This window comes from Antechinus flavipes, chromosome 6 (assembly GCF_016432865.1).
Source record: "Antechinus flavipes isolate AdamAnt ecotype Samford, QLD, Australia chromosome 6, AdamAnt_v2, whole genome shotgun sequence".
Lineage (NCBI taxonomy): Eukaryota > Metazoa > Chordata > Mammalia > Dasyuromorphia > Dasyuridae > Antechinus > Antechinus flavipes.
In genome coordinates this window covers 85,280,555-85,568,912 of record NC_067403.1, presented here as the reverse complement: position 1 = coordinate 85,568,912, position 288,358 = coordinate 85,280,555, and the positions used below count along the sequence as shown (strand labels likewise).

The 288,358-nt window shown below is 32.6% G+C and overlaps 1 protein-coding gene across 1 annotated transcript; it reads left to right on the top strand.

Annotated features, from left to right (window-relative positions):
- The first annotated feature begins 50,296 nt into the window (after positions 1-50,296).
- On the top strand, positions 50,297-279,643 carry PDGFC (platelet derived growth factor C). Its single transcript, XM_051965808.1, has 6 exons — positions 50,297-50,634; positions 182,312-182,507; positions 219,799-219,979; positions 267,293-267,500; positions 272,523-272,740; positions 278,043-279,643. The coding sequence occupies exons 1-6, from the start codon at positions 50,517-50,519 to the stop codon at positions 278,157-278,159; spliced, it is 1,038 nt and encodes a 345-aa protein (XP_051821768.1). The 5' UTR covers positions 50,297-50,516; the 3' UTR covers positions 278,160-279,643.
- The last annotated feature ends 8,715 nt before the right edge of the window (positions 279,644-288,358 follow it).

The window sequence follows — 288,358 nt, the reverse complement described above, 5'->3', positions numbered from 1 at the left end:
GATGAACATAATCAAAATAATGACCATGGACATAATTCTAGCTAATGCACATCAGAGAATGAAGATATGACAAACTTTTAAAAGAACATGACAATATCTTCCAAACCAAATCCACGTGTGAGATGAAAATTGATGACAGAGGAGACAATGGTAAAAATTACATTGAAAAATATGATTCGGATTTTTAAAAATGAAATGCAAAAACCATGTAGATGATTCAGAATGTATAAATATTTTCTTTAAGAAGAGTAGGAGGAGGCACTGGATATGAGCACAAAGCCATATTGTAGAAAATGAAAGTAATAGTATCTTAATGTACCACAAATGTCTAGTTAATAAAGTAGTAATCATTACTTTAAACTAAGTAAGAGCTAAAATGGAAATTAATACCAATTTAAAAGAAAGGATGTTGATTGCATGTAGTTAAATATTCACTATTAAAGTACTGTTTATTGGTGGGGGGAGGGAGAAGGAGAGGAAAGATATAAAAGAAAGATATGGACTTTGTGAATATATCTTAAAGAAATTTCACCAATGAAAATGTCAGTGATTGAAAATACTAGCAAAGAATCATCTAAATATTTGCAGACTTACAGGAACATGGAGATTGAAAGTATTCCCTAAACCTCAATCTATGATGCAATAGGAAATGGACAATGTCTTTTCTTAGTTCAAGGAGGAAAATTTACCCCTGTTGTAGCTTTGAGGAAAAGTGGGAGAAAACAAGCTTTAGAATGAGAATTGTGCTAGAATTTTATGGATTATTGCAAAAGATAAATGGCTATGGATTTATAGTTGTGGATATAGGAAATTGCCAATTGTTTTCCCAAAATCAAGGAGTTCTAGAGCATTTTTTTTTGTTTGTTTTTTAAATAAGAAAACTGACTCAGGTGTGATAAAAGAGAGCACATATACTAAAAAGTAGTATTAGTGTTGAGAGCTTGTAAATTCATGCCTCAGTAGGATTTATTTAAAGGAACCTGGAATCTTTTGGATGTTTTATTATTAAAGCTCAGAAAAGTGACTCAGCGCAGGAGATCACCAAGTGTGACAGTAAAGAAAGAATAATTTTGAATGTGTCAACTAATGAGTGTTGGGACTTGCAAAGGTAGAATTAGCAAGTTCTAAACAGACACCAACTATGCCAATCTAAGAACTGTCTTTGTTGATTACAAAAAGCATTTGTCTTTTGAAGAATAAAGTGTGGATTTAAGTTTTTTCCAAAAAGCTCTTCTCCTATATTGATGCTACAAAATAATAATGATAATAATAATAATAATAATAATATATAACACTTATATAGTGCTTACTATGTGCCAGACACTAAGCCATGCACTTCAAAATTATTATCAAATTTTATTATCTCAAGAACTCTGGTAAGTTAAGTGATATTACCATATCCATTTTATTGATTAGGAAACTTGATGTAAGAAAGTTAAGTGATGTTTTCAAGGTCACATGGCTAGTGTCTGAGCCAGTTCTTTCTGATTTCAGGTCTGGCATTCCATCCAGTAAGCTACCTTGCTGGCTCAATAGTATAAGATGCCTTGATCAAGGAAAGTACAATATTATTTTGTTCATAAGCCCTTAGCTGTCAGTGTCGTGTGACTTATAAAACGGGAAGAAATGCTGCCATATTGTATTTCTGTGTGTATGTGTGCGTAAATGTATGTTTTGATCAACATAAAAGATGGTCTTCCAGAGGCATAATGGGATAGGAAGCTCTCATGGGTAAGGCAAATCTCCAGTTGCTATTCCTTTGCAGATAATCCAAATTATTCTAGGCCTTGATATAACCAACATGATATAATCTGCAAATAGGAACATCTGAAGGACCTCAAAATACAGATACAAGATGAAGGAGAAATTTTAAAATTAATTCAATAGAGAAAGTGAATTAACTTTGAAAGATTCAAGAGCTATACATAGTCAATAAACAACCACAACCCCATATGGCTGAACATGAAGTATGCTATTGTGTGGATTTGTTTTACTTGGCAATACTAATTTTTTGCCCAAGAGAAGTTTGTTTTCTTGTTTTGTTTTGCTGTGTTCTTACTGGGGGTGGGAGTGGAGCAGAATTTCAAGATGGGAGAATTAGTAATACTAAGCACAGAAATACTTGTTTTTAGCAATACTTTTTTAAAAAGGCAATAAAGAATCTCACTGACTCTTTTTTTAAGTGCACAGGGGAAAAAACAGAAGGAAACTCAGACAAAGACACAGACAAGCACAATGGCTTTTAAACAAATGTGTTGAATTTACTATATATTTTTAAATATAAATAGTGTATATTAGGGGCAGCTAGGTGGTGCAGTAGATAGAGCACCAACCCTGAAGTCAGGAGGACCTAAGTTCAATTCTGTTCTCAGACATGCAACACTTCCTATCTGTGTGATCCTGGGCAAGTCACTTAACCCAAATTGCCTTAGTTAAAAAAAATAAAAAAATAAACAAATAATGTGTATTAGAGATTTGTGGTTTCATATAATTGCCCTTTTACTATTTATTCTTTGTTTATTAAAATGTTCATGATATAGTCCAAAAAACCCCCAAATAATTAAGATTATATACAAGGATTTTTGTTTTCTTTCTCTTTTTTTGATCTGATTTTTCTTGGAAAGCATGACAATTTTGAAAATATGTATAGAAGAATTGCACATATTTAAAGTATATTGGATTACTTGCTGTCTAAGGGAGGGGATGGGGGAAAGGAAGGAGAAAAAAAAATTGCCACACAAAATTTTGCATGGGTGAATGTTGAAAACTATCCATGTATATATTTTGAAATTAAAAAGCTTTTTTAAAAGAATGTGTACAAGAAAAACAAGATGTTTAAGGAGTATCTCTTGATTGCCTAAAATTATAGGCATATTTGGATGGAGCAACTAAATTAATTATAGTCTGCTATTAGACAAACTTTGGCTATCAAGGCATTGGATAGGATGAAAACAGCAAGCTAAAGTCGTATTTGGGAAGTTACATAGAACATTCTCAATATGCTCCCTGCCACAAAAAACTCATCTCTGTAACTAATATTCTTCCAGAAATTACATATTAGTGCCAGTTGTAAAGCATCACAATCTGAAAAAAAAAAATTGTGGCTATATCAAAGGACTGTAGATTCATGGTCTAGTCATTTCATTTTCCTGAGCTTCAATTTCCTCACACATGAGCAATAACCAATTAAACCAATAATGAAGCACTTATTATGTGCTGGACTCTGTGCTAAGCATTAGTCATATAAAGAAAGGCAAAAACAGTCATTGCCTTCTAGACACTCACATTCTAATGAAAGAGACAACTTACCAATAATTAGGTTTATATGATTCATAGTCAGTGTACCCTGAGAGAGAAGATCTTTAGCATCTTAGTGACCTAGAAAAGGTTTACATCAAAAAATGGCATTTTGTCTGAATTTTAAAGGAACACAGGGAATCTAAGACACAAAGTTGAGGAAGGGAAGCATTTTGGGCCTGGGGATAGCTAGCATAAAGATAAAAGAAAGAGTGTTGTGTAAGTGACAGCAAATAGTGTTTGTTACTGGATTGCATAGTGTTCATGAAAGAAAGTAAAGTACCCCTTTTCCAAAATACTAGAAAGATAGCAATGGTTTAGGTTGTAAAGAGCTTTAAATAAAAAAGGATTCAATATTTAATACTAGACATAATAGGTAGCTACTAGAGCTACTAGAGCTTAATTAGGAGACAGGTGGAACGGTGACATGATCTGATTTGACTCAACTAAACTTTAGGAAAATCATCTAGACTGTATACTGGATGGGTTGGAGAAAGAACTAGAGACAAGGAAAGAAAATCAACTAGAAGGTCATTGTAATATAATCCAGGTGGGTGGTGCTGAAAGCCTGTATGTAAAGTGCTTTGCAAACATTAAACCAAAAGGTTGCCAATGAAAGTATATCCTACTTTCATTGGCTATACTATGTTACCAACAAAAACTTTTGTGGAAGAAGTGACAAAATTATCAAAGAAATGTCTGATGATAAAATGAAGTTCTGTAGGTCATAAGGCAAAGACTAAGGAATATGGATATGGATAGATCTATGCTAACCAGATTTATAGAAAATTTTATGAATCCTTTAGGAAGAATACCAATGCAACAAGTCAATGTTTTATTGAAGTTTTATAGGAGGATATGATGGGGGTTAAACAAGATAGAAAGATAGGGAATCAAAGTGTCAAAGACATTAAGTTTCAAAGGTTAGTGGTTTGACCCACCTAATGGCAAAACAAGAACTAGGACCAAGATCCTCTGACTCCAAAGACAAATATTATTTCTACTACACCATGTTATCTCAATTATCAATGCATTTGATAAAGTATATAATGTAGTTTATAATGCCTCCCTCCCCTGCTAAAAAAAAAAAAAAAAACTATTTAAAATTATAACATAACATTCAATTTTCTTGCCACTAAACAACTAAAGTTGGCCTAAAATGATAGTGATGTTTTTTCCTCTGACATTACCCTCCACTTCCCCAATCTTGCCTGAAATTCTCAATCTTCAGTTGATATCAGGCCCATTTTGCTTCAGATACTTATGTCCCTGACTTAATATCCTTGCAAAACAAACGTGCAAACAAATACAACTATAATAAAACATGCTTCTCTGTCTCTGTCTCTGTCTCTCTCTCTGTCTCTGTCTCTGTCTCTCTCTTTCTTTCCCTATCCCTCTCTCTCTCCACCCCCCTCTCTCTGTGTCTCTCTGTCTCCGCCCCCTCTCTCTCTGTCTCTCTCTTTCTTTCCCTCTCCCTCTCTCTCTCCCCCCTCTCTCTTTCTCTCTCTCTCTCTCTCTGTCTTTCTTTCCCTCTCCCTCTCTTTCCCCCCTCTCTTTCTCTCTCTTCCTTTCCCTCTCCCTCTCTTTCTCCCCCTCTCTCTTTCTCTCTCTCTGTCTCTCTGTCTTTCTTTCCCTCTCCCTCTCTCCCCCTCTCTTTCTTTCCCTCTCCTTCTCTCTCTCCCCTCCTCTCTCTCTCTCTCTCTTTCTCTCTCTCTCTCTCTCTCTCTCTCTCTCTCTCTCTCTCTCTCTCTCTCTCTCTCTCTCTCTCTCTCTCTCTCTCTCTCTCTCTCCCTCTCTCCCCATCCACCAGCCAGGGATACTTTAGCATAGTAAGAGAACAATGAATTCTTTTCTTTCCCTTCATCTCTCTCCCTGCTACTACATACTTTTTATCATACCTTTTTTTCTTCATAGCAGATGAAAGAATTACCCGTAGTTGCTAAAAATTCATGATATTGTAGTGGTTCGGGGGAAAAAAGTTCCACATATATTACAAGGACAAAATATTTTTCGTTGCCTTGCTGATTTGAAATTGAAAATTAATCTACTTTGGTCATGTTAGGTAGATTTTCCTTTCACTTACCACGTAAATATTTATTTTAGAATTTTGAAAAAATGTCATTCAAACATTTAAAAACTTCAACTAACAATAAAGTAATAATTTAAAAGTGACATGTATGATTTAATATTTTCATAAGATACTCTTACACACACACACTTCTTTATAGTAGCTAACAAATTATGGGACAACTAATATGTTCTCCCTTCATCCCTTTTATAGAAAATATAGAAAATAAAGACCTCCTTGTTTTATCAGAGAATTTGGCTGCTGAGAAGCTTTTCATATAATTTTTTGAGCTCTAGACTCAAGCACTTTGATGTATTTTGATGAGTGTTTTCTTCCAAATCAGGGAGTGGAACAGAAGGAAGGCTTTTTCTACTTTGAGTTCCTTAGGGCATGCTTGTGCCATTCCAAACTTCAAAGGAGAAGAAATGGTATCATATTCAAAAGTATAATTTTTTAAATGGCTGTATGCTGACTGCATTATATATAAATTGTGATTTGAGCAGGAAATAAATATCTGAAGGATTAGTGACAATTAAGAATAATAAAAAAGAAATGCAAATAATAAAAGTTTTACTATTTTTCCACAGTTGTTTTTAGTACTTTTAACATCACTAGATCACAATTATCACCTGGGTTGAACTATAATATTGAAAACATTGACCATATGCAATCAAAACTTTTTCTATCAAAGTAGAGTGATTACCTCCACAGGGCAATAGACATTTCCCCCAGTGTAGCTGGTTTACTTATTGTGTCCTTTCATTAAGGAAGGCTGGGACAGAGAGAAAGGGAGCATTAGTAATTTAGCACTTGTACTAAAATATTCTACTAATCTGTTAAGGATAGAGGGAACTCGCCCAATCACCTTTGTAAAAAGGATAAATTGCTTAACATTTTAAAAGATAAAGTATAAGTGTAATGCATCATAATAATTATGAATTTGCTTCAGAGGAAAAAAATTATTCTAAAATGAGGATCAAATGGATATATCATATGTATTATTAAACTACATTGTGTGTCCATGGAGAGAGAGGTGTCTATATAGATTATATGCATTCAATACATGTGTATATATATGTGTGTATATATATATGTGTGTGTATATATATATATATATTTGTTGAAAACCATTACATAAAAGTAAATGGTTTTGATGTGAGGACAAGTAGAAGCAATTGATATTTCTGTTTTTGAGCTTCATTTTATCTATTTATTTCTGTTCTTTTCAACAGAAACTTATATGAAAGATAAACCTTAAAAATGCAATCATAAACAATTTTTTTTTCTTTTACTCTTAACTGGTCACAATAATGACAGTTGCAAAGCTGCCTCTTTATTCCCCCTGGTGTTCCCATTGTGAACAGCAACTAAGTGTTAGTCTCAGCAAAAGAAAAAAAAATAATAGATTCACAGCAGAACAACATTGAGCAAAATATTTATAATTATGAGATATAAACTGAGGAAGCTTCTGAATATCCTTTTAAATCTGGAAAGTATGAATATTCATGTAACATTTATAAATATATATGCATGTGTATAAATGAATGGCCGGAGTCATTAATCAACAGATTTCATATAGTTCTTTAAAGTTGAGAACAATACAATCCTGGAGCTACAGAATGCCAGCAGATGTCACACTGGAATTGTGCCACAGATTTTGTAACACACACACACCCACACACACACACATCCAGAATATATATTACCAAATGTTACTATGGAAAGAAAAATGATTAGAAAAATTATAAGTTCGATAGGAGACCTTAACTTAAATATTTATATTTGTAAGTACTTTTATAAACTAAAGTACAATTAATAAACTAGATAATGCTACATCTGTGCCACATGTATTTCATATCAGATTTTTAACTGGATATTTTTTCTTTCTTCCTTTCTTTTTTGACATTTCAGAAATATTTAAAATTTGGAAGTTTATTATTTTTCTCCCATAAACCAAGAATGTGATAAAATATATACTCTATTTAATGGTAGAAATGGAAAGATCTGAACAGGAATGATGGAAAATTTAATGTGCACTGTGTTCTAAAGATTGTCACTAAGGGTTTAAGAACTCCTTCACTAAATGATCAAAAAGCCCCTTGTCCATAAACAAAAATAAATATGGGGGAAGGAAAATAAGCAATGTCTAATTCTAATAAAATAGTTGTAATATCTTGAAAAATAAATCTGGGGGTTAATTTTGTGGTCATTCTGCTTTTAAACTCTATCAGTGAATAACATTTACAGCCTGCTTAGCAAATTCATGTTACCTTTTTCTTTCTAAAGGCAAATGTTTATTGAACTACATTACATATTAAGATGTTTTGTTCTTGAAAAATTCAGTGAGTGACATTTAGCATTAGTGGTGTTAAAAACTGCATATCATGTTTATAATGGTGTCAGTGGCACATACTTCAGTCCATCTTTGTAGATTACCAAAAAATAAGCACCACATAAATAGAAAGATTAAATGATAAAGAAAAAAAATAAGGGAAGAATACCTTTTGTCATCATCATCATTTTCAGTCTGAGTAGAATGTATTTTAATGACCTTGAATAGATATCAAAATTGGAACTATTGAAATGCCACTAAAATGAAAGCCTATTAATACAATAATGGGCTAAGAACCCTTAATTTTTTGTAATTTTTATTTGTTTATTTATATGTATGAAATCAGTGTTCAACCCACATTCCCTACTTATTATTAATTTGGTGGCCAGAAAAATAGGTTTACAAAAATAGTTAATTTTGATCCTTATAAAGAAATGTACCTACTTAACTTCTGATATAATTGAATTAAAATTAAATATAATAGTTCATTGATTTTTACTTTCTTCTGAAGATGTATTACTAGTGGTCCTCTGGGGTTTATTATTATTTCTTTTAATAAAGAATATATTTCAATCAATAGTATACCCATCATCCATGGGAAATGTAAAATGTTGGAATGAGTTTTGAAATTTTTATAGGATAGAAAATTAATAGGCACTGCATCTAAAATCAGGAGATCTTAGTTCAAATATGTATTTTATATTGACAAATTTTATCTTAAAACACCAGCTTCTGTAGTCTCATCTATAAAGTGAAACCTTTGATACATATTTTACTTACCTAACATTGGAAGAGGGGAAAGGGAATACTTTCTAAGTCTTAAAGGGTATTAAAATGTGCTGTAATAATTAATAAACACCCGATAAACAGAATGAATTATTTTGTGAATTACCATATCATGCTACAATTTGCCACATTTTAGTTTTATCTCTATAGAGAGATACAAATAAGCAGCTTGTGGCTGATAGAATGATTTGTCCAGTGTTAAAGCTTAGGAGCTAAATTAGGTATCATCCATCTCAAGTCCACGTTATCTCTCCAGAACCATGACCTCATTTGTCTTTAAACTATGGCAATCTTAATTGTTTTTTCAATACTTAATGTAAATGCCAAAGGAAATGCCAAATCCTTATTCACTGTAATTAAATATATATTTTTTTCCTCTGGATCCATATGGTATTTTGCCCATTCTTATAATATTTTTTTTTTTTTTTGCTTTGCCACATGTATTTGAATCCTGTAATTTTATATATCTGGAACTGATCTGAATTAGATTTCTGTCAGTAAGAAACCATTCATTAAAAGCATATTCATATAAATATATGTGTAAACATCTAAAAACTTCACATTTCTTTTAAAATATATTTGTCATAGAATTATTCAAATACAAATATAACTTGAAATATACTTTCCAAAGAACATTTTTGTTAAAATAGATTGTTAAATAGATAGGGACTTGTGAATCATCTGTTACTCAGGATTTCTCTTTCTAAGAAATTCAATGCATCCACATCAGACAGGCAGTGTTAATACAGGCTATGTGCCAGAACATGAAAATAGCTTTGTTACATCAAGCTAAACATTATTTTAACATTTGGAAAATCCTAAATCTTTACTGTTACCATTCCATACCATCTCTATATTCCCTATCTATCCCTATCACAATTTATAAATAATAACACATATATGTTAATTCCTCTGCCATCAACATGATATATAAAGCTTATCAAAATTACAGTAGAATTAGATTGAATTTTTCAATAGGTTTTTTTTTTGGGGGGGGGGATTTTCCTATTCAAGATCCCCAACTGTAATTGAAAGAAATGAAGTCTACTTGATTAGCCATTCTAATTAGGCCAGTAGCTTTATCTCCTCCTACCAAAGCATCCCCACAACACTTTCCATGGTTGCTTCCATCATTAATAGACAGTAATCAAGGCAGACAGCAGCTGTGAGTGACTCCTATCCCTCTAACAGAAAGTAAAGGCATGTCATCTTGCTTTTAACTTAATAGATAACAACACATCCAGTTGAGAACAGTGATGCATAAATACTTTTTAAAAGATATAAACACTGTGAGGCAGTTTTAAGACCTGTGGGATGAAAAGGAGACAGCCAAGGATTAAAGGGAGAATATGAGCTCATAGGGGCTGTCCTGCAGAACCCAAAAGACACACAAGGAGCCCAGCTGAGTATTCTGCTCAACAGAGACACAGTATCAAAGGAAAAAGAACATTACATTACCAGGAGAAAGGAAAGGGCATACAAGAACCTTTCAATACTAGAGGATAGTTTATCTTGAATATAGTTTTTTCAATAAATGTACCCCATTACCAATGTAATTTCCATGTGCCCACTTTACCTATTGTGTATATTTGTGAGAGAAACTCAGGTTTATGAAAAAGATTGCTTTATAGCTACTTACTTTGACTCGTTCTTAATAAATGTCTTTGCTCTGATTATTTCTATCAGCTAATTATTAATTGCTAGGGGCTTGTAAGCTATAATAATTTGTAAGCTACAAATTATTGTAAGCTATAAAATGCAAACTAACTGAATATTTTGTAGCTGAAGCTGACTTCTTGGGACCCATCCCAAGTATGAGTGAAACTTGTGCTAGTAGCCCCTGAAAAGATATAAAGACATAATTATCTTGGAGAAGCCATCTTCAATTAAGTAGTAAAGATAAAAATCAGATTACAAAGTTTGAGGAAACTGGGAAGTGAGAGAATGGAGGCAGTGAGAAAGGAGCTTATTCTAAGAGTTTGGTTGTGAAGAGGAATAGAATCATAGGCTAACTCAATGAATATTAGGATCAAATAAAGAAATAAGGAAGGGAAGAGGTTTGTCCATGTTTGAAGGCAGCTAGAAGGGATAAAGAGAAGTTGAAAATTATTTTATAAAGGGACAATTGAAGGAGCACCCTGCCAAGAGAAGATGGTGGCATGGAGAGGTTTGTATCAACAAGAATAAAGGCTATCAACAAACTGGGAAAACATCTTCAGTTTAAAGGTTCTGATAAAGGCCTCATTTCCAAAATATAAAGAGAATTGACTCTAATTTATAAGAAATCAAGCTATTCTCCAATTGATAAATGGTCAAAGGATATGAGCAGACAATTTTTAGATGATGAAATTAAAACTATTACCACTCATATGAAAGAGTGTTCCAAATCACTATTGATCAGAGAAATGCAAATTAAGACAACTCTGAGATACCACTATACCCTGTCAGATTGGCTAAGATGACAGGAAAAAATAATGATGAATGTTGGAGGGGATGTGGGAAAACTGGGACACGGATGCATTGTTGGTGGAGTTGTGAAAGAATCCAACCATTCTGGAGAACAATTTGAAATTATGCCCAAAAAGTTATCAAATTGTGCATACCCTTTGATACAGCAGTGTTACTTCTGGGCTTATATCCAAAGAAATACTAAAGAAGGGAAAGGGACCTGTATGTGCCAAAATGTTTGTGGCAGCCCTGTTTGTAATGGCTAGAAACTGGAAATTGAATGGATGCCCATCAATTGGAGAATGGCTGGGTAAATTGTGGTATATGAATTCTATGGAATATTATTGTTCTGTAAGAAATGACTAGCAGGATGAATACAGAGAGGCTTGGAGAGACTTACATGAACTGATGATAAGTGAAATGAGCAGAACCAGGAGATCATTATACACTTCAACAACGATACTGTATGAGGATGTATTCTGATGGAAGAGGATTTCTTTGACAAAGAGACCTAACTCCATTTCAATTGATAAATGACGGACAGAAGCAGCTACACCCAAAGAAAGAACACTGGGAAATGAATGTAAATTATTTGCATTTTTGTTTTTCTTCCCAGGTTATTTTTACCTTCTGAATCCAATTCTCTTTTTTTTTTTTTAATTTGAATTTTCTTTTTTTTTAATTTAATTTTTTATTTAATAATTACTTTATATTGACACTCGTTTCTGTTCCGATTTTTTTTCCCTCCCTCCCTCCACCCCCTCCCCTAGATGGCAAGCAGTCCTTTATATGTTGGATATGTTGCAGTATATCCTAGATACAATATATGTTTGCAGAACCGAACAGTTCTCTTGTTGCATAGGGAGAATTGGATTCAGAAGGTATAAATAACCCGGGAAGAAAAACAAAAATGCAGATAGTTCACATTTGTTTCCCAGCGTTCTTTCTTTGGGTGTAGCTGCCTTTGTTCGTCATTTATCAATTGAAACTCAGGTCTCTTTGTCAAAGAAATCCACTTCCATCAAAATATGTCCTCATACAATATCGTTGTCGAAGTGTATAATGATCTCCTGGTTCTGCTCATTTCACTTAGCATCAGTTCATGTAAGTCTCGCCAGTCCTCTCTGCTAGGCATTGTATTAAGTGCTGAGGATTCAATTAATAGAAAGAAAAAATAAAATAAAATAAACCCTGCCCTAAAGGAGTTTACAAAGGGAGAGACGACACACAAGAGCATGTGGGAAAATAGGCTGGGAAAGGAGGATAGGGGTGGCTGATACAAGGAGAAATCTTATTCTGTAAGATAAAAAAGAGGAAGAGAAATATTACACAAAAAGAAGTAAGTTGAGAATGCAATTCCTACCCTCTATAAAGGAAAGAAAAAGAGACTGAAGGAGATGGTTAATCAAAGTTTGATTTAGCAGAATGGAAGTTTATCAGAAGCAAGTTTGTCCTGAGATTATCCTTATTCCTTGAAGTTGAAACAAGGCAAAGCAGCCTCTACAAAGTGAATGCAAAGTTTAATTCAGATTAATGAATTCATGAGATGTCTTCTCCTCCACTTTAACAATGGTTATGTAATTTTCCTGTGAATTCCACCTATAGGAATTATCAAGTCCTTCTTTCTTCCTCTTTTCTTCAATAATGCATTCATTTCCCCTCTCCTTATTTCTATCTTTAAATCAACAAAACAGGGACAAGAAAAGTACACAATCTCATTTGCATTTGTCTTATTTCACTTTTTCTGTAATTTTGAATAAATCTGTGTCTCTTCTCTGTCTACTACAATGGCAACAAATTTAAAAGGAAATAGGGGAGAGAGGAAAATGGATTCTAAATCTTACAAAAAAATCCTTGTAAGCTGAATATTGGCTTAGAAAACCATATATTAACATTAACTATCTTTTATGATGTTATTACTTATATTATTAAATATTTACCAATTGCATTTTTTATTAAAGCTTTTTATTCAGAAAGCATATGCATGGGTGATTTTTCCAACATTGACCTCTGCATAATCCCCTGCCACAAATTTTCCCTTCTTCCCCCCATCCCCTCTCCCACCTAGGAGGCAGCCCAATATATGCCAAATATGCTGAAATACATGCCATGTATATACATATTCACATAGCCATTCAGTTACATAAGAAAAATCAGATCAAGAAGGAAAAAAAAAAACTGAGAAAAAAGAAACAAAATGCAAGTAAATAATAACACAGAGAGTGAGAATGCTATGCTGTGTTCCATTCTCTCTTCTCATGATTTGCTCTTTGGGTGTAAATGGTTTTCTTCATCACTGCACAAGTGGAACTGGTTTGAATCCACTCAATGTTGAATAGAGCCACATCCATCAGAATTGATTATCATATAGTCTTGTTGTTGCCATGTATAATGATCTTCTGGTTCTGCTCATTTCACTTTGCATCATGTAGATATCTCCAGGCCTTTCTGAAATCATCCTGCTGGTCATTTCTTTCTTTCTTTTTTTTTTTTTAACTTTTTATTGACAGAACCCATGCCAGGGTAATTTTTTTACAGCATTATCCCTTGCACTCACTTCTGTTCCGATTTTCCCTCCCTCCCTCCCCCAGATGGCAAGCAGTCCTTTACATGTTGAATAGGTTACAGTATATCCTAGATACAATATATGTGTGCAGAACCAAACAATTTTCTTGTTGCACAGGGAGAATTGTATTCAGAAGGTATAAATAATCCGGGAAGAAAAACAAAAATGCAAGCAGTTTATATTCATTTCCCCGTGTTCTTTCTTTGGGTGTAGCTGCTTCTGTCCATCCTTGATCAATTGAAACTGAATTAGCTCTCTTTATCAAAGAGATCCACTTCCATCAGAATACATCCTCAAACAGTATCGTTGTTGAGGTATATAATGATCTCCTGCTTCTGCTCATTTCACTCAGCATCAGTTCATGTAAGTCTCGCCCGTCCTCTCTGTATTCATCCTGCTGGTCATTTCTTACAGAACAATAATATTCCATAACATTCATATACCACAATTTACTCAACCATTCTCCAATTGATGGGCATCCATTCATTTTCCAGCTTCTAACCACTACAAACAGGGCTGCCACAAACATTTTGGCACATACAAGTCCCTTTCCCTTCTTTAGTATCTCTTTGGGGTATAAGCCCAGTAGAAACACTGCTGGATCAAAGGGTATGCATAGTTTGATAACTTTTTGAGCATAGTTCCAAATTGCTCTCCAGAATGGCTGGATGTGTTCACAATTCCACCAACAATGTATCAGTGTCCCTGTTTTCCCACATCCCCTCCAACATTCCGCATTACATTTCCCTGTCACTCTAGCCAACCTGACAGGTGTGTAGTGGTATCTCAGAGTTATCTTAATTTGCATTTCTCTGATTAATAATGATTTGGAGCATATTTTCATATATCTATAAATAGTTTCAATTTCTTCATCTGAAAATTGTCTGTTCATATCCTTTGACCATTTATCAATTGGAGAATGGTTTGATTTGTTATAAATTAGAGTCAATTCTCTATATATTTTGGAAATGAGGCCTTTATCAGAACCTTTGACTGTAAAAATGTTTTCCCAGTTTATTGTTTCCCTTCTAATCTTGTCTGCATTTGTTTTGTTTGTACAAAAACTTTTCAATTTCATATAATCAAACTTTTCTATTTTGTAGTCAATAGTGATTTCTAGTTCTTCTTTGGTCATAAATTCCTCTCTCTTCCACAGGTGTGAGAGGTAAACTATCCTATGCTCTTCCAATTTATTTATAATCTCATTCTTTATGCCTAGGTCATGAACTCATTTTGACCTTATCTTGGTGTTTGGTGGTCATTTCTTACAGAACAATAGTATTCCATAACATTCATATACTATAATTTATTCAGCCATTCTCCAATTGATAGGCATCCATTTAGTTTCCAGTTTCTTGCCACTACAAAAAGAACTGCCACAAAGATTTTTGTACACGTGGGTCCCTTTCCCTCTTTTAAGATCTCTTTGGGATATAATCCCAATAGAAACACTGCTGGATCAAAGGATATGCACAGTTTGATAACTTTTTGAGCATAGTTCCAAACTGCTATCCACAACGGTTGCATCCATTCACAGTTCCAGCAACAATGTATCAGTGCCCCAGTTTTCTCACATCCTCTCCAACATTCATCATTATCTTTTCTTGTCATTTTGGTCCATCTGATAGGTATGTAGTGATATCTCAGAGTTGTCTTGATTTGCATTTCTCTGATCATTAGTGATTGGGAGCATCTTTTCATGTGGCTACAAATAGTTTCGATTTCTTCATCTGAAAATTGTCTGTTCATATCCTTTGCCCCTTTATCAATTGGAGAATGGCTTGATCTATTATAAATTTGAGTCAATTCTCTATATAGTTTACCAATGAGGACTTCATCAGATCCTTTGATGTAAAGCTGTTTTCCCAGTTCATTGCTTCCCTTTTAATCTTGTCTGCATTAGTTTTGTTTGTGCAAAAACTTTTTAACTTAATATAATCAAAATTATCTATTTTATAATCAATAATGATGTCTAGTTCTTCTTTGGTCACAAATTACTCTTCCTCCTCCACAAATCTGAAAGGTAAACTATCCTATGTTCTCCTAATTTGTTTATAGTATCATTCTTTATGTCTAGACTATAAACCCATTTCAACCTTATCTGGATATATCTTGTTAGGTGTGGGTATATGCCTACTTTCTGCCATACTAGTTTCCAATTTTCCCAGCAGTTTTTGTCAAATGGTGAATTCTTATCCCAAAAGGTGGGGCTTTTTGGTTTGTCAAATATAGATTGTTATAGTTATTACCTATTTTGTTTGTGAGCCTAATCTATTCTACTGATCAACTAGTCTATTTCTTAGCCAGTACCAAATGGTTTTAATGACTGCTACTTTATAATATAGGTTTAGATCTGGTACAGTTAGGACACCTTCATTTGCTTTCCTCTTCATTAATTCTTTTGAAATTCTTGACCTTTTGTTCTCCCATAAAAATTTTGTTGTTATTTTTCTAGGTCAGTAAAATAGTTTCTTGGGAGTTTGATTGGTATAGCACTGAATAAATAGATTGTACAAACAAAACTAATCTATTTAGTTTGGGGAGTATTGTTATCTTTATTATAATTGCTTGACCTATCCAAAGCACTTGATATTTTTCCAATTGCTTAGATCTGACTTTATTTGTATGGAAAGTGTTTTGTAGTTTTGCTTATATAGTTTCTGACTTTCCCTTGGCAGATAAATTCCCAAATATTTTATATTATCAATAATTATTTTAAATAGAATTTCTCTTTTATCTTTTGCTGTTGGATTTTCTTAGTGATGTATAAGAATGCTGATGATTTATGTGTATTTTGTATCCTGCAACTTTGATAAAGTTGTGAATTATTTCTAATAGCTTTTTAATCGATTCTCTGGGGTTCTCTAAATATACCATCAAATCATTTGCAAAGAGTAATAATTTGGTTTCTTCATTACCTACTCTAATTCCTTTAATTTCTTTTTCTTCTCTTATCCAAGGTTAGCATTTCTAATACAATATTAAATAGCAATGATGATAGTGGACAACCTTGTTTTATACCTGATCTTATTGGCAATGGTTCTAGTTTATCCCCATTACATATGATGTTTGTTGATGGTTTTAAATAGATGCTACTGATTACTTAAGGAAAAATCAATTTATTCTTATACTCTCTAGTGTTTTTAATAGGAATGGATGTGGGATTTTATCAAATGCTTTTTCTGCATCTATTGAGATAATCATATGGTTTTTGTTAATTTGGTTACTGATATAGTCAATTATGTTAATAGTTTTCTAATATTGAATCAGCCCTGCATTCCTGGTATAAATCCTACTTGGTTGTAATATATTATCCTCAAAATGATTATCTGTACTCTCTTTGCTAATATTTTGTTTGAGATTTTTGCATTAATATTCATTAGGGAGATTGGTCTATAATATTTTTTCTCTGTTTTCATCCTACCTGGTTTAGGTATCAGTATCATGTCTGTATCATAAAAGGAGTTTGGTAGGAGTCCTTCATTCCCTATTTTTTCAAATAGTTTATATAATATTGGAGTTAATTGTTCTTGAATGTTTCCCAGTTGCATTTTAATGTAGTTTGGCAGCAAACTGGGAAGACTACAATTTGACACTTTTGATATATTAGACTTTGAAAACTTTATCAACTTCCAGTTCTTCAATTTTATTTATCTTTTAATTTTTCTTTTAACAACTGTGTCTTTATTCATCATTTCTACTCTGCATTTATTTATTTCATTAAGATTTCTTGGAAGTCTTCTATTGAATATGTAATCCTTTCCCACCTGTAATATTCTTAATTTTTCTATGCAAATTATTCTCAGTTTTTATTGTTTCTTTCTTTCTTGGCTTTTTCTTATCCTTTATAAAACTTATTGCTAGTTTAGGTGTGTGGTTCTTTTTGCAATTATTTGCTATTTAAAATGTTTCTTTATAATTAGTAACAGTGTTCTTTTTTTCTTCAGTTTAAAAGCTCTGGACTTTGGCAATGACATTACTGGTTATTTTTGTGATAATGTTCTTTTTAGAAGGTTATTAGTGAATTCTACTTTCATTTTGCTTTTCAGCTTAATTTTTCTTAATTTCCTTTAATGATTTCTTAAAATATGCTATTCAAGTTTTTGTTTGATAATGGCTTTTAAGGATGACAACTGGTTATTCTCTTATTTAATTCCAGTCCTTTTGATGATTGGTCTCTATATTTTCTTCTATATTTTTTTGAATTTTTCATTAGCAATTCTTATAACATAGAATGAGTTATTTTTACTTCCGTCATGGAGTCCCTTACATAAGGTTTTTTTCTTTCATTTCTAATATAATCACTGGCATTTCCCCCAAACTTTTATTTCATTTCTTATTTCATTAAAAACTATTTTTTCTTAGCTGTTCTTTTTGTGCTTATGGACAAGCTATCCTTTCCTCCTCTTAGGCTCCATGTTTAGTAATTCATGTTACTTTCTTCTATAAAAACAAAACAAAACAAAACAAAACAACTGGGGACTTCCGGCCAAGATGACAGAGAGGAGGCACACAGCTGAATAAGCTCCACGTTTTCTCTCAGAATCTATTTCATTACAAGCCTCTGAATTAATGCTTGACTGAAAAAAAAAAAAAACACAAATAGTTACCAAGAGAAGACATCCTTGAAATTCGCCAAGAAAGGTCTGTTTTTGTTTGAGGGAGGGGATGATTTTAGATCGGGCTCAGGCTGAGGGCAGGCAGCGGCAGTAAGAGCATTCCAGGCAGCTCACAGCTGAGCAGACCAGAGGGAGTTGGGGATCTCAGCCATCTCTGCGGGGAGAGCTTTGCTACAGGATTGGATACTTTGCCCTGACAGCAAATCAGTAGCCCAGCAGAGAAGGTAAAAACACAGTGGGTGAAGAATTCAACCCAGAACAGCTGGAGTCTCTCGGGACCTGGCCACCCCACCCCCACAGTATCTCAGCACGTTCTCAGAGTCTCAGAGCACAGGTGCAGCACAGTCCTGCTAGTGCTTTGCTGCTGCCCTCCTGCCCCCCCCCCCTGCAGTCTTTAGAGGAAGCTCTGTAACACCACCCAGCTCCCCCCCCCCCCCAAAAAAAAGTAGATTCCATTTGGTTTTTTTTTTCTTTTTTTCTTTGCTAGTTTATCTTTGATTTTTCTCTGACAAAATGAGCAAAAAATTGAAAAGGACCTTAACCATTGACAGCTTCTATATGGATAGAGAGCACACTCTAAATCCTGAGGAGACTAAAAACAGAGTGTCTCCAGGTGAATCTCCAAAGGAGGAGATCATCTGTTCCTCAGCACAGATGAATCTCATAGAAGAAATTAAAAAGGTTCTCACAAGAGAGCTAGAAGAAAAATTGGAAAAGGAGAGGAAGGCTTGGCAAGAGAGTCTGGAGAAGTCATCCCACTCATTTAAAGACAGAGTGGATAAAGAAATCAAATCCTTGAAAAATAGGATTAGTGAACTGGAAACAGAAAATAGCTCTCTAAAAAATAAAATTGGCAAAATGGAAAAAAATTCCATAGAACAAAAGAACTCAATTGGACAATTAGAAAAAGATATTTAAAAAGGGAGCGAAGAAAATACTTCATTGAAAATCAGAATTGAGGAGACAACAAGAATCAGTCAAGCAAAACCAAAAAAATCAAACAATGGGGAAAAAATGTGAAATACCTTCTTGGGAAAACAACATACTTGGAAAATAGATCCAGGAGAGACAATCTGAGAATTATTGGACTCACAGAAAAATATGATGAAAAAAAGATCCTGGACACTATTTTCCAGGAAATTATCAAAGAGAACTGTCCAGAAGTCATAGAAACAGAGGGTAAAATAGACATTGAAAGAATTCATCGATCACCTACTGAAAGGGATCCTAAAACCAAAATACTAAGAAATATAATGGCCAAATGCCAGAACCCTCAGATGAAGGAAAATATACTGCAAGTGGCAAGAAAAATCCAATTCAAATATAGAGGCGCCACAATAAGGATAACCCAAGATCTAGCAGCATCCACATTAAAAGATCAAAGGGCCTAGAATATGGTATTCCGAAAGGCTAAGGAACTGGGTATGCAACCAAAAATAACTTACTCAGCCAGAATGAGCATCTTTTTCCAGGGAAGAAGATGGTCATTCAAGGAAATAAGTGAATTTCACCTATTTTTGATGAAAAATTTGATCTACAAATAGAGAACTCAAGAGAAATCTAAAAAAGTAAAAAAGAAATCTTGGGAACTATATTTTTGCTATAAAGATGTATAAAGAATACATGTATACTTTGTTCTAGAAACTAGAGGTGGAAAGGATATTGTACCGGTAAAGTGGGGGTACTACATCTCAGGAAGAGGCAAAGGAAACCTACTTATATCTGAAAGAAAGAATGGAGGGGATAAATGTAGTGGGTATCTTACTGTCTTCAGAATTGGCTTTAAGAGAAAAATTTTAGACATATTCAATTTATGGTGAAACATCTCCCACCTCATTGAAAAGTGAAAAGGAAAAAGTGAAATGGGAAGGAATAAGCTAAGTGGAAGGGAATACGGAAACTGGGAGGGAAAGGGGTAAGATAGGGGGAGGAACTCTAAGGCAGGGGGGGGGGAAGATACTAAAAAGGGAGGGCTGTGAGAAGCAAGTGGTGCTCACAAGCTTAATATTGGGAAGGGGGGTAAGAGGGAAAGAAGGGAGAAAAGCATAAACAGGGGTTAACAAGATGGCAAGTAATACAGAATTGGTCATTTTAACTATAAATGTGAACGGGGTAAACTCCCTTGTAAAAGGAAGTGGTTAGCAGAATGGATTAAAAGCCAGAATCCTACAATATGTTGTTTTCAGGAAACACACCTGAAGCAGGGAGATACATGCAGAGTAAAGGAGCAAAATCTACTATGCTTCAGGTGAAGTCAAAAAAGCAGGGGTAGTCATCCTGATCTCAGATCAAGCAAAAGCAAAAAATGATCTAATTAAAAGAGATAAGGAAGGGCACTATATCTTGCTAAAGGGTAGCATAGATAATGAAGCAATATCAATATTAAACATATATGCACCAACTGGCGTAGCATCTAAATTCTTAAAAGAGAAATTAAGAGAGCTGCAAGAAGAAATAGACAGTAAAACTATAATAGTGGGAGATCTCAACCTTGCACTCTCGGAATTAGATAAATCAAACCACAAAATAAATAAGAAAGAAGTCAAAGAGGTAAACAGAATACTAGAAAAGTTAGATATGATAGATCTCTGGAGAAAACAAAATGGAGGCAGAAAGGAGTACACTTTCTTTTCAGCAATTCATGGAACCTATACAAAAATTGACCATATATTAGGACATAAAAACCTCAAACTCAAATGCAGTAAGGCAGAAATAGTAAATAGATCCTTTTCAGACCATGATGCAATGAACATTACATTCAACAAAAAGCCAGGGGAAAGTAGACCAAAAAATAATTGAAAACTAAATAATCTCATACTAAAGAATGATTAGGTGAAACAGCAAATCATAAACATAATTAATAACTTCATCCAAGAAAATGACAATAATGAGACATCATACCAAAATGAATGGGATGCAGCCAAAGCGGTAATGAGGGGAAATTTCATATCTCTAGAAGCTTACTTGAATAAAATAGAGAAAGAGAAGATCAATGAATTGGGCATGCAACTAAAAATGCTAGAAAAGGAACAAATTAAAAACCCCCAGTCAAACACTAAACTTGAAATTCTAAAAATAAAAGGAGAGATCAATAAAATTGAAAGTAAAAAACTATTGAATTAATTAATACAACTAGGAGTTGGTTCTATGAAAAAACCAACAAAATAGACTACTCTTTAGTAAATCTGATTAAAAAAAGGAAAGAGGAAAATCAAATTGTTAGTCTTAAAAATGAAAAGGGAAAACTCGCCACTAACAAAGAGGAAATTAGAGCAGTAATTAAGGTTACTTTGCCCAACTTTATGCCAACAAATTAAACAATTTAAATGAAATGGAAGAATACCTCTAAAAATATAGCTTGCCCAAACTAACAAAAGAAGAATTAAATATCCTAAACAGTCCCATCTTAGAAAAAGAAATAGAACAAGCTATTAACCAACTCCCTGAGAAAAAATCCCCAGGACCAGATGGATTTACATGTGAATTTTACCAAACATTTAAAGAACAATTAACTCCAATGTTATATAAACTATTTGAAAAAATAGGGATTGAAGGACTTCTACCAAACTCCTTTTACAACACAGACATGGTACTGATACCTAAATCAGGTAGGCTGAAAACAAAGAAAGAAAATTATAGACCAATCTCCCTAATGAATACTGATGCTAAAATCTTAAATAAAATATTAGCAAAAAGATTACAGAAAATCGTCACCAGGATAATACACTATGACCAAGTAGGATTTATACCAGGAATGCAGGGCTGGTTCAATATTAGGAAAACTATTTGCATAATTGACTATATCAATAACCAAACAAACAAAAACCACATGATCATCTCAATAGATGCAGAAAAAGCATTTGATAAAATCCAACATCCATTCCTAATAAAAACACTTGAGAGTATAGGAATAAATGGACTTTTCCTTAAATAGTCAGGAGCATATATTTAAAACCATCAGTAAGTATCATATGCAATGGGGAAAAACTGGAATCTTTCCCAGTAAGATCTGGAATGAAGCAAGGTTGCCCACTATCACCATTATTATTCAATATTGTATTAGAAACACTAGCCTCTGAAATAAGAGTCGAGAAAGAGATTAAAGGAATTAGAGTAGGCAATGAGGAAACCAAACTATCACTCTTTGCAGATGATATGATGGTATACATAGAGAACCCCAGAGATTCTACTAAAAAGCTATTAGAAATAATTCATAACTTTAACAAAGTAGCAGGATACAAAATAAATCCCCATAAATCCTCAGCATTTTTATATATCACCAACAAAATCCAACAGCAAGAGATACAAAGAGAAATTCCATTCAAAATAACTTTCGACAGCATAACATATTTGGGAATCTATCTACCAAAGGAAAGTCAGGAATTATATGAGCAAAATTACAAAAAAACTTTCCACACAAATAAAGTCAGATTTAAATAATTGGAAAAAATATTAAGTGCTCTTGGATAGGCCAAGCAAATATAGTAAAGATGACAATATTCCCTAAACTAACCTATTTATTTAGTGTTATACCAATCAGACTTCCAAGAAAATATTTTAATGATCTAGAAAAAAATAACAACAAAATTCATATGGAACAATAAAAGGTCAAGAATCTCAAGGGAATTAATGAAAAAAAATCAAATGAAGGTGGCTTTGCTGTACCTGATCTATAACTATATTATAAAGCAGCAGTCATCAAGACCATTTGGTATTGGCTAAGAAATAGATTAGTTGATCAGTGGAATAGGTTAGGTTCACAAGACAGAATAGTCAACTATAGCAAATTAGTGTTTGACAAACCCAAAGATCCTAACTTTTGGGATAAGAATTCATTATTTGATAAAAACTGCTGGGATAACTGGAAATTAGTATGGCAGAAATTAGGCATGGATCCACACTTAACACCGTATACCAAGATAAGATCAAAATGGGTCCATGATCTAGGCATAAAGAAAGAGACTATAAATAAACTAGAGGAACATAGGGTAGTTTATCTCTCAGACTTGAGGAGGAGAAAGAAATTTGTGACCAAAGATGAACTAGAGACCATTACTGATCACAAAATGGAAAATTTTGATTATATCAAATTAAAAAGCCTTTGTACAAACAAAACAAACAAGATTAGAAGGGAAGCAACAAACTGGGAAAACATCTTCACAGTTAAAGGTTCTGATAAAGGCCTCATTTCCAAAATATATAGAGAATTGACTCTAATTTATAAGAAATCAAGCCCCAATTGATAAATAGTCAAAGGATATGAACAGACAATTTTCAGATGATAAAATTGAAACTATTACCACTCATATGAAAGTGTTCCAAATCACTATTGATCAGAGAAATGCAAATTAAGATAACTCTGAGATACCACTACATACCTGTCAGATTGGCTAAGATGATAGGAAAAAATAATGATGAATGTTGGAGGGGATGCGAGAACATTGGGACACTGAAGCATTGTTGGTGGAGTTGTGAACGAATCCAACCATTCTGGAGAGCAATCTGGAATTATGCCCAAAAAGTTATCAAATTGTGCATACCCTTTGATCCAGCAGTGTTACTTCTGGGCTTATATCCCAAAGAAATACTAAAGAAGGGAAAGGAACCTGTATGTGCCAAAATGTTTGTGGCAGCCCTGTTTGTAGTGGCTAGAAACTGGAAATTAAATGGATGCCCATCAATTGGAGAATGGCTTGAGTAAATTGTGGTATATGAATGTTATGGAATATTATTGTTCTGCAAGAAATGCCAGGCAGGATGAATACAGAGAGGCTTGGAGAGATTTACATGAACTGATGCTAAATGAAATGAGCAGAACCAAGAGATCATTATATACTTCAACAACGATACTGTATGAAGATGTATTCTGATGGAAGTGGATTTCTTTGACAAAGAGATCTAACTCAATTTCATTTGATCAATGATGGACAGAGCAGCTACACCCAAAGAAAGAACACTGGGAAATGAATGTAAACTATTTGCATTTTTGTTTTTTCTTCCCGGGTTATTTTTACCTTCTGAATCCAATTCTCCCTGTGCAACAAGAGAACTGTTCAGTTCTGCACACATATATTGTATCTAGCATACACTGCAACTATTTAACATATATAGGACTGCTTGCCATCTAGGGGAGGGGGTGGAGGGAGGGAGGGGAAAATCGGAACAGAAGTGAGTGCAAGGGTTAATGTTGTAAAAAAAAAATTATCCTGGCATGGGTTCTGTCAATAAAAAGTTATTATAAAATAAAAATAAAAAAAAGAAATTACTTTGTGGCTTAAAAAAAACTACTGGGCTTTTCTTAACACTTTTAATATTAGGGGCTTTAAGTGTTTTCATATGTTTATTCCTGTTTGCAGCCTCAATCTCTGGATTGAGCTTTTTTTGCTTGGACCAAACTTCCTTTTTCCTTTTTCTTCTTGTATGATCCTCATTCACGAGTTCTGTGCTGTGACCCTGACAGATATCAGTGAACTTTTAGAGAACATGTTTTTCCCAGGCCTCCTCTGGCCTTGGCCCTATAGTAGATCCTGTAGCTGTGTTTCTTGGTTCTCAAAGTAATTCCTTAGTTTCTGTCCTTGCAAATTTACTATGAGGGCTAGTTTTATTCTGGTCCCAATTCTATAAGGCTAAAATCAGGATAGTTATCAGAGATTCTCCTGGCTTACAAAATTGGAATTTTGGTTAGCATTAGGACCATTTGCAAAAGCTCTTTGTGGCTTTCCCAAATCTGACTCTGCTTGATTTCCCATTTACTCGAGCTCACACTGGCATTCCTTTTAGAACTCTGCTAATTTTCTAGCTATCTTTTTGTTCCATTCTGGACTGGGTGGGGGAGTTTATGCATATTTTTCTGTTTTATGTAGCATTAGGGACCGCATTCCAAATATTCATTGTTGTATGTAGGAGAGCTGGGTTTCTCTATGACCTTTGTCACTGTTACCTTCATTAAAAGTACCAATTCCCTCTTTTTATAGTTGAGAAAACTGCTTCAGAGAAGTAACTTGATTTGCCCTGGATCACAAGATTGTAAATGATAGTGTCTCGAAGGGAATCCAGGTCCCTTGATTCTGAATCTAGCATTATTTCCATGATACCATGTCACTTATGAAGCCTAACAGCCATCAAATTCAATCTAAAAATTTGGTCTTTTCTTGTCCCTGCTGTCTCTCTTGGTTTGATTTGGTTTATATTTTTGCTAACCTCTGTTAGAGGAACAAGGAGGATTTAGAACCAGAACAGATCTTAGAAATTGCCTAATCCAACATCCTCACCTTACAAATAAGAAATTGATTCCTATTAATAGGAAATGATATAGATAAGTGAGTAGCAAATCCAATTTTGAATCCAGGTTCTATTTTTAGTAATAAAATAGCTGAAAGAAGAGAAAGGCAAGTATTGGCAAAAATGAAGGATCAATGCAAATTCTATAGACATAATGTGATTTGGGAAGACCAAATGATTTCTTAAAGACACTTATAGGAGTGTTTTGGGTTGAAGAGAATTGATCCTGTTACTCTCACAAATAAGATAGAAAATGCAGAAGAGAAAAAAAAAGTATGAATTCCAGTACTAATTTAAACATCCAAAACATAATAGGATAGATAATATTACATACCACTGGTTCCTTCTTGGTCTATTTTTTTTCTTTCCTTGAAAAATAATACAATAAATTCAAAACTAACATCACTCTTCATTTTGACTTCTAGGCAGTGGGCTGAGACCACTTAGTATTTTTACAAAGGCCAGCAGTCAAGAAAGAGATTGAATTTGAAACAATGATCACAAAATGAAAGGGGTTTTCTCCCATGAGCTCTGGTAGATGAGGGTCACCATTCAAGAAAGAAGAAGCTACATTTGTGCCTTGACCCTTTTACTGTGATTTCTCATGATGGAGACAATAATCCTCAGATCCTCTAAGTTTATTCAATGAAGACTGATCCAGAGGAAAACTATGTTTTAGCGACTTGAGCATTGGATTGAGTATATGGCTCAGAATAGTCAGTCTGTCAATTGTAGTTCCTCATTTATCTTAGAGTGTTACTTTCAATAACAGAAGTGTCATTATGCATTTCTCCAGGCTAAGATTACATTAGCTCTACATAAATATTATCTGTCCTTGAATGACTAAAGTAGCATTTTCTTTTAGAACCTGTTACTATTTGTAGTCTTTGAGCTACTGTTTTTATTTTCTTTCCTAATATTATCTCTTTAAATTGGTCAAATCCTTCTCCCATAATATCTCAGTAACACTAAGGAGTTTAGCTTGTTTCTGAAAGATGTTATAGTGTTTCTAATTGAGCTTTAACACAAAGTATATTTATTTTCTTTAGTATAGCTACACTTGGTATCATTCACATACATACAACCTTTCTTACAAAATTGATTTATATAAATATTACCAGTATTATGATTTCACTTTTCAAAGAATCAAAGAAAAGCAGAACAGCAAAGTTGGAAAGAACCCTAGAAATGACCTAATCTAATCTCACTTTTTAGATGAGGAGGCATAGAGAAAACAAAGTGATTTATCTAATCCCATAGTGGCACAGCTGGCACTAAAATCCAGCATGATGTCATGTGTGTCTTTTTTGTGAATAAGTCATCACTTAACTAGCATTATTAATCATTTACTATGTGTCGGGCACTGTGCTAAATGGCTTTAGCAATGATACTACAACTAGCATTCTAGAGTCTAATTTTGTCCATCCTTTTATCATTACCTTTTATATCAAACAACTGAATTATTCAGATATTTATCAAAGACATGTAATATCACCAGAAGATTATTGTTTTTAAAATGACAAATATTTATGTGAGTAATAGCTTTGACATTAAAAGTTTTTTCACAAACCTGAATATTAAGGGTCATCACATTAAAGAATGAAAGAGAAATTGATCAGATACCTTTTATTTCTATGACTTGTGAGGAGTTTAACAAAGTAAAGAGCATGAATGATCAAAAAAACATAAAAGGAATAATTTTGATGGCACAAAATTGAAAAGAAAATCATGTGAACAAAATTAATGCAAGTAGAATAAGTAAATCAATCAGTCAACAAACATTTGCTCAATAGTTACTATCTCCTGGGCATTGTGCTAAGGACAAAGAACAAAGAAAGATGGAGGCAGATCTTGTCTTCAAGGAGCTCATATTCTAACAATATGTACTTTTATATAAGACAAAAGGAGTCAATAGTAATAATCTTGATTCTAACATCAGTATATAAATACCAGAAGTTTAAAATGACAAACAAGAACTAAAGACTCTGATGAACCAAAATAAATATAACTTTACAAGTATCACTGAAATCTGGTGGAATAGAAGACCTGATAGGAATATGGCTTTAGGCTGAAAATTCAAATTTTCAAAAAAAAATCAGATTCAATTTAAAAGAAATAGAATATATAAAAGAGAGATGAAGTAACACTGAACATCTTTAAAACAACTATATTCATATAAAAGAATATGAGAATCATGGGGGAAGCCTGTTGGAAGGCATTTGGAAAACAGAAGCAATTAAATCATCCAAGTATAAGACAGGCAATTTGGACAGAAGAAGAGTCTAGGCATTTAAGAATGTAGCACTGATGCATAATATAGGAGAAAAGAAAGACTTTATGAGTAATCAATGAAGGAATAATGATGCAATAAGCCAAAGTTGGTCTGAGATCTCAAGCTTGAGAGTGGAATGAAAGGAAACATTCTGAGAACTATTAGTCATAGTACGGGAAAATTCGGCTTTAATTCAGTTGGACATAATTTCTTAATGCTGTTGATGTTACTTAGACTAGCAGTCTTAAGCCTCAAAAAAAGAGCTCTTTATTTTTCATACCCTGTGTAACCTGGTAACTACATCAATTCTTTGGGGCCTTAGTCCACTGAGGCATCAAGTCTCAAGGACAGTTTAATGATTTCTAAGATTTTTTTTTTTAAATAAATAAATAATGAAATTAGACCTAACTGGGTTGCTAAAAAAAAAAGGGGTGGTGGAAGAAAAAGGGTACTGTTGATGCATATATATGTAAGCATGTAAATATATGCATATATATGCATATATATATATATACATATGTACATATAGACAGATAGATAAAAATAAGTAAATAAATAATGAAATTAAATCTAAGTGGGTTGCTAAAAAAAGGAAGGAAAAAGAAAAAGGGTACTATTGATGCATATATATGTAAATATGTAATTTTATTACATGTATGCATATATACATATGTACAGATAGATAGATAGATAAGGACAGAATGAAGACCAGAAGGAATCAAAGATAAGCAAAACAATTTTTTAAAATTTCAGGTTGAATTTTTTATATACTATAAGATCTATACTTAAAAGTATATTTAAAAAATCAAAGCAAGCTATACATAATATTCTTTTTTCTATCCTACTTTATAGATTGAAATGCTCATTTTAATTGACATTTTAAAGAATTACAGTAAAATTAAATAATAAATAATTTTAAATATAAATAATAATTTATGCAGTTAAACAGAAATTGGCTATAAATTAACATCCAGGTACTTCATTGCAATGCAAAGTTTAATATAAATCATCAATGTGATATGGAAACCCACCCAAAAATACAATTTCATAAGAAACATAACTTCCACATATAAAGAGGAAATATTCTCTCTGTACCTTGTCATGATCACACTATCTCTAGTATTAAGTTCAATTCTATATTATATTTATTTGCAGTAATATTGTATTCATTTAACACATTTTAGGAAAGACATTCATAAGCTACTGAGTGTCCGGGGAGGGCAACAGGAATGGTGAAGAACTCTGAATTTACATTGTATAGGAATCCATTGATAGAGTTTGAAATGCATAGCTTGGAGAGAGAAGTCCCAAGGAAGGTAGAGCAGGGTAGTTGTCTTCAAGTATTTAAACAGTTGTCTTGAGGAAAACAGATTCGATTTGTTTATTTTGGTTGAAAGTAGAAGCAGAATAAAGAGTCAAAGTTGTAAAAAGGCAAAACTCCATCACCATCATCATCATTAGATCTGCCCAAAAATGTTATAAGATAGCTGGATGATCACTTGTCACATCTTTCAGAAGGAATTTCTTATTGAGAATGGATTGGGATAACTACTTCCCACTCTGAAGTTCAGCTATTTTTTCAAACAATTTTTAAAATTGTATTAAAAAAAAACACTAAGAAAAAAAGAAAAAAATAGAAAAGAAATACAAAATTAAATAAAACAAAACAAAAGAGAGCATTGTCAAGTGCCCAGCAGAACATCAGGGGAGGATTCAACATATATACCAATAAATTACCAGTTCAAGAAATAATATATGTGTGTGTGTGTATGTGTGTGTGTGTGTGTGTCTGTGTAGAAGAAATTATATTCATGAATGTCCATTTTTTCTTTACTTCCTTGTAAATTGTTCTTTTGTTCTCTGCTGTTTTATTCTTTTTCCCCCTTTTATCTCCCCACTCCCAAGTAGGCTATAGTTAATAAGGGATTTATATATACATATAGAGATATATAAATACACATACATAATACACTCATTCCCCCCCCCCCGCCCACACACACACATACACATCTTTCCTATGTCTGCTGACTCTTTGCTTTAATTCTGCTCCTAACTTTCTTTGCTATTACTTCCCCACACCCATGGAACCCTCCCCTGTCTTTTCCTCTTACCTTTTGCTTCCTATCCACTCATTCCTCCCCCCTTATTTGTTTATAGATTTTGGAGGCTATTATATCCTTCATGATATATATGTAAAGTTGCCTATTTAATCCATTCCCTATGTGAGTACGTTTTCATATTTGTGAGCTCTCCTCCCCTATCTAATGCCTCCATTTCTATTCTTCCTCTGCTCCTCATTTGTATAACATGATTAATATTTTTACTTTAACTCTGCCCCAATATTTCTTTTGAGCTAACTTATTGCTGATGTCAATCTTAAACATATGGTACACATTTCCCATATTAAGGAAAAAAAATTGTTCATATTGAGTTCCTTGAAATTGATTTTTGATATTGGCTCTTATATGTTAAGTTTTCTATTAATTTCAGGTTTGATTTATAGAAAGTTCTGAAAATATGCAAGTTCATTGAATGGTCATTTTTTTCTCATTCAATATTATAGATAATTTTGTTAGATATAATAATCATAGTTGTTTTGATTGTCAATACATATGATTCCAGGACCTGCAATCTTTTATTGTGCTGACTGCTGATAAGTCCTGTACAATTTAATTGTAGCTACAGTATAATTGTATTTTTTTTTGTTCTTCCTTTCAAAATTTTATTTTTGATATGGGGATTTCCACACTTGGCAATAATATTCCTATGTATTTTCCACAAAGGATCTCATTGAGGTGGTGATTGGTGAGTTTTTTCCTATTTCTACTTTCCTTTCATGTTCTATCACTCTAGGAAATTTTTCTTGGATTATTTATTGCATTATTATGTCAAGGTTCTTTTTTTGGTCACAACTTTGAGATAGTTCAATTATTCTTATATTTTCTCTTCTTGATCTGTTCTTCAGATCTGTTGTATTTCTTGTTTCACATTGTGTTCCTTTTTTTTTTTTTTTGGTCTCTCATAGCTTCACTGACTTCTCCTTTCCCAGTTCTAATTTTCAAAGAGTCCTTTTCATCTTCAAGACTCTGTATTTCCTTTTCTAGTTGGTTGACTTTTTTCCCATAATCTTATTTTTCTTAATTTTAGTTTTCCTTAAATGTATCTCATTTGATTTTAAAATTCTCTCTCTCTCTTTTTTAATAAATTCTCTCTGGGTAGGGAGCCATTTCATATTACTTTTGGGGTAGAAGGTTTTTTTTTTTTGTTTGTTTGTTTTTTACTTTAGTGACCTTCCCCCAAGATAAACCCTTGATCTTTTCTGTTCCAATAGTAAATTTCTATGATGGGATTCTTTCTTCTTGGCCTATTCATTTTTTAAAAAAAGAGGTATTAATGTAAGTATCTCTAATCATCGGGTGAGGGATGGTGCTTGAAGCTTAACTTGAGATCTTCCCTCTGATCTGTGACCCCAAATCAAGAGGGCCCCGCCTTGAGTAAGTGTCCAAGGGCAGCAGAATCCATGCCTAGCTGTCTCTGTACTCCCCAGGTCCTGTTTCCTTATCACCCAGGGCTATATGTCTGCAGCACAGTTGGGCCTGGTGTTCTCAAGCAATCAAGGTTCCCTCAGTCTTTTCAGACTCAAGCCCTGATCCCTAGGAGGTGAAAGTTTCAGTGGTTCCTGATGAGTCTCTAGCTAAACCTAGTTAGCCCCTGAACTCTCTACTTGATATTTCTGCAGAGTGACCAGAGATGTTTATATTTTACACAGGTTAATCAGCCAACCTAGAGTCTTTCTTCAAGTTCTCTTGGGTTGTACCTGTGGGATATCTGTTCTGCCGCAAGCCTTCTTGATTTTTCACCAATCTTTGCCCTGACATTCAAATTTGTTCTGTTTGTGGGGAAAATCTAGAGAGCTTGAAATTCACCAATCTACTCCACTACCTTCCCGAATCTGTCCCCTGAAGTTCATTTACTCAGTGGTTCATTTTTCTATTTTTTTTTATTCCCAGCTAATTATTTCTCTGTTCTTCTTGTTTTACATATTATTATGGACTAACTCAAAAGGCTACCTATTTATGTGTTGCATTAGAATGGAAAATAGGATTTTTCATCTGGACTTTTTTTTCTTCTATGAATCTTTGAACCAACTTCATTTGAATGGCTATTCCAGATCAGAACTATTGCAGAACTTGTAAGTTATTAGCACAGATGAATCCTCAGATAAGAACATCTGAAAGGTTTTACTATCTATAATCAATTTCCTTTCCTTTTAGACACTTTGCTTCCTGAATGACATTATTGGGCTCTTTTAGTGAGTGCAGATCTCTTTGTTTTGTTGTTTGCATAATATTGATAAGCAATAGATTATCAAATACTTTTCTTTGCCTATCCCTAACAGAATTTTGTATGATCTTATGATCATGTGAAATGCTTTTCAATAGGACTCTATTTAAAATTTATATTTCTGTACTAAAATAAGTGCTTTTAAGGATTATCTGAAAATAATAAATAAAGATTATCTGCATATTTAAGAGGAACTGGACAATAGGATTCCAGTTCAAGAATGCACAGTATTCCTTGAACTTTAGGGTATATATGTAAGATTTAGCTATTGAAGCCACATATCACTCTTTTTTACCTTATGTGTTTGAAGTGGGGAGGAGGAGGAACTACGGTGGGCCTTCAGATGAAAGAAAGGTAAAGGTGAAGGAAAATAAAATTATTTTTCAATATCTAGATCACATTCTTTTAGCAAAATCAGGAAGGAAAATGAATTCTGTAAATAGGGTGAAAATAAAATAAGAATTGGTTAGCCAACTAATATGTATTAAACTTTCTTTGTTCCAAGCATTGTGCTAAGTCCTGAGGATACATTTTTAAAAATCCATGATTTCATATTTTAATGGGGAAAACAACATGTGAAAACTAAATAAATCAATATAAAAATAGATGGAAAGTAATCTGAGAAGAGAAGGTATAGTCACTATGAGGAAGAGAAAAGATCTCCTAAAGAAGGTAGAATTTGAACTGCATCTTCACAGATTGAGATGAGGGAGTTAAGCATTCTCAGAAAAATTAATAATAAATGTTGGAAGGCATGTGAGAAAACTGGGTCACTAATACATGTTGGTGGAATTGTGATCCAATCATTCTGGAGAGCAATATGAAATCATGCCCAAAGAGCTATCAAACTATGCATACCCTTTGATCCAGTATGCCTCTACTGGCCTTGTGTCCCAATGAGATTATAAAAAAGGAAAAAGGATCCATATGCAAAAATTTTTGTAGCAACCCTTTCTGTAGTGGCAAGAAACTGAGAACTGAGTGGATGCCCATCAGTTGGGGAATGGCTGAATAAATTATGATATATGAATGTTATGGAATACTATTGTTTTGTAAGAAATGGTTTCAGGATGATTTCAGAAAGGCGTGGAGAGACCTACATGAACTGATGCTAAGTGAAATGAGCAGAACCAGGAGATCATTATACATGCCACCAACAAGACTATATGACGATCAATTATGTTGGACATGGCTCTCTTCAACAATGAGAGGATTCAAACCAGTTCTACTTTTTCAGTGACAAAGAGAGCCATCTACATTCAGAGAGAGAACTGTGGGAACAGAATGTGGAACACAACATAGCATTCTCACTCTCTCTGTTGTTATTTGATCTGACCTTTTTTTATGTAGCATGATAAATATAGAAATATGTTTAGAAGAATTGCACATGTTTAACATATATTGGATTTCTTGTTGTCTAAGGGAGGGATGGAGGGAAGGGAGAAAGAAAAATTCAGAACCCAAGATTTTGCAAGGGTGAATGTTGAAAACATCTATGCCTATATTTTGAATACAAAAAGCTAAAAAAATAAAATAAAATAACTTGTGCTGATAAAAATAAAAAAAGCATTCCCAGAAATTGGGAAAATCAGAGTAATCATGAAAATGGAATTATGTGAAGAATATATCGAATCTATATTAGATTTTGTCTGAGGGTAGATTTATACTGGAATCATTCAGAAGTCTCCTGAATGGCTTCATTGTCAAAACAAAATAGAGGCAAGGAAGAAGTAAAGAACAAAAGTAGACTGCTAATACCTGTCACTGAAAAAGATGTGAATATGATCACCAGATCAAAGGATTTAGAGATCTAAAGTATCCTAATAATCAACTAATCTACTTTTATCACGTAAAATAATAATGAAACTTGGGTCTCATAAGGAGAAGTAATTTGCCAAAAGTCAAATATATGTTTAGTTCCTATGTGCTTCCATAAATATTGCCATAATATCCTGTCAGCAACATTTATTAAAAACTAATGATATGCTAGGTATTATCCTATATGTTAGAGATACAGGAATGGGTAAAAGACAGTTTGTGTTCTCAAGGGTCATGGAATCTAGTTGTGGAGACAACTTGCAAACAACTCTGTATGAGCAAAAATAAACTAGAGGGGGTATAGTTTAAAGAGATAACAATGATGATAATAGAATAAGTACTGTAGTTGTAATTTCATTGCTTTAATATAGGGCTTGTTAAATTTTTCTAATCATGACCTCTTTTGGTCCAAGAAATTTTTACATGACCCTGAGTATGTAGGGATATAAAATAGGTGTACTGGGGTCAGAGCCAAGATGACTCTTTATTTGAGTTCCTCCTAGTGTCCCTCAAATCAGCACAAGATCAAGCTCTGAACTAGTTTTAGAGTGATAGAACTCACAAAATATTTGGAGTGTAACAAATTTCCAGCAAAAGATACTTTGGAAGAATTTCAGAAAAGGTCTATTTCAATCTCTTTGCGGGGGGAGGGGCGAGGTGGGGGGCGGTGGAGTGACCAAGCACAGACACACAACAGGGAGCCAAGGCACTGTAGCAACCATGCACTGGAGATTCTACTGGGAGGCTCTTAGGCTATTCTGTCCTGGTTATAAGCCAGAAGATCAGCACATTAGCTTTGAGACCTTCAAAACAAATACAAAAAGCAAATAGTGAGCCTTTTAACTCTAGAAAATTCAGATCTGGCCAAGTCTACCCAGTACCAGAAGTCAGCAACACCCACCCCAGGGCAACCTAAAGTGTTGGTATTCCCTTACTTATAAGAGTAGATCTCAACCTTTGTGAACAAATCCAACCATTCTGGAGAGCAATCTGGAATTATTCCCCAAAAGTTATCAAACTGTGCATACCCTTTGATCCAGTAGTGCTACTACTGGGCTTATATCCCAAAGAAATAGTAAAGAAGGGAAAGGGACCTGTATGTGCCAAAATGTTTGTGGCAGCCCTGTTTGTAGTGGCTAGAAATTGGAAAATGAATGGATACCCATCAATTGGAGAATGGTTGGGTAAATTGTGGTATATGAATGTTATGGAATATTATTGTTCTGTAAGAAATGACCAGCAGGTTGAATACAGAGAAGCTTGGAGATACTTACATGAACTAATGCTAAGTGAAATGAGCAGAACCAGGAGATCATTATATACCTCAAAAACAATACTATATGAGGATGTATTCTGATGGAAGTGGATTTCTTCAACAAAGAGAAGATCTAACTCAATTTCAATTGATCAAGCATGGACAGAAGCAGCTACACCCAAAGAAAGAACACTGGGAAATGAATGCAAACTGTTGGCATTTTTGTTTTTCCTTCCCGGGTTATTTTTACCTTTTGAATCCAATTCTTCCTATGCAACAAGAGAACTGTTTGGTCCTACACATATGTATTGTACTTAGGATATATTGTGACATATTTAACATGTATAGGACTGCTTGCCATTTGGGGAAGGGGATGGAGGGAGGGAGGGGAAAAGTTGGAACAGAAGTGAATGCAAGGGATAATGTTGTAAAAAATTACCCAGGCATGGGTTCTGTCAATAAAAGTTATAATTATTTTTAAAAAATTGATCTCAACCTTTTAAAAATGTTAAAAAATTAACAAAACAAAACAAAACCTATGATCATATATAGTTTTCATGGAGAAAGAGGAACAGACCTCAAAACCTGAGGATGCTAAAGGAAAATCATGTCCAGATAAAGCCCCAAAGGGTGATATGAGTTGGTTCCCATTTCATAAAAAGTAGTCTGAGGGTAAAGGAGAGTTCAGAAAAACATATCTGTTCTCTCTGCTATCTCAGCTTCAACCCCAAAAAAGATCGTAAAAGCAAGTTAAAAGAAAAATGGAGAACGAGCCACAATTGGGATTATTCAGTACCTAGTAGCTTCCACTTTAAAGGAAATCAGGGCATGGAATCTGATATTCTGAAAGGCAAAGGAACTTGGATTGCAGCCAAGAATCAACTATCCAACATAACTGAACATTATCTCTCAGAGAAAAAAATGGACATTCAATGAAACAGTGAATTTCTTCTGATGAAAAAAAAAAAAAAAGATTTGATCTTCAAATGCAGAACTCAAAAGAAGCATAAAAACATAAAACGGAAAGAAAAAATTCTTTTAAAAGTCTGATTTATCTAATTCTATCCCTATTTGGGAAGATAATATGTTTAACTCTTGAGATCTGTTTTGCTGTTAGGGGTATACTTAGAAGATACAAGTATAATTTGATTTTATTGTAATGATTTGAAAGAGAAACTAGAGGGGGAAAGGTCTACTGGAAGACAAGGAAAATGCAGTTAAAATGGGGTAAATTACATCCCACCTATTACAATGGAGGGAAAGAAGGTAGGGTGATGAGTACTGTATCAATCTTACTTTCATCCGATTTGGCTCAAACAGAGATTATCAGAAATATTTAGCTTCACAGAAAAGTAGGAAGGAAAAGGGGAAAGGAAGAAGGGAGGTTAATAAAAGGGCGAACAGAACTAGAACGGAAAGATATAAGAAATGAGGAAGGGCTGTAAAAGGGGAGGGCTGTTTGAGGGAGTGAGTGGTCAGAAGCAAAATACTGTGGAGGAAGGAAAGGGGGAAAGGAAAGAGAAAAGTATAATCTGGGGAAAACAAGATGGCAGGAAATACAGTTAATAATTTTAACTGTGAATATGAATGAGATGAACTTTCCCATAAAACAGAAGCCAGATAGCAGACTGGATTAAAAGAATCCTACAATTTGTTCTTTACAAGAAACACATTTAATGAGCAGAACCAGGAGATCATTATACACTTCGACAACGATATTGTATGAGGACATATTTTGATGGAAGTGGATTTCTTTGACAAAGAGACTTAACTAAGTTTCAATTGATAAATGAAGGACAAAAGCAGCTACACCCAAAGAACGAACACTGGGAAACGAAAGTGAACTATCTGCATTTTAGTTTTTCTTCCCGGGTCATTTATACCTTCTGAATCCAATTCTCCCTATGCAACAAGAGAACTGTTCGGTTCTGCAAACATATATTGTATCTAGGATATACTGCAACATATCCAACATATAAAGGACTGCTTGCCATCTAGGGGAGGGGGTGGAGGGAGGGAGGGGGAAAAAATCGGAAAAGAAACGAGTGCAAGGAATGATGTTGTCATTATAAAGTAATCATTAAATTAAAAATTAGAAAAAAAAAAAAAAAGAAACACATTTAAAACAAAGTGAGACATTCCGAGTGAAGATAAAAGGCTGGAGCAGAAACTATTATACTTTAGCTGAAGTGGAAAAAAAAATAGGGGTAGTAATGCTGCTCTCAGATCAAACAAAAGCAAAAATAGATCTAAATATAGGAGATAAGGAAGGAAACTACATCCTATTAAAAGGTACCATAGATAATGAAGTTATATCAATACTAAATATATATGCACCAAGGGATATAGCATCCAAATTCCTAGAGGAGAAGTTGAGAGCTGTAAGAAAAAATAGACACTATATTAGTGGGGGATCTCAATCTTACTCAATGAGAATTAGATAAATCAAAGCACAAAATAAATAAAAAAGTTAAGGAGGTAAGTAGAATTCTTACTAGTTAGGTATAGATAGATCTTGGAGAAAAATTGAATAGAGATAGAAATAGAGATAGAAAATAATGTATTTTTTCTTGGCAGTATTTGGAACTGATACAAAAATTGACCATGTATTAGGGCATAAAAACCTCAAAATCAAATACAGAAAGGCAGAAGTTGTAAGTGCATTTTTTCAAATCACGATTCAATAAAAATTAAATGCAATAAAAAGCAAGAAGAAAATAGAGTGAAAATTAATTGGAAACTAAATAATCTAATTTTAAAGAATGAGTGGTAAACAACAATTCATAGACACAATCAATAATTTCATCCAAGAGAATGACAATTATGAGACAACATACCAAAATTTGTGGGATGCAGCCAAAGCAGTTATTAGGGGAAATTTTATATCTCTAGATGCTTACTTGCATAAACTAGAGAAAGAAATAAAATTGGACTTACAACTAAAAAAGCTAGAAATAGACCATATTAAAACCCCCCAATTAAATAGCAGATGTGAAATTCTGAAGAAAAGGGGGAGATTAATAAAATCGAAAGTAAGAAAACTATTGAATTAATAAACAAAACTAATAGTTTTATGAAAAAACCAACAAAATAGAAGAAAAACATTTATTTAAATTCGATTAAAAAAAGGAAAGAAAATCAAATTATTAGTTTCGAAAATGAAAAGGGAGAACTATCCACCAATGAAGAGGAAATTAGAGCAATGATTAGGAGTTATTTTGCCCAACTATATATCAATAAGTCTGATAATCTAATGGAAGGATATTTACAAAAATATAGATTGCTCTGATTAACAGAAGAGGAAAAAAAATTACTTAAATAGTCGCATTTTAGAAAAAAGAAATAGAACAAGCTATTAATCAACTCCCCAAGGGAAAAAAAAAATCCAGGGCCAGATGGATTGACATGTGAATTCTACCATATATTTAAAGAAGGATTAATTATAATACTATGCAAACTATTTGAAAAAATAGGAAAGAGGGAGTCCTTCCAAATTCCTTTTACGACACAAATATAGTGCTAATACCGAAACCTGGTAAGGTCAAAATAGAGAAAGAAAATTATAAACCAATTTCCCTAATGAATATTGATGCACAATTCTTAAATAAAACATTAGCAAAGAGATTACACCATGTCATCCCCAGAATAATATACCTTGACCAAGTAGGATTTATACCAGGAGTGCAGGGTGGTTCAATATTAGAAAAAACTGTTAGCATAATTGATTATATCAATAATCAAATTAACAAAAAACATAATTTTCTCAATAGATGCAGAAAAAGCATTTGAAAAAATCCAATACCCATTCTTATTAAAAACACTAGAGAGTAAAGGAATAAATGGTGTTTTCCTTAAAATGAATAGGAGCATCGATTTGAAACCATCAGCAAGCATCATATGCAGTGGGGACAAACTAGAATCATTCTCAACAAGACCAGGGGTGAAACAAGGTTACCCATTATTACCATTACTATTCAATATTTTATTAGAAATGTTAGCTTTGGCAATGAGAAAAAAAAAGAGATTAAATGAATTAGAGTATGTAATGAGGAAACCAAATTATTACTCTTTGCAGGTAATATATTTATATTTAGAGAATCCTAGACAATCTACTAAAAAACTACTAGAAAAAATTCACAACTTTAGCAAAGTTGCAGGACACAAAATAAATCAACATAAATGATCAACATTTTTATATATTATCAACATAATCCGGCAGCAAGAGATACAAAATGAAATTGCATTTAAAATATCTGTTGATAATATAAAATATTTGGAAGTCTACTTGCCAAGACAAAGTGAGTAACCAGATGAACACAATTATAAAACACTTTCCACACAAATAAAGTCAGATTAAATGGAAAACTATCAAGTGCTCATGGGTAGATTGAGCAAATATAATAAAAATAACAATACTATCTAAATTAATCCACTTATTCAGTGCCATTCTAATTAAACTTCTAAGAAATTGTTTTACAGGTCTAGAAAAAATAATAACAAAGTTCTTCTGACAAAATGTCAAAAATTTCAAAGGAATTAATGAAAAAAAATCAAATAAAGGTGGCCTAGCTACACCAGCCTTAAAATGATATTATAAAGCAGTGGTCATCAAAACCATTTGGCACTAAGAAATACAGGAGTCGATCATTATAATAAGTTAGGTTCCCAGGACAAAATAGTCAAAATTGTCAAAATTGTCCCAGGACAATCAATCTAGTGTTTGACAAAACCAAAGACCCCTATCTAAGATAAGAACTCCCTATCTAAAAATAAAAAAAAAATTGCTTGGAAAATTGGAAATTAGTATGGCAGAAGCTAGGCAATTGACCCATATATAACATCCTATACCAAGATAAGGTTGAAATGGATTTATGATTTAGAGGGAGAGTGATATTATAAGCAAACTAGAAGATCAAAGGGTAGGCTTTCATATCTATGGAGAAAGAAAGAATTCGTGGCCAAAGAAGAACTGAAGTACATTATTGAACACAAATAGATAATTTTGATTATAGTAACTTAAAAAGTTTTTGAACAAACAAAAACAACACAGACAAGATTAGAAGGGAAGCAATACATTAGAAAAAAAATTTCTACTTTCAAGAGCTTTGATAAAAGCCTCATTTCTAAAATATATAAAGAATTGACTCAAATTTATAAAAATTGAAGCCATTCTCCAATTGACAAATGGTTAAATGATATAAATAGACAATTTTCAGATGAAGAAATTGAAAATATTTTTAATCATATGAAAATGTGCTCTAAATCACTATTGATCTGAGAAATGTACATTGAGACAACTCTGAGGTACCACTACACACATCTCTGATAGGCTAAGATGACAGAAAAAGACAGTAATGAATGCTGGAGAAGATGTGGGAAAACTAGGACACTAATACATTGTTGGTGAAGTTGTGAATGGATCCAACCATTCTGGAAAGCAATTTGGAAGTATACTCAAAAAGTTATCAAACTGTGCATACCCTTTGATCAGTTGCTACTGGGCTTATATCTCAAAGAGACATTGAAGAAAGGAAAGATACCTGTATGTGTAAAAACTTTTGTGGCAGGCGATAAACTAGAAATTGAGTAGGTACCCATCAATTGGAGAATGGCTGAAGAAGTTATAGTATATGAATGTTATGGAATATTATTGTTCTATAAGAAACAATCAGCAGGATGATTTCAGAGAGGCCTGGAGAGACTTACATGAACTGATATTAAGTGAAATGAGCAGACCAAGAAATCAGTGTACATGGCAACAAGAAAATTATACAAAGATCAATTCTGATGGACATGATTCTTATAACCATGCCTGAGATGATTGAGGCCAGTTCCAGTGATGAAGAGAGCCATCTGTACCCAGAGAAAAGTGTGTGGGAACTGAGTTTGTATCATAACATAGCATTTTAACTCTTTTTGTTTGCTTGCATTTTGTTTTCTTTCTCATGTTTTCCTTTTTGATCTGATTTTTCTTGTGCAGCATGATAATTATATAAATATGTATACATATATTGGATTTAACATATATTTTTACTATGTTTAACATATATTGGATTACTTGCCATCTAGAGAAAAGCATGGGGAGAAAATTTGGAACAAAAGGGTTAATATTGATGTGTTTTGAAAATAAAAAAAAAAGATTTAGTTAAAAAATAAAATAGGTGACCAAATCAAGGATTTACTGATAATAAATCACCATTTTGTAACACCCCACATACAGTTATGTGACTACAAATGGCCTCAATCCACATCTTAATAAGCTTTGCTTTAGAAAATTTTCTAATGAAGAAACTCATTCTTTCAGTGCATATAGATACCTTCTTAGAGATTCACAATCTTAGAGAACTGCCTAACCTAGAAGCAGAATTTGAACTCCTGTCTTTCTGGCTTCAAGACCAGTTTTCTATTACACTACACTGCCAATGACAATTATAATTTTTCACAATAATATAACCTACCATGAAATAGACACTTAAAAAAATAAAAGTTTTTTAGTCCTCTTAGGCCTTATGTGCTTCTATAGCATTGGTGACAGAATAGTAGAAAAATTGATGAGGAGTACAAAATTTCACAAAGTTTTTATAACAACTATAAACAGAACTCATCTATTGGTATTATAAATATCAGGTGTCTGTCCAATAATCAATGAAGTGACATTCAACTTGAAGAACTGAATCATATCAATCCATATATTCTTATTATGAACTGAAGCAAATGAAAACAATACAGTTGTAGTTAAATGAACTGGTGACATTTATTTATCTTGGAGAGACAAATAAAGGTGTTTGTTTTATTGTTCATACAAAGCAGCCAGAAGCATTTTATGGGATATTCAAGCAGTTCATATTTTAGTCTTTATAGCAAATATTTGCAAAAAACCCATCATGGTTTCTTTCCAAATATCTGTTGCAGGAGAATTGTTAGATAAATTGAACAAATAATTCAGTGAGACCCTCCAAATTAAATCAAAATGTACTTTTGCTATAAGTAGGTATATGTGACAAAAGCAAAAATAAATAAGTGAATAAATAAATGGTAGAAAATTAGTTCAGAAGTTAGAAAAAAGAAACACCATAAACTTACAGATTGCACAGAAGCCTCACACATATGAATCATACATACTTTCTTCAGATAAAAAACTGAGAGGTCTTATACATGGGAAGGATCAAATGTCAAAACAAAAAAAAATGAAACTGATTAAATTTTTTAACAGACTGGAAGTGATTCACTACAAATCTGGGAATGATTTCTGAATCAGATATCTATATATGTAGCAAGATCATTGACTCACTTGAGCATAGATAGAAATTAATGTAAACAAACCCTTCAAAATGGATTACAAATGTTAAAAGAACTGTAGAAAAACAGTCAAATAAATGCATTTTTTGCAAAACTGTAGATTGATCTATTTTAGAAAGCAATTTGGAATCATGTCTGAAAAGTCACTCTTTGACACAGTGGTACACCCCTATTAAAATTATAGCCCTAAATGAGATCAGACAAAGTAGAAAAGAAGCCATATTTACAGAAATATTCCCAGCAACTCTTTTCCTATTATCAAAAAATGGAAATTAAGGGGTTATCCCTCAATTGGGAAATAAACATAAAATAAGACAATGTCTATCACATTCTAATAGGACACACTCTAATGGAGTCTATTGACATTTTAAAATTGTATTTTGATAACTGTATTTAAATATAATTAATTTCCTTTAAAATCCTCCATATCTAATTTTATGTGTTTAAAATATTATTATAAAAAGAAGTTCATAGGATCCCTGGACTGCTAATGGAGGTCATAACACAATAAAATTGTTTTAAGAAGTTTCTGTCATGGGAGGAGACACATAGCCAAAGTTCAAGGGAGACAGGATATGCATACTAAGGAGATAACTAAAAAGTGTGGTGCTGTAGTTGAAACTGGTTAAGAATAAGCAAAATAACAATCTGAACTTAGAGTTACATGCCTGTTACCTTCAATTCCATAGAAAGATGAAGGTTGAAGATCAGAAGGCACAGTAAGAAGATACTTGGGGAATGAGAGCAGTATTGGTTCACAAAATAGCAAGAAGCAGAGAAAGAGAAACATTTGGCAAAGAAGTTCCAACTAAGTCACCCTCATGACATTTAAGGAAAGACATGCAAATACAACAAATGCATGAAAGGTGGAAAAAATCTGTACAAAATCCAGAAAACAGAAGAAAGAAATACAGACAGGCATATATACTTCAGGCATCTCAAACTCAACATGCCTCAAACAGAATTCATTATCTTTTCTCTGAAATACTTCCCTTTTCTAAAACTTCCTCATTACTGTCTAGGTTCGAAGTTGGCAAACTAAGGTTTATCAGCCAATGGCTGATAAATGGCCAGTGAATTAAGACTAGATTTTATACTTTTAATTAAAAAACCATTCTTCACTTGTGGGCTTTAAGTCATACAAGCTTCTTCAAATCAAAAAGAAAAAAAAAGAGAAAATAAAATGCAAGCATACAACAATAAAAAGAGTAAAAATGCTATGTTGTGATCCACACTCAGTTGCTACAGATCTCTCTCTGGGTGTAGATGGCTCTCTTCATCACAAGATAATTAGAATTGATCTGAATCATCTCATTGTTGACAATAGCCATGCCCATCAAAATTGATCATCATATAATCTTGTTTTTGACACATACAATGATCTTCTGGTTCTGCTCATTTCACTTAGCTTCAATTCATGTAAGTCTCTCTAGGCTCTGAAATCATCCTGCTGATCTTTTTTTATAGAACAATGGTATTCCATAACATTCATATACCATAATTTTTAAGCCATTCTCCAAATGATGGGCATACACACAGTTTCCAGTTTTTTGTCACTACAAAAAGGGCTACCACAAATATTTTTGTACATATGGGTCCCTTTCCCTCCTTTAAGATATCTTTGGGATATAGAAACATTGCTGGATCAAAGAATTATGCACAGTTTGATAATTGTTTGAACATAATTCCAAACTGCTCTCCAGAATGGTTGGATCAGTTTACAATTCAACCAATAATGTATTAGTGTCTCATTTTTCTCACATCCCCTCCAACATTCATCATTATCTTTTCCTGTCATTTTAATCAATCTGAGAAATGTGTAGTAATATCCCAGAGCTGTCAATTTTCTTTTCTCTGATCAATAGTGATTAACAGCACCTTTTCATATGGCTAAAAATGGTTTTAATTTCTTCATCTGAAAATTGTCTGTTCATATTCTTTGACCTGGAATTCATTTTTTAAAAAGAATATTGAAAGTGTTTTTTTGCATGTAATTGGAAAATATTTAATGAAAGAAAGAAAAACAAAATATATATATATTTAAAATCTTATTTATGCCACACATACAATCCCATTCCAAATCTTATCATTGCTTCCTTTATAACATCCTTCTTATATGTCCCCTTTCTCTCTACTCACATAATTACAACCTATGTTCAAGATCTCATCACTTATTACCTAGAATTCTGCAATAATCTAGTTTCCCTTTGTCATCTTTCTCAATGCTAATAGTTTCCCCCCTCAGTTGCCAAAGTAATTTTTCAAAATCATAGGCTTCACTATCTTATCCTCCTGCTCAATGAGTTCCGATGGCTTTTTGTTACTTGTAGGATCAAATATAAAGTCATTTTTTAAATTTAAATCTCTTCATAACCTAAGCCTTTCTTACCTTTCCATTTTACTTATACCTAAATTTCTTCCATTAATTGCATAATCTAACCACACCAACCTACCATTTTCCTCAAACAAAGCACTCATCTCCCATCCCCATGGCTTTACACTGACCATCTTCCACATCCTGGTCTTTCACCTCCTCCTCCTAGTTTCTCTGAACTTCTTTGGAATTTATAGCTTAAATCCCATCCTCACTGGGAAGACTTTTTCAGCCCCTATCCACCCAACAGCGAATGCTTTCCTCTTCAAGTTATCTTCACCTGATATATATATATATACACACACACACATACATATAAAATCATATAAATATCTAATTATTTATGTGTTGTCTGACCCACCAGGCTATACTTTAATTGTAGGGAGGATAGGGTAGAGAGGAACTGTTTTGCTATTTTTCTTTTTCTTTTTTTTCTTTTTTCTTTTTTTGCTTTCTTTGTATCTCTATCACTTACCATCATAGCTGTTTCATAGTAGATGCTTAATGATGTTTTTGACTGACAATCCTGGAAAATTCTGAAGTTAGTATTTATCTTACAAAGGGATTCTGGTTTTAAAAATTAATTCATTAAAGTGTCCTTTAAATAGAAAGTTCCTTTGTGTCTATAAAGTGTGATTTATTTTAGCAAAATATTTTATGCAATTTTATTTGTAATGATGCTTGAACACACACACACACACACACATACACCCCTATATATATGTATGTTTGTGTGTGTGTATATGCTAAAAGAAAGGAATTTCTGGAGTTACGTAAGTGGTAAAGGATGACTGCAATAAATAATGCATATTTAATTCTATTTTAAGGCTTGTAAATCGCTTTTTTTCATCTCCTAAATAAACCAGATGGTATCAACCTAGTTAAAACAGAAGATTCTAAACAAAAGATTGTTTTGTGCTGTTTTGCCTAACAACCTAGCTGAGTGTCTTGTTGGTTTATAAATTATAATTCTAAATAAATAATAGTTCCAAAATTCTAAAATATTCTTGTTAGCTTGAATTCCCATTTTATAGATACAGAAAGTAAGGTATAGAACGGACTGGTTCATAATGACACAGCTTCCAGGAAAGTGAAAAAGACACTGAACTCAGAGTCAGAAAACCTAGATTCAAATTCTAGCTCTGTTACTAGCATGCTATGTCTCTGCACTTCAAATTAGCTTTTAGTTTTTTCAAGTAACAATTTCAGTCCTCTTTGATTCTTTGTGACCCCATTTGGGTTTTTCTTAGCAAAGATAATAGTGATTTGTTATTTTCTAATCCAGTTCATTTTAAAGATGAGGAAGTGAGATAAAGAGTTAAGTGACTTTCACAGGGTCATATAGCTAGAATCTCAGGCCAGATTTGAAAGCCAGGTCTTCCTAATCCTCAGGCCTGGCATTCTAACCACTTTGCCACCTAGAATAGTTAAGCATCGTACATGGCACAATGGTACATGGTAATTGAATAAACATTTAATAAATGATAGATTGACTTAAGGTCTTTTCAACAGTAACTATGCTATATGAATCTCTTAAATGCCAGATTGTAAATAACAAACTTCCCCACCTCCGACTTCAAGTCCTGTACTCTTGGTACTAGCACTGCTTCAGGAAGTACCTAATGAATTACAATGGCACTTTCTGTGACAAGTCAGACTTTTGTCTAGAATAACATGTGCTGCACTGAGTCCATTTATATTACAAGAAACATGGAGCTTCTCTCTTATAGTGAAGGATAATACAATTTTGAAGAATTTATATAAGGAATGCTGGTATTGTGATAAAGAAATGTTGTATACTTTGAAGACCTGGTTTCTAGACCATAAGCTACCACTGAATGGCTCTGAACATGTCTGTGGATTTTCTTTTCCTGTAAAATAAAGATTTTGGATGGCATGAATTTAATGGTGTTCTTTTCCAACTCTAAGGTTCTCTATTATGTGTTATTGCAGTATCATTCTAATCCAATCCGACAGGCATTGATTAGATTGATAGCATTTGCAAGACACTGATGGGAGCTGCAGGTCCAAAAGACAAAATTTAAAAGTCACAGACATCAAATAGCTTATATTCTAGAAGAAGGAGGTAGGAGATAATGTGTAAATAGAAAAAAATACATATTTGATGATTTGAGGAGGGAACAAGTACTCATAACTGAAGAGACAAGTGGAGATAATTAAAAAAAAAAAAACTTCCAAAAGGAGATGGCACATAAACTGGTTTGATGTAAACTAGAAGGTTCTAAGAATCTAAGACAGAAGTAGATAGAGAAGTGTATTTCAATCATGAGATATAGAAAGAAGAAATTTGATGCAGGCTGGACAGGTTAAAAAAACAGTACTTTGAGGCCAAGAAATAAAGTGCTTTAAAAAAAAAAAAAGTAAACCTGGCTGTAAATGCCAGCCTCAGGATTCCGTTTTTTATCTTTGAGACAATCTAATGTCATTGAAGTTCTTGAAGAAGGGGAATAGCAGTTGTGAGGACAAATTATATAATAGCTCATATGAGACTCATTATCTCAAGTGAATGTTGCCCATGTAACTAGAGAAAAGCAATAGATATGATAGATATTATGAGAGTAGGTTATTAAAAAAGTTGGAGTAAATGGGGAGGATAAAAGGAAGAGAGAATTGATGATTTCAAGGCAAATATTTTGTCTATTTCATATTATATGTACCTACTCCACCAGCTTTTAGCAATTTGGTTTTCATGCTGTACAGTCATCCTCAGCACCCAATATTTATTTGTCTCTCTTTCTCTGTGCATGCATCTCTAGCAAGGAGGCAAAGAACCCCCATGAATTGTTTACAGACATCTTGGAGAGTTGTATGGGGCAGTGCCATCATTTTCCATCAGGAGCCCTTCAGAAAATCATTCCAGTGCATAACGGACTATGCATTTCTGATTATGACAGTTCTGAATTGCATTCAACGTCATTAGTTGAACAAGCCTTTCCCCAAGTAGCTCCCAGTAGTTCTTCCTTCTCTTTGCTGTTACAAAAAATATTTGATGAGAGTTGAAAGGGATTTTAGAAATGATCTAGTACATTTCTCTCATTTTCCCAATTGGGAAAGCACAGTTGGGAGAGAAGTGATATAAGGAGGGACATGTTCTGGAAGGATGGTGTTGTGGGGAGGAATACTATTAAAATTAAAAAGCAAAAAAAATTAAAAACTCTTAAACTCAATGTACTTCCAGGCATTTAGAAGATAGAGGAGTGATTTTAACTTTCTTTCATTCAAATATCCTAGCCACAGAACATGAAAGTGGGTTTGGGATGACTGCTCCATTCCAATAGTCATGTCTGATTCCCCTAGCCATGACCACTAGGAAACTAGAAAAATTAAAAACAAATATACAAACTGAAAAGATGACTAGAAATCAATAAACAGCTGTGATCACTGAAATGGGGAGAGGAAGTTGGGTAAAAAGTACTTCCCTATTTTCATTCTTTCCCCTTTGCCCTCCATAAATTCAAGATGGGGGTGAGGGAGAGGCACCACAAAAGAGTGGCTATATTTTTTTCAACTATCTCCTCACTCAGCAGTAATCTTTTTCTGTTATAGCACGTGAATATAATTAAGATCTTTTTTTTTCTCTAATTTGGTATTAGTGTTTGATTAATTGGGGAAGTGAAAAGAAGAGATAGACAGAGACTTAGAGAGGCAGAGAGACAGAAAAACAACAACAAAAACAATAAAGAAAATAGAGATGGGGGAAAGAGAAAGACTAAAAGATGAGAAACAAAGAGAGAGAGAGAGAGAGAGAGAGAGAGAGAGAGAGAGAGAGAGAGAGAGAGAGAGAGAGAGAGAGAGAGAGTCAGAAACAGAGACATAGAGAGGGAGGGAACGACAGAGAGACAAAGAGACAGAACCACAGAGACAGAGAGAAGCAGAGGGGAAAAGACAGAGAGAGACAGTGTGTGTGTGTGTATAAGAGAGAGACAGAGACAGACAGAAGGAGACAGAAAAACAGAAACAGAGAGATAGACAGTCAGAGAGACAGACAGGAAGGCAGAAACAGAGAGATGGAGAGACAAACAGACAAAGAAAAGAAGACAGAAACATAGAGATAGAAAGAGAGAGAACAGAAAGTAGAGAAAGACACACACAGAGAGATAGAGGCAGACAGACAAAGAGAAAGTGTGTGTGAGAGAGACAGAGAGGGAGACAGAGAGACAGAAACAGAGACACAGAGAGAAGAGGAGAGAGAGAGAGAGAGAGAGAGAGAGAGAGAGAGAGAGAGAGAGAGAGAGAGAGAGAGAGAGAGAGAGAGAGAGAGAGAGAGAGAGAGAGAAGGAGAGAGAGAAGAGAGAGAAGAGAAAAAAAGAGAGATAGAGAGTCGCAGTCCCTCCTTCCCCCAACAACCCGCCCTCTCCCATCTGCCTCCGCAGCAGCAGCCGCCTCTGGACAGGACCGCGCACAACTCAGTCCCAGCCTCTTTTCTGCAGGCTCGCCTCTGCCTGGGGCTCCAGTCTCTGACCTCAGTCAGAAGCTCCCGGCCAGGCACAGCATCCCCTCCTCCTCCTAAATCGCGGCGGGTGCAGCAACTGCCACGGGACTGGGGAGAAAAAAAAAAAAGGGGGAGGAGAAAGCGAGTTTTCTCCATGCAAACTTTTCCTGCTCTCCCTCCCCCAATCTGAAAACAACTGGAGAAGTCCCGAAGCTTTGCACCGGGGGGCAAGACGAGTGCCTCGGGGAGTAGGGGGCGGGGGCGGGAGGGGGGTTGGATTAGGAGAGGAGCACCATGGGGACCCTGAGCTGCTGATTTTTTTTTCCTCCTGGACTTGAAAAAAGAAACTAGGAGGGAGGGGGGAAAGCACATCATCCAAACAAGGTGAACTCGTCGCGTAAAACTCAAACCAGGTGCTGGAGAGAGAGGAGAGCGGCCACAGCTCTCTCCGCAGCCGCTTGACTGGCCCTCCCGGCCCGCGATTGAGCAGAAGAAGAGCCGGAGTCGTTTTAGGGGGTGGGGAGGTGGGGGCTTGTTGCTTCATTCCTCACCCTGCCATCTGGGACCATCTCCGGCTCGCCTCGCCCGCCCGCTGTCCAGCTCAGGCAGACAAACACTGCTACCAAGCTTCTCCCTCCATACACACCACTTTTTTTCTTCCCTCTCCCCCCCTTTGGGGGTGGGTGGGGGTGGGGCAGGGGCAAAGGGGGAGGGGGACGAGGAAGAAAAGCTGCGTGCATCCCTTTGCAGCTTTGTTATTGATCAGGATCGTCTCCTTTCAAGCTCCACTTGGTTCCCCGGCTCGCCTTTTTCTTGGATTTTCGTCCCTTTCTGGTTCCCAAAGCTGACAGGTGCTTGAGAATCGCTGCAAGTGACTTGTCTCCTCTTCCCTCTCCGCCCCCCCTCCTTTTACTTTCCTCTGGTCGCGTGTGCGTTTTACCAGCACTACACCCCCCCCACCCCCCACCAGTTCGGCACAGCTCAGAATTGTTTAAACCTTGGGAAACTGGTTCAGGTCCAGATTTTGCTTTGATCCTTTAAACACACACACACACACACACACACACACACACACACACACACACACACACACACACACACACAAAACTGGAGACACAGAAGAGGGCTCTAGGAAAAAAGTTTTGGATGGGATTATGTGGAAACTACCCTGCGATTCTCTGCCGCCAGAGCAGGCTCAGCGCTTTCACCCCAAGGCAGCCTTCTCCTGGTGGTGGTGAAAGAGACTCGGGACTTGAAGATCTAAGAGAACTTGGTGTGTGTGATCTCTCCCCCTAATCAGCCAAATGCACCTCATCGGGGTACTGCTGCTGACATCTGCCCTGGCCAGCCAGAGATATGGAGCTCAGGCTGAGTCCAATCTGAGTAGTAAATTCCAGTTCTCCAGCAACAAGGAACAAAACGGTAAGACTCCCCCAACCGCCCCCTCCCTTTCTTTCTTCTCTCACTCCTTCCTTCCTCCCCCCCTTTTTTCCCTCCCTTGTTTCTTGGTCTCTGCTCATTAAAATTATGCCTTTTAGTGTGCGTGGGTACGTGCAATACAGACATGCCCATAAGTGATAGTCTAGCCATGCAAATGTGCGCGCGGTGCATTGGCACGGGCTGTCCGAGGTTACGTGTAGTTTGCAACTTCAGAAGCTGCCCTGACAATATGATATGAGTGCGACTGCTGCTTAACCGGAATGAGAAAAATGAACTTTTCACTTATACTTATTGCAAAACCTTTCAATAGTCGAGGGGATAGTTTGAGAATATGCCTTAGAAGCCAAAATGAATGAGATTTGGCAAGTTTGACTTTACTCTTGTGTGTGTGTGTGTGTGTGTGAATATTTGTGTATGAGTGAGAGACTATATGTGTATATATAAATATAAATGTATAACACATATATTATAAACATGTTACTGTCACTAGGAAACTTATCACCCTGGCTCAGTAATGCACTTTAAGTTTAAAAAAAAAGAGCAACAGTGAACCAACCAGAAGATAGGGAAGGGGAAAAAAAAAAAAAAAAAAAAAGAAAGAAAGAAAAACACAGACTTCTTGGAAAGGTTTTAAGAGAATTGAAAAAGTGTCTCCCCCCTCCCCCAATTTTTTTTTTTTTAATGCACCTTTGTATCCTTAAGTCCTTAAAGCTTTGGTGTTGTGTTTTTGTATGTGTTGTTGAATGAAGGCTATTTTGTGTGTGTGCTGGAAACGAGTTAATCCTGCATAGGAAATGAGAATTACTTTCAGCTTTCAAGTGTACCTGAAATGTTTAGAAAACTCTCAAAGGCAAGTTCCCTTGGGCTGGGACTGAGCAGAGCTGGAGAAAGGCCCCTTTCATAGAACCAGGACAGCTTCAGGGTGTGTAATTTGCTTAGCCTCTGAACCCCATATGATTTACATTATTCTGATTTCGAAGCACCTTTTCTCTTGATCTACCATTATGAAGTCATTTTTAAGAACACTCTGTAAATAGAAATATTATACTGCTCATGAAACCACAATGTTAATGCAGACTGTCTAAAATTAGACTATTAAACACCCTGTTTTCAAGTGGAGACTGGTAATGTTGCAAGGAAAAAAATAGAAATATACATGTTTTATATTAGTTTGTATGACATTTCTTCAGCATGCAAGAATGTCATTACTTCACATTGTCCAGGCCAAACCAACACACATGCATACCTAGAAACTCAGAGATGGAGAGAGTAATAACTTTAAACCACAATAGCTGAAAAGACAGTTTAAGTACTGTGGTGGTTAAAAACTTCACTTTGAACTTGAGACATTAAAAGTGTTTGTCTTCAAGGAGGATGATTCAACACAGTTTACAAAATTGGATAAGAATCCATGGACTTCTTTGCAGATATTTGAATTAATAGAGTATATGATATAGAATATTGCTGTTTCTTAATATTTATTTGTTAATGACATATAGCACCTTCCTGAATTGTTGATCAAAGAGATGCAGCAGATTAGTCTCTGATCTGAGGAATAGCAAAGAGATCTTGGAAAAGTGATCAGAAGAATCAGAGACACAGTCCTCAGTCCAGTAAAATACATATCTTTTTGAAAATATTGCATCTCATCACCTAAGTTTTTTTATCAACTCAAGTGTTCCAGATTTAAAACACTTCTTTCCATCTGATGGCTCATCCCCCCCCCCCACTATGTGCTCTCCACCTGTCACTTAACATCACTTTTATTTATTGGTGGACCTTTCATGCTGTTGCACCCATCACTTCTGGGTGGGATAGCTTGCCTGGCCCTGTTCCTCATCTGTTACTTTCTGGTTATTAACATGTCTGGGAGGTTCTCAGATTCAGGTAAGAAAGGAGTTCACTAAGACAGGCTACATTCTGTCCCTTTTAGGCCATACCCAACCCTTCTCTGAAGATTCATGCCTTGTATCCTAATCAGCTGGCAAGTGTTTCTGCTATGTTTAGCTCTCCAAGTACTAGAAGCAGGGAGGGGATTGAAACAGTGGAACTGGCCTAATGGCCTTTATGGCCCAAGGAGAAAGGAACCTAAGAACACGAGGGGGCAGTATAGAGCTATTGTCCTGCCCATTCTCAGGTAGATTTTTGTATTTCATAATTTTAAGTTTTCAAGGGGGTAACAGGTAGATTTCTAAAGAGGATTCCTATGTGGCATAGGCTCCCTTTTAACTTTACTCACTATATATTCCCTTTCCTTGTGCCAGTGTTTCTAAATGAGCTGTTGATTTATTCCTGGTTATTGCTTTCTTATGAAACTGGTTCAATTCTATAACCACAAAACTCCCTACAGATGTTACTTTACAAATGACATCAGCTTCTAGCTCTTTATCCTCGCCTCACCCAGTCATTGTACTGTTCCCTGAATGTTCTTCAAACAGCCAGACCCTAGAGGGCCATATTGATCCAGGATGGCCATATTTGGCCTTTGTTCATTTTCAACTTCAAGGATCCCCACAAGCCTGGACTGGTTCCAAGAATTCCCAGGGACCAGAACGGTCCCTGCTTGAACTAGCTCCAAGCCTATCCCAGTTGACTGGAAGAAGTAATGGTGCATTGGATTTGGGGCCTAAAGACATGGGTTCAATGCCAGTCCTTCTAAATTTAGTGCCATGGGTGACCTAGATGAAGGTTGAGGTCCCTTCTACCTGTCAGCAAGCCTTATTTCCCAGTCTGTAATGGCAGGGTTTTTGTTGTTGTTGTTGTTTTGTTTTGTAGAAATTTGTGATTAGTTTTTGGTCTCTAACTCAATTTTGACTTGATATTCTTTACTATCTACCTGCAAATATAAATTCAGTTCCTTTATTGTTACCCTTTATGCATTTATGGTTTTATTTCATAATATAATTATTTACATATTATTTCATATCCTCTAATTAGGCAATAAGATGTATAAAAGCTGTTCCTTTCCTAAATACTCTTTCTCTCCCACTGCCTAGAAATCTTCACACTAGTCTTTAATAGGTGGTGCATGCTAAATTGAGTAGGAAAAGTGACACTTTCAGATAACTGGTCTATTTTTTAAGTGTATAAACTTGAAATTGGCTATTTTAATGCACATATTTCTCAAATCTATCCTATGTTATAACTTACATATTCTATTTAATTATAACTACTTAATTACTAAGGAATTAATTATTTAATGGAAATCATTGAAGACATTTTAGTCTTTCCTTGATGACTTACAGATCATTATAACTGTATTATTGTATTTTGTATAAATATAGCGATGCCATTAGGGCTTAGAATTTTTCATCTCAATAGTAAATGGCCCCAGGTAACTAAGAATTTTATATTCCTGCTTTTTTTTTAAACTTTTAAAAAAAATGTTGTGCTTTATTTTCTTCATTTTCTCTATTAGTCTTTATTGTCAGTATTCCTGGTTCTAGCTTTGCTCCTCTCCTCTCAATTTGCTGCTTACAAACTGTCAGACTGAGAAAGCAAATGACTAACTTTGTGAAAATGTCTAAACTAAGAACAGATCAATTCTAAGTAGAATCAAGATAATCCCCTTGAAGAATTTGGCTTTTCTTTGTAACATAATTTTAATTGTTAGGAGCCTTTTTATGGTTTCTTGATAGGATGCATCTTACATCTTTCTGGACATGTGAAGTTCCCATGCTGTTTGGAATATAAGCATATTTATAAAATAAGCAAAAATTGCTGAAAAAAATACCTTTTCTCCTCAAGTCATAAGCCTCCTCTCATTTTACACTTAACTGTTCTCTATTTTGTAGTAAATCTTGTTTTTGTTTTTATTAGTAATTCAGAAACTTTTGACATCCATGAAAATTTTCAATTATGTACTAGAAAAGTTTAACTTTTCACAAATGCCACATGTGCCACTGCCTGATCTATTTTCACTTATGGCTAAAAGCTAAGCATGCATTGGTGGGGCTACATGTCTGTTTCATTTCCTTGGCCTTGTGACAACATGGTTTTTAATACTCTCATTGACAATTTTGTTTAGCAGCAAGCAAATGTAAATAGGGATCAGACATCTAACTTTAGTTATGTTATAGTGTTGTAGATTTTTTGAAGTTTGATTAATTTTGTGTACTTGATTATTATTTTCCATAAACTATGTACTTGCGTGTATATATTTATATCTTCTTTCTTGATGATTGAGAAAATTTTAAATGAATTTAGTTACAATTTTAGTGAATTAAAAAAAATACTTTATAGTAGAGGCAAATAGATTTGGTAAATATGCTGAATGTCACATATCTTTTGCTTCCCTCTTCCCTTTTATAGCCACCATTGGCCCAATACATTTCTTTCAATTTAAGATATTTGTGATTTCAGTAAACACAGGATACAGAATCCCATTTTAGCCTTGATTTCTATAATAGGTATTGGTGTCACTGGTCATAATAAATTAACATTTATATAGAGCTTTCTCTAAGTGCTTAGGAGATAGGTGCTAATCTTATTCCCACATATATATATCCCCTAATTTAAGTAAGCAAGGGTGCCCAAAGGCCTCACAGTTTCTGAGATCAAATTTAAATTCCAGGTATTCTATTCAAGGATAATATATATTAAAAAAAAAACATGCAGCAATACTAGCTGGCAAAAATGTAGTGCCTTAAGGTTTACAAAATGCTTTTTGGACATTATCTTATCTGATCCTTATGCTGGCCATGGGAACTCATAATAGCTTAAACTGATTATTAAATTCTTACTATGAAGATTTATGTCTCAGAAGTCACCACAGTTACATATTGGGGCTTGATTTATTGCTTTGTTGATTGTCTAAATTCAAGAAAGCCATGAAAAAAATGTTAGTAATGTAGATTAAATGTAAAAATATATTGGTGAGGGCTTTTTTTTCTTCCCAGACATCTGGTTGTTAAACATTTACCAGCATACCAGTTAGAGATAGCTAACTTTTATTATCTGCATTTCCCAAAAGAGGAAAAAGATGTAAAGCAGTTAACATTTATTCAGGGTCACCAGGTAGCATATGTTAGAGTTGAGGTTCTTGTGAATTCACATGTATTGGTACTTCAAACTCAGAAGCCAGCATGCTATCTATCGAACTACTTCTTATACGACTTCTTCTAAGAAATTGGTAAAGTGGAATGCAATTTTTGGTTCAGAAAATTAGTTGACCTTTTTCTTTCTTCTTTCTTCTTATCTGTTTATTCAACCTTCATATTAATTGTAGTTGAGAAATCAAAAATCAAGGATAAGTATTTCAGTATCTCAAACAAGGTTTAGAAATTGCATCCCCAATATCACTCTCCAGAGTAAGGCTTAAACCTTTGAAACATACATGACTTTGCTTAGTATAAAATAAATCTGCAGGTGAGTATTGGGAATAATATTTTTCTAGTAGTAAAATGCACATTTATGGAATATTCTTTGTTGGAACCCCTCTATTACGTATGTATGTTGAGCTATTGGTGATTTTTTTAACTACTGTGTACCTAATTCTAGTTCAGGCTCAAAGTATGCTATTGAGAATGTCAGGAGCTGAATGTGGTGATGAAAGCATAATCGTTGTTATTGTTACTTGTCCTTTGTTCTCAGGGGACCATGATGTCAGGGAGGTGATACCATGAAATATGAGTGAATTGGATTTAAGTGGGGGAGGATTGTGCAAGGTCACCTACCTCACTTTCCCCTCCAGAGCCATCTGGGTCCAGTGGCCAGATAGAGATCAGGAGGACTGGAGATTGCTACTGGAAAAGCTGAGTTGGGGTGTTCTCTTGAGTCATGGGAGTTTTGAACTGCAAAGTGTTATGCTGATTGGATGTCCTCACAAAGTAAAGCATCGATGTTCTGAGAAGAGAAATATGTTAGAGCAAATGACCACTTGTCTGAACTTTCATATCAATGTAATGTATCTATGTGGAGATTATCCATCCATAACTATAATTTGAAGATGCCAAAGGGGCCACATCATTCACAAAACTTCTACCAAATATCCTGACTAATGAGTCCTTCTATTTGTTAACTTGATAAAATGATTCTGGTTAGAAACTAAATGTCTTAGCTTGTTACCTGAGTAGATGCATTAGGGTGGAAAGTTGATCGGAACAGGCTGTTTTCACTTAACAGAGAGCAAGACAAATTGTGATCTGGAATAAAAGATAAAAGGAGAAAATGGGGCAAGTCAAGATATGATGCAAATCCAGTCAGCCTTCTATTCACCATATTATATTTTTACCTCTAAGAGGCAGACAGATAAACCTTGTGGGGAGATTATCAACCCTATTTTATTTTTCCATTGATATAGTTCATTAAGTTAAAAAATTTACCGGACCCATCAAGTGACAGAAGTTTTCACCTTTTGTAAAATCGTTTAATTCCGTTGGATTAAAGAGGGGAAAAGTCAATCTTACTGGTACAAATGAGGCATGTTGGAGTAATCAGATAATAAAAATGTCTACATTTAAATAACTTGCTATTTTTGTATCATTAGAAGCAAAAAGAGACAGGATAATAGAATTTTAATGAATTGAAAATTCATTAATTGATTTTTTAATTTCAATTTACTTAATTGAAATAATTGAAAATTGAAAAAAATGAATTGAAAAGCTATGAAAAAATATTTGTCTTACATGTCTGAGAACTCTATACTGTTGCTTAAATACATAAAAATATGCTCCCAAATTTGACCTGACTAATTTTAGATTTTCATTTCCTTTTTTCTTCTATTTTTAACACTCCACAAAACCATCCCTTAAGTTATTCCTGTTCCTTTGTTGCTTTTCCTTTGTCTGAACCTTAGAAATCTAGATTGTAATTTCGGCTTTGAACAGGACCAAAGCTAAAAGCTAAGCTACTCCTAAATCTTCACCAACTTTCTTTTCCTTTATGACTATTTCCAAGAGAAGGATCTTGAATGTTTAGGATGAAAATTTATTTTGGTTTTGCCAATCAGAAAGCAAATCCACGCAAAGTTCTAGAAAAGGTAGGCATTAAACAGAATTCTTATAAAATTTCAGAATTCTTATAAAAAGGGATTTTGAGCTATTTCCCTGAAGATATTTTTGAGAAATTATCAAAATTCAGCCTCTTAATGAAGCTTGACTTTACTTTGAAGGCTACACATATTCCAGAAAAGATGTTTTAAATGGGAAAAAATAAAAATTATATATAAAAATGTATCTGCAGAGAGAGAGAGAGAGAGAGAGAGAGAGAGAGAGAGAGAGAGAGAGAATGTATTTCCCTCTTAATCTTTTGTTATAATTTTAGTGATTTTTTTTCTATAGAAAACAATTTTATCATGGTAAGGTGATAAAAATGTCTAGAATTTGCTTCAAAGAACGTTGTAGCTTAAATGAACATTTCACATATGTTTTAATTCTTTTACATGTTTTCTTTAGAAAAGGATTCAAAAGGAATCAAAATGAACTTTGTATAATCAATTAAATGAAATTCATAGTATAAGAACATTTTTATTACATTTATAGTTTTCACTGATTATCTGGCAAATAGTTGTAGTCTCATGTTCATATCAGGTTGCTAAAAGAGTTTCTTGAAGATTTTTATTATTCACTCATTTTTCAGTCATATTGTACTCTTTGTAACACCTCCCTCCCTTCATTTAAGTTTTTTTTGGGTAAAGATATTGGAATGAGTTGCCATTTCCTTTTTCAGCTCATTTTATAAATGAGGAAACTAAGACAAGCATGGTTAAGTGACTTTCCAAGGGTTACATAGCTAGTGATTGTCTGAGGCTGGATTTGAACTCAGGAAATCAGTCTTCTTGACTGTTGAGACTTCCTGACCCAGCCCCTGTATCCACTGTGCCACAAAACTGCCCATAAAGGTCAGAGGATGCCTGTAGGTGCTGATTTGCATTTTTTAAATGATGATCTTATGTTTCAATCTTAAATATGTTGTTCTGACTAGGTACAAGATACCATTTTTGACTCTTCCTTCTGTTTATTTCATAAATATTTAAATGCCTGTTATTTAAGTGTCTGTGTGTGTGTGTGTGTGTGTGTGTGTGTGTGAGAGAGAGAGAGAGAGAGAGAGAGAGAGAGAGAGAGAGAGAGAGAGAAATGTATTTCCCTCTTAATCTTTTGTTATAATTTTAGTGATTTTTTTTCTATAGAAAACAATTTTATCATGGTAAGGTGATAAAAATGTCTAGAATTTGCTTCAAAGAACGTTGTAGCTTAAATGAACATTTCACATATGTTTTAATTCTTTTACATGTTTTCTTTAGAAAAGGATTCAAAAGGAATCAAAATGAACTTTGTATAATCAATTAAATGAAATTCATAGTATAAGAACATTTTTATTACATTTATAGTTTTCACTGATTATCTGGCAAATAGTTGTAGTCTCATGTTCATATCAGATTGCTAAAAGAGTTTCTTGAAGATTTTTATTATTGTTCACTCATTTTTCAGTCATATTGTACTCTTTGTAACACCTCCCTCCCTTCATTTAAGTTTTTTTGGGGTAAAGATATTGGAATGAGTTGCCATTTCCTTTTTCAGCTCATTTTATAAATGAGGAAACTAAGACAAGCATGGTTAAGTGACTTTCCAAGGGTTACATAGCTAGTGATTGTCTGAGGCTGGATTTGAACTCAGGAAATCAGTCTTCCTGACTGTTGAGACTTCCTGACCCAGCCCCTGTATCCACTGTGCCACAAAACTGCCCATAAAGGTCAGAGGATGCCTGTAGGTGCTGATTTGCATTTTTTAAATGATGATCTTATGTTTCAATCTTAAATATGTTGTTCTGACTAGGTACAAGATACCATTTTTGACTCTTCCTTCTGTTTATTTCATAAATATTTAAATGCCTGTTATTTAAGTGTCTGTGTGTGTGTGTGTGTGTGTGTGTGTGTGTGAGAGAGAGAGAGAGAGAGAGAGAGAGAGAGAGAGAGAGAGAGAGAGAGAGAGAGAGAAGTTATGATATAAATGATACTCTATAAATTTTCAACCTGGAATGTGTGAAAGCTAGAAATAATGTTTGACTCTAGCAGAATGTGAGTTGTGGCAACAAAGTAGACAGGCAACATAGTTCCAGATTTAAAGTTTTGAATGCTAGACATAGGAATTTTTCTTTTATTCAGTAGAAACCAAGGGACCTTTGATAGTTGTTTTTATTTGTCAAATTAAAATATCATCAGTACTCTGCATGATGAAGATTATTTTGACAGCCATGGAAAGTACAAGTTGAGAGAAATCTGAAAAAGACAGAAAGGCCAATTAGGTTTTTCCAGTAGTTAGCCAGAATGTTTTAAGGGCAATGAAGAGAAGGAAGGTGATTTCAGAGACAGAATTGACTTAACAGGTTTTACTAACAGATTGGATTAGGAGAAGGAATGGTTACATTCAAGGATGACTGAGGGCTTGAGTCTGATGATGGAAAGAGTGGTTCTAGCAATATAAAGAGAACTGAGGAGAAAAGGTATATTTTGAGTGGGAATGAGATCAGTTTTTGGACTGTAACTGAGTGTGAGATGTCAAAGCAATATAAAACTGAGATACTCAAAAAGTATTTGGATATATTGGAAGAGAGTGAGCATCAAGCAGCAATTGAGAAGACTAAATTATAAAGGTGATGTTTAAAATTATGGGCATAATATAGAATCATGAAGGGCAGAATGAAAATTGGGCAAAGGATGTAAATTAAGGACAACTGAATTCAAAAGTATTGAAGATGATGAGTACCCAGAAAGAAAGAAGGGAAGAATGAGACAAAACTGTAGACAATGTTAGTGGAAAGAAAGGTCAATGTTATAGAAACCAAGGGAGATGGAATGGTATCAATAAACAGGAATGGCTAACTGTTGCAGATGAATCAGAAATATCAGTTAGAATTAGAGCCGAAGACTAGCAATGAATTCGAAATGACCTGAGAAGAGAGCATTAGGGATATTGGAAAAAGTAGTTTCAGTCAATCAATAAATATTACAGAACCACATTTTAAAAATTTAAGAAATGAGCTTAGAAAGGAAATGGAACCAGCAACTACAGATTACTTTTATTGTCTTTTTTCCTTGTTTTGGTTATCAAGCCCTGATATGTCTCTCATCCTTTTCCCTAGTCTTATCCAGCTCACTGCCACCAAATATATTTTTTTTCTCCTCTAACACTGATTTCATTATGTCACTTCTTTGCTCAGAAACCTCAAATGACTCAACTCTGCCTAGAGACTGAAACAGGAATTCTGTTCCACTTTAGAAGCCTTCCATGATCTGGATATGCTTTTACTACACCAAGACACTAACCCTAACTAAGCTCTAGCTAAGCTATCCTTACTGTCTACATCTTCCTCTTCCCCCAAACAAAAGACTGAGCTCATTTATGACTCAGAACCTTTGCCCATGTTTCCACCCATTCATGGAATGTATTTCCTTCCCTCTATAACTATTCAAATTCAGCTCAAGTCTTACCTCACCAGCAGGGGTTTTTCTAATTACATAGTCCATGTGTTTGTATTTGTGTGTGTGTGTGTGTGTGTGTGCGCACGCGCATATATGCATGTGTGTGTATCCAATAATGATCTAGAAAGATGGACTAGAAACTCTATTTTATTCCATCTGTTCTATTTTTGCCTCACATATCAGAGAGAATAGAGATCCACCAAATTATTTCTTTTATTTATAAACTTCCCAGAAAAAAAAAAGTTTCAAACTTCATAAAAGGTTGTATCTAGGTGCTATTTTGCCCAAGAAAGAGATTACTTGTATAAATTTGGTTAAGCATTTTGAAATGAGGAGAATGAACACTTCTTAATAAAAAGAAAGGTATTGCAAGTTATGCAAAAGCACTCTTATGGCCCAAAGGTAATAGGATTAGTTTGCCATATTTGGCAATCAGTTAACTGAGATTTTAAAAAAGCTGCAAGATTCTAATGCCTGGCAGGAACTTAAAGATAATATCCAGCATCTTCATTTTATAAATTATGGGCTCATAGATGTAGAAATGGAAGCCAACTCAGAGATACTCTAGCCCAATCCAATCATTTTATAAGTAGGAAGACATGAGTCAAAGAAATGAATCTGTCCTAGGTCAGTAGCTAAGTTAGCAAAACTGAATGCATTTGGTAATACTGTCAAAATATGCATGGAATACTTTATGAAAGAAAATGTAAGCCAAAAATGTAAATAAAATTGTACCTTCTTTAATTCAATGATAAAATATAGACATGCTTCACTTGTCAACACATAATTTACAAAACAATATCAACAATTTACAAAAAGCAACAAACTTGGAAGATATTACTTGAATATTCAATTGTGAAAATTTCTTATCCCTTTAGGGTCCACACAGCTGGCCCAGATCAGTAAGTAGCACTAGGTAACATTTATATATATTTTTTTATTTTAGTATTATTTTAATATGATTTTTCCTAATTTCATGTAAATATAATTTTCAATATTCATTTTTGTAAGATTTAGAGTTCATAATTTTTCTACTTTCCTTCTTTCCCTCCCTCCATCCCAAGAGAACAAACAATTTGATATGTTATATAAGTGTTATCGTGTTAAACATATTAGTCATGTAAAAGAAGAATGAGAACAAAAGTGGAAAAACCATAAGAAAAAAAAAAAAACAAAGAAAAAAGTCCCAAAGTGAAAATAGTATGCTTCAATCTACATTGAGCCTCCAAAGTTCTTTCTCTGGATGTGGACAGCATTTTTCACCATTAGTCTTTTAGAATTCTTTTGGATTATTGTATTGCTGAGGAGAGCTAAGGCTACCATAGTTGATGATCTCACAATGCTGCTGTTAGTGTATGAAATGGTCTTCTGGTTCTGCTCATTTCACTCAGTATCAGTTGGTGTAAGTTTTTCCAGGTTTTTCTGAAATCCACCTGCTCATCATTTTTTATAGAAAAATAATATTTCATAACCACAATTTGTTCAGTCATTCTCCACAATATGTGGGTTATCTCCACAATGTCCAATTATTTGTCACTACAAAAAGAGCTGCTACAAATATTTTTGTGCATGTGGTCACTTTTTTATGGGATCACTTTGTGATACAGACCTAGTAGTGATATTATTGGATTCAAGGATATTTCCAGTTTTATAGCCCTTTGGACATAGTTCCAAATTGGTCTCAAAAATGATTAGATCTGTTCACAACTGCAACAATAGTGCATTAGTATTCCAATTTTCCCACATCTTCTCCAACATTTATCATTTTCTTTTTGTCATATTAGCCAATCTGGTAGTTATGGGTTTGTATCTCAGAGCTGTTTTAAATTAGCTTTCCTCTTATTAATAATAATTTAGAACATTTTTTCATATGATTTTAGATAGCTTAATTTTTTTTTCATCTGAAAATTTCTTGTTCATATTTTCTGACAATTTATCAATTGAGGAATGACTTTTATTCTATAAATTAGATTCAATTCTCTATATATTTGAGACTGGGGCTTTTATCAGAAACCCTGCCTGTAAACATTATTTCTCAGCTCTGCTTTTCTTCTAATATTAGTTGCATTGGTGTGTGTGTGTATGTGTGTGTGTGTGTGTAAAATGTAATCACAATTTTATTTAATGTATTCAAAATTATTCATTTTGTATTTCATAATGTTCTCTGTCTCTTGTTGGTCAAAAATTCTTCCCTTCTCCACAGATCAGACAAGTAACTATCCCTTGCTCTCCTAATCTGCATAGAGCTTCACTCTTTCATGTTTTAATCATGTATCCATTTTGAGTTTATCTTAGTATAGGGTATGAAATGTTTATCTGTCCAATTTTTGCCATACTATTTTCCAGTTTTTTTCAGCAGTATTTGTCAAATAGAAAGTTTTTAGCCCTGAAGCTGAAGTCTTTGCATTTATCAGTCAATTACTATAATTATTGGCTATTGTGTTTTGTGTACTTAATCTGTTCCACTGGTCCACCACTCTTTTTCTTAGCCAGCATCAAATACTTTTGATGATTGCCACTTCATAATTTTAGATCTGGTTTGGCAAGGCCACCTTTCTTTGCATTGTTTTCATTAATTCTGTTGATATTCTTGATCTTGTGTTCTTCCAGATGTATTTTGTTATTATTTTTTCTAATTCCATAAAATAACGTTTTGGTACTTTGGTATGGCACTGAATAGGAAAATTAATTTATGTGGGATTGTCATTTTTATTATATTAATTCTGCCAACCCATGAGCAATTTATATTATTTCCAATTGTTTAGATTAGACTTTATGTGAAAACTATTTTGTAATTGTGTTCATATAGTTCCTGGTTTGTCTTGGCAGGCTAAACTCCCAAAACTTTATATTGTTTATAGTTATTTTAAAAGGAATTTCTCTTTCTATCTTTTACTGCTGGATTTTGTTGGCAATATATAGAATTACTGATCTTTTATGTGGGCTTATTTAGGACCAGGTTATACAAACAAAATGACAGTAAATAGATGGTAGCCATGGGACATTAATTCAGTACTAACAACTACACTTGTAAATTGCTTGTGGATACTAGAATCTCATTTCTCATATAGCAGTCTTTTGCTTTACTTTTTTTTTTAAGAGTTGGCAGGTGGGTTTGGTGATTAAAAGAACTGAGTCTAAGAACTTATGTATGCATTATTACCATGTTAGAACTAAGAGAGACATTAGAAACAATTTATTCTAATTGCTAATATAATTATCTCCAAAGTCATTTTACAGTTCTAGGTAAAGTGTTTCACTTTTTTTTTAATTGATGTGATTGGATAAGATGATCCTCACTTTCTCTTAATTTTCTAATTTTTGAGTACTTTTAGGTTTTTCAATTCTTAGAAACTGAAATTTTAAAGAAACAGTTGTTTATTAAAGTACCAGGGTATTGAAACTGCCTCCCTGCTCAAATGATTTTGTAGGATTATATCTTTCGATTATATCTTGTAAGATAATATGACTATAACTCAGAATACAGCTGATCCAAATACTTCATTTTATAAATAAGGAAATAGGGCCCATGGAAACTTACTTAAGGTTACTTATATTTGACCCCAAATTCTCCATCTACTGAGCTAGTGTTCTTGTCCACACTATCAATTTGTGCAAACATTCACTCACAAAATCAGTGTTTTACTCCAAAGGACTTCTTGGTGTAGTAGGAAAAAACAAATAAATGAAAACAATAAAACAAAACCCCAAACTGTAGATTTGTCTCTGATATTGACCAGGTGTGTGAGCTTGGGCAGAGACACAATAATAGCGGCTCATTTTTAATAGCACTTTTAGGTGAGCTAACTCCTTAATTTCAAGGTTACAAAAAGCTAAAGAAATGCAAAGTGTTCTTAGAAATCTGGCCTACTTTTAATAGTGGATTGACTACTTTATCTGTATTTTATTGGTTTATTGGTATAGAGAACTATTGGTATGATGAGTGCACATTTGTCAGTGCCTTATATAATGCTGAGGTCTCCTGTCTCAATCCTCATTTCTCCCCTGGGTGATTTAATAAGTGCCCTTCTAGCCCAGAGGTTCTGTGACTCTGACTGCTGTGAGCTCACTTGCAATAGCCTCTTCCTGTTGCCATGGTGCTGAGTAATCGCTCTAACCGCTGCCTGGTTCCTAATGTAAACGTACTCTTTTCTGGGTCTGAGTCCCTAATCTTGCTTTCAGGGTGTTTTACTTTGGTCTGGCTTTAAATTGTCTTTTCAGCTTTCTTTCTTTCTTTTTTTTTTCTTTTTTAAAACTTGTGTTTTATCCTCCCCTAAGGGTAAGGGAGTACTGGTCTGAGAAAAAAACCTCCTTTTTCCTTCTTTTAGAGGGAGAAAATGAGGGGACTGGGCTGGAGAGGGTCAAAAGTAATTATAACAACAAAGAAACAATGAATACACCTTAATTTGAAAATATTTCCCTTCCACTTAAACTCCCTTGCAAGTTCTACAGGTACATAGAAAGAGACCCTTGAGTCAAAAAGGGAATTTTTGGGAGACCAGCCAAGAAGAATGAGTGCCCAGGAAAACCAGCTTTTCACCATATTTGCTTTTGGAGGAAAAAAAAAGTCTCCCAGTGATAAAGAGAAGCTTCTCTTTCCCTTTAGATTTCTGACAAGCACTAATTTCTGGAACTGTACTGTATTTTCAGAGAAATATTGCATTTTCTTCTCATTTAGTTGTCTTCTTTGAATGGAGTTATAATGAATGTGGGTTATAACTCTTAAACCCTGAAGTTAAGTGTTTCCAAATTTAATAATACTAGAGAAGACATAATTAGTTGAGAAGATAAGAGGGTATTTTTAACTCAAATGTCTGAAAGAATTTGATCATATTAAAACTTACTGAGTATTCTGTTATGTTTCAGGGAAAAAAGTGTTTAAAATAAGATATTGAAGTCTGCTTTTAACCTTTAAATATTGCTTTCTAGAAAATCAATTAGCATTTTTTTTTATCAAGGGACTACTATGTGCAAAGCAAAGTGATTATGCATATACTTGTTCAAATCAATTAAACCCAATTTTTTCCTTCAATTTATAAATAAAAGAATGGTTTACTAAACTGCAAAATAATATTTTGAACTGTTAAAAACTTACAAATTTCAGATTTCATTAATCAAGACCTTATTCAAAGGTCTTATTCAAAAAGACTTATTCAAAACAGTTCCTATAAATATTATACTTAATCATTCTCATCATCTACTTCAACAGATAAGGGAAACAAACAAACAAACAATAAAACATAATGAGCTTAGTTTCTAGTTAGCCAGAATTAGTCAGAATGGTAGGAATATAGCTTATATCTTCATATAAACAAAGAACTGTCTTTATAGAACATTAACATTCCTACAGAATGACTCAAGGCAGATAAGTATCTTTAAGGATGCCCTAGTAGACAATGACTGAAATAATAGTAATAATAAATTTTAACTTTTATACAGCTCTTATTGTGTACTATGTTAAACACTTTGAAATTTTTATCTCATTTGATCCTTACAATAGCTCTGTGAATTAAGTATTAATATCTCCATTTTACAGATGTGGAAACTGAGGGAAAAAAAGAGGTTAAAAAGTAAGGCAAATAGGGACAGCTGGGTGATGCAGTAATGTTCAGTCTGGTCTCAGGAGAACCTGAGTTCAAATGTGACCACATACACTTAACACTTACTAACCGTGTGACCCTAGAAAAGTAATTTAACTCTGATTGCTTCAAAAGAAAGAGAAAAAGTGAAGCAAATAGAGATTAAGTGGCTTGTCAAGGATCCCACAGTTAATATCCTAGACCAAATTTATACACAAATCTTTCTGACTCTAGGCCCAGAGGCTACCAATTTCATCACCTACATACTTATAGATTTTGTTAGCTCAGTGAATCTGTTAAAATGCAAAAACAAAGTCCCACACACATATAAACACAAAAACACAAACAAAAAATGAGATATATAGCAAACATTAGTCACTCTTTTCATAGTATTATTTTAAAAATCACCTAGTGAATATGCTGATTTGTTTGCTGAAAGATAATACTGGAAAATTATTGTCGGGCTTTATTAAAAGGCCTGGAACATAGTCTTGATATGGAAGATCTAATCTTGGTATAGGAAATATTCTGATGTCATGGAGCTGTGGATTGGAGATACTAGCCTGTTGGGGAAGCCTTGTTTAGTAGTGATGAGAAAACTATTTTGAGTAGCTCAATGTTTTCAGAGTAGAGATGTGCTTCTCTTTCTTAATGTTCTTCAGCTGGGCTCTGCACCTGCCTTTTGATCCACTTGAGTCTAGTTCTTGTCTGAAGAGCACATCGGACTTTATTATTTATCTCATATTACTTCTGCTGGTTATTTTTGCCAAATAGATCTAGGATCATCTGTCTTTTAAAGAGTCCTTTTATTTATCTTTTTTTCTTTCCTTTGAGAAATAAAAAAAAGTTCCTTATTTCACTTACAGCCATGAATGCTCACAGAACCCAGGGAATTAGAAATGCAAATTGGAGGCCATTAAAATATTATCATTTGTTTTTAGATGACATTTGAGGATATTTTAATCAATGAACCCTGTATGAACATTTGCTTAAAATGTGAAAAAATATAGAAAAGGCATCTCCAATTCCCTTATCCATATTCATTTTCAAACTGGTTTCTCATTAAGTTTTGATTAAAAGTTACAGTGAGAGTGTTCATTTTATATTGATAGAATTCAAAAATAAGTGATTACCAGTGGGAGGCAAAATGCCGAAGGATAGAAAAGAAACTCAATATCCTCTGGCACTTTTAACTAAGTCCTTATAGGAACACAATGGGACCTCTAGGGAGGTTCAATCACAATTGTAGTCAATTATCCCAGGAGTATTTGAATCTTCACCCCCCCATCCCCCAAGAACAGATAAGATCCAGTATGATCTATACTAGTAATTCATGAAAATCTGCACTAACAATAAAACCTTAATAATTTATCAAAGAAACAGAAAGCTCTGCAAAATGTGTTTGCATAAACTATCATAGATTGCATACTGTAAAAGACTTCATAAAGGATGCTTAGGCAGCTCCTGCAGTGCAAAAGGTGGGACATATTTAAAGGAGGGGATTACCCTTCTGGAAACAGGTTTATGGTGCAAGCAATTAAAGGATGGAGGGTGGTGGGGGAAGGGAGGAAACAAAAAGGGAGGATGGACTCTGCTCTTTCTTTTCCAAAGAATTTAAACCCATAGTGGAGCTATAAACAGCTATGCATTTTTATTTTGTTTGTAGTTTTCTTTTGAGGGATTAATCATAATAAAGTTGAAAGTATCTTAAGAGATTATCTAATGCAGAAACTCAGCCTTTTTTGTGCTGTGAATCTCTTTTAAAGCCTATGGATCCCATATCAGAAAAACTGTTGTTTTTCAATGTTTAAAATAAAATATTGACTATAAATTAATGATATTGAAATAGCCATTATCAAAAATTTAAAAAAACCACTACATAGAATTCCCAATCCCTCTATTTTTGTCCACCTGCATTTCTGATTTCCTTCATAGGCTAATGGTACACTATTTCAAAATCCAACTCTTTTTGTACAGCAAAATAACTGTTTGGACATGTATACATATATTTTATTTAACTTAAACATATTTAACATATATTGGTCAACCTGTCATCTGGGGGAAGGAGTGGGAGGAAGGAGAGAAAAAGTTGGAACAAAAGGATTTGCACCTGTCAATGCTGAAAAATTATCTATGCATATATCTTGTAAATAAAAAGCTATACTAAAAAATAAAATTTAATTAAAAAAAAGAAAAAAAAATTTAAAAAATAGTTCACATACTCTAGGTTAAGAACCTTTCCCTCAACTAATGATTTTATAAATCTGGAAGTTAGTGACCCAGTGATCATCCTAATTCAACTAGTGATGTTACTATATCTTTGGGGCCCTACAATATCAAGATAACAAAAGATGCCCAGAAACAAATTTAGCTTTTTTTTTCCCCACACCTAGTTTTAAATGAGGTTTCCGGCCTATTAGAAAGAGGTATTATGGCCTCTAGCTCAAAACAAGTGTTTATCTCCATTGCTTAGTTTGATGTTCAGCAGTCAAATTGTCTATATTTTGAAGAAAAGCACCAGCCCTAAAATAGCAGGCGTGTGTAGGAATATGTAGAGAGGCAACCACAGCACCTGGCTGATAGATTGATGTTTACCTCCAAGCAAGTGGTCACAGCTTTCTTGGGATTTTAGCTGGGCTTAAAGCTGGGTTTACTAAGTGTGCTTATGAAAGGGGAAACTGGGGAATTAAATGATCTCTATGTTCAAGAAATAAGAGTCTACTTTCATGGAATAAAATTTATGTTTATTCTGTATCAATAACTTTTAATAGGCATCAGTTGGACTCTCCATTAAACTAACTGCTATAAAAATGGTTTCCTTTAGAAGTACTATTTATGTGTTAAAAATTAAATTAGGCCATCTGTATTTTGGACTTTGTTGCCAACTTTCCATTTGCAAGTTTCTGAAAGATCAGTTCCACCATAGCCAGATATTCTGAGATGCAAATCTTTGGTAAGAGATTGTCAGTACCCAGATTCTTCTTGGACAAAGGGGACTTAATGGAATATTTTTTGTTGAAAATATAGAATGACAGCAGGCACAGGAAATGCTTTTGGTATGGGGGAATGCATGCCTTTTCCAAACAGCAAACATTGTTCTGAAAATTTCCCCGGTAGTGGTGACTTATATGAGGCTACATCCATCTGAGGAGAGCTTGTTTAACTGGCTTGTGGTTCTGGGGCCCATTCAAACACTCTTAAACAAAATAAAGGGAATGGATGTAATAACTTCTTTATGGAAAGGCCATAAAAAGCTACAGGGCCGTGTAAACAAATTGGGTCATTTACTAGATGTTTAAGTGATAGATTTGCAGTCCAAATTCAGGGGTGTGTATTATGTTTTACGGGCTCTTTACCATGGTTTACCTTGGGAATAAGGACTGAAACTAGTTTTTTGGTAGTATTTTGAAATTCATTGTTAATGTTTTACTCTTCTGTTGAAAGCACACAATTAAACTTATAAGCATTTTGTATCATAAATTTGTTCCATCTTGGATAACAGGCATCTGTCTGTACAACTCCCGCATGAAAACTAGATTTATGTCATAATTTTATAGTAGCACTGTGTTCTGTTCCAGGGGAAACAAAATAAAAATATGATGGAAATTGAAATTTTCCTTCTGGGCACAGGCATGTCTGGCCTAATTATAAAATAACTGTCCTGGCATATAGGAGCATGCTCATAACTACAGCTATGTCAAGTAGAAATCCAAAACAGTTATGCCTTAACAGTGGCTATAACAACACTAGTCTTGCAATAACAGCTGTTATAGAGAGGCAGGTGTGACATTCAGCTGTCATATTTGAGATTTGAAATAATATGTCCCATGCCAAGGTGTTTCTGCTTATAGGAAAGGAGTTTCATTGACTGGAGCTATTCCTTTTAACCCTTAAAAGCTTGCTGTTCACATAAGAAAAAAAAATCAAAACAGTACATACCAGAATGAGTTAGCCCTTTATATTGAACAGTGAAGATTCTCTGTCAGGTTCACCTACATTCTTACAATAAATACACTGAATGAATGGATCATTCATTATTAATTTGTCTAATATGTTAATACTTACACACAGGTATAAACCTGAGGATACAGATTGAAAAAGTAAGACAATACAGCACTAAAAGAACTCCCGTTTTAATGGGGATATAGCACATAGGAATATTTCAGAGACATATCAGGTTGAAAAGTACTATTGTCCTTAGTAAATAGCAGCAAAATAGATGTTAATGCTTCTTCTGGTATGTCATTTCTACTGACAAAATAATAAAGACAAAACTACAAACTTGCCTCTTCCTTCTATCAGCAATTTCACTAAATAATAATAATAGCTATCACATATAAATAACACTTAGTGTATATTAGGCACTATGCTAAGGGTTTTATGATTATTATCTCATTTAATCCTCAGAACAACCATCAGGGAGAGGGGGCAGATGTTGTTATCATCCCAATTTAATTAATGAGAGAACTGAGGTCAAATGACTTACCCTGACAGCTAGAAAGTAGCTGAGCTAAATTTGAACTGAGATTCTTCTGACTCTGGGTCCAGTGCTCTATCCTAGCTGCCAGTGTCACCTAACTACTGGAATAGTATTTCTTCAATGCTTCTCTATTGCTTTAATCAATACAAACCAAATTTCTCTGCCTATCACATGCTTTCTCATTACAATTCATCCACAACCTACTATTCTAGACTTACTTTTAACACACCTGTCCTTCAGTCCTTTGCTTCATTACAGGGAGATCTACTCCTGAATTAACCTTGTATTTTCCCAACTTTTTTTTCTCATTTTTTTTTGTACTTAGAAAACTTCAACTTCCTTTACTAAAACCCTATCCATCTTTTTTTTTTAATTTTCCTTAAATGCTTTCTCTTGTCTCCTGTCAATAATACCTTCTTCCCCCATTTTGGACTCATAGCATATTAATTACATGAACAATACACATAAGAATGGTGTATTATTTTGTATTAGAGGTATCTTTTGTCTAAACTCTGTGTTTTTCTAAGAACTTGGCATAATAGTTGCTTAATAAATGTTTGTCCAATGTTATTGAAAGTGAAGATCAAAACTAAGGAAACTCACCAGTTCTTGTCAATACCATAGATTTTATTCACCCTGTAATGTTATTCAATAATTGTTGGCTCTTCTGTTCATCCTTTAGAGGAAATGATTAATTTTTACCAAAGGTTTCTTCCAGTTAGCCTTCAGAGTTTCAAATACTGATGGCATCATCTTGTGCTGGCAGCTTATGCTGTGGTAAATCTGGCAAAAGAAATAACTGAATCAGACTTTTAAAAATTTGAAAAACAGTGGACATTGATAGATATTACAGATTTTCTTGTAGTTTGAAATCTAGTTCTTTTTTTGACAAATAACAAGGGGCTACTTAGCTGACAGATTAAAATTGAATAATATAGCCAAACTCTCATCTTAGATTGGGCTGCTTTTGATCTCAGCAGGAGGCTTGGCATCTTTCTTCAAATTCCCATTTACCTATGCTATATCAGCCAGTTCATCTGTGTGTAGAATGTCCCTTGTTAAGTATTACTATCCTAAAACTCTGGAATAATATAACAAGGGGCAGACTTATCCCTACTATCAGGGAGTTTGCATATAATGGAGGAAATACACGCATAAAACTGTTCAAAATGTTATTTATAATAATCTATAATGATTATAATTTATAATAATTATTATGGTATTAATATATTTACAGAGTAACACATCAGCAGACGAATATAGAAATTGATTGTTCGTTCAGGTGACACTAGTGTAGAATGTAGAAAAATAAAAGTAGTTAAGTTAAAAAAAGAATCTGGGAGGGATAAAATTTAAGTTTTGATAAAGTAAGGAAAATGGATTGATGGAATGGGAGAAGCTGAAAGCTAACAGTGAGAGAAGATTCTTATTTTTACATTTGATATAATAAGCAAGAGGGATGCACTATAGGTTTCCTATAAGGGGAATAATATGACAAAAATAGCACTTGAAACACATGATTCTAGAAGCTAAGTTATATAGGACTTGAAATTACATAAAAGATTAGTGGAAACTCCAGTAAAATCTATTGCATTTTTAATCAACCTAATTTTTCTCCTTCTGGCTTTTTAGCATGTAATATGCCTTCAAAATCTGCAGGAGTGAGAAAAATACCACAAGCTTGCCAAATTCTCTGCTGGAAATAGAGACCCTGTCCTCTGAGGCAGCTGGCAAACATAGGTTCCTAAGTAGCTCTTGAAACTACTTAAGAAATGGGAGCAAGAACATGTTAATGCAACTGTGCACATAAGAGAATTAGTAGATATGTTGCAGTCCATGTGAATCCCAAAGTCAGGTGTCATATCTTGGTATGACCTTCCCCTCCTTTCTTACATTCGCCTCCTTCTCTCTACTCAGAATGAGCATCACTCTAATGAAGGACCTTATCACCTCCTAGCTACTTTTCCCTTACCATAGTAATCCATCTTTCATATAATTACTAAACTAATTTTTCTGATACACAAATCTGCCTATGTCAGTCCCTTGCTTTCAGTGATCTAAGAGATCATCCAACCCACTCTCACCTCACTTTTTTTAAAATACCTGAGGAATCACCCAGTGAATTGACTTGCTCAATTTCACATAGGTTGAAAGAAGTATAACCGGGCTATGAACGGTCTTCAGCAATCTACTATATGTATTACACTATTTACATACAATATAAATCTAATAAAATCACATTTTAAACAATCATAAAAATTTTGCCATTGGGGTTCCTTTACATACTTCTTTTACTGAGCCTAAACAAAAAGATTTAAGGAGCCAGCTCTCTAGAGTTATTCATTATGAAACCAAATACTAATTATATCTCCCAGTTGTGAAATAAAGCATGGCATTCTTTTTAGAGACTATTAAGGGCCATTTATCACACCATAGTATTACATAAAAAGCTTCACTAAATCTAACACATTTTCTTATAGTACTCTCCACTTCTGGATAATGTTCTTGTTAACAGGATACCATTTAAATTGTTCATAAGTATTTAAAAATAGCATCTTTGCTATTTGACAAAAACAGGAAGCACAGGGAAGAATAACTAACAAATCAGTGAATTTAAATTCTATTTCTCTCTTGCTTGTCTGTTTATAGGTAAGTAAAGGCCACTTGGCAAATTATTAATTAAAATCTAGTTTATACTTCTTGTAAAATTGTGATTATCCAAAGCTACCTGATAGTAAAGCCTAAATGCAGACCCAGATCTCCTGATTCTTAATTTAGTATTTCTAAAGAGATAGAAGTGTAATTTATTCTTTGAAAGTCCTACCCTCTACTGCTGCCATCATTGCTTTTGACTTTTAGTTTGGTGTAGTAGATGTTATCTACAGAAAGAAAAAAAAAATAATACATTTTATCTCTTGCTGCAGGTAAACTGCTAGTGTTGTATTACTGGAAGTATAAGGAACACTAAATTAAAAATCCATGTTTTAATTTAATTGTATGAAGACTTTTTTCCTACATTAGTCTATAATGATTTCAATGTCTTTTTTGTTTTCCTTCAATTAACATTTTTTCCTTTGTAGTAATAATACTACAATAGTGTTCTATACAGAGTGGCATTGCTACAAGTTCTGTATTAAGAGGGAGGAGTAATTGATTTTTAGTCTTTTTTTTTTTTTATCAGTACCATATAAGCACTCTGGCCTGGTAAGTTTTGTAATTAAGAATAACTGCTTTAGATTTTGTGAAACATTTTGTGTAATATTACTCTCTTATTGTGTGATAAATCATTCTTAATAGTCTCTAAAAAGAATCCCATGCCTAATGTCGCAACTAGAAGTTATAATTAATGTCTGGTTTTATATTGAATAACTTTAGATGGCTAGTTTCTTGAATCTTTTTGTTTGAAGTGTGTAAAGGAACTGCATTGGCAAAATTTTTATGATTATTTAAAATGTGATTTTTTTTTTTACCAAAATAAAAGAAAATGTATAATTTCTGGGAAAATTATTTTTATAAAGGAAGCTATCTATAAAAGGATAATTTATTGTGTAGAATGACTATCACTGTCCTTTATCACTTTCAAAATGTATTGTAAATAGCATTCTCTATAAAAATAAGCCAGACTAAAAACTATGTCATATAACCATATCATTACAACTATTTAGGACAAAATATAATTTGAAAATAATAGCTTTATGCCTTCTTTCAGCATTTTTCCATTTTAGTATGGCTTATTTTATGTCTTTCCATTTTCAGTATTTCACTTGTATTCCATAGCCTCAATATAATGCTAATGTTCAATCACTTTCCAAAACATAGATATCTTTTACCATGTTTTTAGCTTTACTTTTTTCATTGTTACTTTTTACTTATTTTTTCATTATATTTATAGAAAAGTATGTAGTAGTGGGTCACAGGGTAAAAGACTATGATCATTTTGTATTTCTAATTGCTTCCTAGAAAGATTACATTGATGTATAATTTCACAAACCATGTAATAGTATAAAATTTTCTATTAAGCCTGCTCAACACTGAATTTTGTCTCTTTTATCTTATTATTTTTGCTAATTTGATGTGTTAGATAGCACATCAAAGCCACTTTTCATTTGCATTGCTTTATTGTTAGAAAGGCTGCTCAATTTTCAGATGGTTTTTAATAACCTCTGGCCCTACAATCAATAGATGGTTAAGTCATATGGACAAATTAAAGAACAAATTTGTAGTTCTTCCTTTATATAAGTTTCTTACAAATTTGTGCTGTTTGGACTTTTATCACGTATGCTAAGTACAAATATTTTGCCTTAATTTGTTACTTTATTCACTTTCCTTTGGTTATGTTGTATATTACTCTAAATTTTTTTATATAGCTTTTTATTTACAAGTTATATGCATGGGTAATTTTACAGCATTGACAATTGCCAAACCTTTTGTTCCAATTTTTCCCCTCCTTCTCCTTAACCCCTCCCTCAGATGGCAGGTTGACCAATACATGTTAAATATTTTAAAGTATAAATTAAATACAATATAAATATACATGTCCAAACAGTTATTTTGCTGTACAAAAAGAATCGGACTTTGAAATAGTTTACAATTAGTCTATGAAGGAAATAAAAAATGCAGGCGGACAAAAATAGAGGGATTGGGAATTCTATGTTACTCTAAAAATTTTAAAAACTACAACCAGATCCATTAACTTGATCCCCAACAGTTTTCTATTTGTTTAATAATATGATGATGATAAAAAAAACTCACAATTGAAGTTAACACACCATTTTATTGCTTTTAATTTGTAGTTTTGTTTTCATAAATTAAATAATTTATCTAATTGAATTGATAATATTTTAGAATAATACAGGGAGAAAAGGAGTTGTGTCTCTTTGTATAAAAAAAATTGTTACTATTCAGTTTTCCCCACTTTTTAAAAATTGAGCAGTGATTTGTTTCTTTTCTTTTTATTGCATATTGCCATATGTAATAACAAGATTTCTCTTTTTTTATACTGTGATCATTCCTGACAATATTGACTATTTACATGAATGTTCATACAACTGGCTGAATTCATTTTGGGTTTGGGAGGAATTTGGAACTGCAGATCTTAGGCTTGAAAATGGACAACTTTGATTCCCTGACAGTCATTAGGGGCAAAATGCTTGAGAGGATCTTCATCTTAGTCATCCAATGATGTACATTTTTCTCTGGGAGTCAAATAGAGAAAAGAAAAGAAATCAAGTGAGTCTCTTAGCTTTTGATGAGAGAAAATCTTGGGCAAAAAGTCTTTGGTCTTGGCATTTGAACAAAACAGAAGCATACCCTAGGGAAAAAGAGAGTTCTAAATTCAAGGAAAGCACATATTCAGTGCTCTAAAATTTATAATGTCAAATTCAAATTAAAACCATACCATCCACTATTTACATAGGATGTTTTCCAGACTGCAAAGTTGATGTTATATTTCCCTATAAACTTCAGGTAACAAAAACTTTCAGATTCCTTAGGGAACAGACCCCTTCTTTTCATTTTCACTTAATTCTTTCTACAGGTATCAGTGTTTAAAAACAGGGAATACCTTGAAGAGAAGGATGGATATGTTCAGCTCCATTTTTTTGTTGATATCATTCTCAGCTGAAATCAGCTCCCAGAAATGAAAATTCTAAGCATCTTATCATTTATTGCTGAATAGGGCTTCTTCATTTCTGAGCTTTACAAAGCATCGTGAACAAACAAGGATGAAAGAAAATCAGTATATTGACTACTTCATGTGGTTTTTTAATGTCTGATTTTCTGTTTTATATATATATATATATATATATATATATATACACACATATATAGATACATACATTATATGTGGCTTTCAAATGAAAAGATTATTTTAAACTATTTGTTAAAGTTGAAAAAGGAAGAGATAAATAAAAGTAACTTTAGGACAGTAAGGCTGCTTTAATTTATAAAATAAGAGAATTCTTAAGAACTCTTCTCTGAGTAATTTAAGTTTTGACTCTTTAAATTTAATATAATTAAAAAATTATTTAGTATTTACTGTATACTAGGCATTATACTAGGTACTGAAGATTCTTAAGTGAAACAGCACCTGAAATCAACAAGGTTCTGAAGGAAGAATGCCAAAAGCTTTCAAAACATTCAATCTATTCGCCTGTTTCCACATTCATCATTTTCCTTCCCCTTATTACAGAATCTGATACTGGTGACCATTCCTTTCCTAAAAAATCTCTCTCCTTTCTTGACTTTAAGTATGTCATGCCCTTTATTCTTTTCCTAATTGTATATATAGTTCTTTTATATCTTCCCATTATCTTCTTGATCTTTGAATATAAATCTTGTCCAAGTTCCATTTTTGAATCTCTGGAATGAACTTTCATTTTGTGAATTCCTCCTTTTACTCTTAGGACTTTCCCTTTTCATCCATCTTCTTATTCTAGAGATGTCTCTGCATTAAGAATCTCTTATCTGGTTTTCTGATTTGTGAGATTCTGATCTGGACTTCCATTTTAATGAGGTGCCCAGGTGCCTGGTTCTATCCTTCATTCTCCAAGTTCCAGTCCTTCTCTCATTCCTTCTTGCCTTACAGCTCCTTTCATTAAACTAGATAGCTATCATTTATAGCCAGTACTTGAAACATTCCATGTGTTTAGCATAATCACTTATACAGACATAAATATTCTGTCCCTCTCCCCCTACGCCTCCTCTCTCTCTCTCTCTCTCTCTCTCTCTCTCTCTCTCTCTCTCTCTCTCTCTCTCTCTCTCTCTCTCTCTCTCACACACACACACACACACACACTTCCATATATGAAGATATCCAGACATGTAAAAATATACAGAAATATATTTGCATTTTCACACACATATATACACAATAAACATAGATGTGCATATATATATATGTACATATATATATGTTGTTTAATAGCCTTTGACTTTTCTCTCTCCTTTCTAGGTATTGTTATATGAAATTAATCCCTGATATGTTTTGTTAATTTGACTACTTATATTCCATGTTATCCATTGGTGGACACTTAGATACAAGGTATATTCAGCTATAGGCTAAAATTATGCACTATTTTGCATGAGGAGAAAATGATCCAGTGTCTTTTTGGCATTGTGGAAGGTATAGTAATTAGCAACATTAACCAAATTGTGTGACATTCTACAGTTTAGGATGCTGAGACTGGGTTGTTCTCTTAAAATATATAATTCATTATGTCACTGTATATATAAAATAATACTGTTTACACTGATTATGTCATTTAGTACTCAGTTTTAAAACTGAGTGCTGATTTTAGGTCAGCATTTTGATAAAGAGTTAACTCTAGATTTGTTGCACATGAGCTATATAATTTTATTTAATTATTTGTTTGTTTGTTTGTTTGTTGAGGCAATTGGGGTTAAGTGACATGCCCAGGGTCTCACACCTAGGAAGTGTTAAGTGTCTGATAGCAGATTTGAACTTGGGTCCTCCTGACTTCAGGGCTGGTGCTCTGTAAAAGTGTTTTTGGGGAAGAAACTCTATAGCACATACACTGAGTTATATACTCTGATCTTGAGAGAAGAATAAAGATTGACTGACCTCAACCCCTGCACAAAATTAGAAATTCAGGAGGAACTGACTACGAGGGGAAGAGAGACTGGCTCAACACAGAGATATTCCAGGGTATTAAGGCCATGAGGATTCTTGGAAATACAAGGACAAGGAGGCTCCAGACAGAAAACTTTTAGGATGAAACAGTAGCTAAGGCATGAGAGTTGTCAACAATGTCAACAATTCCAGGAAATAGATAGAGAAAGATGGCTATTGAGAAAAGACTGTCGCTTTTGGCAGATAGATCATTTTGTGACTTGGGATGAGATTAGAAACTAGATTGCAAAAAATTGACGAGAACATTAAAAATATAAATGGAAGTAGTAAGTACTTAAATTACTTAATTGTACATAATTTTTAATGGATTTTGCTGAAAAAATAGATATGAAAACTGGGATGATCATTTGAGGAGATAGGGAAATATAATGAACCAGTTTTTTTTTTTCTTTAAATGGGGGAGATAAGCTTCTTTAAAGGAGTGAGAAGAGAACCAGTACAAAAAAAGCAAGGGAAGAATTTGAAGACTTGAGAGAGGGAAAGCCCCAATTGATAAATGATCAAAGGATTTGAACAGACAATTTTCAAATAATTATATTAGAGCCAGCTATAGTCTTATTGAAAAAAAATGTTCTAAATCACTACTGATTAGAGAAACTCAAATTAAAACAGTTCTGAGATACCATCTCACAGAATTCAGATTGGCTAAGATGACAGGAAAAGATAATGACAAATGTTGGAGGGGAGATGGGAAAACTAGGACACTGATTATTGGTGGAGTTCTGAACTGATCCAACTATTCTGGAGAATAATTTGGAACTATGTCCAAAGGGCTATAAAACTGCATATCCTTTGATCCAGCAGTGCCACTACTGGACAAAGAATTGGAAAAGGAAAAGATGTCCATCCACTAGATAATGACTGAATAACTTGTGTTTTATGAAGGTAATGGAATATTATTGTTGTATAAAAATTGATGAACAAGCTGATTTTAGAAATGCCTGGAATGATTTACATGAACTGATGCTGAGCAAAACAAACAGAACCAGAATTACATTGTACATAATAACAGCAAGAATGTATGATGATCAACTATGAAAGACTTGGTTCTTCTCAGTGTTTTAGTAATCCAAAGCAATCCCAATAGGTTTTAACAGAATATTGTGAATTAGAATTATGAATTAGAAAAAGAATTATAGAGATTGAATACAAATCAATATATGCTATTTTTGTTTCTTTTTTCTGTTTTTTCTCTCTCATGGATTTCCCTTTTGTTTTAATTTTTCTCTCCCAACATGATTCATAAAGCAATATGTATTAAAATATTTTTAAATAGAGGGAAGGGATGACTGAAGAGTCAATCGCTAGAGAATATGGGAGAAATTGAGATAAAGTATATACATGTAGAGGGATTGAGCTTGGCCAGGAGATGGTCAACATCTTTGTAAGAAACTGGGGAAAAGAAGAAGATGTTAGTGGATTTTCGGATGAAGAGAATGTTAAGAAGTGGTTCGTGTTTGTTGAAATTGGATAAGAGAGAGAATTAAGAGCAAGGGTATGGGCCCAGAAGCATATTGAGAGATGGAGAAATTGGAGAGTTCAGTAAGAGTGAAGAATAATTTTTGGACTTTGAATTACTAGGGAGAAGTGGAATGACAGGTAGTGATATTTTGGATAAGGTCAGAGTTTAAAGAAGGGGAACACTTACAGATGTCACTGTCCCTAAGTGTAACTGAGGTGAGAAGATTACTCTGTGGTATTTATGGAGGCTGAGGAAAGTTAAGGTATTTAATGGAATGTGTGTGTTCTCTAATATGAAGATGTTTAAAAATAAAAAGGAAGCAATCTACTATTGCTTTAAAGAGTTTGCATTTCACAGGGAGCAAATACCATGCATATGAATAAATGAGATATTTATATTAATCTAGTACCTTCCTAGAGATATTTGTAAAGCATTTAGTGTAATATCTGACCCAAAATAAATCGCTTAATTGATACTTGTAACCTTTCTCTTCTCTTTTAATGAAAAATTATCTTTACATATTGAATTACTGATTTCTACTTCATCCTCCTATTATCATACATTTCTATTTTGTCTGATTTTTTTAACTGTTACTTTCTCCATGGTTTTTTTCTCGATATGGAAAGTTCTATAGAAATTTTAAGAGTATATCTGAATCTACATATAGCCTTTATTTAATTTCTTTCAAATCATAGGATTTGAACTAGAAGAACTCTCAGAGACCATTTAATCCAGTTCTCTCTGCAGATGAGGAAAATATGGTCCAATAGGTAAAGTGACATGGCCAAAACCAGCCAAATGGAGAATTTTGGTGAAATTTGTGAATTTGGTGAAATTTGAACCCAGATTTTCTGCCTTATTCCATAAGACTGTGGTTTGTCTGTTTAACCACTGTCTTTGTTACATTTGCCTTATTTGCCAATGTACATTACATGACCTTCCTTATTTCGTTTGCTCAAGATAATACATTTGGCACTTGAGGGAATACCAACTGTTGTCCTTGCTTACAGCTAAGCAAGGTTACAGGGTAAATATACACCATTAAGTATTCTTAAATATCTCTGGAAAAAGCAATTGAATACTCTATTTTCCTCCTAGACTGGAATGGATTAGTTCAAAAAGGTCATTCTATTAAGAGTAGTTTTAAATGGCAAGGGACACACACATACAGAGAGAGGCAGAGAAACAACAGATAGAGACACAGACAGAGAGAAAGACAGAGACAGAGAGAGGAAGGGAGGGAGTGAGGGAGGGAGGAAAGAGGAGGAGGAGAAAAGAAAAGAGAAGAGAATGAATGTTTTCCAAGTAATTGGGCTAGGTAGAAATTCCTGTTTGAACTGCCAGTCCTCACAAAACAGGAATAGAAATTCCCTCTTGGATAGGTAGTGCTTCTTTCCATTGACATTCTTCTGGGCTTAGCCGCTGAGTAACCTCCTAACCCCTCATTAATAATTTCCTGAGGCTGGTTTGTTATAAAGGAACATTATAAAGGAACAGGCCATTGGAGGAGTGTGTGTGTTTTATTGCTCCATAATGACCAACTTGAATGGTGCTAATGCTCAGAAGGAAAGAAACAAGTGAGCATTAGGTACTTTTCCCATTAGCTTTGCATGTTAATCAAGAAGATTATACCCCTATACCCTTAGGCAGGAGGCAACACATGCTTTTAACTTATTTTTTTTCCCTATTCTTCAGATCAAATGGCTCACTTTCACTACTATATGCACATTTAAATACTCTCCTTATTTAAAAAAAGAATAATGGAAACTTTCTAAAATCCCTAATACGGAGGTCTAGGAAAACTAAATGTGTCTGAGTTTGTCTATCTTTTTTTTTTTTTTTTTTTTCAGGCTCTTGACAAGGAACCTCTCTCTTGAGGAAATAGCTAAGCACCAATCTCCTTTAGATGTGGGGTACTTTTGCTTCCACTCTTCCTCATTTAATCCTTTCTCACCTTTCTCATGTTTCAGTTGCACATGCCATTGGCAAATTCTGCACTTGTCCTGTGGCTGGCTAGTAGAGCGATAAACCTCCCTTGAGAGGATCTATGAGTCAGACAAAGACATAGTCATAAAGCTGGAGTGATTCTTTACTTGTGGAATACAAAGTTCTGCTTTTTTTTTTTTTTTTTAACAGCCCTTTTTTGAAATAACATATTCTGAGGGTAAGATCAATCATTTGACTTCTAAGCCCCAAGATCTAAGAGAATGAGTAGTTCTTTGGGTCTGATGTCTTAAGTGCTCCTAGAATACCTACTGGACAATGAACTTTCAAATCTGGAAAGGCTGTATTGCCCTACATTCCACATGGCAGAATCATTGCACCAGTTATCTCTGTTGTTTTTGGCACCTAAAAGAGAGATACTGTTTTCCCAAGATCTATGAGTTTTTGTCTGAGAAGAAATAAGATAGCTGCCAACATTTGGCACCATATGGATCTTCCCATTATCCCCACCCCCACTTTTTTCATCTGTAGATTAAAATAATTTTAGCTTAATATTTAACCTACAGATCCTACTACTAAGCCTTAAAAATCAAGAAAATATGGTTTTTGTACAATTGTTTTAAACATCTGGAACATGCCATTAAGTCACACACTCTGAGAGTTGTGTTTATAGAAGTATGTGAATTATGAACCATGAAAAAAAAAAAAAAGCTGTCTTTGTAGAAATATTCTAGGGTAGTCTCCGGTGTATAGAGACTTCAACTTGCTACTTTTATGAAGACGAACAGATGAAGGTGAACAAACCAAGCAACAAGATTAATTGGCAATTCAAAAGAAATCATTAGGTACTCTTAACAAGCAGTGTCTTTTAGAAAATGACCAGAACTGCTGGAAGTTTAGGGTTTGCCAGAACAAATTCATTCTGACACTAAGACCACACACTCTTACTCTCTGAGGTGACTGGAAATGATGAGCTGGACCCAAATGTATATCTTTTAGCTGTATTTTGGAAACTTCTTTCATAAAAATAAAGATCAAAGTTGCTTCAGATTTCAGATATGCTGCATATAAGAAAGGCAGTCTTAAGTAATATGAGACTGTGTAATGTGGATTTGTGCTACATGTCTGAAAGAAGTAAATATAGTAATTAACCTTCATAAGAATTGCAGTGAATGGGAACTGAATGCATGGCTGGTGGCAAAGTCTTGCTTTTTAGTTTTACACTGACAATTCTGGCTTGAACCAGGCTAATTGGATTTAGATGAAGAATAAGTCAGCTATCTGTGGTGACATGTGAAATTCCCTTTTGCACTTCAGTTTGCCTGTATTTACAGACAGAACTCCATTGACATTCTATAGATTCTTCCTGGTTTAGGCTGTCAAAAATCAGGACTGTCCTAAAAAAACTAGGATATTTGTTAACATTAATTACCAAAAGAAAATGATTAGTCAATTTTATAGATTGTTCACAGATTTTATAGATTGTTCACAGATAAGGAATACACACATATTTTCTATATAATGAATATATATATAGTGTGTATATATATGTATATTATATATATATATAATGAATATATATAGAGTATATATATGTATATATATATATATATATAATATGTGTATATATATATATATATATATATAATGAATATATATATAGTGTGTATATATATATATATATATATATATATATATATATATATATACAAATATGTTTGTGGAGAGAACAAATGTTGAGGTTGTTGACCAAAGTGAGATTTTAAGACTATGACTCTCATCTTTTCACACTTATATTTTCCTTCATTGTCTCATCTTGAAAGCAATTTTGAAATTAAATTTTAGTTTGACATATATGCAGCTAGATGTCCCAAGTTTATAACTTATGTAACAAAAATTTACTTCTAAACTCAGAACATACATATATATATATATATATATGTATGTATGTATGTATATGTGTGTGTGTGTGTGTCTGTGTGCATATAAATGTTTATCTTTAAAAAACAGTGATATCTAATGGGTCCTAGAATCAGACTATTCCTTATCTCCCCCTCCTCCTTCAAAATAAAACAACAGTATCCACAATTTATTTAGCCCATAACATCTTTTTTCTTTTCATGATAGCTTTTAATTTTCAACATTAATGCAAAGATAGTTTTAAACATTCACCTTGCAGATTGTTATGTTCTATGTTTCTTCCTCTTCACCTCTTCCTATCCCTAGATAGCAAGAAATTCAATATAGGTTAAATATATGCAGTTCTTTTAAACATATTTATACATTTATCATGCTGCACAAGAAAAATGAGATCAAAAAGGAAAAAGCTGAGAGGAAAAAAAATTAAGCAAAAAACAACAACAAGGTGAAAATACTATATTGTGATCCACATTCAGTCCCTAGTCCTCTCTCTGGATGCATCACAAGTCTATTGGAATTTAGGCCATAATGTCTTGACCTCCTTGGCTTCTCCTGAATCCCACCTAAAATCTCATTTTTCACAGGAAGCCCTCCTAATGTCTCTTAATTCCAGTGCCTTCCCTCCTTTAATCATTAACCATTTATTCTGTATATTATATAATTGCTTGCATGTTGTCTCTCCCATTATATTATAATATTTCTGCATAATTCTTTTTTCCCCAATTTTTCTTCTACCTTTTTTATTTGATTTTTAAAATCATTTTTCAGCTCCTTCAAGGCTTTTGGGTTTGATACCAATTCCTATTCCCCTTTGAGACCTCACATGATCGTGTTGTCTTTTTCTGAATCTGTGTTTTGATCTTCCCTGTGGCCTTATAGATTTTTATGGCCAGGGCTATTTTCTGTTTCTTACTCATTTTTTAGCCTATTTTGTATCTTTTAAAGTTGAGCTCTCTGCTCCTGGGCTACAGGGACACTGTCCCAACTTTCTTATGCTTGGGATCTGGGGCCTGATCACTGGGTTTCCATGCAAAGACTTCAGGTGTTTGTGACTTGCCCATTGCCCTGGACCAGACTTGGTCCTGCCTTTTGCGCCAAGACTTGGGAGCATTGCCCTCTGCACTGGAGCTGGAGATCTCACATCTGCCCTGCTATGCCATGAACCTGATAAGCCAGGATCTATGGGTCTGAGCTGCTTCTCTGTGCTATGATTAAAAGAGCCTTCCACTGGCTTGCTTAGATACTATTTGTGCTGGGCTGTGCCTCTGTTTCACCTACTAAGATGGACTTTTCCTAAAGTCCCTCTAAGTTATCTTAAACTGGAAGATTATTTCACTTCATCTTTATGTGGGTTCTGTCACTCCAGAATCCATTTAGAAGTTTGATTTAACACTGTTTTCAAAAGAAACTGGAGAGAACTCAGGCAACATCTATTTCCCTCATCAGATTGTAAGCTGCTTGAGGGCAGGGACTATGTTTTGCTTCTTTTTCCATCTCCAATCCTGGCAATAATAGGTGGGGATGGGAGTAAGGAGGATAGTCAAGGAGATTGTATTCAAGTAATAATGATTGGCTAGTTTTAAGAAAGGGCTTTCATGATCCAGAGTATAAGATAGAGCTTTGGCAATAGAAACACTAAGGCTATAGTTTTAAAGGAAAATATTAAGAGAGTGGCTCTTCTGGCAGTGACAGAAGTGTGTTCCAAAGGTAAAGAGGTGAAGGGTGGATATCTATAATTGGAAAGTGCTGAGAGGTCACTCTCAGATTCTCATAATTTAGTAAGCTATTTACACATACACACACACAAAGAACTTTTTATTATCCCTATTATACTATAGCAGGTAGCTTTATCTAAAATAGTCTTAAATCATAGTTAGTCTGTAAACAAGCAATCAAAAATACCAAACTGACATCTTACCTTCCCCAAGAGACTTTTCCTATAATAGTGTCTACTCTCTGATATTACGTCAAAATCCTTGTGTGTGTGTGTATGTGTGTATAGACACACACACACAAGAATTTTGTGTCCCCACTAGTGTCCCCAGAGCCTGCTTATCGCAATGTCTTACACATAGTAATAACCTAATCAGAACTTGGCCATAAATGCAACACTATTTAATGACTCCTATATTTAACTGGGGCATCCAGGTGGTTCCATGGATAGACCATTAGACTTGTAGCCATGTAGTCAGGGAATCTGAGTTCAAATCTAGCCTCACATACTTATTAACTGTGTGACTCTGAGCAAATCATTTAACTTCTGCCTCAGTTTTTTTCATGTATAAAATGGGAATAATAACAACATCTATCTCCCATCATTATTGTGAAGACCAAATGAGATTATATTTGTAAAGCACTTAACACAGTGCCAGGCACATTTTATATGCTACATAAATGTAATAGTAATTGAAGCAGTAAGTAGGTATTTATTTAATAATAATTGTTATCTCAGCCACAGGTCTGCATCTTGCCATTTTCTCATTTTCAGAATGCTTGACCACATGGCTTTCATATAGTTCTCTTTTAAAATTCTCACTTTATAGAGCTCCTGTATCAAAGTCCTTACTTGATGATATCACCACACTGTGGACTTTTGCCCATCTTAAGTATGTAGGAAATTAAATTTGCCAGATGTCCCTTAAAAATAAATCAAATGAAATAATATTTGGAAGTAGCTAGGTAGCACCAAATCGTATCTTTACCAAGAAGGCCCCAGATGAGATTACAGTCAGATGCAAGACTGAGAAAACATATAAACTACTAGTTAGTTTTTAAAATTTTTTCGTGTTTTTGTAGGGCATAGATTTCAAAGTTAAAAGAGCCCTTAGTCTAGCTCCCAGAAGGTAATGGGAGCTCTGGTAAGTAAAGGGACTTTATTAAATTCACTTTGTAAGAAATATAGATTCTCCCCTTCCAGAAAATGTAGTAAAAACAAGATTTAAATACAAGTTCTTTGATTTCATATCTATTACACATTTTCTTAATACTTTCAGTGACAGAGGAATACAATTTTTATTGGTCATTTATCCCCATTTTTGTAAGCATTCATTTTTATCACAGTTTTGATGAACTTATTTTTGATTCAATTTGTGGGAATGGTAAAACCAGGAACAATAATATTTAAAGAACTATTATATTCTTTTTATATCTGAAATAGTATACATTCCTTAGATCTCGATCAAATGTTATCTTTGTCACTGTGATTTCCCAATTTATCCATTTTCCTTTTCTTCCCATCCCCATTCCCCAAACCTATAACAGCTAACAACATTTTTTCCTTTTTTGAACATTTATGGTATTTTCTTATTACCTCTTTGGATCTACCTTATATATATTATCTTCTTGTCTTATCCTAGACATCTTCCCATCATATTAAGATTGTAAGATCCTTTAGGGAGAAGATTATGTCTTAATCTTCCTCATATCCTATGCACTGTTTAGGAGATTGTGTGGCTTTGTCCATCAAAAGTTATTCAATTAAATTTGCATTAAATTGAAATTGAAATGCAATCAAATTGTAATACTGCAAAGAGAAAACAGAGTTATTTTCTAGATGAGTCCATGAATATGGTGAAACAGGCTATGAGAAAGATGAAGAAACCAATGTTTGACATCATTAGGTTTTAGTGATCAATTTGGGCTAGACTTGATTAGTTTATGGTAAAACTAGGGGTTCTCAGCCAGGAAACTGTGAAGTGGTTTCCTGTGTAATTCTATATATTTTATATTATGCATTTTTTTTTAAAATTTGATTTATTTTTTTTAAATTTTTTTAAAATTTTTATTTAATAATTACTTTATATTGACAGAATCCATGCCAGGGTAATTTTTATTTTTTACAACATTATCCTTTGCACTCGTTTCTGTTCCAATTATTTTCCCCTCCCTCCCTCCACCCCCTCCCCTAGATGGCAAGCAGTCCTTTATATGTTTGATATGTTGCAGTATATCCTAGATACAATATATGTTTGCAGAACCGAACAGTTCTCTTGTTGCATAGGGAGAATTGGATTCAGAAGGTATAAATAACCCGGGAAGAAAAACAAAAATGCAGATAGTTCACATTCGTTTCCCAGTGTTCGTTCTTTGGGTGTAGCTGCTTTTGTCCGTCATTTATCAATTGAAACTCAGGTCTCTTTGTCAAAGAAATCCACTTCCATCAAAATATGTCCTCATACAATATCGTTGTCGAAGTGTATAATGATCTCCTGGTTCTGCTCATTTCACTTAGCATCAGTTCATGTAAGTCTCGCCAGTCCTCTCTGTATTCATCCTGCTGGTCATTTCTTACAGAACAATAATATTCCATAATATTCATATACCACAATTTACCCAGCCATTCTCTAATTGATGGGCATCCATTCATTTTCCAGTTTCTAGCCACTACAAATAGGGCTGCTACAAACATTTTGGCACATACAGGTCCCTTTCCCTTCTTTAGTATTTCTTTGGGATATAAGCCCAGACGTAACACTGCTGGATCAAAGGGTATGCACAATTTGATAACTTTTTGGGCATAATTCCAGATTGCTCTCCAGAATGGTTGGATTCGTTCACAACTCCACCAACAATGCATTAGTGTCCCAGTTTTCCCCCATCCCCTCCAACATTCATCATTATTTTTTCCTGTCATCTTAGCCAATCTGACAGGTATATCGTGGTATCTCAGAGTTGTCTTAATTTGCATTTCTCTGATCAATAATGATTTGGAACACTCTTTCATATGAGTGGTAATAGTTTCAATTTCATCCTCTGAAAATTGTCTGTTCATATCCTTTGACCATTTATCAATTGGAGAATGGCTTGATTTCTTATAAATTTGAGTCAGTTCTCTATATATTTTGGAAATGAGGCCTTTATCAGAACCTTTAACTATGAAGATGTTTTCCCAGTTTGTTGCTTCCCTTCTAATCTTGTTTGCATTAGTTTTGTTTGTACAAAGGCTTTTTAATTTGATGTAATCAAAATTTTCTATTTTGTGATTAGTAATGGTCTCTAGTTCATCTTTGATCACAAATTTCTTTCTCCTCCACAAGTCTGAGAGATAAACTATCCTATGTTCCTCTAATTTATTTATAATCTCGTTCTTTATGCCTAGGTCATGGACCCATTTTGATCTTATCTTGGTATATGGTGTTAAGTGTGGGTTCGTGCCTAATTTCTGCCATACTAATTTCCAATTATCCCAGCAGTTTTTATCAAATAATGAATTCTTTTCCCAGAAGTTAGGGGCTTTGGGTTTGCCAAATACTAGATTGCTATAGTTGACTATTCTGTCTTGTGAACCTAACCTTTTCCACTGATCCACTAATCTATTTCTTAGCCAATACCAAATGGTTTTGGTGACTGCTGCTTTATAATATAATTTTAGATCAGGTACAGCTAGGCCACCTTCATTTGATTATTTTTTCATTAATTCCCTTGAGATTCTCGACTTTTTATTGTTCCATATGAATTTTGTTGTTATTTTTTCTAGGTTATATTATGCATTTTAAAATATTCTATGACACTGATGTTGATAATAACAACAACTGCATTATATAGCACTTAGCATGTACCTAGTACTTAGATAATACTTTATAATTATCTTTTTTGATCCTCACAACCATCCCAAGAGATGAATTCTATTATAATCCCCATATTAAAGATGAGGAAACTGAGGCAAACTGAGGTTTAGTGAATTTCCAGGACCACACAAGCTAGTAAGTGAATGAGCATAGATTTCAACTGAGATCTTTCTGAATCCAGACTCAGAGCTCTCTTTCATTGCCTTGTTATTGGTAGCTTCCTAGAAATGGTACAGGTGATTGACGATTATGGTACTAATGTTGGAATGACATTCAAAGGAAAAAAGCGCTACTATACATATTTTTCAAATATGAAGAGATATGACTGCTAATTCTATGGACTTATTAAAATTCACATGGTGCTTTTTCTAAGATTTTAGGTTTTAGCATCCTAGCCAAATGAGTAATTACTCTGTCAATTTTCTTCTGCTATTTCATTTGTATAAGGTCATCTCATCTACTTTCTAGCCTTTAACCTAGAAAGGTAAGCAATTTTATTAACAAAACTCCTTGACTTTATTATTCTTTCCTTTGCATTGAGACAAAGGAGAATCTCTTAGTTCTTTATTTTACAATAAATTGTTTTTGACTTTTCCAAATCCTTGGTTTTGTTTTTGGCTTGGATTCACGACTAAGGGGAAATCAATTATTTAATATCTTTCAATTATCTTCCTTTCTAGAATACTTCATTCTCTTTTAAACAATTAGGCAAGAAAAGTAAAAAGATATTATGAATATCTATGGTCTAGGCTCTTAGGCTCACCTAGGACATTTGATCTTTGTTTTATAGGGGACTAATTTTATCTTTTTCAGATGATTTCATGATACAGTGTTATCACTGATATGTGTTGGAATGATGGGATTCTTAACCAAACAAGGAATAGAGATGATTACAAAAGACAAAAGATAATCTGGTGACAAAAAATTGAAAAGATTTTTGTGGACAAAGTTAATTAAAGTAGGATAATAAGGGGATTCATTGGAAAAATATTTCTTTCAAATATCACATACACACATATATGTATATATACACATATATACATATATGTATATGTTTAAATACTGATATTCTCTTTCTATATGCATCTATGCAACTAATAAAAATAGAGAAGATTAAAAAGTCCTTTTCCTATCAGCTAAGTAGTCAAGGATATGAACAAACAAATGTAAAGAGAATTGAAGTCTAATGACAGACATATGAAAGAATGCTTTGCATGAGGATTTAAATTAAAATAAAATTGACTTGAAAGTTTCATTTCATACTAAAGAAACTGTTAATAATGACAAAAGATGGGAATAACCAGGAACCATAAAAATAAGAACATATTGGATTGATGGTGGTACTGCATATTTTCCTTTGTTTTTGGAAAACCATTTGCAATGATAGGAAGAAAATAATTACCCTGTACATGCCTTGTTTTAGGCATATATGTTAGAGATCAGTAATAAAATATGATGTCCATATACATGAATATATTTACTATTTTTTATTATAAAGATATGCTACAGATTAATCTTTCACCCAGAAGCAACTGATCATTTCAAAGGATAGTAATAATAGAACTCTTTAAGGATTTATATTGTGATTTTCATTTTAGATTTTTTGCCTAAGTCAAAAAAACTTTCTTTCAAAAGGCAGAAGATACTGAAGGGAACTACTAGTCTGATTTTAATTCTAACTAACAAAGAAACAACTATCAATGTGCAAATATCTGAAAATTTAAGAAAGGTCAACCAGGAAATTATATTAATGAAAAAATAAATAAATGGAATACTGGACATAGTTGTATATAGACTTTAGGAAAATTGATTTTACAGTGTTCCTTGGATAAATTTTAATTATTCTCTGGATACATATTTCCTAAAATAAATTAACTTATGAAGAATGGGGAGATTAAAAATATTCTTATAGAACAATAATAAATAATTTACATTAAGATTAAAGTAAGAATATGACTGCATTAGGATCTCTCTAGGATCAACTTAGATTTTTAAAATGTATGCACAACATGGCAAACATTGTAAAGTAGGAATTATTGCTTACACTTCACACTTGAAAAAAAAAAAACAAGCTTGAGGAAATTGTGAATTGCAAGCTTTCTTGCATAGCTTGTAAGTCTGACGAGGTTTTTGTGTCCACATATTCTTTTATCCAAGTCTACTATGTCTACTGTCTACTATACTTTGATATCTTTAAACCTTCTACCTTTAATTCCTATGACTGTAAAATAGTTGGAGACAGAAGGATGATAACAGGATTAACATGGATTTCTAGAAATAGCATTTACAAATAAGTTCAAATTCAGGAAAAAAATTGCTGACATCTATACAAGGGGCTTTAAAAATTTATTCATATTCAGGATACATTCAGATTTAATATTAATTAATATTGTAATTATTATGTATGAAAGTGTTTTACTAGATTCTGAAGATGTAAAAAAAGTCTTTTGTAATTGTATCACGTGGATGCAAGTAAGTAAATACAAAACAATTTCTAAAGAAAAATACTAGAAATGGGGGTAAGATATAGTTGTTTGGTATATACTTCATATAAGATTAGGCTCCTGAGTTGAGTCTTGACGTGAACTAGTGGTTCCAAGAGGCATCAGTGTGGAAGAAGAACATAGAGGACAGCCTATATAAGGATATGGAAATGATAGATGGATACATATATGGGGACACTAAGCAGACCAGGTATAATCAGCCTAGAAATCCAGGAAGAAGCAAGATTGTGAAGAACTTTGAATGACAAATCTAGAAGTTTGTATTGTATCTTAGATATAAGATGGAACAACTAAAGGCTTTTGAGCAGGGAAATGATATGATAAGAACTTTAGAAAGATCCCTTTTCTGCAGCTCTGTGAAGATGAATTGTAAGGAAGAGACTGAGTACAGGGAGACAGATTAGGAGTGTATTGTAGTAGTACAGATCAAAGATGTTTAGAAGATAGAATTGGCAAGACTTGGCAAATGTTTAGATATGGACAATGAAAAAATGTGGGATCTAGGATGAACCCCTATGTTTCAAATCTATGTGACCTGGAGGTGCTCTCAGCATAAATAAGAAAATTTGGAAGAGCAATATGTGGGAGGGAAAAATAATGAGTTTGGTTTTGAATATGTTAAATTTGAAGTCTAAGTGGAGCTGTCCAGCAAGCAATCGGAGGGAAGCTAAAAGGAGAGATAAGAACTGGATATGTCAGTATGTGAGATTCCCTTTTAGACCTGTGATATAGTAGACTTCTGGGATCTGAGGACGCCACCTAGAAGAGGAAGTCTTGAGTATATTCATATAGTTAGGGGATGGATCATGGATGTCGATCTAGACATTAAAAAAATAGATAAGAAGACATGTTTTGTAGATGTTCTGTCATTATGAAATATATTTAGTATAAATTGGAAAAATATACCACATGAAAAATGATGGGAAAAGTTTCAAATTCTATTTGCATTGAATTGTTGGACCTCCTTATTCTGGCTGCTCTACAGCAGTGCCTATGAGCACAAGGGAATGGCATGTATTTATGCTTCTGTAAATAAGATCCCATACACTTTCTTCTAGAGAACATGCACTCGGTCCTTTTATGGTCAATGTGAGATTTTTCTGCCTACATTTAGACTGACCACATGACAAGTGATAGTAAGTATGTACTTTGATACTATAAATATGACTTCATAAAAGATATTGATTCCCTTTTAAAACCTCACTTGTGACTCATATAACATTATAGTATACGTATATACATATTTATATATACTTTTACAAATACTATAGATGTATGTTTATATTTACTATACATATGTGAATATATACACACGTGTATATATATGTATATATATATGCATGTATATATGTATAGGCAGACATACTTTTATTTACAAATGGATAATTCACTAATTACAAAGATATGTTGTAATAAAAGTATAATTAGATTGTGCTTTACAATTACAACAATTTTATATGCATTAATTAATTTCATCCTCACAACAGATGATGGAAACACTGCAGGTGTTCTTTCCTCTATTTAAAAAATAAGAAAACTTGAGGCCCAGAAAAGGTAAAAAGCTTGACTCACACAGTTCTCTGTAGAAATTTGGTCTTGAAATGAAGTATTTCAACTCTATACCCAATGATTTTTCTATTATACTGTTATTATAAATATTATGTATTATTTAAACCAGGCCTCATATCTGTTAAAATAAAGTATTTGTAAGCCCCTTCTGTGCTCCTTTCTAATTATATTTTCATTACTGACTTTTAGAATAGGCAGTGCAATTAATTTGGCATGTACACATTTCTTGTGCTGCCCTGAGGAGTTTATTAGAAGAGATCTGGAAACTTATGATACTGAAAAAAATTTAGTACATGTGGTACCACTTCAGTGATTTAAAATTGGTCCCTCTCTCCTGCTAACTCTCCTGGCATTCTTATTCCTATTCAGCTCAATGCTACTCCTTCTCAGACCTTTATTTATCTTACATATATAGCACCATTTATTCTTCCTGTATTCAAAAACAAAAACAAACAAAACAACTCACTTTATTTTCTTATAAATGACAGTAGTAATCTAATATAGGATAAATCCAAAGACCCAAGCTTTTGAGACAAGAATTCATGATTTGACCAAAAAAAAAATTCTGGAAAAAACAGAAAGCATTTTAGCTTAAAATAGGTATATATAACATCTCACACCTTATAATAAAATAAAGCCAAAATGGGTATATGATTTATATATAAAGGGTGATATAAGCTAATTAGGTGAGCATGAAGAATTTTACCTGTCAGATCTATGGAAGAGGGAAGAGTTTATGACTAAAGAAGAGATAAAGAAAATCATAGGAAGTAAAATGGATCATTTTTATTATATTAAAGTAAAAAAAATTGTACAAACAAAAGCCAAGATTAGAAGGGAAGCAGGAAACAGAGGGGTACAATTTTAACCGTTTTCTCTGATAAAGGCCTCATTTCTCAAGTCTATATAGATAGCTGAGTAAAATGTGAGTCATTCTTTAGTTATGAAGGGTTTTGTAAATGTAAGTTGATAAATGGTCAAATGATGTGAATAAGCAATTTTCAGGGGAAAAAATATTTAGTCTATAGTCATGTAAAAATATTCCAAATTACTATTAATTAGAGAAATGTAGTTACCACCTCACTCACTTCTATCAAATTAACTGACAGAAAATAAAAAAAAATGATCTCCAATGTAGGAGGACATGTGGAAAAATTGGGATACTAATGAATTGTTGATGGAATTGTGAACTGATCCAAACATTTTAGAGAATAATTTGTAACTATTCCTCAAAGGGTATACTACTATTTATGGCCTTTGACCTAGCAATATCACTACAAGATTTATAAATCAAAAAAATCAAAGAAAAAGGGAAAGAACTTAGCAGTATAGAAACAGTTATAGTAACTCTTTTTGCAGTAACAAAGAATTAAAAATTGAGGGGATCATCAGATGGCGAATGACTGAATATGTTGTCATATATGATTGGAATGTAATACTATTGTGCTAAAAGAAATGACAGATAGGATTCTTTCAGGGAAAAAAAAAACAAACTAAAATAAAAAAAAAACTGGGAAGACTTATATGAACTGATGCAAAGTGAAACAAGTAGAACCAAGGAAATAATGTACACAGTAATAGCAATAATAATGATCAACTGTGAATGACTTAGTCATTCTGATAAATACAGTTATTCAAGACAATTGTGAAGAACTTAGGATTTAAAAAAAAAAAGTATTATCACACTGCCTTGGCCTTGTTTGTCATAAATCATAGACTTCTGGGTGTTTTTTTTTTCCCTATCCATAACTGTTGATATTTTTTGTTTCTCTAGATTTCAATGGAAATCCTTTCTAGAAACACAGTATCATTCCAACTATCTCTGTCTTTCTGTATGAAATTCCATTTCTTCAGAATTTTTAAAAAGAATTTTATCCTTATGATTTAATAAACACACCTTTTCTTCTGGGATTATTATATCAGCATGAGAAGAGAGTAAACCATTCATATGGTTAAGTTAGGCAATGGATATTGTATAGATATTTACATGTAATTTATCATCAGATAAACTATAGATATTGCGCATCATTTTATATACCATAACCTTAGTTTATAGTTAATCAAATACACTTTCTCCCAGATAAGCAAATTTTAATCAGTAACTATTGAACATAGAGTATACCTGTAGTTGATCTGGATCTTATCATGCTTAGCACATAGTAGGCATTTAATAAAAGTTTGCTTACTGACTGATTCTAAATTTCTACTTCTGATTAGCAGTTGCTAATTCCATTGAGCATGAGGAAATCATTTACCTCAGGAGTCATAAAAATGTTTCCATATTCTGAATAAAAATAATACATACGATATTCTGAAATCACATAAAAACAGTTGTGGATGCTTAAATTCTAATGTGAACATGTTTATACATAGTTTGATGGCTTCAATCTCACCCAACATTTAATACTTATATGTGTTTTTTCGTTAAAGACACGTGTACAGTACTGGAATGAATACAGAATTAATCCTACAGATAGGTAGATGTTTGGTACCATAATGAGATTTTGAAAGAATGAAAGTTATGGAATAGTGGTCTGTACCAGCAATGTCAAAGAAACTCCAATTCATCTTTGATCTTCAGAACACCTCACAACATAATTCCTACTGAAATAATACAAATCATTTAATGTTTGCAGAATTGTTATTCAAATCCAGAATATATTTTAACATAAAACAATATTTATACATTTTTATTTGTTCCACAATGAACTAATGATACAAAGAAGATTTTGTGATAAATGAAAACTTTTCCTGAATATTTGGTTGTAGATTACCTCTTCTCCCAAGATGTGATTTATAAATTTATAAATTTATCTTAAATTTTGTATAATGGAGCACCTAATAGCAATAATAACTGGAAATTTTGCCATTGATGACATTTTCAAATGAAACATTTGGAAGGTTCCTTTTTTTGAAGGGGGCTATTGAAGATGACAAATCACTGACTATTAAAAAAGATCATCAATATCTACATTATCAGCATTTAAGAATGTCTGTCAAAAGCATATGATTGCAAAAATTAGGACACATTATCTGTAATAGTGTTTGGAGGATGACTTGCAGATCCAAGTAACTAATTCAGGAAAGTAAGTGTTTTTAGATTAAAAGTCTCACTAACTAGTTAATTAATGATCTAGTTCTGGACTTTGCTCAGCCAAAGACTATTAGTTGATGCAGTACTTAGATGTAAATTACTAAGGTAAACTAAAACAAAACAAGGAGACTTCAAGGGATTGTGTTTAGCAGTGATTTTAAACGTCCATTTCTATTATTCATGCTCTTCTCTATTTTTTTTTAATTAATAGAGGTTGTTTATAAATTAGATTCACTTTTTAAAATATGTTAATTATAGTACCCAAGGGATTTTCCCAAATATTAGGACATATCAACATCAAAAGAGAAGTTTTAATGTTTTTTTATAATAAGTTCCTACTCATTAGTTCCTTGCCTGCTGACCCTAGTTCTGAAACTTTTTCTTTTTCTATTCTTGGCATAACTTGCAGACAGGTTGATTTTAGTACTAAGAAGATTATTTCATATAGCTATCCCTTCCTTTTAAAATGTGATGGCCAACTTAGGGAATTGTCCAGAAAATTTAGATTTAAAAAGACTTAAACAAATCAAGCACATTTTTTTTCTGGAATATTTAAGGAGTAAAAATGTTGTTTTGGTTTCATTAATAAACATTTATTAAATAGGTACTCTGTACCAGACACTGTGGCACATAGGATCATATACCAAAATAAATAAATAAATAATTTTTTCACATGGAGCATTAGAGAGAAATAAAAGCAAATATATAATTATGTAGAAAACAAATATAAACATAATAAATATAAATAAATTTGCAACAGTAAAAAAAAAAACCAGTAAAGCAGTAAAATTTGAAAGGACATGGTTTCAAAATTGCCTGTCATTTATTATCTAAGTGATCTTGGGAAAATAAGTTAACTGCTAAAGCCTTAGTTCTATAACAAATGAGGGGAGCTAGACTGGAAAACCTTTAATATTGTCTTTTCCAGCTTTTAATTCTGATATCCTGACTTGTTTCTAAGCTTATTGATGGCATTTCGAAACAAAGTAGTTTTTGTTTGGAGTTGAAGTTAAGATGAAAAGAAAGACCACCATCAGAAGTGCTGCTATACTTGAGGGGCCTTTCTACCACTTAAGTTGATGAGAATAACCCCTGCTTCCCTACCCTTAAACATGTCCTAATTACACTCTGATGTGTGTGATCTGCTCTCTCCATTATAGATTTTCATGGGACAAGGATTTGGACCCATGTTAACATGGTATGTATTAATGGTTATTTTTTATAAATTCCGAGAACAACCCAGTGCGTATATTTCACATTTTTATAACTTGGGATTTCTAACCATATTTGTGTTATGAATTCCTTTGGCAGTCTGATAAAGCATATTGACTCCTCATAATAATGCTTTTAAAATAAAAAAAAAGTGATAAATTTCACATAGAGTGAAAAATAATAGTGTATTTATTTCCCCTATTCCAATTAATAATTCCTGCATCTCAGGTTAAGAATCTCTGCCATAAATCTTCATGGCAATCTTGCAACTACATTTTTTTCTCTATACAATTTTAAAACATACTTTTCTTTTCCATTTTTTGTATAAACTGTACCAAACACAATGCCTGACCAAAAAAAAAAGTGCTTAATAAATACTTGCTGACTGATTGATTGACAGGAATAAGGAAGAAGCTCATATTAGATTTATCTCTTCTCTCTATTTAACTGCTCATAGATTGTCTGTTTTTTATGAGTCTGAAGGAAAGCCTGACATTAGATTATTTGTATTATTATCCACCTCCTTTTTGGTTTCATCATACTCTATTAAGAGCAGGTATAATGTGAAATGTTTTGTAATTTCTTTGTGGTTGAGAAAAGAAACAGGATCTTTATTATCACAATAACTCACCATACAGGATATTTTAAAGTCTATAAAATATTTTCTTTACAACAGTTCTTTTCAGTAAGAGTGCAAATATTATCTTAATTTTTCAAAATAGGAAACAGGTGCTGAAAAAAATTAATTTGCTTATGTGTGACATAATTAGGGAAGTATATGTCTATAATATGACCCTGAAGTCTTTTTATTGGGGGTGGGGGGTGGGAAGGGGAGGAGACAAGTGACTTGCCCAGCTACATAGCTAGGAAGTATTAAGCCGCTGGGCTGGTACTCTATCCATTGCACCATTTAGCTGCCCCAGTCATGATATATTCAAATGCAGAACTCATTCCATTAAGGAAATGTAATTTTTCCTCATTTCCTGTGTAAAGGTTTTAAGGGCTATTGCATTTGTACTTTGGCCTAATGTTTTAATTTATCAGGGACACATGATTCTCTAGTATTAGGCTACAGTTTTTTTATTGCTCTTCTGTATGCAACTAAGGTCCTGCCACGATCAATTTGTTTAAACATCTTTTACAAAATTGTTAATGCAATTTTCTATCTCATACCTACCTTCCAAAATATATTCTACTTTAACACTGCACCAGATATAAATTTCAAAGAACAAGTGATTGTATTAGATATTTTAAAGTTTAATATAATTATGGAATGCTACCTATTTTTGAATGTTTTCCATTTTTTAATAGTTGTGATCTTTATATATCCTCTAACTCCAAATTCCAGAGGAAGCCATATTCTTCCACAAGAATAAACTACAGTTCTGAACACAGACCATCACTTTTGTTTCAGAGGGTGGTTAGAATAGCTAATATCTTGGGTGGTCTAAAAACTTAGGGGAATTTGAGAATTTAAGGGAAGCAAAGGCAAGGAAGCTTAATTTCCAATATTAACAAGCTTTGCATTTGTCCATTGTGAGTCCCTCAGTCATTCTAGCTATAATAAACAGTTAAGGCACAGTTACCCTTCAAGAGTCTCTTTTGCCCTTAGACAATTACTCTTGATAGATCATAAAGCTTCATCACCACTTGTTGAACTGAACTCCTGGTGATTTTATATGTGAAGTGTCCAAGAGTGAATGCAGTAACAAAAGAGGTTAATGTGATCTTGGGCAATGTAAGCTTGCAAGGATCTGTGCCTGTAATTTAACTGTTCTTTCCAGTAGAAACATAATCCCCTTTGTCCTATAGCTTGAGGGCACTCTTAACAATCTTTTTATTGTCACTTTATGTAGTTACCTTTGTTGGAGCTATGCATTAAGTTGGTCAAGATAATCCCCAAATGTTTTAATAACAGGAAATATTTGTCATTTCCCCCAAAATACAAAAGAATTCATGTTTGTGGGGGAATCTGGTCATACAGATGGTTTCAGGTTCTAAAGGTCAGAATTCTGAGGCTATTACAGCCTCTGTCTTCACAATTCTTGTGAGTTTTGTCTATTCAAAACTACTTTCCTGCAGTCCTTGTGGGTAGTGACTCTTTTTTTTTTTTTTTAAAGAGAGAGAGAGAGAGAGAGAGAGAGAGAGAGAGAGAGAGAGAGAGAGAATTTGAAATATAATTATAGCTTTGTTAGGTAGAGATAATGGAGGCTGTATTTTTAAGATAATAAGGCATAAGGTATGACTCAGGATCATTATATTACTGGATAACAGAATTTAATTTTTAGTAGAATTTTAAACCAACATTCTATTTAGTTACCTATATTCATTGTGGAGAAAGTCATCAATGGACTGAACTTTGAAAATATTTACAATAGTTTTTACAAGTTTACCAATATTTTAAATCTTTTTAAAAAACACAATAAAGAAAAGAATATGTGAATATTCTCATTTTGGGAGGATAATACCAACCATTTAAAATTCTATATTTTAATTTTTTTTTTTGTCTTTAGAATTCACAAACTTCTTTTACTTTAAAAGTATTTTTAGTGTTTAATAGAATAGGGGTAAGAGAACTCTTTCTTGATGGAAGAACAAATATGACATAGGAATTTTAAACTTTCTGCTAGTAAAGTTTCATTCAAGAACATGTGAAAATAATATTCACAATTTGTGCACTACAGCTTCATTTAATCAATAACTATTGTATCTAATGCAGGTTGTAGTAATAGTTCACAACTTATTTGCTTTGTAACTAGAAATCCCAGGAGATGGGCAATTCTGGTCAATATTTACTCTGATTTAGATTAGAAATATAAGATGTAAAATATTACATTAAAATAACAACCTTTTCAGTTTTAGGTTTTTTTTTTAAGTGTTAAAAACTCAACTACCAATGTAAGATTTGGCTTTTGTTTTGTTTCATATTTTTTTTCAATTAAGAAATATTAACAACATTTAATTTTACATGTGAATGAGATTTAGATTTTCTGTTAAATATAACTGTTTTGGCTAGATATTATACAATTAAATACTAAATTACGCATTCCATACATTAGTTAATATTTTTAGATTTCAGATGATTCAAATCTCTTGTTCCTTAGTTTAAACTCTATGCAAATATTTGAATAAGAAGAAAATTGACATAAATTGGATAGTAAATGTCAGCAACAATACATATCTGTTGAGTTAAATACTGATTGATAAATGTCTGCACTGTTTATGGCATTTGTTAATCCTTTTAGTATAGAGATGAAAAATAATTGTTTCTGTATACCCTCTAGGAGTTATTTGGGAGGTTTGAAATTCTGCATAAGCAAGTATAATACCAAGCCAAATATGATTAGAATAAAGTAGAACTCCTGAGTTTGAGAGATCATTTTTTTAACCTGGGGACATCAGGAAAGTTTGGCTTTGAAGAAAAAAGATACATTTCAGTTTGGGGTAGTAAGAGGTAGAAAGAAGATGGTCCAGGTTTAGGGGATAGCCTGGGAGATTATCATTATAGAGAATGAACAGTTCTAGTTGAGATGGGGTATGTGTGTGTGTGTGTGTGTGTGTGCGTATGCACATGCACACGTGCATGTGTGTGCATGTATAAAACAGAAAATAAATGAAGTGAAAAATCAGATGTGCTTTTATTTAAAAAAAAAGATGTTTGTAAATCTAACAAATTTGGAGTTTAAAATCATTCAGTTTTAAAAGAAAATATCTGTGGAAGTGGGGTAAATGTTATCTATCACAAGGGAAATTAAGGGATTCCAACTTGTGTGGCCTGTCTGGAGAGGGATCATGATCTCTGTGAAAAGGGTGGGCTATGGTGCTTCTGGACAATGGAAGTCTTGAAAGCACCTCTGGGAAGAGGACTGGGCTGAGCTAGGGCATATAACAGGCCTAGCCGAGAAGTGAAGCTAAAGAAAGGAATGGCAACTTGAAGTGCGACTGAGTATATTAAAATGTTGTCAAATGTCCTATAAGTCACCAATACTTAATTGTTGAGTGATACTTTTGGTTCTGTTGTGAATAAAGGTCAAGCACTGGTTCTTTCTATTGCATTTGCTGACCTGTTAACCCTGATTGAATACTGGTCATTACTTATGGGGCACTGAAGAAGGAGAGAGGGAGGAATGTGAAAGATTTTGTCTTTTTGTAAGATCCTTTTCTTTTCAAAATGTATTTTCAGAAAGGCCGTACTAAGGAAAGTTCATGTTCAGATGTCTTGGGCAAAACACATTTTTTAAGTGAAATGAGGAGCATGGGTTATTTCAAAAAAAATAGAGTTTAAAGAGTCTTACATCTAAATGAGACCACCTTAAAACCCCTCTTTTATTCTATGCAAAATTATCTCCTATATCCCAGCTAGTAGAACAATTTCCATTTTTCTTTTTCTTTTCTTTTCTTTTCCTTCATCGTCCATACTTATATAGAGTTCTACTCTAAGTTATTTGAGTGCTTAGGTCATACTTTAAAATATATATTTATCAAATAGTAGAGATATCATTATTTAGAAAAGACTTGATTAGGGGAGTTCAAACAAACTAATTAGACTAAGATAAATAAAAGCATGGAGAGAGTCACATACAGTAGTGCACTTTAACTTTGTAACAAGTCTAACAACTCTGCAAAACACATTTCCAGCATAAATATGTAATTGATGCCTTATATCAGTGAATTTGAAATATAGGAAATATTCATGTAAATGATGTTTCCTGTTGATCCATCTATAATACTCAGCATTCATCTCAAAATTTCCCCTTATATGGACTTATATTTATTACTATTGTCTGTCTGTTACAAGTCCTCATTTTCTACCACTTGAGAAAATAACAACAAAAAAGTCTATTGCTTTTTTGTTGTTGTCTTGCTAAATTCTCATATAAATAAAAACCATGGATTGTTAGTATGATGGTCTCATTAAGGACTATTAAAGAGATGAATGTTTAGTCCGTTAGTAACCACAAATTCTGATCTTATGACAACTCATAGGTGAAAAATTGACTTCTCATGTAAGTAGTGTTTTGAAGAAGGTCAATTATGGTCAAGTGTTCTATTCCCTAGGAACAATATATTACAAATCCTTTAAATCATTCCATAAAAGGATGTTTTCCTTTTTTCTTAAAAAAAGGGAAATATCAGAGAATAACCTTCAGTGGATGAGTCCAAATTGGCAAAGAAAAGCTGATGGCTCACCTGAGCTCTCCCTCAGATCCTTTTATCACCTTTAAATAATGCCATAAAACAATTCCTAGAGTGACAGACTCCAAAAAAAGGATGGATTGAACTAATTTATATTCAAAAACAATTTAGAAATCCAGCAGGAAAGGTCTATCACACTTGGGTGACAGCATAGACTCAGTTCCAGCAAACTAGGAGTTGACTTTGGAAACCACTAAATCAGCAGCCATAGCTGCTTTCAGAGCTATTAGTCCACAGATAGTAAAAAGGTCAAACAACTGGTCAGAAGGACAGGAGTCTTTTTGTTCTCACTGAGGCAGGACCCTGTTGTTTTGTCTATACTTGTATCTGAGTTTCAGTGCTACATGGTAGTCCCAAGGTAAGGAGGAGCACCCTCACTTCAAAGTTTGTAATCACGGTGGACTGGGGACCCTCCTTATAAGGCAGAAAAGAGGACTAATGATCCCTTAAGAGACCAGAGCCCAGAACAGGACAATAGTAAATACTTGTCCTTAATCATGGCACCTTGGGAAAATTGAAAACTTACAGGTTCTCTAGAAGTATCTTTGAAAACAGCTGCATAAATCTCCTGAAATGTGGACAATGTCTTTTACACACATACAAAATGGAAGCACAACCCTATTTAACAAAAAGTAAAAAGCCAAGAAATATCCTGGGAAAATGAGCAAGCAACAAAACACTCCAGAACTATCAGGTCAGGAAGAAAATACTGCAAATAGCCAGAAAGAAGTAATTCAAATATATAGAAATCAGTCAGGCTAACATAACATTTAACAGCTTCTCCATTACAACCAAGAATCATTTATTAGTAAAACTGATTATAAACATTTGGGAGAAACATGAATAGCCAATGAAATAGAAGGCTTTCAAGTATTCCTGTAGAAAAGTCCAGTGCTCAATAAGTAAAATACAAATACAAAATATAAAAATAAAGAGAAACATAAGAAGGTAAACTGGAAAGGGGAATCCTAAGGGACTTAATAATGTTCATCTGTTTACCTTCCTACATGGGAAAATGATACTTGCAACTCATAAGACTTTTCTAATTTTTAGCACAGTTAGAAAAAGTATGTATAGATGGATTGAGTTGAATATGAAGGATTGATACCTAAAAAATAAAATAAAAATAAGAGAAATGGACTGGGAGAAAGGGAAAGAATGGGAGAAGTAGAATGGGGTAAGTTATCTCGTATAAAAGAGGCAAGAAAAAGCTTTCATAGTCATGTGAAGAGAGAAGAGGTGAGGGGATGAGTAAACTTTCATCCCTAATTGGCTCAAAGAAGAAATAACATATTTTTTTAAAAATCTATTTTCTTCTATAGGAAAGCATAAGAAGGAAGGGTGTTAGAGACAGGGGGAGGTAATAGAAGGGAGGACAGATTAAAGGATTGAGTAGTCAAGCAAAATACTTTTGAGGAGGGGCAGGATGAAAGGAGAGAGAATAAAATAAACTAGGACAGGATGGAAGGAAACTATAAAAAATGAATCCAATTTTTCTGATAATGGCCTCATTTCTTCAGCATAATTTATATTTATAAATTTGATTTATAAAAATGAGTCATTTCCTAGTTTATAAACAATCAAAAATATGAACAGTTTTACATGTAGTAATCAAAACTTTCTATACTCATATGAACAAAAGTACTCTAACATGATTGATTGGATAAATTAAAATTAAAATACTTATGAAGTATTATCTCATACATCTTATATTGGCTAATAGGACAGAAAAAAAGAAAATGACAAATGTTGAAATAGATGTTTGAAAACAGGATTAATGCATTGTATGTGGAATTGTAAGCTGCTTCAACCATTATGTAGAGCAATTTGAAATTATGCTTAAAGGGTTATAAAACCATGCAAACCCTTTGATTTATCAATGCAATATTTTGTATCCCAAAAGAGATTTTGAAAAAAAAGGAAAAGGACTTATATGTACAAAAATATTTATAGCAGATCTTTTCTGGGGGTAAAGGATTAGAAACTGAGGAGATGGGCATCAATTGAGAAATGGCTAAACAAATTTTGGTATGTGATTATGATATTATTAAGCTATAGGAAATGATGAGCAGAATGCTCTCAGAATAACCTGGAAAGAATTCCACGAGCCAATGCAAAATGTAATAAACTGTGTACAAAGTAACATCAATATTATAAGAGGACCAGATATAATAACTTAGTTATTCTCAGCAATACAATGATTCAAGGCAACTTTGAAGAACTTATGATGAAAAATGCTATCCATAACCAGAAAAAGAACTGATGGTGGTGAATGCAGATTGAAACATACTTTAAAGGTGTTTTATTTTTGTTTTTGTTTTTCAGGGGGATGTAAATTTTTTTCACAATATGACTAATATGAGAATGTTATGCACGAATACACGTGTATAACCTAAAAAAGGCAAATACAAATTTTAGGTATATAGTTTTCTGTCTTCTATTTCTCTAGTATAGGTCTTAGATTCTGTACATATCAGTTCTCAGATGAAATTTGGACCATGAGTCTTTATCTTCTTTTTAGAACCCTTATTCAATCTTCTCCCTCCCCAATCTTAGCCTCTATTTTTTTTCTTTATCTGCATAGATACTAAATCATCTTTTTAGTTTTAACATCTTATGAAATGAAAGGATGGTATGTACAAAGATATATTTTAAGAGAAGACAAAAAACAATAAAAGAAGGAATATTATGAAGAGCAATGTATATTATAAAATTTAAGTCATAGTCTGATTATCTTACCTTCCTGATTAAAGCATTCATATATTTATTTTTTTTCTTCCATAAAAAATGCAGCATTCTTAGCATGACATTCAAAGCCCTCTACAATTTCTATCCACCTAAGGGGCAAGAAGTGAGGGGAGGAAAATCATTGAATTTGGAGTTAGAGGTTTTGGGTTTGAAATTTCAATGTTGTTGTGAGTTTTATTTCTGGGAAAGGAATCTCCATTGAAGAGGAAATTTCCATTTTCAGGGAAGGCTCTGAGAACATATAGATCTTCCTAATGGCAAGAAGAGCCTCTAAGAGTTTTTCCATTAATTGTGTAACTTGGTGTATTAAAACTTTTTTTAAGCCATTATTTAATTTCCATGCTTTATGGTAAAAGAGAGAGATGGCAGAGCACGTGTTCCCTCTTATGGAGACTCCTAAACTGAGGATTCTAGCTAAAGTCCGCTGAAGTCAAAAGCTAGAAAGAGAAGAAATTGAGCTGGGGAAGGGAAGGGAGAGAGGGAAAGAAACAGAGGGAGAGGAAGAGAAACAGAGAAAGAGAAGGAAAGAAAGTGAAGAAGAGAGAGAGGAAAGATACATAGTGAGAGAGAGATGGAGACAGAGACAGAGAGAAGGAGAGAGATGTAGAGACAGAGATATAGATAGAGACATAGAGAGAGAGAGTCAGAAACAGAGAGACAGAAAATGAGAGAGGAGAGAGAAAAAAGGAGAAAGACATAGAGACAGAGAGAGACACACAGAGAGACAGAGAAAGAGAGACAGAGACACACAGAGACAGAGGAAAGAAAGAGAGAGAGCTGCTCAATATACCTATACTTTGCTGGCAACTGTCACAGCTTTGGGACAGTGAAATCTTCATGTAGTGTCTGGTCATACTAGATCAGGAGAGAATAGTAATCAACAGAACAACATGTCTGGCAGAAGCCATGGAGGAAGGAAGTCAAGGGGAGCCTAGTAATGCCATGAATGGAAAACATTGGCAGTCTTGCAGCATAGCAGGTACGGATTGCTATTCCATATATGACATTTATCCATTTGTGTTCCTTCCATTCACATTACCCGATCACATTTCCGTTATATCTGTGACTTTCCATTTCTGTTTCTTGTATCTTTTAATTTTAAAATGAATATTTTCTTCTTAGGAAAAAAATGCTACAACTCATACATTTCTTACTTTGTGAGCCTTAAAATGCATATATATAAAATGCAGGTTAAATTTGTGTGTATGCACACACAAACATGTATATACACATACATATGTATGTATGTATATGTGTCTCATAGCAATTTATTTTTCCTCAGAGAAAAATGTCCAATTTTATAATGGAAGCCCATGGGGAAATATGATTTAGCATTAAGGTTACACTCAATTTATTAGAACCATACCTTTAAGAGCAGGCATGCCAGTACATGGTAATGTTGTTTTCCTCTGGCTCTTTTAGATACCCTAATATAAAAGTTTATATATTTATTTTCCAAATTGGAAAGTCTTCAAGTCTAGGCCTGGGAATGAATTTTATGATTGTCATCTGAAGATCAGAGTAGTTAAGTTTGTTTCCTTTTTACCTGATTGACTATAGAATGAGAACTTTTTAAACCATATCATTTGCCAGAGCTATCGGAGAGAAGCAGAGAGGGGAGTCCAGCCTGTGGTGGCAAAGGGTTTAGCCATGCAGTGAATTGAAGGGTCTTGAAGTATTTTTCACTGATTTGTACTGTCTGTTTAGCATTTGGTCTACATTTGGAAGCTATTGGACATTGTTGTGTAGGACTGAAAAGAGGATAGTTTAATTAAGAAGTGATGTTGGGTACAATTCCAAACTTATAAGACCTAGAAAATCTTTAGTTCTTTGTTTTTTTAACTTCATCCTTATATTTCATAATCCATGCAATACCAAAAAAATCTTTTCTAAATTGAAAAAAAAATCAGGTCTTACAAACTATAGGCAATTTAGTAAAACTGTAGCCATATATCAACTGTGTTGAATTGTGTGTCTTCCTTTGAATGAGGACACAATCTTTATTTAAAAAAAAAATCGCATTAACTAATGCATCATTTCCTTACTTAGAATTTTAAATAAGGGAAAGAATTTGGGAATAGACCAAAATTTCCATAATATAGGGAAGTCCTGATGAGTAAATACTCTGTGCCAATGTAAATTGTCACTTTTCTTTGCAATATAGTTTTAGAGTGCAACCTAAAGCAGAGAGGTTAAGGGACTTGTCCAGAATTAATTAAAAGTGGGACTTGTTCCCACGTTTTTTTCTGGATCAATATTAGTTCTCTATCTACTATACAATTATGTTTCTTAGTCTCTGTCTCTATGTGTCTCTCTGCCTCTCCTCTCTTTGTCTCTCGTTGTCTCTGTCTCTCTCTATGTGTGTGTTTCTGTCTCTGTTTCTGTGTGTCTAGATCTCTCTTTCTGTCTTTCTCTCCCTGTGTGTTTCTCAGTCTCTGTCTGTGTCTCTCTGTCTCTCTGTCTATTTCTCTCTTTCTCTCTCTCTGTCTGTCTGTCTCTGTCTCTGTCTCTGTCTCTTTCTCTCTCTCATCTCTGTTTATATCTCTCTGTCTCTGTGTGTCTTTGTTTGTGTGTGTCTACCTCTCTTCTTCCCCCTGCCATCTTTCTTCCCTCCCTCCCTTCCTCCTTTTATCCTCACTCTCATAAAACTTTTAATAACTGACTGACAGGCATCATGGTAAAGTGATTAGAATCAGATTCTTTTCTCTTAGCCCTATTAGCTCTATGGTCATGTCATTTAAATTCCCAGGCTCAAGCAGGTCTCAAACTTTGTCATAGATGATTGAGATTTGCTTAAGTGGAACAATTTCTCACTTCACACTCAACAAAATGACATATCCAATAATTACTGGTATACTGACTAAAAATGGTGATAATGGAACTTTTAGCATATGAACAAGTGGGGTGATTTCCATCTGCCATTTATGGTTTTGGTATAACACCTGTATATTTTAGAAACAAAAGCATCTCTCTTAGGTACCTATGTGTCTTGGAAGCATCTTGGCAGAAACTTTTGGGACTTCAAACCTCTAGATATTTTGATAACATTTAAAAATAAAGTCAAAATTAAAAGACAAAAAATGGTAATTTAATTATACATTAGACAACTGATACATAGAATAGATTTGGAGTATAATATTGTCCAGATTTGGAAGCAGTTCTAACTGGCCAATATATTATTTTTTTAACTAATTAAAACTGAATAAAGCTATTTCCAATCACAAAATCTAGACTGTAATTTTATTTTTAAAAGCTTTTTTATTTTTAAAACATATGCATAGGTATTTTCAACATTCACCCTTGCAAAGCTTTTATTCTAAATTGTTTCCTACTTCTTTCCTCCCCTACCTCTCCTAGAAGGCAAGTAATCCAATATATGTTAAACATGTGCAATTCTTTTATACACATTTCCACAATTATCGTGCTGCACAAGAAAAATCAGATCAAAAAGGAAAAAAAAATGAGAAAGAAAACAAAATGCAAGCAAAAGACAACAAAAAATGAAAATACTGTGTTGTGATTCAGACTCAGTCCCTTTAATCCTCTCTCTGGATGCAGATGGCTCTCTCCACCACAAAACCACTGGAACTGGCCTGAATCACCTCACTGTTGAAAAAAGTCACACATGTGAGAATTGATCATCATGTAATCTTGTTATTGAAAACCTGTTCTTTTGGTTCTACTTGCTTCACTTAGCATTAGTTCATGTAAGTTTCTCCAGTAGGGTGTAATTTTAAAGTATAGTGATTCTCAATCTCCATTTCCCCCCAAAATTATAATTGAACTTACTAGTCAACTTGGTAATAATAAAATTTGCAACACTTACCTGGGCTGGCCTTTATACTACTGATGGAGTCTGTTCTGGACTGGACACAGAGTTTTCTAGCTTGGTAGATTTTGTTAGAACTGAAACTCCACTGGGATAGTTTTCTAGATGTCAAGATTCTCTCCATACGTATGAAGTCATTGTGAAGTTCAAGTGGGATGATATTTTTGAAAGTGGCTTTGGAAACTTGTTGTGTTGACATGTCAGGAGTATAATTGATTTAGGTGTACATTCTGTAGATTACCTATGTCTGTTAGAACAAAAATTATTGCTGTCGTGAGCTTTGCTTAAAATATATATTCTTAATTTAATGAACACCAAAAGAGAAGGGAAGGAATAAAGATAGAAAGGAAGAATTTCTTCCCAACTTTCTGTTCTTTAATACGCTTTATGGCTTTCTTTTTTTCTTTGTCTTTTGAAACACCTTTGATATTCTCTACCAAATTTCTTAAACAACACTAAAGGAACAATATCAGTTAAACAAAATCCTTGTAGTACATAAGTATTGCCAAGCAAAACATGTTCCAAAAATATATATGTTGCATTCTTCAATTTGATTTTATTGCCTTACTGACAGGGAGTGAGTAGTCTGCTTCATTATTAGTCCCCTGCAGCCATGGTTGGTCATTGCATTGATTAAGGTTACTAAGTCTTTCAAAGTATTTTTTTCTCTTTATAAGGTTGTTGTTACTGTAGAAACTTTGCCCTTCCTTGACTTACTTTTCTCTGAAACAATTCTAACATGTCCTCCCAGATTTATCTAGAACCATCCCTTTCTTCATTTCTTAATACACAATAGTGTAAATTTTGTTTATAGATCACCACTTGTTCTGCTGTTCTCCAACTGATCATATAACCATTTCATTTTACTTTGCTGGAACAAAAGCAGGTGCTATTTTATACATTTTTTTCTGTACATATGGTTGTTTTTTTGAGGGGATATATATATATATATATATATATATATATATATATATATATATATATATATATATATATATATATATATGAATCTTTGGGTCAAAGGGTATGCACACTTTGGGAGCATAATTCCAAATTACTTTTCAGAATGGGTGGATCAATTCACTGCTCTATACCTTCCTAACCCTTGCCATATTCTGTTTGTCATCTTTACCAATCTGATAGGTGAGAGAATGAACATCAGAATTTTTTAACTTATAATTCTATAATTATTATGAATCTGGATATTTTTTCACATGGTAGTTGATAATTTAGATTTCATGCAATTAAAAAGCAGATTTTTCACTATTTCTTGTTTGGTCATGAAGTCTTTCTGCTCTGACATCATCTAAAGTGATGGATTTCCTTTTTTTCTACATTAACGGTTATGAATATATTCTGTATCGAGCCATTATAGAGCCAATTTCTTCATTTTCAAATTCTCTTTCAGAATCAAAGGAAAAAAGGAAAAAAAGAGTGATTAGATTAACCCTAAGATCATCAGTAAGTTAAGGTTTCTGTTGCTATATATAATTCAATCATTATTTAATTTTAGTGGATACCCAGGGAAAATGTTTATTTTTTTAAATAAAAAGTGCTCACCTTTGGCCTGTAGGATAATATATTAATTCCACTAACATTTAAAGTTCTTCTCAGACTCTCTCTTTCCAATTTATCTTTCCAATTTGATACATACAACTGCTTTGCATATTATTTCCTATTTTCAATATGTGTCACTCATTCCTCATTTCTATGCCTTCATACAGGATTATCCTAGATTGATGTTCTCCCCTTCATCTCTACTTTGAGGAAGGCCTAATTTCCAGCATAGGATGATTGAAATGCCTCCTGATCCATGATACCTTTTCTGATTCCCCAATTATTAGTCCATTCTTTTTTTCTTTTTTTTTTTTTTAACAATTGGGCAATTGGGGCAATTAAGATTAAGGGCTTGCTCCAGAGTCATACAAGTGTCTGAGACCATATTTGACCTCAGGGGCTCCTGACTACAGCCCCTGTTTTCTATCCATTGCACTGCCTAGCTGCCCCTAGCTCATTGCTTCTTGATATTATTTTGTATTACTTTCATATGCTTTGTATTTGCTTTGAGGTATACATGTTCTATCCTGTAAATAGAATATAAGTTCCTGAAGGCAAAGATTATTTATTTTCATTTTTATATTCATAGAATTTAGTCTTGTACATAGTTGATATTAAAACAGGCTTGTTGAATTGAATTCTGATAAGCATTTAAATATAACTTTTGAGACTTAATCAGGATTAGAGAAGAAAAAGAATGGAACACATTTAGCACTGTTATATCCATTGTCAAGATAATTTCAAAGTTAATTAGCCAGCTATATTAAAATAAAATCAGATTTGCATTCCTCTGTATTTTAATGTCCCTAGCTAAATAACAAATTGATAATAGGAAAGTATTATTATCAGTAAATCCATAAATTAGATGCCTACTTATATTTAGTTCTATTTATGGAACTTGTAAGATAAGCCCTTGTTCACATTTAGAATTTTTTAAAGTCCAGAAACATACAAAACAAGGGTTGTAAATCAACACAACTTTTTCCCTCTAAGCTACCTTCTAAGAATTATTAATTACAATGCAGTGGAAAACCCAAGAAATCATCTTCCATTACTCATTTTCTTAACTCTTAAAAATACACTTTTGAATTCCATTCTGTGTCACATGTTGGAGAAGTAATTATAAAATACAGTAAATCATAGGGAGAAATAATTCTTTTTATTCTACTTGTCAAAAAAAGAAGGCAAAAAATGTTAAAACACAAAATGTTCCCTAAATTTTCAGCTAGAAGTATGAAAGTGAATTACATATATAACACAATGGAGTATTTGCAGAGGAACTTTCTTTCAAAGGGTATTATCATAAATAAGAAACTTAACATTCCCCACCCCCCAAAACAAGTGGGGCACAATTCTCTTTCCCTTTGAACAACCTCAATCCCTAGTGAGTAGAAGGGCATTACCTTCACAGGCTAGCTCAGTTTCCCATAGAACATCATACTTATTCCAAGCCCAGAATCCGTTTGGCTCAGCTCCTAGACACTCTGGCTACTCAGGACATCCATCCCCAGGTGCCTGTACCAATTGGTCTGCAATCTTGACTGTAAGGTTACCATTCCCTAGGAGCATCTTCAATCCCTGAAACTGAGAATAAACAACACAAAGCAGAAATGAATTCTCCCAGACTCATTTTTCAGAGCTGGGGTAAGACAAAGAAAAGGGAAAGGATAGTCCTTCTTTTCTCATTAGTTCAGATCATATTCTCCAAGCTCGAGAAAGCAGATAGGAGCCCCAGAAATCAGCACAGCTGAAAAGATGGCATTAAAAAAAGCTAGTCAAAAAAAAAGAGGAAATTTCTCAGTCTTACCACTTTAAAAGAACACAGTTGTCTATCAAAGAGGCTAAATCACAACACAGAAGTTCCATCTTTGGCAAACTAGACATATTAAAAAACTAGTGACATATTTACCATCTTTTGACTGATGAATTAGATACAAATTTATAAGAAAATACCAAGTTTATAATTTTTAGAATTTAGGTATTTTTAGAAATGATCTATTTTGGTTTGTTTTTTGGAACTAACAAAAGTGAAATGTATTTTCGGATCTGATAACTTTAGACATAGTTTTCAAAGTAGTTGGGGAAAAAAGTATAAATAAAAAGGCTTTCTTTCTCTAATCATAGCCATCTCCATGCATCATGATCTATCTTTGTTTTGACATCCATCCCTAACATATGTCCTGAGTATCTTAGCACCATTATCTTTTCTCCAAACCTTTCTCTCTCCTTAACTTCCATTTTACTGTTGATAACACTAATCATCCAGTTTCTAGGACTGTAACTTCAAATTTTCTTCAATTTGCCTATCAAATCATGTATTTTCTACCTAAATAACATCTCTCCTATGCACCCCATTGTCTATATTCATACCTACTACATTTATTCAGCTCCTTATCTAAATCTTCGGCCAAGTCCTGTTGCAAAGGATTTTGAGCTTTTCTCGGCAATACAATAATCTAAGACAATTCCAAAAAGACTCATGATGGAAGATTCTATCTGGAGAAATGTGGAGGATGAATACAGGTCAAAGAATAGAATTTTCATTTTTTTAAAAAAAAATGTATTTTTTTTCTTTCCCATGGTTTTCCCCTTTGTTCTGATTCTTATTCCACAACATGATTAATGTGGAAGTGTGTTTAATACCTAGATCAGATTGCATGTCATCTCGGGAAAGGGGAGGGAAGTAAGGAGAAAGAAAAAAGGAAAAAAAAAATAGAAATCAAAATCTTATAAAATTAAATGTTAAAAACAAAACATGAAAACGTTTCAGGAAAAAAAAAGCAAAGGAAAAAAAATTTTCTTTTTTCTAACTGGTCTCCCTACCTCAAATCTTTTCCTACTTTAATCCGTTCTCCACTGGATTGACAAGGCAAATTTTTTTAAAGTATAGGTTGCTAGTACTTTTCTTTCTAGTTACTTCTCAATTACTCAGAGTTTATTTAACCTGGATACCTATTTGACTTCAAGGATTGATTTTTGCTTTTTGTTATGCCTGAGCTTAATATAATGTCTGACATATAGCAAATGCTTGATAAGTACTTGTTGACTAATTGATTGACTGACTGTTTCTGTTGGAAGCTGGAAATGTTTGGGAAAGAAATTCCCTACTGGAGAGTTACACCAGATGCTGCAGACTGAGCAGTTCATAACTGACCCTCCATACAATTTAGCAAGACATTGGGAATCTCACTTTTATTCTTTAGGCCTAAATTTTCTAATCTGAAAATGAAGTAGTTTGAGGGATGATTTTTCAGATTTTTTCTACTATAAAATTCCTTTTAAAACATCTTTTTCTATATAGGGCAAAAAAAAAAAAAAAGAAATATTCTCTGTACCAGCAGGATTAAAGCTTGTCTCAAAGATAACTTGAGTAAGGTAAGAGGTCTATAATCTAATAACATATGACCCGGTACTCTAACATGCCACCCAGTGATAATGGATAAATATTTCTCTGAGACCCGAGGTAAAAACTGATCTTGAAGTCATTTTTCAAAGTCTGCAAATGTCAAATTAACTTGCCACTGCAGGCATTTTATTTTATTTTATTTTTCATGTTGTCTTTTATTCCCTAATGTTCAGGACAGTGACTTGCTTATAGTTGAACCATAATAAATCTATGTTGAATAATTTCTGCAAAGATCTAGAACTTTTTCATGAGAAATGCCTGAAGGTTTTGGATATACTTCATGATGTAATATGAAGTTTCCTCTTTCCCAGTCCACTTTATGACTGCACGCTTTTTAATCTTCACCTTAAAAAAAGGGTGAACACTAGATTTAGAGTAAGAGTATATAGGTTTGAATCTCAGCTCTTTGGCATAATATTGCTATGAATTTAGAAAAGTCACAATCTCTAATGCCTCAGTTTTTTCTTTTGTAAATCCAAGTAGTCAGATTAGATGAACTTTAAGGTCCTTTCCAGCTCTCTAAGAAATCACGAATTTGAATTTTTATTATTATTATTATTATTCTATCTCCTTGTTAGTCTTCTTGGTATAGAATGAACATAGGTTAACTGCAGCACCTCATTTTGAATTTGGGAGGAAGGGCTAACTATTTATGCTATGATATAAAATATTTTCTTATGTGTGTATGATAAACAACATTTTTTTTCATTTTTTTAATAATTTTGTCCTTATCCATGAAGAAAGAGACATGTATAGAATTACTATTTTTATTTTATAATTGAGGAAATGAAGGTATATGAATGTTCAAATGATTTTACAGATGATATGCCGCAACTAATGTGACACTTGGGATCACTAGCCTAATAATATTTCTCTTGAAAGAATGAAAAGACAAATCTCTGTAGATTTTATCTGTAGATGTAAAATTTACAATTTTTGTGTATTTAACTTATAGGACATATAGTTTTATTGTCATTGTGTCATAACTGTTTGGGCTTTATTCCTCTATTTCAAACTAACATTTTTTGGGAATAGGGATCTTATTCTATCCCTATTCTAATCATAGAGAAATCATACATAAAGGGCACCCACTTTACCTGACATTGAAGTGAAGAAGGCCTAGTAGCAGGGTGACATCAGATGGACACAATATGAAAAGTCAAGAACAGGAAGGAGCTCTGGCCAAAAGGCCTTAGGTTTTGTTTTTGTTTTTGTTTTTGTTTTTGTTTTTGTTTTGTTTTGTTGTGTTTTGTTTTTGTTTTTGTTTTTTAATTTACTAAAATATGAAGGAAATTCTTCTGAGAAGCATATTTTTATGTTTGTGATTTCAATTTTTTTAATGTATTCAGTAATTGCTATGAGGCTAATTAACTATAGGAAACCTGTATAACTTTCACATTGCAGAAGATTTTGACATAAACTAAGGATAAAATGATTCCTCATTGTAATTTTCCTTTTACCATTTTGACTGCCTCACTTTTTAAATCATGCCATCCTACATTTGTATAACATCACTAAAGATGTTAGTAATATTACATTGCTTATGAAGATTGAATTGCCACAAAACTTTTAATTATTGCTTTAGAACAAGTGGCATTTATCATCATGTTTTATTTCAAATCCCTAATCAGAGAGGCTACAAGAAACTTTAAAATTTAGCTTTTATGTGAGTAAGTCTTGATTGGGCAGTATTTTCTTTGGATCATTAGAGTATAACATTCTTTTTACTCCTACCATGTCTCAAATTAACAATTGAATGAATGGTGATTAGGATTATCTAATTCAGCAAAAGTCTGGGCTGTTTATGAATAGGATACTCAGTTGTGAACTTTGAAGCCAAAGGGAGTCATACTTAGATTTCAAGAAATTTAAGTTACCTGTTATATTCTATGATGATTTCTTTCATCTCTATGTAGAATTGCTTATTATTAAAATGGAATGAAATTTCATCAGATTGGCAGGTGATATCTCCCCAACTGTAGAGAAAAGTTAAATTCAAAAAAAAAAATTTACAGAATTTTAGAGGTGAGAATAACTTAAAATATTTGCAAATTTAAGTTTTAGGTGAAAATAGTGATTTAAAAGACAAATTTAAGAAAATACTAAAATAATTGTGTAAAACAATGACAGAAGTTAAATGAAACCTCCAAATAATTAAAAAGTGAGTTATCTATTATCTTTTATTTAAATATTAGATGAATATACAACATACAATTTAATTTAACAATTTTTGAGGTCTGAATGAAGCTTTTCTCTGTATTTGACAAGATTGCTTACCACTGTAAAGATAGGTCATCACCTAGGCATTTAAAATTTTTTTTCTCTTCCTTATAATTTCTAATTTTGTTTTATAATTATGTTATTATGTTTGCTGTGGAGTAGATTATTTTTTCTACCAACATTAATTTTTATGAAGTATAGATTCTCCATCTTAGCACTTAAGGACCTCTCTTACTTTCTAAAATTACTTTTTTCTTCTTATTATAACATCTGTTCTACCCATACCAACCTGAGTATGATTTCACATTTTCACAGACTGTTTCCCATGGTTGGAATGTACTTTTTCCACATCTCTACCTCTTAAAATTTCTAGATTCCTTCAAGGCTCAATTCAGGTAACTTTAGTGAGAAACCTTACTTGAATACTTCATTTCTATTTAATTAAGCCAAGTATTTTGATGGATGCTAAAGACATAAAGATAAAAATAAACTCTCAAGGAGTTTACATTCTACCTTGCAAAACAAACTCAAGATATATAAGTAAATATGAAAATATGCAAAATAAGCTGGCATATAAAAAAAGACAACAGCTATGAGAAATCAGGAAAAGCCTTATATTGAAGATTATACTTGAGTTGAGCTTTAAAGGGAGCAAGGATTTAAAAAAAAAAAAGGAGCTAAGTTTGGAGAGCATTCCAAGAATTGGTTGGGGTAGGGATAGAAAAGATAAATATTAGTAATATATTAGTAATCTAACTGAAAAGTGGCTGGGGTAATATCCATGTGAAAAGAAAAAAGTATAGATGGAGATATATCTAACAAGACTTGGGAAGTGATTGGAAATTGTGATAAGTAAAAATGAAGAATCGAGGATAACTTTTAGGTTGTGAATCCAGATGACTAAAAGAGTGGTTAAACTTTTCATGGAAGTAGTAAAGGGTAAGATAGTTAGGAGGGCAAATAAGGAATTGTGTTAGAAATGACAGATGAACAATGGGTATTGAAATCATCAATAAAATGTGGAAGTTTTTTATGGTCTCAAAGTAATTCATATTTACTTCCCTAGTAATATGTAAGCTCTTTGAAAGCAAGGCTTATTTTGATTTTGTCTATGTATTATGTGCTTTATTTAGTACAATGCCCTTGCTTAGCCAGTCAGCAATTTTTTAAGTGTTTATTTTATTTTTCTTACATAGAATAAAACAAGTATTTCTATAACAGTATAATTTCAAAAAAAAGATTGCTCAAAAAATTGCAAATTTATTAGACACAACTTGCTATTCCTTTTAAATATACAAGAGTTATCGTGTAAATATTTTCTTTTCACCTCCCACCTTAAAGATGGCTACCATTAGACATACATGTATATATGTGTATACATATATATGCACATATATGTATTCATTTAAAATAATTATTTATATAATTCTATTTATCAGTTTTTTTTCTGAATGCATAGTCTTCCTTCATATATCTTTTGTAGTTAATTTGTATATATGTATAAAATGACTTGCTTGCTCAAAGTTGTTCTTAAATCAACATCACTATTAATACATACAACATTTTCTTGGTTCTTTCCATTTTCATTCTTCTTTATTTCATGCAAGTCTATCCATGTTTTTCTAAGATCATCAGCAAATAGTTTCTAAGAGTTTATTAATTGCTGGACATAATAATAACCCTGGAATATAAATACAAATAGAAATATAACCCCAGCTCTCAAGGAGGTTACATTCTTAATTTTTAGTTAATTATTATTTTTATTATTTTTAAATTTTTAAATTAATTTTATTTTTATTTGATAGTATTTTATTTTTCCAATTGCATGTAAAGATAGCTTTCAGGTTTCATTTTTGTGAGATTTTAAGTTCCAAGTTTTTTTTCTCCTTCCCTCCTTTCCTTCACCCCTCCCCAAGATAGCAAGAAATGTGATATATTATTCATGTGCAATAATTTTAAACATATTTATATATTATCATGTTGTGAAAAAAAGATTAGAACAAAAGGGAAAAACCACAAGAAGAAAAAACACATTCATTTTGTAAAGGTGAGAATGGTATGCTTCCAATCTCATTCAGGCTCCATAGTTCTCTCTCTGGATGCATATGGCATTTTTCATCCCAAGTTTATTTGAATTGTCTTTGATCAGTGTATTGCTGAGAAGAGCTAAGTTTGTCATAGTTGATTATCACATAATCTTGCTGTTACTATGTACAATGTCCTGGTTTTGCTCACTTCATTCATCATCACTCCATATAAGTCTTTCCAGGCTTTTTAAAAACTAGCCTGCTCATCTTTTCTTATAGAATAATAATATTCTATTATATTCATATACCTAAAGTTATTCAGCCATTCCCCAACGTAAGGTATCCATTTAATTTCCAGTTGCTTGTCACTACAAAAAGAGTTGCTGCAAATATTTTTGCACATGTGGGTCTTTCCCCTTTTTTATGATCTTTTTGGGATACAGACCCAAAAATGACATTGCTGGATCAAAGGGTATGTGGAGTTTTACAGCTCTTTGAACATAGTTCCAAATTGCTCAAGAAGGTTACATTCTAATGGAAAAAGACAATGGAAACTGAAATTACTGAAGGAGAAGGGGAGACAAGAAATAAAGATGGGAGTGGCAAAAGAAATTGGGGCATGGCCAAGAAAGTTCTGAGTATATCTAGGAGAATAAGATGTGACTGTCCTGACTACCTTCCTTAAATACAATTCTATGAAGTCCCATCCATTTAGAATGAGAGATTGCAAAGACTCAAGAAGTTCCAGAGTTTGGAGAGAACTTTAAGGCTAACGAATTAGGCATGGTAGATGAAATCCAGAATGTAACCTGTAAAGGAATATTCATTGTTATGATGCTCAGAGACACTGGGGTTACAAAGTTACAATAAGACATACATTTTTTTAAATTTCTAAACTAATAGGGGCATAAGATGCATATTCAAACAAGTCCACTATAAATTAGAATACGCAAAGTACGCAAAAAGATGCAGTATTATTATGAGAGGTTTGAGGAGAGAGATGGTAAGTAGTCAGGTCATGCTTTATTCTTGGTGACATTTCAAATTCTGACCAAACTGCTATCTCTTGGCAAAAGGAGGCTCATTCCAGATAACTTCGGTTTTACTCAGTTTTCACATGGAGCACCTTTTAATAGTTTCATGAATTTTCTTAGTTAGCTTATGCCAAGAAATCTGGAACCTTTTTCTCTTTGTTAAATATTTTGTTTTCTGTAATAATCTCCTGTTCAGTTATTATACTGCGTGACATTTCCATGGCATACATTTTTTTTTTCCCTCTCAACACATCATTCTGCTGTTAAAACATTTGGAATACCCAGAATTCTGGTTATTCTGACACCTGTTTTGTCAATGAAACTTCAATTGTAATCCATTTTTGGCTATCAGAATGAATTCCCTACAACTTCCTTGGATTATTCTGGAAGTGCTTAAATTAAATTATATCAAGTGTTTCTTTGTTGTCTCTGCTATAAAATGATAATTTTACATTGATAATGATTAACTCAGGCAATGAACAATTTTGAAGAATTTTCTGATTCATCATAGAGATTGAATAATATAATCCTTATACATTTAAGTGTTGCCTGTTTTCTTGTGCCCTCTTCTTTAAAATATCAGTAATTTGTGCATGACATATTGATTTCTTTTTTACATATTTTATTGGCCAGAAAAACACATTCATTACAATAGAAAGTGTTTTGTGTATTATTCTTTACTTATTTAGCATAAGAAGATTAATTGGTTTTATAAACCTGAACATTTGTTCTATTTGATCAGATTTTTATTTTTTTTTCATTGAATATACTGCCCTAGAAATCTGGGACTATACTTCATAGTATTCCTGTATGAGTTCTACTCAGCAATGAATCCACTCTGATCCTATTATGTGTAATGCCCCTTGTGATGTCAAAATGACTCTGAAGTCTATGCTTATGGAACCTAAATTAAGCTAGAAGTACTAAGAGTATGTGCCAGATAAGTTTGTTTTTCATTTAAGAATCAGGTCACCCACTATGACAATAGATTTCTTTATCAGAGGCGGCATAACTACACTGATGAAATCAGAGATCTTTGAAATATTAAAGTGACTACTAAACTATATAAATAGATGTCTTCCATTTTGCTGTCTTTATTATCATAGATTCTATTGAATACATTCTTACATTTTTAATTTGAATGTTTAAGATAATGGTAGTGACATGTGCTTTTGGAAATATTTATTTACTGTCTTTCTTTAAACTTCTACTTTGATACTTCTATCTTGCAATATGACTTAGGAATCCCAATGGCTTTGCCAGCAGAAATAAAGTTCTGGCAGCTTTTACCAAATTGGAAAGACGATGAACACAGGCCTAACAATGGGCTGTGTACTGTCACCTGAAGAACCAGCCTAGCAAAGGTTACAGAAGTTCACAGAGTATTGATAACATGGGCATGTTGCAGTCTGTACCAAAGAGGGAAAAAATTTAGCCATGAAATTACCATTTACTAAAATATTGAAGTAATAGGCTTAATTAAAAACCTCTGTCTGTCTATCTATTTATCTATCTGTCTGAGGGATGATGAGTTAGAAACCATGATTTTATCAATAAAGAAGGACTAGTTATGTGGAAATTTCTTTTATTTAATATGTAGTCTTTCCTGTGGTTCTGAGAACTTGAAGACCAGTTACTTAATGAAGATTTTGAAAGAATGATAAGATTTAAATACATGGAAATAAGCATCACAACAAGGAAAAAGCTCTTTTTTGCATGTTTTCCATTACTCGTCATAGTTCTAAAGAATATTTCACACAATGAAAGGATATTAGAAATCTTTAAGTTTAAAGTTACGAAAATAAAGAGAATTTCTCGAAAAGAATAATAGCACAGAGTGAACAGATAATTTATAAGTGACAGCAACAAAATGGGTATTCAGATGCTCTTTGGGAAATAATTGTCAAGGGAGAACAGACTAATGTGTTATTGGCAGATAATGCTACACATAGATGATATTGAGAGATCTCCAGTAAAGCTCTGAGTCCCTTTAGCACATATACAGGAGGACACAAGACAAAATCAAGATATTATGAGTAGGCATGGGTGGTCTATAGTGTTTATTGTATGAAGGAGTGCCTGGATAAATGCGATCACAGTATTGAAATAATATTTTTGTTAGAAATTAAAAATTCCATGAATCAGTTGTTAACATTCTCTTAAATATTTACTCCTAAAAACAAAACAAAACAAAAAAAAATCCTCTTCTTTCACTTAGATCGTTTGGAAAGCTTTTGCCTAGTGTTGTAGTCATATTGGTTCAAAACACAAAACTGTGCTGTGTATTGCCATTCATATAGGGCATCTTTCTAAAATGTAGTAGCCTAGGGACACTATTACAAAAACTAAAGGGACAGAAAAAATTCCAGATGTTTGATTAATGTTCTCTCATATTCTGTCTGCCCCTGAGAGTCTGCTCATGAGGGGCTAGATTGTGAAGGTCTTTTTCACTCAGGATATATACAGAGCTTCTTATTACTGTGTCTGGGCTGGTGACAGTAAGATCTTTAAAGCCTCTCTAATAACTGGTACTCATATAGGGTCTTAGTACTAAAATAGTAATGGAGAAGCCACAAGCTTCTTGCATCACTCTAAACATTACTGAGCCTACTGGAGAAGCAGAGGACCACTCTGACCAATGCTGTCATCAGTGAATTTCCTTGTGCAAGAGTACAAGTGCTGGACCAGGCTAGAATCATATTATGGTTATTTTCTGATGTAGTTTCTCTTTTACTCATGAGTCTGGGGAAAGACCTCAGTATCCCTGGAATCCTTCTAGGATTTCTTTATATAAGTTGTTTGTCTGTGGGACCCTGCTGGGAAGAGCAAGCCCTCTGCCAATATGTTGAAAACCTATCATTTGGTGCCTTTGGATTTGAAGTGTTGTAATTTATTCTCAAGAGTATTGGAAGGCCATGTAACTGCAGTGCCCTTGGAAATGCCTTTGTTTAAGCTAATCCTGTTCTTACATTAATAAAAATAGGAAATATGGGGGTGGGAATTATGGAAAAATATGTATCACCAACTATGTGCTGGCATGAAAAGGAAATGGCAATATCTTTGCCAAGAAAATCCCATGGACACTATTGGCATGCAATGGTCCATGGGGTCATGAATAGTTGGACACAACTGTGGAGCAACCACAAAAATATGCAAGTCCTAAGCTAAGTAATTTATAAATATGATATCATCTACCTTTTTATTCATATTATCTCACAACAATCCTGAAAGGTAGGTGCTATTTTAATCATTTTTAGTTAAGAAATTGAGACAGACTTAAGTTATATAGGGAAGAAATGAAAATAAGCACTTATATAGCACCTACTATATCTCAGAAACTGTGCTAAGTAAACATTCTATAAATATTATCTCATAAGTCACCTACCCAGGGTCATACATCTAGTAAGTATTTGAGGCTCAATTTGAACTGATACAAGGCTCAATGCTCTATCAACCTAGATGCCTATAATAACCTTTTTTGATGCACTAAGTGTGGGAGTTACTTTGAACTCCAACCTTAATATTGGTTGCATCTGGGTGAAAAGCACTATAGGTATAAACATTTTTATAGTTTTTTTTTGTTTGTTTTTTAAGGTATGGGTTCTTGGGTAATGGAACTAATTGTACACATTGGTTAAATTGTTTTCCACAAACTGTGTTCTTTCTCCTCAAGGGAGAGCCTATAAACTAAGGGTCTCCTGTTCTATTTGTGGTGGATACAGAATTGTACCTAGAGACAGGAAAGAATAGAGTTTAAATCTAATCTTTAAATTCATGCTAGTTGAAGAACATGGAGAAGCAATTTAAACTCTCTGAAACTTTTATTTCTTCTTCATTAAAATATGAATGGAGGCCTTTTTTTTTAATTTTGGAAAAAAAAAACATGTTGTGCAGATAAATTAAAATTGTGTCTTTAGTTTTATATATAGATATCAGGTATTTTTCCCTTGTTTTCTTTTCCCCCCCATAGTATTAAGATAGAAATGGATCTGGGGGGAAATTCTTTATATTTTAAGTTATTTTTTAAAGCTTAATGTAGGTTTGGATAGTGCATCTGGAGATATCTACTTTTTGTCATCTTTTTACATCAACTTATAAAAAGTTGTTCAGTTGTTTTTCAGTTGTGTCAATATCTCTCAGTTTTTTTATTGGTGTTGGGGGGGGGGGTCTTGTTGGCAAAAAATACTATAGTAGTTTGCCATTTCCTTCTCCAGTTCATGTTACAGATGAGGAACCTAAGGCAAAAAACATGGTTAAATGACTTGTTTACAGTCAAATATTAGGATATAAAGTTCGTCTTGTGGACATTTGCTGAAAACATCTTTAGGACAACTCCAATAGAAGACATGACAATAAAGGAACATTTTTAATTCCTTATGTTTCACCATGGCTTTGATTTTTTTTTCTATAAGTGTCTATATTGTGAAAATTTTTCATTCAATGTTGTTTAGCGATCATATGTATTGGTAAGATAATATCTACTTAAATCACTGCTCTTAGATTTTTATGAATCAATGTTATATCTCCCTTATTGTGGACAATAGTTATTATGCTCTGGTTCAATGAATTCTCAAAGAAATTTTGACATTTGCATTGGTGATATGACTATTTGTTGTCTGTTAATGGACGAAAAGCTTGTGGTATATAATTCTGACCAGTTGATCATGTTTTTCCAGGTATTCAGTAGATACTAATATTTTGTAGATTTCAAATTTGTTTCCAGTTTCTATTGTTTTCATACAATCTTCATTGATCAAGAAATACTTTATTTTTAAGAATAACTTTTCTTCAGTGTCTGGTGACAATAGTTAGGTACTAAATCTTTTATGATCATAAAATGTCTAGATATATATCTAACTAATTAAAAAATCTTAAGTTCTTTAGAGGATTATGAAACATTAGTGGTAGAATTAATGCAACACTGATAGATAGATAGAGAGATAGATAGATAGATAGATAGATAGATAGATGATAGAAAGAAAAGTATTATGGAAGTAGGGGATAGTCAGTGAAAATGCAGTCTTGAAATTGTCCATTTGTGGGAATTTGGATCATTTCAATGATTTTAGGTTTGTTAATATATTCCAAAGTCTGCTCTTTTAAACAAGGAAGGAAGCTTTCTCCAACCCTTCCTAATTCCAGTGCTTTCATTCTGTTATTTTCTATGTATGTAGTTGTTTTATTTATATTTGTTTGTTTGCTGTCTTCCTCATTAGATTTTAAGTTCCTTGAGGGCAAGGAATAATTCCTGACTCTTTTTGTATCCCTAGCACCTATCCCAATGACTAGAACATAGTAGATATTTAATAAATGTTAATTGATTGATTACTGAATTAATGTTTTGTATTAGGAATAGCAAGAAATAAGAGAATGTCATGGGATAATAGACTACGTAGTAAGAAATGTAAAGTGTGAGAATATCAAAAAAGGTAGTGTAAAGGGCTTTTATTGCCAAAGAGAGGATTTTATGTTTGGTCCTAGATGTAATAGGGAACTACTGGAGTTTATGGACTTACAGGGGTGTTATGGTCATACCTGAACTTTAGGTAGATTAATTTGACAGCTGAATTTAGATTGGGCTGCAGTGAGAAGAGGCTTGTGCAGATGAAATCAACCACCAGGTTGTTGAAATAGTCTAGCTTTTACTATGTAGAAGGTGATGAGTTAGATAAAAGAAGGCAGAATATACAAAAGGTATTGCAAAGGTAAAATCTATAAACTTGACAGGAGATCAGATATGAAAGTGAGAGAATGAAGAACTGAGGATGACCCTACATAGTTTTTGTGCTTATCACTGTTTACAATTGCTTAGTTTCCTTAATTATAAAACAGTGGGACTTGATTAGATGGGCTTTGAATTTGCTGTGATCTGAAATATGTAAATGTAATAAAATATTTTTATAGAATTAGTGAGAGTTTTATTAAGGTAGCTCTATAAATTTTTTTTGGCCAAAATTGCTTTATTCAAAATATAATATTATTTTAAATAACCAACTCATAGTTCTCTCTGAGATAAAAAAAATCCATATATCTAGATTCCCTTAGCTTATTTACTTATTTTCTAATTATTTGTATTTTAAATTTATGTTGCTATATATTCCTTAAGTATAACAGCATAATGTTTGCATGAAAATTTCAGTAAAACCTCAAAAGACTCATAATTGAAACTGAGTTTTTTAAACAGGTACTTTTGAAACACTGAATTTTAACTTAAGATTCTCTGTTTTATTTATATTAACAGCTCAGTACCCTTCAGGATGGCAGTCATATTTTACTGTGGATAATATTATGTTGTAAATAGTTTTGGAATTTCATAAATGTATTCACCAAAGTAGATGACAGGACATCAGGAAAAGTTTATTATTGTTATTTTATTTTTAAGGCAAAAAAATACAAACAGTAAGTTATCTTACTTTAGTATTATTTTCTTTCTCCTAAGAAAAAGAAATAAGAAAAATTGTCAAGCTCTGGTATGTTTTGCACATATTGTTAAAGTAACTTGTAAATAATATTCTTTAATTCTTCATAGTGAGGAGATTCATAGCACACCAAATTTCATTGATACCACTGAATATATAAGAATGGAAGCTGGTTTAAGAGTCTATTTAATGAGATTTTTAGTTATTATTTGGGGGCATTTACTGTAAAAATAGTAATAATAATTGTTATAATGAGTTATCTTTAAAAATAAGAATTTTGCTTTGGAGATTATTTCAGTAATTTTAGTGTATGGGAAAGAATTTCAAAGGTTGGAAATTTTTTTTCCACATCCTTTAGACAGGGGAAATAAATACAAATTCTTTTCTAGGATCTTATCCCTGTGTGCCATCTTCTTATCCCTTATAAAGGCAAATAGTGGGAATTATCCTACAGAAGATTACAGGATTGGGGATGGCGAGAAGGGACAAAGAGCAGAACAACAAACCTCATTCAATGATAACTTCCTTCTGTGGAGAATGCAGAAAGTCTTTTGCTGACTGCTTCTGAAGTAAAAGATGGTAGAAAAGGTTTATGGTGCATACCAACCTTTTAATTTAGCTCTTGGTGCTCATCCTTAGATAAGATCTGAAATAAATCTAGCATGTTGCTTTTAATGTGTAATTTCTTTTTCTTTTTCTTTTTAATTCTCATTTAAAAATTTTAAAGTTCATTAATTATAGTTTTCTTATTTACTTAAGGAGTTTCTGGTGTGGGTGTGTGTGTGTGTGTGTGTGTGTGTGTGTGTGTGTGTGTGTGTGTGTGGTTAAGGATATAAATAATTATTTGGGTAGTAGAAAAGTGATTCAGAGTAAACAGAAAGACTCTTCTTAAAAAGAAAGGCATTGACTTAGGCAACCATTTTTACTGATTCTCAAATCAGTCCCTTATCTTTGTTAATATATGATCCCTTTTTGGACAAGTTAATTTTATTTCAAATTCTTATTTCTCTTATATGTCAGAAGCTGGATAATGTTTTGCCTTAGAGTAATTTGAGACATATAAACTCAGTATCTAAAACAATGACTCTAATACTTAATTAGTATTTGTTCAGTTGCCTTAATTTGGTTGCACAGATTCAGAATTCTGTAATCTCCTTTGATATCTGAGCATTAGTTTTTGTTGATTTGAAATGAGTCACTTCAATTCTGAGCTACATTAGGTTTGTCTTTATACAGTATCATTAAGAGGCTCTTTTCCTTTTATATTTCTAATTTTATTTGGAGTCCAACATGCTGAAGTTGTTTGAAGAAAATTATACTTCACAAAGATTTAATGAGTTGATAGTACCACCTCATTATATTCTTTAAAAAGATTGCTTTCTTATATTTCTGGACTGCTTTGGGTAGAGAAGACTTACACTGCAGTCTACTTTAACTTATTTAGTTTCATTTGTTCACCAAAAATTAACTTTGATTTAATTTAACATCTATAATGAATGAACTAGAAGATGGCAAAGAGAAATAATTTCAAAAAAATGTCTCCCTATCAATTTGCCTCATAGAAAATTAATCAGGCCTAACATGAAAAAACAAAAATTTTGGAGGCAACAACATCAAATTTTATTTTATTGTTTCATTGTCCTTGATGTTGTTTTGCCATGTTTCAGATTCAAAAAAAAACCAAAAACAAAAAAACAAAAACAAACAAACAAAAAAAAAAACTATAGTCTTTTCCTCCTTCCTATTTAATTTCATTTGAAATGCATATTAGCTAGAGAATTCTTTTACAAAGTTATTACAAAGTTATATAATTTCCAGTGGACCAGTCATCACTTGTCCAGATGCCCATGACAGTAATATCTTAACTTGAAGCCCGTGTATAAAATGTGATTCTTTTGCTCCCTGGAATTAGACTTTAACACCATCTGAGCCCCTGATTCTTTACAATAATGAACTGGCTTGAAAATGGAAATCTAAGACACTCAAGACTTAGGGCTATTATCATTCTTTGGTGCTTGGAGTTTTGTCTGTCACATTCCCAGCTGCAGCTAAATGTCTACTTTCTGCCTCTGGCATCTTTTGCAAGCATGTAACCAGTGTAAGCTTTATGGAAAGCTTTATTATGATTAAAAATATAATTTGCTGCATGTAAATTTTGTATTGTTCTATGGGAAGAAAAGGTATATTAAGAAAAATTTTTATGTGGAAAAAATCAACCATTCAACCATCTCCAGAATGTTAACTACAGCTATTCAAGCCAGAGCTAGAACCAGGAATCTGCAGGCTTTGAGCAAGGGAAAGTCCCAAGCTTTGTAAATTAATATTAATCAGAGGGAGTTTTGTGGTAAATCAAGTTGCATAGTTGACTATCACAAATAAAAAAATCTATATGTGACTTTATGGTCTTAAAATGTATGCATTTATTTTAAAAGTATTTAAATTTTTTCATTTTTATACTCCAGAGTGTATAATGTACTTTATTACTCTATACCTTGTAAAAATTGCTTCACCCTATTCCTATGATATATGAACTTATCAATAGCTACATTCCTTTTTCCCTATGAACTTTAAATAATCAATATTTCAAAAATTCCCATATACAAAAAACATAAATTATTTATTATATTTAAAAGTGTTAATCTATTACAAGAACTATTTTAAAAGTACATATTACATTTGACACTAGAGTGACAACACTGCCCTTTTTTTCTGTCCCTTTTCTGAACTCCCTTTTGTATTCTTCTCTGTAAGTTTAAAGTTCTGCTGATGTTCCTTTTTAGCATCTTTATTTCCTACTCACTATACTCTAATTTTCCCATCCCCCATATAAAAGATGTGATCACATAACGTACAAGGTACATATATCACATATTAGTAGATGATCATATTTATATATACATGTAATATATATAAACATTCATGGGGAAGTGTGTGTATAGATCATATGTGCATGTGTGTATATATACACATGATAAAAGCAAAAAATATATACACATTGACCATGTCTGAAAAAATATTTTTCATCTCTAAGTCTACCTCATTACCTATCTCAAGAAATAAAAAGCACATTTCTTTTTCAATCTTATATTTAGATGAAATTGATCATTGACTTGAGTAAAGTTAATGTCTTTCAAAACTGTGTTCCTTTACCTTAATATACTCATTATATAAATCATTCATCTGAATGAGTTTATTTCATTCTCCTTCAATTTGTTCAAGTCTTCCTAGGGCACTCCAAATTTCTTAAGTTTTTGTTTTAAGTGCGGTTCTACCACATTGCATTCATGGGCCATAGTTTGTTCACACAATTTCCAGTTGATAGACACATGTTTTGTTTCCTGTATGAGCTCTATCCTTCTGTCTTGATGTCTTTGAAATATTTGGCTGATACTTAACAATCTTGAAACTTTTAGAGAAAAAAATATCAGTTATTTCCCAGAATGACTAGACTAATGCATAACAACATTTATTTGTTTTTGTTTTTTTTTGTTTGTTCTTTATTTGTTGTTCTTATTGGTTTTTGCCCTCCATTTCTCCATTCTTGCAACTCCACCAACAATGCAATAGTGTCCCAGTTTTCCCGCATCCCCTCCAACATTCATCATTATTTTTTCCTGTCATCTTAGCCAATCTGACAGGTGTGTAGTGGTATCTCAGAGTTGTCTTAATTTGCATTTCTCTGATCAATAATGATTTGGAACACTCTTTCATATGAGTGGTAATAGTTTCAATTTCATCCTCTGAAAATTGTCTGTTCATATCCTTTGACCATTTATCAATTGGAGAATGGCTTGATTTCTTATAAATTTGAGTCAGTTCTCTATATATTTTAGAAATGAGGCCTTTATCAGAACCTTTAACTGTGAAGATGTTTTCCCAGTTTGTTTGATATTTATATTTCTTTAGGGGGAAGGAGATTATTGTTAACAATATTATAACTGATTTTTAAAAAAGAAAAGAACATCAATTAAATATATATTATCTATATAATATAAATTTAATATAAGTAGAACTTGGAGTTACTGGGAAGTGAGATGCTTTCTAGCATCTATTTGACTTATTTTTCATCATTGGGATAATACTCAATTATTCTTTAGTCTATTTTAAATGATCTGGATTTGGAAAATTACCTAGTATCCAAGTCATTGCAGAAATACCAGAGAATCCAAAATCACATTGTACCACTTAAAAGCTCATTTAGAAATATCTAAAATTTTGTTCATTGTATATACTACCAATAATAAAGTTTAATTGTGTACACTATCTACAACATGTTAGACTTCTCTGTACCTTCCAAGAAGACCTGACTTCTCCTCAACACTAATATGACCAGTAGAGTTACAGATATAACTAACTGGCTATATTTCTTTTTTTTTTTTTTTTTAGAATAACCTATCACATGTTTTGAACTTTTATCTACTAGAAATGGCTTCTCTCTATTGAATATCAGTCCTTTCACAAAGAAACTTGCTGTAATTTTTCTCGATTAAACATTTCCTTTCTAATTGTAAATGTATTTATTTTGTTTATGCAAGAACTTTTGATTTTATGTAATCAGAATTGTTTGTTATATCGCCAGTGATTTTTTCTATCCCTTGTTTGGTCAAAAATTCTTCCCTATCCATAACTATGAAGGATACCTCCTTCACTACTCCTCTAATTTGTTTATGATATGACTTTTTATATTTAGCTCCTCTGTCCATTTGTGACATATTGTAGTGTATTCTTGAGATGTTAGTATAAACCTATTTCTTCAAGATTAAGTTCTGCTTCTCATGGCATAATTGTCTGAGTTTTATGTTTTTGCTATCAGTGTGGTCTGTTGAGTTTCTAGTTCTCATAACAGTGAACTAGTCTGTATTCTTGGTAGAACTCCAATCTAATCATAGCATGTAAACTTTGAAAAAAAATTATCCTCTTTTCTAGTGTTATCCAATATTTTGCATCAGTATGCATTAAATATATGCCTACAATTTTCTTTCTTTAATTTATCTCTTTCTGGTTTAGATATTAAGATGATAATTATCAAGAGGGGTTTGGGTAATATGACTTCTCAATGTTATAAACAGTTTATGTAATAGTAAGATTAATTCGTTCTTATCATTCCATGTAATTCATTTGTAAGTTCTATTTTGTCTATTTTTTGGAAAAGGTAATTAATTTACAATTTGTTAAATCCCTTTTCCCTGATATTTAATTATTTGAATTCTCAATTTTTCATTTTGTTAATCTGGGTATTTTAATACATATTTATCCATTACTTAATTTTTATGCATTTCATGTATCAGGTTGGTATATAATTGGAAGAATAATTTCTTAAAATCTCCTTTATACATTCTTTATCTCTTGTAAATTTTTGAATTCATAAATTCTTGATTTTAAGCAAACATGTAATTATCTTATTTTTAAAAAAAAAATCTCCTTTTTAATTAGCATTTTCCTCTTTTTTTTTCTTCTCAGAATAATCATTTTGTCCTTAATTTAATTCTTTCATTTGTTAATTTTTTTGGTTGCTTCAGTTGTATACCCTATGCACTAATCTGTTATTTCTCACTTGATGATGAAAATATTCATAGTTATAAATTAAGATAGTAGTGAAAGACAATATAGACAAGCCACTTAGATCTTCACAGTGTATTGTTTCTCTTTTGAGCTCCTGGAACATTTTTTTTTCAGGTTTTTCAGTTTTCATTCAATGACTCTTGTTGCTGGCTAAAGAGGGTCTAACAGATTCTTCATATTTCAATATCCTTTTTTCTCTGATAAACCCAGGATTTTTCTTCAATCAAAACTGATTCCCCAACAGTTGTAGATGCTATCTGGAGTCTGCCCAAAATATCTGTTCTTATCTGCTTATTCTCCTCTTCTCTGTTTCTTTTAAAAGAATTAAGCAGACTTTGTTCTTAGCTTCCTTCTTTAGCTGCCAGTGGTATCCTCTTGTTTTTCCAGATGATCATCTTTAGCTCATCATTTCATCTCTTCTGATTTCTTTTATCTGGCTTCTAATTCTTTAAAATTAGGATTTACTGATAGTGATCCACTTCTAACTCTAGTTGAAAATCACACCATCTACATTGTATATAACACAACATACAATTTCCCCAAAGTCCTCAAACATTTCTTTGATTTTAGTTTCATATATATATATATCCTTCAAAACCTAGAAGAGAGTCATATGTCAGTGAACTGATGGATGACAACATATTGTTGCTATCTGTACATCAGTTAATGTTTTTTCTCAAAGCCATTTTAAAATAGGTTCTCTCAGTTCATTTATATGAAGAGCTATTTTCTCCTCTGGAATGAGAACTGTTTCAAGCTGTTTTTGTCACAGAAGTAACCTTTGTCTTTCCATTTCAGTAACTATAATGTTCACACATGACATACTTTATATATGATGGGCTTTCTTGGGCCTTTTTTCACCCCAGCCAGCCTAGTTCATCTAGCAGAATCAGATTATAAAGGGATCATAATGCCACTAAAAGATCCAGTTTTTTGCTCTGGGAAGATCCTCTCCTAAAGCCACAAACAATAATTGTTATTTTAATGCATGGGCTGTTTGGAGGAAGGTTTCTAAAGAATGGTAATTAAGAATATGGACAATGTTGTTATCAAACAATGTACTATGCTGAAATCTTTGTAAAACTGTCATGTTCTCTAGTATGAAAATGTTCTTTTTTAGGACACAGACTATATCTCCATAATAATGTATGGATACCATCCTTTGGATTGATGCAGATGTGAACATAATTTATTTTAATTTTATTAATGGTATTTAGAAATAAATGTCTTTTCATTTATTTGAGTAAAATATTTGGTTAGTATTTGTATATAACTCTTATACTCAACCCAGAGTGTTAGGAGATGGGAAATACAATTTCTCTTCATTGGAATCTATGAATAAAACAATGCAGAAAGTCTTTCTGTAAATATCTCTTTTTTGATAAAATTTTACTTTTCATCTGGTATAATGGTAGGACTTGAAGGGTCATATGAAATTATCAGTCATAAAAGCAAAATAATAGAGATAAAATCAAAAAGACATTAGGAGTGTTATCCTAATATCCCCATCTTTGGAATTACCCAACTGTAGGATCCTACAATTTGACCAAGATCACATGGCTAATTGAAGCAGCAGCATAGAACTCAGGTCTTTTGACCTAACCTGCCTTCTGATCTGAAAGAGTTCTTTCTAGTCTACCTAATCACCTCATTTTACAAAACAAGAAATTGACTACCTGAAAGTTTAGTGATATGCCCAAAGTCACACAGTGACCAATAAATGACAGTAAGTGGATATGAATCCATATTGTCTGACTCCAAACACAGTATTTTTTTATTTTATTTTGAGTATTTTGGGATATTGATGATCCACTAAATTTCACTCCTCTCCCCCACAAAAAGGCAGAGAGAGGTAACTTTTGATGACTCTTATTAGAAGTCAAACTTTATTATGATGATTTCATAATATTCTTCTTGTTTTCTGCTGCTGGCTCTTTCCATTTCCATTTATGTTTATTGTCTTCTTGAGTTCATTTACTTCATAATATAATCAGTTGGATCAGTTCATATAATATTCCTATACTTTTTCTGTGTTCATTGCTTTCCACAATACAACAATATACCACTATCTTCATGTTACTTTGGTCCAGTGTTCTAGCCTTTCATGGTTTTTTGGAATTTTATTATTTGATATGTGATGATAGCTTTCTCTTCTAATTTTGTATTACCTTTACACTGATAATCTGATATTCATGTGCTGATACAAGCCATTTATAAACAACATGGAATAGCATAGTCCAAGCAGTGATATATGGATTACACCTCTAGAAACCACCTGCTTTCAAGTTGATATTGAAACATTGATAACTATTTTTTGTCTATCATTCTACAATTAAAAATCTCCTGGGATACTGTCAACACATTCATATTGTTCTGTCTTTTGCAAAGACAGCATGAGAAACTTCCTTGAATTCTTTGATAAAATGTAATTAAACCATATCTATGGAATTCTCCTGATAACCAAGTATAGTTAATACTGTCAGAAAAGGAACGGAATTTGTTCTGGTACAATTTCTTCTTGAAGAATTCATTTTCACTTTTTATAATCATAATTTCTTTTTTCTGGATTTTCAATAATCATCTCTTTAATGATATCTTCTAATTTTTTTACATACCTGAAATCAGTAACTATCAATTAAGAGACTCTTCTCATATTAAAACAAAAAAGAGGACTCATAAAAGTCCAAGATACAATCTTCACTGTCTTCTGTGCTAGCTCAAAGGTCACTTGATAAATGGCTTTGCAGCCAGATGTACAAGCTCTTTTGGTGATCTGGGATAGACTTTCTCTGGATGTTGGGTCTTATATTCATGAAAGGTAGCTATATATTCCCTTTTAAATCTCTTTGTGGAGACAGCTAGGTGATGCACAGAATAGAACACTGGCTGTGAAGTCAGGAGGACCTGAATTTGAATCTGGTCTCAAGTATTTGACACTTATTAGCTATATAACTCTGGTCAAGCCATTTAACCCAGATTGCCTCTACATAAAACAAAACAAACAAACGAAAAGAGCAAACAAACCTAAAATATCTTTGTTTATCATTTAACCCTCTTGGGCATCAATCTCTAAAATGAGGATGTTAAACTGGAAAAAGTCCCCTAGTTCCTTACAGGTTTTCAAATGTATCATTTAGTGATCTTGAATATCAGATCTCTAGTAACCATTTTTTGTTTTGGCATTTTCTGTACCAAGATTATTCTCTACCAAGAAAGGGAAGGAAGGGAAAGGGAAAGAAAGGGAAGGGAAGGGAAAGGGAAAGAAAGGGAAGGAAGGGAAAGGGAAAGAAAGGGAAGGAAGGGAAAGGGAAAGAAAGGGAAGGGAAGGGAAAAGGAAAGGGATAGCAGAGAGATGGAAGGAGGGAAGGAAGGAAGGGAGAGAGGGGGAGGGAAGGAGGAAGGAAGAGAATAAGAAATTATAACACTTTAGCAGCTTTGTCTTTGGCATCAGTCTGTCTATCCTTAGGAACTGCCATAAAAACTGTTGGTTGGTCCTGTTTTTTCCCCTCCAAATAGCCTTCTTTTTTAAAGCATATAAAATGTAATCTTTTTAGTTGCTTTTAGCTTTTTTTTTTTTTACTAGCATAAGCTTCTTCTGAGCACTCTTGAAATTATCTTTCTGTACTATTACATGTTTTGTTTCTTTTTTCAATAAGAAATTAGCTATAATTAAATACAAACAGACCAGTACTTATAAAACAAGAGAGAAGGTTGTATAATAAACTGAATTTCTATTAGGTTGTCTGTGTGGTGTGTGTATATGTGAGAGAGATAGAGTGTATGTGTATATGATGTAGGGATACCTATGTGTGAGATATATATATATATTTGTGGATATATATATATATATTTGTGAATATATACATATGCACACATACACATGTAATTATAAAATAGATATATAGAATTTACATACATAATTGACTAATTATATAAATATACATTTCTATTTTATATCATGTAATTATATGTAAATTAACAATTATGTATGCATATATAAATGTATAAGCAAAATTTCTTGTGCTACTTTTTTGCTATTTCTTTTCATCTTATGCTTTAAATTTTTTAATGCATGACTTTCTTTTAAATATTTCTATTACATGACAACTTTTATTTTAAATTTAAATTAAAAAAATGATTGTTCTTGGTTTGTGAATTCCTAATGCATATTAATTCCGTTTCTTTAGGTAGTTTTCTCTTCTCCTCCTCATCAGAATTTTCTTTGTGTCTTCAGAATTTCATTATTGAGAGCTTACCCTGCTTTTTGGTACTTCTTAAGTTGGATTTTAGGTTATAAAAGGATCTTGTTTCTCTGAACCCTTTAACATCACCTCCTCAAAACTCCAGGGCACATTTCAGACTATTCACCACTTTCCTTTCTTCAATCAGTGTCTGAAATGGTTTGGTCATTTTGCCCCAAAGTTTCCTTCATTTCCATCTTACCATTCAATTCCTCTTGGTAAAAATAGTAAGAAGAATAGACATTCCCCTTGTTGGTTTTTCTAAGGAGAAGGATTAAATTATCATTAAGGCAATTCAAGAAATTACTTGTTGCTCTGCTTAGAATAAAAGGGAGCTCCTGCATGTCAGTATAGTTGAAGCCACCCTATTACTAGTTTAAACATGCCTTCAGGCCAGGCTTATGGTCTCTCCTGGATTTCTAATACTATGTAATTTTTTTTTCTGTTTTAGTTCTTTGTAGTTCTTCAATTAAAATATTATTTTGTGTTTTTGCTTTTGTTGATCCTTACTGTTCTTTGCCCTGTCCTCCAGCTTCCAGGTTTAACTGAAACTGTTGTAAAGAAAGTTTGTTTTACCCATAGAAGAAGTATTTTAATATAGAATTGTATTTCTAATTAAAGTTAATGATACTAATATTTTGCACAAATTGTCATAAATCATACTTTAAAATAACTCTAAGTACTATACCTACATACAACATAGTAGAACTTCAAATATAAATGAGTCAAATAATAAAGCATAGCAATTGATCTTCTTGATTTAATTTAATTTAATTTAAATGTAATCAAATGAAATTTCTGCAGAAATTGACCATACAATACATGGAGAGAAGTGGAAGTTTCCAGGATCATTATGTTTAGGAATGGGACTGTGCCTAAAGATAGAAAAAGATCTCTGTAGGATGAGGTTTCTCTAAATTTCATTTCCAGATAGATAATGATAACATTTCTAATTATTGATATTTATATAGACTTTAAAAAAAATTGCACAGTACTTTAGAAACATTCTCTTTTGAGGCTCATTATGACCCTATGGAAAAAAATTACTATGGAAGTTTAAGATTCTAATATGGAAACTTGGTTCCAAAAGATGGGAAAGCAATATTGAGAAATCCTTTTGTATTGTGATACAAATAGTTTTTTTTCTTTTATAATCTTCTCAATTAATTTAGCTAAAGTTCATTGAAAAACAAATTTAATAAGTTTAAGACAAAGGAGTTATGATTTTAAGCTTAGTTGTTAGGATATTGAATAATTTTATAGTCCATTTTAAGAGTTAAAAGTTAAGAAAAAGTTGCATATATTTATGCATATGCTATATTGCTCATCGATACAGTAATTTTGGGATACCTTATATGTATGTGAATCATGTATAGTCAATTGAAGATAAAAGGCACCCAGAACATCATTAAATACTATTGGTCATGTACCTTTCGTGATTTTTCAATAATATCTTCATCTTATTTTTTTATGATGTCTATAAAACATATGTTAAATTACAAGTGTTTAATTAAATGATTTTAAAAAATCTTTTATTGATATATCTGACACAGGTTGCTTGTATTTATTCTAATATTTAGAATAGAGCACTGGGCTTCCCTTGAATACTAATTCTTTCTTACAGATATTAAACCTCATGTTTTGTTAATAGAGTCTTTATATTAATAGACATTATATATGATATTTTATATTTTCACTGTGAAATTTGGTTCAAAGATAGTCACACACCCATGTGAATAAAAGATAAAAGAAAATTAACTGGGGCATGCTTGTAAAATGCATATTTTAAAGCTTTCAAATAAACATGAATATTTTTTTAAATAAAATACAATAGTTAAACAGATAAAATCTTGATTAAATATAATTTAATGAAATTTGTCCAGAAACCATTTTCATGTTGCATGGAGGGAAGTTGTAAGCACATATTCAGAATTCAGACAGTGTCATTGTAGTTATCTTTTAAGATGCATTTCCATTTTCCTCTATTAGCAATCCATAGCATTTACATTTAAACACTTATAATAATCATTCATCTCATTATTATCTGTTTTTGTGGAAATCTAATTGAGCCATACTGATGGGTCGGTATCAGACATATTTGATTTGAGTCATACAATGATATTGGGTGAAAATAGAGATTTCAGATTTAGTGATTTCATATTTGAATCTTGTAATAATAGAACTTTGTCTCAGGATATATTTTTGGTAGATATGTATAGTCATTAAGAACAATTGCCATTATGAAGGTCAATCCAATAGCCTTTCCTAAGCATCCTTCAGTTTCCCTTTTCCTCAGTAACTAAGTTCAGCTTCTGCTTATCTCAACAAAGCTGACCAAGTCATTAGGGGTGATTTATTTATTATTAATGTGATGTGACTACTTTTAAAACAGGAACTTTTACAGTCTACTTTATTTTGGTTACCTTCCAATAACTTTCAAAATATTCATCATTTATTTCCTGTGCAGTCAGAGAAATAGAAAAAAAAATTGTTGTTTTTGCATACTAAATGACCTTCCATTCAGATTTATTCTTGAATATTCTTAAAATTCCAAGTAGAAGCATATATTCTTCCAGAGAAGTTTCAAATCAGTTTAAACCTTGGCAGCAAGCCTTTCTTGGAAAGCAAGCTTCTCTAGAGAATTTTACTTTCTGTCAGTCTTAAAAGAATTGTGTTAAGCATTTGAGAACTAGTAAAATAATGGGTAATCTCCTCTGAAACAGTGAAAATTGGGTGATGTCAGTCTTAAAAGAATCTTGTTAAAGCATTTGAAGAACCCCCCTCCCCCCAAATGGGAAATCTCTTCATATAAGAGTTACTATTTGAAAGTAGTTCAGATATATATGATATATACACACCATATTTTATGCATATATATATATATATAAAGATAACTAATGTTTATAACTACCCTCTTATATACAAATATACTTATGGATACTTTAGTAAAGTACAATTCAACCCCTATGTAACGAGATGGTCATAGGGGTGACCCATATTTTGCAAAGCTTTGATAATAAAGAAAAAACTCTAGTCAGCCCTATCAAATTCAGAAGATGTTGAGAATTATCCTGGTTATTGGGCCATTTTTGTAACTGAACAACCTATGTGAATGTGGAAAGACTCTTTAAGTAATAGCAGGGGATTTTTTTTTCCATTTTGGGTCATAATAGGTTATCTTGAAGATGTTATGAAATTAATACAGATGAAGATGATGCTTTCTTAAAGTAAGAAATACATAGATGCATACATACATGTATACACATATATGAACAGGCACACATATGAATGTTCATACATGTATTTGTGCATATATATAATGAGATCCAAAATGGCATATGGAATAAAATGCTAGATTTGAAGTCAGGAAGAAATAGGGTTAAGAATCTTCTCTGACATGATGAGTAAATCACAACCTCTGTGAGACTCAAGATTTAACAATTTTAAGAGAATTAAGATTCTAAGTTATTAGATGAATTGTGATCTGTGTGGTTACATATGTGGAATCATAAGTCTTTGACATGTTGAACTCTGCATTTTATAAGTCAAATAATTCCAAGGTATTGGACTCTTGGATATTAAATCTTTTATTATAGTGTTCTAATTTTGTATTGTTTTTCTAGTATTTTTACTGGGAATGAAAGGATCAATTGGAATCAGGAAAGTTAGATTGTACTATTCCTACTCATTGGGTATGTGACTATGAATAGATCACTTGAACTCTCTGCACAACTTATACATAGTTGTTGAGTTCACAAAACAAAATACACATGGAATTTCTTTGGAAATTATAAAATATTTTGAAATATTGACTATATTCTATTCACCACTTTAATTTCAAAGTCAGATTTATCTATTTTGTTATTGTTCAGTATTCAGTCATATCCAACTTTTTGTGACCCCAAAAACATAACTACCCATTCTATTCTCCATTCTCTCTGGAAGTCTGTGGAAACTAATGGTTGCTTTCAGGACACCATCTATCCTCTGCTCTTCCCCTTGCCTTTTGCCTCCAATCATAAAATTATGAGTTAAAATTATGAATTATCTTAATTATCCAAACATCAGGTTCTTTTCTAATGACTTGTGTTTTCTCATTATGCGATCAAAATTTTTAAGCTTTAAAGTCAGTATTTGACCTTTCAAATCTGAACAATCTAAATCGATTATACTATGTTCTTTGTTAATGAAGGATTATACCTTAGAGTTAATAGAAAGTTGTTTAGACTAATTGTTTTTAAAGACTTTGCTACTTTGGGATATAGGAAATTTAGCTTCATGCCCTAAAATTGTAATAGCAAAAAACTGTTTTGTTCGTCACAAAGATGTTGAAATAGGCCATCCTGTAAAAATTATACTCTCTTAATAATCTGGTTTATACTGCATAGTTCCTGGTTTTGCAGGAAATATCATAATGCTATTTTTGGTACAGGAATAGAGATATCAATCAAGTAATAACATTCACTCCATTTTTGTATATTGTATTAAATTCAGCTTGTTAAAATATACTTTGTATTAGTTACTAGAGAAATATTAAGTGCAGTATTGAAGATGAGTAAATAAATCTAAAGGAAATTGTTAAATGTATTCAATGGTATTTGATTTTTTTTCAGGGGAGGGGGTAATAGCATAATTGAAATAAGTAGATCCAATGTTTGAAAATGTTTGTTGCTATTGATTGGGCTAAACTTTTAGAAGTTAAAGCATTTAAAGAAAAAATATTTTTAACACAGTTTGACCTGGTAGATAATTAATGGGGATGAGAATTCTAGACCTAAGAGACAGTGCTAATGACTAGGTAATGGTACCCAAGGAATTATGTCCTTTTAGAAAGAATGTCCTTGAAACTGTGATAACTAACAGAAATTTATGTTTATGGTCTTTAACATAGTGGTGATAAGGTTCACTTTCTGTGCAGTATGGAAGCTAACATAGAATTCATACTCTTACGCAAATTAGTTTACAGTAATTAGTCAAAAAGTCTGGGATTGAGCTATGATTGTGCTACTAATTAGCTTTGTAATCTAAGGCAAATCAATTAATCTACGCTTCCATTTCCTTTCAAGTAAAATGGAAATAGTAATGTCTCACATCCTTATCTAATAGGGTATTTGTTATGAGGTAAATTAGATGACAGGTATAAAATTGATTTAGGTTATTAAAAGCCTTCTCCAAAAGTATAATGGAATATTTTATTTGGAGTTTTGAGGACACATCAATGTTTCTACAGTATGTCATTTAAAATAATAACTTTTTTTACAAATTGATTCTTATAGACCATTAAAGACAGAAACAAACAAAAATAAATCTTCCAAGTGCTAGAGGGAAAAAAAATGGATTTGATTTAATGAATTTGATTTGATGAAATTGACAGTAGCTTGACAATGAACATAATGATACTTTTAAATATAAACTGGAAAGTATTCCAGGTAAGAGTCAATTTATATTCTTATTGCCACAACAGGAAGGCAGAGAAGCTGGTCACAGCATCACAAACTTAGAACTGGAAGGTTCCTTATAATCCAATATTTCATTTGCCAGATGAAAAACTGAGGTCCAGGGAATTTAAATAACTGGTGCAAACCCAAATGAATAGTAATTAAAAGAATACAAATTTGAATTCAAGACCTGGAATTCTTTAAGTCCTACACTCGTTCCAGTGTACCCGGTTACTTTTACATTATTACATATAAAGACATAAATTTAATGTTTTAAAATAGTACATATGTGCTCTTTATTTGTGATTTCATCAATGTTGGTACTCTTTCCTCCAACATAAATAAAAAGTTCCTCTATATATTAGTTGATGACCTTCATGAGTTGCTATAGTCAAAAGAAATCATCAACTGATGGAAAGTGTATTGATGTTTATCCTTTCCATACTTATCTAAATACTTTTTTCAAAAAATAAAAACATAGTTTTGTTATCAGATCCATACTTATATCTTTTTAGCTTGATCAGACTTATCCAATTTCAATTCTCCTAACTAAATCCATGGCTTCTGCTGAATTCTATTATGACAACAGAAGATGATGTTAATAAAAAGCTGACCTTTTAAGTGTGATATCTTTTATTACATTGATCACTCAGAGTGATTTGATTAATCTGGATAGCATGCATCTTGCCTCCTCTCCTTCTCTGTTTTTATGGATCCAAATATATCACTCCTGAAATGCTGAACTTCATTGAAAAAAGTTAGTGCTCAATGAGAGAATAATATCGATGTTGTTGTTCTTGTTGTTTAGGGTCTTTTGGATAGTTTTTTGCTTCTTCTAGAACCTTCAAACATGTTGATTAAATATATTTCAAATGATAAACCTAATATAGTGGCTTCCTTGAGTTTTGTTAAAATAGGAACTGTGACCTAAAGATGAAGCACATAAAGAATACTTTGAAATAGAGAATGAATTCAGATAAAAGAAACCCATCTCCAGTGTTCTTGTAAGTTGTTCTGGTTGCTTGCCATTTCCTGCTTCTGGTCAAGTCTCTCTCAGTGGTTGATACTTGAAACAATAAAGACAAACATTTTCAGAGGGACATTTCTCTAAAAATGTAGAAGAAAAACATGTAGATTCCAGAGATTTGGTTAACTGATGAATGAAGGTGAAGTTTATCTAAGGTAAACATGAGCTGGAAACATGTTGAGACTTACAAAGCCTTACTTCTTTTCCAAGAAACCATAGATAAGGTGGTGTACCTTTGCTCTGACAACGAAATGATTGAGTAGATTTCCATTACAGCAGGTTATTCATTTTTTGTGGATATATGTGTATGTGTGAATATATATAAGTATATATATGTATATATATATATATATGCTGATACAAATATAAATATATTAATATGTTATAACATATAATATTATATATATACATATATATGTATATATATATATATATATATATATATATACATATATATGTATAAATATACTTTCACTTCAATGCTCTGGGAAAACACATGTAAGTCACAACATGATTCTAATTCAGACCTGCATCATTATTGAACTCCACTTAATTTTTTCTGGAATTAAATCACTATTACTTTGGCACAGCGGAAAAAGGGAATACAGAAAAGTAGTAATCTGAGGTAGGCATTTCATAGCTTACACAGCTGTACTGACAAGACAGAACCATCTTTAGTAGATTTTTATTTATTTAAACTGTACTGTTGCCTAACCACTTGTATAAGTACAACTTTTGAAGATTACAAGCATCTTACATCAAAATATTTTGTTTCCATAAGGATTTTGTATGATGTGGTATTTATCATTTTACTCCAGAAGTAATTGTTGAAATGCCAATTAAAAATATAGCATGTAGTGTGTATAAATTCCCAAATGCACCATTACCTTCTCATAGCTCTTTCAACTAAAAAGAGGTATATGGTGTATTCAGGGAAGATCAGCACCTTTGGTGTAAAAACTTGTCAGGCTTTTTTCAAGGCTGAAAATCCTCCTTTGGTGTCCACCTGTCATCCAATTCTCCCCTGTAGCTCTAAGAAATTATATCATGTACAATGGACCCATCTCAGAATACTGTCTTGGCACACAGGTTAAACCAGTTAAGGGTAATCAATGGACCTCAAACCTAATGGTGAGTTAGGGGCTTGTCTACTCCAAATATGTAAAGACATTCCCCTGCAGAATGGACAGATGAGAACAATTTGTTCCAAGAGCCATGAAGGTGGATGAAACTGGCTATGTGGAGCACTTAGAACTTGGTCAGGCATTAGACACAAAGGTCATCCATTGCAAACAATCACTAATAGACTTGATTTTTGCTCTACTCCTGAATTTCAATAACTCGGGAGAAAAGAACAAAGCTGACAACTTTGTGCAGCTCTAAGTTAAAACAATTCATGAATAAATCAGGACATCACCCCATGATATCATTGGTCCTCTTTGAAAATGAAGGACAAACAACAGCGGCTATAACAATTAAAAGAAACAAAAGTATATTTGCCAACCTAGAGAGTTTTGCAAATATTAATTACTATATTGTTAGCTCCATATTTTGTAATGCATAATAATCAGTGTATAATAGCTAAAATACATGGATAGGATCACATAAATAAATTAGTTCAGAAACAAAATAATATTTAATAATCCTCATCAAAATCTTTAATTTGAATTGCTTTAGATCAGATATAAAGGTATGTATAGGATTGTAAAATTTTAAGACTGAATTTTAATTATAGCTCTGGAAATGAGCTTTTAAAAAAAGGAAAGATTGCATTAAAGATGGAGAAAATAAACATGCCATAGAAAGGGAATAAATATTATAAGATTTGACAGGTAGAATCTGACTGCTTTTTATAAATGTGAATCATTTGTATCAAATCAAATGTGAAAGCTTAACTTCATATGAATTTAATTCAGTAGATATTTAGCAATTATCTGCTTTTATACAAGGCACTGGATCAGCACTGAGGATACAAATACAAAAAAAAAGGGGGGGGGTGGGGGAACTCTTCCCTCAAAGATGTTGGGAAATGATATGTATACAAATAAGTCAATACAAAACATACAGATATACAATAAATATAAAATAATTGAGGACAGGAACTAAAAATTGGATAGATCAGAAAAAGGCTTAATATAGGAGGTAACATTTGAGCTGAGTTTAATGGGTGATATGGCTCTAAAAAGACTTTTATTATTGTTATTAGTCCTTCACTCTTGAAAAGGGCCATGACATGAGGAAGGTGATGTCATGACATGCATGTGAATACAAGAATGAGAACAGAAGAACATCCCAAGAATGAGAGGCAGCCTGTGAAATTGCATGAATGCAGGAAATCCAATGATATTTCACAGAAAGTAACAAGTAGCTTCAATATAGAGTATATATATGAACGGAGGCAGTTACATTTGTCTAGAAAGATACTTTGGACTCAGACTGTGATACACATTATTTGTTTATAGATTCAGAATTAAAAGAAACTAAAGATTACAATAGGCAAAATGTTGCCCAAAATGGTGTTTTGCTTAGAGATACACTTACAGCTGTTCTCTATTATAAATATGACTGCAGATGAGTAAGTCTTCTGAATCATGTTTTATAGGTTCATTTAAATTCACTTCACTAAAACAATTCCCTCTCAACTTTTCCAAAACTATTTCTGGTGGATCGAGGTACAACTGTTAGAGTTTATAGTAATCTCTATGTAAAGAGTGATTTCCCTCATCACTTAACTTCATAATTAGTGTTATATAAACCTTTACTTTATCTTATAATAAAGTATAAGCTTTTGTACTAAAAAAGATACAGAGTTGAAGTTCTAAAGAGAGACTAAGATTGAATATGTAGTTCTTTATCACAAGTGATGAGATCCTCAAGCAAGAGGGAAGAGCAGGAGATCTATAAAATTGGATGCATTTTTTTAATGTCCTGATAATTACATTTAATAGAATAGGTTTCCCTCATAATCATATTTTTTATTTTATAAATTTAAAAATATTTTGCTGATATGGGATTAATAGGCTTCACCAGATAGCTAATATTCCATGACACACAAAAAAGTTATGAACCCTAGGAGAAGCTAAGTGAATAGGAACTCTTGCAAATCCTGACTAGTTCAGAAAGAATCATGAAAGAGAGAGATTCCACCTATCCTGGGGAGAAATGGGTTCAATGATAGAGACTTGGTCCAAGAAAATTGAGGAGAGTACTGATTATCCAAAGGGGGGGGAAGGGTCATTTAAACTTTTATGGGTATAATCTGTAGGATAGAAGTTGAGAATAGATTTGAAGCATTGTAAGAAGAGATCCTTTAATCTTCAGTGAATTTTTGTTATTGAAAGAAAGAGTTCAACTTAGATCTGCATGAATTATCAAAAAAGGCCAAAAAATAGTGAGCATCAGCTATACCTGTGAATAAAAGCAGAAGAAACAAAAACACAGACAAGCTCTTTTAGAACTATGGCAAATTAATAGATAAATTGAATACTTATAACTTATCTGAAAAATTGGGGACTAAAAGAGCATAGCCTGAGAATTTAAAAACAACAATTTGAAAGCCTGGTTTGAGATTTGAATTTACTAAGTTCCTACTTTTGTGACCTTGAAAGTTACTTCATTTTTTTTTATCTTTTATTTCCCCATCTATAAAATGAAGGGATTAGATTGGATGTTGAATTCAATTCCTCTCTTGCTCCAGACCCTGTGAATACTATGTTTTTGCTCAACATTCCTTCCACATTATAGGAGAAAAAATTTTGCATTTGATTGAACTAGAGCTGGACTTCAATGGACAATGGTGAAGATGGGATATGACCATTATTTAGAGAACCTGGAATCCATGACTTTTGTCCAAATGATGATTCCTTTTTAATCAACTTCGCAAAATTATTTCAGGACAATTTATAACATGATAGAATGGAAAGAGAGCTGTTTTTGAGTCAAGAGAAACTTGGATTTTGAATTGTCATTCCTTTACTTTGTAACAAGAAGGCATAGCCTTTCTGAACCTAAGTTTAGTTATCAGCAAATGGGGATTCTACATGAAATATCTACTTCTTATGTATTGTCAATATTAGTGAATTTATGTAATGTGCATTGCAAAACTTAATCCTACAACTTAAGATACTCTACTTTTTAATTTTCTAAAGGATTTCTGATTTCATCAAGGTATGAATTCTTTTTATGAAATGATATTACAACTGGTGACAATTTAGTGAATATCTGCAAAAGTGACATTGATTAGAAATGCATCATTTCTACTCACTTCCCTTCCCCCTGCCCCCCAATAATACCAAGATGGTGATGAATCATTTAGAATATATAGTGTTTGATGGGTTTCAAATTGATAATCAGATGGTTTTTAGAGGCAATGGAACCAAATTTCCATCTTAAAAAAAAATCCCTTAAAGAGTGGCTGTGAGTGTACTGATTGTAAGCTATTCAAGAGCAAGAATTAAGTCTGTTCTCTTCTGTAAATGATCTCCAAACCTTTTGAGGACCATTATGCTTATTAGTGTGCACTTAAAATGCATACTTAAGGGGGATTTCCTTAGTTCTTTAATTATTAAATCACTTAATTGTTCAATTATTTCTTTTTTTTTTTTTTTTTAGGATCTTTTCTTTTGGGTTTATACTTATGGATAACTTTTGAAAACGTAGTTTCCTTGGTTTACAATTCTATAGAGAGGAATTTCACAATAGTAAATGTTTGAAAGTACAAAATTTGAGAAATTGAAGAATTAAAAAAGTGATTTTCATAGGACTTGAATAAATGTATTAGTTCTGCAAATGATCATGGATTTGTTAGTGATTAAAATGTTTTGATAGTTTTTAAGCATATTTGGTAAATTTTAAAATAGATGAAAAACATTTTTAAAGTTTCTATTTTATTCATTTATGATTAAGAACAAATGAACTTTTCCTTTCCTTTGAGTAAGTCAAACTTATTTTCATTAGACTCAAAATGAAAAAAAGCATAAATATTTATTGTTCTGTATAGTCTCAAGGATTATAATGTTAGAGGATAGTGTTTTTTATGGTAACTAGTTACTCAAGATTTGTGGAACTTAACTGAAAAGAATATTTAGAATTGAGATAGATAAATGAAATTGCAGATCAAAAATTCTCAATTTTTGGGAAAATTCAATAACTTAATTGGTTTCATTACAAAGATATCTTTCCACTTCTAATTACATATTTTTTTATTTATAATATGCAGGGCTTATAACTGACATATAATTTTTCCAAACTATGAAATTAAATTAATTTTATATTAACTAGTTTCATGAAAATTTATTAGGTTACTACAAATACCTTGGAATTACATATATATACAATATATATGCACATATATGCTTATGAATATGCATATTCTGAGTTGAATATATTTTCTACAATACAATGTAATGTGATCTCATTGATGTGGGCAGTATCTCTATTGTAATAGATCATAACCCATCTACATATTTCTATCATGTGTAGCTATTGTTTATGTCTTCTGTAAAATTCCCAGTCTTTAACATGGTACTGTTTTTTCTACAAACCCATTAATTGACTATAACATGTCACAGTGGTTTCTTCTTCTAAAGTTTGTAGTCCTTATTAATTTCACATGTTTATTATATCATTTTATTATATATATTTTAGCTTGATTATTTTTTACACGGAAAATTAGTGTCAGAGCCAGTAAGACCTGACTAGATTCAAAGCCATCCTCTGACACAAACTGACCATATGACACAGGTCAAGTTACCTAATCTCATAATACTCTCAGCAAATTTCCAAGACTCTGAATTACTGAGAAGATGTTAACTCTCATTGGCACAGGGAATTTCATCATCTAGAAGTTTTCTATTTCATTAAAATCAAAGGTTCAGTATATATTCCTATTTTTTCATATTTGTAAGAAAAACCACCTCTATCTTCCTTTTAAATATCATCTTTCTTTTGGCATTACTATGTAACATCAATCAATATACATTTATTTTTATTAATATTTTATTTCTTCAATCACATGTAAAAACAATTTTAACATTATTTTTTAATATATTTTGAGCACCAAATTCTTCCTCTCTCTTCATTCCTTAGCCTCTCCCTGAGTTGTTAAACAATCTGAAACAGATTATAATTATTTAATCATGAAAAAATATATATGTGTCATTTTGTGGAAGAAAACTCAAGCTGAAAGGAAGGGAAGAAGCAAGAGAGGAAGAAGAAAAGGAAGGAAGGAAGGAAGGAAGGAAGGAAGGAAGGAAGGAAGGAAGGAAGGAAGGAAGGAAGGAAGGAAGGAAGGAAGGAAGGAAGGAAGGAAGGAAAGAAAGAAGGAAGGAAGAAAAGAAATGAAAATAATATGCTTTAATATGCATTCCGACTCCATCAGTTCTTTTTCTGCAGTGGATAGCATTTTTCATCATTACTTCTTTGGGATTGCCTTGAATCATTGTATTGTGGAGAAAAACTAAGTCATTCACAATTGTTCATCATTCAATATTGCTGTTACTATATACAGCATTCTTCTGGTTCTGGATACTACATGTTGTATTCATTTGTGTAAATCTTTCCAAGTTTTTTCTAAAATGATCCTGCTTGTCATTTCTAATAGTAAAATGATATGACATTACAATCATATACCATTTATTAATAAATATTTATTAAACACCTACTGTGTTCTAAACATTCTTCTATATTCTGGGGACACAAAAGATAATATCCCCCTTCAAGGAGTTCACAATAGAATGGGGGAAATATATGTGACTGAGAATCATGGAATGCAGCGATCACTGGAGACTGATCCAATGGGAAATGTTGGTTGTGTGTAAGCTGCAATTGCTACCAATGATGATTTGAACTTAAATTGTGGTATAAAAGACATCAGTAAAAATCTATGATTAAAGCACATATGATCAATTTTGTGATGTAGTAAGAGTGAGAGAGTTAATAATTACTGGAACAATCACTGTGTTGGCATCCATAACAGATTCAAACTTTCAGAAAGTAGCCTACAGTTATACCATGTGTCATCAGAAAGACACAGAAATCATATGGAATGAAATTATATTATTTGTTGCCTCTACCAGTGGAGGGAGCTACTATACCTAAGAACTTAGGGACACATTGAAGTTATATTATTTATTAATGAAATACCTCTTGGCTCTCCAACCCTTCTATACTTAAGGATTATTAAACTGCCAGAGGGCAGTGTTTTGTACCCCATGGTGTTTTGCATATAGCAATTGTACAACACACACATCTATCTATCTATCTATCTATCTATCTATCTATCTATCTACATAGATATACTTCACATATATGTATATACATATTACATATTTTTATAAGTATGATGATTGAAAATTTAAAAGGAAGATTTCATTAACTTTCCTGAAAAGATTTAAATAGTATCATTTGAACATACTATTTGAAACTGCCAAAGAATCTATTTTCATGTATTTCAGTGAAAGAGCAAAATTAGCTTTCCTTAAAGCAGGTGTTCTTAACATTTTTTACCCCTCTGACAATCTAGCAAAATGCATAGAGTCTTCAGAATCTTATTTTTAAAAGCATAAAACTTTAAAAAAAATAGGATTATAATGGAAAGCAATTATATTGAAACACAGTTATCAATTTTTTTTAAAGATTCCTAGTTAGACACTTATACTGCTATATAGTATTACACTATATGTTATAGTTATAGTTATATATATATATTATAAATCTCTCTTCCACAAATGTGAGAGAACTTGAAATATAGCAAGTGTTTCATTGTTTGCATTGTTGAAACTCAGAAGAAGTGGATGATCACTTTGAGAAGTGGTCTTCATCTCAGACCCTATAGCTAAAACAAAGCACAAGAATACTTTGAAGTATGGCATCATTGCCTTGAGCTTCTGTGCTTACAAGGAAAGGTCCTGGCAGGAATGGGCCAAATTCCCAACTTCTCTATTTCTTTCATGTAGATAGTCTTACTAGTGTGGAAAGTACAACATAAACCCAGCTTCACTGAGTTTTAAATCCCACTATTTTGTCATCAGACACAGACAAGATTATTTGCAGAATCTTTCTATGATGAGAAGGGATTAGTGTCATAATCCATACTTTAAAGATGAGGAAACTGGGACTTGTCCAGCTAGATAAGATAATCAAACCTTTGAAACAAAAATGACTCACTTGAATTTTTATATTATATCTCAACTTTAAGTGAGATTGTGAAATTTGGTGACATTTATTTGATGTCATTTATTTTTCTCTCTTCAGTTATATCTTTGAGGCTATTGCTTAATAATTATTGTACTCAATCTTTTAAGTCGTGTTTGACCCATTATGACCCCATTTGAGATTTTCTTACCAAAGATACTGGAATGGCTTGCTATTTGCTTCTCCAGCCCATTTTACAGATGAGGAAACTGAGGCAAACAGGGTTAAGCGACTTTTCTAGGGTCATTCAGCTAGTAAGTATTTGAAGCAGGATTTAAGCTTATTATTTAAGCCAGGGTACTCTAATCTGTAGCCATGAGTACAAAGACAAATAGCTCTACCATCCAAAAGTAATTTCCTTTACTAAAGTGTGGAGTTCTTGTTCTTCTTTATATTAATAATATAAGATAGTTCTCTCTGGGAGAAAGAGCAGGTTTCTCGAGGAGATTTTCTGGAGGCAGTCTTAATTGCAGTTGAAAGTAATAATCACCCAAATGCAGCCAGCTGGTAAAAATGCAAACATTTATTTTCTCCTTCCAAAATAGCCTGGTTAGTTGACGCCTATCTCTCTGCTTGGTTCCAAGAGCTACTGCAGATTGTCTTTTCCTTCTGCCTCTGCTTTCTTCAGCCACCAGCCAGCCAAGTGGAAAAATGGAATGGATCTTTCTTGTTTTGGAGAGAGGGCTTCTGGTGTAATTCAGCTGAAATCTGGACTTGTAGCTTCTTTCTCTGAAAACTCTTCTTACTGGTCCCTTTGAAGCTCTGTTTATTTGAGAGAGAGATAAATTGTGGGATGAGAGAGAGAGAGGGATTATGGGTTTCTCCCATAGTGCTCTCTGGCCCTAAGAGCTTCAAGGAGGTGTGAATTCACAAAGTTACAAAGTTTACTTTGTGAATCTCCCATACTTGTGAATTCCAATGAGTAAAAAACACAAGCATTGTATCAATTAATTCTACTCAGTACCTTGTTTCAGGTTCTAGCCCAAAATATCTTCTTGTAAGATCAGATCAATAATCTATCAACTCTAATCAGTTAGCAGTTTGTAAAGATTCCAACACTAAAGTGTGTATTTCTTTCCTTGATGGATTAACATTTTCTTTGCCTTCTAAAAGTTTAGAATAATAAATGAGAAAAAACATATATATATATATATATATATATATATATATGCATTTACATATGCACATATACATTTACACAATATACATATGTACATATGTTATGTCATATGTAAGTAAACCACATTGCACACTTAATCTAAATTTCCAAAATTGGTCCAATATACTAAACATCCTCTATTTTGAACCCATGACAATATTGAGACTAATTGGACCAATTTTGGAAATTTAGATTAAGTGTGCAATGTGGTTTACATTACATATGACATAACATATGTACATATGTATATTATGTAAATGTATATGTGCATATGTAAATGCATATATATATTTTTTGAACCTAAGTTTCTTGGGGATCTTCCCATTCTCTTACTTGCAAGTCTGTTAATGCAAACCTTTTAAATTATAAAGGAATGTGATATGCTTTTTCTGGTACAGTAGGCTCATTGATAAGATGAGGAAATGGAGGCATCTATTGTATGACTATAATAAATAAATACTTATAGAAGTAGTAATTCAGAGGCACTTCAAGCCACAATTGGTCATTATTTGGATCCTGATGGACTTAGAGTGAATGTAACTAGCAATCATTTGTGTTTTGGCCAGAGACTCTGTTAGATTTATTGATTTGTTTTTTGGCTAGGTACTAGAAGCCATTTTTTTTTTTTTTTTGCCTCAATTGCTTCCTAGTCTAAATCACTGCATGGGTGTTGTCTATCAAACCAAGACCTGTTAAAAACCTAGCTTTAAAAAGTCCAAAGTCTGCCACTGCAGACATTGGCCCATTTCCAGTCATCTTGATTTATATCTGGCCAACTAGACCCAAATAGCTCTGGAGGTGACTTTGCATAGTCTTCTTTCACTTAAATCCAATGCACTTGCAAGTCATGGCATCACCTCCCTGATGTTATGGTCCTCTTCAAGAACAAAGGATAAGGGTAAGCTAGGTGGTGCAGTGGATAAAGTACCAGTGCTGAAGTCAGGAGGAACTGATTTTTCATATAGCTTCAGACACTTAATACTTCCTAGGTGTGTGACCTTGGTCAAGTCACTTAACCTTAATTGCCTCAGGAAAGGAAAAAAAAAAGAATAGGGAAGATCCCCAAGAAACTTAGGTTCAAAATAGAGGATGTTTAGTATATTGCATTCAAATAATGGGAAAAGCAATAGTATATTTATTGTATGTATTAATATCTCTCCCTTGAGAGAGCCTTAGGCAGTGGGAAGAATGAGCACTTAACCAAAGTCAACAAGACATAAGTTTTAGTTTGACCTCAGACAATTACTAGCTGTGAGACTCTGGGCAAGTAAATTAAATTCTCTTGTGCCATCCTGGGGACCTTACTGACCCTCTCAACCACAGTTTCCTTGCATATAAAATCAGGAGATGGACAACATCTAAGATCCACTTCCAATTCTAAATTTATAGTACCACAATGTTACTCCATTACCAAAAGAGATGAAAATCCATTAATAATATAAAATCACATACAAAGAATATCCTATTCAGTGGGGATATGTGCCTAACATATGTGTCACATCTAAAATTTATTTATTTTTTAAAAGCTTGTTATTTTCAAAACATCCAAAATTTAAAAGCTGGTTAACATCCACAGTGGAGAATCACAGCTCACAAAGTTGTAAGTGACTCTGGCCAATACTTCACTTGAGGTATTAATTCCTAATTTAACAAATATCCCACTTACAGGCTAAAATTGGATGAAATTTTGATCATTATAGATCATTCATGTAACATTCAGGAAACCTAGTTCAGTTGATCCTTTGATCTGCTAATGTTAATGCTGATTTTGGTTAAACTAAAGTTTAGATTTTAGAAATAAAATCTAAACATATAAGACAATGAGGTGGTACTGTGTATAGAGTCGTTAATCTGGCTTCTAAAAATCTGATTTTAAATCCAACTTTCCATCCTTAAAAAACAGCTCTGTGACCCTTTCCTAGGAAAGTCACTTATCTCTCTCTGCCTCAGTTTTCTCATCTGGAAAATGGAGATGATAATAGTACCTAGCTCTCAGGTAGTCTAAAATGACATAATCTTTAAAAGTGCTTTTAAAATCTTTAAAGACATATATAAATGCTAGCTCTCATCAGCATTGGAAACGTAATACATTTGGCAATGAGGCAACTGGTGGGAAATGGGTAATAATAATAAGTAACATTTATATAGTCTTTTCTAAATGACAGACACATTTTTAAGTGCTTTATAAATATTACCTTATTTGATTCTCACACCACCTTTGAGAGGTAGATGCTAATATTCCCATTTTAGAAATGAGAAAACTTAAGGCAGAGATAAGGTGACTTGATAAGGTCATTAAGTTGAGGTCAAATTTGAACTCAGAACTTTTCTGAGCTATCTATTACTATATCTTACTTTCTCATTGCTATTGTTGTTCAGTCATTTCCGACTCTCTATGATCCCATGGACTATAGCATTCCAGACCTTTTTAGTCTCCATTATCTCTTAAAACCTATCTAAGTTCATGTTCATTTGTTTCTATAATACTGTCCATCCATCTAATCCTCTGTTACCTTTTTTTTTTTTTCCTGCTGTTTTTATCTTTTCCAATATTGGGTTATTTTCCAATGAGATCCATCTTCTTATAATGGTGCTTCTATTTCAGTATTTGTCTTTCTGGTGATTAGCTTGAATTACTTTTTTTTTTTTAAGTATAGACTAATTTGACCTCCTTGCTATGTAGGGGATTCTTAAAAGTCTCCAGCACCAAAATTTGAAAGCATTGATTATGTGGTACTCAGTTTTTCTTATACTCCAATTTTCACAAATATACATTCTATTAGGAAAAAAAAAAAGCATAGCTTTTAATATGAACCTTTGCTCACAAAGTGATACTTTTGCTTTTTAGAAACCTGACAAGATTTGCCATGGTTTTCTTGCAAGGAAAAAACATTTTTTAATTTCATGGCTGTTATCGCCATCTGTAGTGATCTTTGAACCCAAGAATATAAAATCTGACACTGCTTCCATTTCTTCTCCCTCTATTTGCCAGAAAGTAATAGGACCAGTGGCCAAGATCTTAGTTTTCTTGATATTAAGATTCAAGCCAGCTTTCACATATTCCTCTTTCACCTTTATCAATAGGCTTCTTAATTCCTCCTCACTTTCTGCTGTCAGAGGCCTATCACCTGCACATCTAAAATTATTGATATTTCTCCTGACAGCCTTCATTCGAGTTTTTGATGAATCCAGCCTGGCATTTCATATAATGTATTCAGATGGGCAGTATAGAAATCAGATTAATTAAATACTTTGCAGCCAAAGATGGAGAAACTCCATAGAGTTGTTAAAATAAGACCTCGTATTGATTTGTGCTTCAGATTATGAGCTTCTTATAGAAAAATTCAGACTTAAATTGAAGAAAGTAGTGAAAACCATCAGCCTTATGGACATAAAGTGAAGATAATGAATATATCTAATAGATTAGATCTGATAAATACAATGCCTGGAGACCTATGAACAGAAATTTGCAATATTGTGCAGGAAGTACCAATGAAAAATATTTTCCCAAAAAGCAAAATGACTATCTGATGAGACTTTATAAATGGTTAAGTAAATAAAGAAAATTTTCTTATATGTTTTTATTTTACCTAAATACTCAAATGTGTATTATATTTATACGTGATAAATATATACTTATAAAATTAGTATATTATAATATTTAATATGAATATATGTGAATAGATGGATGGATAGATAAATAGATAGGTAGATAGGTAGATATATAGATAGAAGAAGTCCTGAATTCAGATTCAGCCTCAGATTTATTAGCTGTGTAATACTGGGAAGTGACAACTTCTGTTTCCCTCATTTTCCCAACTGTAATAGGGACCTATTAATAGCACTTCTATGAAACATAGGATCTTTTTTCTTTCATTGGTCAAGTGGAATGTTCTCAACTTTGAAATTTTGTGATGATAACATAATGGCTTTTCTTTTAAATAATTGTTTTGAATAAATTTCATGTAGTACTCTATATATTAAACACTATGTACCTTGAATCATGGGTTGTTTATTTTGAGCATTTGTTTTTCTCTTTAATACAACAAATATTGGTGACTCCTGCTTTGGGCACCATCTCTGAGAAAACAAAAGGAATCTATAGCATGGTCCTTGGGCTCAAAGAGTCAAGAAGTCAGTGATAGAAACTGGTTCTGTGACATCATTGCTATAAGGAACACCCTGATAAGCAAATTACAGATACCTGTGTAGGTTGGCACCTTCATTTCAACTTAAAGTTTTCATGAATAGTCTGGAACACTGAGATGCTAAGTAATTTGTACAGAGTAACTAGGGGCAATATATCAAATCAAATATTTCTGACCCTTTGGACAACTGTCCTATCTATTATACTATACTGAGAAGACAGGACCTAAAATAAATGATAGCAAAACATCTAGAATATTAAATTGTATCTTGTATATTACATATAAGAAATGCAAATGGATGTGAGGAAGGAAAAATAATGCAAACTGAAATCATTTATGAAGGTTTTATGAACATTGATTATTATAATCATTCATCTTTGTTCTTTGCAGTTCTGAAAATAGTACCTTGCACACCACAAGAATTTAATTAATATGTGTTGAATTTAATTGGATTGAGGTTAAATTTTAGGTGGGTCTGAAATAAAAATAGGATTAATATTCTACTTGGTAGAGTAGCAAGATAGAGACTATGGGTGTGTATGTGCGGGGGAAGTGAGGGGGAGGGAGGGAAGAAGACACAAAAAGAGATACAGAGACAGACAGACAGAGAAAGAGAATGGTGAGGGAATTACTTGAAGTATAAATAGGAATTTTTTCATCTTGCTCAAATCCAGTAGTGATAGGAATTGCAGGGGGTGATACAGAAGAAATCTCATAATGTGTCCAATTTCCTGTTGTACTTAATTGGTGAGGAAGTTGCCCTTGGGACAGGGAAAATGTGATAATGTGAGACAGCTTAGTAAATCTGAAGCAAGAAAGATGATTTCAAATATGTTTTCACATATTAGCTGTGTGATCCTGGACAGGTCACTTAATCTTTGCCTCAGTTTCCCTTTTATATAAAGTGAAGATACCTATTTCTTAGGGATATTGTGAGGATAAAATGATATAATATTATAAAGAACTTTGCAAACCTTACAATGCAGTATTATTAGTGGTTATTCTCATTATTATTACATTCTGATGGTGATGGCCCAAGTTCAGTGTTGCTCAGTCGAAGATTAGTTTTAAGTGTAGTAGCTGCTCCAAGGAAAATGAACACTCACAGATGTTAACAAGACATTAATAAGACAAAGCTCACACTAACAACGGAATGACTGGTATTCTTCTAAATTTGACAATTATTTATATATCTTAGAAACAAGAACTTTATGAAAAACACTGGCTGTAAAAAAATTTTTCCCAGCTTTGTGCTTCCCTTTTAATCTTGTTTTTGTTGGTCTTATCTGTATAAAAGCTTTTTAATTCAATATGATCAAAGTTGTCCATTTTCCCTTTCATAATATTCTTTAGTTCTTCTTTGGTCATAAATTCCTCCCTTCTTTCTTAATTTGCTTATGGTATCATCTTTTATACCCAAATCATATATCTACTTTGACCTTATTTTGGTATGGGGTGTAAGATTTAGGTCTATGCCAAGTTTCTGACATATTATTTTTCAGTTTTCCCAGCAATTTATTGTCAAATCATGAGTTCTTATTCCAGAAGCTATAGTTTGGGGTTTTATCAAATAGTAGATTACTACGAGCCTTGTTTATTGTATCATGTGTATCTAATCTATTCCACCAATCCACCACTCTATTTCTTAGCCAGCACCAAATTTTTATTTGTTTGTTTGTGGTTTTTGGTGAGGCACTTGATATTAATTGACTTGCCCAGGATCACACAGCTAGTGAGTGTTAAATGTCTGAGATCAGATTTGAACTCAGGTCCTCCTAACTAAAGGGATGGTTCTCTATCCACTGGACCACCTAGCTGCTCCTCCAGGACCAAATGGTTTTGAGGACTACTGCTTTATATTATAGTTTTAGGTCTGATATTGTTAAGCCACCATCCTTTGTATATGTTTTTTTCATTAATGCTTGATATTCTTGACCTTTTGTTCTTTCAGATGAATTTTGTTATTATTTTTTCTAGTTCTATAAAATAATTTTTGGCAGTTTGATTGGTATGGCATTGAAAAAATAGATCAATTTAAGCAGAATTGTCATTTTTAGTATATTAGCTTATCCATCTATGAATGGTTGTTATTTTTCCAATTGTTTAGATCTAACTTTATTTGTGTAAGAAATGTTTTGTAATTGTGTTCATATTTCTCTTGGGTTTGTCTTGATAGGTAGATCACCAAGTATTTTATTTTGTCTACAGTTGTTTTACATTTCTCTTTCTATCTCTTGCTGATGGGATTTGTCAGTAATATATAGAAATACTGATGATTTGTGTGGATTTATTTTCTATCCTGTAACTTTGTGAACTGTTTCCAGAAGGTTTTTGGATGATTTTCTAGGATTCAGCAAAAAGCGAAATTTTTTTCCTTGTTGCCTATTCTAATTCCTTTCATTTCCTTTTCTTTTCTTATTGCTAAAAACAACTTTTCTAATACAATGTTGACTTATAGTCATAATAATGGACATCCTTGTTTCACCCCTGATCTTATTGGGAAAGGAATACCCATTTTCACATTCTACTTTGGGTTCTTACTCATTTATCTGCTTAGTACCTCATTTTTTTAAATATGTAAATTGAGAATGTTAGGTTTGATAACCTTTATCAGTTTCATTTCTATAATCCTATGATTCATAAAATCTTTCTGGGTTTCCAGAGCTTAGCACTGGTTGTAGTTCTTCTCTGTCCTAGAATGCACTTGATGATTTTGTTCAGAACAATCATTTCTTACAAAATTATCACATTTTAGGTTTTCTTGTATGCCTCTCTGAGGCTCTCAATTATCCCTATCTGTGTCTTTTTGCTTGAAATTGTGCTTCAGTGTCTTCCAAGCTAGATATGGATAAAAAAGGAATGATATCAGCTGTTAACTGATGAATTAATCTGGTTAAATACTAGTTGAGGTAGGTAAAACTTTTTTTGGCTCTTTTCTCATCCATAAGCCTAAATCAGTTTTTTAGAATTACGATTCTATATATGTGGTTTTATCAAAACTTTTCTCATTTATGGCATTTCTTTTAGCTTGTTTCACCATAGTTTTGTTTTCTTTTTCTTTTTTTTCCAAGTAGAAGACAGATGTGGGAACAGGAAAAAGAAAGACTATAATATGTCAAAGTCTGAAGGATAGACTCAAGAACAACATGATATGAAGGGAAATAGAATTCTAAGTATGCTACTGAAAAACTTAGGATTCTACCTTTTCTTTTTCCTTTCTTGAATGTGGTTAAGAATATAAAACTGATCTGTAATAATGCCTATAGCAAACTTTTCTTCCATCTTTGTTCTCCCTAAGCCATGTAATCTATTTGTTCAATAAAATTAAGATTCTGTCCAAGTCATATATATACATATATGCTCTTTGCTTAAAAAAACAAAGAACAAAACAAACAAAAAAAAACCTTTCTTAATAATCATGAAACAGGGGAAGTGAGCTAAAAATCTGAAGAAGTAGCATTATTTATTATTAAGCATATGTAGCATTCATTTGGATAGTATATATTATGTTAACCCAGATAGAATGATAAAATAATAAATGCATCCTTAAAACTTTGAAAATAATGATTGCCAAATGTAGTTAGTGGCCAAAGGTAGTAGAGATAACAACTGAGATTTATTTTATGTTTTAAGAGTTATGTGGGTTGATATACACTCTGTTTTGAACTTCAGAACAAAACTGAAATATGGGTATTATGGATATATTATGCCCCTTTATCCTGCCTTTTGGAACTTGATAGACCTTTGATTCTCTTCAAATTGTTAAATACATTAAAAAAAAAAAAGAAGGGGAAAAACTCTAAGGTCATTTCATTTTTGATATGCACAATTAATTTTTTTGCCTGCCTTTCCTCACCGCCAATCTTTGCCATGATTTTCAGATCAAAACCTTCTTGAGTAGAATCATTGGTTAAATTTTCCAAATCATTTTCCATTCCTGTAATTCATTTTCTTTTTATTACTAATATTTGTAGTAGGTCTTCAGAATTTCTCTCTCCACACTCATTAAATTTTAGCCTTTTGATGTGGAAGTAGCAGCTGCCACTATAAAATAAGACTGTTAATAGAAGGAAAAGAATTATGTTGTTTTCCTTCCCACATATACCCATCAGTGCTTACAGTTGCAAAGCATCTAAAATTGTTATTATGTTTGGGAAGACAGAGTTAGCACCCTGCATACCTTAGAATCAGCCGGAGTCAGGATAAGCAAAAGTCTTTGGTCTTTATTCTTGGTCTTTAAGGGTAGAAGTGAAGGGAATGGACACAGGATCTCTGTGACTTTCCTTTTCCACCTCCACTACCCAAGTGACTCTGGCTTACTCCACCCCCTAATTCTTCCCACAGTTCTCTGTATACACCAAAAGATTGAACTAACACAGAATAGTGGGAAGGGCCATTTTCTAGGCATATGCTAATAGATTATCGTCCAATCGGTAGTTAGCTTTAAGTACTCTGTTGCTCAGTGCATCAACTCAAGGATTTCAGCCCTTTACATATATTCACCTTGTGTTTTCTCAATGTGTACTCACATTGTTTATTATCTTGAAAGTCCAAACTTTAATCTTATGAATTTTCTTGTTTTAAATTTTTCCTTTGTGTGTATTTTTTAAAGAGATAATACAAATTTAAAAAAAGTTCAATAAGATATTTGTTATAATGGGGATACAATAAGCAGTATATCCAGTAAGTTGTTTTTATAGTGAAATTATTTGCTCATATACCAACAAAAGCAAGTTCTTATTCTAACTGTTTTTTAAGCATTCACTTCTTTTTCTTAGAAATCTATTAAATATGGTTCATAGTACTCTTTGAAGAACTAACCTTGTTTGTTTTCACTAAAAATGTTTAGTTTGTTGAGCCTATGAAAGGTAGCAGATTAAAAGGGGAAAAAATATTCCTAGAACCAGTTACACAAAATAATTAATGCAATTTAGCAGGTTAATGTTATAATAAAATACCCAGGGCCTTCTTCTTTGAAGAGCAAGTTACAATAAAATGTATGCTCGTTGTTGTGTACCGATTTATGATGTTAACTACAGTGTGGTATATAGTTAGAGGCCCCAAATTCACGCTGGGTGAGGTTTAAGTCAATTCTTTGGAGCCATTGTTTTCTCATTTGTAAAATAAGATGTTGGGAGAGAGGAAGAGAATATCAGGGAGAAGTTAAATCTCAAATAATCCCTAAGTAGACTTAAAATCAATCTTAGTTCTTAAGTCTGTTATCCTACATTACTTTGCTGATTCATGATTTTGTATTTGAGGTAAAACTTTTATAAGTATGGGTACATGTGTGCATGAATACATTTTTTCTCTTATTCTCCAATGTTCATTCAGGTTAAGTTTTAATCATTTAAGGAAATAAGATAAAGAAATCCTCACAATTTAAAATAAAACAGAAATGAAGACATTTCATGAGAAAGTGGATCAAGAAGGGAAGTATGGTAGGTAGAAGAAAGTGGACAAATAAGGATATTTTCAATTTAATCCTTTCTTTATCCTGAATTCAAGGAAGGAATATAAATGATATAGGAAAAAAATAGTGCCTAAGTCATACAGGTAGAATCAGGAATGACATTATCGATCACTTTAGGCTTACTTGTTTTTAGTAATCTGGATGATCCTAGAAAACTGATTCATTTTAATTTTTAATTTTAATTTTCCAGTCAATAAAACAAGCTTCTTAATCTTTGCCTCATATGTGGTAAATAATAGGGTGATTTATCTAAAACTTTTGATTATTTTGTGATATAAATGCAAAGAACTTCTGCTATATATCTTTATGGATTCTTGAATCTATAAAGACATGTTTTTCAGGTATTCGTCATTGTACAAGTGGTATACTAGCCTATATATCTTGATGAGGGAGATAATGTCCATTGCTGAAAAGATCATCAAATTATACTTTGCAATTACTTTTTTTTAAACCCCTTCAGAAATGGCAAATGTTCATGAATGTGCTCACTCAAATGAAAAACAAAACAAAACAAAACTTTGTAAAATGAAATCTCTAAATCAGGGCAATATAAGCAGACACTATCTAAGTTGTTTTGATTTGATTGATAGTTTGGTGTTTTCTAGAAAAATCTTTTTTGAAGCCTGAAGTCATTTTCATTTAACAATGACATTGTTTTCACTTTAAAACAGATTTTTCTCTTTGGTCTATTGTATATGTTGCAAGGATAAGAAAATAGTATGAACCTAGCCAGTATCCAAGGTCTGAAAAGAGACTCTAATATCCATGAATCACAATGCTAATCAAATGTTAACATGTACTTAAAAGTATTTTGTAAATCATAAAACATTATACAAATGTCAGTTATTGTCATTCTACACAGAAATATTTTTGGGTGTTTTGATTCATCAGTTAAAAAGTTTTATTGCATAAGTACTACGTATGTAAGCATAACAAATCCTTACAAACTTATAAGAGCATGATGATCATTATTTGTTTTTCTGGTAGATTGTGTGATAGTGAAAGTATATGTGCATACTGTTTTCTTACAGTGTGTAAAATCTAGTATTAATATGAGATTTTATTAATATAATTCAACCGTAAGAAGTATTTATTGATGGAATTTATAACAATATTACCAATATCATGTTAACATATGAAAACACAAGGATAAAATTTTCAATATTTTATAGAAATGAAAAGAATGCATTGAAATGCTAGTATTTTAAAATGCTTTTCCCCGAAGAAAACTGATAATTTCCTAAAATAATAAGCATGTTTATTTCCATTTGTTTTCTTTCCAGTCATAAATTACTGTATTGTGATCTTAGAGGTTTGTTTTATTTTCTTCTCAGCAAAGTACACATTTTAAAGTTTCTCCTAGCTTTTGATATTTTATGAAAAAAAAAACTGCTCTGTAAGATGAAACAAAAATCCAGTGAAACCTTTCTTTTGAAAGAAGAGGAAATTTAATAGAGGGTTAGTGAACTCTTAGTAACATCTTAGTAAATAACAGGCAGCTGACTTAAAAGAATGAATGAATCAACCTGAATGACTTCTTTAATATAATTATAATTTGTTGTATTGCAGAGATCTATGTTTCCATTGGTAAGGGCTATCAACTTCAATGAACATTTTTCATCAATTTCTGTAATCTGAAAAATTTCTCACCTGGCTTCCAAACCATTAATGTCACTCTCTGAACTGAATCAAGTTGGTATTCAGAGGGAAGACATTAGGTTTTGTAGGCAATAAAATATTCTAATGGTTTCATTTTCACATTAAAAAATAGAGCTGCATATCAATATATTGCCAAATTTAATTAATATATAGCACAGATTACTAAAGGCAATTAGATACCTAATGCAATATTAAGAGATGACCAGGTCTAGTGGAGAGAGAGATGAATCTAGAGTTTGCAAGATCTGATTTACTTATGAAACTGGCTGACTACGAAACTTTCAATAAATCATTGACTTTGTGCCCTGGAAAAATCAGTACTGATCTGCATTGAGAGAAGCAGTTTATTATTTACTAAAGTAATGAAATCACATGATCTAATTTGGGGGAAAAATAATACAGCAGATAGAACATGGTAAAAATCCATCTCTCCTTTGTCTGAGTGTCTAACTGATGGTTATGAAATCATGTCCTTTTGCAGACCCATTTGGTCAACATTAAAAATGTGTGTTCCTTTGGCTGTGTACCAACTCATGGAAGGCTGCCTACCAGATGAAAGTTTGGACTTATACAAATGAGTGAAGTATTCAGTTGAATAAAGATTTACAAAGTGCCTACTATGTACAAGCCTGGTCTTAGCATTTTGGATAAAAAGACAAATGCAGAAGAGTCTCTGCCTTCAAGGAATTTACACTGAAAAAGTGGGAGGATTAACAATTGGAAGAAATCAAAGAAGGCTTTGTAGGGGATTGTAGGAAGATAAGCTTTTTGAGAGTTGGAAATGAAGAGGAAACACATCCTTGGCTCTGAAAATTTTATGGCTGTATAAATGCCTTGGAGGTGAGATAGATTTGGGGAAGAATTGATGGTCTGATTTGGTTAGAATGTAGAATTTGGAAAAAAGAAGAAACTTGAAATAAATCTGGAAAGGTAGGTGGAATCCAGATTGTAGACCTTAAAAGCCATTCTGAAATGTCTTTTTCTGTAAGTAATGAAAAACAAATGCACGTTTTTGAGCAGGGAAGTGACATGATCATATGGCTGCCTTCGGAAGATTATTTTAGCAGATGTGTGGTGGTAGATGGGTTGGAGAGACAAGAGGATGAAGTCAGGGAAAGTAATATGGAATCTTTTTTCTGTAGTTCAGATTGTTTTTGTTATTTGTCCTTCATATTCAGAGAGGACCATGACATCTGGGAGATGATGCCATGACTTGCAAATGAATTGGATTTAAAAGAGGGAGGGCATAAGTTCACCAGCCTTATTTTCTCCTCCAGAGTCATCTGGGTCCAGGGGGAAGATAAAGATTAGAATGACTAGAGATGGCCTTGGGTACATTAGGAGGAGATGAATGAAGATCTGAACTAATAGGTTTGTGTAAGAAATAAGAAGGGATGAAAGCAAGACATGTTATGGAAGTAGAATTAACAAGCTCTGAGAAATGTCACTGGTGATTATAGCATTGTGAACCTGGCTAACTGAGAAGAAGGTGGGGCCTTCAAACAATCTATTAAAACAATAGGATGTGTATAACAATATTTAGGAAGTTATAGCTGAAATATTAGGGTTATTAACTCATTATTTATAGATTTTTTTATAATCTTGTTTTATCAAAGAATGATTTTAATTGTTTCTGAAATACTGTTCAAAGAAGATTTGTTGCCAACATATTCAAAGTAGTATTCAAAAAAGTTTGAAAGAAAATGATACATTTATTTAATACTCTAAACTAGAACTCAAAGCTTTCATTCTCCAATAACACTTTTGAATCAAGGTTTTGTTCATATTTTCTCCAGATGTTGAATTGTTTCCAAAGTTCTTAGATAAACTTCTAGATTGTAAGCTCCATCAGGGCAGGAAATAGCTTTTTAACCTCTTTTGTATCACCAATGCTTAGCATAATACCAGGCATATAGTGAATGCTTAATAAATATATATTGATTAAATGACTAGAATGACCTATTTACGTTATTAGCAAAACAGAAATTACAATATTGCTCCACATATTTCCTGAAAATTAAACTAAGTCAAAAAGCCAATTCTAGGACCAAGTTATGTTTTTCTCCCTTGATTATTTTGTGTCATTTCATATAAAATGCAAGTATTCTTTAACAGTAAATGAGGAATTTATATTTTAGCATTACATATAGAAAAATTTCTCATAGACAAGCATCGTTGTCCAATGTATAATTCAACTTATTTTACTTTCCTTATAACATCTAAATGGCATAACAAATTCTTCTTGTTTAAAGACAGAAACAATACTATTGAGTCATTTCCTCTCTTTTTTCTTGAAAGCAGGAAACTTTTAAATGTATCTTTTTAGCACGGATGAAAATCAGACGCTTCTGGCAATTATGGCTGTTTTATGGGTGATATTTTCCCCACAGAAGTCATTTGTTCTTCCTTTAAAAACATGGCTTGCACATTGCTTTCTGTACTTAAAATGCCAAATATGTATGAAAAGGGTCAGTGCTCCTACATACAAAAAGCTTGCTGGTTCTGTAGCAATCAGCCTTGCATTTCTCACAGATAAGATGCTTTAATAATCCCATGTTGTGGATTACTCTTATGTCACATAAATTCCTCTTTTTTTTTTCAAACTATGGCTATAAATTAATATAGTTCTTTATTCTTTGGATTCTCTGCATCTATTAAAAGGATATCATAGTTGAAACAGTGGTTTCTGACTTTGCTTGTTATGCTTTAGCTCAAGATTATTTGCTTTATAAGAGAAACTTTTTTAAAGAATTAAAAACCTTTCTTCTCCTTTAAACTCTTGTTTTAATAGCCAAAATAGAAAACAGAAGCTCTGAAGAATTCTTTTAAAAATAGAAATCATTGCCAGAGAAAAGAGGATTATAGGTGCTATTTTTATCAATTAAACCAATGAGTGAGAGTCAGTGTGGCATGGAATGCAAAGAGGATTTATTTTGGTGCTAGTTAAGAACTGAGTTCAGGCTCTGCCACCTATGATACTCTGGACCAGTCAGTAACTTCTCAGTGCCCTTGCAGCTAACACAATAAATTAGTGCCATAGGGCATCGTTTGAGATAGTTTATACAAAAGAAATAAAAGATCTGTACTGAGAACCAACCAAAATAGATTAATAAGCATCTGTTTCAAAATGTTCCAATAGAATTATTTCTTATTCCCTATTTTGCTATATACTATCCTTTTGTAACACAGCGTATTATGTTTGCTACCTCTACTGATTTGTACTTTGTGGATAGAGTTCTTCTGAAAGTTCTACACACTACTTTTTACATGTTTTTCCCATTTAAAGGATCCAAAAATATCAAAGCATCTATTGTTTAAAGAGACAAGTGGTTATTTGCAGGCTGGAGGGCAAGAAAGGGACTAGGGAATATATTAAAGAGAATAGATTCATCTAATTGTAAGGTCGCATGTAATTGGGAATATAAGCAGCCTAGTTCTGTGAGTTTTTTGTATTTTTGCTTTTTTCGCATCATGGGAAAACATTTTCACTTTTACTCAGTATTTAGTCCAGCCACAAAGCTACCAGATGTTTTACCAAAATAATTCTACTTTCAACCATTGTCTTGTGAAAGAAAGGTCTCTTGTACACTCACTTGCCAACAAATAACTAGACTGACTGACCAAAATCAGCATGTCCGTGCAAAGCAGACTCTAAAGGAAGTTTTGTTTTGTTCTTAAGTGTGTTTTTTTAATTGGCTTCTGATCACAAAAGAATCAAATTGGAAGATTCCCTTCCTAGTACTTGATGTTGCTCAGAGACAATTTAAAACTTGCCTGAAGATTTATTATGGCATTCTTAAGCAATATGTTGCCATCATTCCTGTCCCAAGTTTAAGAATTAATAGTGCCTATATGACATAGAAGTAAATTTTAAAATACTGTTAGAATCTGAATCTTCTTTTCATATAAAACCATCTCTAATTTAAGTCTATTCAAAGTGGTGTCTTTCAAATAGAAGATGTTTTCTAGGAATCAATCTAAGTATCATTCTGTGGATCTACCAAATCAAGTTTCCTCCTTGAAAATATCACCTCTACTTGTTATCTTAAGCCCATCAGTGACTCTTTCCCTTTCACTGATTTTGAAAAAGAAATCATTTTCAATCACTTTAATAAATCATAAAACATCTCAATCTTCAATTTTCTGCAAATTTATAGAGATTCTAAAACCTTTAGGAGGTGTTGAAGCCATTCTCGCAATCAACTAATGCTAATCAATCCTAATTCCTAGGCCTGATCAGAGGAGGTCTGGTAAATATAATATCAATGTTACCTCTCTTTTGAGGTCCTCAGAAGTCCTCCAGCTGCTATCTCATACGGACATGTTTAAGCACAACAGAGCACTCGAGAGTTTTGGCAGACAAGCTTAGACTTTATTCATGTGGTTTACACCTCAGTCTATGACCTCCTGCACTACTAATATCTCTCCCCAAGCCAAGCTCCAGGTGGAAAAAAAAGATGGACTCCTTCCTGCTCCGAGCTTATATGGGGTCTATGAGGTCACAGGTACAGGCCTATTTATGATAAAGATTACATCCCAAACTTGATGAGATCTCAGAATGAGATTTTAGGATTCCCTCTATGGCTGGAGGTCCCACCCACGAAGGAAGTCCCTATGTATTCAACTCTAATTACATATGGGGAACTTACATCTCAGTTGTGCTTGCCTGACCTCTCTAATGGACCCTTACAAGGAGATTTAGTCAAATCATCAAGTTTTACACACATACACAAGAATTAGAAATAGAGTTGACTGACTATACTTGTCATTAATTCCTTTCAGCAACATAGCAGTAGTAAGCATAAACAAGATTCTCATAAATCCAAAGGAATCTAGGAATCCAGAGAAGTTTCCTAAATGTCTTTGGAGTTTCTAGAATCCCTGATAGCAAACCTATTTTAAAGAGATTTAACTTGCCTAAGAACATATTAAAGATAAGCACCAAAGGAAAGTTTATTGGTAGTTTAAGAAGGCAGAATTTTGTTTGATTTTGAGATACCAATTTCAGGTTTAACTATTAGCTTCCAAGATAAAATTGTCATTAAATTTTGTCCTAATTATTATGTCTGTTATTCAAGAATCATTAATAGATTGTCCTCAATGTTATCAGATTTTTTACTGAAACAATTCATAAAAAAAAAAAAAAATCTGTTAAAGGTAAAATATTCCTTAATGGAAGGAGGACCCGCAGTAATTCTTGAGTTATATTAAATCAATAAATTAAACAAATACTTGATTAAGAATCCATATACAGAGATCAGCATTCTAGGTGGATGGTAGTGTTCAAAGTCAGAAACAAACAAACAAACAAACAAAAAACCAACTCTTGTTCTTAAGGAACTTAGGGATAGTTTGATATTAAGGCAATTACAGGTTGTAAAAGAGAGGAGAACATGAGACATTAGATGATTGGGGGAGGAGGGGAGGCAATTGGGGTTGTGCTTAAGTTATATAGCTAGTAAGTGGCTGAGGTCATATTCGAACTCAGTCCTCCTGACTTTAGAGTAAGTATTGTGACATTAGATAATAAATTGTCTAAGCCAAAATCATCTGTGACTTCCATACTGGAAGAGCTGCTGATAGGATGGATTCAGATAGTCAAGTGAAAGTTTAATTTTACTTTACCATTTCAAAGATAGTATGTTTACTTAAATAAATTTTTCTTCTTTGCTTGGTTCAGTGTTTAAATATATTTTTCCATTACATGACCATGTTCATATCAAGGGATTTGGGGCCATGAATGTAAAGCAACTTATGTACTGGCAAAGACAGAAGACTGATATTTACAAGTAAAAATGTATATTAATTTGAAACTTAGATCAGTTTTTCTAAAGTGAAAAACAAGTCATATTACTTGAATAAAAAAATTGTAGCTATAATTATATGAATTCATCAGTCTTTGAATCAATTCTGAATGTTCATATCATTATCAACATTATCTGCTATCATTATCACCTCTTTCAATATCACTTAAATGCTCTTTATCTTTTGGAAGATGTCAGAAAATTAATTTATTTTAAAAGGTGTTGTATTTTATGAATTTTTCCTTCATCAAAAACAACTGAGGAATCTATTTGTACTCATAAGAATATCTAATGTCAGTATAATAATTGGCCAGAAGTGAATAACTCTTCAAAGAAGAAAATGTCAGCACTTTTGACTTGGGACACTGTTCATATTTGCCTCCGTTAGTACCAGAATAGCGAGCATAATCTTATCTTCAGAAGATCTGTTTCCCTCTTGGTAAAATGGACAGGCATGGACTTTCTGAACTTCTGCTTTGTGTAACTATGGATAATATAGACTTTTGAAGAATAATGAAATGATATGGGTTTAAAAAGCCAAAGATATCCATGAAAATTGAATTCTAGAAGTTTCCAGAGCCCCATTGACTTACTGGTTGGAAGAAGAAACTAGTTTTTTTTCCCCCGACCCCAATCCCTTCCACTTGAATATGGAATACAACTGAAATCATCACAGAACTACAGAAAAAAATGACATGCATCAGTCTGCTAAAGTAGGAAAAGAAATAGCTATCACCTTACCTATTGTTTAAGTATTGTTTTAGTACAAGATGATTGGGGAGTTGGGAGGAACAAGAACCTAGGAAGACTGAAGAATCAAGGGAAATATCCTCCAAGTTAATGCTCTTTCTTGATTTTTTTTTCTATGCCAGCCAAGACTCCCCCCTCCCCAAATGATGAGTCAAAACAATAATAAAGTTAATTTGATTTAATCATTTTTATGCAATTTCTCATGTCTTTAAAAAAAATTAATTCCAATTGGCTACTTCCAAAGTCTGAAATGAGGATTCTGAACCACCTAAACTAGGATTTGAGGTCACCAAAAGTCTCAATTGTACTATCTCCATCTACTGGCAGGGAGGAACTATACCCAGGCATCTGGACTGGCATAGAAAATAGAAGAAAGAACATTTAAAAGGTAAGCAAAGTCTTTAAAATTATTTTGAAACATAAAATTTGATATAAAAAATTGTGCCTTCATATAACTGATGGTATAAGACATCCTTCTTCACATAGGAACACAGCATTCATTTTCTATTTAAGTTAGCATGTGAATTAAACAAGGAAATTCCAGTTTGTCAAGGCCTTTGATGAAGTTGAAAAGAGTGAATTTGAATAAACTCCTAATGTAATTTATTCTTTTTTTTAAACATTTGAGCTTTTCCAATCAAGCATTAACTCAATACAACAATCATTTATTGCTGTCCATAATTTATAGCATGTTCATTAGAATCTCTAAAATTCAGATCTGTTTCAAAATAATTTTCCTGTTTCTCGCAAATACTTTTGATTAATGATAATAAAGAAAAACAAAATCTTGCTATTTCAAAGAAGGTGGTATATCCCTCTTTATCCTTTACTTTTGGGGCTTCAGGTTTTCTTTTGATAGCATACTTGTTTCATTTTTTCAAAATAATTCATATTTGGAGTCAACTTAGAATGAGTGGTTTTTGGACAAATATATTTATGAAATAAAAAGCAAGTATTTTTAATGCATCTATGTATGTGAAATCTTTATTAGTAATAATGATTTCCTTTAATATAAATAACTGTAGAAACATGAAATCATTTTTAATCAGCCAAAAAAGAAACATAACTGATTATCTCATATGTAATGGATCTTTGCTTTCTCTAATTTTAAAACAAAAATTGCTAATGAATTTTCATTGATCTAGCTTTCTAAAACTTCCTCTGCAAGTCTAAGTATAAACTTGTATAGTTTATTAAGCTTGCTTCAAAGTGCTCAAGCTATTTTAGGGAATGACAGTAAGTGGCAAGTGACTGGTTATATTATTTGTGAGGTAATATCATTTTAGTTGTTTACTTAAAATACCAAAACAAAACTATAAGCTATTGTTGTTTTCTTATACATAGTCCATGTCTATACAAGGATGACATTCTATCCTTCTCTGTATATCCAGCAAAAACTAGACCCATTTTTAGAGGGCATATGAGGATAGTTGTTTCATCAACAAAATTAGATTTTTCTGGCAGAAAGTTTTGAGGAAAAGAACTATATGAATGTTTTTGAGTTCAGGGAATTCATTCTTCTAGCTACTTCATTTGCTGATCTCTTAGATTATACTCATATAAGCAATTTAAATATCATAAAAAAGGAATAACCAGAGCTTCTGTGACTGCAAGAGCTAATTTCTACAAACTGCAAATGAAGAAGCTATTTTCTCAAAAGTGAATAAGAAAATTGTACTGTGGGGGAGGTAGGGGAAAGCTTCATTCCTCCAAATGAAACTCATTACACTTAATCCACTCTGCAGACCAGATCTTCAACTTGAAACTCTCTTGCTTTCTCTCCTCATTGTTCAAAAGATTCTATCTATTCTCTCCTTTTCTTTTAAACTTTTAACTATTGACTTCAAACTGGTGGCTGAGTATTCTTAATGTGAGACATAATTCATCCTGATTCTAAAGAGAAACAGACTTGTACTACCCATATGTTTTCTCTTTCTCAATTTCATTATCAATCATATAGGTAGTTAAAACAATATGTGCTGAGGCAAAACTAAACTAAACCAAAACAACAGTTACAAAAACTTTATATACTTTCTGACTGCATAAATAGATCAAGTAGTGGACTATATAATATGTTTCCTGTGTTTTGGGAAAATCAACCAGTTTCCTACAATAATCTTATTTTTTAATTTTTTATTAATACTTTTTCCTGAAAAAACTTTACATATATATTTGATATATCTTTAGAGGCAAAGTGGGAACAGAAGACTATATGGTGAATATTTCCTGCAAGATATTAATATCTTTTACATAGTAGGTACAGTTTTGCAAGGAAAAATAATCATTTAGCATATTTAAGAAAGGTTCTATGTCTAAATTACAAGTGTGTGAAAATGTTACTACCAAAATTCAAGTTATGTGAACAATCAATCATATTGTGGAAATTAATGGATAGCACAAATCCTTTTGTTAAGTTTTGTTTTTGCACAACTGTGATTTCATTGACATAGACAACACCAGATAAGGCAACTCCATTTCCCAGGTGCAGATTTACACCTGCTTTGCAAGTTGTAGTTGGGGAAGATTGTTTTTTTTTCCAGAGAAGTTGTGAGGATCCATCATTCTTACAGAAAAGTGGAGAGGAGAAAGTTAAGAGTGGGGCTGAAGGATGTAATTTAAACCATATTAGCATTTAAAAGGGTATGAAGATAAGTACTGTAGCTGAGATTTCATTGATATACAGAACTACTGGATAAGGAAACTGCTTATGATGAGTATATATTGGCACCTTGTTTATAATCTTCAAGAGTTGCTTAGGGCATTGACAGATTAAGTGATTTGTCCAGGATCACACAGCCAGTATTGTCATAGGCATTACTTGAACTTGTATTTTCCTACCTACAAGGCTAGTGGTCTCTCCATAATACCTTTTGAAGAGAAGAATAAATTACTCCTTGATTTCTGTAGTCTTCTTCTTTTTTTTTTTTTCCTGTATCTTTAGTCATTCACATATCCTTAGATTGCATATGATTTTCGCTTTTTGTTTTGGCTGTAGTTCCTTGGGTATTAGGATCCCAGAGTGTGGAAACTTCCCTCCTGCAATGTTCATGAGAACCATCTATAGTTTATAGTCTTTAAAGATTTCCCTGTGGTTCTGAAATGTTATGTATCAGAGGTAAATCCAAAACCATTTCTTCCTGACTCATAAGGACAGCTCATCATCCATGATGTTTTGCTGCCTCATTCTATGCAATCTATTATGCATATACTTTGAAGATATATGTACATCTCTAAAATAGTGGCTAAACAAACAATATCATCAGACTTAATTTTTTCTAATAATATTGTTTGCTGAGTATAATGATGACTATTGTAAAGCATGATTATATATCTCTATATTCGTACATATGCATGTATGTACAATCACAATTATCAGATCTTAAATTTTTGTCTTTAAGGAATTTTAAGTAGACATGAAAGAAGTAGAGAGCTTTGAATTCTTCAATAGAAAATGTAGAATTTATATTAAAATTGAGTAAAATTTTCAGGTCTTTTTATTAACCAGACATTTAATTTATGCTTATTCATGAATACATTAGCGTTCTATTTGGACCTTGAATTGATTGACTCATAACAAGGGGATACATACTATGTTTAACATTGTTGGGGAAACTTCAGAATTATAAGAATGTGATTAATTATTGTAAATTAAGCAAATATTATCTTTTAAAAGCTAGTAAAATAAATATAATTTAAAATGGACATCTATAAAAATTAGGTGAAATGTTATTTGAGACTAAATTATCTTTTCATCAGTTATTATTTTCACATTGTATTTAAAAATTTTGAAGTTTCATAGCCTGTTCTTTACATAAAATTGATAATTTGCCACATTTTTGTGTTTCTTTCACAATTGTTTTGAAAAAATATATGTGTATATATGTACATATTCATATTGCTTTGTGAATTAAGCCATATCTTAAATGTGTTGAGAGAATTAGAAAATGAGGGAAACAATGGTAAAATTTTCTAATAGAAGAATTCCTTTTTAATATGAATAAACATTCTCACTTTTCTTTTCCTGATTTTATATTTGAACATTTCAGTTGTTTCTAATGCAACACATACCTCTAAGTAATTTAAAATAATAGTAATAGTATATGGATACCATTATATATATTGAAACTGTACTTTCTTACTTGGAATCATTTAATTTTAATCTTAGAATTTTTAAACTTGGAGACATTTTCTCTGATTTATATATTGAGAGTTAAGTTGTTTGTGTCACTTAAAACAGGCACAATTCATTCCTAGCAATAGAAAATCATAGTTTAAAAATGGTTTTGCCAAATAACCAAAGGATGAAATTATATAACATTGTTGTATGGTTCCCTTAAGGCATAATTAACCAAATCTTGGCAGTGTTTTTATAGCTTTGCTACTTTCTGGTGGTATTTTCAGCACCAAAAGTGTTTTATTGGTATTCTTTCATTGCTAGTCTCAACTTTTACTGAGACCTTGCCCAGACATGCCTAGACTTGCCCATAAACAATCTTAGCCACTGTCAGAGGAGTAAAAATATCTTGCTTTATTATCATTTTAAGTGAGCTTTTGCTTAGTGAGAATAAAATCACTCTATAAAACAAAACAAAACTGGAAATCAAGATTTGTTGTTGTTGCTGTTAATCTGTAATAATTTAGTTTCTTTTACTATATGAAAAAAATTATATTGTTTACTGTGATGACAAATAATGATTTGGGGGGAATTGGGAGATTGTGATAGTGTCCTATACTCCACAGACTTGGAGTTAATATTGTCCAAAATGTAAAGTAGATTAGGCAAATTTTACAGATAAGAAAGCTGAGACAGAGTTTATCAAATAAATTTCCTTAGGTTGTTTGATGAATTAAAGACAAGAAACAGGATTGAAAGCCAGAGTCAGGGTCCCTTTTCTTAGTCAAGTGTTTTACTTTTTGTTTTTGGTAAGTTGGTTGGTGGTCTCCCTCTCTCTTCCTAATTGTCCTTTTAAGTCTGGTAAAACGAATAAAATAATGTTAAAACAATGGATTTAAAACTGGAAGGATTTTGAGAGTGCATGTTTATTATTTTAGGAAAATTGTGCTATTTCAAAAGTTTTTTAGGGTTTATTTTTACTTTATTTTTTAAATAAGGCTTTATGCTTTCAATTAAAACCATTTGTAAATTACCGTGACACCATTAAATGTGATAGTGAATTTAAGTTAGGGGAATCAAACAGAGAACAAGATTCATTGAGCAAAGTTTAGAGTCAGTTTTGAGTCAATTTACCATTTACAATTTGTATAATTTGGGGAAATTTCTTAAATTTCCTAGTGAGGTAAATTTTTACATCAGTTTTATTATCCATAAAAAAAAAAAAAAAAAAAAAAAAGACCAGGTGAGTTCTAAGATCTTTTTCCAGTTCTAAATCTATGATCCAAGACTGTGATGAAATGAAGAAGGGAAAGTCTACAATGTATATCATTATCAAGTCACCCAGGTTCTTCTACTTTTAATAGTATATATCCAAAATACTTGAATTATATGTGAAATAGAATTTCACACTGCACTAGAGAGGTAGAAAGAGTGTTATTAGAAGAATGATCTGCTTAGCAGAGAATTTTTTAAAGGCAGTTAAGTAGCTATAATTGCTGCTGCAGGCATCCTGAAGGTATGTATCTTCAACCTTTGCAACTGTGCTTTTTCAGTTTACTAATACTTCTTAAAATATATTTTTTGATTTTATCCAAAAACCCAATAGGCTAAGTGCTGCTATCCTCATTTTGTATTACCACCATCTTACAGTAGAGGAAAGTGAGGATGACAAATAACTTGCCAGAGGGCAATACAGCTAGTAAGGGTGATTTGGTTTTTCTAATCCCCAGCCCAGGGATTTATCCATTATGAATAAATGTAGCAGGGTTTTTATTCCCTCAGTAAAATAGAGTATCAACAAAAATTTATATTTTATTATAGTTTATGGTATTTGATCCTTGCAATAGTGCTACAATTTATTTCCGCATGTCCCAACTAATTAATTCCTACTTTTGTTTTTAGGTCTTTCCAATCCCAAAAATACACTTGCATGCCATGTTGTCATATCCCTGAGGTCATGGTCCTCCTTGAGAACGAAGGACAAACAACAACAAAAACAAGTTAGGGGGAGGAGGTAATAGGGTCACAAAAGTTCAATTAAAAGGACTTTATGAATCATCCAATCTAGCTAATACCCACGAAAGAGTTTTGTTTGTAAATCCCTAATAAACAACTAACTTCCAGGGAAGGGGGACCTACTAATTGTAGAGGTCCACCAATAGTGAGGAATCCTGGGCAAGGTATAAGACCCTTCTAGCCCAGTAAAAGAAACCCTCCTTTTAATGCTGGAAAAATTGGGGCAAGATATAGATTACAGTTTTTAATATTTTATTTGAAAAGGGAGAGATTTGCTGGGATCATATGGTTCCATGGTTTGGTCCCAGGGCTGAATGACTCTCCAAGAATCCAGCATCTCCAGCTAATGTGTCCTTCCCATGAAGTATATCTACACACATGACTCCAAGAGACTGGGGTAGACTGAAGCAGGGGAGGAGTCAGAGCACTGAGAGCGGGAAGGGACTACCAATCCGATTCTGACAGGAGAGGGAGAGGCATTGGACATTCTGATAAGTAGGGAAGGTCTGGGGTCATGATATCTTATACAGAAGGTCTTTCTCTTTATCTGGATCATGATAATTAGGAGAGGGGATGTTGCAACCAGGCAAAACAATTAAGAGAAATTGAGGTAGAACAATTAGGGAAACTGAGGTAAAATAATCAAAGGAAACTGAGGCACAACATCCTGACATTATCTGGTTCGGCTGCCCATCTCCCTTAAGGGCTCTCAGCCTTCCTGAGAAGTTAGAGGGCAGTGATAACCAGTGTTGTAATTAAATCAGAGTGATACCAAGTGGCAAAGAGACATCTACACACAATGGCGAGTTGTTTATGTGGTCCTGCATGAGCTGTATATAGTTAGCATATGCACAACATACTGTAGTTTTGTAAAGGTATACGGTTATATAAGGCTGAGAGAATTTGAAATAAATAGACTCCATGTTTGATCCATATCATCCCTATGAGCGCAGCCTCTTCTCCTTTTCTAAGATCAAGGACTCGGGCTGGTACTGAGATCCTACAGTGAGCTAGTCCAGACATTATAACTGATAGAGTCAGTATTTTAGATTCTCAGTATTTGCTATGTGGAAGGGCCATCAACCATAATCTAGTTCAAAATAAACAGCCACTCAAAAGCAATTTATGCAATCCAAATTGCTTCTGAAGACCTCTGCTGTCTATGGAGATGCTTATTTCAGTTTTGGATCACATTTTACTTTTCCTTTTACAAAAAGGTGTAAAAATTGCAATTTCCACCTTTTTTGTTTTTAATTCCTCTTTCTGGGATCAAGAACAAGTATAATTCTCTTTATATATGACAGACATAAAGATGACAAGCATTATGCTCACTTTATTTATTTATTTATTTATTTAAAAACTTTTTATTGACAGAACCCATGCCAGGGTAATTTTTTACAACATCATCCCTTGCACTCACTTCTGTTCCAATTTTTTCCCTCCTTCCTTCCACCCATTCCCCCAGAGGGCAAGCAGTCCTATATATATTAAATATGTCGCAGTATATCCTAGATATAATATATGTGTGCAGAACCAAACAGTTTTCTTATTGCACAGGGAGAATTGGATTCAGAAGGTATAAATAACCCAGGAAGAAAAACAAAAATGCAAGCAGTTTACATTCATTTCCCAGTGTTCTTCTTTGGGTGTAGCTGCATCTGTCTATCCTTGATCAATTGAAACTGAATTAGCTCTCTTTATCGAAGAGATCCACTTCCATCAGAATACACCCTCAAACAGTATCGTTGTTGAGATATATAATGATCTCCTGGTTCTGCTCGTTTCACTTAGCTTCAATTCATGTAAGTCTCGCCAGTCCTCTCTGTATTCATCCTGCTGGTCATTTCTTACAGAACAATAATATTCCATAATGTTAATATACCATAATTCACTCAACCATTCTCCAATTGATGGGCATCCATTCATTTTCCAGTTTCTAGCCACTACAAACAGGGCTGCCCCAAACATTTTGGCACATACAGGTCCCTTTCCCTTCTTTAGTATCTCTTTGGGTTATAAGCCCAGTAGAAACACTGCTGGATCAAAGAGTATGCACAGTTTGATAACTTTTTGAGCATAGTTCTAAATTCATTATGGTCACATATTTATTAAGCATCTTCCAAGTGCTAGGCAAAAAAAATTAAATTAAATTAAATTAAAAAGTCCCTGCCCTTAAGGAGTTCACAGTTTAGTGAGGGACACAACATGTCAAGAACCAAGTACAAACAAGATGTGGAGAGAGAGGTGAGAGGAGAGGGGAGCAGACAGGAGAGAAAAGACAGACATACAGAGAAAGATAGAGAGAGGGACAGAGATCCACAAACACAGAGACAGAGACACAGAGAGAAAGAGAAAGAGTTTGACAAATTGAGACAAATTGAGAGACAGAGTCAGAGACACACCCACACTGAGACAACACACATATACACAGAAAAAGAAATAGACAGAGATGGAGAAAGAGGAGTGAATCATTTTTTGTACATAGAAGATGGGATTTTAGACCACATTTCCTCTCTAGACCACATCCTATCATTTCCTTTGAATGATCCTCATATCTTAAGGACTCAATGACCTTTAGCCATCTTGGTCACTTTTAATTGGACAAGCATTGGTCAATAACCTTTGTAAGGTAATACCACTGGAAATTAAAGACAAGACCCCACTTTGACAGGGCAGAGAGATTAGAACTCTCACTTTCTTTTTTTTTTTTTTCATTCATCCAGTATTGTTCATATGAACTCCTATTACTATTAACTTTTACTGAACTTCAGACCTCTTTGTGTGCCTTTGTGTTTTTAAATTAGTGAGATATGGATTGAAGAAACTGTGTGAGATGCAATTATAAAATGAGCTAACTAGCAAAAATATGACCCTTTTTAATAACCTAATGTTTTGGAATAATCTCTTAAGCAATAAGCAAAAGAAAAAATCAATTAAATGATTCACAGATAGTTCCCTTTTTCTAGCAGTTCAGTTCTAACTTTTAAAAAAACTGGTGCTTAAGTTAATAAAAATGAAAGTTAAAGGTCCCTGTTTGGTCCAATTTCCTACTGATCTTTGCCCCATTTTGCCCTCCTCCCCATTTTTAAAATTATGTCCCTAGTTATTTGTGTTACACACAACACTTTGACCGTCATTTGTAAATCATATGTGTGTCCTAGCAAAATCCACAGCACATTTTGCATAAATCTTTTGTGAGCAGCAATTCAACTTTAGAGAACATTTACAATTTCTTTACCACAAATAATACATAGATTTTCAGCCTTTAAATTATGTTTAATTACAGTCTAATGGATTCAGAAGTAGAAAGAAAAAGGATATGGTAAACACAATTTAAGTATATGCATTCTAGCCATCAACCTTTAACTCATGATACAAAAATAGAATTGAGAGCCTTTAACAACACTGCAATTTACTAAACTGTAGGTGAAAGAGTAAGCTTTGCTATGTTTGTAAATAGAAAGTCATAGACATTTAGGTATTGATTATAGCAGGAAAACAAAAACTTAAATATGAAATTATCTAAAATCTGCCTGGGGTAAGGTGGGGGACACTTATCCTGAAAAATAGTTCATTCATCTCTATGATGAGACTGTTTGCTTGATTCTTTGTCATACAGTCTTACTTCCTAAAATATTTAGATTATTGGAATAGCTGTTGCACAGAAATGTTTTCCACACTGCTAAATTTCTCCAGTAATTTGATTTTGTTAGTGACATGGTGATAGGGATGGAATAATCTCATTCTGAAAGAAGACTTTTTGAGATGAGACAAATTTATTAAGTGCCTTTGATGTTCTTTGTTTTACTATATTTTATCTTTGAGGATGGGGGGAGAAGACTGGAAGTAGCTCTAATTGTATTTTCTTGACATTCAAGTTTTTCCTTGGTAATAAATTAATAGAAGCATTTATTATTTAAAGTACCATTTCAAGTATCATTTAAACTAAGATAGCAATAATATAGAATCTAAAGTTTTTTTTGAGTTCAAAAGATGAGATATCATCTAGTCAAACCTTTCATTTCATAATTGAGAAAACTGAAGCCCCAAAAGTTGTGACCACATATTAATGAGATTGGAAGAATTTAATTGTTTTAAAACTTCACATGATATTCTTTCAATTATCAGTATCTATAAAAATCATATTTCTGCAAGGAATTCATATTTTTCAGGTTACCTAATTTATGGCCATTGAGCACTTTAAATTATAAGGAAAATAAAGTTCAGTTATTTGCTTTGAATTTTTAGTGTTGCTCTATTTAGGATTTTTTTTTTACTAACAATGCTGTAACTTTATTGTAAACTGTGTAGCCCTTTTAATTAACTGCACATAAAATAGTTTGAGAAATGTACTTCCTCTATGCATAAAACCCCAATATTTCTAAAGCTTTATTACAATCAAAATTTATTAAATCAAAGTTAATGTGGTATCTTTTGCTTTCTTTTTCTCCTCTTTGTCTTAATGAAATGATTCATTCTACTAATAGTATACAAAGATACTATAGAAAAAAATGAATAAGACACAGCATTTAGGCAAATTTAAATTGCTTAACGTCAAAGAAGTTTCTTAGTGTAACCTTGCTATCATCCTAGTATATTCCAGTTAAGATCTAGAAGGCTGTTAATATTGTCAGTAGTCAGAAGTATTTGACTAATAATAACTTCCAAGTAAAAAAAAGTGATGCAATTAGTTGTCATCTTCACATTAACTTTAATGTAACCAATATGTTGGTTATTTTACTGAAAAATTATTGAAATTACTGAATTGATGAAATTATTAGAAAAAAGGAATTTGGAATCAGAAACTTGTTTTAATCAGAATGGACAGAGAAATCCCTTTCCTTGAATGCAAGAAGAGACATGCCTCAGCAAAGAAAATGGGGAAACACAAGGAATTAATCTGAATATTAGGACAAAACAATGGAGGAAGAAGTTAAATAAATTAAAGATTTAATTTCTAGTCTGAATAAAGGAATGGATCTTATTCCCAAACACAGTGGTATATACTCAGTTTGTTGTAATTGTATTTTAAGATCTAATTATACCACTCAAGTATATGTATACAAAAGTAGAGTTAGGGAGGAACAGTGTATGTTTGTCTGTGTGGCCATGTATATGTAGTATACATGGAAACAATTTTCATGTGTATAAATTATTACCTATTTCATAGCTGGCCTGTAAAATCAAAACTTTGTAGTTGATCTAGAAATTTGAAAAGGCAGTGTGTTAGATTGTTGGAAGAAAGTTGACTATTTAGAAGACCTGGATTTTTGATGTTTTCAAATTGTGTGATTTGGAATGTATTGTTTAGCCAGTATCAGTTTTCCCATTTGCAAAATGTGAGGTGATAGTATGCTAAATGGCTCCTAATGTCCCTTCCCCTATGTGTTTTATTTAATTATTATGTAGCTGATATATCCTAGAAATTGTGGTTTTAGATTTAATGATACCAATATGATTCCTTAAAAGTTTGAAAAAACAGTTCTTGTTTATGGATAATTGCTAAATAGGAAAAATAAGTTTATTTGTATCTCAAAACAAACATATTTAGCACATCTATAATCAGTTAAATATGTTTATATTTATTATTTGTCAATATTCAATGAAATTTCCAGAGGAAGTATACTACAGGAATAGAGAACAAGACTTAGAAACTAGGAAACCTGGGCTCAAACCTGACTTTGTCACAGTAGGTGCATGTTTGTGGGTGAGTCATTTAAATTCTTAGAGACCCAGACTAAGAGACTTAGAGAATTCAGACTAAGACTGAATTACCAACAAATTTAGAGATATAAAATACTAGGAATCCTGAACAGATGAAATCATGTCTGGATAAAAAAAAAATTATAACTGTATTTTACTATTTGTGGTATATAAAAATGGATGATGTCTTCAGATAGTTAGCTATTAAACTATTGAGCTTCTATATTTGACTATTTTTCTGGTGATGTTGTATGACTATGGGTCATGATATTACATTCTCCAAAGAATTAAATTTTAGTTAAGGTATTATAGATTCTGTGATCATCAATTCAAGTCTGGAAAGGACATCATTTAGTCCAATTATAGCTGAGGAAATTAAGTCCTAGAGAAGGAAAAAATGACTTGCCTATGTAAAAGTAGCAAAGCTATGATTTGACCTCAAGTCAAATAGCAAAAATTAAATCATATAATATCTCCTAGAATTTTGAATCAGTCTACTAAAAGCATCTTTGTGTGTATTTTTTTTAATTTTAGGAGTACAAGATCCCCAGCATGAGAGGATTATTACAGTGACCACGAATGGAAGTATTCACAGCCCCAAGTTCCCTCATACCTACCCAAGAAATACAGTCTTGGTATGGAGATTAGTAACAGAAGAAGAAAACATGTGGATACAACTGACTTTTGATGAAAGATTTGGGCTAGAAGACCCAGAAGATGACATTTGCAAGTAAGTTCTCGAGTTTAGCATTCAAAGACAATTGAACAGCTTTGATAACTTATAACTTTGCTTAATGGTTTGTAGAAATCCCAAAATTATAACAGACCTTAATTTTGATGTTGTATTTATGAATCACAACATTGTCCTGGTATGCTTTTCTGCTGTTATAAGACATGCATGCCCATGTTCAAAACTATATTTAGTTCTTCAATTTAAAAAGAGAAAAGGAAAGAGACAGAAAGTGAATTGTTTAGCCATCCATATGTACACACATCTATTTTCAGATAGACAGGCTGTCCTGACCTATCTTTCTAACTTTTGATGTCAGTCTTTTCACATGTATCTAACTCGTTATGACCCTTATTTGGGGTTTTCTTGGCAAACATACTGGAATAGTTTGCCATTTTCTTCTCCAGCTAATTTTTATTGATGAGGAAACTGAGGCAAATAGTTAAACAATGTGAAGATTCCACAACCAGTGTGTGAAGCCATTTGAATTCATGAAAATGAGTCTTCCCGACTTCTGACCCATCGTTCTAACCAGTATGTCACCTAGCTGCTCCAGCATCTTTGTACGTTAAAATATTTTATTTCATAAAAAGGATTTTTAATTTATGTATGATAAAAATTAATAATTGCTTAAATATTGTTTAAAAGTTAAAATTTTAAATGGTACAGAAGATAGAATCTATCTTCATCTAGAAAAGTTATCTGTCTCTTCACTATTTTTTCCTGGCTATATACATTGGAATATTCTATTTCATAAAATATTTCATTTCAGAAAACATCATAAAAATTGACTTTTTGACTTTTTTGTAACAGGTATTAAGTAATTGCTTACTGCATTGATTAATATAGAATATGGCATGTGGACATAATTGTGTTTTTCTGGGTGGAATTTCATTTTTCTAACTCTCAAATGTACTTATAAGCATTATGTCAGCTGGAACCTTTCCCATTAGCAGACCACCTACTTACCAAATGCCACACAAATATTGCCCCACATATTTTACATGGGAATTCAGCAATCCAGGTTGGGTGGTCATTCTTTCTGTGAAGTTTTCACTTCACTGGCATTTGTTTATCATGAACATATTTGACTTTAGCTTTTATAAAAATGTATACTTGATTTTTTCCATAAATATCTAACTAGAAACAAACTCAAAAGCCTTTTATTTCCTTGTAAATTATTTTAAAATGTTTCTATTTTTACCAGACTTGTTCTTGTCATAATGGGTAATAATAAACATTTACATGGGTAAATGTCCTTTATTCTTTAGATAAGTAGAGATGCTGAATGGTGGTTTAGACTGTGGTACATTGGACAAAATACTGGCTATGGAGTCAGGGAACTTGGCATCAACAACCTTCTTCCAATACTTAGTATTTGGATAACCTTGGGTCAGTTTTAACAGTTTAAGAGAAGGTTTAGAAGGAATGTTAAAGTTCACTTAATCCAAAACTCTTATTTTTTCAGATGAAGAAACTGAGACCTAGAGTTGTTAAATGGCTCTACAGGGTCAATACATTTAATACATTTAAATGGCCGAGCCATTTGAACCCTTAGATGAATGGATGAACAAATTTCAAATCCATCATCTTTTCTAATTCTCTAGTCTCGGTTCCTTATCAGTAAAATGAGGTGTTAATGCTAAATGTAAGGAACAAATATTTATTATGGCCCTATTGTTTTCAAGGTACTGTGCTAAGAACTTTAAAATATTATGTTATTTAATCTTTACAACTACTCTGCCAGGTAGATGCTATTATTATTTCCTTCTTACTGTTGAGAAAATGGAGGTAGACAATGATTACATGTGCTTGGTGATCACAGAGTTAGTAAATTTCTGAGGTGAATTTGAATTCTGAGTGTTCTGACACTTGGATGATTTTTCAATCCACTTTGGCATCTACCAGCCCCCAAAGGACTCTGAACTTCTTTTGATGCCAGAATCTATATTTCTAGGCTAGATTTGAACTCAAAAGCTGGATTTTGAATTATCCTTTTACTATTTTGTGCCTAAGTAGGAAAGACCTAGAAAAGTTACTTTTAACAAGTAAAGGCAACTGTATTAAAGAAAAGGTCTCTTCTAGCTCTAAATCTGCAATAATTTTTGTTTATTTGTTTTCTCCTATAACTATAGATTTTTAAAGATGGAAGGGACCTTAGAGATCATTTAGTCCAATTCCTTCATTTTCAGATTTGAAGGGAAAAAAGGTGAAGAGTTTTGTGCAAAAAAATCATAAGATTAGTTAATGACAGACCTGGATTCAGAAATCAGATTCTCCTGCCATGTATTCCTGAGTAGCTTTACTGAGGGATGTTTAGAACAGCGGGAGTTTTTCTAATTTCTAATTGATGGTATGAGTAATAATGAAGATAATTCTTTTGCTGTTGATAAACAGGAAATTATTATACTTTCCATTCTCTTTCTTCTCCATGTTTGAACATCTATCCTTTCTCCAAAGTCTTGTTCCTCTACAAATTGATTATTAATATTGTCCTGATATTTTCCAGTACACACATAGGTATATATCCATACATATACATAAATGTGCACATGTGTATATGGATATTGTATAGTGTGAAAATATGTCAATGTTTGTATATACACATGTATACATGTCAACTTGCATACAAAACAATGATATGTATGTAATATAATCATGTTGAATATTTATCTTGTGTATATATATATATATATATGCATATGAATATATGTGTGGATGTGGAATATATGTATTCCCATACCTACACATTATGTATACAAAGTATATTATATATACATACAGATATATATCTATATCTACATATAGATATAGATATATAGTGCATACAATATACATGTATATAATATACAATATACATGTATATAGATAGATAGATATACATATAAATATGTAATTCAGTACTACTATATATGCAATATACTCATATGTCAAGCATCTATATATACACACAAACACACATATATCCATATCTATATCTGGCACACAGATACTGTTTATATAGTGTGACTGTATTCACACACACACCCACACACACACACACACACACACACACCACACACACACACACACACACACACATATATATATATATATATATATATATAAACATATGTTAAGATATATAATACAGTTATGCAATTCAGTACTACTATATATGTAATATTGTCATATGTTAAGTATTTCTCTAGTGTATGTATACACACACACATATACATTTTATATATATACACAATATACTATGTATACATATAGATACTGTATATATAATATGCATTTATTTACATATATAAATATATATACCTATGTTGACATACATATAGATGTGCGATTCAATATTACATATAAAAAACATTTTCTTACAGCATGACAGAGTTGTTCATTTGTATATATAATATGGTTTTACACTGTAAGGTTTAGATATATGACTTATACATAATATATAAAGTATTCTGTGTATATATGTGTGTTTATATCTGTCTCTCTGCATATCTTTTTCTTTTTGTCTGCATCTCTTTGACTATCTCTGTCTCTCCCATTATTACTTTTCCCCATTTCAAATTGCTCCCATCTTTATGTTAGTTCCTTCCAATATCCCATCTCGTATGCAAAATGAGTGGATTGAGTAAATGAGCACTATACTTTCTCTCAGTTCTGACATTCTACTTTTAATCACTTGCTTTGTAAAGAAAAAATCATCTATAGATGGCTGTCATTACTTTGTGTGTGTAATGGGGGTGGGTGGGTTATAGAATTCTGGTAGTGTGGTTACTTCTATAAACTCCACTTTTCAGAATTTTTTAAATCATAAAATACATGGAATTACAACAGAAGCCAGTTAGATTGTAATAATTATCAAAATATTTTTAAAATACAGTTTATTTTTTTTCAAATCCAGATTCTTTCTGTTCCCCAATCCCACCCCATCTTTTAGCAAGACAAGAAATTCAAAGTTCATTACAAATATGAAGTCTTGTAAAATATATTTCAACATTATCTTTGTTCTTACAAAAATAAAAGAAGCAAAAAATAATTTCAAAATAAAGATTTTTTTTTTAAATCTAGAGATGGATATAATTTTTTATCTTGAGGTCTTAGATAAATGTTCATGTAGTTCAGTGATTTATATACTAGTCCAGTTTTCATCAGAGACATGAAATACTTTTTAAAAAACTGATATTACTTGTGCCAGAGATGAAGGAAGGAAAAAAAAAAAAGAAAGAATGAAATTGAGAGAATTTGAGAATTAACATACTTTTATGTTAATGAAAGACAAAAATGCAAAGAACAAGTCTAGTGGAGCATAGAAAAAGAGCTAAAAATAAAAGAGGGATATTGCTCCATTTTCATTTAACTTAAGTCATCTGTTGGCCACCTTTAATAAGTTTTTGAAGAAGTCTAGTAATTTACTAATTCCCCTGGTTTTGTTATTTTTATATTTCCACGAAGTGACTAGAAGAAAATGTGCTCAAAAACTTCAAAAAGAATCATATACCAAGTTAGTAAATGGGTTAGAGAAGATGAAGTTAAAAGCCTACACTCTATAATTGGGGAATCGGAATTGTACAGTGGGAGTACTTACCGCTAACCTGATTTTTAATAGCATTTGAAGGTTACAAAGCATTTTATGTTTATCTTCTTTGATATCACAAAAAAAATCTCTGAAACAATTGATATTATTACTCTTATTTTTTCAGAGTAGTTAAATGACTTAGAGTTACACAGCAAATAAATATTTGAGCCAAGATTCAAACTTGGATCTTTCAGTCTCTCCCCTATACCATTGGCTTTGAAATCAGGGTCCTTGATTCAAATCCTGTCTCTTATGCTTACCATCTTTCAGCAGATTACTTAAACTTTAGGTTGTCAGTTGTCTAATCTGTTGAGATGCTGAGGTTGGACTAAAAAGACTGTGTGATACTCTTACAGGTAGAACTGTTATTTTATAGTCCTGTCCTACAGAGTTCCTGTAAAGTGAAGGGAGCCAGGAGAAAGAAAGGTGGTAACAGAAACCAGGGAAGTAATTAGGTCAACATCTGGGGCTCGAGACAGAGCAAAGTAGGACATTGGGAGCTGGCCATGTGTCTCCAAGGATATGCCAACAGAAGAGCTTGAGTGTTTGTACATTCCCACAGTGCTTAATAAATATTTATCACTTCTGCTGATGCCAACACCTCAGATTTGAAATGCAAGGAATATTTTTAAATTATACATGGATTAAGTATAAAACTATATAATAAAGGACAATTTATATGATAAAATAATTCCAAAGATTTGTTTTCTATTCATTTATTATGCTTGTGGCTTTGAAGTATTCTGCTAACCAGTCATTGTAAGGGTTTTTGTTTTGTTTGTTTTGTTTTTAAAGAAGGTAAGGAAGTAATCCTGGCTCTGGATGGGAAAGGGGAATCCCCATTTTAAATTTCAAATGGTTAATTCATTTTTGCAAAACATACCAATAATAAAAGTTAAAGCTTTCAAAGAAATCTTTAAGTATATATTAAATATTTTCAAAGGACAACACACTGAACATATTATATGCATAATGAATACCTATTTAATTTTTCTCAATGCACAAGAAATATTCTAACATTTGGCACTAAATATTTTGCAAAATAAATACTTTATTGTTTGTTAAAATCCGATTGGAATATATACTTCAGCTATTTCAGAATGGGTTTGTAACCAAAAACAACTTGTAGTTAAAATCATTTACTAGTAATTCATAAACATAAACATACATAAACAATACATATTTCTAATAATTTTACCAGAGGAGGTGTATAGGTATTGGCAAAGGACTTTGTGTGTGAGTTGTGTGTGAAAACTTATAACTTTTGCTTTCCAAAGAAAGTACAAAAGAAATTAGTATTCTAGGTTTGTTGTTATTTACATTGATGTTTTTCTTATTATTTGAAATAAGGAAAGGCCAATCCAGACTTGTGACTTTTCCAACGTAAGGGACTCCTTCCTTTATAAGTCCTTTTATTAATTCTTTCTATAGAATGTAGGGCTACAACTGAACTCTAAATTACAGTCTTCTGAGAGTTGCTTGGGGACACTGAGAGTTAGTAGATGTAACCCTTATCAAATAGCTGGTACATATAGGAGAAAGAATTTGGACTTGAGCCTCTAGACCCTATGTGGTGCTCCTTCTGTTCAAATTTTATGATATATATGTAGCAATGTGTTTTTTTTTTTACAAAGAAATTCAATTGTTATTTAATACATTTTATAAATCCATTATTTTATAAAATTGGTTTTCCTGCAAATTTAATTGTCACAACCGAGTCATTTTATTGCTAGATTTAATTGAGTTCAAACTCAGAATTTGTTTCTTTAAGAATATATCCACCAGGGCAGATCATGCAGTGAGTAGAGCAACCACTCTAGAGTCGGGAGAACCTGAGTTTGAATTTGACTTCAGATGCTTAATGCTTCTTAGCTGTATGACCCTGGCTAAGTCACTTAATCCCAATTGCCTCACAAAAGGAAAAAAAAGTTTTAAATAGAAATGTATTCGCCTTAATACATGAATCCATTTTGTTTTTATGTTTATAGTGTTAAAAATGAAAAAAAACCAACTAAATAATTAGAGGTAGACATGCTATTATACATCTATAATTTTTGTCTTTGGAGAGAGAAGGTTGGTGCACTACTTGAACATGAGAGTTCTGAACTGCAGTAAAACTGTAGTCAATTGACACTAAATCAAAAAATATGGCGAGTTTCTAGAAAAAATTTAGAGGAGGGGTCTACCAGTTATTTGAGAAAGCAAACTGGTGTATTAATAGAAAAAAAAAGAGTTCCTGAACTAATCAATAGTGGAACTGGACCATGATGATCACTGTTCTTCGAGTGTTGGCAAGTTAGAGAGCTCCTGCTTAGCTAATCAATTAAGTAAATAAATAAAGACCTTTTTTCTCCTTAAATTGTCAAAGACTTGTGTTTTAATAAAATTTTTAATATAATAAAGTTTTGAAATAAAAACAAAGTTTTTAATGAAGATAACTTTTTTATAAGTAAATCAAATTATTTGTGATATGATTTGGTTTTCTGGCAGGGGTGAGGGGAATTCTAGATGAAGTTTAAAAACATTATCAGAATTATTTTAAAATAAATATTAAAGAAAGGAGTTCTTTTGTGATGGACTTATTAATCAAAATATGCATTAGCATCCTTTCCCCCCCCCAATTTAACCTAATGGCATGATTCTACTATTTTGATATTTATCTAATAGTGTATCACTAGCTCTTTATTAAATGTTTGTGCTTTCTAAAATATGTTAATGTTTTAAATAATAAAACTCACTCTCTGAGTCCCATATGATTTTGTGGAAAAATTAATATAGTGAAAATTCAGAAAATTTTAAAAATTATTTTCTATGTTGTCTTTAATGCAATTTTTTTGAAAACTCTTCATTTAGACAGCATCATTTAACTTCCCTTGGTCTTACTATCTTTATCTAGAAACATTAGGTATGTATCAAATCAATGATATCAAATTCAATTTAGAAATATACTCTTACTAGCCATGTAACTTAGAAAACCAAAAATTATCTGTTGTATCATATTTTTATTTATTTTGTCAAATATTTCCCAATTGCATTTTTTCTGTTGGCCAGAAAGGGCCCATATGGTCTCAGCTTAGAAAATATCTAAAGTCCCTTTTGACTTTACCAGTACTTAAATAAATGTGTATATACTTATATACGTCTTTTGTTAGAATTATTGTAAATATGTCTCCACAAGTGAAAAAAAATCATGGAATAATAGTTCAGTTTCTTCCAAGGATTCACTTAACTAACTCATCACTAACCTGATGTTGGCAACTAGGCAGTGATAGTAGTTTTCAACCAGGATAACTCTTAAAGACTAATGAGGTACAGACCTTATTTAGCAATAATTTAATATTTATTTAATAATAATTCAAGGGGTATAATGTATAGAGCACCAACCCTTGAAGTTAGGAGAACCTGAGTACAAATCTGGCCTCAGACACTTAACACTTCCTAGCTGTGTGGCCCTGGGCAAAGTCACAATTCCAATTGCCTCTGCAAAATAAATAAATAAATAAATGAGAATTTAAAAATAATAAAAAATGATAATAATATAATAAATAAAGCTGCTTATTGCAGCTTATTTTGGTAGAAAACATTGTCAAACTAAGACAATCATGGACACTTGAAATATTGTAGAAAAACTATTAGGGCAAATTGAGGTGAGAATCCTGTACAGCCCACTTCATTGTTTTTCTCACCTTATAAAGATGGAAGTTAAGAATGAAAAATATTTTTCAGAATGCTGAACATTGGTATCAGGAAACTGCAAAAACATTAAGTTGATTTTATCTAGCCTTGAAAAATAAGCACCAGAAAAGAGCAAGCTGTGATTATTAATTTTGGGGCCATTTATTTAAAATAGATATAAATCTACCTGTAAAACTTCATGCTGTCTTTCAACTGTAAAGATGTTAATTCATAAATAGATCTTTTTGTTCTTATTTAAAAATTAGAGTTATATGATCACATTGTTCTGTGTAAAGAAAATTCAGGTTCCCTCATGAACATATGTCTGCATGTACACTCACAGAAAAATGAGTCAAAAACTGTTTATCTGGCAGGGTTCCAGTAGTATCTGCTTTCTACTCTATAATAGGTAGTATAATATAAATCATTTTTACTTAGATTGCCAAGTTGTTTTTTTTTTAACTCATTACTAGGCAATGGCCGTAAGTTAACTTTATATGTCTCATTTTGTTATTTCTTCTTGTTTTTGTTTTTTCAAACCCCTTCCCTTCTAGTAACACAAAATTTGTTTCTATCAATGAAAAAAAAAAACTTACAGAAATCTAAGATTTTAAAGTTAAGAGAAATCCATCCATTGTAAATCCTTCATTTTGCAGTTGAATAATTATTTTATTATTTTATACGTGTGTGTATGTATGTGTGTATGAGTGTTAGTGTGTATGAGTGTATGTGTGTCCATCTGACAAATTTGTACAATGATTTCCTTCCAAAGCAAAAAAAAAGTTTAGAAATATTTGACTAGAAAAACAATTGATTGGTAAAATTATAAGATTCTAATATTTTTATTTAATAAATAAACTGGGTAACACTATGCAAAAATTAGAAAATTTCCTATTCTTACTTGAAGAAAAGAAAATGTAGTTTTGTCTTGGCATGAAAACTGTACAATCTTCACTGACACCTCCAATCTTTACTCTGTCATCCATATATTCAACATTTCTATTTCCTTTGTTTCTGAAACTAAGTATATTTCAATAGCCTGTTATCCAGTCTCAAAGTAGGAAACTTTCACCATGTACCATTTACAATATATTTTTAAAATATACTGACTATAACATTTAGTGGAGAAAAATAGTCCTTATGTCTTAAGGAGTTTGGATTGTATGCTTTGTAAGTGAAGATATATACTTCATAAACATAAGTTCTGAGAACACTACTACACAGTAACACACTAACACAGAAATGGGAAAGAGAAAGTAGCTCAACTTTAGTTCTCCAGAAGCTCTACTCCTCATGAAACACTTAAAGAAGAGGAAAATTGGGGAAATAAATCAACATTTATGTTTAAATATATACCATGCATTGTGATAAGTGTTTTACCAATTTTTTTTGCTTTATCCTTACAACAATCCTATGAAGTAGTCTTATTATCCCCATTTCATAGTTGAAGGAACTGATATAATCAGAGGGCAACTGACTTGACCCAGAATACCGTCACTGGATCTCAGCTCAGATTTTGGTGATAAAATATCCAGGGTTTATGTCATGTGGCTGAGAGAATTAAAAAAAAAAAGTTTATGAGTGTATCTTATGAACTAGAAATTACAATTTCCATAAGGACATAGAAACTAGAAGAACATGTACAAGCAAAAATTTTGGCAAAGAATTCTTCAAAAGAGTATTGCTTAAGCCTCAATGTTGGAGGTGATCAGCGAGAAGATTTTGAAATGACAAATGTGAAGTCAGAGAAAAAGGAAAACTTACATGAATTGATGAAATGTGAAATAAGTAGAACAAGGGAAAGATACTCAGTGACTACAATTTTAGCAACCAAAACAAAATGAAATTGGATGCTATGCAATTATAGTGAACAAGCTTAGTTTAAGAAGAGATAACAGCTAGCATTTGTGTTGTGTTGTAAGTTTTGAAAGAAGTTTTAAAAATATTCTCTCATTTTATCCTTACAACAACTTTGAGATATAGTTGCTATTTTTTATTCTCTACATCCTCATTTTATAAGTGAGAAAATAAAATGAGTTAGATATGTGACTCAGAATCACTCAGCTAGTATGTGTCCGAGGTCTTATTTGAACTATCTTCCTTACTCCGGGTACAGCATGCTATGTACTGCATCTCCTACTTAGCTGCCAGGTGGATGTCTATGTAGCTTTACAAAATATTATATTGTCATTATATAATTTTCTGTTTGGTTTGCTTGACTAAAATCTCTCCCTACTTTTCTAATCAGTAGCATCTTATTATCACTACGATCAAATACAAAGTGTTCTTTCAGTCCTTTAATACCTCATAACCTGGTCCCTTTCTACCTTATTAGTCTCCTTGAACCCTATCCCCATCCACATACTCCACAGTTCAGTGATATTGGTTTCCATACTGCATATGACACCCTGTTTCCTGACTGGACATTTTCACAAACTGATCCCCTTGCTTCAATCCTTTCTTATTCTTCTCTACCTCCCTGATTTACTGGCTTTCTTTAAATCTCAAAAAATTTCTTAAAAGTGCCTTTCTTCTAGGATTATCTCCAATTTATCTTCAGTTATCTCCAGTATTCTATATCTTGCTTATACACAGTACTTTACATGATGTTGCCCATATTAAAACTTCTTGTGATTTAGAGACGTTCTTTGCCTTTCTTTCTATGTCCAGAATTTAGCATAATGGTTGGCATATGGTAAGTGTTTAATAAAACTTGTTCACTTGACTTTATGATCTGAGTGGCAAGGAGTCGTCTTGCCTTTCCTTGGAAATTTTAAGTGTGGAAAGTTTAGTGTAATGTTAGATGCAGTCAATGGATCAGTTGATTTTACTTCTTTTGTTTCAAGAGAAAGTTCACTGCTTATGGAATGATGGTTAGGCATATCTGGAAATGACTGTGAAGTAAAAATGGAAAAATCAAGAAAACTTTTTTAAAAGGCTATTAAATCAAGTTGAAATTGTGATTTTTATATATTTAGGGTAGTTATATAAAATATTAATAAAGCTATATGTAAACCAATTTTTATAAAACCATTCTAATTAGAACATAAAATGTCAAAAATTCATGACAAAACTTCTTAGATTCAGTAAAGCATCATTATCATCACAGCCTCAATTGTTTCTAATTCTTAGAAATGTCAAATTCTCTAGAAAGCATACATTGAATTAATTTTTTCAACACACTTCCCAAAACTAAATCTAATTAATCAAAAGACACTTATTAAGCACCTACTCTGTACCACATATTGTATTAAACACCAGGAATATAAAAAAAAGTGAAAATAACCCCTTTCTTCAAGAAGTCAACCTTCAAGAGGTTCACAATAATTAAGTAAAAACAAAATATGTACAGAATAGATATATAAACAATTCAAAACTGCCTTCCCAGATGAAAGGAATCAATGAAAACAAAATATAAAAGAAGGCCTACCCTTAACAGATTTCAAACTGTATTATAAAGTGGTAATTATGAAGACAATCTGGTACTAGCTAAGAAATATAATGGTAGATCAATAGAATAGATTAAATACAAATTGTGGTATATGAGTATAATAATTTAGTGTATGATAAATCTAACAAAAACTCATTATTTGACAAAAAGTGATGAGAAAACTGGAAACAATATGGCAGAAACTACATATAGATCAATATCTCACACTCTATACAAAGATAAGGTACATGATTTTACACATAAAGGTATCATTACTATCTAGGATTAATCACTGAATGGTTGGGGCCTCAGTTGAACAAATTTGTTGAAGACTTTAGCTTAAAAAGGCCAAAGTCTTTTATTGCATGGACGGCCATCTCCAGTTGTCCTGATCTCTATCTGGCCACTGGGCTCAAATGACTTTGGAGGGGAAAGTGAAGCAGGTGACTATGCTCAGCCTTTCCTCACTTAAATCCAATTCACTTGCCTGTCATGGCATCATATTCCTGATGTCATGATCCTCTTATAAGAATGAAGAGTAAACAACAACAACCATAAGTAAATTAAGAGTGCATGGGATAGTTTATCAGATTGATGGATAAAGAAAGAATTTTGGATTCAAGAAGATATAGGGAGCATTACAAATATAAAACAGATAATTTTGATTATATAAAAGTTTTTTTTTTTGCACTAACAAAAACAATGTAACCAAAATTATAAGAAAAGCATAAAACTAGGGGACAATTTGCAAAAAAGTATGTCTTATAAAGCCCTCTTGTCTTAAATATATAGAAAACTGAGTCAAATTTATAAATTTACCAATTGATAAATAATCAAAGAATGTGAACAGGCAATTTTTTGACAGAAAAATTAAAGCAATCTATAGTGCTATAGAAAAAATGCTTTAAATTCCTATTCATTGGAGAAGTGCAAAAATTGAAGTAACCCTGAGGTACTATCTCACATCTATATGGATTGGCTAATACAAGAAAAAAGGAGAATGTTGGATGTTGGCGGGAATGTGGAAAACTGGGACATTGATGCACTGCTGGTAAGTTGTGAACTGATCCAGCCATTCTGGAGAACAATATTGAACTATGGACAGAGAATTATAAAATTGTGCATACATTTTGATACAATAATACTACTGAGGGGTGTGTGTGTGTGTGTGTGTGTGTGTGTGTGTGTGTGTGTGTGTGTGTGTATCCTAAAGATGTGTGTATCCTAAAGATAGCTAAAAAGGAGGTAAGGGCTTATTTGTACAAAAATATTTATAGCAGCCTTTTCTGTGCTAGCCAAGAACTGTAAATCAAAGGGAGACCCATCACCTGAGAAATGGCTAAACAAACTGTGGTATGTGATTTTCATAGAATATTATTATATTGTAGGAGGAGAAAATGTGGTCTTCTTAGTCTAAATTCTAGTTATTCATAGTGCTAGTGAGGTCCATTTCTTTCAGTTCTCCTGATTCATAATACTAATTAACCCAAGATTTGGAGCTTTATGTGAAGAAAAAGCAATCATAGTAGTTAATCCCTTTCCCAGATCTCTCATGATCTTAAACCTTGTTCTGCATTACATTTATTTTTCATTTTTTTAAAAGTTGTATTTATTTTTAATACATATTACTTTATGAATCATGTTGGGAGAGAAAAATCAGAGCAAAAGAGGAAAAGCCTGGGGAGAAAAAAAACACAGAAAAAAGAAATGAACATAGCATGTGTTGATTTACATTCTCCATGGTTCTTTTTCTGGATGCAGATGGCATTTTCTGTTTAAAGATTATTGAGATGGCTTTTGATCACATAACCACTAAGAAGAACCAAGTCTTTCATAGTTGATCATCACACATTCTTGCTATTATTTTGTACAATATATTCCTGGTATGGTTTATTTTACTCAATATCAGTCCATGTAAATCTTTCCAGGCCTTTCTAAAATCAGATTATTCATCATTTTTAAATAGAATAATAATATTGCATTATCTTCAAGTACCACAACTTATTCAGACATTTCACAATTGATGAGCAGCTACTTATTTTCCAATTTTTTGCCACCACAAAAAGAACTGCTACAAACATTTTTGCACATGTGAGTTCTTTTCCCTCCTTTATCATTTCCTTGGAATACAGACCCAGTAATGGCACAGCTGGGTAAAAGGATATTTTCAATTGTATAGCCCTTTGATCATAATTCCAGATTACCTCCAGAATGATTAGATCATTTCACAATTCCACCAACAATGAATTAATGTCCCAGTTTTCCCATAGTTCCTCCAACATTTATCATTATCTTTTCCTGTCCTCTTAGCCAATCTAAGAGGTATGAGGTGATATCTCAAAATTATTTAATTTGTAGTCCCCTAATCAATAATGATTTAGAACATTTTTTTCAAATGATATACATGACTCTAATTTCATCATTAGAAAATTACCTGTTCATATCCTTTGACCATTTGTCAATTGGAGAATGACTTGTATTCTTGTAAATTTGACATAGTTCTTTATATATTTTAGAAATGAAACCTTCATCAGAAACACTAGCTGTAAAGATTTTTCCCCAGCTTTATATTTTCCTTTTAATCTTGTTTCTGTTTTAATTTAATGTAATCAAAGTTGTCCATTTTGCTTTTCATAATGTTCTATAGTTTTTCTTTGATCATAAATTTCTCCCATCTCCAAAGATCTGATAGATAAGTTATCCTTTACTCTCCCAATTTGTTTATGGTATCATCCTTTATGCCCATACCCATTGTTACTTTATTTTGATATGGGATGTGAGTTGTAGGTCTATATCAAGTTTCTGACATTTTCTAAGTTTTCCCAGCAATTTTTTGTCAAATTATGAGTTCTTATTCCAGATGCTCTAATTTCGGTGTTTATCAAAATCCTAGATTACTATAGCCCTTGCTTATTTTATCACGTCCATCTAATCTATTCCACTGTTCTACCATTCTATTTCTTAGTACTAAATGGTTTTTATGACTGCTATTTTATAATAAACTTTTAGATTTGGTATTGCTAAGCCACCATCCTTTGTTTGTTTTCATTAATCCCTTTGATATTCTTGACCTTTTGTTCTTCCAGATGAATTTTGTTATTATTTTTTTCTAGTTCTATAAGATGGGAGCTAATATAACAAAAATGACACTTTTGCCTAAATTGGTTCCTTGTTCATTTCCATCTCTATTGAATTGGTACTATTTGAAGACATTCTGGAGTATATTATATTTTCATATTCTTTCTTTTTTCCCTTTTTTTAGAGTCTTCTTAGACCAAATGAGTAACATGGAAATGTTTTACATAATTACATACATATAACTGATATCTGATTTCTTACCCTCAGGAAGTGGTGAGGGCAACAAGGAAGGGAAGGAAGGACAAAATTTGAAACTTAAAAATTTAAATAAAAATGTTTAAAAATTTAAAAAACCCTGCTTTCTTTTGTTTTACTTTCTTCCTTCATACTCTACATTTCAAATTAAGTATTCTAGTTCACAGTATTAAGATAGTTGGGCCAATCTAACATGTTATAATTTATTAATAATTTATAAAAATTTACATAACTTTATGCAACCTATGAGATTAAGGTTAGTCTCTGAAAATAAATAGTAGTTTAATCATATTTTACGTAAGGATATTTTGGAATAATTATTTGAGGTGATATTTCTGCAATTTAGTAGCTATGGAACATTAATACATTAAAATAAATATTAAATAAAAAATAAAGTTTTAAATAAAAATAAACATTAACAATAAATAAAACGCTACAAATTTAGATTACAATACAAATGCTATTCTATTGTGTTTTATAAAATACATATGCTTACTTGTATGATTCATAAACCCTAAGATAAAGAGTTTCTTGAATGTACAGCAATGAAACCCTACAGTTTCTCTCCCCTCTTCCCTCCCTCCAATAAGCTCCAAGGATTGTGGTCCTTCTGAAGAACATATGCCTTTTTAAATACTTTGTTATTACTAAAAAATACATTGAGTAGTCAGCAAATTTCTAAGAATCTTCTATTTGTAGTTCTAGCAGGTGTACTCAGTTGGTCCATTCTTATTGAGAGGGATTTCTTCTCTCTTTTTAAAAATAATCATCTACTTACTGTGTCCCAAAGATTGTTTTCTTAGCTGTTCCATCTGTCAAATATACTGCAACAATATGAAATGCTCCATTAAATTCTTCCTCTAATGCCTCAATATGGTATGGAGATGATACTGTATTCTAAAAATCCCATTCCAGGGGACATCATCTCTGGTGGCTAAAAAAAGCTTGAGTTCATTGTTCCAATTTTAACTCTGCCACTCTTTCTGTGACCTTGACCAATTGTGAGCCTCATGTTCCTCATTTATAAAATGGAGCAGAGAGAAGGCTGAACTAGCTTTGAAGTCTCTTCTAAATGTGAATTTATGATTCCATGTTCATATATCTGTTGCTTACTGGCTGTTTTAGCTAAGATGAGAATTTTTTTTAGCCATATCAGTTGTTAAAGGATTGTGATCTGGTTTTCATGAAAGGAACTCTAGTATAAAGCCTAAAAAACAAACAAACAAACAAACTTGTTAAGGGTTAAGGTAAAAACGTTAAATAGTCTTTGACTATTAAAAAAGTAAAAGGGTCAGCCCTTTTTACCACATTACTAATGGGTGTTAGATGTGAAGCTCATTTGTAGGCTTTTCAGTTTTAAAAATAGAGATAGATAAGTTGGATAGATAGGTAAAAACATCATTCTTTTTAGATAAGAGTGTAAAGATTTAACTGGATGTTATAGATAAGTGTTGCTTTTACTCTAGTGATATTTTGATGATTTTGATAAATTAAGAATATCTTGCTTATTAAATATATTTTAGCAAATACAAAGTTACTCAGAGGGAAAACTGTGCTTTTCATATTTTATTAAAAGTTTTAATTTTTCTGAAACCTATTATCAAGTTATTTGGTAGAAAGAATAACAAATTTGGAATCACCAGATAACAGAATTATAATTTTGCTTTTAATACTAGTCAGTTAACTATAGGAAAGTCATTTAGTTTTTCTGAGCTTCAGTTTCATTATCTATTAAGGGAAATAACAACTATATTTCATATATTATATGCTATAAGAATTAATGTTGTGTGATTGTGAGGGTAATTGACAGGGCTCAAACCCATCAGTGAGTTAGGGGGTTGTTTACCCTAAGCATGTGAAGATTTCCCGTGTCAAAGTGGACAGTTGAGAATAATGTGTTCCAACCACTATAAAGTCTTCTTGAAACAGGTGCTGTACAGCATTTAGAACTTGTTCAGACATTGAAGATGCCAAGGTCATTCACTGCAACCTGAACCATCTCCAGTCATCTTGACTTTAGTTTTGACACTGCATTTGGGTAAACATAAAATAAATAGTGAAGCTTATAACTTTGTACAATTCTGCCTTATTTAAATTGTTGAAGTTAAGACATTACTCTGTGATGTCACTGGTCCTCATCAAAATTAAGGAAAAACAAAAAGAAGAAGAAGAAGAAGAAGAAGAAGAAGAAGAAGACAACAATGACGACAAAGAAGAAGAAAGGAGACGAAGAAGACAACTATTAAAAGATATTAAATTTATTATATCCAGTGAATGATACACATATCAACACATGTGCATGTGTTTTTATGTAATTTTTATATTTTATGTTTATTCATGTTTGTATAATTGCACAAAAGTAAATGATCTTGCTATTTTATTTGCAGGTGATTTGATGACTAAATAATAAATTGGGATAATAGCTATTTATTGTTACATTCCAATTTTGTCCACAGGTTTCAAAGAATTTAATGTTTTCATAGAACGTTTTTGCTATCTTTTCAAGAGAATATTTTCAGACCCGGCAGTGCCATTACTAAGTCTTTGTCCCAAGGAAATCTTAAAGGAAGGAAAAGGATCCACATGTTTGTGGCAACTCTTTTAGCAATAAATTGGAAAATAAGTAGATGCCTATTAATTAGAAAATGATCGAATAAGTTGTGATATATGAAAATAATGGAATATATTCTCCTATAAAATGATGTACAAGCTGATTTTAGGAAGACTTGGAAAGACTTACATGAATTGATACTGAGAGGAAAAAAAAAACAGAACTAGAAACACATTGTATAAAATAACAGCAAGAATGTGCGATGATCAACTATGAAAGATTTGGTTCTTCTCAGTAGTTCAGTGATCCAAATCAATCCCAATAGATTTTGGACAGAAAATGCCATCTGCATCCAGAAAAATAACTATGGAGACTGAATGTAATCAACACATGTTGTGTTCACTTTTTTTTCTGTTTTTTTTTTTTTTTTTTTTTAATGCTCTATGATTTTTCTCTCCCCATTGGGGAGATCTTTCCTATTGGGAAATCATATTTAATTCATAAAGTTATGTGCATTAAAAATAAATAAATCTACTAGGAAACAAAAACAAAAAATAAATTAATAAAAGAGAGTGAATATCAAAAAAATAGAATTTTTTCACATAAATCTTTGCAGTAAAAGAAATCGGCTGCCTTCTATTGGAAACTGTTCTCTTGTTCTTTAAAATTTTTGAGTCATTTCCCTCAAGTGGAAGAGCGACTGATGCATCTTAGATGACTAGAGGCCACCCACCACTGTTAAACAATTCTACATAATTGATTTTATTTTCTAGTTAATCAGTAAGTGATAACAAAATGATGTGATTGCTCTTTGGAGGCAGAGAAATTAAGCAGAGGAAGGTTAAGTTACAAGGGTTACAATTTACGAGAGCCTGAATAGCAAACATGAAAAAAACTCACTGAACTATGTTTCTTCCTTTTCTCAAAGAAAAAGAGAGAAAGTTTTAAGAATCAAGTTTTGAGAAAAGGAAATAGAGATGGTGTTGAATTTTCAGCTGTAAGAAGATCCTGTATTTTCTGGTAGCAGAGGAACCTATTAAAGAATAGGACATAAACATTGGAAGCCAAAACACCTTGAAGGGCTACTATTAACACGGTGAGAAAAGGAAGAAATACAGAGTGAGACAAGAATTTTAAAGGAAAAAGAGGAAAATAAAATAAAACTAATGCCAAAAAACTCTGCCTTTGGGATACTGCCCTAGAAGATAAACTTATTCAAAGAGGCACTGTTCCAGTTCTTTTTTTTTTTTCTCTTCTTTCTAATGCCATAAAATGTGAAGTAATTGCCTTACAAAGTTTATTACAGTGACCAAATCAGCCAACAATTTCAAATGTTGCCTTTTATATGAAACATTTTCTCATTTAATTTCATGAAAAATAATAAATTTTTTGTGACAAATTTCAGAACGTTGTTCTGTAAAAAGTGTAATCCCACAATTCTTCATGCTGGTCTTAATTTTTTCAGTGAAAATAGAAATAATGAATGGCCCTAGATTTAAAGTTAATTTATCATTATAAACATATTCAAATCATTATATGGAGTAACTTATTTTTCATCCCCCTTTTTTTCCAAATCGTGAACATACAAAATCACAGGTTCCTCGAATTTTCCTTTATAATGTTTAAAATATGTTTCTCGATGAAAACACATGGTAGCTTAAGGAAAACAAACAAACAACAACAACAACAAACTAAGAAACAATTTTTGCTCTCAATAATTGTTCCTGAAATATTTTATTTTGTTTCATTTGTTTAATGCTCAATAGCATTTTTGAACAATTTTTATTATACTATATTATCTATCACTTCATTTTATGTTAACACTTAAAAATCTGAGGAAAATTTACAGATTTTGAATTAATTATAACTTTCTATCCCATGTTCAATGGCTTGCATGATTTGCTCACATTATTATATTATTCTAAAGTTGGATTGAACTTCATGAATGCCTTTTAAGTGAATTTATGCTTTCTTTTCTTAAAGTACATAGATTTAAATTTGGTGGAAATACTTTTTGAACTAGAATATATTTCTCATGTATAGTCCAGGTTAGCAGAAAAGATGGGCATACTAATCAGTTATTCAGAATTTTCTACTTACTGTATTGAACATGGCACAATGATCAAAGAGAAACAGTCCTATCACTCAAAGAATTGAAGTTCTAACAGGGAAGAAAAGGTGTGTGTATGTGTCGATAGGTTTTATTTTTGTTTTTCAGTAGTATTTTATTTTTCCATGTAAAGATACATTTATTCAACATTTATTTTTGTAAAACTTTGTGCTCCAAATTTTTCTCTCTCTCTTAACTACTCTCTCATAGATTAAATATGTGCAATCATTTTAAACCATATCTCTATAATTGTGTGTATGTATATATGTGTGTGTTAATGTAAGAGTGGAATGTATTCAGTCACCTCAACTCATATAAAATAACCACTTTTATGAAACAAGAACATTTCTTTATCAGTCAGTAAATGAAAATAATTAAATTAGATATAAAAGGTACTTAATACATTTGGAAAAGAAGGGAAGCCAAAGAATGAAAGAAATGATGCCATATATGAACTTTATTAGGATTAAGTGAAAGAAACCTCTAAAGCCCTCTGATTCTTGAATAAAATGGCAATCCAAATGGGAATCCTGGCAGTTCAATGGCTCACCAAACTAGAGGAGAGAGCAATTGTAGTGACCCTAAGAGTAAATTCCACTGAGAAGGAACTGATAAAAGGAAAATAGAAAAAGAATATTTATCTCTCTTTTCCTTCTCCTTTAACCAGAGGATAAATAACCTTATACCTTTGAAAAGTTCAGATATTTCACACATTTCATCTATATCTTAGCACTATCAGTGAATACTTGATATAATAATGCTGACATATCTTTTGTGAAAGATAGAATTTAACTAATGCAAACAAGATTAGAAGGGAAGCAACAAACTGGGAAAACATTTTCACAGTTAAAGGTTCTGATAAAGGCCTCATTTCCAAAATATATAGAGAACTGACTCAAATTTATAAGAAATCAAGCCATTCTCCAATTGATAAATGGTCAAAGGATATGAACAGACAATTTTCAGAGGATGAAATTGAAACTATTACCACTCATATGAAAGAGTGTTCCAAATCATTAATGATCAGAGAAATGCAAATTAAGACAACTCTGAGATACCACTACACACCTGTCAGATTGGCTAAGATGACAGGAAAAAATAATGATGAATGTTGGAGGGGATGCGGGAAAACTGGGACACTATTGCATTGTTGGTGGAGTTGTGAACGAATCCAACCATTCTGGAGAGCAATCTGGAATTATGCCCAAAAAATTATCAAATTGTGCATACCCTTTGATCCAGCAGTGTTTCTATTGGGCTTATATTCCAAAAAAATACTAAAGAAGGGAAAGGGACCTGTATGTGCCAAAATGTTTGTAGCAGCCCTGTTTGTAGTGGCTAGAAACTGGAAAATGAATGGATGCCCATCAATTGGAGAATGGCTGGGTAAATTATGGTATATGAATGTTATGGAATATTATTATTCTGTAAGAAATGACCAGCAGGATGAATACAGAGAGGACTGGCGAGACTTACATGAACTGATGCTAAGTGAAATGAGCAGAACCAGGAGATCATTATACACTTCGACAACGATATTGTATGAGGACATATTTTGATGGAAGGGGATTTCTTTGACAAAGAGACCTGAGTTTCAATTGATAAATGACGGACAAAAGCAGCTACACCCAAAGAAAGAACACTGGGAAACGAATGTGAACTATCTGCATTTTTGTTTTTCTTCCCGGGTTATTTATACCTTCTGAATCCAATTCTCCCTATGCAACAAGAGAACTGTTCGGTTCTGCAAACATATATTGTATCTAGGATATACTGCAACATATCCAACATATAAAGGACTGCTTGCCATCTAGGGGAGGGGGTGGAGGGAGGAAGGGAAAAAAAATTGGAACAGAAACGAGTGTCAATATAAAGTAATTATTAAATAAAAATTTAAAAAAAAAAAGAAAGATAGAATTTAATCATAATCTTGAGAGAAATTAGGATTTTGAAAGGAATAGATAAGGAAGGAGTCTGTACATAGGTGACAGTTAAGACTAAGGCAAGAAAGGTAAGGTAGGGCTAGGTTTTGAAGAAATATATATATATAATATATATATATATATATAATATATATATATATATATATATAAAATATATGTTTGATAATATATGAAATGATGAGATTTATGCTTGATCCTAGAAATAAGAAAGACCTATTTACTAGGTTTTATTGAGATAGAGTCAAATATTCAGACCTGAATTTGAAGAAAATCATTTCAATAGTTGTGTGGAAGATGCATTGGATCCTCAAGAGACTTGAGACAAGAACATCAATTAGGACAATGTTTCAGTTCTGAGGGCTTGAATAAAGAATTAAGAGATGGGACCTATGTGAATGTTGTTATATAGATAGACATGAGTGTAAGGGAGTTGAGGAGTCTTAAATGAATCCAAAGTAATAGACCTAAGTTAAGTGAAAGATAGTGGTACCCTTGACAATAATGATAGTGAAGTTCAGGCCTGGTAAAGTTTATGGAACCTTCTTAAAATAATTTATTTTAATAATTGACAGAAATGTTAAATTTTATCTGGAGGTGAGTAAAAATAAGATTATATCTATTTTTCCATCCAAGTTGATTGGCCTCTTGAAATTTATTTACAGAAGAACCCCTGATCTAAAGGTTAAATACTAGTAAGTGCTCTGAGCCCTAGAATACCTGAAAGAATGGGATGCTTGACTTGTGATAAAGACCGTTTTAGAAGCACATGAAATGATTATGGAAATCCCATATCAGTTTGTCATTATGACAAAAGGAAGAATGTTAAAGAATTTGTTAACAAGAGGACACCTTTTATATCCTTGAGTTACTTGTGGAACAGAGAGACCCATTCTCCCTTCCTCTTTGCCTCAGTCAGACATCTTCAATTTAAGCCTTGACATTAATAAGTTGATTATACAAAAAACAAAAAAAATGCTTTTATTAGCTGGTGGCTTTAGAAAATTAAAATCAAATTGTCTTTCCAAATCCCCTCTATTGAAATGTCTTCTATTCTGAGTATTTTTCTTTATTAATTTTGCTAAAATTTTTATAACTTTTTTTGAGATTGTCGAGTTACATGAATGTTAAAATATGTAAAAATATGCTTTCTGGGAATAATATGGACTGTTTGAAAAAAACAAAAGTTTCTATAAAATATTATGGTGGGAATATTCTAATAAAATTTGCTGTGCATCTGTTGAGTAACATTTTATATAGCCACACAAATGAAAAGAATTCTGGTTTGATTTTTGAAGCCTTAGGGTCATTTTAACATTTCAGTCTTTGTTCACTATTTGGCACTTTAAAATAAGAGCCAATTCATCATCCACTGTTAAAATATATTGCTAATATATTCTGGACATGTCACTATAGGGACAATACTCTTTCAAAAGTCACTAATGATCTCTTAATCATTAAAAGTAATGATCCTTTCTAAGGCCTGATCATTCCTGACCTCTGTTTGATAGTGTTTGCTTTGCTGGATACTCATCGGTTATTACTGTTTTTATGAACTATTCCTAAAAGGACTTCCTGTCTCCAGTTTTTGTCTCTGAAAAGCCATTCTTCTTACCAAGAGTTAACTATTTTTTTTCTATTCATGCTCTTAGTCTTATTATTTCATAGCTTCAAAATCTTCAGTGGCTCCCTATAGTCCTAAGTTTGAATTAGAAAATGATTACTTGAAGCTATACCCTGAAGAAAGAGAGGACTTTTAAAGATAAGATGTCTTTAGGGGAGTGGATATGAAAATTATTAGAAACAATGATTCTGACTAACTTTTCTGAGATTGTTAGAAAATTCAAATGAAATTATAACCTAGATTCCTTTTGTGATTAAGACTAGATAAAATCTCTTTGCATTTGTAAAACATGTAAGTTAGCAAAAAGAAACATTTTAATGAATTGCAAAAAAGTCTTTTTCTATAAAACCCTTTAATTAGCTAAAAAATATGGAATAATGGAAAGAATAGTAAAGAAGTAGTTGAGATATTTGTGTTTACATATGTTTTAACCCCTTGTTTTCAAGTGAGTTATGTTCTTAGAGCTACAATTTTCCTTGGGTTTCAAAAAAAGGTTTTAATTTTTTTATTATTTTTTTTAATTTATGAAATAAAACAAGCTTTTCCATTACATGAAAAAAAATTAAAAAGATGATTGAACAGATTGGATCATAAGAATCTTGAAAGTTCCTTCAATTTTCAAAATTCCAGGATTCTGAGCTTTTACTAGGTGAAGCTGAAATAAGGTTGAGTTAGGCCCAATTAACAATATTGCTGTAATAGATGATTAAGAGAAAGCCTAAAGAACTTATAGTTTTCAGTATTATTATTTGATTTGGGGATAAATCTTAGGCAAATAGACTATCAGGTAACAGTGGAATGGTTGATATAAAAACTCTATTGGGTTTCTAGAAAGGCACAACAGCTAAAGTAATTTGGAGAGAATCTAGGATGAAGATAATCTGAATGACTCTTTCACAGCTTTACCTAGAGAAGTCTCTTGTATTGCTTTCTTCCAATAACATTTTATTATGAGGCAAGATGTATAAGTATAAATAATTATATGCAGAATAAATATGAAGAAAATCAAAACATGTATAAAATGCTTAACTATAGGTAGTTTGAGAGGAGTGTGAACACTTGTTAATGGTAGGATCATGAAAAACTTCATGTAGAAAATAGTTCATGATCTTTATTTGTAAAGAATACATAAAGATGATTCCATTTAAAAACTACTAGGGACTAAGTTGTCAAACTTTTGAAAATAAAATTTGTTGAGATTTATGTCTGAAGCTTCCAGTTTAAAGTATATTTATCACTGAGCACGTATTTGTATGTAGTTCTTCTAGAAACAGATGTTTGTCACAATAATAGAAGCCCATAATTAAATTTCTTCATTTGTAGTCTCTCAGGACATCCTTATAGCTTAATTGTTGGTACCTATGCAGTTAGTCTAACATAGTAATACTCATGAGAGTTTATAATTTAATTTTTCCACCACTTAGTTTATTTGATAATGAACAATTAATTACTTGTTAGCTAGTAAATCTCTCACTGCATATTTATTAGGTACCCACAGGCTGTACCAGGCATATGTCTAATTTATATATTAATGAGCAATGTCTTTAAAAGTAACATGTAATAGAGAATATACAAAAATTGTTAATGAATCATAGCAAAGGGAAACTAATATTAGAAAAATCAGTTGGAATAAAACTATGAATTTATAGGGAAACAAAACACTTCTAATTTTGAATCAAGTGTTTTGATGTCATTTCCATGTGTGTGTGCTCACAAGTGCACAAAGGAACAAGAAAAAGTCAGAATAAAAATTAATAGTTCCATTTAAGCAATCTCTTTCGTATAGTCATAAGAGTTGATCAGTCATGTCTACTTATGGACCATACTGCCCATGGCAGTACCTTTTTGGCAAAGGTACTAAAGTAGTTTGTCATTTCTTTCTCCAATGGGTTAAACAGATGTTGATAGTGCTAGTACATGTGGGATACCACATTTGAATTAAAGTTTTCCTGATTTTAGGCCTGGTACTCTATTAATTGAGCCACATAGCTATCTCCAATCATAATAGATAGTCATTGTTCTGTTGAACATTACTAAGTTATTAGAATAAATGATAGGGAATTAAGCTACCTATAAGGCCCTAATTATTTGGTGAAACTGTCTTTAGCTACCTATTAGTAGAACAAATGTGTATTTGAAAAACAGTAAGATAGGTCAAATTAGGAGTTAAATGTTCATCCAATTAATAGCCAGCAATTGTGGCTTAAACACCAACCTCATCTTTTTCTATGTTCTCACTTTGGTGAACTTGAGATCTATTTTTAAAATTCTTCATTTTCCCTGTTCACTAATTTGTTTTAGATTCAAATTCAGGATTAAATACAATGAAATATTCTTGGGCATAGAATATTGAATGAAGAGAAATTTACTTAACCATAAAGAGGATCAATGGGATAAAACATCAATTCAAGTAGATGTGGCTCTCTTCTGCTTCTCCAAGAGTGGTATATCTTTTCTGGTTGAAGAAGTATATGACTTTAAAAAAAAATAAGAATCATTCTGTGAAATCCCAAAAGCCCCAACTCTTCATAGGATAGGATGAGCTTTTTATACCTCATGCTGCCTATTAGCCATGCTAGCAAGCTAAGCCCAAATCCTTCCAAATCAGTCATACCCTGAACAAGATCTCCTTGATCCACAAGAGAGAAGCCATTTTTACTGCACCCTCCTTCTTTCCTTCTTAACTTCTTTGAATTCAAGGACTGAGTTACTCTTCCTTTTGCATCCATTAATATACAGACACATTCATATCTTTTAATTTTATTTGGAGAGCATTGCCACATTCACGTTCAACAAAAAAGTATTTGAGAGGTGATTTCTTATCTTTAAAGGGCTAGAAACACTTGAGTTTTTTAGCTTGTGATTTTGGACTCTACCTCCTATTAGATATCATTTTAAGAGCACTCTCTTTTGACTTAGATGTGGTTTCCAGATAAATGAGGGATAAGAAACAACAGTGGTTGCTAGTATTAGCTCTGCAATGATTTTGAGAAGGGAAGTAGTTCAACTGTTAGCAGGCACTGTGTATGAAAGGAATTCTGGGAGATATAATCAGAAAAGAAGTTCACTGTATTTATCTTAAGCAATAACTTGATTGATGACAATATCTTTTTAAGTATAATGCTTAAAACATTCATATATTAATTCTCCTCTCTTCTCTTTTCCTCTCTTTTGTTCTCTTCTCATTTTCTCCCCTCTCTTTATCTCCCATATCCTGACAAAGCAATGAAATATATGTGTATGAATTCTGGCAGCTTTTGGCATAGAGGATATCCCCTGGCTTACTCTTTGCTTTATAGAATTTTTTAAAAATCATTCAGCAAATTCAACAAGAAAACCTTCCTTCCCCAAACTTCCCCTCCCCCTGAATGCTATGTGAACAAAAGGATAATTTCTGCTGAAAAAAATTTAAAAGCCTAGTAATAGGGGATTTATATTGCAATATTTTCCTTATCTGTCCCTAATTTGAGTTAACAAATTTTAGAGTAGGAAGAAACTTCAGTCCTTTCTGGAACATTCTAGATAAATGATCTTTAACTTTTTGAGCACCTTCTATGAATTTGGATGCGTAGTTTTATATTGGGTCAAAAAGAGTTTGCCTATGATCTGACTTCTACAACTTGCTACTTCTGTCACTTAAGAGATTTAATTTCTCTATCTGTAAAATGTGGGGATAATACTTCCACTACATCTCTCTCGAGATGGTTTTAACCATTAACTATGATGATGTTTTAATGTGTTTTTAAGACTCATGACACACAGATATAAAGTCATCATCATCATCATCACATCCACTCTATTAAGATATTATATATTTAGCACATAATAAGATAATGTTGTTATAGCTGGGAGCAGCCTTAGAAATCATTTAGACTAAATCTCATGTTATTAATAAGGAAATCAAAACATATGAAGATTATATGACTTCTAAGTATATAAGGTAACACAGCAAGCAAGTAGAAGGGTCAGAATTATCTCTTCAGGTTTTACTAAGATCCATTAATGGAAATTGGTCTATTTATAATTGATAATGATGATGATAATTATAATGCTAATAATGATCATTCACATAGTTCTTTAAAGTTTACAAATTGCTTTATAATATCTCATAAAAAATCCTGTGAAATAAATACAATCACTTTACAACAAATAGGAAACAATCATGCTAAATTGACCTTGCCTATATATGGCAAAAAAAAAATAATAAGATAAAATAATACCAAGCTGAAGGTGTCTTACCTCTAATGTCAAAGCAGCAAGAAAAATACTTTCCTAGCAGGAATTGTTTTTGGCTGCCTTTCCTATTCAAAAAAAAACCCTTTTCTCAAAGCCTTCCAACAGCTTCTATTCAACTTACTTTGGTTGTGATGTTTCTCATAAGAGCAGGTAATGTCATGTTTTCATTGACTTCAAGTCCCTTTGAAAAAAGAATTTGAAATGTCCTTTGCTTTTAAAGGACTTATAACTATCTTTATGTATTTGACGAATTGTTATGTGGAAGAGAGTTTGGTTGTTCTGCTGGAGTTCAGAAAGCCCATTAAAGATTGTAGGTAGTAGATATTTTAGGGAAATAGATTGTAACTTCATATAACTATAAAGTCCTGAATAATCAGAACTGTTCAAAAATAATATTGGCTATCCTTTACTAAAGGTTACCAGACAAATTTTCAGTGATCACTTGTAGGGGATATTTATATAGAACAGAAGTCTCAAAGACAGCATGGATACATATGGCCCACAATTCCCCTGTGAAGTTTGAACCAGATTGTTATGTAAGTGTAATAAAGGATAAATTGCAATAGAAATATAATGTAATATTTGACAAAATAAATAAAAATGCAGTGAAATGTAATTATGCTAATATGTGATTTCCTAAGTGAGCATGTATTTTTTAAAGTATTTTTATACTACCAACTTTGAGGATTTCTGTATGGCATAAGTTCAGATAGTTAATTATCCCTTCCAGCTCTAATAATCTGTGGTTCTGGATTTGGCCAAAGGTAGTTGGCCTGTTTGTAGATAACACACACATACACACAATTATGACAATCAATTTCTGGAGCTATTTTAGAGAATAGTAGAATGGATGAATAAATATGATCAAGAATTTGAATAAATGGCAAGTGTTATATTAACATTAAAATCATTTTGTAAGGGACGCCACAATATGTGCCATGATTTATTGTCTGTCACTCTCTTATTGTTCTCAGGTTTAATCGATAAGTTTTGTATGCAGGGATCTGTGACAGCAGTTGGTTCACATGAAGGCCTGGGTTCAGACTCAGCTACAGAGCAATATGAGCCTGATCTATCAGAGAATAAGAGTCATCTTCTTTATTTCATTACTTTTCACAGAAGTTTAGAATCAGACTCTTCTCGCTGAAGCTTCTTAGAATCACATCTAAACCTGTCGGCAGGTTTTCACAGAATTGTCAGCTCAGATAACTCATGGGGATAAAACTAATTGACAGGATTTTAGTGAGACTAGAAATAGCCTATTTTGAGAGATTGGTTTATTTTTATGAGGCAGGCAGGATGCCTGGAGATTCTTGTTTTTATCGGTGGTGAATTTATTTTTCTTGAATACTCCTTGTGATTCTACTTAAAACCAAAAAAACCTGCCCTCATTGCTTTTAAATTCCCACATGAGAACCAAAATTGTGTCTACAACACCAGACTTGTTTGTTGAACATAAAAGAACATAAATCCTCTATAGGTCCCCAGGGAGATGTTAGAGAAAGGGAGTAATCATTATAAACTACTTAGTGCAGTATGTACTGTATCATGTTGCCGTGAGAAAGTTATGTTTGATTGGTTCATAAAACAGGTTTAGTAAATCCTTTAAATAGTGATTTGGGCAATTGTGCACACTGGAATATAATACCTGAGAGTGTATTAGAAGGATTACAGAGTCTTCAGAATAGTTACCTGGGGACATGGAGTTTTTTGGTTTTAAGGGTGACAGTGTTTTCTCTTTTCACATTTGTGTGTCAAGCATGATAGAGTTTTATTGCTTCCCTTTGTGATGTAAATTTCTTTGATGATTGTTTCCCCTAGTTTGGATCTTGGTTATTTAGATTTGCTGTAAATTTTCAGCATTGCATCATATTATAAATTTGCAGGCACTCACTCTAAAAGTGACTCTGAAGGAGGACTAAATCAAATACCAACCACAAATTTGACTCTTGACCTATACTATATATATGACTTCTCAGATTATACAAGAATCAAATCTAAGCAAGAAATTTCTTTTTCTTGCTTAAGGTTGAAAGTCAAGGGTAAGCTATAGGGCAGGCTTTATAAATCTTGTAATTTGTTACAGGTTGTCATACCATATCCAGTTTAGAGGTATGCATATCATCCTTATAAACTTAAGCTTAACATTTTTAGACAATTTGTATTCTATGCCACTCTCCTGAAAAGACTTATTTGCCTTGTTGCTTTATGAAAATGTGAAAAAGAGAAGAGGAGTCCTTTATGTTCTGACCATAAAAGGGAGACAGTTTATTAAATAGTATGCAGCACTTTTTTCCCCTCAATATTATCTCACTAGCACCTTTATTATTGCATTAAATTTGTAAACTATTTGGGATCCACTTTTACAATATTGGTTCAGCCTAGTCAGCCATATTGGCTGTCTTTTTTTTTTTTTTGATACTTAATATTTTTTACAATTATGTTAAAGATAATTCCACATTCATTTTTGTAATATTTTGTGTTTCAATTTTTTTTTCTTTTTTCTTCTCCTTCCTCCTTTTTCTCTAAGACAATAAGCAATTTGGTATAAATGTACAATCATCTTAAATATATCTCTGCTTCAGTCTTTAGTGAAAGAAGAATCAGAACAAGAGGGGGAAAACAATGAGAGAAAAAAACAAACAAAAAATGTGGAAATAGTATGCTTTAATCATATTTATACTCCATAGTTCTTTCTCTGGTATTTTCTATCATGAGTCTTTTGGAATTATCTTTGATCATTATGTTGCTAAGAAAAACTAAGTGTATCATAATTGATCATTACACAATATTGCCATTACTGAATACAGTGTTCTCCTGCTTCTGCTTAGTTCACTTAACAACAGTTCATATAAGCCTTTCCAGGTTTTTCTGAACTCTGCCTGCTCATCATTTCTTCTAGAAACAATAATATTTCATTAGCTATACCAAAACTTGTTCAGCCATTCCCTAACTGATGGATATAACCTCAATGTTCTTTTCTTTCTTTTTTTTTTTTTTATAACTTTTTATTGACAGAACCCATGCCAGGGTAATTTTTTATAGCATTATCCCTTGCACTCACTTTTGTTCCGATTTTTCCCCTCCTTCCCTGTGGTGATTTTTTTCTTCTTTAAAATATATAATATAGATTCTCTCTGGGGAGAGGTGCAAGTCTTTTGAGGGAGATTTTCTGGGAGGCAGCTTTAGTATCAGTTCGGATCAATAATTACCCCAAATGCAGCCAGGTGATAAAAGTTCAGATCTTTTATTATCTCCAATATAGCCCAATTAGCTTAGAGGCCTGTCTCTCTGCTTGGTTCCAAGAGCTCCCTCCGAATGTCTCCAAATCCAAAGGTTTTGTCCTTCAGCCTCTGCCTCTGCTTTCTTCAGTCTCCAGCCAGCGCAAAGATGGAATTACTGTCTTGTCTCCTTCACTTGGGGCACGGCTAGATTTCTGGCAAGTCTTTCAGACCAGCTTAGTCTCAGTGGGGGAAGTGCAGGAACCCAGCCCAGTGGTGTGAGATGAAGATGAATCTGGTTGTGCCTCTGAGAGAGCCTTCTCAATCTTCACTGAACTCTTGACTCATAGCTTTTTCCTCTGAAAACTCTTCTTCCACCACCAGCCAGCCAAGTGGAAAATATTCTGGAATGAATCACTCTTCACTGGTTTATATATGACTCTTCTGAGAGAATGGGATTATGGGTTTTCTCCCATAGTGCTCTCTTGCCCTACGAGCTTCAAGGGAGGTGTGAATTCATATATCTCATACTAAACCCTGAAATTTCCCAAATGTGTGAACTCCAATGAGTAAAGGTGCACACACAAGCATTGTATCAGTTAGTTCTACTTAGTACCTTGTTTCAGGTTCTGGCTACTTAGTACCTTGTTTCAGGTTCTGGCCCAAAACATCTTCTTGTAACATCAGATTAGCAGTTTGTAAAGATTCCAACACTTCCCTCCACCCCCTCTCCCAGATGGCAAGCAGTCTTTTACATGTTAAATAGGTTAAGTATATCCTAGATACAATATATGTGTGCAGAACCGAACAGTTCTCTTGTTGCACAGGGAGAAGTGGATTCAGAAGGTATAAATAACCAGGGAAGAAAAACAGAAATGCAAGCAGTTTATATTCATTTGCTAGCGTTCTTTCTTTGGGTGTAGCTGCTTCTGTCCATCCTTGATTAATTGAAATTGAATTAGCTCTCTTTATCGAAGAGATCCACTTCCATCAGAATACATCCTCAAACAGTATTGTTGTTGAGGTATATAATGATCGCCTGATCACCTCAATGTTCGATTCTTTGCTACCACAAAAAGAGTTGCTACAAAAATTTTTGTACATGAGGGTCCTTTTCCCTTTTCATGATCTCTTTTGGATACAAAGCTAGTAATGGGATTGCTGGATCAAAAGATATGCAGACTTTTATAGCCTTTTGGCATAGTTCCGAATTGTTCACTAAAATGATTGGATCTATTCACAACTCCACCAGTAATACATTAGTTTCCAATTTTCCCACATCCCCAACATTTATCATTTTTGTCTTCTGTCATATTAGCCAATTTAATAGGTATGAAGTGGTGCATCAGAGTTGTTTTAATTTGCATTTCTAATCAAATGTGATTTGAAGCACTTCTTCATATGTTTGAAATCCCATGTTTCATTGAATGTTCATTTCATCTCTTGAAAGATGTTCCATTCTGCTGATAGTTGATTCTGGGTGGCAATTCAAGTTCCTTTGACTTCCAGAATATATTTAAAACTCTCTGATCCTTTAATGTAAAAGTTATTAAATCATGTATAATCCTGACAATCCTGACAAATTATCCTTGATATTTAGATTGTTTCTTTCTGACTGCATGAAGCATTTTCTCCTTGACCTGGGATTTGACTACAATTTTCCTTGGAGTTTTCATGTTGGTTTCTTTTTTAGAAATTGATTGGTGGATTCTTTCAGTTACTATTTGACCTTCTTATTCTAAGATATCAAGACAGTTTTCCTTGATAATTTCTTGAAAGATGTTCTTTAGGCTCCTTTTTTTAAAAATCATGGTTTTTAGATAGTCTAATAATTCTGAAGTTATCTCTCCTGAATCTATTTTTCAGATAATTTGTTTCGCCAGTAAGGTATTTTACATTTTCTTTATTGTTTTCATTCTTTTGTTTAATTTTGATCTTATTATCTCATAAAATCATTAGCTTCTAGTTTCTCAATTCTGATTTATAAGGAATTATTTTCTTCAGTGAGCTTTTGTACCTCATTTTACATTTAGCCAATCATACTTTTAAAGGAATAGTTTTCTTCAATGGAAGTTTTCCCATTTGGACAATTTTATTTTTTACAGAGTTGTTTTCTTCAGTTAATTTTTGTACTTCCATTTCCAAGCTTTTGACTCTTTTTATTTTTCATCTTTACCACTTCTTCTCCTCGCTCCCAATTTTTTTCTACCTTTCTTACTGGATTTTTAGTTTTAGTTTTAGTTTTTTTTTTTTTTATTTTTTAAAATAACTTTTTATTGACAGAATCCATGCCAGGGTAATTTTTATTTTTACCGAATTATTCCTTGAACTCACTTCTGTTCCAATTTTTCCCCTCCCCCAGATGGCAAGCAGTCCTTTATATGTTAAATAGGTTACAGTATATCCTAGCTACAATATATGTGTGCAGAACCGAACAGTTCTCTTGTTGCACAGGGAGAATTGGATTCAGAAGGTATAAATAACCCGGGAAGAAAAACAAACATGCAAACAGTTTATATTCATTTCCCAGTGTTCTTTCTTTGGGTGTAGCTGCTTCTGTCCATCCTTGATCAATTGAAACTGAATTAGCTCTCTTTATCAAAGAGATTCACTTCCATCAGAATACATCCTCAAACAGTCTTACTGGATTAAAAAAAAAATAGCACTTCCAAGAGCACTATTTGGGCTGGAAACCAATTCATATTTCCCTTTGAGGTTTCACATGTAGACATTGTTTTCCACTTCTTAGTTTGTGTTTTGATCTTTCCTTTTATCATAGTTGATTTCTATGGTCAGGACTCTTTTTATTGGCTTTTTTTTTTTCCCCTTAGAGTTGACCTCTGCTCCTAGGACATAGGTTGCATTGTTGTAAGTTTTGTACAGGATCCTAGTTACTGGATTTCTAGCCTGGGCCTCAGGTGCTTGAAGCCTACCTAACTTGTTGAGTGGCCTAGCTGAGTTGCACTTGTTGTGTTGTTCCTGGGCTGGTGGATTACTTGTTGTACTGGGTTGGTATCTTTACACCTTGACTGCTGTGCCACTAGCTTGCTAAGTCTAGACTAAGGGGCCTTGGTTGCTGATCTGTGCTGTATCTAAGGGCTTCCCAATGCTTTGCCCAGATGCCTTTTGTTCTGGCTTGTGCTCCCCTCTTACCCAAACGAGACTGACTTTTCCTGAAAACCTTCTAAGTTCTCTTGGATTGGAAAATTCTTCCATTTCATTTTTTTTTGTGGTTTTTGTCACTCCAGAATCTGTTTAGAGGCTTGATTTAATGCTCTTTCTGAGAAAAACTGGACAGAGCTGAAACTTCTTGGCTTCTTTCCTCCATTTTGGCTCTGCCCTACAATGCTCTTTCATTCCATGTACATCCTATTACTTTTTTACCCTTGACTTTAAAAGAACATTAATGATGTAGTGGATGGATGGATTTAGAAATTAGATGATTATTATATGGCAATGCAATTTGGAATATCATCAAGGTCAAGATGAGGTAATTAGTGGCATCTATTGAATTCAACTAAGATTTAAAATCAAAGTACATAGTAGTCCTTTAATGATTATGTTCCTATAATTTATTTTTAATGAAATACAAAAATATACTGGTTCTTTAAGCAGAGATAATAAATACATGAGTCAGACCTGCACAAACATGTAACATAAGAATTTATTGCCAGATGTCTAGTTAGTGATTTGGGAATCATTCTAAAGATTAAATTTACCTGGGGGGGAGGGGAGAAACTAGCACAACTTTAGTAGAAATTTGGTATAAAGTAATAATTTACACATTAAACATTGCTTGACTTATTTGGAAGAATGTGCCTTTTATATCTGAGTGTTAGTTATGTTAAGGGTTAGCACTGTTTGTTTCTTTGAAAAGATTTTAATCTCATTTGACGTTTACAATCTCAAGTTTTGCTTATATGGGGAAACACCTTTTAATATTTTCTGAAGAAAAATATGCATGTTCTTAAGAAGAATTGGTACTGGCTCAAAATATCACAAGGCACAACAACATAGAATGCAACAGCTTTTGGAATTTGTGTTTTAGATTCCCTGATTTATCTCTACAACTCAAGAACTTTTTCTAGGAAAAATAATGTTGTTTTTTAACTTCATATGAAAACTTTACAAAATCATGTGCGGATACAAGTTACTAGACATGTCTGAAATCTAGCTATCTTTGAACTAATAAGAGCTCAGTCTCAGATAAGGCTAGATTGACTTGCCAAGTTCAGAACAAAAAAATTTCATGAATAGCAGCTTTGTATTACCTGTAAAAAATCTAGATATAAATACTACTCTCAGATAAAAATAGCAATTGACAATGCTCATTCAAATCAGTATAAGCTTAAACATTTTTCTAACTACTTCCTCTTATCTCTTTTGTTCTACCTCCTCTCCAGATTCTTGAAATAATTATAATAGTTGGCTTCAATTTCAGTGAAATTTATTATATAATATAATTAATTCATTTTTCATTTGTTTATACCTCTGGATTCCTTATCTGTAGAAACTATGAATTATTTTGCAAATATGGAATATTTTGTTACCTATATATATATAAGTATTATTTTATAATTATATGTATAACTACTTGAAATTGGAATTAACTCAAAGCTATATTAACCAGTATTTTCTCTGTTCCCCAACAACAGGCATTTTATGCAGTACTTGCTGACAGAAAAGTACTGTGCTAGATTCTCTTATTCTATTATAGATATTGAAAAGTATAAAACTGACCTTGTGGAGATTGCATTGTAAATTGCTTTATTGAATAGGACCCTGAATTTAGCATCCAGAGTACCTAGGTTTGAATCAGGCTCTTCTTCTTCTTCTTCTTCTTCTTCTTTTTCTTCTTCTTCTTCTTTCTTCTTCTTCTTCTTCTTCTTCTTCTTCTTCTTCTTCTTCTTCTTCTTCTTCTTCTTCTTCTTCTCTTCTTCTTCTTCTTCTTCTTCTTCTTCTTCTTCTTCTTCTTCTTCTTCTTCTTCTTCTTCTTCTTCTCTTCTTCTTCTTCTTCTTCTTCTTCTTCTTCTTCTTCTTCTTCTTCTTCTTCTTCTTCTTCTCTCTTCTTCTTCTTCTTCTCTTCTTCTTCTTCTTCTTCTTCTTCTTCTTCTTTTTTGATATAATTCTTTATTCTCCTCTACTTTTCCCATCTCTGATGAAGTTAACCTTTCTAGTTAACAAGATCCACCTGCTATATGTACTCTTGTCTTCTGTCTCTTCTAGAAAAATGCCTCCATATTCTTCCCTCCTTCAACTAAATTCTAATTTATTCCTATTTGATGGCTTATCTCTAGTGATTGTAGAAAATGACTAGCTTTATACCCTAAAATAATAAAAGAAAAGCTTAAACACTTTTTGACCTGTCATCCCCTTAAACTATCATCTTACATCTGTCCTTTGTCATAGTGAAATTCCTAGGGGAAAAAAGTAATCTCTTCTCATTTCTATCATTTCATCTCTTCTTGCTCACTCTTTATTCTCTTTTATTTTGTGCATATTTTACACAGGCAATTTATCCCCTCCCCCCCCCATCGATGCATAAAAAAAGTTAAGTTTCTTGGGGGAAGAGACATTGATTTTTATCTCTGTATGTTTAGCTAGCATCTAGCACAGTGCCTGGTGCTTAATAAAAGACTTTCTATTGATTTATTTTACTTTTTTTTTTTTTTACCTTGGACAAGTCATCAATCTAGTGTTTAGCACAATACCTGATACATAGTAGATTGTTTATTTATTGATTGATTGTTGCTCAACTTTATCATCTGTAAAGTGAGTGGTTGAATTATATGATCTTTAATGTCTATTCTAGCGTTAATACTCTTCTGATTAACTAGGGTTGTTTGTGTGTACAAGTTTATATTTCTGCATACACATAGGTGTGTGTATATATATATATATATATATATACATATATATATATATATATAATTTGTAAACACAAGGGACTCTAATGATTTATATTAAGTGGTATTTAACTGTCAAATGAGCAAGCATAGAAACTAAGTACAGTTAGATTTCAAGCAAGGTGAAGGTCACAATGGATGGGAAAATTTAACCTGGATCTCAAAGGATGAATAAATAGGATTTTGGATGGATAATGACAAAAATGTATGGTTCAGATCAGAGGAATGGTTCTTTCACTGATGGATAGTAGAGGACAGCATCATGCTATTTCAGGAAACATTGCCTGATTTCAACAAAACATATGTTTTACAGACACAGTAGGATTTAAGATTGGAATGGCATATTGGGGTCAGATTATCAGCATTAGATGCTTACATAGAAAATAAGGGAAAATATACAAGAAATAAGGATAGGCTGAGTTCTTACAGTATTCTATAAGAGAGCCAAGTAGATACTTGGCACACATCTATTAAATTTGGTCCATCTAAGCAGCCAACCTCAAAAAGTTAAGAGAAAAAGACTGATATTTTTCCCTCCCTCGTAAACCCATCTTCAATGTTTCCTTTTTTGGAATATATAATATTAAGTAAGTTTTGGCAACCAAGTTTTTAACATCCAAAGATGTGAATTAATTAAGTCATGTAGCACACACCTATACCAATTTTCTTTCTTTCTTCTGTTTTTTTTATAGGTATGACTTTGTAGAAATTGAGGAGCCCAGTGATGGGACTATTTTAGGGCGTTGGTGTGGCTCCAGTGCTGTACCAGGGAAACAGATCTCCAAAGGAAATCAAATCAGAATAAGATTTGTCTCTGATGAATACTTTCCTTCTGAACCAGGGTTCTGCATCCATTATACCCTTCTTACACCAGTAAGTAATGCAATTTCAGAACATATTTATTGTGGCAAAAGGCAGAGGATAAGGTTGGTTGAGATTCCCCCCCCCCCGCAAAAACAAAAACAAACAAACAAAAAAAAAAAACAGCATTTTTAATTTAGTTCCTGTTTTTTGTACTTCATAAATGTCATTGTGGTTATTGTGGATAACTTGAAATGGGATATCCTGGATAAACTTAAACATGTTGGAACATTAATACATAAATTATTGTTGCAACAAAAAATTATTTTTATTACCATTTGAAAAGAATTTACATTGGGAGTGGGAGTGAGAGAATTCTGACCCAAAATGAAATAAAATTGAATATGAAAACGAATATTGAAAGCCAAGGAACTCTACTATCTATCTGATAAAAACATGACCTTTCAGAATTGGTAAGAAGTAGCATAGGTAAAACCAGAATTTAAACAGAGGAAAATTGAGAATAATTGCACATTTACTTTGTAAGTTTACTAGCAAAAAAACCTCACACTTCTACAGTACTTTATATTTTGTGAAAATATCCAAAATCTGTTTGGGTCCTGATTGACTAAGATTGAATGTAATTAGCAGTCATTTCAGTTTGAACCAAAAACCTTGAGGTTCTTCCCCTCCCAGATTCATTATTTAATTTAGTTATTTGGATTTTTTTGTGGGGGGAGACTAGGTGAAAAAGGAGATTCTTTGCCTTAATTGCTACCTATCCTGATTAATCACTGAATGGATGTGGCCTCAATTAAACTGAGAACAGGCCAAGGTCTGCCATTTCATCTAAGGTCATCTTCAGTTCTCTTCATCTACATTTGGCCACTGAACTCAGACACTCTCAGGGAATGAGGGGAGGAAGTGAGGCAGGTGACCTTGCCCAGCCTTTCCTCATTTCAGTCCAATTCAGTTGCGTGTCATGGCATCCTCTCCCTGATCATGGTGCTTTTGAGAACAAAGGACAAAGAACAACAACAATTTTGTGAACCACTTTATTCACTCTGATTTTGTGGGGTGGGTTAATGCTGATATTATTATCTATCTTTCCAAGGGTGGAATGATGACCAACTTGCCAAAATTTAGGGAACAGCTAAAGGCTGGAGCAGAATTGCAGTCCAGGTCTTCTGACTTCAAATTCATTGTTCTGTGTCCATTTCACCACAACTACTTTATCATCCTTGTGTACTTTACAATTTACAGATTATTTTGCCACAGCAGCAACCTGGGTTAGGTAATGGGAGTAGTGTTATTATTATTTTTCAAATGAGAAAATAAAACTAAGAGAAGACATCTGATTTGATTGATTTACAAAATGGGTAATTTACAAATGGGGTAACTCACTTAAATCCAGCTACATCTTAAAAGTCTAAAATCTCCAAACAAGTGATTTGAATTAATTTCAGGCTTGTGGCCATTTTAGGGGTGTGTGTGAGTATGCTCGCACGCGCGTGTGTGTATGTGTGTATGGGTGTGTGTGTGTGTGTGTGTGTGTGTGTGTGTGTTTCAGCACTTTTTGTTCTTTATTGTTCCAAGAATGAATTGACAGCTAGCTTAAGAAATGGAAAGATTCAAGTTCAAGTACTGAGAAGATACATACTGTATCTAGGTGACCCAGAGCAAGTCACTTTATCTTGGTTTGCCATTTGGTATAAACCCAAACCAGATTAAAAAGTAGTGGATAAATATATAACAAAAATGAATAAACAAGCAAATAAATAAAGCCTGGATAACATCACATTTTAAAAACAAGTTAACGTGTAGCCTGCAGGATTCTTCCATATGGATTAGCAGACCCTTGTTGCTATTGGAATTTGACAAACTTACCTGCTCTAGGGAACTCTCTATAATTATTTGTTGCAGAGAAGGTTGCCAACTAGCATTAATAGAGGAAGTTTCCTCACTTCAAGTAATTCCTTATGCCAACACCATCATCGATCCAATGACTATCATTTTTCTATTTTTGAAGTCTTTGGACTTCAATATGCAATACAATTTAATGAAGAATAGCATTCATGGTAATTGGGCATTTCTCAGCTGGAATTTTTAATCCATCCTACTTCCTGTCATCATGTTTAAAACTTATGTAAACTCATGCATTGATCATGGAATGTTTGTTCTGTGATGAGTTTTAGATGATGGGCAAGTGGATGAATTTTAGCTGTTGGCTAAGAATTCAGCCACAATAAAAAATGGCAAAGTACTTCATTGGGTAGGCTGAATGATTATTTTTGCAGAAGGTGAAGGTGGAATTTTGAATTTTTTATTTAATTAATGCAGAAAACTTTCCATGCAGGATTCCCTCCACTAAAGTAGAAATTCATCTGTTATTTATAGATACAGAAAATTACCTGAGGCACTGGGAAAATGTGTAACTCCAACCTAGTAACACAGTATTTGTTAAGGGTAGAGCTGGAGTGGAGAGCTTTCTGGCTCTGATGCCTTTACCTCTCTTCACTATATGCCATACTCCCTTTCAGATTTAATGAAAACATTTTCTTATGTGAACAGAGAAAAACTTCTAACAGGTAGAAAAGCATGAGTAGAGAGCCAGTATTGCTTCACATCAAGCACTGACTCATCAACATTTTAAAAAGCTCATCATTGGGTTAGCTGTAGGAGGATACAAATTTTTGACTCCATAAATTTTATGAATCCATCCATTAAATAATGAAAAAGTTATGTTTTTAATTGGTGGTATCCATATGGATCAAATCATTGACCGGTAAAGTTTCAGATAGGTCTGTTATGCCTAAAAAAGAATCTCAAATTTACCTGTTTCTCTTGAGGATCAGTGACTTCATCAGTGAGCACATAAATCTACCACATTAAATTCCGTCTACTACTATAACTCCATAACTATGTGCTGGTAATGAGAGATGGGAAGGAAAGGAAATGAACAATATTGTAGCCCATTTTCTGATGATAAGCCCCTCTGATCTTATTGCTTGCTGGTTTTTTGATGGAAGGCACTTAATCTTTTGATGATATTACATGTTAGGACTTTTTCTCTTGTAGGACCTTCTTCTTGTATGAACTCAGAGAACCTATGCTCATGAGGAAGCAGAGTAGGGCTTTAGATAGAGGCCTCAAATTTACACTTCATAGTGATATTGTAAAAAGCTAGTAAATGTATTTCTGTGCATTATTCAGAGTGTTTGTGGCACATTTTGTTTACTTCTGTTTATAGTATAAAAGTAGCATATATTTGAGATAAGGAATAGAATTTTAGAGAAAGAAAGTTGGCATTTTTAAATTATCTATCTATATATAATACCAAATTGGTATTAATTGGGGCTTATTGTTCAGCCAAGACACTCAGTTAAAGACCAGTTTATGATTTGCCTTATTAATGTATGTATCTGGAGCATGTATTACAAAGTGACAAGTTGTTGGACTAGAGTTAAATAGTAGGAACAGAGCAGACCAGATCACATAAATGGAATTCTGTTATTCCGTCCATGAGAGTCAAACCATTTTCCAGCCTGTGTAGTACAATGGGAAGAACATTGGTTTCGAAGTCAGAAATTATTGTTGTTGTTTTCATTCAACTCTTCATGACTCCATTTGGAACTTTCTTGGCAAAGATACTGGACTGGTTTACCATTTTTTTCTAGCTTGTTTTATAAATAAGGAAATTGAGGCAAATGGGGTTAAGTGACTTGTCAACAGTCCATGCTCACACAACTTGTAAGTGTCCGATAGTAAGAATATCCACATCTGTTAAGATCACAGGTTGATTGAAGTAATAGAGAAATAAGGGACATCCATGTAAAATTTTTATCTTTTGGTGGTTCCTTGAGTAAAATGAGTAAGAATCTGGGTTGACATTCCATTGTATGAATTAGCATTTTTAGGATAGTACTGACATCCTGAGAAGGGCCTTCTTAGAAACAAGGATGTATTGAAATTTATAATAAGCTTGAAGAGCCCCTAAATTGCCTGATCAAAAATGATTGAGTGATTTTTACCTTTAATAAATTGTCTTTTAGAAAAATTCATTCAGTTCACATTTAAACCTATTTTAAATTAATTTCTTTGATTTTTCAAAGGACCTTAAGATACTGCTGATCCCTGATGACAGTTTGGCTTGTGTCTGTAACAAGTTCTTTTTCTCAATGCACCTATCCCCGCAATACCTTCACATATATTTTAATAATGGTTCAAATCGAATTTGGACCATTGGATTAATGGTCCAAATGTTTACTTATCTTTTACTTCTTGAATATTAAAACTGAAAAGTACTTCATGTCCTTTTTGTGGGAAGATACTCAGCTTACCTGAATTGTCCAAAGTCATAGAGCTAAGTTAGTGATGTATCTAAAGTACAGACCTAGTAACTTGAAATTCCAGACCAGAGGATTTTTGTTTTGTTTTGTTTTGCTATACTGCATTTTCACAGAAGTACACAATGTGTTCTTTATTCTCTCAAAAAGGCAGAATTTAAGGAGTGAGCATAAATTACAAAGAACTATACCTCTATGTCATCAGTAACCTTTGAAAAATTGACACATTTCTTTTTGCCACATTTTACCCTCCAGACATAATTTTTGCATTTCACTAATCTGTAAATCAAGTCCACATCAAGTATAGGAGAATACACAGTTGCCTAAGGCAAAAGTTTTATCCATTTCAAATCTGCTCTGAAGTTTGAATAATGAATCCTTTCCTTTTCATGAAAGATATAAGGACAACAGTTTTAGTGTGGAGATGTTAGAGGTATGGTCTTTGAATGGACTTATGACAATTTATTACTTGTCACGTATCTCTTTGTACTGTAAGCTCTGTATATGTATTTGTGCTGTTTATGGGGAATTGACATGACAAACATATTGTCTCAAAAGTAGTGGATTCATCAATTTAATTCCAACAGGATTAAACAAGCCTTACCATGCATTTGTGAATGCTAAGTTCATTTTTACAATTATAATAATAACAACAATATAATAAAAAGAAGACATCTTTAGTTTGTATTGTTTTTATTTTGTTTACTTTGTAGTTTGATTGGATTTTAGTGCTATGTATTATTGATACTATTAAAAATGTTCTCATAGAGTTGATAGTAAAAAAAAGTCTTTTTTTGTGCATGGTTTAAAATGAAATTTGTGTTCAAAGCACTTCCCTTGTAAAATGGATTAAATATATAGAGGGAATTATCTCAAGTAAAACTGTAGCATTTTAGTTACCAAAATGCTTTACTTAAAAACTCTCCCCATGAGAAAAATGCACATAAATGTCATGCATGATCTTGCACTGCCTTGGTGTGGTTTCACAAATAAGAAACTATTAAGACCTTATTTCTGCATCATTAAATGCACTAGAGAAAAACTAGCTGGCATAGTGAAATCAATTGGCTTTGAAGTCAGGAGGATCTGAATTCAAATATGGCCTCCGATATTTGACACTTATTAGCTGTGTGACCTTGAGCAAGTCACTTAACCTTAATTGTCTTGCTCCCCTTTCCAAATAAATGTATGAAAAATGCACTAGTCCACTTAGAAAGGGGCATAATATGCCCATCAATATAATTGAATTTCTAATTCTGTTTCCTATGGAATCCTACCAGTCAGTATAGAATGGAAAGGTAAACTTGTCTTACCTGCTCTGTGCCCACTACTCTCTGTACATTTTCTCACTCATCAGCTTCTATTGGTTTAATTACATATAGTCTCTGTAGCTATCCAACCCTAATCATTATCCTTAGCTTCATCTCAAACAGCCTATTGGACATTTCCAACTAGATGTTATATACAGTTCTCAAACTCAACATGTACAAAATAGAAAACATGATAATGCCCCCAAAGTATAGCCTTGTTTGAACTTTCTTACTTTTGTCAAGACCATAGTCCTCCTTCTATTCACCTTATATGGGTCATCCAGTGCTAGCATGGGCAATTCCACTATTGTTGCTACATTCTCCTGCATTCTTGCTTGGGTACTGGGAAAAGGAAAGAGGATAGTTTTTCCAAAACTATGGAATTCATTTCTTACCTTGGCAACTGAATATTTAGCAGAAGTCATTGGAATGGTAGTGCCAATTTCAAAGAATATGGAAAAACAATCAATTTAAGATGACAGAAACTTTTGAATTCATAATTCTGAAGAAAAGGGAAGTACCAATTATGAAATCTATAAAGGTATCAGTCCTTGGAGCCCATTAAGGAATTATATAAGGGTAAATTCATGAGTTTTCTACAAAGAGATAAGAGAATTTCAAGTAACCAGAAACTGTTATTCCTTTTCTATTTGCCCTTTATTTTTCTACGTATTTAACACATACATAAATATTCCTTGTATTACCCTAACCTTACAAATATGGAAGCTATGATAAGTATGGACTTTTGTATCCCTAAAATACTATTTCCTTGTAGTTCACTTAGAGTATATTATTTAAACTCTTTTCTTCCATATTTTTCCTTTTATTCAGATCTCAACTGCTTTCCTTAATGTGATATGTGTCCAGACAATTTAACTGTAATATTTCTGAACCATGATCCATAGGAAAAATATTTCCTGACAGCTTAAAAACTTAAGTAATTAATACCAATCCTATTTTGGAAGCCCCATACTTCTTTGGGACTTTTTGAGTTTATTTTTTTAAGTCAACCTGCTTTTCCATAAGAATGAGTTAGGAATTCATCTGGATTGCCCAAATGCATTGGCAGAAATTCTTTTAGAAAATGTAAGGTACATTATATGGCCTAATAGAAGATTTGTATCTGGATTTTTATTGTGAAATCCTTAAATTCCAAAGAGAATCAAGAAAGAATTTTCACCCAGAAAAGTCTGATTTTTCATCTGAATATGATGGGCTCACTTGACTTTCCCCCATAATCCTTGTGGGGGAAAGGTCTACTTGTTCTTAAAGTTCTGTAGGGACAGAGATGAGAACTTTTTTTCTTAATTGTTTGGGATTGAAGAAAGCTTTAAAAAACAACAACAAGAGAGGAAGTAATGTATTAGAACTTTGTAAAATGATGTTTAACTTCCATCATAATATACAGTATTTGGAATTAAATACAGTTTTCTAGCCAGCAACTATGGAAATCTTGTATCCTTCTGGGACAATGCTGACTTATGAGTACACTGATGAATAATGTTATGTCGACTCTTCTATTGGCAAAGGGAAGTTTTTAAATTGTACCTCTCCCTTGTCTCATCTTACTAGAGAATTATCCAAAATTAGGTTCAGTAGACTTTTTTCAAAAGCATTCCACTCTGCTTTCTAGAGATAGCAAATATTTAACTGTTTGGACAGTTGAAGAATAGTGTTTCATTCTCTACATGGATATACCTTCAAGAATATAACCACAAAACACCCCAAATGGCTAGATTAAATCAATCTGTAAAGAATATAAATAAGAAGTAAATAAATCTTTAATCAAGAGGATTGGATAAAAAATAGATGATGTGACAGGAGAAATATTTTATAATTTGACAAAAGAATAAGTTGTATCTCTATATTTAGGAATAGAATAACCAGCTAATTCAGAATCATACAATATAGTAGTAGAACAATCTGGTACTAGAAGAGCTACAGTCAAACTCTCTCAGAAGAATTCAGTTGGTATGAGGACAGAGTTTCTCCCTCTTCATACTGCATAGGTAATTAGGAGGTTTCAGGAAACCCTAAAGTCTCATCAGAAGCACCTCTCTTGACTGATAGCATCACTAGAGCTAATAGCAGTAGTCAAAGGATTTGAGAGATGACCAAACAACCAGTTACTTTTTAAGCATCACATGGACTGGAGAGATTACAGATCAAACGTTGACCACTTCATCAGCTAAGTTAAAGGAGAAGCCAGCTCATTAGCTAGTGACTATTAGATTAGCCAAGTGAATTTCTTTTCCATTATTTTAATAACTCAATGGATCTATTAATCATTAATGTCACATCTTAACCTTATAAAGATTCCACAAAAAGAGAAAAGACCTTCCAAGTATTCAATAATTGTGATGGTTACATGGACTTTCTATGCATATGCCTTACCTCTATTATCTGTTAAGTTTGAGCTCATTCTAAGAAACTTGTGTGTATTGAGGTGCCTTTCACCTCCCATTGGGATTTGTACTGTTTTTACTTACTGACACACCTACCTATCCACTTACACAAATGCCTTTGCTAAAAGTTAATTGAGTTAATGGCTAATAAACAGTATGAAGCATACCAGTAGGGGTTCATATAAAAAATTACTAAACTCCTTGAGGTAATCTTTTAGATTGCTGATATAGTAATAATTATTTCCTGGAGTGCTAGGTTCTATTAAACCATGTAGAAGTTGTTAAATTGACTCTCAAAAGGTCTTCTTTGCTACCACATCTTTTTTTATACTATAATATATTTGCATGATGTGGCTACCAATATAATATAAGCCTTTTGAGGGCCTGTATTATTTTTATTTTTTGTATTTGAATCCCCAGCACAGTGCCTCAATGTAGTAGGCCTTCACTACCAATGAATGTTGATTACTTTGTGCCTGTCAAGATGATATTCACCCCAGAGTTCTCATGATCCAATTCTTTTGTTAGTTTGTAAGGCCACACACACACACACACACACACACACACACACACACATATATTTTAAATCAATTATTACTCTTTCTTCCCTATTCTAAGAAGCTGAATAATCTCTAAGAACAAAGTTTCAGATTTTAGAAGTCAAAAGTAAGTATGTTTTAGTTAAATTAGTTTTTTTTAATAACTTTTTTCCCTCTTAAAATAATATCTTTTCACATAGTATTTTCTCAAAAGTATCTCATATTACAACATTGAAGTTAGGGTTGATGCTGTTAAACTACTTTAGTAATAAAAGTGTATTGCTAACAATAATAAATGGCATGCATATAGTTGTTTAAAATTCGCAAGGTGCTTTACATTTAATTTTATTCCTCACAACAATTCTGTGAAGTAAGTATTGTTGTTATCCTACTTCACAGATGGAGATACATTGACTTAGGTAATCAAATGATTTACAAGGTTCACATGGTAATTATGTGCCAAAGGTTTTGTATTCAAGTCTTTTTTACTTTTCACCCAATACCATGTCCACCACACCAGTTTGCTGCTTCTAACTGCCATGTTCAGGAATATAAAACAAATTTAATTTATTCCAAAATCTTTTCTAAATTGATGTTGTTATAGTTAATATGTTTAAATTCAATTGCAACTTTTTAAAAAAGATAAAGTGCGGTCAGTAATCAATTATTTTGCCAGTATTGCTTATAAGTGCTAGATACTAAAAATGTGTTCTCCTAAATCAAGACATTAACATTTTGAAAGCAATCCAGTGGGGAGTATGAGTTTTGAGATTCTACAACACATTATCCAAGGGAAATAAGGAATAATTAAAAAAAAAAAAAAAACCTTGGATTTTTAGATAATAAAAGCAACAAATTAGAATACATTTCTGCTTTTTTATTTAAGGACGAGGAAAGAATTTCCTTATACTTTCTACCTTTAAGGTTACACATCTGAAATGAACATACTACAAAAACACACTTTTTAGAGGACAAATAATATTATCATCTGATAATAGTCTGGTTTAAATAAGTTAATAGCAAAACTCCATTATTGCCACATATATTTGAGTGTTATTTCATTAACTCTAAGGGCCTATAATTCATCAATGTAGATTGTACCTCCCCCAACACAGATTGTAACCCTTCCCCCCATTTGTACTGTTAAAGTCCATGATTTCCTATAAATGCTGTAATCCAGTTCCACATTATGTTCTTAAATCCTTCATTAGGATATTGTGCCATGATTAAATTAAATCTGGTTTAAACTACATACTAATTTTATTAAAGGACACAATGACATCTAAATGAGGATTAATAGGCCAATTAAATTCATCAAGAATTTATTAAATTCTTACTACATATTATATATAAATTGCCATTACTAGAGTCATGAAGACCTGAATCCTGCCTTACACATTTACTTTCTGGGTGATCCTGGCCATTATGTAACTTCTTTCTGCCTCAGTTTCTTCAACTATAAAATGGATATAATAATAGTTCCTATCACTCTGGGTTGTTAAGAATTTAAAATGAGGTAATATTTGTAAAGCTATTTGCAAACCTTAAAACATTACATAGAGAGACAGAATCAAGATGGCAGAATTGAGTTTTTCCAAGTTTTTCTTTAAAATGATGTAAAATTAAAGCTCTAAAATTATTGTGTAGTGGCATAATCCACAAAAAGGCAGAATAAAAGAATTTTCCAGCCCAAGAAATTTAGAAGGACTCCAGGAAAAGTGAGTCTTACTAGAGTAAAAGGGGAATGAAGACTACAGGAGGTATCCAGGCAAGAGAACCAGGGGCTCTTAGACATAGCATAGATAAGCAACTAAGGCCTCTCAGTCTGGGTCAGCAGGCCAGTGACACAAAAAGCCAGATGTGAGGCCTCTATCCCCACCATGGAGGGGAAATTGCAAGTGCCAAAATCCAGATAATAGTTGCCATGATTAAGCCATCCCACATCAAGCACCTAGTACCTGAGACCTCAACACAGAAAGACAATGGCCAAAACCCTGGACCTGAGAACAAAAAGCTTGGGACAGTGATCTGTATCCAAGGATCAGAGATCAACTTTAAACATTCAGCAAAAAAAAAGACCCTTGACCATAGAAACTACTGTGGTGAAAGGAAAGATCAAAACCCAAACTAAGGAGGGGGCAATAATGTCAAGATGTCTATATGCAAAACCTTAAAGGAAGATATGTATTGATCTCAAGTCCAAAAAGTTATCTTGGAAAAGCTCAAAAAGGATTTTAAAAACCAAGTAGGAGAATTAGAAGAAAAATTGAGAAAATATATGAATTATGAAAAAAAGTCAAGAGTTTGGAAAAAGAAGCACAAAAAATAATTGAAGAACACAGCTCCTCAAAAATATAATTGGCCAAATGGGCAAAAAAAAAAATCCACTGAAGAAAACTACTCTTTTAAATGTAGATTTGGACACATGGAAAAGGAAATACAAAAGCTCACTTAAAAAATAATTTCTTAAAAATTAGAATTGGAAAAGTAGAAGCTAATGATGTTATGAGACATCAAAAAATCAGTGAAATGAAACCAAAAGAATGAAAAAAAAATTGAAGAAAATGAAAATACAATAATTATGATACTACCTTTAAGCTTGGATAGTATCTTTCAAGGAATTATCAAGGAAAACTGCCATGATCTCCTAGAATCAGAAGGCAAAATAATTATTGAAAGAATACACTCATCATCTGATAAAAGAGGCCCCATAATAAAAATCAGAGACTATTATAGCCAAATTCTGGAACATTTTGTCAGGTATAAAATACTGCAAGCAGACAGAAAGAAACAATACAAGTATTAAAGAGACACAGTCAGGATTACATGGAGTTTAGCAATTTCTACATTATAGGATTGGAGAACTTGGAAAATGATATTCTGAAAGGCAAAAGAGCAAGGATTACAGCCAAAAACCAGCTATTCAGAAAAACTGAGCATAATCTTCCAGGGGAAAAGATAGATATTTAATAAAATAGGGGACTTTTCAAACTTTGCTATCAAAAAGACCAGAATTGAACCACAAATTTGATCTTCTACTATAAGCCTCAAAAAAAGCACATGTAGGAAATCAAGGAAAGGGAAAAAAATTAAACCATAGTATCCAATAAGATTAAGCTGTATGCATTCATGGAAAGATGATGTTAAGCTGTATACATTCATGGAAAGATTATGTTTGTAATTGTCAAGAGCTATTTATTAAGGAAATAAGAAGAATATAACTTAGATGGAATAAGTATAAATTGACTATGATATAATGACAAAAATAATTAAGGGGCAAAAATTGTACTGGGAGAAGAGAAAAGGAGAGGCAGAGTAGGATAAATTATACTCCTTGAAAGGACATAAAAGACTAATTCCAGTAGAAGCAAAGAAGGAAGGGAAGGAGTATTGTGTGAACTTTAATTTCATTGGATTTGGCTCAAAGAGGGAATAACATACACATTCAGTTGGGTAAAGAAATCTCTTACTGTATAAGGAAATAGGAGGGGAAAGGAAAAAGGAAAGAAGTGGGCCTCATAGAAGTTAGGGCAGATTGAGTAAAGTGGTAGTCAGAAGCAAAACACTGGTGAGGAGTGCCAGGGTGAGAAGAAAAAGAAATGTATAAATGAGAAAAAAATAATATGAAGGGAAATAAAGTTAGTAATCTTAACTGTGAATGTGAATGGGATGAACTCTCCCATAAAATGGAAATGAATAGCAGAGAGTATTAAAGTCAGAATCCTAGAATATGTTATTTACAAGAAACACATTTGAAGCAGAGAGACACATACAGAGTAAAAAGTAAAAAGCTAGATAGAGCAAAATACAGTGTTTCAGCTGATGTTAAAAAAAAATGAAAGCAGTGCTAGCAATCCTTATATTCAGACAAGACCAAAACAAAGCAAAAAAAAAAAAGTTCTATTTAAAAGAGAAAAGGAAGGAAATTATATTTGCTGAAAGGTAACATGAACAATGAAGTAATATCAATACTAAAAAAAATATGTATTGGAGAAGTTATGTGACTAACAGGAAGAAATAGATAACAAAACTATACTAATGTAGAGGGACCTGAGCCTCCCCCTCTCATAACTATGTAAATCTAGTCACAAAATAAACAAGAAAGAAGTAAATAATGTAAATAAAATTTTAGAAAAAAATAGGGAGAAATTAGCTATAATAGATCTCTGTAAAAAATTGAATGGGTATAGAAAGGAATATACTTTTTTTTTCTCAGTGATACAGGAAATTACACAAAATTGGCCCTGTCTTAGTGCATTAGAAATCTCATAAACAAATGCAAAAAAGGCAGGTCATAATGCAGTAAAAATCATGTATAATAAAAAACCATGGAAAGGCAGATTAAAAATTAATTAGAAACTAAGTAATCTAATCTTAAAGAATGAGTGTGTTAAATAAGAAATCATAAAAAAAAATTCATTAAAGAGAATGACAATAATGAGACAATATACCAAAACTAATGAGATGCAGCCAAACAATACTTAGTGGAAATTTTATATCTCTAAATGTTTATAAGCATAAACTAGAATAAGAACAGATCAATGAATTGGACATGCAATTTAAAAAGCTTGACTATATTTTTAGAGCAGTGTTTCTTTCAGCTGAAACACTGTGGCTAGCTTGCTTTCCTTTGTATATATATATATATATATTTTTTTTTTCATTCATTTCCTTGATAATCTTGAACTTTTGTTTATCCAAATGAATTTTGCTCTTAATTTCTCTAGGTCTAGCAAATAGATTTTTGTAGTTTATTTGTTTTGACACTGAATAAGAAAATTAATAGTCAAATTGTCATTTTTATTATATTAACTCAACATGCCCTTAAGCAGTTCATATTTTTCCCATTGTTTAGAGATGACTTTATTTGTATGAAAAGTTTTTTTATAATTGTCTTCATATAGTTCCTGCATTTGTCTTGCCAAATAGACTCCCCAAATTCTTTTCAGTGTCATTATTATTTACAGTTATTTTAAATGCAAATTTTCTATTTCTTGCTGCTTAGCTTTGTTGTTAATATATAGAAATAGTCATGATTTATGTGTATATTTCATATCCTACAACTTTGCTAAAGTTGTTAATTATTCAAGAAGTTTATTGATTGATTCTCTAAGATTATCTAAGTATACATGAATTGATACTGAATAAAGTAAGCAGAAACAACAGAATATCATACACACACAGTAAGAGTAACACTGTACAATGAACAATTAAGACTTAACTTTTCCAGCAATACAATAATCCAAGACAGTACTGAAAGACTCATGATAGAAAATGCTATCCACATCATGAGAAAGATATATGGATTCTGAATAACTGTATTCAGAATCCATATACAGCTTGAAGCATATTCTTTTAATTTTTTTTGTGGCTTTCCCCTTTTATTCTTTTTGTTCTCTCATACATGACTAATGTTGAAATATGTTTCCATGATTGTACACGTATAACCTTTATCTGATAGCTTGCCTTTTTGGGGTATGGGGATGAGGAAGAGGGAGGAAAACCAAGAACATTATAGTTGGAACTCAAAATCTTTTTAGAAAAATGTGAAAACTACTTTTTCACATAATTGAAAAATGCCAAATAACTAGTACCTATAATCATCATCAAAAATTTTATTAGTATTAATATTAAATTCAAGAACCATATATGCTAAGGGTTAGAGAAACAATGAAAAAAAATATAAAAGTTCATCCTACAAGAAACAAAATCAATGCTAGCTTAAAAGGTATTTCAAAATTTTAAATAGTCACAAAATATGTATTCTTTTTTGTAAATATATGTATATTATTACCCTCTTATTTTAAGGGATTGTAAAATCATTAATCTATGGATTCCTTCCAGCTTTTTTGGTCACAGTTATCTTATGCCATAGAAGACTTCCTAAATTGCTATACCAAATGTACTGATTTTTCTCATTCCTATGGCTTTGGGGGGGGGGAAACATTTAAATAAAGTCATTTATTTGCATTTCATTATTTTATGCATTATATTATGCAATATTTTATTGCACTATTAAGCCAACTCTACAAAAGTTATATAAGTTGTGTCATTTGTGTTTTATCTATGAAAACCACAATTTTGGATACATAAAACAAAAATTTCAGTTGTATTTCAGGCAGAGATGTGCTAAAATGAAATTTCCATTTTGTACAATCTCTTTAGTAATTATAAATAATAAAAAATTATATTAAATCTATCTGTCCTAGTGTTATGATTTTTCCTGAAAAGTTAATGCCTTTGATTTTTTCTTCCTTTCATACTCTAAAAAAAAAAAAAAAGTCTGGTAGATTAGCAGTGAGAGATTGTTTGGGGAGATGTGAAGCAAACCTGAAATAAAGCAGTTCAAGCTTGTTTCTGTTTGGAGCCCACACACAGTGAGAACACAGGATACAACATTTCTGTTTAATTCGGGGGGGGAGGGATCTATAATAGATTATAAATGTTTCACTGTAGCCTAAGCAACATTTTTGAAGTTGTTATGTAAAACATATTTAAAAGTTATGGAAAGAAGCATGATTGATCTTGTGCTTAATACTATTGGAAGATAACATTAAATGTATTTAATTTATTTTTAAGCAATTATAAATAGAAATTGACAGTAGATTTTTAACAGAAAAATATTTCATAGTTTTAAAGATGCTTAGTTAATTTTTTTATATAACTTTTTATTGACAGAACCCATGCCTGGGTAACTTTTTTTTTTACATTATCCCTTGCACTCACTTCTGTTCTGACAGTTCCCCTCCCTTCCTTCACCCCCTTCCCCAGATGGCAAATGCTTAGTTAATTCTAACCCTTTTTTTCTTCAAAATCAAAACTTGATTTTTAGTATTTTTAGCATATTTTACTCTCTAATATTTACCTAATTAGATTGATTGATATTGACTATTTCTGGAAAGTGATAATATTTTAAAAGTTTTTATTTCAATGTAGTAACCCGTAATTATACAATTTACTTCAGAAATGTTGAAAGTTATAGTTTAAAAGAATCTTAATTTTTTTTAGAATATGTGCATGACTTTTGGATATTTTCCTCCTAATGAATGTATTAATTTATTTTAGTTTAAAAAGTAGAATCTTAAATCCAGTAAAAAATAAGGAATAGAATGCACATCTAAGACTCTTATATCTCTTTTATCAGGAATATGGAACAGATCAGAAATCTGAAGGAAATAACCTTATATCTTGATTGAAAAATAACATTTTCTTTTAAGAATTTTCAAATTTTTTGCTTTAAGATTTTGCTTGATTTTTAAGATGATGATTTCTTAGGGGTTTTTTTTTCATACTTTCAGTTATAAAATAGGAAACATTAAAATCCTGAATGGTTTTTTTAATTCATTTTTATTTCCTATTCTTATTTTTGGAAGCATATTTTGGTTTTATGAATTAAAATGCAATTAAAAAATAATAATGTATAGAAATACTGATTATGTATGTGAGTGTAATGTATATCCTGCCACTTTGATGAGGTTTTCAAATATTTCAACTGTTTTTAAATTAATTTTCTAGGAATCTCTAAGTGTATCATTATATCATATACAAAGAGCAATAATTTGGTTTCCTCATTGTCTATTCAAATTTCTTCCATTTCTTTTTTCTCTCATTGTTATAGCTAGCATTTCTATTACAATATTAATAGTAGTTATAGTGGCATTATCATTTTCATTATTAGTATTATAAAACTATAGGAATTCTGTTCACCATAATTTATGTTATTTGGATGGAAAGAAAGCCACTTATCTTCCCTTAAGTCAGAGATAGACAGAGATTGTTTTGTGTAGCATGTCCTGTTGTTAGTTCTGGGAGGGGACCATCAGGATATTTGATGCCGGAGGTGCCAGTAAAGAATGCATGACTGATTCCCCAAGTAGTTATTAATTATGCAGGGTATAGAGAACAAAGCAGCTCAGGGAACATTGAGGTTGGGGGCATCATATTTTCCCCCTCTTTTGACATATGTTAGTGTGCTATTTGTCAGTCAATATCATGTTAAAACATCTTTACAGGAAGCAGGGTTGGCTTGTTGAGGTTAAGAAAATCTGAATTATTTTAAAATTAGGTATCTGTCATTAGTTCCAAGGTCAAAAGAAAAGTAGCCAAGTTGGAAATAATATTATAATATATCAGTCTTGTGGAAATCAATGTTAATACCAAAATCCTTAATTTAGTACATTCACCACTATTTTTTTTCTCAACTATTTGGGAAAATTTTTTTTAGCATTCAGGATTTTTTCCCCTAATTTTGAGTTCCAAATTCTTTATCTCCTTCCTTCCTCTTCTTCTTCTTTGAGAAGCCATATATATGTTATATATGTGTAAATAAGTATAATGTAATATGCATAATAAACATGCATAAATGCAAAACATTTCCATATTAGTAATGTGACAAAAAAAAAAGAACAAATACCCAGAAAAATGAAGTTTTAAAAAAATGCTTCAATCGTAGTCAGACTTCATTAATTCTTTTACTGGAGGTAGATAGCATTTTTCATGATGAGTCCTTCAGAATTATTTTGAATCATTGTATTGCTGATAATAGCCAAGACATTCACAGTTGATTACTGTACTATATTGATGTCACTATACACAATTTTCTACTATTCTGCTTATCTCACTTTGCATCAGTTCATGTTAAGTCTTCTCAGATTTTTCTGAAGACATCCTGATGATCATTTCTTATTGCACAATAGTATTCATCACAATCCTTGGTATCCTCTCAATTTCTAACTCTTTGCCAACATAAAAATCATTATTCTAAATATTTTTGTACCTATAAGTTTTTTTTTTCTTTTTGTTTGAGCTCTTTGGGATACAGATTTAGGTGTCGCTGGATCAAAGGGTATGCACAGTTGCATGAATCCTTTGGGCAGACTGTTTTCATTATTACATCTTTATAATACAGTTTAGTACTATTGACCACCTTTCTTCACCTTTTTTTTCAATTATTCTTTTGATATTTGATGTTGTAATCTTTCAACTAAATTTTACAATTTTTTTCCTTGCTCCATCAAAATTTTTTGGTAATATGATTCATATGACACTGAATAGGTAAATTAATTTAGATAGGATCATCATTTTTATTATGTTGACTTGGCCTACCCATGAGCAATTGATGTGTTTCCACCTGTTTAGATCTAACTTTTTATTTATGTGAAGTATTTTATAATTATGTTCAAATACTTTTGTCAGGTAGTCTCCAAAGTATTTTATATTGTTTACAATTATTTTAAATGAAATTTTTCTTTCTTGCTCTTGACTTTGTTGCTAATGCATAAATATGCTGATGACATATGTGGGTATATTTTACATCCTGCAACTTTGATGAGGTTGTCAATTATTTCAACTAATTCTTAAATTAATTCTCTAGGATTCTCTGAGTATACTATTATGTCATATATAAAGAACAATCATTTTGTTTCCTCATTAATTATTCAAATTCCTTCAGTTTCTGTTTATCTCCTAATGCTATAGCTTGCATTTCTATCACAATATTAAATAACAATGGTGATAATGATATTGTTACTTCACCCTGATCACATTAGAGAAAGTTCTAACTTATCCCTCTTAGAGATGATTGCTGATCGTTTTACATAGATACTTATCACTTTAAGGACTGCATCATTAATTCTTATGTTTCCTATTGTTTTTAACATAAATGAACATTATATTTTATTTAAAAAAACAAGCTTTTTATTTACATCTGTTAAGACAGTTATATGGTTTTTGTTGGTCTTGTTATTAAAAAGGTCAATTATGCTGAAAGTTTTACAATATTGAACTAGTTCTGTATTCCTGATATAAATCTTACCATGCTATAATGCAATATTTTTGTGATTTTGCTGTATTATCCTTGCTAGCATTTTATTTAATATTTTAGATCAATATTCATTAAGGATATTGCTCTATAGTCTTATTTCTCTGTTTTTGCTCTCCCTAATTTAGGTATTAGTCATATATTTGCATTGCAAGAAGAATTTGGAAGGACTTTGCCTATTTATCTAAATAGTTTATATAATAATAGACTTAGCATTACCTCTTAATAAATGTTAATTGATTACTATAAATTTCCAAAAGAAGTATTTCCACAAAATATCACTTTTCCACCATTTTAAACATATTTCCATATTTCTCAAGTTGTACAAGAAAAATCAGAGCAAAAAGGAAAAAAAAATCATAAGAAAACAATCTCACATACAAAAAGTGAAAATAGTATGCTCTGATTCACATTCAGTGTCCATAGTTCTTTCTCTGGATAATTTTACTGTTATAGAAACTGAGGCTGAGAGATTGAGTGATTTGCTTAGGGTCTTACAGCTAATAACTGGATGAGGCAGAATTTGACCTCAGGTGCATGTTGTAATGTCCCACAGAGACTTCTGAATTATATTTAAGAAATTAAAACATGTTTTGAATGATTTTCCTAAAATGTAATTATTTTTCTTCATACTTTGAAAATGGCACGTGTACATTATTATTATTATTATTAACCAAAATACTTTTAACTAAGACATCCAACTACTACTATGAAACAATTTTTAATCCTGCACTGAAAAATATTACTAAGTATTATAATATACTATTACAACTTGATACCTCAAGAAATGTAGCTGAGATAAAAGTGAAAGTTAGCAATACAATGTTAATTTGTGGTTTTCTAAATCAATATGCAGCCTCTAGGGCTCTGTTTCAACTTAAATTTGATGCTGTTGTCCTAGGCAAGTATCTAAGACTCTTAAGATATTAAGAAGATGAATTGGTACACCTGGCTTAATAGAGGGAGTGTCCTCGTTTAAGAATCTCCTTGGCCAATGAACTCACATCCATAGTACCTGTCTCTAAGAAAGAATAATTCAGTCTTCATTTACACTTATATTAGTGAAGCAGTATAGAATAATATAATAGAAGGATGTTGAATCTGGAAGTAGGAGAGAAGCTAAGTCTCTCCTACTTCCAGATTCAACATCCTTCTATTATGAGACTTAGCTTCTTATGCTTATAGACTGTGGATCCATGAGCAAGACATAAAAATGTGGTCTTTTGCCCAGAAATATTCAGTATAAGAGAAAAATGCATGCTTAAAAATTTCATTATGAATTAAGTAGCCAAAATTTTGAGAAACATCTAATAGGTAATCCCAATATTTCACTTGTCAGACTAATTTTCAAAGACATCGAAACATTGCTGCCTAAATTGTTGACAGCTTCATGCCCAATTATGAGCAGTTTATTAAGCTTCAAAGAACTTTTCCAAATTGGACTGTGAAAGACTAAAATTACAGGGAGGAAATATGAAAACAAAACTAAAAAGCAAGTATAAATAGTGAAGCAGAAAAAATATACTAGTGAATTCTTTCCCTATAGAATGTGCAAGTATAATATATAAAATATTAGTCTAAATCTTGTTTTAGTGATGTGCAGCCTTTTGTAGTCTGATAAAGCCTTATTAAAATGTTTTTAAATGCAAAAAAAAATGAAATCCATAGAATTACAAATGAAATTAATTAGTGAACTATTATGAAAACATATTGAAATATCAAAATGTTACCTGAAAAACAATCCTAATATGAAACTCCCAAAGTGTTGGGTCCCAGCATGTATTTGAGAAAAGTAAGTTCATGAAGAAAGTTCCCTATAAGGACTATAACCTTATCATGTGGGGTCAGTTACTACAGTTGTTTTTTTGCAGCTTGCTATATACTACTGCAAGCACTGAAGTAAGGAAAAGAGTAATTCTTGGCCCTGAAACAATTCTGTGCTGTGGCTGAGGGTCTAGTATTAGGTCTTTGTTTATGCCATTCACTCTTGTTAATGGAAACCTTTCTATTGTTTAAAAGCAGATGGATATGAACCATAATGGAAACAACTGTATTGCACTTTCCCTTTCTTCTTAATGTGGCCCATAGCTATTCAAAAGATGGATTAGGAAATGTCATCTCCTTACCTTGAAAGAATATTTCAGTTACTCCAAATGCTAATAAATTAGGTCTGGCTAGGGGAGCTGAAAATTTATGCTATCTTTTTTGTGTATGTGTGCAAGGCAATTGAGGCTCATTGTGGCTGTGGTCATCTTAGAACACAAAGAAGCACATCAAATCAAAAGAAATTCTGGTTGTCCCCAAATTTTTAAAAAAGATGCTGTTTGTTAATTGTTGATGAGACTGAGCCATCTTTTTATAACAGCTAATAAACACAAAAATAGGGAGCTGGAAACATATTTAAAAAACCCTTGATAGATTGTCAGAAATATGTTTTCTACTTGGTATAACCTAGATGAAATCATGGAAAATGTAATTAGGAGTTTTATGAGGGAGGGGGAAAGAGTATGTGAAATCCATTGAATTGTTAAAGAGAGACACGATTCATGCCAAAACTTGACTTTCCAATACCTGAAAGTAGAGGTATTAAAGTAGATGACACATCTTTTGGAAGAGACACTTCAGAAGCAATCCTGAGCAGTATTCTGACACAAATATTTTCTTTTCAATCTGGAATTTGATGAGTGATGATTTGAAGGTGTTTTAATCCTCTCACTGATAAAAGAAATAAAAGCAACTACTAAAGTTATCCAAGTATCCCATATTTTTAACTGTAGAAGAATTTCCCTTCCAGGCTTTCCACTGCTTAGTGTTCTGTCTACTCTATATTTATATGCCAACTGAAAATTTATACAATTATGTCTTATTAATAAATGTCAGAATTTAGACCTTTGGGGAGAACTATTTTAATTCTGACCATTGTAAATAGAAAATTTAAGTACTTTTAATGCACCATTGGATTGCTTCTCATTCCATTGTTGCTCTAATTCTCTAATGGATTTTTTGCTTTGCTTTGTTTCTCCATTAAGATTATTCCTGGGGAAAAATGGTTTGCAGGCTAATCATGACTTTTTGGTTTAGACTGTTGTTTTCTATGTATCATCTGTCATCTGGCATACTACAACATACGATACCAACTCAGTAATTCTATTGACTTATGCAAAGGTTACATGAACTTTGTTTCAGATGCTGAACATTTTGTGATAGTGCCCTTTACATATGAGGTTTACTTCATTGTTCATTTTTTTTTAGAAGGAGATGGAAGCCGAATTTTAGTTTGGCAATAATAGATCATTTCATTTAGGAATATGTGTGTGTGTGTATATATACATATATATGTATATATATGTGTGTACACACATATATCTATATCTATATCTATATATATATGTATGCAAGTATCTTTTGAAATAATTGATCTTAGATTGGTTTTTCCCCACTGAAAAAAATAATTTCTGTGTTAATATATATTTTCCCATTTCTCTTCAGCAGAGTATAATGTGGAGGGGAGTGGAGGAGATGCAATAAACTCTATGTCTTAGTTTCTACTAACTTTTTTCCATTTACTTTTTATTTTTATTTTTATTCCATTACTTTGGCCAAATAACCTAACCTTTACTGCCATATCTTCATGCATAAACTATTATATATAAGAATGTTATATGTGGTAGAAATAGCAACCACAGATTTTTATTATATCTATATTAAATTGTTCTCAAAATACTTAGCTAAATTATGATCAGTAAATGATATATTGCTTTTCATTGCAGTTTTTTTTCCAAAAGTTCATCTTGTCTTCTAACTGGAATCTAATTTGCATGATCAAGCCTTTATTTTTTTTTAATACACTTTTCTCATGTTTCAATTTTTAGCATCTAAACCACGTTTTGTGCTATCCCTTTCTGGGACATATTTTCACATATTTCTTGTATCTTCTCTTCATGTTGTTTTGCTTGTGGGTTTCCCGTAAAATTTTTTCATGTAATATTGGTTAAGACCAAATTTATGTCTGAGGTTTCAAGAAAGAGGAGTAATGTGTCATAATCCTTAAATATCCCTGGATATTTGAATGACTAAACTAGGTATTGTCAGAAATGACCCAGTAACCATTAATGAGGATTGTTTGTATCTTTGTTGATATTATTTCTCCTTCAGAGTGTTCCAGTTGAAGCAACTGGGATTAACTCAAGTTAGGGAACATATGGTATGATATTTATGGCATTTTCCATTTCCGATGTTGCAGCAAATGTGCTACTTTATTTTTTTTTCTTTCTTGTATCCTATTACATTCTCATTCTTTACTTTCTTTTAAACTTATGTCATTTCTTCTCTTTCCATCCCCCCGATTCAATTTTGGCTATCTTTTAGTTGTTTTTTAGCCACATTAGTAATACTCAGAGCAAAAAAAAAAAAAAAAAAAAAAAAAAAAGAGGATAGTCATAGCTTAATGGAAAGGATACTATATTGAAAATTATGAGCATGTCATTCTTCAGCAGTGTATGCCTTCACATTTTCACATGACAAATATATTTCTTTGAACCACACTTTTTCTTCTAAATTAAATGAAAGTTCTAGTATATAACTTTTACTTAAGGTTTCTGTGCTAATAATAAAGTACATGTGTCTAAAAACCATATGAACCATTTCACAATGAATAAGTAGTCAAAATACTTTTAAAATTCAAAAATTTAATATTATATGTATAATATATATATATAATTTTCCACATTTTCCCATATGTTCATTTCTCCTCCCATTCTTAAGAAGACCCTCTTCTCCCCCAGTCTAACCCCAAGTAACAGCCCATAACAATGATTCTGATAGGTCATGTTATTCTTTCCCCTTATTAATAAATAAAGCCAGTAAATCTCAGTTCTTTCAGCTTAGGGAAGACATAATCTCTTTCCCTGATTGTTGAATAGACATTGCTTTTGCTCTTTAGTACATTCCTATTAGTCACTGTACTCCCTCCTCACCACACCCTCTACAACAAATATTTAGAATGCAATAAAAATTAGCTGATATTTATCTGGAGATAAATCCTATTACAAGTACAAATAACAAATAAATGTGACTTAAGAGAATGGAAACATCCTCAAAAATACATAATAATGGTTTATTAGGTGGATATAGAATTGGTAGTGGGGTAAAGATAGAATACCACATGCTACTACTGGGACCTGGTGAATGGGAGGTGAATGGAGAGGGAATAAATTCACCAGGTCCCAATAGTAGCATGTGGTATATACAGCAGGGCAAATTCTGTCTAAGCTCTGTCTAATGTCTTTATAAAGGGTTCATCAAACAAAGGAAGACATAGTTACTCACACTTGTGGTTAGTCTAGCATAGTAGTATACCTTACTTTTGATTGACTATTGCAGCATCTATTCATTTCTTGTAAATTCCATGGTTATTCAGTCTCTTAAACCCCCAACTCCCTCTCCGCCCCCACACAAACTCACATACACACACACAAACTCACACACTCACACAACAGGAAACCCATAATTCCTAGGAGTCTACAAAGATCAATTACCTAAAATTATTATTTTTTTAATGAGGGTTGTAGTTCCTCAGAACTAAAGAACACATAAATAAAGCTTAACATTATATATAATCTTCTATACTTAATGTTTCTTACCTCTGCATAGAAGTTACATTATCCTATCTTCTCATAGTCGAGAGTGTGGTCATGATAGTTTTACAAAATTCCATTTTAACTGTTTTTGTTGTTGACTTCATTTACATCATTGTAGTTGTGTAAATCATTTTCTTAGTTCTTCCTATTTCATTTTGCGTCAGTTTATATGTATCTTATATATTTATGCTTATATATTTATCCATTGTTCACTATAGCACAATACTAATGTAATATTGCATTTACATTTGTGTATTACATCTTATTTAGCAATCCAAATCTATGGGCATTGATCTTCAAGCAAAAAAATTTCAAAAGATTTCAAAATAGTAATGAACTATGAATATTTATTCCAAATGACTAGTAATAATAAAATGAAAGAAGGAGGAAGTAGAGAAAGAGGAGAAAAAAGAAAAAGGGGAGGTGTTTGTTTTAGTTGGTATGAGCTTTTACCTAAATCTACAAATTTGAAAAAATGGAAAGAAAATTTGAAATTGCCTTTAAGATAGTATTGCCACTGGAAAGCATTTATAAGGATACACATTGACAAAAGAAATATTTTCTCTGGTTTCTATTGTGGTGGGATGTCCAAGAATCATCATTAACAATATGATGAAAGGAAAACAATGAAGTGGACATTTATCAGTTGCAGTAAAGATAAAGTCAAAAATATTATGAAGTTTTGTAAAAAAAAAAAAAAGTTTTTAGAGATTAGAGCTTTTCCCATTTTCTCTCTTTGTTCATATTTCTTGTTTTCAACTTTGACTATGGATTTAAAAATTTTTTTCGTAATTGTTCCTCTCATATGATTTTTTTTTCCAGTTATATTTTGAGAATCTATCTGGAAAAGCAATGATAGATCATAGCTTTAATTTAAGGACCTTTTCATAAAAATATTTACTATAAAATTCATGCTAAATAAAAATAAATGGATATGCCATCAATCTTAATATTAATTTGCTATCAGGAAACTTCAAAAAGTGAGGCATTTGGTAGAAAGACTCTTTGTGATATAAACATACATGCTTATGAGTCAGCTTCTGGGTCAACAAGTGAATATTACTTTTTTTTCTTTATATTTCTGCTACTTTGTGTTATTGAGTCATTTTTATTGTTTCAGTCTTCATGATCCCATTTAGGGTCTTCTTGGGAAAGATACTGAAGGGGTATGCCATTTCCTTCCCCAGCTCATTTTACAGATGAGGAAACTGAGTCTAAAGGGATTAATGGACTTGTCCGGGGTCACACAGCTATTAAGTTCCTGAGGTTATATTTGAATTCAGAAACATGAGTTTCTCTGATTCCAGGCCTAGTGCTCTATCCACTGTGTCACTTAGCTACACTGGTAGTATGCTGTTTGCTTTTTTTTTTTCCTTTCTTTTTTTCTTCTGCAAATCACGTTGCAGAACAGGCAACATTTCTCAAAAATTAACAAAAACACACTAACCAGTCTAATCAATAGATCTCTTTCTCTCTTTCCAAAGACCTAAGTCTTATGCATGTATTAGATCTCCTAGACAGAAACTATTGTACACAGTTGCTATTGCATATTATATGTAGAGAGAGATCTAAATAAAATGATTCAGTAGAGGTCATATAATCTTTCAATAAAAAAATATTTAATCCTGACTGCATGCAAGACATTATGCTCAATGCTAGGGGAAAAAAAATGTGAGTTACCTAAAACTATGATATGGAAGGGATATGAGAAGGTAATATGAAAAATATAAATAAGTATAATTGAAACTAATACAAGAGAAATTTAGGCAGAATGCAAGGTGACATCTGGAGTTGGAGTAGATCATTGCTGACCAAAGATTAGAAATTTCATGGAAGAAATAACATTTTAGTGAGGGTTTAAAAGGTCAGTATGCTTTCAATAAGTGGAGAATGGGAAAGGAAGGCATTCCAAAAATGTATAAACAAACTCAGAGAAGTAGGAAAGAGCTGGCCATTTTATAGGAATGGCAAGTTCTTCCCTTTTGGTTATAGTTTAGAGTATATGGAGGAGAATTATATCCAGATAAGGCCTCAGATTGTATCTGAACTTAGATGACAGCATAAAGTACCTGACTTTCATTTGCTAAGTATGACCATATGATCAAAGGCTTAAAGACAGAAGAGGAAGCAGATTGAGAATAGAACATGGTTGTGAGTCTACATTACTAAAATGTAGAATTTGAGAAAGAAAAAGTAGAAGCCAAGCCAGGAAAAGAAAGATTGAGCAACAGTGTGGAGTGATAGAAATGAGTTGTACATTCAAAAAAATACTTTGGCAGTGGGTAAAGGATGAATTAGACACTAAGAAATATAGTCATTAATGTGAACAATGGTATATACTTATGCATGCCTCTTTATCAAATTCAATCTTTGCTGATTTTTTTCTATAACTTTTCTACTGAATGTCCGCCCTAACTACTGAGGACCTTGCCTTAGTATTATTTTGTTTTTTGTTTTGTTTTTAATAGTGTATGAGTGCAAGTGGCAGATTTCTTGATGTTAACTAATTAAAAAGAGAACATATTGGTTAACCATCAATTAGTCCTCAGTTTTGTTCAATAATTGGGCCACTTTCATTTCTGTTTATATGTGTGTGTGTGTGTGTGTGTGTGTGTGTGTGTGTGTGTATTTACTGATATTTCTGTCTTGGAATTATAACCTTTCTGTAAAGAGTACTGACATACTGCTCTATTCAACTCATAATTTGCATAATTTGACTATCTAGAAAATATATGAGGCAGGAAATGTATTTGTGTCATAGCATATTGAATTTTAGCGATTGTTTTTTAAAATTCAAAATTATAACTGATAGTATGACATGTACTACTTGCATGTACATATTTTAAACTATTAGTTTTGACCTAAAATCCACATAAATATTGATTTATATATATTAATATATGCATATAAATGTGCACATGTATATTTTAGCATGCCTACAAGTTAATATGAGAATCAGTTGCAAAATTATTTCCTCCAACAAATAAATGAAAGCTAATAATGAAAAAAAATCATGTAGGTAGATCTCTATGAACAAAAAATTTTAACAGAAGAGGTATGAAAGGTATATAAGAGGGAAGAAGAGAAGGAAGAAGGAAAGACCAGTGAAGAATGTACCCCAATGCAGATCCACACACGTTTATTAAGTGACTTATTTGTATAAGCCATTGCAATAATACAAGAAAATGATAATGAGAACTTAAACCAGGGCATTGGTGGTAGAAATATACAGGAATAAAGAGATATTGCAGAGGTAAAATCGAGAAAACATGGCTACTGCTTTCAAAGGAAAGATGAGGAAAAGTCAAGTCTAATGCCCTGTTTTCATAGATAAGAAACTATAAATATTGGCTGGATAATGAAGTCAGAAAGTACTTATATTTGGAGCAAAGACAATAAACTTGGTCCTGGCCTGGTGGTTTTTGAGATGTCTTCCCTAACTTCTCCCTGTAAGAGACGTATATATAGATTTCGGAAGAGATAAAAGAGAAGATAGATTTGTGAGTCATATGGAGGGTGATCATAGATCAAGCTATGGGAGGAAATGGGGTGAACAAAAGAGAGAAACTTCTAAGGGCAGAACTTTGGCAGATGCCTCAATTTAAGCAGGAGAAAGAAATAGTATTAGTGAAAAAAAGCAAAGGAATAGTCAGAAAGGAGCAAGAACAAGAAAAGGAGCTTATACAAGCCAAAGAAAAGAATGATAGAGGTGGTTAACAATAAACACTATGATTTTTTGCTGGGTGTGGAGCTTGATAAAAAAAAAATGTTACTTTGGTGTAAGGTTAACTTGAAGAAGATAACAGAGAATTCTTAGAACTGCATCCATATCTGTGAACTACAGTAATGTTGTAAATATACTTTATTCTGTCTTTTAATCCTAAATATTTCTCTAACTCTTCAGGGATACAATACAATAACCTTAATAGGAAGAGTAAACAAAAGTAAGATCAAATTCCCTAAGCAGAGACATAAAGAACTGGTATAGTAACAAGGCCACCAACTTACCAAATTTATTTTTCCTATAGGACGGGCAGGATATAAATCATCTAAACATGGTATTTCTTGGATGCCACTTTTTATTCAGTGACATTATTTCTTGGCATTATACCACTTCCTTCCCACTTCTTAGTAATTTTTATTTTCTCCTTAGCAAATTTTCAATCTTTGCCAAATTTCTCATACTTGTTTAAAAAAAAATCATGGTTATTTATTACAGTTCATTTTATATTAAAGGTATCTAGAAGAAAGATGCATTTCTCTTTATCTTAGTTTGTTCATTATTGACCAGGGTGATGGTGAAATAAGCACTTATTGTGTGCCTAGACAGTGAATTTTTTAAAACAAATATTACATAGATTTATTAGGAATATAATATTGAGAGTAGATGGTTAAGACACCAGAGATCATCTAGTCTAAGGAAATGAAATTGAAACTAAAACACTAGTTCATGAGAATAAATCAGTGAATCTGGAATCACATCTAGATATTCTGATTTTAAATTTAGTGGCCTTTCCAACACACTTAGCTAGTTCTATTAAGAATAATTTATACATAATTAATAATCTTTGGCACTCTGATTAACTATTCCCAATAAATACTAGTCATCAGTTCTAGTGAATTCTATTCCCAAGGAATAAAAGACATCATCAGTTCTAGTGAATTCATAGTAATCATACTTTATATCTGCTAGTATTTTATTTTTCACATAATTTTAGAATGTTATGAATGACACACCCTGTTTGTGGCTTTTCCCCATTACCTAGTTAAATAAATATTCTTCTCTTTTGCTCCACTGTATGTACTCATACAGTATATACTTCCATTGAATAAGTGAGTTCTCTACATGGAAGTGAAAGATACTCTACTGATTGATTGTCATTTTGGTGGGAAACCTCCTTCTAATTGCATTCGGTTTTTGCATTTTTCTGAATAATGATAACAAAATAATAATAATAATCTGTTGTATACTTTTTTAAGGTATGCAAAATGCTTTACATATATTATTTAATTTAATGCTGATGTGATGAATTGAGCTAGACATGACATTTAGCCCCAGTGGTGGTTCATGCCTGTGGCCCTTGTTGCCAGGAAGCCTGAAGCTGATAGATTGCATAGACTCTGGAATTCTGAGCTGTGGTCTTAGTTGATTGGATGTCTCGTACCAATTTAGTTCAGCATTAATATGGTGAGTCCCCCAAAATGAGTTGTTATGGGTTGCCAAAAGGGGCAAATTGACTCAAGCTAGAAGCAGAGCAACTCAAAATTTATAGGAGCAAGCCCATGAGGGGCTCTGCATAGGAAGACTAACTCTCCCCTCCTCTCTTCTTATATCCATCCATCCAAACATCTATCCAATCATCTATCTATATCTAGATATATCTATCTAGATATATTTAATAGTATTTAAATAAACTTTTCAAAAACAAATTCATATGTTTCAACAAAATAATGTTTTCAAGAGAGAATTATGTTCCTCAACTTTATTTTGAATTACATGACTGTTTTAATGGAATTTCAGAGATTTATTTTCCTGGAGTTCCATTTAAAATTCATATTTTTTTCTCTTTCTCCCTCTGTGTTTCATTAAAGGGGGAAACCTGTGCTTTGCCAGCTTCCTTCAATCTGTGTAGTGTGTGTGTGCAATGAATACCTTCAGTCTGTAACACTGAACTCAATAGAATCCTGAAACATTTGCAAAGTTCACTGTGAAGGAGCTTTACTCAGTTACTGGAGAATCATTCCATTTTTGCTTTAAATATCAATGGAAAGAGGTTAATGCAATGTCATAGATTTTGTTATTTTGAACTTAAAACTAAAAAACAAAAGTAACCACTTCCTAGATTATGAATGACAGCAGCCTAAGCCCAAACCACAGCTCACCAGAGCATATAAAACCACAATTTTGCCGGTATGGGTATATAATTATTTCCATATATTCTGCATAAAATCATCACAAAGCATCCAATACATCTGCATCAGTGAACAGGAAAATAAGAAATTTAGATGAATAAAATACCTTAAGTGTAAATAATTTATCGGAAAAGGCAAGGGCCATGGCAAAGACAGTTTCTACTAAATGAATATTCACTTTCAAAAGGCTTTTACTTAATTATGTTTGAAAATTGACCAATCTCTGAAATTATATGAGCATTTACTCTGTGAAAGGTTTCAAATCTTTTGTTCTACATTATTTGGAAACAAAACTATTTTCTTGTTGAAATTTAGTAGAATAGACATTGTTCAGTAAATGGGTTAGTATTAATGCTATTATCAATACTTCTGTTTATTAGGAATGAAATGGCAAGTGGTGAAATTTATGAGACCAAAGCCAGGGCTTAGATCTAGGGCTAGAAGAAACCCTTTTAGTCATCGGTTCTCTCTTTATACACATGTGAAATTAAAGAGAATAAGGAAACTTCAGATTTGAATTAATAGTGAATAGTAGTAGTCAGAATTTGAATGTGCATTATTTGATTTCAAATTTGAAGCACTTTTCTGCTACAACACATTGTGTGACTCAAACTGAGGAGTTAGTAAAACCTCTTATTTCCAAAGAATGAAATAAAAATGAATTGGATTTTCTTATTAACTAAGGAATTAGTGGTTTGGTTTCTAAAGGTATAAGTGAAGGGATTGCAAATATTTAACCTGAATAAGAAAATTTTAGGGAAAATGTAATATTTCTGTTCAAGTATTTGAAGGTCTTCAAATTAAAGTAGGGATTATATTTATTCCATATTTGTCTAAACAGGAAAATTAAGGTCATCAAAATTATATGTGGAAAGATTTTGATTTAACATAAGGAAAAAACTTTCCTAAATATGGAAAGTGCCCCTAAATGGAATAGAGCACTATGCACAATCAGAAACTCATTATTTCTGGAAGTGTTCAAGCAGAGTGACCCACTTGTCAGAGATAGTATCATCATAAAATTGAATCCAGTATTGAATCAGAATCAATCAATATTAGACTAGATGAGGATTTCTTAATTTTATACCATTCTTTACCCCTTTTTGCCCAAGGAATTTTTATGTGACCCTACATAGGTAGGTATATAAAATATGTGAACAAATTCAACATTTACTGGTAATAAATCATAATTTCTCTATCTCCACATTCAGTTCCTTACAGGGTCATGAACTGTCACAGTTTTAGAAGCTGAGGAACTAGATGCAACTAAAATCCTTTGTAACAGGTGGAGTCTATGATTCTGTGAATGCTTTGAATTCCACAACTATCTCTATTTCAAACTGTACAACTGAACATTTTACTCCAAGGGTCTTCTATATTTTCCCAATTTAGCAAAGTATAATCAACAACCTTTCCTAGAAATTCTCAGTTACAGAAAAATCATTGAATTGATATCAGTGAATGCCAACGATGCCTATGATTGCACTGTGCTCCCACCTGTATGGAATAAAATAACCTACTCAACCACTCATGCTCCAATCCATGTAATTTGTACAATCACTGACTGCTGAATATTGAATCCTCTCTTATGCCAATTCACAAAACTCAATGTCTGCTATTCCACAAAATGAATTATACCATAATGAGTCAATTCACAATTTTCCTCTGTATTTGAGTCTATGCAGAATGCAGGACCACCTAAAACATGGGGTCAGGGAAAGAGATCCTAGTATTTCATATGTTCTATTTTTTCTGCACAGAGAAAAGTTCTTCCTATAATTGTGATCAGTATCATCAGTAGGGTACAACTTTCACTAGTTTCTATTGAGGGTTATGATAGCAGTTTTCATAAAATCGCTTTTTGAATTCTTGCCAGCCATACAGGGAATGTATATACCATCACTGATGATTCTTTTATAGTAATTCTTACTTCACTAAGCCCTAACTTAAAAGGTTAGTTGACTATGAAATAAATAACAGAGCCATTTCAGATGGTGTCTGGGGTAAAGCATCCAATACGTGTACTTGAGTGACATGTCCAAAAGAATGGAAGATATAATGACATTGCAACACATTGGAAATTTCTACTAATGACAGTAGAGCCTAGGGGAACTGTCAATTTGACCATGGAGAACTGCTATAAAGATTTCCTGGGGGCATGCATTTAATTCTAGAGACATCTTCTGCACACTTCAGACTTATAAAATCATGTAATGTGGGATAGTGAAGGAATGTTGGACTTGAAGTTAGGGAGAAAAAAGTTCAAATGTGGCCTTGTTTACATGCTAAATGTATGACCGGGCAAGTCACTTATGTCTGCCTCAGTTTTTTTCATCAGCGAAATGGAGTTAATAATGGCACATACCTGTCAGATATGTTGTAAGTTTGCTTCTCCGATTTTATGCAGACAGGAGTTAAGTGACTTGGCCAGGGTCACATAGCTGATAAGTCACATTTGAACTCTGTTTTTTTCTAACTCTAGTCTCTATATTCTATATACTGTGCTGCCTAGCAGCCCACATGGAAATACGTGCTATATCAATGCCAACTGTTATTATTATTATCTGTAAAGTGGGAATGATAAGAGCATCTACCTCTCAAGTTGTGAAGATAAAATAAGACGATATCTGCAAAATCCTTCAGACATTATATAAGTAATAAAGATGATGACATCCTCTCAAGTGTGTAGGGTACTTTACAATTGATAAAGCATCCTTAAGGAACTTTGCAAGTAAGGCATCTCCATATTATCAGTGAGGTACAGGACAGTTAAGTCACTATCACACAGCTTAGTAAATGGCAAAGCTAGAAATACCAGGTTTCTTACACCATGCTTACACCATCACATTGGGAGTAAATAATACAAATGAAAACATACTTTGTCTTCATAGTTGCTATGGTGCTTTTCACTGTACATAATGGGGACTCAGTTTCTACTGTTGATTCCATGATATAAGTCTTTGCCAGGGTCAGAGTTCATTTAGACATTTTGAGCCTTCTAGGTCACTATTTTAATTTGTATTCTCATTCTTTTATTCCTTAGCACTGGTCAATTTTTAATATTATTGTCTCTTCTATTTTTTATCCTTGGTTGGTCAGCAGAATCAAACAATTTACTAAGAGGCAACTAGATAGTGCATGGAATAAAGTTCTGGGTCAGGAAGACCAGAGTTATATCTAACTTCAGATACTTACTAGCTGGGTGAACTTGGCAAATCATTTAACTTTGATTTGCTTTAGATAATAATAACACCTCCCTCCCTGAGTTTTTATAAGGATCAAGAATGACAATATTTGTAATGCATTTAGCATCTGGCACATAGTATACTCTTAACAAAGATCTCCCCTCTTCTTCACTTCTTCCTTCCCTCTAACCCCTTCCCTTCCTCCTCTTCCTTTCCTCCCTTCACCTCTTCTCCCCTCTCCTCCCTTCCTCTCCTCTTCACTCTTCTTCCTTTCCTGTTTTCTTTCCCCTTTCTTTTCCCCTTCCCTTTCCCCTTTCTTTTCCCCTTCCCTTTCCCTTTTCTTTTCCCCTTCCCTTTCCCCTTTCTTTCCTTTTCCTTTCCACTTTTCTTTCCCTTTCCTTTCCCCTTTCCTTTCCTCTTTCCTTTCCTTCCTTCTTTTTGTACTAAATATAAGTATAACTGAAATATGTTCATTTGGTTTCTATTGTTGTTATATGAACATAGATAGTGCATCTTACCTCTCAAAAAAAGTTTTTGTTTTATTGCATGGTGTATTTGACATGTAATTATGTAATAACTAGGGAGTTTATCTGTAAACTTCTCACAAAAGAGGACAGTTAACCTGAGATCCAAAGATTATTATGATCCAGAGGGTAGGAATGTAGGGATAGAGAGGAAAGCAGATTCATGAAATTGCATGAGAAAAATGGGTACATTTTTAATATCTGCAATCTGACACTGAATTGTGACATTTCCTTCAAAGATTTAAAAACATTATTCTAAGAAGAAGTCCATAAGATTTGCTAAACTGCCAAAAGGTTTTATGACACAAAGAAGATGGTCATAGAAGATGGAAAAGATTTGGTCTAATTTTTTTTTCATAGAGCAATCTTAAGTCATAACCAGTTGGAGAATTGCATTAGATGAATTTGTTGTTTAATCCTCCTTTTTCTCTTCTACCCCTATCCCCCATATCTTCCCAGACTAAGTGTTGTATATAAAATCTGTTTTAGTGGAGAAAAAAGTTTGTTCTAAGACTTTCCCTGCAGGGTAGGACAAGCCGTGATATGCCATGTCTGTGTTACAAGAATGTTGGGTGTGTTTATCATTGAAAACTGAGCAACATTCGTAGGTAATGTCACTCCACTTGACTCATATCAAAATAAATCATGAAATAAAATTTCTTAATGTGTGTTTTAACAAAATTAGTTCCCCTTAGCTAACAAAATATAAATTATATGTGCGTGTCTCTCTGTGTGTATGCTCTATACACACATGTAGTCTATTATAGTTTTTACACATATACACATATGTATATATAAATAAATATATAAAATATATGTGTGTGTTTGTGTATACACATATATATTGACTGAAGCACACAAATACACATGCATCTTACCTACATACATACTTAATATATGTGTGTCTGTGTTGATATGTGTGGATAACAATTGGATCTCTTATCTTACTAGAATAGGAAACTCCTTCTACCACAGCATATACCATTCTCTCTTCATCTAAGGATGAGAATTTAAGTGACTTTCTCAGCAGGTAGCCCTCTCAGAGGTAGAGAATTGAACCCAATTCAAATCAGTCAATATTAAAAAAAAAAAATAAAGTAGACCACTGCCTGGAAGGTCAGATGCTGAAACAGAAGCTTAAATACTTTGACCATATAATGAGAAGACTGAACTCATTGGAAGACTCTGATGTTGGGAAAGATAGAAGGCAAAAGGAAGAGGACTAAAAAGGAAGGGATGGATAAATAGTGTCATGGAAACAATGAACATGAACATGAATCAACCTTGGGAGACAGTGCTGCACAGAAGGAACTGGAATGTGGTCATGAAGAGTGAGCCACTAGTATATAAGTGATAACAAATTTCTTAGCTCCAAAATGAACTTGCTAATGACTTTGCGACACTAGCTCACTTATACAATATAGATAAGCAGGCAATATATGTATGTTTATTCATACACATACATCTATTAAGCTTAAAATGTTTCTACATTTATTAATTTTGTGGGCAACTCTGCCTCTGGGGATATGGCTCCTCAACTTTCAAGATCTATAATAATTTTCAAAAAGTCTAATGTTGAAGAAGTTAAGTACAACTCAGAATTAGATAATAAAGAGGTTTTGCTTTTGCTTATAGAGCTCTCTTTTTGTTGGATGGGAGACAATGAGTATGCTTATATATGATTAACAATGGTTTTATAGTATCTGTAATTGCACCTGACATCATATGATTAAGGAAGTAACAGCATGTTTAAAATTTGTCCACTTGTAGCAAATTCACTTGTAGAATTGATGAGGATTAAAGGTTAGAAATGCTTTCCAAATTGATTCATGTTCTAGAGTGGTTACTTTTTCAGAATAAATAAGTAGAAATCTCATATAAAACTAAAATGATTTTTTGAGTTGCAGTAATTACCATTAATTCTGGATATTCCACATAATTTCAGAATTTTGTATCTTTTTTCTTGAATTTACCATAGTAACTTAAGAAAAACAATCACATTTTCACCCTTCATTTAAAATATATATATATATATATATATATGTGTGTGTGTGTGTGTGTGTGTGTGTGTGTGTGTGTGTGTGTGTATATATATATACACACACAGTGCTCTATTTATCCCATGTAGTCTTTTTGCTTCAAGTATCTCTCCGCCAACTCCCACTGATCTTCCTAGAGTACAGATCTGACCTAGATACCTTCCTACTTAATAAATTCCTATGGTTTTCTATTCTCTCCAGAATCAAAATGAAGCGCTCTATTTAGCTTTTAAAGCCCTTGTTCCTTTTCCAGTTTTCTACTTTACTCATTTCTATATAATTTAATGATCAATTAGTAGGAACCTATTTATTACACGTAACGCTCCATTTCCTATCTCCATGTCTTTTTAACAACTCCCCCCATGCCTGGAATTCTATCCCAGCTCATCTCTGTTGCCTAGATTCTCTGATTTCTTTTTCTACTCAACTCTAATAGTACTTTCTGTAAGAGGCCTGATCTTAATTAGTGCCTCCTCTTTGAGATTATTTCCCACTTACATGGTAAATTGTGTGTGTGTGTGTGTGTGTGTGTGTGTGTGTGTGTGTGTGTATGAGAGAGAGAGAGAGAGAGAGAGAGAGAGAGAATTATATATCATTATTATCCACCAATTATGCATTTGGTTTGAGACAGTATTCAAAGTAAGCAGGGAGAAAAAAATCTCATTTTCTGAGCATGGTTCATGATGAAATTGGTACAGAGTTTTTCAGGGGGGTTTGTTTTGTTTTCTTCCTCAAGAAAAAGTTTTTTAGAAAGTGTATTGATCAGATGATGACAGATTGCTGTTGCTTTGGGGGGGTTATATTTGGAAATGACACTAATTTAATCTACAAACATAATTAGTTTGAGGTGATAGGATACTTTCATTCTGACTGAAATTTAGTTAGCAAGAACTTTTTTTTTAAATCCATATTTTTTTTTTCATGTAGTAAAGTACGTTTAAAATCTCTGATAGGTAAATCATCTTGCTTTTATTTAGAACACAGTTTTTCTCAAATACTCATCTATTTCCTCTACCCCTTCTCTAATATTTTATTAAAGGTATGACATTTCTGTTATTTAGAGCTTATCTGAAGCCCAGGGCCCTTCAATTTAACTTTCAGTTTTGATCTGAAGAAACCAAAGGAATCTCAAAATTATGAATTTTAAGTGTTGATTGTTGCCCATTACTTTATATGCTTCATCAATAATATTTAGTATGTATTGACTGCTTTACTTATATTTTTAATTTAAATCAGTGAAAATCTCTCAAAGATTAGAGCTTTGTGTCAGCCCAATTGGTCACCATGCCCAAGACTGATCCTGAAGGACTGTGATTTTCATTTTCCCCAATTACTTTTCACCGATTTTTTTTAAAATTCTGTTTGGGATTTGTTGAGTTTGCTTTTTCTGTGTTTGTATAAAAATAGTATTAAAACCTTACCAGCCTGTTCTGGATAATCTTGGGTAAGTTTTCTTGTAAGAAAGAGTGAAGGTGAAGGCAAAGAACCACCTCTGAGGACATTCTTCTAAGGGACTCTTAAGTTTCTGCAAAACCTCTTGTGATTTATCCTGGCAGTCATTTATGTCAGTGGGCCCTGTCTGATTCTTAAACTCTTTAAAATGCAGATACATGTACAGTATAACAGCTTGACAGAACTTAAATGAGATTAGATACACCTTTAAGAGGTGGTATTACATAATAAGAGACGTTCTTCTTCCCTCTTTTTCCCCCACCTCCCACCTCCTGGATTATCTTTTCTTTTTTTTTTTTTTTTAAACTGCAACAATAAAGTCTAATCAGCATTCCTAACTCTTCTGGTAGGTATGCATGAGGGGAAAGGCTTCTTATCAGTTTCAAATGTATTGTATGAGGTTGGCTAAGAAAGCTGCCGCATAAATCTTTGTGGGGCCTAAATATTTTGCAGCTGTTGCTATGATACACAAGGTAAACGTTTGTGTAGTGTATATTTGTCTAAGGAAGATTCATTGTAAATGAGATATTTTTAAAATGGTACTAGCCACAAAAATTCTCATAAAAAGACAAGATACACTTCTCTGGTGATAAGAAAACTATGATCTTTATAAAAATTAGCAATGTTTTAGAATCTAAACTTTAGATCATATGTAATATTTCATACAGAATATCTACTTTTCTTCTGAGAAAAAGCAAGAAACTGACTTGAAATATCTTGACCAAACTAAACTAAAAACACACGAAAATATTGATTTAGAAGGGTAACTTTGGAGAAGAAATCAGTTAGGAAACTGGTTTTGGCAGCAAACTTTGTTGCCTTGAACTTCCAGATGTCATCCAGAGCTATGTTTTGCCCAGTGATCACAAGTGTGTATTTTTTTTTCCATAAATAAAAGTAGGAATACATCCTGCAGGTTAGACTAACCCTTGAAGAATCTGATCTGTTGGCAGTCATTATGGACATTTTTTTTTCTCTTTAACTCTGTGGTTTAAAGGGGCAAGTTCTTTACTTTTTTTTTTTTTCTTTTCAAAAGAATATTGAGCTTTAGAACTAAAATTTATTCTACTTATAGGAATGAGGCTGAAGATCAGGAGATTTTTGATTTAGAACTGGAAAGCATTTTAGACACTGTTTAGTTCAGGAGTTCCTAATGTGAGATCTTTGATTTTGCTTTTAAAAATATTTAAATAATTACATTTCAATAATAATTAGTTTTCTTTGTAATACTGTAATTCAGTTCAGATAAAAATATTTTTCTAAGAAGACATTTATAGATTTTTACCAACTGTCAAAGTAATGTATGATACACAAAGGTTAAGAATTCCTATATAGTTTACCATTTTACATATGAAGAAACCAAGTCCTATAGTTACTCAGATAAGAAAGTATCCAATACAATATCCAGATTAAGATTGTAGAATTTAGAAGCCCCAGTGTGTTATTGTGAGGTCCAGTTTGGTAGAGCTGTCAAAAAACAACATCAGGATGCTTCTTTTTCCCTCCTCCCTCACACTGCCATGTATACCCACAGAAATTAGCAGAGTCCAACTCTGAGAACACCTATGCTTTCATACAGCCCTGGGGCAGGCAGTCATCCTCCAGCTGTCAGTCAGGCATGCTTCAGGACAGTCCCAGGCAGACAAGCAGGCATCCTCCAGCTTCAGAGACTACTGCATGTTTCAATATAGCCCCAGGGAAATGCAGAACCCCCCCCCCCCAGCAGCCTCAGGATATACCAGTCACCACTAGTAGGACTTCAGCTCAACACCAGGTAGCTGCCAGACCCCTACATCAGAGAAGCACTAGGTAAACTGTAGCCTGTAGCCACAGGCTTAAGAAAATTAAGCCTTCCACCCTGGAATCAGAGCTCAGATTTAAAAGAAAGGAAAAAGGTTGGGGAGGGAGGGAAGAAAAGGGGAGACAGACCTACACACACACACACACACAGAGATAGAGAGAGAGAGAGAGAGAGAGAGAGAGAGAGAGAGAGAGAGAGAGAGAGAGAAAGAGAGAGAAACCAAATTGGGAATTATCATATCAAGGAAAAACAACTCCAACTGTCTAGAAAAAAACAATTTAAATATTGGGAGCCACAATCAGGATTACACAGGACTTAGCCAATGCAACATTAGGATCAAATGTCATGGAACATGACATTGTAGAAGGCAAAGGAGCTAGGAGTACAACCAAGAATCACTTACCTGACTAAATTAAGTATAATATTAATGGGGGAAATGGTCATTTAATGAAATAGAAGGATTTCAAGCTTTCATAAGAAGACCAGGATTAAACCAAAACTTTTATCTCTAATATCAAGACCCAGGAGAAGAATAAACAGGTAAGAAGAGATTCAAACTATTTACATCCCTACATGGGAAGATCATACTTGTGATTCTGAAAAATTATTATCACTGATAGAACAAAGGAGAAATATACCTATGTATATTAAAATGTATATTAAAATAATTAAGGAATGAGAAATAGGAGTACATTGGACACAGAAGGAAGGGAGTGGTACAATTAGATAAATTATTTCATATGAAGAGGCACAAAAAATATATTACAGGGAAGGGGAAGATGGAAGGGTGAGTAACGGGCAATGCTTGAATCTTATTCTCATCAATATTAACTCAAAGAGGGAATCACAGTTGCTTAAATATAGAAATGTACCTTATCTAACAGGAAAGCAAGAGGAAGAGAGTAAGTAAAGAGATAGGAGAGCTCTGACAGAAGGGAGGGGAGATTGATGGATGTAGTACACAAAAGCAAAACACTGGTGTGGTAGGAATGAATAAAAGGCAAAAGAATACAAATAGGAAGAAAAAAAGAATGGAGGATTCTAGGTGACATATTCAGAGTCCTATACACTTATTTCATATTTTGAATTCACATATTAGCCTCCTATTTTAAATTTCACTGTGTACACCTTTAGAAACAGCTAGTGGCTCAGTGGATAGAATGTCATAGTCCCAACAGCAAGATCCAAGTTCAAATACGCAGGGGTCCTCAAACTACAGCACGGGCCAGATGCAGCAGCTGAGGATGTTATGAAGTTTTTTTATTTAAAGGCCGACAAAACAAAGTTTTTTGTTTTTACTATAGTCCAGCCCTCCAAGAGTCTGAGGGACAGTAAACTGACCCCCTATTTAAAAAGTTTGAGGACCCCTGAAATACAGTCTCAGATACCTACTTATTATGTGTCTCTGGAGAAGTAACTTTATCTCAGTTTCCCCATTTGCAAAATAAGCAAAAAAAAAAAAAAAAAGGAAATGACAAACTATTCCAGTATCTTTGCCAAGAAAACTCCATGGATAACTCTGGCATGCTATGGTCCATGGGGCTTACAGAATCAGAAACAATAGAGCCTTATAAACAATGACAATGCCTACCTCTCCATCTTATGTGGCTCTTGCTGATGTTCTCCCATAAGTTCGTCTCAAGACATCCATCTAATATTCTGAAAGTTCTTTCTAACATTTATTGTCACTACAAGGATACCAGCGGAGGACTTGACCCATCTTTTATCTCTCACCCTTTTTAGGGGATTGTAACATCTTGCTCCTTCCCTCCTCACCTCCGCCCCGCCCAGAGCTGGAATAAATCTTATTGTAACCTAGTTCAACCCTCTCATTTTTTATAAGTGGGAACTTAGGCATAAGGGTTAAATGACTTGTCCAAGGTCAAATATCAATAGTGACAAAGGTGGTTTTCAAATCCAGGTCTTCTACTGCACTATTGTAACCTATCACTAAATAGCCTGTAGCCTCAAACCCATTCTTTGATTAAAACCTTTTCTTCTTCTTCTTTGAAGTTTCCCCTCCATTACATGTTATAACCTGTTCATATCCCCTGTGCTCCCTTGCCTTCTATGTGATACTTTTTCCAATCTTCAGAAATAACTGTGTTCCTTTTTCAAAGTCATATAAGACTATATATATATATATATATGTGTGTGTGTGTGTGTGTGTGTGTGTGTGTGTGTGTGTGTATTTATATATATATATATATATATTCATATAAGAACATATAGTAATATTAATAATATGGACCTTTGTTTCTTAGAGAAACTTGAAATCATTAAAATAGTTGCTTTTTTTGTTTGTTTTGTTTTAATTTCCTGAAGGCAACCCATCCTATAATATACTTTTGTTTAATTCTGGCCATTCTGTCCATTTGTGTACTCTCTGTCCTATGTGTTTATAAGGATAGACAGTCTTCATAAGTTATTCACTTAACTCTATATTATAATTTGGTTAGCTGGAATCTTTCATCCTATCCCTTATGTATCACTTCCAGAAGCTTCTTTATAGTTCTGTCGTCTGAAACACCTACTTACAGATGGGTGACATTGTGCTTGTTGAATCTAGAAGACCTTACTATCCATGCAGAAATCCTTTTCAATTTGGAATGTGTGCTAGATTTCTTCCATCAGGTAGACATCTTTGGCAAACATAAGTCTCCACATTTTATGACTCACTTGATGTTTATGATCAGAGAAGTTGTTGAGCAGTGTTATCTTTATTGTAGCTTTCAAGGAATCTTAAATGATTTAGGGATATGGAAGGGAAACAACTTGGAATTAGAACTTATAGGGGGAATTTTGTTTTGCTGAATCAAATGTGCTTTAAAAATAGACAACAATAGTTGGATATATTCTTGTATTCTCTGTATCTTTTAGTAAATTGTATGATGATAAAGATGTGGTGAATTATGGACTGTCACTTGCAAAAACAAATTCTCTATTAATATCCCCACCAATGATGTTATTAATATATTCTAAGATGGTTATCACAAAAGTATTATATCAGCAATCATTGCATAAGTTAGTAGCTATCAGTATTTTCTAAGTTGTTAGTGCTCTTGTTTTTCAAATTTTTCCAGGCCTTTGGTTTCTTCTAAGATGCCTTGTTAATGAATATCTCCATGCTCACAGAATTATGTTGCCTTCTCTACATATTTTTAATCTGATCTCAACACTTTCCTCATCTTTCTTCTCTTATTTTCACTTCTCTTTTTTCTATAAACATATCATGACTGTGATATTAAAGACTAAACGCAATTCCATTATTCTTGAAGGTTACAATAGTTAGTGATAAAAATATTTGTAGATTTGTTTCTTCTTTTTAAAATTGTATATGTTGTCCTCTCTCTTCACCATAAATTCATAAATGCCATTGTGATCAAATAATTAAGTCTCTTATTGAATATTTTTTTTGTCATCCATAGCTTCTCCCTGTTTTAGGAGACACTAATACCCATGGTTTTCTACTGTTCTACTATAGATCAGATATTACTATAAAGAGTTTATATTATAAACTGCTATTGCTTCTGATTGCTAAAATCTTTTGCTTGGTAAATATAAAGAACTGTTATAGACCCTTTCAGTGTTGTTATTGGGATTAATTTACATTACTGAAACTTTTGTATAGAATTGCTGCTATTGGTGGAACAAGTTGCTCTTTTTTAGTCTTGTGGTTCAGTCATTTTTTCAGTTGTGTCCAAGTTTTTGTCACCCCATTTGGGGTTTTCTTGGCAAAGATATTGGAGTGTTTGATATTTCCTTCTCCAATTCTTTGTATAGTTGAGAAAGCTGAGAGTGTTAAGTGCCTTGCTCAGCACCACATAGTTCATAAGTAATGGAGGACAGATTTGGACTTACAAAAATAAGTCTTCCTGATTCCAGACTTAGAATTCTAACCACCTATAGAAATAGGTAACCACCTACCCATTCCCTTTCTTTTTTAGCATTCATTTTTTGTTGTCAATAACTTCTTTAATTGGGTAGGGATTAAATTGTTTCAAATGCATGTCATACATTGTTTTCCTCAGCATATTCTTCTTCTAGATTTATACTAATTTTGATATCAGCTCAGACAAATCAGTGGTCTGACTATAGGCAGACAGCTGATTCAAGAATGACTCAAGAAAGAAAGTTCAGTAGTGAACTTTTTCCTGTCCAAATATAATTATTTTCATTTTCTGTGATGTTATGTGGTACTTTCCATGTCTGTGCCTGCTGATCTTTTATTGAAAAAAAATATTGAAAATATGTAAGCATGAGGTTCGTGGGCAATTTACCAATCTTGGGCCTTCTCATACCCATCTCTACCATTTTACAGATGAGGAAAAATGGATGGGTAAGAGACAAAAAAGGATCAGAAAGGCTTGATAACATGGTCACACAGTAACACAATTGAACACTCTCACCTGAGATCTTAACTTACAGTTAATACTTTCTCTACTGTTCCCTAATATGCCTCTCTAGATATAGCTCATTCAGAAGAAAAATGACAAGATACAGCCTTTACTTGATATTATACATAATTAAACGATCTCTCCCTCCCTTTCTCTTTCTCTCTCTCCCTCCTCTCTTCCTCTCCTCTCCCTCGCTCTCGCTTTCTTTCTCTCTCTGCCCAAGATTATAGGAGTTAAAACCAGAACTATACATTATTTCAATCCCTTACTTTATAGGTAAGGAAATTACTGGATAGAGAGTTTAAGTCTTTTTTCCCAAACAGATTCAAAATTTGATCTGGAGTCTTATCTCTAGATTCAGTATTCTTTCTAACACACATATATTACCTCTCTATACAAAACTTCTTCATAAATAGTACTATGATCATTATTTTTTTGTAGAATCAAAGTGGATAGGAATGGAACTTCCAACTTATTTTGTAGTGGAGAGAATAATATAATATATATTTTTAAAAAATAATAATGACTGACATTAAGAAAGTTCTTGAATAACATAGCACTAGACCAAGAAATTAAATCTTGAAATATGCTTATTACTTTGAATTCTATTATTATATAATGTGGAATTGTTTCCTTCTTGAGAGAATGAACTGATAGTATTTTGATGCTCTTCAAAATGGAAATAGTAATAATAATGAAAATTGAAACACAGCTTGGTTAGGGTAGTAAACCCAAGTGTTGACACATTTCTAGATCTAATTAGCTAACTAATAATGCATGATAAACATTAAATATTTTAAAATAAAAATGCACCAAGTTGCAATGTTCTAGAAACTGAAAAGCAAGGGGGGGAAAAAGGATTCTAGAAAACTTATCAGTCATCACTAATTAGTGGAATTTTGTTAGAGGAAACAAAATAGAAGAAATAATGATAGAAGTTTCTTCCTATTTCATTTCTTTCAACTTCCTTTCTCCTTTGTGTGGATACATTTTGCCTTATTAGAAAAGAAGAACTTACAAAAGGAACTGCTTTTATTCTTCCTTGAATTAAGTGGGTGAGGCAAAGAGTCATGAGGATATCCTTTAATAGATTCAAGTGGTTTCTTTGTTAAGTCTTACTACATTGATACTGAAATTCCAATGAAATCTGAAATAGATTGCTCAGAAATTTTCATATAGTTAAATTTTAAATTCTTAAATGTTTGATTTTTCTGTCAGTGAACCATTTCATGAATGTGGTAATACATACCAAATGATTCATCCAAATCCAACAATTGAACTTCTGCCATCTTGAGGCCCTGAGGCCTGAGCACACCCAAAGAAAAGAATCCTTGAATGTCAAATATGCCTAGGAACTTTTCCCTTCCCCCTCAAATTGAATTGTACCCCATTGGAAGTCTGTCTCATTTGAAAGTTTATATTATTTTAGAAAGAATATTTTTTATAGGAATAAGATTTTTATTTTATTTATTTTAAAATATTGCTCTTTTTTACAGGGGGATATGTTAACTTTTTTGTGTCATGGACCCAAACATGAAATAGTTTGGATAAATTTAGAGTTCCCTTCTCAGAATAATATTTTTAATATATATTTGTATACAACAAAACTCACCATCAAAAAAAGTCATTGTGTCTTTTGATTCAAAATGTTATACTAGATATTAGGAATCTAAATTCTAAATAAAGACAGATATTATACAGAACCTTTTTTCAAGTAGCTTTTTTTTTTCTTTTTCTAAGGTAATTGGGGTTAAGTGACTTGCCCAAAGTCACATAGCTAGATAGTGTCTGAGACCAGATTTGAACTCATGTCTTCCTGACTTTAGGGGTGGTGCTCTACCCACAGCACTACCTAGCTACCTCTCTCAAGTATCTTTTAATCTGGGGTGGAATAGCATCTGAGAGAAGGAAGTTTTATATATAATATCTATGATAAAAGAGCATATATTAAACTCAAAGATATGGAAAACTGCCGTTAAGAAATACTCTGAGCACAAGAGAACATCTAGTTTAGCTGAGTAGGAAAAAATCATGGTAAATGTCATAAACTGAACTAACTCTTCACAACAAAGAGAAACTTCAAAAAGTGGAAAAATCCATTCTAAATATGGGGAAACAAAAAAAAATACAAAGATAGAAGAGGATAAAACAAAAATGAGATATGTGAAGAATTATTTAGTTGGACTAAAACATAAAGTACATGCAAGGGAGTGGTATGAGATGCAACTGGAAAGAAAGTTTGGCACCTGATTGTGGAGGTCTTGGATAATTTATTCAGGAAAAGCAATTCTGAAGGTCCTTGAGTTGAGTACCGACTGACATTGGCAGAGTAGTGTATTCCAATGACTGCCCAAACAGCATCATGCCTTGGAAGAGTAGTCAGTGAATGTAAATAATATCCATTTAAATTCAGATTTAACTACTGTATTTGTGTTAGTCTAAATTTGTAATTTCTGATAAAATATGAGGTCAGCCAGTGGCACCATACAGTACTGAAACCAAAGTGATTTTCTTTCAGATCTATAATTCTATTAATGGTTATACTGTAAACTTGATATTATTAGCAAGGATACTCATAGATTTCTATTTGGAAACAAGTGTGCAGCTGGAATTCAGTAGGGTTAAATTACATGTCTAGTCCTTGAATCTTTTAAAGTAAAATTTGTGGTGGGGATTTTTTTTCCCTTTGTACATTGTTGTTTGGTTGATTCTTCAGACAATGCAAAAATCTAGCTAAGCTTTATCTTTCCTACTTATTCTTTGGGACTTTTTCAAGTGGTTTAATAAGTGAAGGAAGTCTGTAAATCTAATTCTAACTGAGGTAATAGGGTCGACAATGTTTTATAAAACTGTTTTGATTTTTTTCGGAAATGAAAGGATAGAGTTTTCTTTTAGCTTCAATGTGTTTTTGTAGTCAACATTATCAAACCTATAATCATAAAGTGAAATCTTGACTGCAGGTGGGAGTTGAACTATGCAATCTCTAAGGACTCTTTTAACTCAAAATCATAGCTTGGTTAATGCCATCAAGGGGGAGCAATTTTGAGAACTGCTGTAGCAGCATCTGGACTTTTGCAGGTAACAGCTGGAAGAGTTTCCATGAAAAAAGGCATGGACAATGAATTGAGAATAGTCTTAATTCTAACAATGACTTGCTATGTGGTCCTGAACAATTATGTAGACCTCTCTTTTCTTATTTGCAAATGATCTTCCAGGAGCAGCTGAATGATCACTTGTGATATGGTAATTTAGAGTACCTAATTAGAATGAACAGATTGAGATGTTTTGGTAAATGTCAAACCATTACTATCACATTCTAATTTATTCCTTTCCTTAACTACCTTTCCACCTTGTTCACTTTATTAACAGTATTGTCATCCCATTCTGCTCTTCTAATGCAGATATCCCTATTGCATGAGCTAAAAACTTCATAATAATGAAAATTAACCCCTATTCAAAAGCTTAGGGTCCTTCCCCACCTCTATGACCTTTACTTAAGGTCCACAGTTGAGAATTGGAGCATTTTGTGTTTTCTATTTGAACATCAACTATCCCAATCTGCCTTAATTTGTGAAGATTGAAGTTTATGATCCTCTGAAGCATGGTGGTATAGAAAGAGTGCTAGATTTTTGAGTCAGGAGGACTAAGTTCAAATTCTCAGCTCCTAAAGTAGATGGTAATTCGTCTGTGGACAAGTGACTTGACCTCTGTGAATTAAACTGCTTCTTCATCTGTAAAAATGAACTAGATGTAAAGCACTTACATATAAAGAGATACTGTGAGGAAAGCATTTTGGAAATTGTTAAGCGCTATATAAATTAATGGTGATTATTGTTATTATTATCATTTCTATAATCACCATGAAAGAGGAAAATTAAAGATCATTTTAGATCTTGCAAAAATAATTACTGCTGATTTCTGGTGAGTATTATTTAACAATACTTACTCTTTCTTAGTACAAATGCAGAAGGAATTATAACTGGAAGAGTCAATGAATTGTTTGTTTTCTTTTCAGCACCACACAGAAGCTATCAGTCCTTCAGTGTTACCCCCTTCAGCATTGCCACTAGATTTGCTTAACAATGCCATAGCTGCCTTTGGTACTTTGGAAGAACTGATCCGCTACCTTGAACCGGATAGGTGGCAACTTGACCTAGAAGACTTATACAGGCCAACATGGCAACTCCTTGGAAAAGCTTATGTTCTTGGACGAAAATCCCGAGGTAACCTCTCCTCTTAGATATCAAAACTCATGTTTTCTAATAACTGCTCCAGCTGTAAAGGGGTTAATAAAAATAAGAAATATTTAAAATAACTCAACAGTCTAGGAGATTAAAGACTGTATGTGCATGACCCTTACCTCTTTTCCCTTGGAAATTGGATTCAGATGGCTCCTCCTATTTTCTTCTCTTTAAAAAAAAAAAAAAAAAAACAGCAATTCAGAAATAGTCTAAGATATAACCTGTGCTTCAGAGAGTTAGAGAGAACCCTGGTAATCATAAGTTCAAGCCAGAGAGAGGGGAGGAAAGGCCTTTAGAGCTTCATGTTCTAGATCATTTAAGCAGGGGATCAAGTTAAGGTTGTAATTGTTGTTTCTTAAACTTAGATCATTGGAATCCAAAAAGTAATAAAAATTAATAGAAGAAAATAATTTCTTAATAAAATTGCTACTGAGGCTATTCATGAATATATAGCTACTACTAATAAAAACTGTCTCCTTTCAAGAATATTGATACCAGGGAAGTGATTTTACATAAACAAATAAGTAAATATATACACGTATATAGGTATATGCAATGTACATGTATATACGTATATATGTCTGTGTATGTGTATATGAATATATGTGTGTATGACTGTTTATACACACATATGCATGTAACATATACTCCACACAAACGTACCTCCATCTACACATGTTTACACACAAACACATACACCATTACTTACATTAGATGAAAAAAAATAACCATTCACTCATTTCCAAGAATTTGTATTATTTACTGAACCAAATGAGTAGACACTGAGGGGAAAAAAGGCCAAAAATATCTGGCATTTATATTATCAGAAGTAATTTCTATTTTAATCACTGAGTCTTCAGAAAGAAACATAGGGTAACCCCAGAGAGTGAAATAGTAGTCATATAATCACTTGGTTGAGAGGCACAACCTTTTTGTTCATTTGAGTTATTTGCATGAGCAAATTGTACCTGGACAATTCATTGAAACCCTGCTATAAAGAAACCACATTCTTGTCCTATGCTGCATTGACAGTTGAAGTTTATTTGGATCAGTGAATTATAACCTCAACAAACCATGTTCAGACTTGCCCAACTAGAAAACTTTGTTTAAGCCAAGAGGCATGGTTTCCTTTTTTTCTGGTATTTGAAATTGGTGTTCAAGTACACGGCCAGCCAAATCTCCTCCAGATGCTGAAAGTTGTTACATATTTATAAGATTCGATGATGAATTGCACATAGACAACACTTCCCTTCTCTCCCACCATAGAACAAGAAAATGAAGATCTGCAAACATAACTGAAACATGAGTGAATAGAGCGCAGCACTGGCAAATTTGAAGTAGATTATCCTTTAAATTGGCCAGAAGGAGATGGGGATGAAATGGTTCTTAACTCTAGTCTAGTTTTGCTTTTGTTTTCTGACAGCTGATCTCTGGATCAGAGCCGAACAAGCTCCTTTCTCTGTCTTTATTACTGCAACTGTGCACACTCTCTCTAGCTAGCTGAAGATTTGACCAGAGAGCAGGCTAAAGTGAAAAACTTCCAACTCAGAACCAGAGCTTTCAAATATTCATTTAGCACTTTCCACATTGAAGCACTGTACAATGTGCCAAAAGCATTAACATTTTCAGCATACAGTAGGTATGATAAAAGTAGTGTATATTTTTGGAACCTTACATAAACTAAAATGCAGGTGTGGGATAACAATTATATATAGACAGACCCAGCTCCCTCTTTGACAATTATCCTACAAAGGAGCTAAGAGTAGAACTTTGAAAGGCTTCTAATTAGACATTGAAATAGGTTTTCCACTGAATAAACAGATCATGGTGTTACCACATTCATCTTAAAAGGACCACCCTCAGATTGCATTACTGAAGGCGTAACATAATAGCCTAGAGCTGTATATGTGTACCAGTAGTCTGAATAGAATGAATAATGGGATAAATAGAATATTTCTAAATATAACCTTTATATTTAAAAGTCCAGTAACATGCTATATGCTAAACTTAATTGTCTAATTGTTGGTGAACTGAAATTAAAGAAACTTGGACTAGAAATAACATTCAAAATTTTAATAGTGGCATGGTAAAGATCACATATTTTTAGAAAAAGTGGGCATGTGTGGATGAATCATGTTTATCTATTATACATGGATCAGATTTGGAATATACATATTTCCTAAAAGATTCTCTATCTCCATTTCCCAAATAATCTGAAGATAGTAAAAATTCAGTGATTCTTATTCTGAAAAAAAAATTCAGTTCTCTTCAATTCTATAAAGCTGACATTGGCTGTTTTTTTGAGTTAAAAAGATTATCTTATGCCAAATAAATAAAATACTTTTTAGCACAGATGTCAAGATTGTCCTGTTTACAAATTATGATCAAATGCTATTAATTTGAAGATTCAGATATGATAATGAGAGAAATTTCAAACATGAAATAAGCAATTTTTAAAAATCCACGATTCTATATTAAAGCAGTAGATTTCCACCTTGCTGTTTTTCTGTTCCTTTTCTCTACCTTCCTTCCTCTGGTTCAGTGGTTTTCATTCATACCTTGCTACTGCAAAAAAAACACAGCATATTTTCCAAGTAAGTCTTAGCTAGCACTTAAAAAGGGCTTTTGACTTTTGTGTCAAACATGATAAATGAGTGGAAGCTAAGTTGAAAGTATGTTTAAATTTTCACATTGTAGCAGGTACCGTAACTTAGCTCACTTGGGAAATCTATCTAACCTTTTATTGTGGTTAAGTAAACATTTTAAAGTGAACATATACAGTCATTTTTTTCCTACTTTCATGATATAGTGTGTTTAAATCCATTTGAGATAGATGAATGTCCTTTGAAAGCTAAGAGCTTCATTCACACTCCAAAGAAGTATGGTCTTTAAATAAGCATTGGACATTTTTTACTTTAGGGCTTTCTTTTCCTCTCTTCAAATGGAAGTCTTCACAGCCAGATCCACATGGACAAAATTAAATATAGTGATAAGAATAAAAGAGAGCTTATGCATTTATATTTGTATATGCATGTATATATACACATATATGATCATTATATCTTCTCTCTATAAATAATGATGTTTTCAAGTTTTAACTGTTAGCATACTTCTTTCTGCTTATATTAGAAATACAACCCAATTTAAATTCAATGAAAAATTTTTGGGATAATGTAAGTGATTTTAAAATGGCATTAAATATAATTGAATGCATTGTAAAAGAATTCATTTTTCTTTATCCAACCACATTACCATTCTCTCTAACATTCTCTTTAACCAACTAAATTCAGGCTAAATATTTCATATCATTAAAGTTAATTAACTCACCTAGCAAATCATATTACTAAATTTGGCACATCATAGTCCAAAGGAGAAGTCTAGTTTTCCTTAAATCTTTAAAACACCAATTTTCCTCATAAAGGAACTTTTCTACCTGAAAATGAATGTTTACATTTAAAATTCAGTCATATTTTTGTTTTTATTTTCTTATATACTTTTTTAAAACAAAAATAGAAGAAACTCAGGATAAATGAACCAAAATGGTCAAGTCCAGGAATTTTTACCTCTCAGTAAGGCTGTGCTTGCTCTATTTGGCAACTCAATAGGACTTGCAATTCTATGATATGTCTTTCCCATGCATATTAAGAAGAAATAGCTCTTTTTTATATCAGATGCAGCTTGATCATTCATTAAATTATAATGAAAACATTAGGTCAAATCTTTGTATTTTATTTTATTTTTCAGAGAAAGACCTGAGTGAAATTTCAAAATCAGTTTATATGGAGATAACACTGTCAGAAAATTAACTATACACATAACTCATCACTTACTTATATCATCCCCCCCTTCAAGTTGTGTTTTCAACGTAACTGCAATGTAACATTTAAAGATAATAAATTCAGTTATTTTAGCCTATAGATTCTTAAAAATACCATCTGAAGGAGTCACCCTATTCCAATTTTAATTGGGCTGCCTCTAATATCTACAGAAATAAGTAAAATAATAGTTGTAACTTGAAGACATTCTCATCATTTATAAGTAGGAGCTATAATTATTTTAACATGAACATATCATGTTATAGACATCCATTCTTACTCAGACATGCATGTCTATAACACATATACACAGATAACATCACTACTATGGTTCACTAAAATTGTATTGATGCAATATCTTTGGCAATGAAGGACAGTAGTTCTTTCAAAATTTACTGATAGTCTGATGAAAAGCTATTTTGTTTTATCTTCATAAGTATGGATTCTTTTAAGGAATAAAACACAATCTTGTTAACCAACTGATGAAAAGAATAGAAACAATAAGAACCAATTAGCATTCCTTTTGTCCATGAAAGAAGAAAAGGGTAGAGGTCTGAAAAAGTCAGATTCACATTTCAGAAATGTCAGTTATTCTTTGTTTGTCAAGTTCTAGTATGTATTGCTTTTTCTACTCATATCTCTCAACTGTCTTGAGATTATTTTCTGTTTGATGGTCAATAGCATGCATTTCCAGAAAAGTTCTTTAAAATTTTCCAATTGCTTAATTTCCATAAGTTGTTCATTAATTACAAAAATGCCAGTAATCCACTTTAAAGGTCACAGTGTTGGTTTTTTTTTTTAATCAAAGTATTTATCATTTTACATAAGTTTGCCCTTGCCCCATGCTCTCCTGGTCTCCATTTCAGTGGGGTTAAAAGGTGTAGCCCTCTTTTTCTTTATAGAGATTCCTATTTATAGCTCTCAAATGTTTTGTTGGCTCTCCTTTTCATATTGCACAATAATATCTCTTTATTGGTTACTAGCTTATAATGAAGCTTTGTTAACGGGGAAATGGACTGAAAGTTCTACTTGCAAATCATAAAGCCTTGAAATAAAGCTACAACAAGAAGGGACTTTGTTAGAGATATTGTTCAAAATAACTAGTTTTTGATGAAAGGAAACCAGTGAAGTCCATTCAGAATCAAAGCATGAACATTTATATATTTATGTTTTCTTTTATACCCTCCAGTGGTGGATCTGAACCTTCTAAAAGAAGAGGTAAGACTATATAGCTGTACTCCTCGAAACTTCTCAGTGTCCCTGAGGGAGGAACTCAAGAGAACTGATACCATTTTCTGGCCTGGCTGCCTTCTGGTAAAACGCTGTGGTGGAAATTGTGCCTGCTGTCAACACAATTGTAATGAATGTCAGTGCATCCCAAGCAAAGTCACTAAAAAATACCACGAGGTGGGTTCACAAATGCCTTTTCAACTTTTCTTTTAAAGTATTTTGTATGTATTCTAGAAAACAATGACATATTAAAACACAAATTAGGATAGTTGCTTTCATTATTCTAAAATCAAGAAAATTTATTTTTTAATGTATGTGTATGTATATGTATATGTTTATGTTTATGAAAGTCCTTTACTGATTGCACAATCTTTCACTCACTAATATTAAAGTGCATTTTGGATAATCAGTGAGATTCCCCATACTCTAAAGTCTTCAGTGAAAACTAATGTCTCAAAACAATTTTTTTCAAACTTATTAGCATATTGAAAAAAAAGATACACTTAGATTTTAATTAATGTGAATACTGCATTCCATTAGAGGTCCTATGTATTGGAATTTATAGTATTTGAAATTATACTTATGAAAAATATGGCAACTGAGTCCAGCATTACTAGTCCAACTGAGTCAGTCCAACTATTACTAGCTAACATTTATATAGCATTTACTTTGTGGCAGACACTGTGCTAAATTCTTTGATATTGATACACCATTTTATTATCATAACAACCTTGGCACATAAATACTATTATCATGACCATTTTAGAAATAAGTACATTGAGGCAAACAGAGGTTAAGGATCACATAGCTAGTAAACTTATTAGTCTGGATTTGAATTCCAGTTTTCCTTACTCCAGACATGGTGCACTATCTAGTGTGTCATGTAACTGTCCACATAGCTACACTAATCATGATTTAGCTATAGGATATAAATAAATAGGTAGTAAGAGAAACATAGGTATAGATAGCTTATTATAAATAGCCATAGATTAACATACACATCTATAAGTGAATGTATATATTATGTTTTATATGTATGTGTACATATATACACACAGATAAACTGGTAAGTTGTTTATGTTATTTCCAATATGAAAGCAGGAGCCATGTTTCATTTTATTTTCCTGAGATAGCAAATGTTACCATCAACCAACAAGATACAATTTTAGTATGGCAGTCTTGCTATAAACATTTCTATACATGGTAGTTTAACTAGTTTGTGTTTACTTTCTCACCTGGCTTACTGTTTATTCTAGGATCTTGACAAGCATCTTGAGTTAAATAGAGAAGTAAAAATATCTGCTTTCCAATTGAAGTGTCTGATAATTTTAGTAGAAACAGAATTCAAGGAAGTTTTTCATCCAGTGTAGAAATCTTTAAAACATCCCAGATAAACAATCCTTCAGCCTCTTCTTTGAGACTCAGGGACAGAAAATTCATGATCTTGCAAGGGAATACAATCTTTTGTTGAAATGATATATTTATTAAAATCCTCTTTCCTTTTAATCCTAATCTATCCTAATAGAGGAAAATACAACCTTTAAAAAAAATAATAAACTGGATAGTACGATTGAGAAAGTTTGGAGAAATGGGTAATTCCTAGGTTTGTGATCTTAATTTGTGAACCCAATTTGTTCTTTGAGGCTCAATTTCATCATCAGTAAAATGATACATATTTTAGAGAGCTATAAAATAGAAAGAGGCAAGTGGGAATCATTGTCTCTGTAATACTGGATTGTTATATGATTCAAGAAAGGGTATGCATAAGAAGGTGTATTCAGATATATGAAGTCATATTGTAAGAATATGCAGTGGTATAATTATTTTTATTTCCAACATTCCAAATTCTCACTACATTAATGTGTAAGACAACTTGTTTATTTTCTCTACAGGATTACATCCCTTTCCTAAAACTAACCAATTCTTTTATTTTGTTCAGAACTTAGTCCAGAATAGGAATGTCCACTTTCATAGCCTAGAAGGGTTAACAGCAATCATGTGTCTTGTCTTTATCAGGATTATATTCCTAGTTGATTTTTCACTAGTAAGAGCCCATTGTCCTTCATTGATTTTTTTATTTAGTAAATTTTCGACAGTATCCTGTATCAAGCCATGAGTAGTTAGTTATCCATTCTGATTTTATCCTTACCAAAATATTCTCCTTTATCCTTCCATCTTTGGTTTTGTGGATTTCTTCCAAACAGATTGGAACTTCACCTCTATTTTCATCATGTTTTCTGATTTTAAAGTTATAATTAACTTCACATGGCCATATTTCAATTACAAGACCTTCTCACTCAGTCTTATGAATGAGGGATTTCATTTAGGTTATTCAGTAGATAATGTTGGATTCAAAATCTACAAGAATCAGCTACAAAATCTCCCTCCCTTAGTAAAGATGTTTGACTGAACAAGTCAGTTTCCTCATATGTAAAATGAAAGTAATTTTTACCTTCTAGAATTGTTTTGTAAACTAGAAATAACTATAGAAATGCGAATTATTATTTATTCAGCTAAACTCATTTATAAAGCACATTACTATCTGTAAAACACTATGGTAAATCTGAGGATACAAAAACTGGAAAAAAAATATTAGAGTCCTTGCCCTCAAAGATCCTTCAATCTAGTAAAAAGAATATCTACCAATATTTAAAGTGCAAGTTTGGATTTTTAACATAAGAACAAAAGTGCCCTCTTTCCTTTGATCTCTTTTATGTATATGTAAATAATGCATATGTAAAAAAATGGATGTAAATAAAATACTGGGCTTGAAGTCAAGAAGACCCAAATTCAAATCTAGCCTTAGATGGCCACACTAGCTGTGTAGAATAATTTAATTTTTGCCTGCTTTGATTTCCTCAACTGTAAAATGAGATGATGATAGTACCTACCTCACAGAGCCTCTGTGAAGATCAAATCAGATATTATTTATAAACTAGCATTGTGCCTAGCACATATTAGACACTATATAAATTCTTATTCTCTTCCTCTTTACATATATGTATATGTATATATATGCGCATATATATACATATATACAAATAGATCTATATTATATAATTTAATACTAATGCTATTTAATTAAATAAATATTTATTAATCACTGTATGAGTTAATCATTGTTGACACTAAGATGAAAAATGGCTTTCCCTTTGCCTTCAAGAATCCTACAAGACATATGGAACATACACAAATAAGTTAGGATATAGTTTAGAAAGGATGTGATGAGGCAAATGAAAGATTGTTTAAAAAGTTCTAATTTTAAAAGTAGAATTTGAAGAAAGTGTTATTGTATCACCCAAATGTTTAAAAATCAGATACTAGAAGATACACTAACATTTTTTTTTTCCTAGCTTTGTGATTTGGGATTTTGGGATAGTTAGAGCTGGAAAAAGTGGAGAAGGATGTGAATTTTTACAATAGAGCTATATTTCATTAGTACTGGGAAGTGGTGGGGAAATAGAAGTCAAGATTTTTTGTTAATTCAAAAGAAAGATATAAAAAAGAAGAAAGATGGCAGAAGGATATAATGATTCTGGATGAGTAAGATTGAGATGATTAAAAAGAATTTGGGAAAGAAGAATTTTTGTTGTTATCCTTTGTTGTTTGTTTGTTTGTTTGTTTTTACCTGGGATGGTTTTTGTTTTGGACAGTTGAGATCAAAGTATCTAGGAATCAAGGGTAAACCAGGAGTTGGCATTTGGAAAAGAGTTGTGGTACAATGAAAGAAACCAGACTCCAGAGTCAAAAAAAAAGATTTATAATCTCATTTCTGTTACTTATTACCCAGTGTGATTTTGCACAAGTCACAATCTCCTCAGGCCTCGGTTTCCTTATTAATTAACCATAATAAAGAGGTTAGACTAGGTGGACTCTAAGTCTTTTCCACTTTTATGCCTGTGATCCTTTATCACTATGACACTTTGAAAATACAGAATTGATTGAAGATTATGGAGTTAACCAGCCAGAAGTTTCTGGGAAGCAGCCATCCTCTGATTAGAGGGAAGGAAAAATTGGTACTTTTGGCCCTTGGGGTAGGAATGGGTAGGCTGGAGACTGCCCTGATGTTACACCTTCTTGGAATGATCCATCAAGTGGTTTAAGTAGCTTGTTTTGTATCAGGGATGCCATTAGCTTTCAAAAATCACATTAAACACTTTTTAGGCCTACTAATGGTTAGTGTTGAAAATAGGATTAGATAACAATTTGGATCAAAATATCTATGCCATTGTTCTTGCCACTATAGAACACTTCCTTTTTAATTCAACTGAAGCATAATGTTTTAACCTCTGATAGTCATTTTGATGGTGATTTCATTTTGTGACCAAAGTAAAAGCCACTCAATAAATCCTAGGTTATGAGTAGGATTGGTTTCAGTCTGTTTACACAAATTATTAGTATCTGGGGATGCTTATAACTCAGAACTTGAATTTAACTTTAAGAGCCAATATAAGAAATTCTGGCAAGAAAAAAATAAGTTTTCATTGAAGTTGGGACTTGCTTAGCTTTATGAGCATTTCCACTTCTGGCTCTGATTGGAAACTGGAAGTGAGAAATAATGTCTGTCCATTTCAAAACCTCAGACTGGAGCTGGCTTTGCTTCAAGCTATAAACTGGACATGGCTCTTCTGAGGCGCTCTTTCTCTGAATTTGTTTCATATTTAGTCCTCAAATTCAAAGTGTCATAAGATGAAGCATGTGCTGTCCTGTGATGGTGCAAGTTTCCAGAAACAGTAGCTTCTGGAAGCTGCTGTGTGTATAGTTCTTGGATCTGGACACCCAGGGGAACAGTGAAGTAATCTTGCTTTTTCATATTTATGGAGTTGTCCCAGTGTGTGAGACTGTCCAGAATATGAACAAGATGTGCTTTCTGTGAGCTCAGTTGATATTCTAAAACATTTAAAATAAATGGGTTAGAAGCACTAGGTAAAAATATTATTGTTATTACTATTACTAAATTGCTAGTGGATGCAAATGGCTAGCCCATTGAGTTAGAAGTAAAGAAATTAAGCTTCAAACTCTTTTTTTCCAAATTAGTTGCAATAATTCTCCTCACCCCCAACACCTCCTCTCTCTCTCTCAAATACATTCAGAACAACTGAAGTCCATATGATTCCATGTGTTTTTATCATAAAACCATTATTGTTAGCAATTTTTTGTTCCAATTTCCTTTTGTAAAAACTGATGTTTTCAGCACTAAATCCTTAAATGAGATAACATTTATTTTTCAAAATCACATATAGTTACATCTTTTGTAAAAGTTGATGTCTGTGCTGTATATCTCAGTGAGCTTTCTAGAAGACTTGATGTTAAAGCCAAAAAAGTTAATAAGAATGAGTAACACAGTGCCTGGCACATAGCACATACTTAATAAATGTTGGTTTATTTATATCTGTTGAATAAATGAAGCTTGATCTTGCTCATAGCTATAATTCTTGATGATTTATTTTAAAGCTTAACTGAAATTGTCTTCTTTCAGGTACTCCAGTTGAAGCCAAGGATTGGTGTAAGGGGACTGCATAAATCACTGACAGATGTGCTCCTGGAACACCATGAAGAGTGTGACTGTGTGTGCAAAGGGAACACGGAAGGATAATGTAATGAAATATGCTGCCTTCTTCCCCACCCCCAGAGCACATTCAATCAATGGCTGATTCTATTAATGGGGCTTGTGCATTCTCTCCATCTGTAATCTCAGTTGTTTGCTTTGGGAACCTTCCATCTTCAGGACTCCAAATGTGTTTTCAAGAAGAGACACCAAACAGTGACCATGAGTTGTACAACAGCTCTGTTGTGAGAAGACCCAATCAAAGGACAGGAAAATGCCACCAGTCATTCGGAAATTTAAATACTATAGATAGCTAGCTAGTTACATAGATACTATGTATCTACTGAGCTATCTCTGTCTTATATTTAAGTTGTTTTGGCATTACATGGGTTAAAATTAGAATAGAATGCCTCTGGGCATGTATGAAGATCTGATCCTGCTGGCTGCCTTAAATCTAGAACTCCACATGCCTTGCCTAAAGGTCACAACATCTGGAATATTTTTTTTTTCTGTCCTCAGCTATCTAAATCAGAATGTTCTATGTTTTAAAAACTTGATCTTTAAATGAACTTTCCTATTGTGGATTAATTTGATTGATGCTGGTAGAAAAGACTGGATTTTTCCCAACTGATTACTAAACTTCCTACCATTTGGAAGAGCAGATTGGACAGCAGATGATTTGGAAGAGACAAACTCTAAGAAGAACAGTGGCCTTATCATTACTATGACCTTTGAGTTGGTTTATTTGTTTTATTGTGTACATTTTTATACTCTTTTTGACAGTATAACTATTTGCCTTCTAATCTTGTTAAATATATCTATTTTTACCAAAGGTATTTAATATTCTTTTTTATTACAAACTAGATCAACTATTTTTTAGCTTGGTAAGATTTTAAATCAGAGATGATATAGCCAGAGGAACAAAGACATGGTCACTCTGACAAAAACTGTGTGCTATGATGTGATCTCATTGAGATGCTTGAATTTTCAAGTACAAAGTAGAATTTTGAAAGTGGATGAAACCTAACATTTTCCAGTTCTCTCAAAATAAAAGTGTTAGGAAAAAGGAAAATATAAACACCCCCTAATTGGAGGTAGTTATTCAAATCCATTTTATTATTATTCCTTTATTGAATAAAATGGCTGTTTAGTCCCTTCTCCCCCAATTTCTCCTATAGAACCAGAGAATGTAAAGTTTCATAAGGAAACTAAACAATAACTTCCTGACAAAGTATGCTAGACTCAAATCTTGTTTCACAGAAATGGTTATCTTGGGAACAATGTGGTCATTGGAAGATTTCAAACACTGTTCCACATACTTTTTATAAAATCCAAGGATGTTTTCTTTTGTATAGTATATTCTTTAAATAATTCACTTACAACTCCCTTTGGCAATTGAGAATTGAAAAGAAAACAGTAAAGTATTTTGATTGTAAAATGCTTAACTTGTACCTAGTTCATTTTGTGACTATTTGGATTTGCAGAATGTAATGAATCACCAAATAAAGTAATAAGGATAACTTGGGGAGAAATATGTGTGTGTGCAAAGCTATATCTCCTGAAAAAAATCAGGAAAAAGAAAACTGTCTCAAAATAGCTTTTAAAAAAATCACCACCAGTATTTGTCTAGGAAAAAATACTATTCACATGAATTATCCAGTAGATATTGTTCATCATATTTTAGCTGTGTCTGAATTTTTGTAATCCCATTTGGGGTTTTCTTGAGTGGTTAGCTAGAGTAGTTTGCTGTTGGTTTTTTTTTTTCCTCCAGGTTATTTAACAAGAAGGAAACTGAGGCAAATAGGGTTAAGTGTATCCAGTAAAGGTTTCTTTTTTGGATTTTGCCATTTCACTTATTTATTCTGAAAAGTTATTTTCACCTAGGTTTTCTGTTGGAGAAGATAATGATGAGCATTAAAAGCTAGAAGAGGGTGTTTTCTGGAAATATTTTGAATAGTGATATTTGTTGTGAAACCATGTCGGTAGCTGGAGAAAATGTTTAATTTTCTATTAAATGTGGTTCGAACATATTGTGGAAACTAACCTATGGTTTTAGACCTTATAATCCATGCATTTTGAAACATGAGTTCTGGGATTCAGTCCTATGAATTTGTAGGTTGTATGTGGTATAAATACCAAGCAGAATTGTGAAACAGGTGAAATTTTTTCAAGCAAATCTTATCATCACATATCATTGTATAAATGATGCTCCTGTCTGTTGTGAGTATAATTCTCTACCCACAGAGATTTCATTTCCCTGGAATCATCTCTTTCTAAAAGTCCTTTTTACTCAAAAAACAAAAAACAAAAACTCTATCATGCAAACTTTAAAACTTTTCTTGAATATGAACTATTTTTTATTACTAAAACACATTTGTACCTTCTCTCATTTGCAGCTCTTTGGCAAACTACCCCCAAAATAATCTGTATTAATTGCTACTATTAAATAATGTGATAATTTTTATTATATGTCATATAGGATAATGCAATACCTCTAGTTACTTTAACAAGGACCCATTAAACTCATTAGTCAATCTGCTCAGTAAATAAGCACTTGTTAAGTGCTGATTATATATAATATAGTCTTTGTTAAATATAGTCTTTGTCCCCTTAGAGCTCTCATTCTTATGGAGGAGACAAGAGGCAAACAGCTATTTATAAATAAGTACTGTGCCATGTCATTTGAAGACAGTCTCAGAGGGTAAGTCTCTAAGAATGGGGAAGATGCAAAGAGCTCTCTTATAGAAAATGAGATTTCAACTTATTCTTTAATGAGACTCTGAAAACAAAGAATAACAGGTGAGGAGGAAGAAAATTACAAGATGTGGAACAGCTTGTAAAATGGCTCTGAAAATGAAGAATAACACACAATGTCAGGCTAAGAAGACTTTTAAAAGCCAGAATATGAAGAGCTATGAAAACTAAATAGCAGGTTTTATATTTGAGTCTGGGGTATATATAAGGAATCCTCAGAGTTTATGGAGTACAGAGAGAAGAGACATGGTCAGAACTGAAATTTAGGAGGAAATCACTACCAAGTACAAGACACATTCATGGGTGCCAGAGATACAAAGACAAAGATGAAAGAACCTTTGAATTCAAGGAACTTTGATTCTAATATGAAATAGAGCATAAATCTAGGAGGGGTGGGGGAATGACATAATTGATCAAGAGGAAAAACATTACCAAATTGGAGCAGGAAATTACTAACAAAGTTTTCTTGGAGAAAATAATATACTTGAATTGAATCTTGAAGTATGTTAAAGATTCTGAAAAGCCACAGGGTGTGAGTAGAATTATGAAAAGTAGAATGCCAGTTTCTGAGAAGAGCAAAAAAAAAAAACTAATTTAATTAGAACAGAAAAAGACTATGAATGAAAAATAATTATAAATAAGTCCAGAAAAGTGAGTTGAAATCAAAATTGCCATGAATTTTTAATCCCAAATTTATACTGGAAATCATTACACACACATACCACACATTTGTCTTTGACATGTTAAGTCTGATGTTCCAATCGGATATTTAACAAGAAGTGGACAAGAAAGGACCTGAGTAAGGGAGAGAAATTACAGTTGGATGAACAGATTTTGGTGTCAGCATTAAAAAATCAAAACAACAACAACAAAAAAAAAAAAAAGAAAAGAAAAGAAAACAAACAAAAAATTCATTGGAGTGCATTGGAGATCACGCAGGAAGAAGAAAAGAAAATGATTCACAGACAGAACTTAGGGAATATTCCTATTGAGGGGAAAGATTATCATGACTTCAGGAAGGAGAGTGAAATGGCTTGATATAAAATAGGAGGAAAATCAACAGAGAATATTGTAGAAACCGGGGAGAGAAAGTACCAGAAAGAAAGGGTTGGCCAATAGTTTAAAAAGCTACAAAGAAGGAATGGTAAAGGAGAAAAGAGTAAAAGCCATTGATTTAATAATGATGGAGTCATTATCAAAATTAAAGAAATTTCAGTAGTGCTATAGGATCAGAAGTTAAAAGGAGTTAGGATAGTGATGGGGAGTTGACAAAAAATTTGTTCTTTTGTCTTTTCAGTCTTATTCAACTCTTTGTGATCCCATTTAGGGTTCTTTTGGCAAAGATGCTAGAGCAGTTCGATATTTCCTTCTCCAACTTATTTAAAAAAGAGGAAACTCTGGCAAAGAGTGTTATATATTTTCCCTGGTTCACACAGATAATAAGTATCTGGAGCCAAATTTAAATTCAGGTCCTCCTAACTCCAGAGTTGGCTTTCTATCAATTACATCAACATAGATGATTATAAGTTAGGCTGTGAAAAATAGATGAAATATAAAACAATAACAGAGGGGATTTAGAACTGAGTTTAAAAGTATCTTTTAAAATGTATTTGCATTGTTTATTTTTTGTTTCCTTTTAGGATCAGAGAGATTTAAACCTGTTTATAATGGAGAAGAAGAGAATAAATGATGATGGAGCTCTTAACTATAGAAAATTGATTGGACAGATTCAATCAAGGATACAATGAGAGGCATTATCTACTTCAAAGAAAAGAGCCCTTTCTTTTGTCAAATAAAGGAGAGACAGATTGGTAAAAATGTGGAGTTTTTTTGTGGTATTGGTTGAGGGAAATAAGTTTTTAGAATCAATTTCGTCTTCTGAGATGAAATATTTGTGGTTAAAGGGGCTTGGTGAGAGAGCTCTGAAACAGTTGCTGAAAGGTACAATATATGGAGTCAATCAGAAGAATGTTTAAAATGTCATATAGCAGTGAAAGCCAGCTTGAGATTAAATAAACTGAATTTATGATGGAAATATTCCCTGTGATTGTATAACTTTCTTTTTATAGGTATTGGAGTAGAGAAGATTTATAATACAGATTTTCATGGTTGAGCCTAGTGAAGACAAATTTGGTTGATTAAGAAGTAGTCAAACATGGCAACCAGTGTAAGTCTAAACTAGTTAGAAAGACTAAAGCAAAATTAGTGAGGCCGGGAAAGAGGGGAAGGGACTAAGAAAAGAGAAAAAAGATAGAGGCCAGAAGTTCTTGATGAAATGGATGAATAAATGTGAGCAAGAGAGACATGGAAGAATAGAAAATTATGAACAGGGAATTTCAGAGTTTGGAGTCTTGGAAGTAACATAGTTTAGGATGTTGTCAAAATCTAAGGAATGATCATCTCTGTGAATGGCTAAGGTAAAATAGTTATGTGATAGGAACTCAAATAGTAGGAGCAAGAGGCTAGAGGTTTAGAGAAAATGTCAGGGTTGTTGAAGTTCAGGAGAAAAGATGACTATTAGCCAGATACTAATCTCATTGAAAAATTAGAGTGCCTTGTAAGGTGGTTTACTTAGAGGACCCGCATAGGATGATATAAATGAATGGAGTGAACCTCAAAGGAGAAGAAATTTTTTAAATATTTCTTTCTTTCAATTAAGGAATGTGTTTTTCTCTCATTTGTACTCTTAATAAGAAAAAGGAGAGAAAACAAAACTCTTGAAACCAATATGTGTAATCAAACAAGACAAATTCCCATATCAAAGAAAAGTAAAAATACCCCAAGAACAGTATTTAATCATGTCTGCATCTTGAGTCCATCGTACCTTAGGTAGTGGTTTATCATAAATTCTCTGGAATCATGGCTAATTGATGTATTGGTTAGTAATAGGGAACAAGAAGGCTCTGACATCAGAAAAGAAGGGGCCAATGCTGGGGGAATATAGGTAGCTAGAGATGTCAACCAAAGAGAGCTAGGTCTCTTTAAGGAACAAAAGAAATCTAGAATATAGTGATGAAGAAAAGAAATATTAGCCAAAGAGCTAATACGATGGAAGGTATGTGGAACATTAAAGAGCTGGAGAGTCTAGTGTTATGCTAGATGGGATTAAATAGTGAGAAAAAAAAATTAGAAAAAGAAAGTTTACCTTTCTAGAGAAAGACAGTCAATGAAAATAGTGGGGTAGGAGTAAGAATTCATTTATCTCAATTGACTGGGACTGCCATCCTTGTAGGTCCCCGTATGATTGAAGCTGTTATCTATGGGAATATCTGTAGTTTGTGCTCTTTCCAAGCATTGGGTACCTGGGGCTGAAGGGAATGTCAAGTTTCAAGCAATGGCTAATAAATGGATCCTCAGGTATGTGCTTCATATTAAGCAAGCGCTCCATAAAGTCATCATAACCTATCAAAAAATAAAGAACATCCAGAAGATCCGAAGCATCGATCATGCCCTCAGTTACCACTGGGCAATTTGTATTCCAGATAGTGAGATTTCCAATACAACAATATCTCTTGTACTCCTGAGTGGTTACTGGCAGAGTAGAGCCTGATGGTCAAGACCCTATTCCTAGGCAGATTTGAAGAATCCCTGATCCGAAAAGAATGCTAGAATCATCTTGTTTGACACATACCTGAAGAAGAATATAGTCATCAACAAACAACTCTAAATATTAGTTTTTCTCCCCATCCCTTAAATCAAACCCAATCTGTTTCTCAGCACCTTTTTTTCTAGTGCTGCAGTTTTATCATCTGAGGTCAGACAAAACAAATTTAATCCTTCTTTCACCCAACAGTCTTTAAAATACTTGAAGACAATTATGTCTCCCATCTCCAAATTTCCTCTTGTTGAATTTTAAAATCACCATTTTCTTTAGTCAATCCTCGTGTAATACAGATATCGCCATCCTTGTCACCCTTCTAAAATAGTCATGATTTCACATTTACTCTAGATATTGGAGAGCATTGTTCAAAGATCTCAGCGATAGAATTGAATTGGCAGAGTTCCAACAATAGAAGATTGCAGAAAAACAAACAAACAAACAAAAAAACAAGACATAGAACTAAGAAAAAGGCTTTGCACAAACAAGTATAATGAAGCTAATATTGGAAGGAAAACAGTTAACTGGGAAAAATAAATCTTTGCAGTGAGTTTCTGTAATAGAAGTCCCAATTCCAAGATGGATAAAGAACTGCTTCATTTTTTTAAAAAATAAGAATCATTCTCCAAATTGTAAGGGTTAAAGGATATGCACAGGCAATTCTCAAAAGAAGACTTTCAAAATATTCATAGTTTTAGGGGGGAAAATGCTCCAAATAACTAATACTTAAAGAATGCAAATTAAAACAACTTTGGGGTTCTACTTCATCTATTATGTCGGCAAAGTTTAATACAAAGGAAAATAGCAAATGTTAAAAGAATTGTGGGGGGAAAGACTTATCTGTGTATGTTGTTGGTAATAACATTCCTAAGAGCAATTTGGAATTATGTTCAAAAATGTTATTTGAGGGGTAAGAGGGGAAAGAGAGAGAGAGAGAAGCATAGAGAATATACTTATCAAATCTGCTATTGACAATGCTAAGAAGAGCAAGTAACATACTACATGAGAGTCAGAATACAAAAATAAAAATCATGGCAAGCATGGATTGTATCTAATAATATGACATTTAGTCCAGTTAAATGAAAAGTCTTACACATAAATTCAAAAATTCAACTTTCCCAAGTACAATATGGCAGAGATATTGTCTGACAAGAATTGTACCAAAAAAAAAAAAAAAGACCTGGAGATTTTAGTGAACCATGTGTTCACTCTAGTCAAAGGTGTGATGTGGCAGGCAAAAAAATGCCACTTTTACCATTCTATCACATTCATATACTTCAACTTAACCCTTATGTAATCCTTTGACTTATGGCTTTGTCTAGTGAAATAAATTAGAACATTTGACTCTTAATCAGTCATTGGATACTTTTCTATTTTTCTGTTATAAATAACATCGTCATGAATATTTTATGCAAATAATTCCTTTCTGTCACTAACCTCTTTAGCAAATAAATGTTAAAATGAAATTACTTACCCAAATAGTAGAAAATAATTATATTTTCTGTTTTATAATGCAATAGTGCTTATTAACATGCTGGAAACATTTCCCAGTTGTGAAAATAATGAATTGGATGCCAATATTTCTATATCATAACTAATATAAAATTTTCATCATCTATTATCATATTTGCCAGTTTGAGAGATGTAAGATCAGCATTTTTAAAATGTTGTTTTTCTTTGATTATTAGTGATTCTGAACTCTTTTTAATACTGGAAGATTATGCTTCTTTTAAAAAAATATTTTCAGTGACATTCTATAAATTTATGCAAATTTCTTATGGATTTGATATTTCAAAATTTTGCAAGTAATATCTAATATGAATATTCCAACCCCCAAGCAATATATTTTATTTTATTCAATATGCATGTTTATGTTTTTAATATTGTTATTTTACATAACCAAATCATCTTTTAAAAAAGTTTTCAATCTCAAAATAAATTAAGAATTATTTTCTTATACATAGACGAAAAGGACATAGCTTCTCATTCTTTTCTTTTAAGATATAAAATGGCTTTTATATTTATACTACTGGTCAAATGTTCTAATTTATTGCACTAGATAAAGCCATAAGTCTAAGGATTACATAAACATTAATTGGGAAAAAAAAATACTTGACTTGTCTTAATTCCTTTGAATCCAAAAAAATTATAGATAAAATGTAATGTAATTACATACAAAATATATCCAATTAGTCAAAAAAAAGCATTTATTGAGCATTTACTATGTATACATTATTGTGGCAACCACAGGAGTTTATATTTGATTCAGAAAATCATGGGAGAGATTTGAGCACAATAAGCAAGAGGAAAATTTGGTTATGTCTGCACATTAGAAAAAGCACCATGACAATTGAAGTTAGATGGAAGTGGGGAGTAGCTATGGTGTCAGTTGAGAGAAGGTGATTTATGAGAGTTTTATTTATTGTAAGGGAGAAACAAGAGTTGGCAATGGATTAAATATGTGGGGTGAGTGAGAATAAGGAATTCAGAATGATTCTGTGATTGAGATTTTTCTTGATCAGGAGGATGGTCATGTACTCAACAGTAATATGGAATTTTGGAAAAGAGGTGAATTTTTTTGGGGGGAAGATAGTGAATTTTGTTTTGAGCATGCTGAATTTGAAATATCTATACACACTGTTTTGAGATATATAAAAGGTTGTTGATGGAGCATGATTAAATCTCAGAAGAGAGACTAAGGTTGAATAATATATGGATTGGAGAATTATTTACTTATAGAAGTAAACACTTATAGAAGTATATTTACTTATAGAAGATAATTGAACTATGTTTTAGAAGAGATCACTAAGAGAGGTAGAATAGAAAGGAAAGAGAAGGCCTAGGATAGAAGCTTGTAGGACATCCAGTCAGTCACATCGACTGGACAAGAAATGGTTCATTATTGACTTTCATGGAGAAATTTTAGCTAGATTATAGAAAGAATAGTTGATCAAGAACACAAAACTAATGGAGTAAAAACTGGCAAAAGAGAAGAAAAAAGCAACAACATCAAAATATCATGGGAATAAGTTTATAGGACTGATTGAAGCTAGCTAGGAGAATTATACAGAAGTTAATTAAGAATTATTGTTTCACAGAAGAAGGGGATAAAGTAAAACTATGAATATTGTAATGTAAGAAATGATATTGGGGGAATTATCCAGAACTTTGAATATAGAAAATAAAGTTTAAATTGAGAGAAGAGATGAATCATCTTTTAGAAAAAAACAAAACAAATAACAAAACTATACTTCCAACTCTAAGATACTACTAAAAATAGTAGCAAATGTAACAATTTCAATGTTAAAAAAACCAAACTTTGCAAACAGTAAGGAAAAAAAAAACCTTTCACATATGAAGTTAAGGAATTTTAGAGAGACAGAAAGATAGAGAGATGGAGACAGAAGAAGTAGAGACAGAGAGACAGAGACAGAGATACACAGAGAGAGAGACATAGAGAGAAAGAAGGAGGAAGAGATTGATTTGACTTTTAGGTTAAAGAAAAGTTTTAAGTCTAAAACTACAAGTGATAGAGGAGGAGTCATTATGCCTCATTAGAAACAGTTTCTTGATAGTAATTTCCCTACAAGAAATAAAATCACAGGTCCATATCAAGACTGAGAAATGGTAATAGATATCAGACCAATCCTATGTCTTAACACTATGCTGGGATTTTTTCCCAGGTTTTTTTTTTTTTTTTTTTGAAGTGAACTACTTTTCCTATAGTTCTGAGAATTTCTACTTGTAAAAATGATTGATTGAATACAAAACTTAATACTGTGAATTTTTCCCTATTAAGTTTAATCCTGGATTTGGCATGATGTTCTAGAAGGTCAAGATATTTTTTGGGGATTACAATTGCATCATCCCACATGTTATCCATCCTTTCCAGAAT

Bases quoted from the DNA above. Each gene is read 5' to 3' on its own strand.
- PDGFC (XM_051965808.1), top strand. From the start codon at position 50,517: ATGCACCTCATCGGGGTACTGCTGCTGACATCTGCCCTGGCCAGCCAG. The intron at 219,980-267,292 runs GTAAGTAATGCA...TTTTCTTTTCAG, and splicing joins ATTATACCCTTCTTACACCA to CACCACACAGAAGCTATCAG. The intron at 267,501-272,522 runs GTAACCTCTCCT...TATACCCTCCAG, and splicing joins TCTTGGACGAAAATCCCGAG to TGGTGGATCTGAACCTTCTA.